At 41.6% G+C, this 288358-nt stretch overlaps 12 protein-coding genes across 19 annotated transcripts in view; 2 read left to right on the forward strand and 10 right to left on the reverse strand.

Annotated features, from left to right (window-relative positions):
- Positions 1 to 32720: 32720 nt before the first annotated feature.
- Positions 32721 to 40956, reverse strand: stk33 (serine/threonine kinase 33). Of its 3 annotated transcripts, none has more exons than XM_078284648.1 (12): positions 40840 to 40956; positions 40161 to 40274; positions 39916 to 40020; positions 39584 to 39722; positions 36599 to 36684; positions 35785 to 35872; positions 35422 to 35497; positions 35199 to 35311; positions 34937 to 35022; positions 34604 to 34846; positions 34146 to 34235; positions 32721 to 33715 (listed from the first exon to the last, which is right to left on the reverse strand). In XM_078284648.1, the coding sequence occupies exons 1-12, from the start codon at positions 40954 to 40956 to the stop codon at positions 33446 to 33448; spliced, it is 1527 nt and encodes a 508-aa protein (XP_078140774.1). In that variant the 3' UTR covers positions 32721 to 33445. The 3 variants fall into 3 exon arrangements, with proteins under 3 accessions (XP_078140774.1, XP_071768313.1, XP_078140776.1); XM_071912212.2 differs by having other exon boundaries at positions 32721 to 33725; XM_078284650.1 differs by having other exon boundaries at positions 32721 to 33725; positions 34131 to 34235.
- An 11036-nt stretch (positions 40957 to 51992) lies between these two features.
- Positions 51993 to 56167, reverse strand: rerglb (RERG/RAS-like b). The gene is made up of 5 exons (XM_071912211.1): positions 56116 to 56167; positions 54843 to 54899; positions 54032 to 54105; positions 53360 to 53508; positions 51993 to 52278 (listed from the first exon to the last, which is right to left on the reverse strand). The coding sequence occupies exons 1-5, from the start codon at positions 56165 to 56167 to the stop codon at positions 51993 to 51995; spliced, it is 618 nt and encodes a 205-aa protein (XP_071768312.1).
- A 4463-nt stretch (positions 56168 to 60630) lies between these two features.
- trim66 (tripartite motif containing 66) lies at positions 60631 to 75906 on the reverse strand. The gene is made up of 17 exons (XM_078283994.1): positions 75898 to 75906; positions 74953 to 75166; positions 72958 to 73087; positions 72506 to 72622; positions 72105 to 72219; positions 71687 to 71833; positions 70876 to 70993; positions 69542 to 70416; positions 67534 to 67740; positions 66523 to 66667; positions 66340 to 66424; positions 66061 to 66247; positions 64194 to 65134; positions 63692 to 63815; positions 63473 to 63547; positions 62655 to 62807; positions 60631 to 62499 (listed from the first exon to the last, which is right to left on the reverse strand). Exons 1-17 carry the CDS (start codon positions 75904 to 75906, stop codon positions 62263 to 62265), a joined length of 3879 nt encoding a protein of 1292 aa, XP_078140120.1. The 3' UTR covers positions 60631 to 62262.
- A 3929-nt stretch (positions 75907 to 79835) lies between these two features.
- On the reverse strand, positions 79836 to 130355 carry dennd2b (DENN domain containing 2B). Of its 3 annotated transcripts, XM_071912174.2 has the most exons (20): positions 130304 to 130355; positions 115731 to 115829; positions 108466 to 109749; positions 106655 to 106800; positions 101662 to 101786; positions 101040 to 101255; positions 100507 to 100603; positions 100289 to 100333; positions 99591 to 99775; positions 98889 to 98998; positions 98236 to 98305; positions 96003 to 96080; positions 94216 to 94356; positions 93831 to 93979; positions 85269 to 85446; positions 83724 to 83765; positions 83468 to 83579; positions 81668 to 81907; positions 81291 to 81377; positions 79837 to 81191 (listed from the first exon to the last, which is right to left on the reverse strand). In XM_071912174.2, the coding sequence occupies exons 2-20, from the start codon at positions 115802 to 115804 to the stop codon at positions 81157 to 81159; spliced, it is 3414 nt and encodes a 1137-aa protein (XP_071768275.2). In that variant the 5' UTR covers positions 115805 to 115829; positions 130304 to 130355; the 3' UTR covers positions 79837 to 81156. The 3 variants fall into 3 exon arrangements, with proteins under 3 accessions (XP_078139429.1, XP_071768275.2, XP_071768278.1); XM_078283303.1 differs by lacking the exon at positions 96003 to 96080 and having other exon boundaries at positions 79836 to 81191; XM_071912177.2 differs by lacking the exons at positions 108466 to 109749; positions 115731 to 115829; positions 130304 to 130355 and having other exon boundaries at positions 80352 to 81191; positions 101662 to 101781; positions 106655 to 106770.
- A 1658-nt stretch (positions 130356 to 132013) lies between these two features.
- On the reverse strand, positions 132014 to 136964 carry tmem9b (TMEM9 domain family, member B). The gene is made up of 5 exons (XM_071912203.2): positions 136772 to 136964; positions 136391 to 136482; positions 135654 to 135762; positions 135365 to 135499; positions 132014 to 133480 (listed from the first exon to the last, which is right to left on the reverse strand). The coding sequence occupies exons 1-5, from the start codon at positions 136841 to 136843 to the stop codon at positions 133325 to 133327; spliced, it is 564 nt and encodes a 187-aa protein (XP_071768304.1). The 5' UTR covers positions 136844 to 136964; the 3' UTR covers positions 132014 to 133324.
- Positions 136965 to 137797: 833 nt separating this feature from the next.
- On the reverse strand, positions 137798 to 158130 carry scube2 (signal peptide, CUB domain, EGF-like 2). Of its 2 annotated transcripts, none has more exons than XM_078284147.1 (19): positions 158008 to 158130; positions 157420 to 157536; positions 156847 to 156972; positions 156215 to 156349; positions 155017 to 155142; positions 154782 to 154898; positions 153975 to 154064; positions 152990 to 153106; positions 152740 to 152862; positions 152309 to 152425; positions 152014 to 152136; positions 149518 to 149721; positions 143241 to 143411; positions 141613 to 141780; positions 141100 to 141261; positions 140310 to 140507; positions 140039 to 140191; positions 139844 to 139923; positions 137798 to 139188 (listed from the first exon to the last, which is right to left on the reverse strand). In XM_078284147.1, the coding sequence occupies exons 1-19, from the start codon at positions 158093 to 158095 to the stop codon at positions 139042 to 139044; spliced, it is 2562 nt and encodes an 853-aa protein (XP_078140273.1). In that variant the 5' UTR covers positions 158096 to 158130; the 3' UTR covers positions 137798 to 139041. The 2 variants fall into 2 exon arrangements, with proteins under 2 accessions (XP_078140273.1, XP_078140267.1); XM_078284141.1 differs by having other exon boundaries at positions 149518 to 149724.
- A 2711-nt stretch (positions 158131 to 160841) lies between these two features.
- On the reverse strand, positions 160842 to 164578 carry sinhcafl (SIN3-HDAC complex associated factor, like). The gene is made up of 6 exons (XM_071912207.2): positions 164529 to 164578; positions 163248 to 163406; positions 163000 to 163099; positions 162783 to 162897; positions 162044 to 162194; positions 160842 to 161926 (listed from the first exon to the last, which is right to left on the reverse strand). The coding sequence occupies exons 2-6, from the start codon at positions 163373 to 163375 to the stop codon at positions 161743 to 161745; spliced, it is 678 nt and encodes a 225-aa protein (XP_071768308.1). The 5' UTR covers positions 163376 to 163406; positions 164529 to 164578; the 3' UTR covers positions 160842 to 161742.
- Positions 164579 to 165002: 424 nt separating this feature from the next.
- Positions 165003 to 201805, reverse strand: dennd5a (DENN/MADD domain containing 5A). Of its 2 annotated transcripts, XM_071912179.2 has the most exons (24): positions 201629 to 201805; positions 188583 to 188654; positions 187588 to 187697; positions 186780 to 187476; positions 181244 to 181431; positions 180232 to 180543; positions 178755 to 178970; positions 177955 to 178189; positions 177333 to 177422; positions 175648 to 175798; positions 175448 to 175541; positions 174218 to 174349; positions 173795 to 173947; positions 173585 to 173672; positions 173328 to 173412; positions 171285 to 171413; positions 170582 to 170703; positions 170071 to 170216; positions 169834 to 169952; positions 169522 to 169703; positions 168983 to 169065; positions 167620 to 167743; positions 167343 to 167511; positions 165003 to 166561 (listed from the first exon to the last, which is right to left on the reverse strand). In XM_071912179.2, the coding sequence occupies exons 1-24, from the start codon at positions 201726 to 201728 to the stop codon at positions 166378 to 166380; spliced, it is 3981 nt and encodes a 1326-aa protein (XP_071768280.1). In that variant the 5' UTR covers positions 201729 to 201805; the 3' UTR covers positions 165003 to 166377. The 2 variants fall into 2 exon arrangements, with proteins under 2 accessions (XP_071768280.1, XP_071768284.1); XM_071912183.2 differs by lacking the exon at positions 177333 to 177422.
- A 5079-nt stretch (positions 201806 to 206884) lies between these two features.
- Positions 206885 to 213339, reverse strand: tmem41b (transmembrane protein 41B). The gene is made up of 7 exons (XM_071912204.1): positions 213138 to 213339; positions 211380 to 211497; positions 210426 to 210554; positions 208379 to 208472; positions 207828 to 207932; positions 207508 to 207646; positions 206885 to 207366 (listed from the first exon to the last, which is right to left on the reverse strand). Exons 1-7 carry the CDS (start codon positions 213232 to 213234, stop codon positions 207197 to 207199), a joined length of 852 nt encoding a protein of 283 aa, XP_071768305.1. The 5' UTR covers positions 213235 to 213339; the 3' UTR covers positions 206885 to 207196.
- A 2347-nt stretch (positions 213340 to 215686) lies between these two features.
- Positions 215687 to 238839, forward strand: ipo7 (importin 7). The gene is made up of 25 exons (XM_071912197.2): positions 215687 to 215858; positions 220266 to 220347; positions 226560 to 226713; positions 226858 to 227016; positions 227159 to 227315; positions 228326 to 228415; positions 228549 to 228643; positions 228742 to 228826; positions 228956 to 229090; positions 229567 to 229666; positions 229815 to 229891; positions 230767 to 230883; positions 232395 to 232484; positions 232618 to 232783; positions 233157 to 233317; positions 233526 to 233654; positions 234444 to 234510; positions 234651 to 234776; positions 234941 to 235038; positions 235152 to 235247; positions 235567 to 235787; positions 236019 to 236227; positions 236348 to 236554; positions 236763 to 236879; positions 236991 to 238839. Exons 1-25 carry the CDS (start codon positions 215775 to 215777, stop codon positions 237086 to 237088), a joined length of 3120 nt encoding a protein of 1039 aa, XP_071768298.1. The 5' UTR covers positions 215687 to 215774; the 3' UTR covers positions 237089 to 238839.
- Positions 238840 to 240614: 1775 nt separating this feature from the next.
- On the forward strand, positions 240615 to 253065 carry LOC139921828 (switch-associated protein 70). The gene is made up of 12 exons (XM_071912198.2): positions 240615 to 240745; positions 242330 to 242470; positions 243763 to 243936; positions 244146 to 244373; positions 245258 to 245404; positions 245720 to 245828; positions 245999 to 246180; positions 248790 to 248897; positions 249628 to 249794; positions 250339 to 250537; positions 251976 to 252072; positions 252481 to 253065. The coding sequence occupies exons 1-12, from the start codon at positions 240650 to 240652 to the stop codon at positions 252597 to 252599; spliced, it is 1767 nt and encodes a 588-aa protein (XP_071768299.1). The 5' UTR covers positions 240615 to 240649; the 3' UTR covers positions 252600 to 253065.
- Positions 253066 to 258463: 5398 nt separating this feature from the next.
- Positions 258464 to 288358, reverse strand: part of sbf2 (SET binding factor 2) — a 105488-nt gene continuing 75593 nt past the window's right edge. Inside the window, exons 18-42 of one of the 2 annotated variants that reach the window (XM_071912213.2) lie at positions 284920 to 285090; positions 284136 to 284410; positions 282737 to 282909; positions 282261 to 282334; positions 279741 to 279936; positions 279387 to 279514; positions 278087 to 278262; positions 277700 to 277833; positions 277348 to 277549; positions 276616 to 276812; positions 275332 to 275472; positions 272516 to 272599; positions 271058 to 271132; positions 269621 to 269799; positions 268122 to 268298; positions 267546 to 267647; positions 265808 to 265993; positions 264590 to 264716; positions 263604 to 263731; positions 262598 to 262822; positions 262383 to 262490; positions 261310 to 261500; positions 260098 to 260185; positions 259878 to 260009; positions 258464 to 259459 (exon numbers count right to left, since the gene is read on the reverse strand). In XM_071912213.2, coding sequence (XP_071768314.2) covers positions 259361 to 259459; positions 259878 to 260009; positions 260098 to 260185; positions 261310 to 261500; positions 262383 to 262490; positions 262598 to 262822; positions 263604 to 263731; positions 264590 to 264716; positions 265808 to 265993; positions 267546 to 267647; positions 268122 to 268298; positions 269621 to 269799; positions 271058 to 271132; positions 272516 to 272599; positions 275332 to 275472; positions 276616 to 276812; positions 277348 to 277549; positions 277700 to 277833; positions 278087 to 278262; positions 279387 to 279514; positions 279741 to 279936; positions 282261 to 282334; positions 282737 to 282909; positions 284136 to 284410; positions 284920 to 285090 — 3768 coding nt within the window. In that variant the 3' untranslated portion in view covers positions 258464 to 259360. The remainder of the gene's footprint in view (positions 259460 to 259877; positions 260010 to 260097; positions 260186 to 261309; positions 261501 to 262382; positions 262491 to 262597; positions 262823 to 263603; positions 263732 to 264589; positions 264717 to 265807; positions 265994 to 267545; positions 267648 to 268121; positions 268299 to 269620; positions 269800 to 271057; positions 271133 to 272515; positions 272600 to 275331; positions 275473 to 276615; positions 276813 to 277347; positions 277550 to 277699; positions 277834 to 278086; positions 278263 to 279386; positions 279515 to 279740; positions 279937 to 282260; positions 282335 to 282736; positions 282910 to 284135; positions 284411 to 284919; positions 285091 to 288358) is intronic. The other variant, XM_078282748.1, reaches the window with a different exon arrangement.

Genomic DNA, 288358 nt, shown 5'->3' on the forward strand with positions numbered 1-288358 from the left:
CTGAGCTGGCCACTGTAGGTCATTTCCACAAAACAATTTGATATAGATTTCTTACTGGAAGGAGATTGTCTGTTTTCTTCCTCTCAAAGGTGTAGTTCCTTTCTTGGTATGTATCCCTCATCTTCCTTCAATTGGAAGCTTTATCCTACACATACTGTATACTCGAACACATAGATTTGTAAGAGCAAAATAGTGAATCTGCAGCGCCAGCGAGCGAGGCTGCGGAGGACTGCATGAAAAGAACTCATTAAAACTCTGACTCACACACTGAGACTCTCCAGCTTGCACAGGGTTGAGATAATTTGTAAGTAAATCCAAGGCTGTTGTCCAACAACGTATTTCTAATTGCCCTTACAAACACACACACACATGCAGACTTTTGCGCACACACATACGCACGCACGCACACACATACACACACACTCACACCATGGCACCTAGATCTCCCCCTCATACAGTGAGAGTCAAAACTGAAAAATAGATGAGATCTTTGTCACTCAAATGGCTGTAGGTTTCTTAAGTGCTGTCAGAGTAGAGATGAGGCCAACATGCATTATGGAAGACAGTGCCTTGCTAAGCGCCTCTGCTCTCCGCCTGGTCCGCGGCACAAAACTGTCTAATGGAGTTGAACACATGGTAATTCCTGTAGTAACGCAGGATTCTATAATAATATCTAAAGTTGGGAGCTAATTAATCTCAGAGGTATATCACAGGCTTAAGGCCTTTCTGCACTGTCTGGGCCTGCTAATTCCTTCCATCTGGGGTGCTGAGGAACGTTTATGGGAGTTTACCAGATTAGCCCCAGACACAGGATCTTTAAAGGAAACTGCTTGTTCTCTTCAGATTGGAGATCTGCCCCCATTGCATTGCAGTGTGGGGGATAGACTAATAAAGCCCTATTGTCTGCTTATGTGACAGGTTTGACTGCAGCGCTATAAATGGAACCCTTTCCACAAAAGAGAAACCTTTTTTACTGACGTGTAAAGCAGGACATGCGTGATATCATTTTAATCCATGTACATGCCTTTCCAATTTCACTCGGCTCTCTATATTGTGATTCAGCTTATTGGACTTTCTTCCAGAACATGCATTTACAGAAGAAGCTTACGTTCCATGAACTGTAGATACGCATCTGTGTAGATTATCCAAAAGCTGCAGTATCCCACATCTCGAAATTAGACTTTTCTAACAATATTATAGTTGATTAGATGGCAGAGATCGCTGGCTTCTCGTTACCACTAACATACAGAGTGCTCATCGTGGCTAAATTGGAATAATGTGGCACATGGGCATTAATATTTGTCTTTTTTCACCAAACATGTTTAATAGTTATATTATGTCTTGCCGGTTTTGGTGGGATCTAGACCTGTCCTGACAAGACCAAGGTCATCTGTTAGGAGTGTCTGCATAGGAAATGAGCGCAGCCTCCCAGCAGACTCAGCAGGAAGGCTAGAGAGATGAGTTAATAGTCACCGCTCTGGTGCATCAGTCTGGTTTAAAGTCCGACCGCAGCCCCACTTCAAATCCTGCCTCTGTCCAGAGGAGGCGCAGAGAAAGAGAGACAAGACCAGTAGGACAGAAAGAAAGAGAGACAGATATTGATAGTGAAAGAGAGTAATAACAAAAGAGACAAAGGAAGATGTTGATGTGGCACCGTTATCCATCCCTTTCCCCTAATCATTCTCAAAATCATGTCCCCTCTGTAGAGCACAAGTTTCACTCTTCATCCACATACCACAAATTCAAATTACCTGCAGTTGCTGCTGGACTGGATCCAGAGTAGACTACGTTAGTTAAGTGAATTTCTCCATGTGCCATCTTGGGTGGGCACAAGAAGCCGTCTCGCCTACAGTTTGTGTCAGTCACAGCTGGCAATGACGAATTGTTAAGGTGGTTTTGACACGGAATGTTGGACGTAGTCACCCTCTACCTTTTCTCCACCCATTAGGCTCTGAGAGGGGTACTTGACAGGGAGTGCCATCAGCTAGCATCAGCTCAGGCAGTGCAGTTCTCTCCTCCCCCGCAGATGCACCTTGGGCCAGCAGCGGTCTCCTCCTCTTCTTTGTTCTGTGCATCTGTTCAGCGTCAGATGACAGCACTGATTAGCCTCACTCAGGGTCTTAATAAGACAACCAGAGTACAGCAAGGCAACACAAAAGCACACACACACACACACACACAGATTATACTTATGAGGACATGCTATAAACTTCTATTAAATTCTATTGACGTCCTAACCCCTAACCTTAACCCCACTTCTCATCGCTACATCACTAGCCTTAAATTGCACCCTAACCCCCTAACCTTAACCTAACTATGATTCAATCCTTAACCCTAATGAGGTCTGGAAAATGTTCCTCGCTATTGACGATTTGTGCAGAGGAGCAGAGCGGCGCGCTGCAGCTCTGCTCCACACTGCACGGGCTGAGAGCCACGCTTTTATTCTGATTTTCTTCATCACATCTGCAACTTTCCCCTTAATGTCAAGCTCTGCGTTATATGCCCAAGTGTACTTGAGAATAGATTCACTGCTTAAATTCAGAGTGCTTTGAATGTTTTCCTCCCTTTGTTTGCTACTGTTTACTGAGTGTTGATTTGAATTGTAGGCAGTTTGAAGGTATACACTTTCGCTTCATAAAAACACAGAAGGAATAGTTTGGCAGTATCTTTTTTAACAATAAGGCCTCCAACTAGAGACATTGTTCCTGAGCTGTGTGGCACTGTAAATAACAAAATTGGAACAGTAGTCTTTTCCCATCGAATTTTAGGGTAAACCATGCACAACAATACTCCACATATTCAGACACTATTTAACAGGAGCTGCTGGGTTCCAAATCACGCCTTTCAAAATATTCACATTCTGCTTCATTTGTAGAGATTGCTTGCAGAAAAGAGACAGTCAAAAAAATAATAAATTTTGCAATTCAATGCGTATTTAATTACCAATTGGCCATTTTGACACGTTTCTCTTCGCTTGTGACAGGCTCGTCTCTCTTTAGGTGCTTTATTAAATCTAATGGAACTTCACTGTTTTCCACAAGTTTTGCTGCACGCACACACATTGTAGGATAGGAGAGATAAACATTTTGTTGTTTTTTGTTGTTTTCTTCGAGTCGGATGTGTGTGTAGGGACGAGTGGGTGTGCAGCCTCAGCTCTCTGTGGGGCTGTGTACCTGCAGGGTGAACTTCTCCCACTCGTCTTCACCGTCTCCCCCACTGCCTCCTGGCGGATGCTCCTCACTCTGATATGTGTGTCCCAGCCCACCTGTTCAGGCCTCATTACTGTCAGGCCTGTGTTAATAAATATCCAGGTGTAGAGCGCTCCTCGGTGCCTGTACTTCATCACCAAGGAGCTCAGTCTGCCGGGCCCCCCCTCTCCTGCAGCAGGGCTGACAGGAACCATGATTACACTGTAAGCACTGTAGTTATTCACCTTCTGCCCAAACTCCGACACCGCACTCCATCTTGCACACTGGCACAGAGACACGCACACATACACTGTTCGCACACATGTACACACGACCATACATAAACACACACTCACATACACACACACACACTGACAAACAAAAACGTACAGATATTTGCTCTTTCATGCCCATTATTTTTTTTTCCCCACTTCCTTTACAAGCACTGCAGCCGTGAGTTAGCAGGCTACACGGACGTTACTGTGCCATTTGCTCTATGCTCAAAACCATTACTGTAAAAACATCCCTACAGCACTCTCCGGCTGATGGCTCCCTCACTGAAAAGTACACTCCCATGGTTTGATGGAAAAATAGCTCACACTTTCAAATCATTATTTTACTGTAGGTCCAACACCGAGCTTAAAAAGCTTAATCAATTATGCACAGCATCGAAAAATCATTGCTTTTGGAGCACAACCAAACACTTTTCTCCAACACATGGCAGTGTGTTTCATGGTCGTGTTTTTGCTGTAACGCTGTGTGATGTGTGTGTGAAGAACCGCAACCCCAGACCACACCGAAAAGGGAAAAAATGATGCAGCCTTCCATTTTTCTTCTCTGAGCTGATATTCATTGTGTCTTGAAGTCTTGACTCTGTTGAATGTTTCATAAATCAACTCTTTTCCATTTGATTCGATTTTTTTTTTTCCTCTGCTGATTCTGTGTCTGCAACCTTTTGCTTTTGTGTTCAAAATGATTTGCATTAACCCGTAGGCCATCTTGTTGTAGCTATCAAGACAGCTTTTTTCAGGAAGTAATGGTTCATCCAGCATCTCTTTCCACCACAGAGCAAGCAATATTTATATTCTTACTGAACACATGCTTAACTCGAAGCATAATTGCCTGCTGTCATTTGCTGTGTGTTGTAAGTAATTTGTTATAGTTTTAGTGACTAACTTTGCATCAAAACCTCCATATAAAAAATCTTTTATTTGTGTTTTGCTGATATTATAATTGTATGTGCAATGCATATTATGTCACAGTAAGTCATTATCTGGACTTAGGCACATTATGTATTCACAGCATTGTATTGGTCTCCTGACATTGGTTGCATGTCACCTCAAGCACACGTTTCCTGTCTACTGTACAATATTGAAAATAAAATAGAAATGCCATCAAAACGCTGACTTCTTAAAATGTGAATGAGCAGAGGTGTATTTCCATCAGCTGCTTAATCATGTCAACATTATCATTCACCTGTTTTTGCATTGTTTTTCAATAATGTAAATTAGATCTTTTGTTTGCTTGTTTTTTCGTGTAGGTGCTTTAAACGTGACCCGTGAAGGATTGTCTCTGAATGTACTGAGCACCTTTAGGACTTTTTTAGATTTTACTTGTGTAAGTAAGTGTTGTGGAAGTGTAAATCCTGGCTGACATAATTAACTGAAGCTATAACACCATCTAACTGTGTCTATTGCAGGTCAATAATAAGATAAATTACTAAATTTTAAATAATAAAATGACATAATAAAATAAGTTCTCTCTCGTTCTCATCTGACATCTGAGATCAATACAGTAATGCAGCATTTTTCATAACGTTCAGTACAGGATACATGGGCAAAACATATTGTATTCATTTGTTAAAGATCAACAAAAAGTCTGCTATACTTAATGTTTTTTGCACTTAATTATGGTCTGGAAAAAAAAAAAACGATCTGGGCAAGCCTTTGTGTAATGGCGTTCCTGTTTCCTAACGTGCAGAGCGTTGCCTCACTGCATGTATGAGGTCAGTGTGAACGGGGTGAGCGGGTCAGCCGGCCTGTGTGCGGGCTCTCATCCCAGCAGCTCCCAGCAGCCGGGGCGGCGACGGCGGCGGCCGGGGGAATGACAGGGAGGACACAACCACTTGACTCTGGAGAAGCAATCAGACTCTAAGGGGTTTAATGCACTGCCTTGGGTCTGAGCCACAGCAATTGGGTTTGATAGCCGTGTCATTATGAGAGGAGGGCGTCTGGAGGTCTTCAGCGGCCAGGGATTAGAGGAGGAGAGGGGGACGAAGAGAAGGAATAGAGAAGTGGAGGAGAGCGAGCGAGGGGGATCGCTGTGTCTCACCGCATTGGACCCAGGCCTTTCTCACCTCCTCGACTCCCTCTCATCATCACACTCCCACTCCCCTCGCTGATTTCCCCCTCACATAAGTGACACAGGACTGGAGAGCAAGCCTTGACAAGACAATACTCTAGGCCACTCCTGCATTGTGTCCCTTAGTGTTTTTTGAGCTTGTTTTACACCAGACATTTTAATTTGCTGCCATGCTAGACAATTATTGTTTATCTCCTCGACAATAGCTAATTAAGAGGATATCAGTGACAATGTCTTCAGCATTTTCTTTCTCTTCCGGTTTCTGTACCTCCTCCTCCCTTTACCCTCTGTAATCAGTGTGAGATTCAGTGTGAGAGAGGCAATCTCAGCACAAATCAGACAAATTACAAGACTATGACACTTACAGAACACTCTGCATACGAATATGACACTTACAGAATAATTTTGCTTAATGATTTTTTTTTTTTTTCTTTTTGCCAGACTCATTCAGCGCCTTAACTAAGGGATGTAACTTATTCTACTCTGCTTACTCAAGTCCTAGAATGGAACATTTAGTTCATACTGTTGAGCGAGATCTCGGAGTGAGTGTATCGGAGTCTGTGTGCTTGTGTGTGTGTGTATGAGAGAGAGAGAGAAAGAGAGCGAGAGAGAGAGAAAGAGAGCGAGAGAGAGAGCGAAGTCAACCTGTGATGGTTGTGATGGCAGATGCTAGGGTAAGAGTTGTCATCAGCGTTCCTCGAGCCTTATGGAAGAGAGCCAGGTACATGGCTTTGATTGGGCCTGCTGTGGCTGTGCCGTTTGCCACAGCACAGCTTTGATTAGTGCCTCCATGAAAATGTATGCCCTATGCTCAAAGAAAACTGGGGGAGTAACTACCTGTCAGGAAATTCACAAACAAGGCTACTTAGTGCACAGGGAACTGTATATTTTAAAGTCTAATATTCCCCGCCATTTCGTTTCATTTCATTGTGGGGGCTTGCCAAATCCCTGCTGGTACCCCACCCCACCCCACCTCACCCTCACGATGGGTCCCCAGATAGGGAGGAGGTACACAGCTAGCCCCCCCCCCCCCCAAAAGAGAGACGCAGGAGAAGGCGCTCTCTCAACCACACAACAAAGGCTCTCCGCCAGATGCTGTGAATACCAAAAATCCCCGCAACACAAACATAAAATATATAAATTAATCAGAGTGCAGGTAAATAAATAAATAATGTATATGAGGAGCTAATTAAATGTGTTTATTCCTGTTATCATATGCTGCCCTCATTTCCACCACTTGAAGTCATGAATCATTAAGTGGCTGCTAAATTGGTCTCTGGGGCCGTCCTAGTGGCAGGGGGCGGTCAAATCCTGTCTGGCAGAAGGCAGGTGTGCAGCGGACGGACGGATGGCCTGTGCTCCTGTACTCCTCGGACAGCGGCGCCTGACAGAGGGGAAGCAGGCGTCATGCTGGGAGGTGAGTGGCCGGAGGAGAGCCGGTAGCAGAGCGGCTGACAGGACCGCCCGTCACTGGGCCGGCTCCGCTTTGATTAATGAGGGCATTTGAAAGACAATTAGTGGGAGCAGATTTGCCTTCAACTACCTTATCAATCAGAACCCTTTTAATTCAAAGTGTAGCACCCTCTGCACCAAAATGAGTGTCTAAGCATTGTGTATCCAGCAAGGGGCAGACTGCCAGTCAAAAGAAGGTGGGAGAGGAGGGGCCGTGTACAGAAACAAAACTTCACCCCTCTGAGGACTTGTTATCGCAGTTAGTGAGGCCTAGGCAGTGGTTGCTGTGTTGAACTTGTGGTTGCCAACTCTTCACATTATGTAAAGTGAGATACTCATACCATAACAAAATGACAGTCACTATTCCTTTAAATGGTTGAATACATACAGTACTTATGCTCTTATTTGTTGTATCGCTATCATATATCTAAGAAATTAGTATGTGCAATATACATTTTTCTGCACTGCAAAAAACAAGATCAGCACATGTGCATGCATGTATTTATGTGCACGCATGTATAAAAATTAGAAGCACATGCTATGTAGCTGACAAGAGTTGCCAAGCTTTTTAACTCTCTAAGTTGCATGCCAATTGCTTTACAAAAGGGAAGAAAGACTATTCAATTGATCTGCTATCACTCAGGATGCGGTCAGATAATTTCTTTGGTAATGAGCAGTACAGATGGAGGTCAGGCCCAAAACACAGTCTCAGCTATTTAACTCTGCTTAAAGGCCTCAACCAAGATGCCGACCAAGTTTCCATGCATCTTTCTCACATTTCCCACTGCCATCCATTATCAATATAATTTTCAATACGGAGGCTCTTTGAAACAACTTAGGCCACAAGAATTGATTCTATACATGATGCAAATCCAATCATGTTAATGTATCCTAATTTATTCCTATACTATAAATTAGAGTAGACTTTCCTTTGATGTTTCACACGATCTGTCACCTAATTAATAAGTACTGAAATAAAATCTCACAAAACCAGCTTAAAGTCTCCCAGTATTAACTATGAAAGCCTTCAAGGCACATCTCACTAGTTTCTTTTAACAACTGACAGCTGGAAAGGTCGATTTTCAAGAGAGTTCATGACAGCACAGAAGTGTGTTCTACAAATATACATATCAAGAGTTTACCTCGGTGCTGCAGCATTTCATCTCGCTCTATACAGCCGCCCTCTTGCACAATTACACTTGTCAATCATTTGAACTCAAATTATTTGAACGACTGGAGAAATGATGTAGATCTGCCAGTGTGCTTAAGAGGGTGAAAGATGTGTTTTCATAAAGCTGGAAACAAGCAAGTAAGGAAGTGTCTCTATTGATTCCACTGCCTGTAAATAAAACAAGGGCAATGGGCAAAAAGAAACAAACAACACTGGGTAGAGAGAACCTGGGGAGGAAAATCAATAGGTTCCCTCACTGGCGGGTCTTCTTCGGTCAGACTATTCTCTCTGGGTTAGGCTGTCTGCAGGCAGGGAAGGAGTGGAGGACATGATCAACCTCCACTTGATTTCCAAATATGTTTTATAATGGGGCCCAAGTGTGAATGCAGCTCATATGCATTTAACCCACACAGTTAAAAGAGAGAAGGAAGGGCCGGCAGTTTAGCGGATCATCTTACAGATGTCAGATAGCTTCCAGCCAAGAACTTACAGTATGTTTTTCTCCAGTATGACGGAAAGGCCAGCTGCAGTACTTTGAAGCAGGGGCTTAAAACTTTGTAGTGCAGTTTTGTTTATTAAGAGATTCAAGTGATTCCATTTGGAGAGTGACTGATTGTCTGTGAAGGGTGGTGATTGGATTACACATATATTAAATACCTGTTATTACTGTACTCGTACTAGTATGGAGTATCTGTAAATCACGCTTATGGCAGAATACTCCCATTTATAAGATAACATGCTTGAGGAGAAAATAACAATTTTGAGTCGTATGTAAGGATGAGTGGACTTGCTGTGCAATTCCCCCCCCCCCCCCCTCTCTCCATTGTCAACTGCCCAAAAAAATAATCTTAAAAAAAACACACAAAAAAAACAATGAATACATCACATCATAAATCCCTGTACAATCCAGCACCATTTGTCAGTACAACAGAGAGAGTCCTTATTATATGTATGGGAAAAACACATCATAATCAGCCTGTGGACATCATCATCATCATCATCATCATCATCATCATCATATGTGGAGAAATGACATCATCTTGAGGGGCAAACATATTTAACTGTCCCATTTCGGATGTGTCATATGATGTATTTGGCTGTGGTGCGGTTGAGGCCCAGCCTGATGTGGACGCTCTGCCTGCCTCTCCTCCTTGTTCCAGCTTAGCGGGCAATAAGGAATGCTGCCTGCTGCCCTCCATTTCCCATTAGCTGTTTTATTTCACGGGAAATTTGCTTCCTGCTTGCTGTAATTGGTATGTAGGCACCTCCTGATGTGGGCATTACGATTTTTAATACAATCTTTTACGCAGGTGAGAATGTGCATATATTACCCTTTCAGCAGCACATTATTTGATTGTCATTCTCAATTATTTACCAATACACTGTGTGAAACAAAGTTAAACATTGTGGCTAATGTTATTAGCTGGCTACTTGTGGGCATGGCTTTGTTTCCACACCCTAACTGCACAGCGGTGATAATAACGTCATCTGAAGACTCACAACTTTGGCATCACTTTTTCCAGCAACAGCTTCTCCAAAACACAGACCGACTCCATAACAGCAGGATGGTTTGCTTGTTACACTAATTCGATGATTTCTTTAATTTACTGAATGTCAGTGCTGTTAAAATATAACCATGAGCAGACCTGTAATGAAAACCAGCACATTGTGTTAGCCCAGAAAAATGTCTTCTGGAGAGTGACTTTGATCCCTGTCCCTGAAGATCCCATCCTCCATGTGTCAACACTGGCCCGAATTCACAGCACAATTTGGAGATTTGTTTTTATTACTTCCAGTAACAGACAGGGCCACATTCAGCGTACAGTTTAATAAAGGGTATTTGTTCATGTTTGGGAGATAAAGAAAGAGATAATCTCACCCCCAAGTAATTAAGTCTGCTGTGCCCTTTTAATTCATAATATTTCTTGGGTTTGGTTACTGCAAATTGGTAGTCAACTGTGTGTTTAGAATTCCAGACGCACGCGGTACTGAATGGTGAAATTGCAATAAGTCTTTCTCCAGCAGAGGCCAAAAACTGGGTGCCATAATGATATTCATTTTCAAACAGGAGAACATTCTAATGGGCAATTAAGATGATCAAGCCTGCCAAGCTACACGTGAAGAACGGAGTCCTGGTGCCAGTGATTACGTGTCCTCCGCCCCTGCCTCCTTCCTCCGCTGGCCCAGGCTTTGTCTTATGTGTGTGCATAAGTAGCAGGGAGGGGAAGAGGGAAAAGGCTCCAAAAGCACAATATAATTGAACTTTCCACATTATTTCTCACTAATATGTGCTGCCACTTGGTCTCATTAGTGGAATGATGTGCTCTCCCGTTCTGGAATGAACTCTTTGCCCGAGTAATTAAGGCTCCTAAAGTTTCTAGTCCTTTGTTTAAAGAATTCGTCCTTGTGCTCTCCATGCCCCATCAGCTGCCTAATTAGCAGGGCCTTTGTGTGATTAAAAATTCTCACAGAGATTCCATTGGATATTTTCCTCTGTTAATGAGTGTTTGTGGACAGCTGGGAACGGGCGCAGGCTCCCTCCTCATAGGACCTCCTGTGCATTGGGCAGACCTCTGTCAGGGCCCAAGAGTGAGAGCTGTCATTTCCGTAATGGGGATGGAAATTGGTCAAAACCTACCCGGGTCCCCGCAGGAATGGAAATGCCTTGAAATATAAATGAGGATGAATATTCATATTTTTTTTCTACTTCAATAAAAAAAAGTGCTGAGTATTAATATACATGTCTGTCAGTTTAAGCAGCACTAGGAACTTGGTGTGCTATGTCTGCCCATCAGTGCAGCCCCTTGGCTTCATTTGCTATTATCCTCAGGTTCTTTTTCTCCCTAAAGTTGGGGTCACGCTCTCCACTGAGAATTGCACATTGGAGGCTTTCCTTTTGTAACAATTCTCCCACTTAGTGAGTGTGTGTAAGAGAGAGAGAGAGAGAGAAAGAGAGAGAGAGAGGGCCCTGAAAGAGCCAGAAAGGCACTTAATGAAGCCCACTCGGAAGTAAGGGAAGCAGGGGTCAAACCCAAATGAAACGAACAAGGCAGGCAATGTGTGCAGTTGGAGGATAGCAGAAATCCAGAGGGAGAAAAAGAGGGACGATGGGAGAAAAGGCCTGGAGAAGAAATAGTCCACATTGGTTTAGCTGCCTGGGACAGATGCCCTTCAGCCTCGCAGCGGTTTCCCCACCTCCCCTCTGTCTTCATTTGTCTCCTTTTGCAAAGTGATGAGAAAGAAGAAATGTTAATGTACTTGTTCGTACAATACCCTATATCTATATTTCAACAATGAGCTGAATTTGTTTTACATAAGGGTTCATATGGAAGATCAATTCAGTGTCCTGTGCTATGTCTGAAACAAACACTGTCCCATTATGAGGAAAGAGGAAAGAGGATGGCCTTCACAGCCGGATGTGTGAGTCGTGCTTTGGTAAGGCCAGAGGCAGAGAGAAAATCAAAGCAATGATAAGGACTTGGTCTGCACAAGGAGAAACTGTTGAACCAAGCGATTCTGGGGAAGTTTAATTACAAAGTGGAGCGATGGATAGATTTCTTAAAACATCATTATAAACAGAGACAGGCAATAATGAGCTGCGTGGCTGATTATATTTCTATTTAAAGACCTGGATCTCCAGAGAAAACAGCAAATGATAGGACATCTTACAGAACAATTTACACCTGAAAGGGCATGTTTAGCCTTGGAAATAAAACTCCATTCAAATTCTGCAGGAACAAAAGGAAATGAAAATGATTTCTTGCCCCTTTTCAGTATGATTTTCATAAGCAGTCCGGATGTACTGAAGATAAGTGCCCGCGGTGAAGGTTAAAGAGATTAGATTGATTATCAAATAATAAATCAGCGAGTGATGATTTCATTTGCTGGGCTCATGGGATGTATTTGTTGATGTAGACTGTGTTTTTGACTCTGATATTCTGTCTCCTTGCTGTCTTCTGATATGCAGTTTGCCTGTTTTTTGATCTACCAATCTTTTGATGTACTAATTCTCATTCTCTCAGTGTTTTTTCAGTCTGTGTACCTGTAGACTTCCCCACAGGAATCATTCCAGAGCTAAAAGTTCCACCCTATTTGGATGGAGTTAAATTTCCCTGCATGGGCTTTGGGTAATTTGTTTGTTTGTTTTTAATTAAAATCTAATGTAGCTTTCTCAGGGCCTGGCAAGCTCTGCCCAGTGACTGGGGGATATTTAATAAGCTGCAGTGCTAAAAGTTGTTTCATTAGGTGTGAAAAGGGCTGATAACTCAATAGCCAACAGCCAAACATCCTCTCTGTGTCGGTTTCCTGCCTCTTTAATCTGTTTTTCATTCTGTCTGGCATGCTGTTGCAGTACAGGGGGCTTCACAAAACGGAAAAGACATTCATCACCATCGGGCCTCCAACAAACCAGGGTGACAGAGCGAGCCAGCCAGTTCAGCTGAGGAAGGAGACGCCTCAGACTGCAGAGCACTGCAGCTACAACACCTTGTGTGTATGGGTGTGTGTCTGTTTGCTCATCTCTACATTTAATATACTGTAGACTACTTGTATGAGTATAGTCATATGTCTAGATCATGAGTCAGTAGCATCCCAGCAGCTCACTGGCCTGCAGAAAACCACAAGAAGCCTGCATCAATGACACTCATTTTCCATAGCTTTCAGCAGCAAGTCCCACCCATTTACTTTTTTTTTATTTTTTTTTAATTGTAACCTCTTAATCTAACGTCATAATCATAGTAACGCCATAAAGCTAAGTTCTAGTCCGACAGGACATAGGTGCCAAGAGGCACGTTAGCCAGATAGATAAGGTTTTTTGCGCTGTTGATTCATATTGGACTTCAGTAATGATGAAGTTTAAGATTTTGTTTTCAGAAGTTATGAATATACAGGGCATAGAATAAAAAACAATACCAATTTTGGATTAGGTACTAAAAGGTTTATAGTCATATTTTGAATAATACTAGTCTCCTACGATTACTTAACAACTGTATGCTAAAGCGTTAGCATGTGCCCCAGACACAGAGATGATTTTGGTACCAATCGTCTTGTCACATATTGGGTAAGGTGACCAACAGGCCAAACTTCTAAAAAACATCAGTGTAGTCAAACTTCAATCTTTAATCTGGAAGATGTAGGCCTACAGAACATGATTAACTAATGAAATCTCAAACTCCTGAGATACTGAGGAGCAAATTTTCTATGATCTATCTCTCTGCTTCTACTGAGCATGAAGACACAGTACAGGGCTTTGCAATGATGTTTTCACAACTTTCACAATTTTCCTCCTGGAAGTCAACAGAAAAAAGGAACAAAATCATATCTAAAATAAATTATCTCTATGCTGATGTGCATTGATAGCGCAATAACAGGTTTAACAAAATTTACTTAATCCTTTCATACTTCATATAGTCAACCACGGAAGCCACACTAGGAGTTTCTGGATCTAGATGGATCATATGTGAAGCAGTATGACCCAAATTACCAATTACCAAACAAGGGAGGACTTTAGTATGGGTTGCAATCAACAGTGTAAACATTTGCACCATTTTTTAAAGGACAAAGGTTATCTTGAAAATAGACTGTTTTCCCTTTTACAGTTGCGTCAGTCAAAAAGAAAAATTTTTTGTAGCTCATTATTTACAGTGATTATTTTCTATGATCTTTTTTTACTGAACTTTACAAAGGGTTTCAATAACTGCTGAGTGCACTGCTTGAACTGGATTGTTATTGTGAACTTGTGATGCCTTTAGATGTAGTGTAGACAGTTATAATATCACTGGTGGTCTGCTGGGTTGCTTGACCATGCTGAGGCAGTAGTGTACTGGGCGTATCATTAAAGTAAAAATCCACCACAGAGGTACAACCCCGTCTCTTTTTTCCACCTGCAAAATCTGACAGGCCAAGTATATCGCAGGCTCTTTTTTTCATCCTGAATAGATATCACAGTTCCTAATTTGCTGCCAGAGATCTGTGGCAGAGTTGAGTGTTCCCCCTCCCTCCCTCACTCCTTCAGGGAGGACTTCTGAAGCTCTTACAGTAATAAGGCGACAAGTATGCCTTCACGTGTTGAACTACATCAAGCCCACTAATCCTTGTAGATTGAAGCCGCCCACTGATTTAGATTGTCATTATGTGTTTCATAAACGTTCCACTCTGAGGTTTTATATTCAAAAAATCTGGAGAGGTGGGGGTGGAATGGAAGGTAGAAATGGTCCTTTCATTACCGTTCCTCCCTCTTTATGCAGAGTTTAACAGGGCAAGGTAGATGTGCTCGCTCAACGACTCTGTTCCACCTGAGATGAAAGGCTATTTACATCCGCCGATGATGATGATGATGGCTGTGGGAGCCAGCATCGTTTCCAGGCGACCAGGGTTCCCCGCTCACTGTCATTTGACAGGCTTTAAGGAGCACACTGTTAGAGCACGGCGCACATTGTGACCATCACACCTAATTGACCAAAGGGGCTAAGCTTTAAGTGAAACAGAAGTATAACAACCGAAGAAATGAAGCTCTTCCTCCCAGGATGTGACAGCACGGACAAAGCACAGGTCACCACTTTATAAGTCTGAAGCTATATTATTGTCCAATTTGAGATAGACTGAGCTTGAACTTTAAATGTGTAAACTAAATGAGACTGGCCCAATCGTGATGAATGTAAAGCCCGAAGGCATGGCTTCTTCTTGTCCTGCTCATTCTCTTATTTCACTTATTTCACTCTTTGTTGATAAGTTGATTGCTGATAAGTGTTATTAATTTCAATGAGTAAGCCAATTAAAAATTGAGTTTTATCTAATTTGATAGTTAGACATAATTTGCAAGAGTTTAAACTGAAAATTCTCAGTTAATAGTGTGGTATATTTAATTTTCCACTTTTTTCTGGAATATTGGATTAGCAGGATTTAAACTTTGTCTTCCAATTGCACAATGCTGTTGGGCTATTTAATTAGCCATTTTTGCTGCTCAGAGAGGTGCATAAAGTAATATCCCATATCCCAGAAAATAAATGAATAATTAAAATAAATGTACGATTAAAGGCAATTAAAGCAGTGATTGCTTAAGCAGCTACATTAGTAGCACTTGTTCTGAAAAGTGCCTGTAAGAAAACCTAGTGTAAATGCACACACACTATTTTGTCACTTGGGCACTGGTCTTGCAGGTAGTAACCAGCTTTGTAGCAAACTTGACATAAGAACATGGAACCAGTGAAACAGGTTCCTCTATTTTTCATGAATAAGGTCACTTATCAGTGAATGTAATGTCACCAAGTTCTCTTCATCAATTCAATAACAGTGTGAAAGTGAAAAAAATAGTTGGGTCATTTCTTTGTAATACACCCCTGGGCTTTTTATTATGACTTCATTTCCCGTTGTAATATTGGAACGTCTCTATAATTGTAAAAGTGTAATAGACTCTAATAGAATTTCATTTTGAACCCTGAATGGTCTATGCCATCTCTGCTCAATTTGAGTAGAATAATGATTTTTAATGTCCACACATGGCTTCCTGTGACCTTATTCAATCTCTGGGCTGATCAGGAAATATATTGATTCAATTACAGCGCTGATGACAAGCGAACAGAGGAGAGGAGGGAAAAAAGGTCAGCATATATTTGAAAATGTAAATCTTAACAATGTCTTTTGGGTTTGCTGAAAAAAGCCATTATCAAATGTCATTTGGCTCCAGTGGCATCTAGCCCTCTGCCTTTTTCTCCCAGACCAAAGGGAATAGTAAGAATATTTAGGATAGTGGGGTTTTCCATTGTCAGGGAACGCAGTATGTTCAGAGCATGGCCGTCTATTTTGCTGTTTGCGCTGATTTTATGGGCTATAATGGCAAACATTATTTCTTTAGCATAACATATTCACAATTGGCCTTTTGGAGAGTTATTAATGACCTTGAGGTAAAGACTTTCAAATGCTTTTGCATGTACAACGCTTTTGCTGCATAAGCTGGTCTCAGTAAATTAGCCTGACAATTTCTGTACTCAAACATTGAACAAAGCTCTAAAATGTATTCCTTCTCAAATTACATGCACACCACACTGGGTTCTACTAATTATTTGTTTGGTCATTAAAAACCCATTAAAATTAAATTGTTCATTTGCATACCACTGTGTGTTGCATCATAAATTATTAATTGAAAATAAATAAATGAATGCAATTAGAAAAATAAGTAATGTAACATATGCACCTAAGGAGATCTTGTGCTTGTCTTTCTTCTGACATTGAGGTTGGAGGAGAAGTTTTGCTGTGGAGGAATACTGTACCGCCGCTCCCCTCGGAGAGTGATGTCCAATTGCCTAAATAAAGAACTTGCAGCAGAAAGGGAGCCTTGTTAAAAGGGCATGGCTGTACAATATGTGAATTCCAAAGACCAGATTTGAGGTGGTGCTGATGAGAGCAGATCAGAGCTGCACAGCCGCAATGAGCATACTGGTAAATTCTCTCTGCAGACAAAAGTGGAAAACATTTTCCTCTCCTCTGCTTTTCATTTTCGCTGATTAACTCCCCCTCCCCTGCTGTCACTGTTTGGCTTTGGTAAATTATGAATAAATTGACTTTTTCTCTTGCTGACAAATATTTAAGCAATCCAGCCAAAAAAGGGCAATTTTCCTTAACCCACCTCGTTACCTCACATCTGTATGTGTTTTGTGGCTGGATCATCTTGTCTCAGGGCCGGAATAATATTTCATCTCATTGCAAACAATTACTCAACACCCCCACTCCCACGCTTTACTTTGTGTAGGGTTTCTTGCGGCTGGTGCTGCTGCTGTTGCTGATCTTGTTGCTCTTGTTGCTCTTGTTGTTTTGGTTACTTTATATTCCCACTGTTTTCCAGTTCCAGGGATTGGTAAATGTGCACCCCTTTTCAAATCACTTCATTAATTAAATGGGATTGGGAAAGGTTCTGAGCTAATGGATTAGACTGGGGCTGGCTGGTTCAGGCCTTTTACCGGAGGTCACATTTCATTTGCTGCCTATGTCAAGCGACCAGCAGCGGGGCCTCTGAGGCAATCTAATCAATGTCTGCGTGCCGTAGCCCTTGAATGAATCCATTAAAGTTATGTGGATGCATCCTGCCCAGTGAAAAAAAAAGTCTCCTGATACCTCTGATAGAAATTAGCCATGAATTAGGAGAGAGGCTGGGCTCATTCTGGATGCCAGCCAAAGCAGAATTAATAGGCCATCAGAGCCTCTTGTGTGTTAAATCCCATTTGTTCGCCCATGGTTTATGAAAGCTCCTCCTCTGTTGCTCCATGCCTGGCGTGAGACCCCCGCACACCCACCACAAAACTTCACTCATTAAATAAAGTTCTGGGAGGAGACAAGGCAGGGAGGGCTGGAGACTGGGGACAGCCTGGTAATTTAGGCTGGTGTTGTTGAGGAGGATGATTCTGAGGGCGGCCTGAGCTGGGTTGTGATTGCAATTGGGGTTTGGATGGGCTTAGTCTGTGGCCAGGAATGGAGCTAAGAGGACTTTAGCAGGACACTGGGGGATGCTAGTCATGTGGGCCTCTTCAGCACCAACTTCATCTCAGCAATGTCCACTAATCCCACAAATTGATCTTCAGTGTTTCTGTGTTTAAAGTGGAGGAGAGGCTCTGACCAAATCTCTTTGGAAAAGAATGTCTAAAATGCCCAAACCTATCAGAGGAGAAGGTTTTACTACTACAATTTTTCAAGCATTTTGTGGCGCACGATCATTATTTTCTGTATGCTTGAAAACACGCAGCATCATATGAGATAATTATTGGACATATACTTTACTTAAAGAGTAATAGCTCTTGGCATGCCTGACTCAGAAACTAAGTCAGAGCTTAGGTTTTGTTGTTGTGGAGCTCTGCATATTTTACTGGACTGTTGCTCAGAACAAACTAAGTCCCTCAGTGGGGTTTTCTTCATCACTGTATCTCTGATTTCCCTCCCTAATGTTTTCCATTTTTTCACCAATTAATCAGACTTCATTTGAAAATGGGACTTTTTCAATATAACACTTTATATTCAGTGGTGTAGACACAATCTAATGTTGGCAAAAAAGACGATATAGGAGCTTTATAATCAGTAATTCTAGACCTGTAATGATGTGCTAGATTTATTTTGGAGCAATTTGGGGAATTTTCAGTCTGATATAAATCATTTCCAGCAGACTAGTATGTGATGTATGTAATGCATGTAATGTATGTAATGTAAAGCCACAGAAGGCGGAGATAGTCAAATCTGCTGGTGAAAAGAAGCTCATCACGGTCATGGTAACATTTCATTTGACTGCAACTCATGCAATGAAAACCCTACACTTTAAAAATGAATCTTTAACATCTTTGAAAAGTTACGACCGATCTTTGGTGCCTAAATGTAACTCTGGCTCCGCAGAGAGAAACAAGCCAGCAAAGATCAGCTTTTCTCTGGAGATCCGGCTGCCTCATTTGAGCCAGTGTATGCAACCAAGGCACTGACTCACCTTGACAAAAGCAATGATAACCTCTAAATGAACTGTTCCCACCCAAATCAAGCAGCCAACCAAACTAACACAGAGATGGGCCGCTCAGAGGGACGGCCCCAAACTGCGGAGGAACAGACAAGTATGCGTGCTGAACCCACTGGAGGGCCATTACAGCTCAACCATCCGTTTCGCCGGGCAGATAAACAACAATTCCCAGAGTCCACCAGTCCTCCATGGTCCTAATTTACATTAAGTTTGGGGCTTCACCGCATGTGAGTGCTAGAGGTCAGTGCGAGTGTGTATTCACGAACACGCACCCTCACGCAACGCAAGGAGAATGATAAGCAGAATAACATTCCCTAAAATTCCACTCTGTAGGGCGTTCAAAAACAAACTCTCAAAACGCTCGAACGCACAAACGCACCGTTGGACGTACACATACTGTATGCATGCTTCCCGACACGTACACAAAATTGCATGCTCACACACACACACACACACAAACACGGTTATTCTTATGCGGTTATAGACACACTATATGTAAATGAGATCTAAAATGGCTCTCATGCTTGCCCTCTTCCTCCAGTGCCAGAGTCACGCATCATTGTCAGCAGCCAGCAAAACAAGATGAAATAAAATTCTAAGCCGTCCTGGCAGTCAAGGACACCATTCCCTCACCGTAATAGCCTGTATCGCCTAGCCACTCCATGTGTAGCTTTTCTTCATTGCTCTGGGCTTTTATTCCTGGCAATAAGCTCTTTATCACTCCTCAACACAATTCATTTAAAACCACCGTCAAGAAGCAATCAAACCTTAAGTAAGAGGATTCAAAGTCAGTGTGTTATTGTTAAGCAAAGTAGCATTACTTCATTTCCATAATGCACCCAGACGAAGATGCCAAATAGGTAATAATAAAGAACAGTACACAAGAAAATAAACAGTTAATATTTTCTCGTTTTTAAGTCCCCAATCTATATGCAACACTTTATTCACCCATGTTGTTTCCTCTTTCCTTCTTCCCTGCATTTGCCTCTTTCTCTCTCTCTCCAGAATGACATTATGTTTGGGTTAGTTGTCTTTCTGCCTTGGACACCTATGATTTAGCAATTCTTGACATATCCATTACACCTCACAGATTGGCTATTCTCCTTTCTCTGTGTCTTGGCAACCTATAGAAATGACATGTACCTTTCCATTTTTTCTCTGATGTCCTCGATTCACAGGTGGTGCATTTAGAAAGAAGTGGATTCTAATTTCAGGAGTCTTCCCCCTACTATTAACTATAGCTACAGGAGAGACATCAATCTTGACAAGGTCTTTTTGAACCATGTCTAAAAATGCAATCCCATTGTGTATTTTTCACCTGCTCTCTATGGCCTGACAGAAGATGGGCATTTCTTCTGCTGTTTTCACGATTTACTCTCTGCATTATTATTGTCACAGTCTATAACAGAGTTGGGGAAGTGGTTCAAATGTCATCATTATTCATCTTTAATGTGTTGATTGCTGAGGTAGAAGAGCGTGTTGAGTTATTCTAAGGCAGAGATACAAGTTACAACCGATATTATTTTCATCATCATCAAGTTCATCGCCATTACTATCTTGATACTTGTTTCCCAGCGTTGTTTGCTTTACTGTTTACCCAGTTCCCATTCCAGACGCACTTCTCTCCCCTTACATTGATGTTTACATGCGGATTGGCCTTCATCCCCATGTATTTGCTATTCTATTAAGTCTTGAATTTTACATTCCTGACCGTAGACATTAATTGATCCAGTGAAGGAGGAAGTTCATCAGGCAGCCCCTCCATCAACCTATGCATGGATTCTGTATGACCACATGGCCAAAAGGTCACATATGGGCCCATAGCAGAGAGTCTGGCATGCATATTAACTGCATTATAATGTCCAATACCAAGAATTTGGCCAAATATCTCTAGAGGTGGTGGGCCTAAGCTAGATTCAACACTAGATTCTGCCTGTTTACACAATATAAAATGTCTCTCTTCAGGCAGCTTTCTATGTCAGAAGCCATCTATTTAAACAGGCTAATAGTAAATTATATATCGTATTAGATGGCATAAGGACTCACTTTATAAGCACAGCTTACTGTAACTCAGAGAGGTATTTTGATTCAAATCATTTTCAAACAGCCCAGTAGCTGGGTTTACTGGTGGTGTTTGTTGAACATGGTTATAAATATGATGGTTTAATTCCATGTCCACTCTCCCCTCCCCCTGGTGCTTTCTATTTAATACACCAACTTCATCACCAGGGAGATTAAGGCTAATGCCTAAAGGAGCACAGCCCAAAATTGAAAAGAATTAACTGCAATTAGCATGCTAACAAATGGCTAATAACATGGCAATTGTTCTATTTTTATTATATTACCTGTAATCTTACTCTTGAGAGACTCATTCTCCATTATAATGAACCGGGCTGGAGAGTTATTTTAATATCAATAATTTCAATTTGTTAAAATCCATGGGTAAAATAAATGCAGGATTAAGATTTGCGCCGTTCTATCACTGCTATATTCTCACCAGGGTCTTTACTTTTTTTTTATCCCAGACCCTTTTGCAAATGTAGGACAGCCATGCTAAAGAGAGGTTAAAGCCAAGAGGAATAAAGCACAGCATCATTACACCAACACCATGACCACAGCAGGCAGGACGGCACATAAAAGACCTTGCTAACTGCTCCTTCGGCCCGTAAACCCAACTAATTAACAGTAGCTTCACCATGCTATTTCTATGGCCAAGTTGCCAGCTCAGTGTGTTTCCTTGAGGCCACAGGATATAAGCCCTAGAACAATTTGCAAACCATTGTCACACAAAGAAACACGGGCAGTGAGATGGGCAATAGTGAGCTGGGATTTATTGGCTCTGATAGTTATTGGGTGCAGCGTTTTTTTTTTTCTCTCTTCTCACCTTCTGCCTGCCGGTGCTGCTGCCATCATCACCATCACTGCTGTCTTTCTACACCAACAGTAATGAAAATAATAATAATGATAATAATAGCATCACTTCAATCTCACTTTCAGTGATTACATTGTTCCACCCGTTTCCGTTTCTGCTTAAATTATATTTAACTTCATCTACTGTGGTCCGCAAACAGGATTACTGGTACTTATCTGAAATGAAAGTGCATTTTTAACGCAGTTTAATAACGAGAGTGGAAAATCCAGTCCATAGCAATAAAGCTGAAACTAATTCATTTGAATGGCTGTCGGCACAGAGTGTTTCTATTCTTCCTCGCATGCCCATTCCCACTGTTAAAAACTGTAAAAGAAAGGAGGCAGGAGGCCATTTGTGTAATCTGCCGCAGCCTGACACCAGTGTAGCGTGGTTAGAAGATCACAGAAACAGTGAAGAATCTCCATCCACACTCAGCCTTTAAGAGCCTCTTCAAAGAGGCACTAAAAGGCCAACTTAAAAGCAACCGAGATCATCAAACTCTGCAACTTTTCTTAAGTGTCTTGAGTAGAGTGGAGGGTGAAGGGGTGGACTGGTAGGAATAGAGGAGAGAGAGAAACTGCTGTATGCCCTCATGCATCTAAAGTGGTCAGCAGTTTGAACCTGTCCGTGCCTCCTGTTCCATTATGGAATAGTAACACAGGGGCCTGTTTGTTCACCAAACACAATTAACAAGGTTTCTGCTGCACATCAATACTGCTATTTGCATAGGGTATTGATCTGGAGTCCTTATAATCACAAAATGTTAATTGCACCAATTAATTCTCAATCTGTTTGTGCCCTTGTCTGGCCGCCTTGAGCCCTGAAGGTCAGTGTGAAAATGAACTGCTCTTTGATTCTCCTCCAGGAAAAGATTTTTTCCCAAGACAACACAGTTTGCTACTCAGAAATCAAAAGGCCCTACCATCCTTTATCATTATTATCATTCCCCGTGAGTAGCAGCTAATGGGTTTGAAATCTTGTGATCTGATTTGTCCTTTTAAACAAGGTTTTTCTTGTCTCGTTCATTAACCAGGGCTGTCTCCTCCTCTCTGCAGAGCCGTGGCTATTTACACCCTCAAAGACACAGTATCCGCCTTATATTGACTAATAAGTCATTTTCTGAGACAATGTGTTGCCCGTTTGATTCATACCCTGTACGCCATGTATGTGAGTCTCCTGTCCCTGGTCTTGCTGCTACACCATGTTATTACATGCTGTAACATGACCTCCTGCTCTATTGTCTGTTTGAGATGATCAGAATAATAAGTCAGAGCTGTCTACTCCACCATACCTCTGTCTGTGATAAGTAGGTAGGCCGCCTTCTTCCTTTGTGCGCCCCTCTCTTTCTTTTTAGTCCAAACATAACCCTATAACATTTCATAGTGATATTGCAGTACTCATTTGATCATTTTGGTGGAGGGTTTGTGGGGTTGGTGGGATCGTCTGCACCCTCATACTCTATTAAAATCTAGAATTTAATGAAGCCTATAACCTATGTCACAATATTATCAAATATTTGTATAGCTTTAATCAAAATAGTTAATTGGAGGAACGTTTACAGTAGCTTAAAAGAAACCCTTATTGCACATATTGCTTTTTTGAAAGTATTGAGTCCAAATTCTGGTTTTGCGGCTGAGTGTATTTACCAGTGTTGATTCGACCCTCCATTGATTGCTTTTCCTTCTATCTTGATGTGGTCAACAACACGAACACAATTAGAGGTTATTCTTTCCCCAATATCTGTACATGTCAGTGCAGAAGCAGCCCACTCCCAGTCCCCGTCATCCATGCCTGAACACAGCCAAATGACAAATGAGCCGCCCTGTGTGAAAGATGAATTTCAATCCACTACACCTGTGCCACCCCACCAAATGAAAGGACTGATTGCCTCCAATTGCATATTTAAAATGCTTAATTCCTCCATTAAAAAACCTATTTACATGAATTAGGGACAATTAGCATTTTCAGACCCACTTCAACTTTGTTCGCCCCCATCCATTAACATTTGAAAGTGTCGGCTGCCAGACACAAGAAAGCCCCACCATCTGATTTGTGCTGACCCCCTATGATGGCTGCATGGATGGACTTTTTTATCTGTGCCACCTCACTGGAGGAAGGGGCTGGCCCTGGGTCTAAGTCACCTTATTATGTGTAATCAACAAAAGCCATTGAATGAAAGACAACAGAGTGAAGGGCAAGGAGATGTCCAATGGACAAAGCCAAGGTTCAGCTCCTCATTTGCACCCACCTTTGACCGAGGGATCCCATGTGAATTCCATGTGGTAAAGCTCTTGGGTCGTCCTTCCAGTCTGTATATTGCAACACTGAACAATCGAGGGAAATGGAAAAATCAGTGGCCTCTAAACTGGTAGTTAGGTGGAAATAATGGAGAAGAGAATAGATAAAATGGAGAAGATGAGTATCAGGATATGCACCTGTCAGGTCTCTGAAGTTATTTGATTAACCTTCTGGCTCTGCCCAATCCACACAAGGGAAAATAGGCATCAATGAAGACTGTTTGTGCACAGCCTTGAGTATTTTCATTGGTCACCAATTACAGCGTCTGACTCAAGTCGCTTACACATCCTTAGGATGAGGCTTTTGATGGAGAATGGTTTCTAATGATGATGACAGAGGCTGTCTCACTCTCAGGGGAATTTATTAGCGAAAGAGGGCTCACATCATGTGAGTCATGTGTAATGCTTTTTATTGCTCCAGTCACAGGCAAGAGAGGGAGCTTGTTTTGATGATTATATTCACCCTTGGAAATATATTAATATCTCTTTGAATCACACAGACCTGTTGTGGAGTGTGTGTGTGTGTGTGTGAGAGAGAGAGTGTGTGGGTGTGTGTAGGTGTGTACATGCATTGTATACTTATGTGTGTGTTTATCACTGAGAAAACTAATCTTTTGTAGGAGGTATGTTTGACTTTTAGGATGAAACTGGTCTTGAATCATTTTCAAGAACATTTACCGATACACAGGATCTGATGTAACTATCCCTTGTCCTGTTTGCAGGAAGCGCCTACTGTACTTAGAAACCTACATTAGCTGGGTAGAGCAAAGGGGGGTGGCTGACAGCAGGTTTGCCATTTACAAGGTCATCACAGATATTTTGTTGAATTAGGCTCACAAGCAACACAGTCTCAAAATTTTGTGAAATGAGCACAAACTCTGAGATGCACATTACGTGACAATACCACAAATTGAATTTTTACCTGTTCGTCATGTGAAAAGGTCAGCTAGCGGTTCAGTTTAGGCAAGTAAAACAACTTCAGTTAAGGTTAGGGTAAGGATTTGGTCATGGTTTAATAAGAAAACTTTTGCTAAAAGTTAAAACTGTTGACAGAACTATACCTCCCAAATATATGCACTTAGGGCCTAAGTGCCCAAGTCTTAGGCTGGTGCTGAGTTATCTCTGATAGGACTTTCCCTATGCCAGCTCACATTTCCCAATAGCCTCCCTTAGCTCCCCTAGCTTGTGCCTACTCAATAATAATTCTTTCCTGACTTATTCATCATGACGTACAAAGCCAACTTGCTAAATAGGTTTATCTTTCTTAATAGGCAAAGATTTAACTTCTGTTTGTTTACTCTCAATTGCTGTAACCAGGGATTTCAGCACTTGTTTATACCTCCAAGCGTATCGTCCTCGGGAAAAAGCAACTTTGCATCCTTACAGGAAAGGTTCCTGTTCATGTGGCATCTTCATCAAGTTACTGATTGGGGCTTTAGAAGATGGTAGATCATGGGTTACACCAATATTAAAGCTAATCCTAAATGCCTCCATATTCCAGAGTTCTATCCAATTTATCCAACTTATCCTCTCTACGATTTCATCCTCTCTACACTTTCCCAGTCCAACCATTGTTCCTTTTTTGCATGAGAAACCGCTTTGGCATTTCTTGCTGCTTGCCACTGCCCTGCTTGGTGATATATTTGCTCCACCACCAATTTATTCTTTTCTAAGGGTGTTGCTTTGTTCCATGCATGTTTACTTGTGCCAAGACCAAGGCCTTCTCAACCCTGTCGCACTCGCTCTACAACATCCCTATCTCTAAGTGCCAATTGTGCTTGCTGAACTGCCTCTGTAGGGGTCCATTTCTGTCCAGTTGCTATATATATTTTATAGACTACATGCTTTTGCCCATGACTATACTTACATTCAGCTCAAGGATTCAATGGAAAAGACAATAATTTGACACACATGAAAGCAATTCTGTACAAAAACATATTCTGTAATTATATGGGATATTCTGGCTGGTGCCATTAGACCACCGCCATCAGATGAAGCAGAGAGCTCAGTGTTGCTCCTCTGAAGCCCCCAGCAATCCATCCAATATTTCAGGGTACACCAAAGGACAATCAAATGCCATTGTCTCACTGGATTTCATAGCTATATTGTGCTCACCTCCTGACAATCTTCTTCCAATATGTTTCAGTACAAAATGGGGAACATCCATAGTTTCCAATATTACCATGGCAAAGTATTTTTTTCTGTCAGATATAGAGGTTTCATGGGGGTTTACAATGGTTAAGGGGGGGCTTTTGCATCTTGCATGACTGTTGTGTAACTATAGGAATCTAAACTCTCTAAATAAGCTGCCTGAATCGGTGCATGCGGCTACGTGTTGTGCCATATTGCACTGGAAATGACTTAAAAGATGCAAAACTAAATGCAAATGCATGCATACACACACACGCATACTAACACAACAAACACAATGCAGCCTGTTTGAGTGCGCTTATTGTCTGTATTGCAAGGACAATTTCTATTATCATAATTGTGCTATTGATTATACATAACTCACTTTGTCTGATTATGATTACAATTTAATATATGACTTTCCCCATGCAATGAATTCATTCTCCTGGTGTCAGTCTTGTTGACTTGTATGATCTATGATTCATCAATACCATTGATTCTCCCAAAGTTCATCCATCCATATGTGACTGGCACATCAGTGTTTTACATAAAAAGATTGAGGAGAGGCAATCTGCATGTCAGCAAAATGTCACCATAATTGAGCTTGGCTGATGTTATTGTCCCTTAACGAAGTTCTGACTGTTTTATAAACAGGGCTGGGACAAGAGGCATCAGTCACAAGGGAGACTGTTAACATTACCAAGGACAAGAGCATCGCACACTGAACAGCCGCAGCAGATGTGCCGCACTCGCTCTCATATGGAATGTGAATGCACTTTGATAGCATGCATTGTTGCTCACAGTGGGAGTCGGTGTGCACTGACTGGCCAACCTTGCTTGGTTGTATCTTTTTTCCAATTGTATCTATATATCTATCTATCTATCTATCTATCTATCTATCTATCTGTCCATGTGTTTGCTTGAAGAATGACTCAGAAACACCGCAACGATGGCAGGAGATGTGTTTACAGTTTACAAAACAAAAGGAGAACATGAAGTACTACAATACCACACAAGAATGACAGCACATTGAGGCTAATTGGAAAGGCCTGTCACTGATTATGGACACACTGACGCACTGTGTGTGTGTGTGCATGTGTGTGTGTATACACATGCGCCGTGTGTGCGTTTATGTGTTGCCTTGTGTGGGTGCATGGCTATTCAGTCCACACACCTGTGTATCTCTGGCAATTGCTCTGCTGGTGGACACTGCTGTTGTGACAGTGGGCTGCCCTCGGAGGTCTCTGGATATCCAGTGTAAATCCAGCCCAGTGGAGCTGTGAAAAAAGCTAATAATATGTTATTGCAGTCCAGGTCCCCCTGTCGCCTCTCCATCAGAGCACCAGTGTCACCTTACACATGGACCACAGTGTGATAATGGACAATAATGCGGAGTAGCTGAGAGTGAGAAGTCCAATCTGCCTCCTGAGTGGTGAGAGGGCCGGGGAAGAGCACAGCCCATATGCTGCGTGAGAGCTCCCGGCTCCAAGGCCGTGCATCATCCCACCATGAACCACTGGGCTTTACTTCCTATAGGGTGTGGGCGCAAACCTCTGATTGATTATTACGTTACTCCATGAATCGTGCGACTTCAGTCTTGACAAGAGCGGATCTGTCTGGGCTTCTGCTTGCATTCAGCTCCACTGAGGAGTGGGGATGTTAATTTGTAGACAATATGCACATGCTACACTACAGCATTGTTTTTTGTTTCAAGTATTACAGACCTATCCAAGTCTACGAACTGGCTACGTATAAGACCATTGCCTAATTGTTTCATCATGATGTATTTATTCATATTTAATGTGGATGCATTTTCTCCTCCAAAAATATAGTCATTAGTGGGAGCTTTGCAAAGAAATAAATGTGTAGATTTGTTGTGAGGGTGTTTAAACCTCTCAAAGAGAATCTAAAATCATGCTATCTGTCGTGACTTCAGGCGTGTTTACAATTAGTGAAGCACTCCTGTACACACTCTGATGCGCTACTGTTTTGCTGCCTTTGTGTAGAACAAAGTTTTATAAAACAACCCCCATAACATAAATAATAACTCCATTTTCAAACCTAAACATATTAAATATGCCTCCTTTGATCAACCAAATGTTTTTGGTTTCGTTTCGGCGCGGTTTCCAGTGGTAATTTTCCCTCTAGAGAACTTCGCAAACATCACAAAAATATAAACGAAGCAGCAGCAAAACAATACGTTTGGAAACAAAGTGGCACCACAGTCCGCCAGGCTGAAGCCTCTAGTGGCAGCTGAATGCAACATCCTCTGAGTTGAGGCAGAGGCCAAAGTATCTACTACACTCCTACACCTACACATATGGTGTCTATTAACTAACCATTAATTAAGGGTTTAGAGGATGAGTGTTGAGTTTAATAGCTGAGTTCATTATGTGAGATACATGACAGTATCTCTGGATGAGAAAACCTTGATGCAACAGATTATTTCGCTTACAGGCTGATAAACCTGACTTCTTTTAATTACTAAAACTTTAACATAAGCTTCCTGATTAACATAAGCAAATAGTTTCCAGCTGTTGACGCGTAAGCATTGCAATACTTTCTAAATTCATCAGGTTATAGCAAATATTAGATGGTAAATTGCTTTTCTGCTTTCTGATTGTAATTATTGTAGTGCTGCGGGGGCACAGGGGGCATTTTATTTTCTGTCTGATGATTGAATTTCTTCCCCTCTTCTGTGCCAAGTTGTATTTTGGTGCGTGACCACAGGCTTTGTGGTTCTCCAAGCCTCGCGGGACCAATTCCCATTATTTACTTGACTGTGACCCCGTATCATGACCTCCTCAAGTCTCCCATTCTCCAGAAGCCTACTTTTAAATCGCCCATCTAATGGCAACCTGCGTTTTTTACTGAACTGTAATGAATGCTCCAATTACGCTGAAGGTGATGGAGGCGATTTTCCTATGATAGAAGGGGTGATTGGATCTCCCACACTCCATTTCACTATCTCTCCACTCTTCAGGCATTCCCACAGACCTATGGTCAGCACCAGCCATTGGAAGGAAACTAAACCTCCACTTGTGGTAATGCACCCTCTCAGTGCGCTGCCAAGCCATGCACCACTGAGGTGACTACAGAATTAAGTGCTTGAAATAAATGAATTCATACTGGCAGAAATGTGTCAAATGACCTTTCCGCTGCTCATTACACATGGTGCACATTACGCCAGAGAAATGCTCCTGTTGTCTGCGCTCCTTTGTTTCCCCCTCCTCCCTGCCTTGTCAAAGGGGAATGGTAATTAATTGAAATCATTTCCATGTGTAAGGTTGTGTAGATCCCTCCTCAAGGTGTGTCAATGGGTCGATAGGTATTTGGAGTGTATAGTGGAGTCAGGTGATAAGAACTCCAGTCATACTGCGCTAAATGACTGCCAAAGCTCCATAAAACCAATTCAAGGGCAGAGGAGTTTGAGGGCAGGGAGTAACAGAGAGGGGGAAAGCCATTGTCCCTAGCGGATGATATTCTGACAGCAGTGACGATGGTCACTATCCACAGAAATTGAAATGTTTTGGATCATTCAAGGCTGGGCACATTTTTCATTTTCTAGCTTTTTTCCTATGATTAAAAGGTTGTTTGTGAGAATTGAACACAGTCTCCTTGGAGGTGGTATCCTCCTGGTTGACTGAATGCGGGGCATTTCACCCCGCTCTGTGCAGGAGTGAGGAGAGCTTATCCCAATGCAGAGGCTGCCTGTCTGCCTGCCAAGGAGAGATGCGACTTTAAGAGGCCCATACGTGGTGTTGATTAGTTTTACTGAGTGGGTATGCAGAGACCAATAAATTAAATATGAATAAATTAAAAATGTACTCTAGCAGAAAATTGCTTGGAAAACAACCACCTCCCCATTAAAATATGTATAGTAATGCCTTTTATGTGAAGTAACTTGGGATTAGATATCACTGTAAATTAACACGCCATCCAACCGTAGTCAAGAACTTTTCACTTTTAACAAGGACTTATAAAAAAGGTATTTACTCTAGTGTGTTCAGTAATTAATTTGATATTCAAATGAGCTAACAGTATGTATTATAATTGCAAATATCCCAAATAAGTGTAGTTTTAAAAAGGGGTAGTGTCAACAAAGATTGATGAGGCTTGCTTTGAAATTGCCATCTGTTTCAAATGTTTACTTGAGGCGGGGTTTTCCCCCCTTTCTTCTTCTGTGGAAATAAAGGCATTGTGGTTTCCTCCCCCGTTTTTTTTCCCATACACACACCGGTTTTTGGTTGCATTGTGGTGCGGAAAGCAAGCATACATGAACACGCACACACACACACACGCGCGTCCACACACAAGGTAACGCAAACATTGAAGGGGATCAGGAACATCAGCATGTGTGATGAGCTCCCACAGATAACGTCTCCTCAACGTTTCCATGACATTGTAGCTGTGTTACCTCATTACCACAATGTCACAGCAGCAGTGTGAGGATGTTGTGTTTGGGGAGTGGATGGAGAGGGTGGGGGGGGGGGGGGGCTCAGCTGCAGGTATCGGGCCTCTGCAGATGAGCTGATTAATTAAAGGGAGCTCTATTAAGGTTATTGAGATGCATCCCCCCCCCTCCCCTCCCCCCCTCCCAGCAGCCCCCTCCACACTCCTCTGTGGATAAAGGTGGATCGAGCAGAGGGGGGGCCGAGGGAGGGGATGCATCCTTACCTCTTTTGACATTAGCCTGCTTGCACCCACTTCACACACCCCATGATTCTCGCCACAAGTGCCATCTCTGCACCCCACCTTGCAGGAGTGACGCTCTCCCCGGGCTCCAAAAAGGGGCTGCGGAGAGTTTTAATCCCTGCAGCCCGTCAACCCACCCATCCTTACTTCCATCTGTCAGGGGGGGTGGGGGGTAGAGGGGGTGGGCGCATCCCTGGTTCCATCCCGACGAATTTTCTAATTTCCTTTGCCTCCATGCTTTGTCCCAAACTCACGCCCCTAACCTACCCACCATACAGCCGAGCTTGTTCTGTCCTCCCTCCCTTCTTGCCTCCTCTCTCTGTAGTTTGGGCCAAAGTGACGGGAGTAAAACTGGAGGCTGTTGTTGGCTTTAGCAGCGACAATACTTTATCAGCCTCACAACCTATTGTCACTACGTATGAAGACATCAGATCATCCATTTTTCCTTCATGTTTTTCAGCCTCTTTAAATTTCTTCCACCCTGAGGCATGTACAAGCGCTCCTATAATTTGCTGTAGGTCACATTCCACTAGCACAATTCAATTTGGGGATTTTTTTTTCTTTTCCTATAATTAATTAAAAGTCTGGCACAAGAAAATGAGGACCATATGTTGAAATCCCATCTCCTCTTCTGACAACACATTAGCCATACAGGAGGTTGTCAAAACAGACTTTATGCAAATCCAGTGCACTGGTCTAAAGGGAGAAGAGGTTTTACAAACTGAACGAATCATTGTTGTCTATTTTTTGTTTGTTTTTTTTCCTCATTTTTCTAGTTTTCTACCCAACAAATCACATTTGTATTCTTTGAATAAGACAGCAGCTGAAATGTTGCATTTCTTAACCAGTTATTTTCTTTGAATGAATCATCAAGACCTAGCCATGCAGTGTATTAATCAGTGACACATTACATGCACATCACAATTTTAATGGGCAATGACTCAATCAATCACATCCACTTCCAAACACCTTCATACACAGAACTAGATAGTAGGCTTTGGGGACAGCGTTCTCCTGTCAAATCAACTCCTGGAAATGAACTCGGCAACCCACTACAGCTCCATCTGCTGTTTATACTAGTCTGAGTAAATAAAAGTCATGGCATATGCTATCATCTTTTAGTCAAACTTTTGTACACCTTGAATCAAAGATATATTGCAGTTCCCTTCCATTCATTTGAAACTATTTTTGATTAAATTTGTGTATTCTCATCAACTGTTTGTTTCATACAAATTGAATCTAACCAAAGGCAGTGAAAAGGTGTTTTGTGTACCTACTCGCCGCGTTGCGTGGCATCACACATGAAGACAGCAAGTCTACCTGGACAAAGTATTTGATAAAGGAGGACATTTACACACTTATAAGGCCATGACCTATTCCCCCAAAGGGAGAAATGCTATTCGTCCTTAGCTTCAAAGAGCAACCTCCAGACACATACGCATATTTACACACACACGCACACAAACACACACAGCCTGTGCATGAACACTAGGCCCCATTGTTGGCACACATTCACTTCGAGATGCAAATGGGTGGATTTGAAATTCAGCCTCTGTGTGTTATGCTTGACTACTTTAATGTTGTATCTATGCTGGGGATTATTCTCTCTACAGCAGAAAAACCTGTGCTTGAATGGCAGTGCCCTCAAAGTAGCTCCTACTGCTTTCAATGGCCTCCCAAACGAGATTAGACCCGTGGCTGCCCTCAGTCCCAATCCTCTGCATTCAGATGGAGCGTAACCAGCCTGTGTGACAGTTTTTCTGTTTTGACACCGAGTGGGTGCAGTCAGTGCATATAGAGCGTTTTGGAATTGAGAGGTCAGAAAAGAAAAAAAGAATAAGCTATTATACAGTAAATCCCTATTGCTCAGTGTGGTGTTGTGAAATGATATATACAGTAAATTCTCATGTGTTTTGAGCGTTCTCAGCATGTCAGCACATAACATCAAAAACATACGTATTTGGTCTGTTTATTGAACATAAAATTAGTAAAATTTTTTGTACATCAATTCTTTGTTTATGATATTTGGCACATAGTTTTAAATGTCTTAGTTTTAAAACAGCAAAACAGAACATATAGCTACAGACATCTATCTAAATACTACTGATTTAAAAACATCTTCAAGTTGCAATCAGCTATTTTTTGACAAAGGCAAATTCTGTTGTAAAATCTCTCTTTAGAAATGTCTATTAAGATGCTGAAAATATTCTCGTACAGTACATTGACCATATTATTACATCCCTGTATACCACTAGTAAATAATTAATTCTGTCCAATGTAATAAATTAACATTCCCTTTTAGTTTTAATTATATTTTCAAATGACTCTATCAGTTTATTTGTCATATGGAAAAGGCATACATTCATACTGTATATAAATAGAGCAGTGAGATTAACAATGACAGGATATCTTGCTAGGTAGAGGTACGTTAAGCACCGAACAACAGTTTTAATAAGAAATGAGATGTGGAATTCTCAAATCTCCTGGGTCAGTTCTTTACTCGACTGACTCTAGCATGCTGCTTCATAATAAACACATTCAAGCAGATGCCACCAGCAATATCTGACAAACTCATCTCACAATTTCTATCTCTCTCTTTGCTGGTCATTATACATATATATATATATATATATATATATATATATATAAAAGGTGTGAGTCTGTATCTGGGCTGGTTTCAGAGGAGCTGTGGAACAGTTGGCTGTGCAGCAGTAATCGTGTGTCCAGCAGCCTTGCCCCAGCCGGGGGAATACCTCAGACTGGGGCCCTTTGCTTTGGCACACGGCACCGCTGAGGCTGGGCTCTCTGCTGCAGGGGCCTAGCTCTTCTTCGTCCTGGGGCAGGCAGCTGGTTTCTGGGAGCAGCTCCGGCTCGTACCGGAAGGGGAGGGTCGCTGGGCTTCTGCCTTCCTTGGGCCAGTGGCTGGTTTGAGCGCAAACGTAAGTGAGGAGGCGCAGGGAGCGGTGTCCCTCTTGTCCTGCGGCCTGCGCTGCTTTGCACTTGGCTGCCCGGAGGCCTTAACACCTGCATGGGACTGCAGGGATAAGATCTCACATTCATCTTACATAAGAGCATTAACTAACACATTCCTATCAAAACAACAGTTGCACGGCTATAAAATCATCACCATCTTCTTTTAATAGGTAAATCTGGCACCATCTAGTGGTGACTGAATATCAAAGGCAATAAGCATGGCAAAATGAAAGCACAAAGGCAGTTTAAATTGAAAAGAAAAAGATGGTGTTTAAAATAAGTCTGACATATATACAGATATATAGATATTTCTTTTATGGATATTTATGTCCCAACCTGTGAAATAAAACACGACAGGATACGGCCAGCGCAATATATTGCTGGTACTAAAATGAAAACGTATGAATCAAACAGAAAATTGAGGTTTGGGTCGTCAAAAGGCCGAGTTGTGAGAGGTTTAACGTACTTTTAAACGACTGACCTGTGAGGCGGGGGGTTGAGGGAGTAACTGGCTTTCACAGCCGATGCTGCTGCTCTCGTCCTGCTGGAGGCAGCCACTGGCTTCTTCTGTCTTTATTCCAACATTACAGAGATAACCCAAAGGGAAACATGAGACCTATACCTGGCTTCAGTGACCCTAAATAATGGAGAAGGGCTGAACCTTAGGGTGATAACTTACTTTAAGTGCTAAGTTATCTAACACTCAGTGAGATAGTTTTAGTCAAAGACAAGATCATTATCACAAGCTAATTGACGTGTAAGCAGATGTAAAGGACAGATCGTGTACCACCAGGCTGCAACTTAAATCGTTAGTTTGGTAGAGACTTTAGAGCTTTGAGTTCCTTTGGGAGCGAAACACACTCTTGAGCCCCAAAAGGAAAAGCACCTCGGCAGGTCAACAGCAGTGTGAGGTGGCTGGGCTAAACAGACACACTGTACCTGTCGGGTCGGGGTCGAGGCGGTGCTGCCGCTGCCGTCTGCTCCCGCGTCGCTGTGTGCTGAAGCCGGCCTGCGCTCCAGTACCAGGACGTCCCGGGGAGAAGTGAGGGAGAACTCCTCCAGAGTCTGTGTGACCGCCTCGCTCTCTTCCTGCTCCTGGCCATTGGTCCCGTCTGGGTCGTCCCGGAAATGACGCATCATCTCCAGCACATTGGTCAGTTTGGCGGGGGTATTAGTGTCGCCCTGAGGGACAAAGCACCAACCTCATATGAGCGCCTGCTGTGGCTCATTTGGTAAAGGTGATGAATGCAGCTGGAAGAAGCAGTGCCTTACTGTAATCCAGGGGTTATCTAGTAGCTCCTTAGCTGTGATGCGGTGGGCGGGGTCGACCTTCAGAAGGCAAATCAATATGTTTTTTGCTGTTGAGACAGACTCAAGCCAATCAGTGAGTTTGTTAGTAACAATCTGAATTACCATCTACGTTCTATCCTGTACTGCACATGCCAATGGAAACACTCCATGTTGCTAACTTTCTATTTCTTCTTTGATGCAGGTTTACTTTTTTTAAAGAATGAGAACAGAGTTGAAATGTCACCTGCATCACTGATTGTGTCCCAGATGGACCCAGTAAATTTGAGTTCTCCCTTCTTAATCTTCTTAAATAGTTTTTCCTTTGATTTGGACATGAATGGAGGCTCCCCACACAGCCTACAGGGACACACAGCCCAGATATCTTTAGCCATTCAGTGTATGTATGTATGTATGTACGTGTGTGTGTGTGTGTGTGTGTGTGTGTGTGTGTGTGTGCGTGTACTTACAACATATACATGATGATTCCTATACTCCACACATCACACTGCTGACTGTAATCATGATCGCTTATCATTTCAGGAGCTGAAACACACACGCACACACACACACACACACACACACACCATACCCATGTAGGGTTTTGCTGAAATCTGCAGACTATTCGAAGCTATTGGAATTGATTCACAAAGCAAGGAATAGTCATGAGCAGGACATATTTTAATACCCTATGCAAGGTAAAGATATAAAATATATACATTTCACTTTTCCACCTAGGTGGCCAAGAGCTGAATAGGCAAGGAAAACCCTGCCATGAGACTTCTTTAAACATAGAGCTCTAGTGTCTTGTATAGGAGGTACAGGTGTCATACCCATATAGGAAGGAGTCCCACAGGTGGCCTTCATCATGCGCTCACTCCCTACACCACCTTTCTTCACTGACAATCCAAAGTCTGTCACCTGGGTGGAGAATAGCGCTCAGAAAAAAAGGCGATACACATAAACATGATTTAGATGTACCGACAGAACAGTGTTAAATCCTTTGCCTTTTTGTCAGAAAATAAAAAAACAATGCTTATTTGTAGAGCGTGAGAACAAACACTGGCCTTCGACCATTTAGATGAATAACAAAATATGAGCTGTTAAGGCTGTATGGGTCCCGCAGAATTGCAAAGGGATACCACATTAATAATAAAAAAAAACATGAAAAACTGAAAATATCCAGATGAGATGACCAGCTCCTGTGAGATAAAAGTCATTTATACTGTGCCAGGACAACACTTTCTTTCAACATAGTACGTGTGTGTGTGTGTGTGTGTGTGTGTGTGTGAGACAGAGAGGGAAAAAAGAGAGAGAGAGAGAGAGATTTATGCTGTGGCCCAGCATTGTTTTAGCTTGCACACTAGGTATCTGCTTTGGCTGGCTCGTTGTCAATGCACGCAACATGCTGTGCTCAGGTGGTAATTTGTTTTAAGATACGGTTGATTCTCTCTTTGTAAAGGAGCACCATAAAGGAAGACCAGAGGGGGGTCTGTCATAATGAGGTAGTATTTAAAGCCTTTTTACGGAATATAGGGGAGATGGTGGAGGAGGAAAAAGTGCCCATCGGAGGCTTGTGCTCGAGTCCTGCAGAGAATGGATGAGAAGCAGCAATGGAACGTTTCCCAGTTTGTGTCACCATCTCACCTTGATATTGATCATATCATTATCGTCCCCATGGAGAGAACTCTTCATGAGAATGTTCTCCAATTTCAAGTCCCGGTGCACTATGTCTGAAAGACGAGGGGGAAAAAAACTTTTACAGACACATAATGGGTTTACATGCAGTTTTACCATGAAAAAATAAATTGTCATATCACCAAGAGCAACACCAGTGAACTGACTTAACATCATGCCAATGTAATCGCTGGTTAATACAAAATGACAGTAACACCAGGGGCAGTTTGACCTCAGGCATGGTTTTACTCAGAATTACTGCCACAGAGCCTCATTTCAGTTTTCCTTCATTTCAAGGTTCATATCAAGCATTTTAACTATCTAATCACTCATTTTCCACAAAATTTTATTCCCCTTGCCATAATATAGGCATTATCAATGACGTAGTATGAAATTGCATTTCAACAAAAATTTACGATAAGCCATCAAATTGATGAAATGTGAAAATAGCTGGCAGACTCACTATGTGCTATCCATACCTTTTGACCTTAGAGGCACTTCACAATGCCATTGCATTTCTTTAATTCTGAATTTTAGGAAGTGGTAACACCAGTAATGGAACATAGAGGCAAAACTATACCCCAATAATCCTCATCGCTTTTTTTGCTTATAAAACTCTTTTGCACTACATATAGTACTTTTACAGGATGCAAAGGTGAGGCCCATCCTGTAAATTCCACTGAATTTTATAAAAACAATGAAACGTGACCAAAAATAGAGAACATGAAATAAAATAGAAGAAAAGGGCATCTCTTTTAAGTGATTTTTGTCAAAGGGGTAAAGAATGGTGACCAATTTTGTTTCCTCTGCTGTTGCTGATGTTAATGTGGATGGATGTCAAGGAAGATCAAGATCCTTTTGAAATAAAACTGATTTCCATGTGCACTGTATGTACACTAACCCTTTGGTCTGTGATAACTAAGACATGACAAGAGTGAGTGAGTAACTAAGGTATCAAGGGAACAATTGGCACAGAAACATCCTGTAAATTCATTCACAGAAATTTGTCATGCTCTCCAAAGGTGCCATCTGCCCGCCAAATGTCCCAACAAGTGACTCATTTGGAGACCCAGCTTCAAAAAAATATTTTCCAGGAACATCCTTCTTGTCAAGTTCACATAATCACTACACACACAAACACAACACTCTGTTTACCTCGCTTACACTAGACCCTGGCTGAAGGGCCTGGTTAACAAAACTCGGTGAAGTGAGGGAAGGCAGGGGGAAAAATACAATTTGCCCGGGGCAGTCCTCTTCAGTGCGCTGTTTGAAGCAACCGATTACACAATGCAATGCTGTTGCTGCTGTGTGCAAGTGGAGTTGGACCAACTGGTATGAGCAAAACAAAGACCAGAAAATGTTTTTTTCCTTACTTTATCAGCTACTTCCAACATATTTTTCTATTTTTATTACTTCCTGCTGTTTTCGCTACTTGCTGGTGGCTGAGATTTGTAGATAAACTATTTTCAAATAACGCTCAGTACTTTTGCATTTCTTCTAAAAGTTACTGAAATACCCGTGGAGGAAAATCACATTACAATTTTCAATTATAGAATGTTATTTTTGTGCGCAATTACATTTCAGTAGCCATGCTTAGATTTTTGATGGAATATCAGATCTACAGTTTAATAAATGTTCTATTATGAGTTGAGACTCAATGTTTGCTTTATTGACAATAGACAACTCATTATGGTGAGACTTTTGCATTTGGTTTTTAATCAAAAGTCTTTTAAAATTATTTTCAACTCACTGTCCACTCCGTTTGTGGTTTAAAAAATTCAACCACATAATTGAAATATAATCCATGTACAGAAAATGACTGCATGCCATGGAACAAGTTTGTCTTATGGCTTGAATGTTTCTCCAGCAGCTCAATCAAGGCATAGAAAGAATTTTTGGCAGGAGGAACTCAATCTCCATTGTTTAAGCAAACTAATTCAATGTCTCCGTCAGACTGAAAAGTCATTGACAAAAAATTCACAGACAAAAGTGCAACTCTATATGATGACTCCATATCTGTATTATGAGTCAATATTAAGTTACATTTTTAAACCCCTCTAACAAAAGTTATTAGAAATGACAGTTTAAAAGCTGAATTTTATAAAATGTCCTGTTGCAGGAACATTTCCCGGACTCCCCTTGAATTAATGTGTATCCCTGGCTGGTTACTTTTTTCATTTTCATTTCTGGCCTACACCTACATGAAATGGCGAGCCTTGTTTCCATGGGGCTACTGTATTACCATCTTATGAAGTTATTGTAAGCAAAACGGATTGTTGATAATATGACAAAACTCCCATCAAGTCCAGCTGAGGGATGAACTTTCATGACCATGACTGCTCATATAGCTTTAAGGGTCCTAGCTACCTAATTTAAAGCAAGCACATTCTCATTGGTATCATTAGTCACTATAGAGGTATGGCAAACCAGCACAGAGGGACTTTCCATGTGAAAACACACCTATTAATCAGTATTCCTCCCCAGCTCGTTGTAAATGAGTCATTAGCCACATGTAATGGTGTCTCATTGCCAAGCAATGTCCTAAATTACCTCTAACTACAGATTTCACCATTAGAAGGGGAAACAGCATCTCCAAATAAACCCCTCAGATTCAATTAAAATGTGTACAACTTTTTTCCCTGGCAGTTGTTCATTATGACCTCATTATTAAAATAAGCCGGGCTTCTGTAATGACTGAGAGCCATAATGGCACCGAATCTCACTGATTATCACATGTCAATGAGGGCAACACAATTTGAGTACAATGACGGCACTATGATATTGCCAATTAACTAAATCCCATTTCACTCATAACACACTGTCTGAACTGTAATGTAGGTGTTGTTTGAATAATTCCATAAATGTATATGATGGTGTTCTTTCTATGATACCCAACAGTGAGACATAAAGTCACCTTTAACACTGTGAGAATGTCAACCTTTGGGATGTCATTACCCTTCTTGTGCAGGTAGACGATGGCTTCAGCTAAGCTGCTGATGATATGCCTCGTCTCCTCCTCTGTGAGGCGCTTCTTCTTCTGCAGCAGCTCATTCAGTTCACCTCCATCGCACAGCTCAGTAACCAAATACATCCTCTAGAGCAGAGCACAGAGACAATGCATCTCACTATAGGGCCGATCCGTATGTGATCGTCAATGTTGTTTATACACAGCCACATACACACGTAATACTACTGGATTGAGATATTTTCCACATGCATTACACTAAACCTGCTCTCTAAATTGGCTTTCTTTGGATTTGGGTACTTAAAAAGACAGCAAGACTCACTTTTGGTGCTTCAAAGACTTCCTTAAGATGTATTATGTGAGCATGATTCACTTGTTTGAGAATGCTTACTTCCCGTTCCAGCAGTTCGACTTTTGAACTCCCTGCCTGCAGTGGTAGGAAGGCAACAGTTAAAGGAGTTTCAGCTTAGGCATGGGAATGCTGTTTATTTCTCTCCAGACTTTAACCTCGCTTCTTTTCATGACATCAGATAATAGGCTTCCCAGAGGAATCTCAAATGCACTCACCTTTTCTTTGTTAACCTTCTTAATAGCCCATTTTTCCTGCGTTTCAATATGGGTGGCTTCACAGACGACCCCAAAGCTACCTTGACCCAATTTCCTTCCAATTGTGTATATTTGCTGTGGGGATAACAAAGGAAACCATTAATAGATTTGTAATCTACATCTGTTCTGTGAACTCTGTCAAACAGTCAGAGTACAGGATTTTCCTTGAGCTTGTAGGGATATTTGAGTTTAGGAGTTTAGGATCATTTCACTGCTTTGGATTACAAACACATTACGCATTAACTCAAGACCTGAATTCTGAAGTAGATCCTAATTTTCAAGCGCTCTGAAAAAAGGGGAAGTTTTCCAGTCTCTGGAGCTGCAGAATATAGTATTTCTAATCAAGTTACAAATGATTAAGTTGCTGCCGCAGTTCATTCAATCTCAGGTCTAATTAACTTGATCATTATCTGTGCGCATGCAAGGCTGAGCACTGACTGCTTTGGATTTGGCAAAGAGAGCAGTCAAATTCCCTAGAGAAGGGGGCGTATTCAGGAGCAAAGTGGAGTCTGATCCTCCTCTAGTGCAGATGGAGTACACTATGGAGGTCACCAGTGAGTGAGTGTGGCTTCTTCAGTATTGCCCCTAGGGCAGCGGAGGAGATTGTGGGGTAAACTGATGTATAAGAAATCCTCTATACCTTGAGGTCAGCATCGTCCTTCAGGCGGGTGTGAGGCACCATCCTCTTCGGACTGTTCCTTCGGGCACGCTGACAGGCCATTTTCATGCCTGTTCCACTAACATCTGCTTGTGTCATCTACAGATGGAAAGAGGGGGGACTGTTCAACTAGAAGGTTTATACACAAGGGGGAACTGCTTGTTATTATGTTAATGCCTCAAGCCTACAGTCTGACCATTCCATTACAATAAACCATTGTTCAGGTCATTATTGCTTTGTTATTCTTTGGCACACCACAGGATCATTTTCCAGAAATAATGTTGTAGTTACAGTAAGTTTTTTCATGACCCAGTTTACAGTCAGTCCTTACTATAGATTAGATTTTCAGTGTATCACTCTTTGTCAAGTGCCAATCGAAGTTGTGTTCTTTTCACCTGAATGGACGAAGGGCACTTTAACTCAGGTGACCTAAGGCCAGTCAGACGGAAGCCACCTCAGTAGGTGGCCTTACACTGTTCCCATTGCAACAGGTCTGCTCACCCAAACTGGTCACACTGAATGCACTGAATAACTAAGAATTCCAGCAGCAAAGGACAGTAAAGAGATCATGGCACTGGCAGCAGATTTTTGAGTGTAATACATAATCAGCTTTACATCATTAATAAACATGTCTCCACTCTGTAAAGTAAGTTGGTATCACATATTTCCAACAATACATAACCAAGCCATAGACTACGCACCTAACCGGTAAGTTTTTCAAACACACGTTGGCGACTTCATCTATACTGAACAAAAATATAAACGCAACACTTTTGGTTTTGCTCCCATTTTTCATGAGTTGAAATAAAAGATCTAAGACTTTTTCTATGCACACAAAAGGCTTATTTCTCTCAAATTTTGTTCACAAATTTGTTTAAATCCGTGTTAGTGAGCACTTCTCCTTTGCCAAGATAATCCATCCACCTGACAGGTGTGGCATATCAAGATGCTGATTAAACAGCATGATTATTGCACAGGTGTGCCTTGGGTTGGTCACAATAAAAGGCCACTCTAAAATATGCAAAAAGACATTTATTAGGCACTGAACTATGGATCTCACATGACTAGGGCTACAGATATGCATTTTTTGAAAACCAGTCAGTATCTGGTGTGACCACCATTTGCCTCATGCAGTGCGACACATCTCCTTCGCATAGAGTTGATCAGGTTGTTGATTGTGGCCTGTGGAGTGTCGGTCCACTCCTCTTCAATGGCTGTGCGAAGTTGCTGGATATTGGCAGGAATTGGAACACGCTGTCGTACACGCCGATCCAGAGCGTCCCAAACATGCTCAATGGGTGACATGTCTGGTGAGTATTCAGGCTGTGCAAGAACTGGGATGTTTTCAGCTTCCAGGAATTGTGTACAGATCCTTGCAACACGGGGCCGTGCATTATCATGCTGCAACATGAGCTCTGGTGGACATTCCTGCAGTCAGCATGCCAACTGCACGCTCCCTCAAAACTTGCGACATCTGTGGCATTGTGTTGTGTGATAAAACTGCACATTTTAGAGTGGCCTTTTATTGTGACCAGCCCAAGGCACACCTGTGCAATAATCATGCTGTTTAATCAGCATCTTGATATGCCACACCTGTCAGGTGGATGGATTATCTTGGCAAAGGAGAAGTGCTCACTAACACGGATTTAAACAAATTTGTGAACAAAATTTGAGAGAAATAAGCTTTTTGTGTGCATAGAAAAAGTCTTAGATCTTTTATTTCAACTCATGAAAAATGGGAGCAAAAACAAAAGTGTTGCGTTTATATTTTTGTTCAGTATATTTGTGTGTTCAGCAATAACCTAGCCAACTGAAAATCTCCCTCTGCCAGATTAGCCAATCTATTGATAGGATGAAGTCTTTCCAGAAAAATCGATTTTCCAAATGAACACTGATGTGCATGTTTTGTTTTCAATTTGTTTTCAATAAATGTTCTCTAGTACAAGTTAGCACTGTTAGTCACAAAGACATGAACAGAATATTTCATTAACATTTACTTTAAATGGTATGCTATATATTGAAAAGATACTGTTTGAGCGAGCTGAGTAAAATCAAGAAATCATAAAGTACAGAGTCAGTCTTTAGCTCCCTAGTCTACCTTGTCATCTTGCCATTGGTTTATGACCAAACTGCTGTCTCTGTCTGAGCCCATATTAACTTTAAGCACAATTTACCCAGCTTGAAAAACACTCTCTAAAGCCAAATTAAATGTAAAGCAATTATCAAGTGATGACTGGGAGCGGTGAAGTGGATCCACCACACGGACAGCAATTAATTATTAACAAGGAAGCGGTGTCTTTAACCTCTTCACTCTGGTGCATTATCTTAGCCCTGACAGGGCTCTCATAACAGGCCTGTCTCTCCCATTATCTCCTGTCTATTTTCTAATCAAAACGATTGTGACAGCCTCTGGAAATCCCAATCACCTCAATCACAGCTCATTTGTGGGAGACAGAGGCATGTGATGAGTGTATCACTGGGGACTCACAACACGGAGGATGGGAGTTCATGCGCACCTCAGGTGCCTCCAAGATGGCCGCGTCTTATCTTTAGCCTCGACGCAGAGGAAATGGGATATCAGGGTCAGGTCCGGGAGAGAAGTCTGACATTAAAATGGGTCACAACAGAGACACAGGTCTTGAATTGCTTCAAGCCAGGAGTTCTCTCCCTACAATGTAGACCTGTGATTCCAAAACTACAGGTCGGAACCCAAAATGGGTCACATACCTTTATCTGAGGGGTCCTATAAGTTCTCCTCGATAACTTCTACTCAACCTAAAATTATAAAACACCCCAGTTATACCCAACCACAAACCCATACCAGAGTTAACCCAGAAATCATCAGACCTGGGCCCAAATGAACTCGAGAAACATTGCACTTGAACCTGGATAGATTCACAGCTATACACAGTAGCTCTGCCTTTAAAACCAAGTAAAATCCAAGTAGAGTGCAGCTGCAAGCCAGCAGTGGAACTAGACTGCAGTGTAAAAGCTGTGCTCAAATCAGATTTTTTTGGCCAAGAAATGTTACAGATAGTTTGACTCATACATTAACAAGTGAAAACAAGACCCAAGGTAACCTGCCTTGATTTTAGTCTCAGAGGAGGTGAAGCTTGAAGCGCATGGCATACACATTACATGCCCCAATCCAAAAAAAATAAAGCATTAACAAACACTGTGTCTCTCTCTCTTTAAACACACACACACAAACCAAGTGCCATATCGCAGAGTGCATACAGAGGTCAACACAGAGGTAAACCCAGACAGTTAGATGGCGCTAGTGTCAAAAGAGACAGCCAGAATGTAGACACGAGATAGAGAGAGACAAAGAGAAGAAGAGAGAGAGATCAACTTCTTTCATTCATTTTCATGTTGAACTTACACTACTCAGCTATAGGTACACAGACCCATTGTCAACTCTGCTCCACTTTTCTGTTTGAAAAGCAAGTGTAAATGTAAGTAGCCCAGCCAGCAAGACTGATATGTTAATCAGAGTACTATTTATAGTTGACTGAGGAAATCATCCATTAATGCATCATGTATAGAATGTCATGCAAAATGTACCATTTGCTCTCTTTTTTGCAATAAGTTTCAACTGGAAAAGCTACATGTTTTGAGATTTCTGTTTAGCTAAGGGTACTATTACAAAATATCCCTGTATTGAAAAAAGCTCATGATGTAGGCTATATTTCACATAAGGAACTGATCAACCAAGGCAGATCAATCAACAACATGCCTACAACAGAAACAACAGCGCTTACAATAAAATGTAAATTAATCACCCATATAAAATGTTGTTCCTTCTTACCAGCAGGTAAGCTAACCAACATAGTCAGGGCTCTGCAGTTGTCACCCTGAGAAGTTTTATTTGGTAGCCGCTGATCTCTCCTACTAGCTGCTAGCCAACAGTCACGTCTCTCTTAATAAGAGGGGAAACAATACCCACCCCCCCTCCAATCTGACACAGTAATTGCAACTGACAGCACAACATATGACAGGCATAATAGCCAAGCGACCAACAACAAAGGCAACAGCCATCTACTGACTAGTAGAGGAAACTCCCACAGATATAAGTGAATGAAACTGAATGAGCATCAAAAATGAATGGAAGTCAATGAACAGTGAAGCCCAAAAAGTTCCTTCTTACGGACACACCGACATGCTCGCCACTCTAAACCTAGTGGTGAAGTTAAAAATACACTCTGCAACTTTCATAATCCATCATCATCACTTCAAGGAAAACTTGTTGGATAAGCCACATGACAACATGTCAGATCCTGTCCTTGGTAACACCTGACTTATCAATGTGCTAACAACAGCTATGGAAGTCACCTTGTACTTGAACTGTTGCATCTGTGGAAGAGGCTCCATTATACAGCCTGGCTAGTTGTTTGGCAAATCTACCACTATAGGAGAAATGCCTTACAAACCAACTTATAGCAACCCCAAAGTGTTTCATGAAGGCCACAAGTTTATTTGTTTTGTTTGTACCTGCATAGAAAGCTACATCAGCAGCAGCACTGATTAGGCTTTGACATTGTTTATTCCCTCTTTTAGATCAAATCAGTGCTACAGACTTACCAAATTATTTGTGGGCATCACATTACTTTTTTATTGTCCACGTTTAATAATAGTGAATGGATTCAGGACTAACCCGTAGCATGAATGACTATTACCTGGGTCTAATAATGAATGCGTAACAGTCGACAGCACAAATGAACAATGCCAACACATCATGGGCTTTGTTCACACACAGAGGCACTGAAAGATGAACGAACATCAGTACACACACCACCCCCCCTCTCCATAGGCTGTAGGCCACCTTCTGCCTCATATCAAATTTCAGTAGGAAGTAATCAGACCCAGTGGAATGTCACCAATCAAGTCCTAACGTTTCTCAATTCTCCATCATACTGTCAGAGACCAATTTGTGTTTATTTACCCTACTGATGGAAAAAAACATTGTGTCCCACGACTGAAGAGAGTGGGGGATACCGTGTTTGAGCTACAAACACAAATTTGATGTCACATTGGAATGAGGACTGTCTGGACATACAAAGGCTGGTTCTGGTCCTGTATAACTTTTCCTCCCCTAAACCTGCTTCTCTTTCATTCTTCACTCTCAAAGTAATGTATTTACTCTTGCTCCCTCTCATTATTTATGTCAACATCTGAGCAATGTAGTCCTAGAGTCATGTTTTCATTTGCTAAAAAAAAATTGGCTGTTGATATGTAGTAGACTACTCAATTTTTAGCCTAGATTACTAAAACTTACTATACTATTACTATAACTTTAATGCTGAATTTACCTTCCTAGCTGGACTAAGCCTATACTGTCTGTAAAAAGATTGCATGTTAGTTACAGTATGTCCACCACAATCAAAAACAATGTTCCAAGTTTTCCTACAACATAAGAGACTTGCCTCTTGGCTCTCTTTTTCCACCTGGAAAGCAGTGTCAGAACTATATTCTCATTCACCACGCCATACCCATAATTACTGACTCAGTAATTTCCCTGATGTTCACCCATATTGATGAACCATCAAGATATTAAACATTTGAATTATTCTGCAAGGCCTACATAGGTTTGCGTACTTAGTGGCACAAATGGTAGGCTAAATTAGGCTTATGCAGATCTCTAATGACCGTGCTTCTCTGTAATAAGCAGCTACTAAAATAAAATGAAACAAAACCAAAGAGTCTTAGCAACTGCAATTAAAATGTAGACTGCAATCCGTCTTGCTTGAGCCCAAATATTTCATTTTCCTCATATGAAACTTAATCATTTATTGACAGCTTGGCTTTGATGACAAATGATAAACTTCACAGTCCTAATGAAGCATGGAATTACATTACCTGATGAGGCAAGAAATTGCATGTTTAGAATGCAAATATTGAGCCAGTCTACTTCACTAAGTTATGGAGTGAATCCTAATATTATGCAAAGAAATTATCAAAGTTAGTGGTCTACATGTAATGTCAAGAACGCACGAACATTAAGCCACTAAAACACACAATAGACTTGCTTAAAAAGTACTGAAGATATACTTTACCTGACAGCTGATGGACAACCTGACTCCTACCAAACAGTGCTTTTTAGGTCCTACTCCTCTCAGCTAACAAGTAATAGTGTGGCTATAAACAAACCATTTAGGAGACCCTTCAAGAATTCCCTTTGTTTTCACTGGTCATGTTTGATAAGTGTCTATGGGCAGGAAAACATGCTTTGCTTAAAGGAAGCAAAAGATCAAATTGTGCCATTTGCTCAGAGCACTCCACATGTTGCTAGGAGATAAGGGCCAACAAATTCAAATTTTCTCATTGGTTTAATCCTGGTTAAAGCTAATCTCTGCCCTTGCTGGGCTCAGCCTTGGGAACCTAGGGCAGACATCTAGAAAAATGTAGGCCATTGCAGAAACAAGAACAAATTAAATATAATTTTAGTAGCAACTCAGAAAGAAGTCAGCACATTCATATCACAAACCATGGATGTCCACACCTAAGCTTGAACTCATTCAGACTCCCAGGTTTATAACCCTTTTTACGAAAAAATCCCTCAATTAAAATGATGATGTACCCTACCTAACATTTATATCAAAAGATAAAAAATTAGAACAAAATGTTAAATTATATAACTGACTCAAACATTGACAAGTCAGTCTAAAATTAACGTTAGCTGTTATTCAATCGTAGGGATTATCTGGGCTATAGTAACCAAGAAAGGAAAGAACAGTTGGCAAGAAAATTCAGCATGCGAGGTGCTTCAAACACATAGCCATATTAACATTCCCATTAACCTTGGACAAGCATTGCTACGCTAACATTAGCTTAATTATTATGCATGCAACCTGTAAAGGTATTATCCGTAATGTTCCAGACACTTTTGCAGTCGATTAAAGCAAAAGTCGGATAACTTATCATCCCGAGCCTTTATGTTCAAGCAAAAGTCAAACGTGCAACAAGCAACAACTTAACAGCAACCGACTGTAAGTTAATGTAGTAACTAGTTAACATAAACGATAGAGCCAATAACTACTTAGCTGGTCAGAAATATCTTCAAAACGGAACGGGTAACTAAATAACACTACTCTGTTAGTGATAACTGAATACTAACTAACGTTAGATATTAAGCAGGTCTGGTAAATAAAAAAATATATAAAGTCACAGTCCCTTTAGCGCATGTTGTCATGGCAACAATATACGAAGTTGTACAAACGTTTGCTTCTTCTGGCGAGATACAAGTAAAAATACATTAATGGATATACATGCGGATTTACCGTGTGTACAAGGTCACAACTGATCTTCTTTAATTCAACAAATGGTACATACCGTTTAGAATAGATCATATTTAAATAGCCGCTGTTTAAAGCAAACTTTTTAAGGCGAGTGAATGACTACGGAAACTGAAAAGGGACAAAAGTATGATGCGGTTTAAACATCCCCAGTCCCTATCGCATCCATTGTATGGTTTGCAGCGCCCCTGGTGGGCAGTAAGTGGAAACCTGGTAGTTATAACTGGAAGTAGACTTACCTGAAAGACTACAAGGTCCGTAGGGTAAGCGTGTCCACTTTTGGATTCATTCTTAATGTCGACCATCCGTCGCTATACTCAAAATGTACTCATAGCCTATAGAATGTGAGGGAGCAGTTCGTTCCCAGTGGCACCTTGGTAGGCTACTTGGTGTGGTCGTTAGTCTCCATCTAGCGGAGAAAATGGTCACTGGAGTGTTTTTTTTTTTTTGCCTGATTTGTTGTTAGAATGTAGTCATTTATTCATTAATTTACAATTAATTTTCGGACAATTAACACTAAGGTTCAGTTTGGAAATATGATTCTTAGCCATAGTCTGGAAATATGAGTCTCAGCCTTGTAAAATCAATATTTTGCAATATTTTGCAGTTCATCACTGTGAGTACAGTTTACCACTTCTTTGTTCCATTTGGACAGGACAGCAGTGGCTAATGCGATGCTTTTGAACATTAGCCACTTTTCCACAGCAGCTTTAAAGGCCATGCCAGGTCTAGGGCTGATTTAAGATGAAACACTATTTCTTTGCAACTTAGTGTAGTCCAGCAGACATCTCTGCAGGCACTAAGATTCAAAATAGCCTGATTAATATTGTTATGTGGGGAATGGAATGACGTTAAAAGGAAGAATGAGGATTTCTAGAAGCCTATCCCATTAATCACTAATGAAGCCTCCACTTGGGACCATTCAAAAGTTTTCATGCCAGCATTTATTCATTTATTTCCTGAGAAATGGGCTCCATCCTCCTCTAAGCATTTATTGGCACTGCAAGCACAAGTCAACGGCTTATGAAACAAAGTTCTTTCAAACAGTTCTACTACTTATTCATGCAACTATGGGAGCATATGCAACAGCTTGCATGTGACCTTCCCTTTAATTTGAATGAACCATAACCCTGGAATGAATATATCTTTAACTACACCTCAACAGATCAAATATTTCAAGTGGGCCTATTTGAATAACATCTGCTGTTCAGTACTGAATACAGATTCCTCAATTTCTCTACATTTTCAAAAAATGCACTACACATGTAATGTACAGTGTGTATATTGTAGCCTATGTCTAATGAAGTATTTGAAAAATCGTGTATATACACATACATATGTATTTGCACTCTTTTAATGTTTCTCTCCACTGAAATATTTCTATATAGCACATTTTGATATATTTATTTGAACTCCAGTCTAGTTACAAAATAAATTTGGCTTGATCCACTTATAGAATAGGATTGCTTCAAATCAATTTGTAAATACATATTTTGGTCTAAGTGTGCCTGTTAGGTCATGGAGTGTATTGACTGTTGCTTTTCCTCCTGTCTATCAACCTAATACTGGATGTTTTTAGTGTATGTTTTGTTACATTTACATTACATTACAGTTTACATTGCGTTTACCAATACACAGGATTTTGGGGCACTTTTGTAGAAAATCAGCTTGAATATTCGAGGAAAGCAGTTGGATGAGAGTGATATGTCACATCCAGAAGACTCAACAGTAAGTTCTGGCGTCGCAGAACCACCTTCCTCCACACCCACTGTCAACAGTGTATTGAAAACTGAGGCAAATTAAGAAGCATTCCAAACTAGTTGGACATTTCTGAACAAACAGATTGAACTCTTATAAATAAATCATTTTGTAATTAGTAGCTGAATTACAGTATGCAAAATGTTTCCTCCTTCCAAAGATAATGATCACTAGCTGATTGCATGAAATCCAGTACTGTGTTCAGAAATTAGGAACACCTGAAAGTCCCCTACAGTGCTCATCAGTCGTCAGTTTGCATGAGCTACTGTCGCTAAACTATTTGTGAATGATGAGCACTTAAAGGAAATGTTCTTTTCCGAAGTAGATTGTGAGTCTCAGATAAACACTGTTAACATTTCTAAGTATTGAACACAACTCTTTAATGCAACGATACAGCTTTATCAGATAGTAATGAGCATTACAAAAGCATGGTGAACATAGCAAAGACAATTTTGCTCGCTGTTACAAGCACAAAATGAAAAGCAGTTCATTAAAAATGCATAGCAGAAATTCAATGGATTTATTTGAATTTGTGCACCACAGTGTTGTTGGAATGTTGTCAGTTATTGCAAATCATATCAGCATTGTCTGCATTATTCTTGTATTCCCAATCTTGCCTTTTTTTTTAAAGGAGCTGTAGAAAATGTTTCATGATCCTGGGGCCAAACCAAACCACTCCTAATGCAAAAAAAATACTGGAAAATCAATATTGACCTTGTTGAGATACAGTTTCTTTTTTACAAATTCTATGGATGGATTCCATGGATTTTGATGTCAAAAAATGTATCTACACTGCAAAAAATATTAAGGCAGTTCAACTTAAAAACATAAGTTTCCTTGCTGCCTTAAAATTGTGAGTTGACTGAAGTAGTACCGAATAGTTAGGTCAAAGATCATTAAGTTAGTTCTAATGTAGAAAAGCTAACTGAGTGAACTTAAGACAATAAGTTCAATCAACAAATGTCTAGTCATGCTGATTCGTGTTTCCAAGTTGAATGCATTAATTGATGAACTGAAATCCAGTGTTATTTATTTTTTCACAAGGTTTGCTAGGTTTAAGTTTGAGTTCCTCTTATATCACATGATTAATACACAGCTCAGCATATAGTATGCAGCTGCAATACACTTACTTATAGTGGATTGTACTTGCCATGTGCATCAGAGAGAAACTTACTTAATTGTGAATTCCCAGATACATAGATAAGATAGATAGTAGATTTTATCATGTTTTTGTTTTTTTTGTTTGTTTTTTTATCAGAAATTGACCTATGATTTACCAAACATACATACATAACAAGTCTCTATCCTGTAACTTCATTCAAACCAAAAGAAGGAAGAGTTTCTGGAGAGTTAAACCGAATGCAGTGCATACTGGGAAGTCTGCTAATAAACTAACAGTGTTGAGTTTAGTGAATGCTTTATAAGGTGTTCTTTCAACTCATAATTTTAAGTCACAAGATGTGAACTCATGATTTTAAGTCATGAAGCTCATAACTAGCACTTTTAAGTTGAAATTGACAAACACATCTATATACATTGTGTTAATGGATAAAGATGAGTTGATTTCACTAACTTGCACTATGAGTTTTTACAGTGTACAAGTCAAATGACAGCTGTGAAGTCTTTGGACTTTGACCCGACCTACAGTATGGGAAAGGGATAAATTGACTGTTGAGTGTTGAAGGAATGGTTTCATAGTGAGAGACGGACTTGTCTTCATACAAGTGAAACTGAAAAAGTTAATATCTTGAAAGCTGGATTGATAATAGAGGCAAAAATATTTTTTCTGTCTGTTCTTTTTAGAGTCTCAACCTCATTCATTATGTCATTATTTGGATTCATTTCCACAAGAAGAACATTCAGAACATTTAGGGGGAAGGGGACCATTGGTTGAGTATTGACACATATCATAATGGCAGTAAAAAACAATTCAATTTAAATGAATTTATGCTCAGTACTTTGAAAAGCTCAGAAGTACATGTCCAAAAATGTGTTTACCAATACAAAAATGTCTGGAGCAGTCTGACTAAAATGATCTTCCAACACATCCTTAACTGAAAACTGAAGTAACCACCAATTTCCTCCTCAGACAGACTTCCGCCTCTTGCCGAAGACATTATTGATGAGCTTGGCCATGGACTTGGAGCCGCTGTATCGTCTGCGGTCTGCGCGGTACTTCAGGTTCTCCATCACATGCCGAATGAGCTTCGTGAAGAGGTTGGATATCTCCAGGTAGTCCTCTGCTGCAGACACCTCCTGGAAGTGGCAGCGGTTCTCCTGGGCCAAGGATCGCCCCTCCTCCTCACATACCTGCCGAGCGTGGCACAGGTCCTGCTTGTTCCCCACCACGAAGATCGGAATGTCCGCCAGTCTGTCAGATCAAGTGCAGCAGGGTCACACAGACAGCAGCCTCTCCCAACGGACCGGGTGCCGAAGGTGCCACTGGACTCACAACATTACGCATTCCCCAGTTCAAAGTGACCAAATATCAACATCAGATCTTACCAGTTCAGAAACTGTTTGAAACACTGTGGCACAATCCAGAACACTTGCATAGCGTCAATCCAGGAAGCTGCCATATTTATGCACATGAACTGTTCACTTGATTTGATTTTAAATCAGCACAGTATGATTCACTTGTTTATTATTGTATACATTCTATATGTGTGCTTCTCTAATCAAGACTATTTAGACTGGCGAAATGTGTAAGCTATACTGTGAAATGTTTATTGTTGGTCAGCACAAGGGGGAAGAACTCAAGTAAGTCATGAAATGGTTTCAGGGGAGAAAGGAGAGTTGATGTAGTGCAGAGAAGCCCCATACTCTAACAGCGGCCCTCTGGTACACCATGTGAGGTGGTGTCTGCTTCATATCTCTTTCACAGTGTGTTGGGGGGGGGTTGGGGGGGGGCATGATACAGGAAACTTCAAAAGGACCATGTGTGGTACAGTTTTCACTTCTCCTCCACACAGCCACAAAAAGCTCTCATTGTAAAATCTCCACTAAAATTCCCCAGCTCTCTCAATGTTTTATCCCATTTCAATTAACATCAATGATAAAATTGGATATAAACCGTTCTGGGATTAATTTAGTTGAGCATATGAATTAATTTACCCACATAATTAACTTGGACAAGCGCTGTGGTTCAAATCCTCGAAGATACGTTCATCAAGAAGCCAAAAATCACAATTTCCATTACAGACAGATAGCCGACCAACTGGCTCTTGGGTCCGTGGGAGTTGGCTCCATTTTTCTACACTGTGATGTTCTGCTGTCATGCTACTCTTGCCCATCGTAATAGGGCATGCTGAAATCTATTGCTTAAACTGCAGCATGCCACACTGATCCTCACCCTGATAGGCCTAAACATCCATCTCAGGAATGGGACTCATTAGTTCATCAAAGTAAATCCCTCAGCTCGGCCTCATTCCCAGCGGGCTACAGTCACTCACCCCTTGCAGCTCTCCTCACGGGCCTCTTTGATCTGCTGGAGGATGCTTTTGGCATTGAGGAAAGACATTCGGTCACTGATGTCGTACACCACCACAAATCCATCTGCCCAGTCGACGGGTTCCTCCAGGATACATCTGCTGCTTCCACTCTGACACAGTCAAACACGAAACATCCTCAAACATCTGACTCGACTATAGAAACTAATGGAAAGTTGTTAACATAGGATACATCAGCTGTGCCCCATTGCAGAACACTGTGAAAAGTGACGAGAAACATTATAAGGCCACTACGGCCCATGTTGGGCCATTTGCCAGGTAAACATATAGAAACCCAACTTCTAATTTTGGTTAAAAAAAAAGGAGATAAGAGAGTGACATTACAGTATGCAACAAGGTCATGGATAATGAAAATCCTGTTATCTGAGCCTTCAGGGTTTTGCAGTCAATAAAAGTAAAAACTTTGCTGGTAAAGAGCCATATGCACTCACTGTAAACACTGAACATGTCGTAACCTGAACAGTTTATCGACCTTCAAAGACCGAGTGTGTTCTGACCTACATTACAAATACCTTAAGACCAAAATATGCAGTTGGTATGCTATACCTTGTGGTACAGCAGGCAATGAATGCAAGCCATTAACCAAATGGAAATGAACATATTACCCAGATCTACCTGTGAACATGGATCAAAGACCTCTAAGTTTAACTGTCTTCCATCGATGGACAGCCTTTTATGGTATAAGGAATCTGCAACAAAGTAAGTTCAAAAAGATGTGTATTATAAAAAAGTAACAGATGTTATGAATCAAATCACATCCCATGAACACTAATAGAAGTGGAGAGTTTGGTACAGTAAATGACAACGCTCATACTTTTCTCATTGAGAGGTAATGAACCCAGTGTGGTGCCAGTTCAGTTGAACTATGGAACAATGATTACCATAAGCCTCAAAAAATCTAGTGCATGATTGCTCAGATGGGGCAAACGAGCTAATTCATTTAAGGGAATTAGGCAGGAGAGGAAAGGTCTGAAACTGTATACCCACTCTGTAAACTGTAACATTACAAGCAGCCGTCATCCAGCCTGCAAGATAAACAATGGCTGAAGCAAAATATGATTTCATATACCAATTTGTGAGATGTGCGTGTTAGGTTTTGCTCTCATTCTTTTTAAGCCATATGTTAAAAAGTGAAAAACCATTTGAATTTTCCAGGAGGTCATATGGAGTCGCTAAATCCCTCCAGAGTACTGTACTTTATGCCGTGATGAGCAGATCCCAGTGATGGATCTTACTGCATACAGCATGCACTTCAGTGGATGTCAAACTCTCATGTGTCTGTATAAATGAAATCTTAGGCTCCATGACTTGATATAATTGGTGTGTGGCCAGCAGAAACAGTGTGGAAACAGCGACCGGCTCATGCCCTGAGAGCAATATACGGTATATCTTACTATAAAAACATGTAAGGAGTCTATTTACTTACTGGCATTGGAAGCATACTCTCCAATAAAACGTTTTGTCAGGAATCTCACCAGAACAGCTAGGGAGAAAGAAAAAGAGAGAGAAAGAGTCAAGATTGGAGGAACATGCAGGAAATGTTCATAAAATCGTTGTATAATACAACACTGGAGCTCAGAAAATTTGCATCGCCCGGAGACTTGGTGAAATATATTGTTGTATATGTGTCCTTATCATGAACTCGGGATAGTCTGCCATAGTTTTGCAATGAAACTGTGTTGCATGATGATCTTAAAAAGTCAGGGCTTGAGTTTCAACACACACATAAAAAAAAAACTGCTTTCTGGACACCGGTTGCTTTTTCTGCCCCCACTAGTGACCTCCAGCAGTTAAAATACATAGCCGTGTTCCTGTCCATTTCCCACTTGCACTTGGCAGACTAAGCAGTTGTGCTGAGTCATGTAATCTTCTGTATAGCTACTGCCTTTTTTCCTCTGCTCTTCCCTTATGTGTGGAAAAGCATTATCCGCTCAAATGCCATCTAATTTCCCCCCCTGGCCAAAAGGTAGATTGGTTGAAAAGCCTCCAGTTAGCTTCAGGGGAAAACATTGGTTTCAAAAATTCCTTGTTTCATAGGAAACACAATACCTCATCTCACAAGTGTGGAGACTGGGAACTACATTATTCCATCAACATTATGCTCTGCAGTTAGGATCGCTTTCTCGGTTTAAGTTAAACTCAAAGGTTACATTAAATGTGTTTGTGTTGTAATGTGCAGTATATCAGACATATGGATATTATGCAGACCTTGACTCTATCCTTGGACTCAATCTTACACAGGAGTTATTTATTACACTGGACGTAATGCTCAACACCACTTTAGACACTTGAGACACTTTTGATAGTTTTATATTTTATCTCAATAGTTTTATATTTATTTAAATTTATATTACTTCCCTGTAAATTTGTATTACCTTATTACCTTTCCTGTACTTTGTTCTGCCAATGCACAGTACATTGTCCTGCCAATTGCTGCTGTGACACCCAAATTTCACCTAGGGGATCAATAAAGTGCAATCTTATCTTTATCTTATACAGTGGCAGAATATACTAGAGAGACAGAAGAGACAATGTGTCTTTTCTTACTTTCATATTCTCTGTATATATGAATATATTAGTTATTAGTTATTAGTTATTATAGAATTTACAGACAACATTGAAAGATCAGGGAAACAACATATATCATCTGAATCTTTATGCTAAAAACACAGTCAGCTGTCAGCGTCTGTTTTACTCACCTGATTTTCCAGCTCCTTCGCTGCCCAGCAGAGCCAACTTGATGTCATTCATGACGGAGGGTTGGAAGGGAACTGTTAAAAGCACTTCTTACTACTACTCCCAGCTATCTAGCCTCTCTCTCTCTCTCTGTCTCTCTCTCTCTCTCTCTCTCTCTCTCTCTCTCACCCTATACCACTTTATGAACCGCACAGTCAAGTGTTTGTAAGAGCTGCTTCACCACTACATACCCCCCTGTGAAAAATGAAAACATACACAACGTCTCTGCTCCCTCTCAGCCAATAAGAAGATTTCCAAGTCAGGTTGCAAAAATGTCAACCAACACAAGACAGACTTGTGTTTTTGGATTTATGACAGCCAACAGTCTTAAAAGATTGTTTTATTTTTTTAAATCTCTAAACAAAATCATCATTTTGCTAAGGGGGAGCGTTAAAGTTTTCTTTCACTAATGGTTTTTCTTTATTATGAAAGAGAGAAAACATATTTACCCATGATGTACAGTAGATTACCAAATGCAATTATGTTGGCTAGGAAGAAAATGCTGTAGATACACAATGTGCCACAAGGCAACACATTTAAAACAACTCTTGGGTAGAAAAGTTTTATTTTTCAGCACACACACTTCCATAGACGTTCAAGAGCAGCCAACCTCCAACATTAGAGGATCTGCTGTCTCCATCGGCAAAATGATCACTTGGTTCTAGGATACACATTTAAATAATTTACTTGGGGCAGATTTTCCTTATTCTCATGAGTCATATTTTAATAATACCACATTAAATCAAATCCTGATTCGACTCTGGGTTACAGAGAATGGGTTTTCCTTGTTTGTAAATGTGATATAATATGATTTTAGGACAAGGCTTTCAAGTCAAAATTTAGAAAGTGGAGCTAGTTATGGGTCTCCAGAGCAGCCAGTTTTAATAGTTGATCATACATGACTCTCTACAAAGGTATGAGCACTAAATGTGAGGGTTCTCCAAAAGTGAAATATCACTTTAAGCTGCTGGGACTTTGCAGTAATGTAGAGCTGGATAGGAGTTTAGAGCGCCTGGAGGTGGATAATACCACAGATATGTTTCAACTGTCATGGCTAGGGTAAAATCTCAAGTACACAGTATTAAATGCCAACATATGTTGAAAGTGGAAGGCATGGTTTGACTGCAGGGTTAAGTACGTTTGAAGGTGAGGCACAGAATTCAACTTTCCCTCTTTCCCCCCGCAGTGCAAAAAGAATCCAAACCTCAGTTTCACGGACTGCTTCACTGGTCAGCTTTCATTTTTCTCTCTCCACACATTCAGTTTCTCTCGTCCTTTTCTGTCTACCCTTTCCATTGTTCAGCAAAGGTCACAGAAGTGTCTCATTATTATCCTGTTATGTTTCATTCCAGGTCTGTTGACTGAAAGGTCACAAACCTTATTCAAGAATATAGTGAGATGCCCCCTGACCAAAGTAATGTACAAGTAACACCATTGACTGATTACTCCATGTATTCTACTGGGTAAAAAAAACAAAAAAAACAACCAATGGATGTCGCACAAGAATTTAAAAAAGAACACACGTGCAATAAACTGTGTAATGATCAATACATGTAAGTCTTTCACCGTAGTCCTTAAAATAAAGAACATTTATTCATAATTTCAACATATCACAATGTCGGTTATGAACTAATGAACTTGGACGGCATCTGCATTGAGGAGGTCCTGTAATTTCACTTAAACAATATAATTTCAATAGACCACATAAAGGACTTACCACTAACTGACAAGGCATTCTTCTTGAAAGTTATAGTTTTCCAGAAATCAATTTCCCTATTAAGATACAACCCTACTTTTATTGTATGACTAAATCAAAAACAGGAATTTTGAGTCGTTTAGAACGCTTATGAACTCTTCCCCTTAAAGTTGAGCCATAATCAAAATATTTTTTTTTATATGTGTTGAAACTGAACATATTGCTCTTCTAGTCCTCAAAAATCCAGCCTCCACATTTCCCTGTGTGTGATGTGAGACAGGAGCCGGCAGCCTCTCCTGGGTGAGGAGAGGTTGGGATGCCTCAGGGCCAGGCAGCGTTATGACATCATGTCTGTCTTGAGGAGAGCAGAGTCTCCTGGGAGCTTCATCTCTCTCTCTCTCCAATCCCTAGACAATCTGCCTCATCATCACACACATAAGCCTTCTGAGGGAATTCTCCGAGACCAAAGTGTGATCTGATTTATTTTAGTTCTGTTTAAACTCTGACTGACCTAAATTTCCCTTTAGGCGGATTCAAACATAAGAAAAACAACTTAATCTGCATGTCAGCGTGTTATGTTGTGCACATGCCCTTTACCTGCTGTTACCTGCACTTATAGCATGGTTATACTTCAGGGAAAACTGCTGTAGCTCAATCCTACAACACATCCGTTACAGTAAAGCCTATCCTCCACAGGTTGCAGTCAATATTTAGTCTGTTAATATGTGATATTCACATAATGTAAACAACTGTACATCAATCACTTCCAGGTTCTTTTTGAGCGCCAGCTTGAAACCGGCATAAGTCTACAGTAGAGCAAAATTACTAAATAATGTTGTGTTTGGGGGTGTAAACAGAGGTTGTGGAGGGAAAACTCATTGGGATCAGTTTCCATCAGGAAAGTCAAAACAAGCAAACTACTAAGAGGCCTGCATGAAAAGAGCGAGAAAAAGACGCAGATCAACCAGTTTCTGCTGCTGGTCTGATAAGCTTGCCAATGTCCGATGGCACATCCAACTACTCCCATAGATGAAATAGACCTGGTGGTAGCCTATAATACTTCCATAAGTCCCACAGCTATGACATCAGGCTGTACAGAAAGTACAGAATTATGTCAAAATGCCAAGGGAGGTGTTATGCATATGGAAGGTGCTACATGTGTTTTTTAACATGATTTTCATGATAAATCATGATAAATGCTAACAATATCTATTTGGTTTGTGAAGTCAAATAGGCGTTATAAAAACTGAACTAAACTATTCCTCTAATAGTATATAAGTAAGTTTTAAAAGTGAGACTAAAAATGCCATCTCCTGTGTCTTATTAAAGTGATGTCACAGACTTGAAATGTGAGCTGATTCAACTCGCTATTGTTTCCAGAAATACATCACAGCGGTTTCACAAGCGGCGAGTGCCAGTGCTGAACGCTCAGTCTGTGCTTTGTTCTAACTAAATTTAGCTTGCAGTTTTTATTAGCATTATCTGTGTTTACGCTAGGTAAACAACTCAAGTCACTGTCCCACATAAATTGTATGAACTGATCATGCAGCTGTAACACATTGTCATACAGCTCTCCAGAACTTTTCATTGATTAAGTGTATTTTTCAGATTATGATGCTGCTGACATAAAGTTGGCATGTTCTCTTTTTCTACTATGGTTGGATCGCCCCAGTCATGCTGCTTTATGGCTTATATCTGTTTAAGTCTTCAGAAGCCTCTTAAAATGAATGTTATTCATTTGCCTCGATTGCGTCTCCATGCAAAGAAACTAGACTGCTATAAATAAAAGTTTTCCACAGGATCATCACAATGCTTTGACATGAAAGACACCAGAAAGATCAGGCACTTTAAGTATAATGCCCAATAAACTTATAAACTTATTTTAGCAGGAAAAACTGCAGTAATATTGATATTGTTGTTTGTGTTATTTTTGTGTGTGTGTGTGTGTGTGTGTGCTCACAAACACAACCTCTGTTTCTTCACTCCTCGTGTTACAGCATCCAACACAAACATGCTGGATCTGTTATTCCTGAGCCTCAGATAGGGATTTCAGCGTGGAATATTTTGAACATCAGCCTGAGAGTTTAATCAGAACAGGGATAATAGAGTTAGAAAAGTGGCTGGAGCTCGCAAGATATTTTCAAAGGGAACCAAAATTTATGCATTATTCACTGCCCCCAACAGCTTGTCAACTCATTCATTAAAACTGAATTAGTTGTAATGGAAAATTACATCCAAAGCGAAACAACCAAAGACAACTTTTGTTCAAATGCATTAAGATATTATCATGCTTGCCAGTGTAGCTAGGGAAGAAGCTTCCATAACAAGAAAGAAAGAAAGAAAGAAAGAAAAAAAGAAACAAACAAACAAACAAACAAACAAACAAACAGTGTTCCATAATAAGAGATCCTGCAGTTACATGCTTAGGCCTCGTTGCAACTTTTTTTTTACAGTCTTTGGTTGCAGTTTTGCATGCAGTCCCACCCACATGGCAGAAAGCAGGAGGCTGCTGGCAATTGACTGAGACAAATCACAATCCCCTTCTGTCAAAACCGCACATCCAACTCTAGAGACGGCAGAAATACTTTGTAAACGATGATCATATAGATGAGCCTTTACAGCACACAGTGGTACTGTAACTGACAAGTCTGTGGTGACATAAAACATACTTTATCATTTCCATATGGAACGGTCTCCGTCTCCAGTAAAATGAGATGGAAGGAAGGAATAAAGGGACCTGGAAAATAATATTTTCTCTTAAATGGATTTTTATTGATATCAGTATATAAGAGAGATTTATGGCTGACTGTTACAGTAAAAAAGGAAAAAAAACAAGGAACCAGACTGTTCTTTTGAGTTACAGTAACTATACATAAATCAGAAATATTATTCTTCCCTCATACAATAGGAAATAACATTACATCTATTTATTTATTTACTGCAAACGGAATAACATTTATTTACTACTCTTGACATTGATCAAAGAGTGCAAAGACAACAATTTGTGCAGTAATTACTCTAAAAGTTTAGCAAAATCTATCGTAGGTTGCAGAAAGCAATTCAAAGTATATTTAAAAACTGGAAGGCTACAGCTGCAGGGAATATAAAATGATTGATATTTTTCTGTACTATGTAGCTCTACAAATAGCAAAGACCTGTTTTAATTATCAATAATATCAATATCTTACACTCATATTAAGCCTGAGATATTTAGATAATAGGGAAACATTTTGCCTAAACACTGGTGAAATAAAAATGATACATACCAGTATATGCAAACCTAGCTCATGATTAAGTGTAAAATTAAAATTACCATTGACTAAAATACAGTGAGTAATATTGTTTTTGTTTGATCAAAGACATCTAGATCTATTGATATGAAACAAACAACAAATTCAAGATGTCCTGTTCAGCTCTGGACACAGTACTGTGGCTACAGCGCCCTCTGTCTCTCATACTCATATCAAACTGGATTCACTGTAGCTTTTCTAAAAATGTACTGAGAAACAGACCAATATAATTATATCAAATAATTCAACCTATGACAATTGCCTGCAATCGTTTTGTTACTAAAATGAAAAAGACAAATATAATAAAATAAAGTTCTATATAGTTTCACATATAGAAATATGCCAAACATTTACCAAGATGGCAAATATTTACCAATATCAAATTTTCAAAGTGCTGTATATAATCAGGGCTTTAACGGTTTATGTTAACCTAAAAATAAAGTCCAGAAATCCACTTAATAAAGGCGCATAGCAAGTTTTCTAAACAAACATCCAACTACAGAACTTTATGTATAGCATATCATTTCAAATATATGATTTTAGGAGATCTGTAGGCAAACTACAGCAAGTAATTTCATGTGCATCTGGTGCAAATCATCAACTGCCAAAATATGAAAGGCTGGTAAGACTGTACAAATTACAGCATCACCTCACTTGTATGGTAATAGGCATGTCTTGGAGCTGAACATGCAACCCAAGAAACTCTAAATTCTTGTTTATTCTTGTCTTTTTTCCAAATTGATGTGGTTACAAAAGTATGTAACCTAAAGTTGTGTTGTTATCTGTTTTCCCTCTGTCTGCTCCTCTCTAATCTGTTGGAGCTCCTTTTCCAAATCTGCAGGGAGTTGCTCCTTTGTCAGTTATCAGATGCTCTTACATAGAAAAGTGTGGCACAGTTCATTAGGCATTTTCGAAATAAGGGGGCACTGTTTCATTATGTTCAGCTGCCATTGGATGGCAGCACCGCAATATTATTGCAAACCACAGTACTACGCTACTTTCTGATTGCAGTTTGGACATATCGTTATAGCCCTACAGGCTGGGCAACAAAAGAGTGGAATCAAACACAAATACAGCTTATTCATATCTTCATATCTTCATGGTTCTGCTCCATTCACCCCAAGTTAGAAGTGATGTCTCCTGGAGTTGAGAGAGTGTCTCCTCTTCCTCTTTCTGTGGCACTGCTCCCTCCTCTCTGGCCAGGGGAAGCCGCCCTCAGTGGCCCTGTAGGCTTCATCATACTCATCGCTGTCAGAGTCGGCCTCAGCCACAGGGAAAACTCTGTCAGGAAACACTTCTTTCAGCTTGGAGCTGAAGAAAGCCTCCAGGCTGCGACCTGCCTGGGCCACCTCCGAGTCAGGCTGCGGTCAGAGAGAGAGGCATCACACACAGATCAGTGCTATTGAACAGATTAACGCAATTAGTAAAATTATATACATAATTAGAATTAGAATTAACTATAATTATAAGACAAATTATAGAAAATACACACACGGGATATCAATTTCTCACTTACGTAGTTGAACTTTGCACAATTCCCGAACATAAGATAGACATCAGCCACGAACTCGTCAGGTGAGTAATAATGATGCGTGTTCCTCTTGTTGAGTTTGGCCCGGATCACAGACAGGTCCATGGGCCTCTTGATGATCTGGTAGTAATGTCGAGCCTGCATGCAAAAGCAGTATCAGTTTAAAATATATGACCGTCAACTTTATTCCCATCCCCAGTGGCTTGCAATGATTTTCTATTTACCCCACCAACTTCAGTTTCTTCCAACTCATTCCAGTTTACTTAGCTCATAGCTCCCACTGCCTCCAAAATGCATCTAACATATGTTCCAGAGATTGAGTTATCTAACATTTGACAACCACCTATGCGTAGTCTACTTGCTTGGACATCAGACATAGAAATCAAACCTGCCTCTGCAACACTCAAAATATATTGATTAGGCCATTTTGGCGATTTCTGCCTTGGTGATGGGTGCTAGCAGAAGCTCATTCCAAATCCGCCAATCCCAGTTCCTCGCCATGCTAAAAGCTTCCTTGTAAGCAATGTAGATGGCTGAAAACTGAAGCGTCTTGACAGTATCTTAGATGCACTTCAGCTGCAATTTTGGACTTTTGCACTAGAGTCAATGGGAGCTGCGAGGTAAGCATAACTCAATATCAAATCACTGGGAAATAAAACCATAAACGTTTATAAAAGCAGCAAGACAAAGATGGGGGACTCTTCATGATGCCGGTGTGTTCCTTTAAATATAGTGAAAAATAGATGAGACAGTAGAGTGGAGCTGGCTTTTAACTGGACAGTAAGAAAAGGCTGTTCACTCACCAGCGGACTGACAGGCTCGTGGAAGGGAGCACTTAGGATGTTGCTGAAGATCAGAAGAGTCAGCCGCTCACATTTCTATAAAGAGTGGACCAAGCGTGGAAGAAAATGTCAGTGATTATAAATGCAAAAAGAAATAAAGAATGCATTTACTGAAAATGTTGAACACCTCCAGCATTATTGCAGTGTCAATAGCCTTGATGGGTTTGTGAAAGGACTCACTCTCTGGTCACATGCAGACAGTCCATGTGCTGATGTGCGCTCCCCAGACGTTCTCTCGTTCTCACAGTCGTACTCGACCTCTGGCTGCACGACGTCCCTACACAGGCTGCACACCCAGTCACCGCTAAGCAGGGTAAGAAACAGCATGTCACCAACAACAGGTCCACATAAACTGTTTCATAATAGGTGAGAGGATAACACTTAAAGAGTAACTAAACTCCAAACCCAAATCTGTGTAAAGCCTGACATCTAATGGTAAAAAGCATGCTACTGAAACTGCCATCTGCTATTGACTGATCTTTGGTGCCAGGCACACTTGTTGTATTCTATAGAAGCTGACCATCATCTGGCACCAAAGATCAGCCAATAGAAGATGGCAATTTCAGTAGCATTCTTTTTACCATTAGATGTCAGGCTTTACAGGCTTTGGGTTTGGGGTTTAGTTACTCTTAAATCTATCAATGAAGTCTTTCAGGTGAGCGTTACAGTATGAGAGGCTTACGTAGGGAAGCTTAGTAGAGATGGGATATGGCAGGACAGGTGGAAGACTTTGGGACAGCGGTCACAGCACAGCAGGTCCCCTCCGATCAGACACACAGCGCAGAAGTCCTCACTCTCCATCTCTGCATTTTCCTGCTCAGGCTGAACCTCCTCCGCCCCCTCGCACCCCCGCTGAGGGATGGGGTTAGCAATCAGAAGGGGCCTCTGACCAGGACCGACAAGGGACTCCTCTTCCTGGTCCGAACGAAGCGGCTGCGGGTCATCGGCTGTTAGATCGGGCTCCGATTCTAAATCTGGCTCGGACTCCACAGAGCCCTGAGAATCTGGGGGCTGATCGGACAAAATGTCAGAATCGGTCTCCGCCGGAAAACGAGGATCATAGTCGGCCTGGAGGTCTGACTCTGCTTCAGCGTCGTCTGATTCCACATAAGCTTCCAGCTCTTCTTCACCGTTCTCTGATCCCACTCCCACATCGTCCGACTCCGGGTCTGCTTCATATTCGATACTAGGCTCCGACTCCCCCGCGACGTCAAGCTCCCCACAGGTCTCCAACTCTCCGGCAGCCACCGATCGCTCCTTAGCCAGAGACTCGAGTTCAGCTTCAGATGAAGACTCGGGGTGTGGGTCGGATTCTGGTGACGCATCCGAGTCAAGGTGCAGGTCAGAGTCTGGATCAGCCTCAGAAACAATTTCTATCTCCGAGGCTGACCTGGGATCAGAGTCAGAGTCCAGGTCAAGTGCAGAGTAACTCTGAAGAGCATATTTAGGGTCGGTAGGCGGCACTGACAGAGTGAACTCTTTATGAGATTGGAGTCTCCCTCGGTTGTGGAACTCACTGATGGCTGGAGGTGTGGCAGACTGACTGGGCCTTTGTCGCTCTGTGTATGGTGGTGTTACGAACGAGAGGGTCGTCCTCATGGTCTCAGAGCCTCCAGCTATCCCCTACATATACAATACAGATCAGAATAGATCAGAACAGAACAGAACAGAACAGAACAGAACAGAACAGAACAGAACAGAAACATACAGCATATGCCGTACTAGAAAGTAGACAGTAGTAGTAGATCATTCCAGCAGTTACAGCCAGCTTACCCATCTGTTTTTTAATCATAGTTTTCCACTAAATGAAATATACAAAAAATTTCAACAGCATATTAATTAGCCTCTCTAGTGATGTCTAAAATCTATTAAATAATATAATAATATAATATATTAAGATCTATTAATAAATTGTTCAAATGAAAAAAATACACTAGTTAGCTATCATCCCAACAGTATATCAAATTAGTGACAAAGATAATTTTTTGGTATCAAACCCTGGGGGTGAATATTTTAATGAAAACACTGAATTAGAATGTGTAACCTACTTTGCGAGACTCAACATTGGCATAAGTTACAAAGTTATACATCATACTTGACAGTGATTTTATATGATGTCATTTCAAAAGTTACTTCCAAAAAAGAATCAGTTTACAGCTTATCTGCTGCAAATTTACTACAAATTGGTAAAGTACTTTCTCTGTTCCTTTTTAGATTATTTTGCCTCCAAAATGTACAAAACATTAAGTTACACAAATAATTTATTCTTATAGACAGACTGTAATTTTAATGATTATATCGTCTACAAAAATGATTAAGCATTATTTCAACTTGTGTAAATCGATGTGACTATATCATAATCAAAATGACTTTCTACCATTAAAACAAAATTGTCAGTAATCCAAGGATTACTTAACCACCTATATTTTCAAAATTAATGTTGACTGCTATGATATTTTCACTGATTTCAACTGATTACTAATATTACTACAAACATGTTTTTTAGGATCACACTGCTTGTACTGTATAAAAAGAGAGGTGAGACCTACTTCAGGCATCTCATCGCCCCAGGCTCTCTGCTGGGGGAAAGCTTTGCTCCTCTCCATCCCGCTGGCGGGTAGAGGGTCACTCTGCCGCCGGCCGTGTGGAGGGAGTCGGGACACGAGGACTTTGAGCCGCTCCAAGCACACCACAGGAACCTTGGGACTTCCTGGATCCTTCTCAGCCTCCCTTTTGCTTTAGAGGGAAGGAGGGAACGGATGATGAATGTTGCGTTTCATTTTCACAACTTCTGCATAGGAAGATGTTTGAGTTGAGAGTAAATATACCTGCTATTCTGGCCCTTTCTTGATATTCTGCATTGCTCTTTGGCCTCATAATCAATCTCTTCGCTCACATAACTGAAAGCATGATCTGATGAAGAGGAGGATTATGAAGATATATTCACAAACCATTGCATTTCATTTATTTGAGGATATAAGAAGCAATAGCATAGTTAGTTTGTCCGGCACCTGGCTCTGTCTTGTAGGACAATAAGGGTGACAGGTGCAGGATGGATGGGCCTCTGGAAGGGGGCGTGGCTGACGAGGTTTCCTTGGCAACACACTGGATCACCCCATCTGAAGCCCTCCTTTGCCTCGGATCCACACTAGCATACTGAGAATAAAGCAAATAAAATGGAAAAACACACTGTTTTAAGTAAAAGAGAGCATGTATTTTAAATAAAGTATATGAAAAATATGTTTTCTTTATTAGAAAAATACACAAAATATAATACTTCTCCTAATGCTCTTAAAGGAAAAGCTAGTATGAATCAGTCATAATACAGTGACAGCAGCTGGGTGGAGTTTTTTATGTATAAAGCCAAAAAGACACCTGCCATTCAAATCCACTCAGTATTTGGTAATCAGTTTTACTCTCTGAAAAGCTTCTGCCATATGAGCTTGGGCACATACTGAACCAGACTCACTCTGCTGTAGTTATCGCTGCTGTCGGGTGAAAACCTCATGACACCAAAGAGACAACTTTTCAGGAACTAAAAACAGCCTTGTTTCTAGCTTGACCACCATGCTTTTTTGAGTTCATCCAATGGGTTTTAAAAGGGTCTCATCAGCCCGAGGGTCGCAGAGTTTGTCTCAACCCATAGAGAAGCATGTAATCCTTCAACCAAAATGTGCATTTCTATCAAATCTAAAATTTTTGAATCTGTGATCAAAAAGAATTTTAAAACTGGTATGCTGATCCAAAACTATTTTAGAGTAATAATATAATTTTGTAACATTTTTCCATGGAATTGTGTGTAACAGGAGACAATAGCTTTGTGTGGAACTGGCCCCACTGGAAAGCTCTCCAATTTATTGTACTAATTTAAAGGAAGACATGTAGACAATATCATGCCAGTATACACGTGTTTAGAAAGAACACAGGTTTAATCATCAAACGGTGGTGACCACCTCAATTTTATTTGGCAGCAGAGCATCAGTTGCTCCCTGTGAGTGATTCTACCCTGATGTCGGGGTTACCTGATCCGCAGCTCCTGCTCCTAGGCTGTGGGCGCACCCTGTGGGCCTTTCAGTATAGGGGCTGCTGGATGGAGCTGCCAGTTCTGCTGGGATGCTCTGGGAGCGTCTCTTCCTCCTCGCACACACTGAGCTAGAGCTGAGCCTGCTGCTCTGTATATCAGATCCACTCTCGTGGGCTGTCACAGACGTCTCCAGGGAAGTGGATCTCTGTCAGAAACACAAACATACAAAACCGAGAAGGGTTTCAACAGCGCCAAGCCATATCACATGCACAGATGCACCTATTCATGCCTTAACAACAGAGAGAAAGGAGCAGGATGTGTGCGATGGAAACAACCTTGAGTGTCTCACACACACGCACACACACACACACACACACACACACACACACACACACACACCCAGGCAACCACTAAATGAGAAAAACATCACTCAAAGCCTATTCTGGGACTAATTCAAAACAACTCAATCCCTCCAAACCTGGAGGTTGGCCCACACAACTGCATAGATTACTGTTATTCTACAGATAATGAAAGGATTGGTTACAACACCAATTATCATATGTAAATTCACCATCAGGGGTGCAGTGGGATCCTTTGATTAAGCAGGATCGGCAAATCACTTATTACCTCCCCTCTCTCTCCCTTCCTCTCTCATATTATAATTTAACTAATGTGAGTTTTCCAAAAAGCTCCCCAAAATCCTCAACTGTGTCCCCAGCTAATATATGCAGCAGGGCTGACAAATCAGTTGACTTCAGGTTCTTTAACATCTCCTCCTCTCTCCACTCTTCTTTTTCTAGTGCACCGTCATATATATTTAGGCCAGCTGACACCGAGCATGTGCTCATAATTATCATGCGATTAAAACACTTACCTGATCCATGCCCCTAAGGAGAGGTATGCAGGATTCTGACTGTGGAGGAAAATAGACTATAATCCCTCTCTCTCTGTGGAAGGATGGGGGGTGTAGGGATTTATCTAAGAGTGGTACCCAGAGCTGAAATCAAACTGCCAGCTTCCACTATTCCCTTAGTGACTCATTAATGACAGGTTAAGTACATATGTGACTGCACCCAAGTGGTTTTTGTCATTTTCAGATGCCGTGACGTGAAAAGGTAAAAATGATATGTCTTTGTGTTTGTAATCATGCATCTGGAGGGTTTTTGGATAGGTGATTATGTGGCTGCTCAAACCCCTGACATCAAGTGTGCTAATGATAAACAGCGCTGTCCTGGATTTTAGGATGCATTATTATGTGCAGTTCAGTTTTAATTGTCAGAGCAGCTCTTTGTTTTCCCGTCACCCTTTCTTCATAAAGGAAGAAACAGGTTTCTGTTGCACCATCTGTTTTCAGGCTAGCTGTCAACTGTGGTAACTGATCATTCTGGCATAAAAACAAACAGTCGGCATTCCTTTAGTATCTGCCGTGTATAGATTAATAATTAAACGGTAAAAACGTCTTTCTGCGTTGGATTCAACACTCAATTACCTGCCTATCATTATGTGTTTTGCAAATATACAATTATGCAGCATAAGCAGAACATTTTCCTACTGACTTTGATTTAAGTTATTTGGCATTTGTTACTACTTGCTGCATTTTTTGAAGGCTTTGTTACCTACTGGATTACCTGAGGTTTGTGTGTGTGTTTGAGTGAGTGTATGAATGTGTGTGTGGTTGCTCTATAGGAGGTTGCCCTGAAACTGGTCTCATACTATGGTTTTCGAGAGATGTGTAAGCAGCACTGAGTGGTATAACATGTCTTGAGTTGTGAATAGTTGTGTTGAGGTCTTTTGAGCCCATAGCAAGTGAGCAGGACCAAGTGTGGAATGGAAATTTGAAGTATGGCTCAATTTGATCTCAAAGTAGTTGCTGGTACAAACCAAAATGGGAGGCAAAATGTTCAAATGATACCTCCATTCCTTAACTACACGACTTTATAAAGTTAATGTGGAGCAGAAAAAGGTTGCAGTTGTTGTTGCAGACACTGATGAACCGGTTGTCTCACCCTGACATCCCTGTAGTCTCTGAGTGCCAGAGGAGGTCTGGTCCCCTGCTGCTCTTTCCTCAGCTCTGCTGCCGGGGAAACCAGGAGCAGCTGCTGCTGCTGCTGCTGCTGCTGGACAGGACTCTGCTCCCTCCTCTCCTGCTGCAGCTCAACACTCAGCAGCTCTCTGCCTTCAACCGTCGCTGCTTGTCCGTAGGTCTGCTCCCCTCTCCGCCTCTCCTCCCAGTTCTCCTCAGTTATTACGTCTCTGTCCACAGCCCTCTGCCCAAGATGCTGCTGCAGAGCTGTGCTGGCCGACAGCTTTCCCTGACACTGGCCCTGGACTTGGCCCTGGCCTGGCCTGCTGTGGTCTGCACTTGGCTGGGTCTGGCTTTCAGGAAGGTGTTCCCTCTGGTGTTGGTGATGGAGATAAGATTTCGGCTGGGACTGGGGCTGGGGTGAGGCTGGTTGTAGCTGGGATGTGGATCCGTGACTGCAGCCGAGCTGGACGGGCCCCACGGTTGGGGCAGGTGATGAAGGGGGAGGACACTGCAGGGAAGGCTGCATGGCTGGGGGGCTCTCTGGGTCCCAGCACCTCTGCAGCTGCTGGTTCTGGTGCAGAGAGGCAGAGAGAAGGGTAGGCTGAATACAGCCGGAGCTGTAAAGAGCGGCTTCCAGTTGGTTTTTGTCCAGACCGGGCAGATCTGGCTGAGAGGGAATGCCATGCAGGCAACACATCTGGGGCTCGCAGCAGGCCTGGTAGCCACAGCCCTGCTCTCGTCCTCGGTGGCACACAGAGGGCAGGGCCATGCAGGTGATGGGCTGCGGCCGCAGGATACTGGGGCAGGCCAAACCCTGAGGATAGGGGCAGTTTCCTCCCTCGACAGTCAGCTGGCCTGCAGAAACAAAGAAGCACATGTTGGCCATATGTCCATTTTGGTAAAACAAATGATTACCATAAGTTCATTATTATATCTCTAAAATATAGGGGGATCCAGTCTGTATCAAGCGTTATCATTTTGTCAACCAAGAACAAGTCATAACTCTTAAAAGGTAAAACAATTTGTTTTAATTCTGTATAAGACAATCCTTTTGAGAGAGTAGAATGTCATATTTTGGAACAAATCTTCCAGGTATTGGAAACAAGTTCTCTGTAACATTAAAAATCATGTTTAAAAACATTTAAAAAAATATCAGTAAATTCATTAAACCCAGTTATACAAAACATCTGATTCTGATTCTAATTAATTAACATTATCTATTGCAGGCTAATTTCCAAACATTTTAATTAAATTGAATTAATGTATTCAACATACAACATTATAGCCAACTTGCTTTGATAACGCTAAATTTACCTAAAGAGGAAATCTGTTTAGTCCAGTAGCTAGCATCCCAGTTGAATTTGATCTTGACAGGAACCCAAGAGTCTGAGTGGAGCGATGACTCAAGCAGTTGCTGCATCTGCAGTGAAATCTGACAGAAGAATATATTAGTTAGCTCAATTCCTATTAGGATCATATGAAACTGAAAAGTGCATCATTGCAGTTTTGCTAAGTACAGTTTGGAGGTTAAGTGAATAAATGACATTATTATTTGGCTGTTATATGTGATGTACATGTGAACTATATATGAAAGAACAGAGGCTGCCTTAATTATCTTCATCTTCATCATCTCCTGTCCTGGCAAAAGCATTCTTGGTACAGAAGTGGATAATATACTGTATATATATATATTGTTTGGTAGCACAGGTTTTGCTAAAATGAAATCTAAACTTGAGTCATGACACTTGACCTTTGTAAAACACAAAAAAGTTACTGCTGTTTACCTGTGTAGGGCGGTATAACATTAGAGCAAAGCTGAAAAGACTTTCCCAATCAAAAACCCAAATGAGGCCTGATTGTTAACCACTGTTCAAACAGCTGGCCTTAATTATCCCTTTAATTAGGTTGAGGTGACTAGGGAGGGGGTTTACTTTGTCACACCTGAAGATTACATGTTTGATTACCTTGCACAGAAAAAACAAATGAGAATGGCACCAAACATTTTTTTTCTCTCACACTCCCTGAACTGAAATTAAAATCAAACATGGGATGAATACTTTTTCACAGCGCTGTGTGTAGTGTTACAGTGTCAGTGGCCTCCTGCGGACCCTTCCTCTCAGCCTACCAGCGCCCTGCTGAAGAGCACCGGGCTCCTGCCATGGTGGGTCGTTGCCCAGGTGATGAACTTCTGCACATGGTCCAGCTGGCCGCACGTCTCTATCGCCCCCTGCAGCTGGTCTTCCAGACGCTGCTGGAAGTCCTCCGAGATCTTCTGCAAAGAAACACACACAGACACGCACACGGTTACGGGTAATTACTGGCACAGAAAGTCACGGATGGATTCAGGGGGCTAATCAATCGCTCGTTTTTCTTTTGCCAGATGTAGTTCCTGAGATGCCGGCTTAAGCAGCTTTGACATATTATTATTGGCTCTCTTTCGCTTGCTTTCAGGGCTGATTACATCACGTCGGGTACTGATTCTCTGCATGTAGATTCGCGGTCAGCTGAACGATAAGAGGGAGAGAAAGAGAAAAAGTAATTACCTCCAGTTGCTCTATTAATAGGTTGGCTCGTTTGTTAAGCTCGTTCATCATAATCATCTTTGCCATTTTAATCTGGTTCTCAGCCTTCCTGTGCATGATCTTGACTCCATGAAGCCTAAGAGGAGAGGAGAGAGAAAATGACAATCTGATTGCTGGCAGAAAAAATTCCAATACAGGTTTTTGGATGTACAGATGTTTTATTTTATTTGGATCCTTCAACATGGCGGGTAAGATATTTTGTAATGATAGAACAGTGGGAGAAGAAATGCGCTAGCATCAAGATGAATTTATGTACTAGCTTGCATTATTCCACATTGTCAAATTCTTGTCCATTTGTGCCAGACGTTGCTTAGGATTTGGGTACAGCTGATGATTGTGTGTGTCCTGGACTCTAAACTGACCTGTCCTCTATCTGTTTGGCAGTGTTTTCCACTGCAGACCTCCTCTCTTCCACCTGCACCATCAGGCTCTCAAACAACCACTGCTGGTCCTGCAGGGCCTTCCCAATCTGCACCAACCTGAACAGAAGAGAAGCACAAGATCACAGCATGAGCTAGTTAGAAAAGTTCACTAATTTATTCTTTGGGCATAAAGAACACCATAATTAAATTTGTTTCCCCGGGGACAAGACATTATGCAGGTGACCTTAGAGGCAACTACTGTACTGTAACATCATAGAAAACAACAGCGCATGAATACTTAATAAGTATTAGGCAGGCCAAGGATAGTGTATGCAGATACAGATGATAAAAGTGACAAGGCATTTAGAGAGTGCTGTTGTTCGGAGGAAGTTTTTAACCTGCGCTTAGCCCCGTCTCTGCAGTGTCCTTGTGCTGCGTGTCTGAGGACTGACCTGTGGTTTTTGTGGGAGGACAGGTGACAGCTGCTACAGCACAGAAGGTCACATGACTCACAGAACAGCTCCAAGGGCTCCTGTCTGTGAGAGTGGCACATGAGCAGCGAACAAGGATATGACCCTGGGCCTAAAAGACAGAAGGAGGGGGGGGGGGGGGGGGGGGGGGGGGGATGGGGCATGGAGCTTTACCACAGAAAGACACTCAACAAGAAATTCACACCCACAGCTGAAGGTGTGACATCGGTGTGGCAAGCAAAAGCAGAAAAAGAGATTTGGAGACAACAAAAGCTTGCTACTGATGCAGTGCGGTCTGCCAAACCAAAACTTATTTAAAGTCATCGAATGATCAGGCAAGCAGCCGTTTGGGGGACTCAATTAAATGTGTTTTGGTAAATTGAGATATTTTGTTTGGATATCAAATTTTGTTTTGATTCTGTTTATATGAAAGCATGCTGTGTCTGATGCTGCCCTCAATGTCCTGTTGATGACTCATTCACATTTATCACTGTTCCAATCTATTCACAAAACTTGACACCTTTTAAAATCTTCCAATCTTCAGCGTGGCACAGAGAGAAGTAGAGCAGAAATTATCTTTGATCAGCAGCAGAGAAATGCAAATGCTAGGCTGCATTACCTAGTGAGCTTTACTTGCTTCTAAGTAATCTATGTCTTTAAAAATGAAAGATATTTGCCTTTAGAATTAGAATTTATTTTCTATGCAAATGATTTGTATGAACAGCATGAAACGTGGTTCTTCTGCAACATGAGTATAGTGTATCTCACAAAGCTAATCAGCAGCTGGGGCCTATCACTGTGTTGTTTTGTTTTGACTCTGTGAGACAGACTGGACCTAATTTTGAGAGCAATAAAAGAATTGAATTTGAATTTTAATGTGCTTTGTCTGTCCAGGTTGGTTTGACTCTGGCAGCTGGAATGTGCATCCAGATTTCCAGAATAACCATAAAGAGTCAGTGGTAACTGTGATGACTGGATATCAGTTGACTATATTAAAGTTGGCCTAGCTCTGTATTGTATATTGTATATCTGTTTGATGCAAAAAAAACATAAAATAACAGGAAAAGGGCAGGTAGCAGGTTGCAGTTGCAATGAAACAAGGTAAAAGACTACTGGGCCACAAAGATGTAACTAAACAACAGGCTATTCCCCTTTCACACAGCGCTGTGCAATCTCTCACTCACACAACAACAGCCACATACACAAATAAACAATCTCAAAAATAACTTTCACACATTTCAAAATAGGTCATTGTAAAAATGGTTGCAGAATTGGCCTACAGAACATTATTTTATCTAACCGTTGCTGGATGAGGCTAGCTAGTGAACGCAGCCCTGCTGCTCTCTGCTGGCCAGCTCACCCCAGCCAACCCCAACCCGCCTGCATGTGGCTGCTCATTACAGATCTCTGTGGTAAGGAGCTGAGCATCAGCCCTGATGCATCAGCCCGAGCTGAGTGACCACATCCTGCCTGTCAGTTCAGTCACTCCGCCAATTTCACACGGCTGTTTCACTAGTACACAAATACCAAACACTATCACTCACATATCACGATAAAGGTGTTTTAGGTTCAACTGGTTACAATTTGGTAATTTGTACGACTGCAGGCCTGCAAAAACAGCAGATAGCTGGCAGAAGCATCTTTAAATAGTAACATACTGTCACTTAGAAAAACTGGAATCATCAGAGCACTTAAGAATCTGGGCCACATGTTAAAGGGAAGAGTAATAAAACACAGGCGATCTCCAGGAACCATTAACAACCATCGTCACCATCATGCATAATTCATTGCAATGGTTCCTACCGAGACATGATTAACAAACAAACAGAGCAGGAGAAGGAAAACAAAGAAACTCAAATAGCCTTGCAGATAACACTGGGAGAGACAAACTCGTGAGGCCCCACCCATGTTTGACATGGCGGCCTAGAAAGTGGAGGAAAGAGAAAAGTGAGGCTGGAAACTGGCAGCAACACTTGCCTTGTCCAGTCGGAGGCAGGGAGCCGGGTGCTCTCTGGTGCAGGTCGGGACACTGGGCGGTGGCGGGCCTCGGTTGTTGGTGCAAGTCTGTGTACTGGGAGGCGGGGGTGGCTCTCTGATGCTGATGCATGTCTGTGCACTGGTAGCACAACCACTTGTTGCAGAACGTACACAGGCTCTGTGCGAGCCGAGGCTCTGAACAGTCTGAGCAGCTCTGGAGGGGGACATACAAAGAAAACCCCTGGTGTCTGACTGACATGTACTGTAAATACACACACACACACACATACTCACTCACACACACACAGGGCCATGTGATAAAAAGATGGGGTGGCATATGTCAGAAATATTTATGTTACCTCTTAACTTTGGGCTAAATCACACTCCTCAGACTTGTTTTTTGTTCTCATGCTCACAAATCCTGTGTAGCTCCAAGAGACTGTCAGAAACATCTGATCAAGTTCCTCAAGGGGAAAAACTAAAACTATAATAAAACACCCTTTGTGCACTTGTACTAGCAAAACCACCAACCACCACTATCTATAAACATTAAGATGAAATGAAACATTAAAAAGCAAAGACATAAAAACTGTCAAAATAAGGAATTGTGAAAGATATGTTTCTCTTTAACAATAAAGGTTTGTCCGTTCTGTCATCAAAATAAGACGGATAAAACAATTTATAGATTTGCAAATAGTGTCCAAATCTGCTTTCGTTTCAAATGCCACATCAAAGAGCTCAGAGACTGTCAACAGCCCCCAGCAAGGAAATCTAGCAGGATGATGCACATACAATACAGCTGCTTCCACTTAATTATCACAGTTTAACTGCTGCACAAAACATTAGAAAAATAAACAGTCTTCTGATGAAATAAGTGCCAGCCTACCTCTAGCTGTGTCAGAAAATAAAAAATGACAGGAAACAATGCTGCAAGAAATGTCTTACCTTCTCCATTTCAGAGCCTGGGAGAGTGGAGCTGGAGAGTGGAGAGTGGAGTTGCTCTCTCAGCGGGAGGGAGAGCAGAGCAGAGCACACAGCCTGACGCCAGCAGCAGCACCCGCTACGCAGAAACACTGAGGCTCCTACCTGCAGCAGGAAGCAGCGCGCACCGAGAGGTGGCCCCAGAGGAGACGGCTTACATGACAGCCTCGCTGTGCTCTCTCCTCCCCCAGTTCATCCATGTGTAGGACTCCTCACTGCAGGAGAGAGGAGTGTCACGTTCAAATTCATCCTCTGCTCCCCGGTACAGCCACTAAAAAAGAGAAAATCTAATCCTTTTTCTTAAATAAGCCTGTGCATAATAATTGGGAATTAGGGAGATAAGATAATTATTTTTTTTCTAGGGCAAAATATCCCCGGAAGCCCTTTCCAAAATGGAGAAAGGAAGGCCAAGTGACCTACAATGTTCAAGGAGGGAGGAATTGTACTGTAAGCACTGCTGGAGTGGCTGGAGCAGGCGGGGTGAGGCAGGACTGGGCTATGTTAGGGCTGGGTTGTGCCGGGCTATACTGGGATGGGGTGGGCTGGGCTGGGCTATGATGGGCTGGCTGTGCCCTTCTTCCACATCCCTTTGTCAGCACAAGGAGGGGACAGGTCCCAGTGGAGCTACACGCTAACGTAGCACACCAAAACCGGGTCAGGCTCTGATAAGCTCCAGATGGGACTAGGATACACTCTTGCCATTCCCTCTAACACTGTGAAATCAATTAAGATTTTAACACAGCATGTCAGAGGGACCGAACAGCACACACTGAAGCGGGGAAAAAACTGAAAAGGAGCTAACTTTGGACCTGGAAAAGATATTTGGATACAGAGAGGATAATATTACAACACTCTGAAACTATATCAGCAAGAAATGGGTTACAATTGTGGGGCGATATGGGACTTGTAAAAGGAACTGTGGAGAAGAGCGCTGCTGCCCTTCAACCAGCAAGCAAAAGAAACCTAATACACAGAGCTGCTATCAAGTAGAGCCCAAATCAAAACCACAGTGACATCTGGAGCTGTGAGCAAGTCTGCCTAACAACAACCCCTGCAGCCTGACCTACAAATCTGACAACTTTCTCATCCTTGGGTGCTTCACTAGGGAGCTCAGAGCGATCCCATTCCCCATTGTGTGCTCAAAGACCCAGTTTAAAACACAATTAGTCAATCGTGGTGCACCCCGCTTTCTTGTTCACTCAGCTCTGTAGCATTTTAAAACTGTGCTTTTTGCTTTCACTGCACACTCCACCCATTTATCTTTCAAACTGACCCCCCCCCCCCCCCCCCCCCCAGCTTCCCTGCCCTGCTAAGTGAGGCTGGCTCCAGATACGCAGCCTGAGAGCACGCCATCTCAAGAGATGTCACAATAATAGAAACCTGCAGAGTGATCTCTCCCTTGAAAGCACACCTATGTAACATCCATTAACACTGGGGTGATGGGATCGCAGCAAAGGCAGGATTATCTTCAGCCACAGTGTCAGATTCACTGTTGTGTTATTATACATTCACCATTTCCTACAGGCATCTGTTCTCTCTACGTACGACTCACTCTCTGTTCTGCCCAGAAATTCTTCCACAGGAGAGAAGCATCTTCACTGGCCTTCTGTGCTATCAGTCTGGGACACAAATAAATCCTTACTGAATGATAATAGTACGTCAAAAATAACGAAAGCTATACATAATTTAAATCATTTGAGCACTCACACTGAAGGAGTTCTCCTGGCTCTTTGCAGGAAGTCAGATGTTGCATCTTACATAAGCAAGTATGAGACTTTTTTTTGGCACACTTGCTCATTAACCCCTGTCTCCTCCTCATGCAGTGATTGAACTGCTACAGCTGATGGGACCTCACTGTGCCTCCTGTCCTGGGCTACAGGAGATCTGCTCCATGCCTGTTGCTACATCATTACAGAAGTGATATATTGTTTTGTTTCTATAACATCTCACTATTGTGCATGCTGATATGGTGATCTGCCAAAGCTCCCCACATATAACCAGCATTACTTTTATGTACAATGATTAAAGTGCAATTGTGATAAACTGTGTTTTGCAAGATTCTTCAACACAAGCTGTATGAGCTATATGCCTACCAACTGCCAAGCCCAGTCTGAAAATCTGAGCCTATTTTTTTTTACCTGTTGTCAGTAAATGTCAAACTAATTAATTGGAATTGAATATAATGAATTAATAGATCTAACATGTTGGTATTTTTGAGATTTGACAGTTGATATTGGTCATATACTGTGATCAAAAACTGTTATAATAAGTGCAAAATTTGCCAGTATTTAATGAAAAAGAATTTCGAATATTTTTTTTGTCACCGTCATTGTCAAATTTGTAGCCAACCGGTTGAGGCAACACTTAGCAAACTTTAATAAGGGCTAAGTCAACTTTGCGCCCCTAAAATGATTTTAAATACCGCATTTTACAGCCTACTCCTTTTTATATGATTTTGAAATTATAGCCTGCTAAAGGGAGCTTTATCCTTAAATCTATAGCCATAAAAATAACCTGCTCAGCCAAACCTTCCGATTATTTGTGTTCCTACCCTAACTATAGGAGTACCATCATACATTTTAGAAGGATATGACAGTAAAACCATTTAACATGAATGTTATAGTGATATCATAGGGGACAAAAAGGCACCATGAAGTATGATAAGGTCATTATAAAGTCAGTTTTAAGGACACTCTATAAATCACACTGCAGAAGCCGCTAAATTATAGGGATATTATAGTGATTTTTCGTTAGGGTACGTTAGTTTCCACGGCTACCTGTTCCATCTGTTCATGAATCTGTCTGACAGCACTTTATTAACGCGTCCGCTGTAACAATAAGGATGTCACTCATACTGCACTGTATGCCCCCGCGGTAAGAACAATCACTAAGAGGTTTTGCTCTGCATCAGAAGCCATAACCTATAGCGTATCATTGAGCGTGAAAGGCCACTCTTGTTTTTTTTTAGGATGTGCGCATGAGATTACGCCCATAAAATACATGGCATCACGCTGCAGTCCATAACAAAACTAGAGGATAAACCACGGACACGAATTAAGCGTACAGACAGGTTCGCTTCAGAGTAATATTCAGAGCATCAAGAAACTGTCTACATGTACAAATTAATTCTCGCACTGGGGAGCTCAGCCTATGCAAAACATCCCAGTAGGTAGACATTAATATGCGCGTGTTTGAGGATGTGAGTGTGCAGTATTTCAGCCCAGTGAAGAGAAGACTGTCTAGCTGAGCGGCTCAACTTCTGCCCGCCTGTCAATCATGTTAAGTGCGGTACAGTGTGTGCGTGCGTGTCCAAAGCGCGAGCTCTTTACCTTGACCTGTGCATCACTGTCGGCTCCCCCCCATCGGATGTCGCATTTGGCCCGGCCAAATTTTGGAGATGCCAAGTCTCGCAGTTAATCGTGAGATTTTATTCGTTCTCATGCAATACTTCTGACGTTCTCAGAGCCGTGGCGTGCCAATTTGTTTAGAGGACGCTGTTTCATTTAAATGCCAAGTTCACGAGGAGTGTGGGCTTTTACAGTAGAGGCTGGGCAGATCACTGCTGCCTGTAAGCACGCCAATCAAATCTGACATGCCATCTTTACGACTGAAGCATTACGAAAGGCAGATGCCGTTATCCTATAATAAATAGAAAGGGTAGCCTACTATACAAACATCACAGGAAAACTTTAACATTATAGTAACACCATAGAAGATAAATATAACGATAAAGTCTCTATAAACTCACTATTACCACAGACAGACAAAACGTCCCTATAGGAATGTTATAGGGATATATTACAGTGATTTTATTTGGGGTATGCTATGCAGCTTATTTTTTCCTAAACACAGCCTATAGTTGCTTATGTAAGTGCTATAAAGGAGTCAAGCACAAGAAATAAAAGTAGCATGACGACTGGAGTCAACAGTAAGCCTCCCAGTTAGGAGCTAATAACAGCACGGCAGTGACAGCCACCAGAGTGATGTGCAAGGACATAATTAGGTTACCAGCAGCATGTGGTAGCTGGTGCTAGACTAACTGTGCCTTTTGGGATCCCACCAGCTCCTCATAATGCATAGCTTTGGGGGAAGCTGTCATAGAGATGTCACATGTGAAAAGGGCTGATTTTATATCATTTGGCAAAGCATGCATCAAACGTGAATGAAATATTTCACAGCGTCCAAAAGAGATAAGTCAGATTCTTTGTATGCTTTGGGTTTAGGAATGTGTTTTTTTTGGAGGGGAGAGAACAAAACACCATGTCAAGGTCAAATTAATAAAGGCTGTAGCATACATATGTATTTTTGTTATTGGAAATGTGTGTTAGGGGTTGGTATGACAGCAAGAGTCATTATTTACACACTAATACAGTTCTGTTTCTTTTCAGAGTCTCTCAGTGCAAGGGAAATAATTACCCTTACACTTTATTTTGGCTCAGCATGATCAAGCCTCTCTTCACCCACTTTGACAGGATTACCATTAAGTGCTGGGTCAAGGGAAGCAGAAGAAGCTGATGGCCAAACAGAAGTTGATAGCCAAGAGCAAATCCCTTAATAGGAGGCACAGTCAGGAAGTCGGACAAGTTGAAGTCATGGATAGACTTTTAAACATCATACATATTTAACATTCCTGAATTGTGTATCATTAGTAAACTCAATACTGTACATTTAGGCATTGGAAGCATCTTTAATTGCTGTTATTTTTTTGTTTTTTTTTTACAAAAGATTTGCAAAAGACTGTACGTTTTAACATTTACAATCATTTTCTTCATTCTCTTGACGCATGTACAATTCCTGCCAGTCAGACGAATAGGTTTTACACTCCTTAAAACAGAGGACAACACTGATGTGAACTAATGCAAAAATCAAACATATGAATTGTACATCTATGTCCATGTCAAGTCACATTCACTCACTCATTCTGAATTCAAGCATACCTGGACATCAGTGGTTACTCTATGGCTCACTCACTCTGTACCGTCCTACTATCGTTAGCCTCATATGGTACTATACACTTAACAATACATCTACAATGGAGAGTATCACAGCCAGCTTACACTGAAATATGTACATGTTTAAACAAAAAAAAAAAAAAAAAGACAGACAAAAGAGTGAGAATCATCATGATGCAGAGACTTGGGACATCAGGTCTTCGGTTTGCAGTACGTTGTCAAACAAGACGTGACATGCTGGTTTAGGTTTAAGTACAGTAGCAAATTTCCCTCAGCTCTTTTTGTGGAGAAACTTCATTTTACTTCCTGAAAAGAGAATCCAAAAATCCATTAAGTCAAAATATTAATGTAGGGAGGTTTAAATCAGGATATTATACAGGGGGGCAAACAAGAAGAAGAACTCACCAAGGCCTTTAAGGAACTTGTTGACTCCGCTCTGCTCCGTGTCTGGCAGCTCCTCCAGATACTGATCCACCCTCTGCTCAAAGAGTCCTGCCAAAAGCACAGCACAAGTGATTAAAGAAATACATCATGGTATTCCAAAAAGTTACAGTTACTCTAGTCTGTCAAGGAGCAGCACAGTGATGTGGTGGGAAAACACGCTGCACGCCACCATATAACTTTCATCCACTAGAGGTCAGTACTAGTGAAGCTTCTGCTGCACAGTGAGAACTAAAGGCATGGGGTGGAACGGCACTGAGAAAATCTACTGTCTTTTCATGCAAATCAACTTGAGTTTTTTAAGCAACAAATAGGACAAACAGAAACAACTGACGGTCTACCTTTAGCCCGGCTCTTCCTCAGCTCCCGGTCTTGAATGAAGCCCGCGAACATCTGAGACTCCATGAAGACGCCCAGGAAGCGGCGGATGCTCTTAGAGGCCACAGACTTGCGGAAGGCCTCCCGCTGGAAAATACGTTCCCCGCGCTCGTTCTGAGTGAGGAACAGCGAGTAATGGCCGATGGTCTCCAGGAAGAAGCGGATGAAGGCTTCTGACACCAGGCTGTTCAGTGAGTTGTACTCTGAGGACGCAGAGGAGAAGGGATTATTCACAATTTTATTCAAAGGATTACTTACATTTTTACTGACATTCTAACAACAAAGTGGACATCTCACACTGAATAACATCAACAAAGAACAATTTGTTTTTCCCAAATAATAGTCAGATGGTTCTTGAAAGCAGTCTGAAAGCAGTCAAAGAAACAGGTTAAACTAGAATGCATGGTTTGGCTCTCTGCTCACTGCCACACAAACAATAAAATTTACCACTGCTAATGTTAACTGTGTGGTGACTTAGGGATGCGTCTCATAATTCTTGGTCAACTCAGCTTGACTCAACTTACATCAACAACAAAATTAAGAAAAAAATTAAATATAGTGGTCGCTTCTTTACGACTCCCATTCCTTTTACATTAGTTGATGTTTGTATGGCGATTAGCCTAGCACCATGTCGTCTGAATCAATCAGAGAGCTTACTGAGGCAAGAGCACAGACTTTCACATTCAACGCAGATGTGGAGAAAAGTCTCACACCTGGGAATGTTACCGACCCTGTAGTCCCTGATAAAGAAACTATGGAAGTGTGAGCTGAAGCTGAAGAGCCTCTGTGAAAAATACATTTGTCTAGAACGACATGCCAAGACACTCGGTGAATATTAGAGAAACAGTAGAATTCAACACAGAATTGGCAGCAGCTGGGCCGTGCCAAGGATCATTAAAGGACAATTCCAGCGTGATTGGAGTTTTTGCTCATTTCCCGCATTCCCTTGTTGTTTTACATCACTTTGTAGATCATTTTCTAGTGCTTTGATCAGGTTATGAGATATTTGCTATTTTTCCTTTGTCTTAGTTGCTTCTCAGAGTAAATATTTTTGAAACAAACGCGGTCTAAATGTTATTATAATTGTGTAAAATGAAGCTTTAATTTCCCTTTCATTTTACAGACTAGAGCTGGCGGAAGCATCTTGCTTTGGTTTGCACGTTGGCTGGAATGGGTTGGCGGGCCTTCACGTAACCACAGAGAACGACAGCTATTGGTTGAAAGATTTATTTTGGAGACCCAGAAGGAGAATCTCGGCTCTTGTTGCTTACAAGCAGAAAGTGGAAGTAAGACGCCCCCTCCTGTCCCGTCTTTCGCGGTTTTCCGGACTATGCACATTAATATGAAACTATAAATGGAACTTTTTTCAAAATGTAACTTTATAGAGCTTATTAGGGTTCTGATGCAACTTTGCAAAAGGTGATTGTCGGCTTCTCATTCACAGTGATTGATTACCTTTACCGACTGAATTAGAAGTTTCAGGAGTTGTTTTCTATGCTGTTTGGAATTGAGTGGGAGTGAATCAGCCCGAGATGTATGCCACAACTGATTTTTAAAATATCTTTAATCGTCAAGCATGCATGTAAAAATGGTCAGAATTAACATTAGAGGGATGAAAAATGTAAATAATGAGCAAAAAACTAAAATCATGCTGCCACTACTCTTGGAACAAGGAACCATCTGAATATCACATGAAACTGTTGTTCTAATTAACAGGGATAACATCTGGTTTGGTAGGGAGGGATGATCTGTCCCTTATTCACCTTCGTCTGACTCGCTGTCAGAGTCCTGATTGATGATGTCATTCCTCTGCTCCAGCGCTTGCTCAAGAGCTGACTGAAGTTTCCGCGGCAGCAACGAGGCCTCATCGTCCATCTATAAACAATCAAAAACATTGCCTTCAGTAGTGATAAACAACGTTTGGAGAATGAATTCAAAAGATCAAACTTGCAACAGAGAACTACATGCTTCACAACAGATTTGTGCTCTTTTTCTTGTTTCATAAGATAACAGACAAACCTGGCGGATGAAGCGATCGGTTCCCAGGTCAACCATTAAAGCCTGAGAAAAGGGAGAGAAGAGTAATTCAGATCTAATGCAAACCACCAGCTCTTCTTAAATATCTTTTATATGTAGAACTATACATTCCACCTGCAATGGAAATGTGCAATTACTCTCTGCAAAACACTGTCAAATGAAGAACCATCTCCTCCAGAAAAATACAGCACAAGAAACTCAGATCTTTAAAAAAAAACAATATTATAAAAGATTGTTTAGGAATGTTAAGTGAGTCAATCAACAACATGAAGAGGGATGTAAACAGAAAACAGATGTTGTTGACAGCCCATTAACAGAGCAATGTTAACCATGACAGACAGAGTGAGATGGTCTTTTCACACATATCACTTCTGGGTCTGAGTGGTAGATGTAGCCAATGCTAAGATAAGATAAAAGGAGATAAAACTTTAATGATTCCCGTGGGCAAATCAGGTGCTGCTCACTTAATAACTGCATGAATATCCAAGGCTTCAATAGGCTGCCGGCTTCTCCGGCCAAAACTGTTCAGCCTGAGCCAAAATCCTGTGTGTGAGGGCAGAGCCAAAGAGCTGTGGCTGGTGCTGCCATGGCACTGGCTCTGCCCCAGCTGCCCAGGCCAGAGGCACTTGAGGCTGCTTTCTGTGCATCTGTGTGTGTGTGTATGTGTGTCTGAGTACATATGTACAGTATATATAGAGGGGTTTCTCCAGGGTCAGCAGCACTACACAGACTTGCACTGCTGGACTGAACTACAGAAGTTCAACTGAAGTTCACAACATTGAAAAAGTCATGGCATGGCTTTTTTTTAACTTTTTTAATATAGAGGGTTGATGAACACGAAAACAGTGGATAAATGTCACGCTACACTGCTTAGTTTAAGTCTTATAGCCACCCAGTCAAACAACAAAAAATCATTTTTCTCATTGTTATTGTGAAATCAATGACTGGCAAAGAATCATGTCTGATGTCTACAGCTAAAATCTAAGATTCAACTGAACAACATTTTAAAAATTGTGAGGTTGGGTCTAACCAATTTGAGTTCCTGATGGTTAAACAGTCAAAATAACAGCTTGTGACAGTCTAAACATGCGCCCTCGGTTTCAATCCCTTCCTACAGCTGATAGTCACATGGTTGGCTCCCTAAAGAGGACTAGAAGCAGAGGAAGTCAGATAGATTCAGCAATAGCTGTCCCGCTTGTAAGGGAATTCCTCTGGATCTGTCTTACTGTAGTTTATCAGCAAAGAGATCAACATTTGCTATGCTATAGTCAGAAATAGAAAGAGAAAGATGAGAATAAGCAGAGCAGTTAAAATGAGTGACAGAGGTAGTTTTGTATTTCACTACTGAGTAACAATGAAAACATTGAACACTCAGGGACATTCAGACTGAGAGTGTAGGAGTCATAAATCTGAACTGTAAGATTAGAGGGCCAGAAAAGGATTTCACTCAGCCAATTAAAACATGGTGTGAGGTAGATGTAGAGAAAATACCCAAAGACAGCAATAAGCCAGAGAAAGCGTACTCACCTCTTCTACAGGCAACTCTTTGAGCTTGGGCATTGAGCTGGACAGCAGCCCCACCAGGAAGGGTGTGGGACAGCAGACAATGTCCACCATGGACCCCGGCAGCACAGGGATGAAGGTGTGCTGCCAGGAGAAGGGGTAGAGCAGCGCCACCACCGCATGGATGCAGCTGGACAGGGTGCTGGTGATGGGGGACAGAAGGACAAACACCATCAATCACCTTCACGCTCACACAGCCCGGCCCTGCAGAGGCCACACCAGATAAAACTGAACAGAATCACGGAAAAACAGTGCAGATGTTTCACTAGATAATGAAAAAATATGTTTTTCCAGACTGGAAGAGGAGTGGTGGGGTTGTGTGGTGAAACAACATCCTCCTAAAACTACAGCCTACAGCAACCATGAACTGATGTAAACTAAAAACATTGCTACTTCAAATGCTCAAATTATCATCATTAAATCATTAACTGGGCTACATGTGATCAATAGGAGCACAGACAGAGTGTGCTGCCATTGCTGGGCACCTTCAGTTTCCCCAGGCGAAATAACATGATCCTCTTTGGCCTTGAAACAATTACTTTTGTATATACATGAGGTGAAACAGCACAGCTATGTACCCGGGCTTTGACACTTTGTTCTTCCTGCAGCTCATCTGAGGGACAGCCGGATCTAACCGCAACAGACTGTTCTTTCACTTTGACAAATACAATAAAGAACAGGAAGGGAACAGAAATCACTCGCGACACTCCGCTCCCCGCCTTAAAGGTTTCTGTTAAGGAGCAGGCGGACAAGTTCACCCGTGGCAGCGATTCAAATCCTTAATCTCTTGCACTTCCACCTCTCCCACTTAGTGCAACACTCTTCACTACAAACCATACAGCTGAAGGTTGACTCTAAAGAATGTGTGCAATAAGGCGACTGCAGCTGGAGCCGCTGCTGTGACAACACAACGTAACCCTATGCTGTCTACTCTAGTGGCGTGACTCTGACATGTTGCTATAGTGAAGCTCGAACCTTGTTGATGCAACACAAAAAAGTACCAATTCCGTTTAACATCAACAGCTGTGGTACAACATCAAGATCACAAATAGCAGCCCGTCTTTCTCACGGTCCCTCGCTTGTTGACAGTGGCTGACCCTCCTCCCCTCTGTCCTCTACATACTGTTCAGTCCATGTACACACAGAGAGAGCGAAAATAAACTATGGGCCCAATCAGACACACACACAGATAGTGGTGCACTAAATCAGTATGGATCAAGACCAAGGCTAGGGATCAAACGCGGTATGCAAACGCACCCCACTCAAGATTATATACACTTTTAATAAGGAATGTTTTGCTGGTTGCTCTCATCAACAGCAGACAGCACGTCCAAGTAAACAGACGTTACTCCCTTGTACATGACCTTGCTCACCCCGAGTTACAGCTTCAGCCCTGAGACACTTCATTAAGTAGAGCACTGAGCAGAGTACAGAGAGTAGAGTGAGAGATCTAGGAGCCATTATCAATAACGTGTTGAGATAAATGGCAAACCCTCTCTAATTTTTTCCACCCCATCATCTAGGCTACATGCCATAAGCATTTGCATGTAACTTCCCGTAAGTCAAATTGCAAAGATTAACTGTGTTTTCTTGACAGGGTAAAAAAGAGTTTCACTAGTGAAAACCCACAGGCTATAATAATCTCAGCCTTCACTCTTTTCAGGTCTATTCCTATTCACTCATAACATGAAGCTCTTGCAAATCTGCTTCGGCCTGACTGCTTTCCATTTGCCTGAGGAGAGCTTGATAATTCCTAACAGATCCTGTCTCCTGGGTTTGACGTGTTCCAACAGGGAGTGATGGGGCACAGATCCTGCGCCACAGGCTGCACACAGCACTGCACACCACTGACACCAAGAGGATCAATTACACTCATTCCCCAACCACACACTCCTGGGAAAAGATGAACTTGCAATGAAAACACCATGCACTACCAGGAGTTGCCACTCAACCCTGGAAAACCCTGGAAAAAGAGAGGAAAAGACCTTCAGATGTGGACCTAAACTTCAGACCGTCAGACCACGGGTTATAATAAAAGTCACACCATGAAGACTGCCTTCTTGCCTCCGTGTCGGCTAACCGGTGGGGATCCTTAATAAATAATAAACAATAAGCCATCCCATATGAAAGATCTTAACTTAGACCAAGTCTGCAAGCATAAAGGTTGAGGTAATTGGAGTCACGATCTTCCGGGGGATATTAAGAATATTTTGTGGTTAGAGTGCTTTTTACTGCCTTTATTTAGATGTGGCTGAAAGGTAGATTTCGATTGGTCCTCACTGACCACATTAACATTTGTGATTGGATGGGAAATAGAACCTTTAGTTCCAAGATGCAATCCAGTGTCTGAGATAGAACTTTCTATCTTTGTAAGTATTTAACCCCAAAAGTTTATTTTAAAAACTAACACCACACAATCATAAAGTAACATTCAAAAATTAAGAATATCTGAACTCAATTTTGATTAAAAAACAAACCCCCCAAAAAGTCAGATAGAACTTTATAATTCCAAGATCTCTAAATGTTAAAAAAAAGGAGGAGGTCTGCAGAGTTGAGGTTGTTGAGGTTGGGGAGCTAATCCTCACATATTAGCTCTCCTAGGTTGGCCTGGCCTGGTTTAGTGTGTGTGAGGCTGAACTGGCAGATTCTCCAGGAAACATGGGATCCAGAGGCTTTAGTCTGTGAAGCCCAGAGGAGGAGGGAAAATCTCAGTGTCCAAGAGGGAGGGAGGGAGACAACAGCCTGTATCACCACATGCTTCACAGCTCTACTAAAGTACTGCACTGTGTCTACCAGTCCTGTCATGGCCCAGTCTGATTCAATAGGCAGAGGACAGACAAGACGAGGCTGGGAGCTGTCAGAGCAAACTGAACCACAGCTGTCAGATACCAGCGCTGCCGCAAAGCTTCACAAAACCATGGTTCAACGTTAAAGCTCTTCCCAAGCTCAAAATAGCACCTAGCAATCATATAAAGAGACAGCAGGGTACATATAGACCTACAGGATTTCTATGATAAGCTACACACTGTGTATTTTTATCCGCCAGCAGAGTGTTCTGTGCTCCCTTAGTCCCTAAATGGTTTTCCCTCACTTCCTGTCTATACGGATCTCCAGTCACCAGCTTGGCCTCGGCTCTCTGACTCCACAGAGAGCTGCAGCAGAAGCTGTTTAACAGTGAGAAATGGCTTCCCTATGGGAAACCCTATACATGCTCTTATTAAAACCACAATGTCTGAATTAAATCAAGCCTTTCTAGAGTGTAGATGGAGTGTGTGCACGTGTATGTGAGTGTGTGTGTGTGTGTGTGTGTGTGTGTGTGCGCGTGCGCATATCTGTATGTGTGTGCAAGTGTTTGTGCATGCAAGTATGTGTATGCGTGTGCGCACATGTACATGCATGTGTGTGCGTGTGCACGTGAGTATAAACATTCTCAATGACAGTAATGTCAAAATCAGCTGGTCAGGCTCTGGTAATGGCCAAGTTCTTCTCTCCTTTTAAAAACAGAAATGTTTCACATGTTTACAGTGTGTAGGTTTCACTCTACCTCTGAATATCATATATCACATAGGAAACCAGCTAAGTTGTTATAGGATGTTTTGGCGTTGTGCCAGCACTGCACAGTGTGCTGCAGAATGTGTTCAAAAATAATGAGGAGCTAAATCAATTGAACACCTTACTTCTTGATTGGGCCACACAAACAGCAGTAGCTAATTCTACCTGTCTGAGGGTTACAATCATCATAGATCATACTACTGCAGCTGCAGAAAGGGGCTGCTGCTCTACCTGCCTCCACCCAGCATTCAAAATGGGGGTGTTTGTTAAGAAGCAAAAGAGGGTGCCACACATTACAGTACACAGAATGCTTCATATTGTACTTATTATCACTCAGTTTAATAACCAGTTTTGAATTTGCTGCTGGCACAGATTGGGACCAAAGTGAATGAGTGAACTGCGTGAGGGGAAACCAGATAGTGCCTATACGCAGAAACCCAAGCAGCCTTCTGTGCCACAGAAAAGTGAGCTTGATTAATTCACCATGGCCATGAGAAAGGCTTTCACAGGCCATTGTTTAGTTTCCCTCCACAGTCCCTCCCTTTTCTCTGTCCTTCTCGCTCTCCCTCTCAAACATACATTTCTCTTGGTTTTCATCATACTCCTTACTCTTCTTCTTTCGTCCCTACGTCAAATCAAATACATTGGGAACATTCACTCAACACGGCATCTGTATAATCACGTATTATTTCATATTTTCACACTGAAAAAAAATGTGGAAAAATCAGGTGGGATTCAACATTGACATTGACATTGGAGCCACATCAGGGAAAGTAATTTAGATCCAAGAGTATGCAAAAACACTATTAGGAGTATTTTGCTGCCAGGTTATGAGATGCACATGGACATGCTCATACAATTTGGTAACCCTTCATCAACCCTAGCCTGAAGACTGACAGTTTGTTTACATAAGACTACAGTGCTGAAAAAAATAGTTCAGAGGCTGCAGGTAAATTGAGTTAAGCAATTGCACAATGACAGTGATTGATGATGAATTCATCTAATTAGGCATCAAAGTTGTTGTTACAGACACTGGAGGGTGAATCATTGCTTAAATACAGAAACTGTCTATGCAGCATTTGATGTAGAAGATAAGTAACAACCTCGCTGATAAACCATTTTGCAAAGGTTTCAGTATAATATCACGGGAGTTAAGATGAAAAACAACTTCAAATCCCACTAACATGCCAAAGAAAGGTTAACACAGAGTTTACACTGTGCACTACAATAGAAGAACCCACAGAGACCCGTTCCCTAACATGGCTTGTATTGGATATACATTTCACGACAGACGCATACATCATGTTCTGCTGGCAAGGTATTTTGGGAATAGATTATGTACTGGGGCTCCAGAGGGACCAGCCCTTTTATCAAAGAAGTAATTAATGCTTCAGAGAGGCCCTGTCACTGTTTTCAATAGAAACCAAAACACAGGAGCTCTGCATGCATGCATGCATGCTTATGTGTGTGTGTGCACATACACATCCATTGTGGTTCTGGGTGGGGGAGCTTTAGAGAGTGAGTTCATTTAAACACACACAGACAAACACACGGTTTAAGCAGATCATACTGAACAAGGATAATAACAATGAGAACATTGCTTTGTAAGTCTGAAGCACAAGGTCGTTCTACACAAAATCTAAGAACTGAATAATGATTGGTGCCTCAATCCAAAAAGTATCCTAATTATGTTGATACAAAAGAGGTTTTATGATGGAAGGATAGGTTTTTAAAGAAATAATAGAATTAGGGCTCTTAATGAAGTTATGACATTGAGAAGGGCAGGTTGGAGAGAGTTCTGTATTGACACACACAAATCTCAATTCTCACTGTGATTCTCATCAAAAACAATGAGTATCTCTCCTCAGCACCTCTTTGAAACTGGAGACTGATCAGCAATCTCTGGGTTACCATGCCAACGAGGCCCAGAAGTTATCGCCTCCGGTGAGGAGCAGCTTAAACGGATTCTCTCGAGGGACAGAGAGAGTGCAGTTACACGTAGGGAGTGAACGTGGCGCCATAAGTCAAATGGTGACAGTCGAGCCACAGATCACAGAGGGCAGAGTCGCGCACACAGGAAGTGCATTCCTTCCCCTCGCAGTCACTGCCCCCACTGATGTTTGTTTAAACTGTGCTCTGATACATGGAGAGATTACTTCTCTGCTGAAACATCCTCCCTCTCCACCCTCGCCTCCGATGATCTGAACGTACCTCTCTCTGTTGGGTTTTCTGTAGCAAGAGGACAGATTGGGACATCGAGTCCTTGGGGACCTTTTCCATCTTATCAGCCCCACCCTATTGTTCTTGACGGTGACTCTCAGCAGAATGACCCACTTTAGTTCTCCTATCAGGACTGGCCTGACTGACTGACTGACTGACTAACTGGCAGACTGGCCTGATGCCTGACTGGCTGACTGGCTGACTGGCTGGCTGACTGGCTGACTGGCCTGATGCCTGACTGGTTGACTGGCTGACTGGCTGACTGACTGGCTGACTGGCCTGATGCCTGACTGGCTGACTGGCTGACTGGCTGACTGGCTGACTGACTGGCTGACTGACTGGCTGACTGGCCTGATGCCTGACTGGCTGGCTGGCTGACTGACTGACTGACTGACTGACTGGCTGACTGGCCTGATGCCTGACTGACTGACTGACTGACTGACTGGCTGACTGACTGACTGACTGACTGACTGACTGACTGGCTGACTGACTGGCCTGATGCCTGACTGGCTGACTGACTGACTGACTGGCTGACTGGCTGACTGGCCTGATGCCTGACTGGCTGGCTGGCTGACTGACTGACTGACTGGCTGACTGGCTGACTGGCCTGATGCCTGACTGACTGGCTGGCTGGCTGGCTGACTGACTGACTGGCTGACTGGCTGACTGGCCTGATGCCTGACTGACTGGCTGGCTGGCTGACTGACTGACTGGCTGGCTGACTGACTGGCTGACTGGCCTGATGCCTGACTGGCTGACTGACTGACTGACTGACTGGCTGACTGACTGACTGGCTGACTGGCTGGCCTGCTGCCTGACACTGGCTGATACCTGAGACAGCAGCTCCATGCAGTGCGGGTGTGATCCCAGTTAACATAACCGCTCCACACATGCTAAATCTGTTAAGCCCCAATTGACAAAACCACAGTATAAGGCTACCATTAGCTGTGCATAGATGTGGATGGGTCATGTGTACAGTATATGTGTGTGTGTGTGTGTGTGTGTGTGTGTGTGTGTGTGTGTGTGTGTATATGTGTGTGTCTTTTGACTAGCAAGAAGTCACAAATTAAATCTGCCATCTTCAATTAGGATGAGCCAAAATGGCCAGGCTGGGTGGCAGAAGCACTGTGTTCACTGAAATCGTAAATATTGCATCAAGCTAGTAGTCTGTGAAAAGTTTATGGAAGAGGTTTTTCTCAGTTTCAAATAACCGGGAGGCTTGGAAAGTTACAACAGCATGCCAGGACAGGTGAAACAGAAATCGAAAAATACTGTGGCCACTGGAGCAGAACCACCAGACAATAATATGACTAATATGAGATCTGCAGCCATTTGCTCAGAATCCTGGAGCCTAGCAAAGTTTTAGTTCTTTGATTAAAAAAAACATTTAAAGGGAACAAAAAAAGCTATGGCCATTCATGTACACATTTAGGGAAAATTTATGAGGGTGTCATTTAAGACAGATGTTATTGCAGCAGGGTTACATTAAGTGAATTCTCTGCAGAAAAGGTAGAGTGCAGACTTACACAGTAACTGAAGAGGGATATTATTGCCAACATGCACATGGATTCTCATTATTAGCCAGAAACTAATCTAGACATACAAAATGCAAACATTATGTCGATACTGAACACCTGCTGAAACGCAACTCTAATATCCTGTATCTGGCTCCCTATCATATAGATAAGGTGAGTCATTTCCAGTCATGAGTAATGTGCTGGAAGTAATTCATTACATATTCATTGCTCTTTTCAAAAGTAATACCTTTACTTTGCATATCACTCCTTAAGAGCAGTAATTTCTATATTACTCATTACACTTGCATTACACTCCAAACAGAGGTGACTGGATTTAAAAAAAAACAGGAGAATGACGAGTGGTTTTTCTCCCTACTCTGATTAATTAAAAAAGTTTCTGCAAGATCTCCCGAAATTTTCCTAGTGAGTAGTCAGTTGACCACAGACTGCCAAAGAGCCCCAACTCATTAGTGAACAGGCGTTTTTGTAGTTGAGAAGGTCTTGTATCATAGCAAAATTGTCAAATCACAGGCTGTTTCACATTGATTTTTTCAAACATTGGCTTTGGGGGAACCACAGGTGTAAATAAACAGCGCAACTACCCGCTAAATAATGATGGACACAGAGTTATCTGCACACACAATAATTTGTTTCAGCTATTGTGTGTAGTAGGCAAAGTCAAAAACTGACTAGGTCTCTAATTTCTCCTAACAGCTAGGCAATTGTACATTATTACAAAACAAAAAGATATAAAATTATCTATTCCATGCTCTTATACTTTGTCCAATCAAACAAAATAGGCCAAACAAAATAGAAGGCACTAAGCCAAATGTCTCGCATTGCAGCACGACCAACATAATATGGCTACCCAGGTTGCTACAGGGATTTATGACATCATACTATAAAGCAAGGAATCTCTGTCTGTATGTGTGTCCTTCGCATATCTCGAGAACCGTTCGTCCGATCTACTTCACACTTGGCGGGTGTATTGCTGGGGACCCAAGGACGTGCAGTGTCGGATTTGGTGCAATTTGGACACGCGACACGTTCAATATTAATAAACTTTGAATAAACAAGCGAACAGCGCTCTGTGCAGCAGCGGGGCGAACGGGCACTGCACTAGTTTGTTACAAAGAAAAGTAGTTAGCAAACACTGCTCATTTCCTTCTCCCTCTTGGTATTCCAGCACAGAGCGAATGACTAATGATCCCGTGGAATGGGAGTGTAAGAGCCTCACCTGAGTTTATCAGCCACAAAGATGACCCTGCGCTCCAGCAGCAGGGAGGCAAACACACGTATCACTTGCCGCACACTCAGGCAGCTGAACAGACTGTCAAAGTCCACATGCTCCAATCTGGAGTCAGTGGGCCGCCTCAGCTCGATGACCTGGACAAACGACAACAACAACGGGAATTTAAGCCAGCACAGTTTATAGATCCAGTTAGCTAAGCGAGAATTTTACAGGCACACAATTCACTGTGAAACTATTCAATTAGGAATCTTCACACTACATGGAAATGTTAATATAAGTCCCCCCAAATGAGAGCTACTAAAACCATCTAATGGGCATAATGAAACGGAAAAGACATAGAATGTTGTTCTGTTCCGTCAGCAGTTCTGACCTCATTTCCTGCTCCAGGCAGGAAGGTCTTCACTTTGATCGTCTTCCCTGGTGCAGGGAAGGGCGACTCCATGAGACTCCTCATGAAGGGGTAGACCAGCGCTGCCGAGATGCCTCTCCGCCTCTCCACCTCATCCAGGATCTGGGAACATGGGAGGAGAGGGAACAAAGAGTTAAGACTTAGACTCAAAACGCACAGAGAGCCTGAGTGAAACATACACCAGTTTCCTCAACAGAACCTAAACTGAGCGTGACTCTCACTGGAAATCGAATAATATGAATTGTGTCTAGGGGTTTATGTATGTCAAGTGAATTGTCCTGCAAGTGGAAAATGCACGGTCATTAAGGTTCCTGACCATGACTAAGCAGCTGAAATCTGTATGTCAATAGTGAATGGAAATGTAGTGTGTTGTTATGCGTTGAGCACTGCCAATTGTCTGGAACTCTTTTTTCATTTTGAAAAATAGCAAATGAATTTCTTTCCATGTCTGTCTGTGTGGAAAATTCCACCCAGTATGCCTGTCTGCCTGTTTTGGTCCAAGCTGCCTCCTGTCTGGAAAGTTGATTGGAGAATCGCTCATTTTCAAGGTCATATGATATCACCTCTCTCTTTCTCTCCGTCTGTCTCTGTTTGTCTCCGTCTGTCTCTCTCTCTCTCTCTCTCTCTCTCACTCCCTCACACACACACACACACACATACAAAACACACACAGCACACACACACTTCCCTCTGAAATCAAACACTCCCATTTACTGTGAAAGTACTTCTAACTCCTTAAAGAACATTTTTCTTTCAGGTACGTTGCTCTACAATCATCAAAATGGAGCCATTTGAAGGATACACCCATGTATCTGAACAAAGACTATTCAGCCCCCCTTAAGGTCCACAATTAGAGCTGCAACGATTAATCGATTAATCGATTAGTTGTCAACTATTAAATTAATCGCCAACTATTTTGATAATCGATTAATTGGTTTCTTTTAAGAAAAATAAGTCTAAATTCTCTGATTCCAGCTTCTTAAATGTGTTCACAAATGAAATATCAAATGTAAAAGCACCTATAGCTATATAATTACTACATCCACATGGTGCAGCTACTCTACTGTAATTCTCTACTATAAAATACTGTATTAGATGTTTAGTGTTTTTGTCAAGTCAGGTTTATTTGTACAGCCCTTAATCACAGTTACAGTCTCAAAGGGCTTCACAATGCACACATTATCAAAACAAATATCAAATAATAGAACTTAGACCCTCAATGTTTAGTTAGGCAGGACAGGTGAAAACTTTCTTTAGCTATGTCTAACATAAACATATTTCAACATCTGAAATGTATGTTTTATTGCACACTGTCCTTGAAATAAACCATTTAATTTTGTTTTCATTTCATACAGCAGTCTCTTTGTTTCAACAGTCTGCACTTATTCACTTTGAATAATCCTTTTGTAGTCAAAATAGATTAATAAGTAATTAGATAAGGCTGGAGGAAGTCAAACAGAATGACTGTTCTGCTTTATGTTAGCACCATTGAGACAAAAGCGAAGGAAACAATTACTCTGGGAAATCAGACAGCAAAAAAAAAAAAAAAAGATTGAAATAAGGTTTACTGGTGAACAGGCATTCAGCAGAATGTCTGCTGAAAGTCATTGGCTTCAGCTGCGAGACACATTAACCACAGCTATACTAAAGTGTTTGTGTAGGTGTGTGTGTGCGTGTGCGTGCATGTGTGTGTGTGTGTGTGTGTGTGTGTGTGTGCGCGCATGGCAAAGGGACAAGGCTGAGCTCACCGTGGAGAACAAGTCGAAACAGCCTAACCGGCTGATGACACAGTACACCTCTGGAAGGCGAGGTCCTTTCCCACTCGGCTGGAGGAGGAAGCAGTAGAGACTCATTAGAGGCCTATGATGACAGACTCATCAGGTCTGACGATGAGACAGTGGCTGTGTATCAAGACAACAATCCAGTACATAGGTTCTGTGCCAACTGGCCACAAACACTGACTGTGTTCCTGTGAGCATGCTCAAATAATATAATAAATTCTTATATTTGACCCAAGCTGTGGAATTTGATTTATTTGCAAACAAAAAAAACATGTAGGGTCAAACCATGATAACATACAGATAAATCAGATAAATAGTGAAGCTGGGGGTCTTTAAATCATCTCCTCTCCTCTGTCTCCCTCAGTCATCTGAAGTGAAAGCCTTTCATGTGGATACCAGCTTCCTAAACACAGGTGCACTATCTGCTCTGCTGATCCTATCTGCCTTCCTCAGTACTCTCATAGACCATTGTATCCTTCGAGCCACCCTGAGTGCACACACACACACACACACACACACAAATGAACACAAGCACTCCAGAACCGCCAATCCACTTGTCCATATTAGGTATGCAATTTTCTCCTCTAGTTTCTCCTCTGCTTTTCCAAATGGATGATTAAATCAACTATGTGGAGCTTGATTCAAGGCCTCAGGAATGCTTGGTTTTTGCCAGCCGCTGGACAGACAGCAGGGAAGAAAGAAACTAAGTTACTGGAGGAGAGACGCTCACCTCTTACTCTACCTTCATCAAAAAACAGGCTAATCAAGAGCTGCTTCTATCAAGATGTACTCAAGAAAAAACGAGAGCAGAGCACAAGTTTGAAACATTTTTGCCTGGTCAAGAAAGTCAAAGATTCCTGACTATTACACAGCACACGCAAATGCAGTGGTAAAGACACACACACACTAAACCTCTGAGAACATACACACTGTAGTAGTGTAAACATACTTAGGCATACCAAACGGCAAACAAAATCACCACCACATACACAGAATCCCACACAGCCATGCTTTGCGCCCGCAAGCTAAATGTGAGGCTCAACAAAAAAAACTTCAAAGTGTTCTCAGGCCTCATTATGGAGGAAATGCTCCACAATGACAAAGTAAAGATTTTTCATGGTTTCGCTCCGTCTCTCCTCTCCTGAGAAACTCTCATTAAACTGAATGAGTCAATTTTAACTGGGTTTCATCTCATTGGTAGTTAGCCGCAAAAAAACTCCACTTCATTTCAGTTCACATTGTTTTTTTCTTTGATATACCCTTTCTAATTTATGACCTGGTGTTCATCGAATATACTATGTTTCGATCGGTTTCTGTCGACTTTATGTGATATATTTGTGATTGGCAGTAATTGAAATCCCTTTTTTGGATAAAGATGGGGTTTGGATGTTTGTTATTCCTGATGCTATTTATTCATCTGTTCCTAGTCATATGTATTTCCTAGCCAAGTTACCTAATTATTCTGCACCTGACTGCAGAATACTGAAACACTGATGAAAACAGGGTTCCCACACCTTTTCACTGATGCAATTCCAAAACTTTTCCATGACTTCTCCATGACCCCTTGTCAAATTTCCATGACCACATTTTAATGAGACAGAATTAAAAAGCAACTGCACTAACGTTAAGTATTAGTTTGTTTTTCACTTTAAAATCAACAATGATAATATTATTTAACTGTCAACAAAAAACAATCAGCAACCAACAATATTTTCCTCTAACAGGCAGGTCTACAGCCAGCCACAGCTTGTTGTGACATTTGACACTATTCAAGAAAAAAAATCATTATGACTTTTCCAAAACTTTTCTCCTTTGTATCATTTTTCATAACTTCTCCAGGCCTGGAAAATGCTATTTTAAAATTCCATTACTTTTCCAGCTTTTCCAGGAGTGTGGGAACCATGAATTAAATATTTGTCAATTGGGTGTCAGTCATCTTTAGCGTGCAAGGCCTTTCCTTTTTTCAGGATTTTCATGCTACATACGATGTTACGCACCTAATTCAATTTTGAGCGCAGTGTTTTTGCTTTTTGAGTTATACCCTTTCTCCCCTGCTGCCACTGTGGTTAGTGATGCAACACGTCAACGGCCCCAAAGGAAAACTGTATCGCTTGTTCAAATAAAAAGCTCTGTCACAACAAACAGGGCTCAGCAGGGTGTGAACAGGGAGCAGTGAACGGTGAGCTGAACGGCGGCTTACCAGCAGGCGCCTGCAGTACCCAAACCTCCTGCTGCCATCCTCTCCAGTCAACATGAAGGAGAAGGTCTCACTGCAGCAAAGAACAAACATATACGCGTGAGGATCAACACACCGACGCACACATGTAGACAAGTACACTCGAATGTATTCACTGATGTTTGCACATACACGCACACCGACACAGAGAAAGAGAAAACAAGAGACAGAGAGTGAGATACAAAGAAAAAAGAGACAAAGAGAGAGTGAGAGAGAGAGACAGCGCAGCATGGAGCCCCCATTACTGTCAAACCAGCATATACTGTAGGTTATAATAAAGCCTGCCAAACAGTGATCAAAGGCAGGTTTGTGTTGGATCTGATTCAGTCACATGTTTTTGTGATGGTGCAGTAGCTGTAGGACACACATAAAGATTTATCCCACATGCCAGCATTATGGTTTCCAAGATAATAGCATGAACACTGTGAAATTTCACAATATTGTATCAACACTAAATATTTCCTTTATCCATAACAGTAAATTGATATTCCTTATAAGCCCTTATGTACACATTTAGCAGTGCTGGATATTATGTGCTGGTTATAACGATAAAATAAACAGAGCAGTTAGTAATAATGAATTTGACACATTGGCTGCGGAAGATTTTTCAGCCATACCTGGCGTACTCAGACACAGGGCTCCAGTCCTTTGCATCTGGGTAACAGAACTGAGGAATGGCTTTGAGCCTCTGCTCTGCCTCCCTCATCTGCTTGGTGGGCCGCTCTAGCTGTGAGAGGAAAGGAGAGGAGAGGAGAGGAGAGGAGAGGAGAGGAGGGGAGAGTAGAGGAGAGGGCAGTATTTTAATCAGCTCATTCTCATTCAAATGACTCTGTCCTCCTTTTAAAGATCCCTATGGACCTCGCCAACATGACCAATGAATGACCAGACCAAAATTTCTCCCATACAAGGTTACACCCCAACCCCCCCTCCAATCCTCATCAACTCCCATTCAACCACCCTCCAACCCGACATCATTGAGTCAGGCTTTCCCCAGAGACATACCTCTCCCCAGGCACACCACTGCTGAACAAAATCTTAAATAACTTTAAAATATATCTTTGAATAACTAAACACTTGCCTGCCACAGAAACAGATCCCTAGTTATACTTACTGTCAACAGGCTCCCAAGACTCTCTGGGCTCTATATTATAAATCTTAATAGGAGGAGGTTTGGGTGATTGGATTTTTAATGCATCTTGGAAGCATTTACACCTGGATTTTATGCATTTTATCTGAAAACTGAGGATGCTTGTTAATGCCAGGTGTAAGGATGATCAGAGAGGACCAACAGGATCCAGTTAAGGTAGTTTTGCCTTTACCTTGGGGAATTGATAGGTGACTTCCGGGGAGTAGGAGTTTTTGCTGGGTTTCTTTTTCAGGGAGATCACCACAAAATACTCAAAGAGCTCTCTCTCCTGCCACTCAATGAGCTGCAGCTCCAGTGTTCGGTAGCTAGGGGCCCGTCGAAGGATGGACTGCAGTTTCAACAACCTCTGGGTGTGGGCTGAGAAGAGGAAGCAAGCATTGATACATACAATACACTGTCTAATCAAAATTCACACTAACACACAACTTTACAGTCCAGTATGCACATCTAAGACTCACAGGGTATCAATCTTCGACAAGACAGTCAGGGAATGGAAACTTGTTATATGTCTTGTTGATACACAGTTAATACACACTTTATAATTACTGACACAGTGATAACAGAGAAAAAGCATCAGCTTTTAGTAGTAAATCTCATCAGCGTACATTCCTCTCATGAGATCTAGACAAGTGATAGATGTTTGTATAGTCTACTGGTAATCCATCCATATGGCAGTCCTTTTGGTTACAATTCTGCGGTCTGGTTGGTCACAACAGGTCACTTGTCAAAACTAAAATGGACACGAGGAGTTGCATGAATACTGAGAAAAATAGCCCACCGACTATACAAGAGCTAACAGAGAGAGCTGTAGCACAAGTCTAGCACCTCATCCCAGGAAATGGAGCTGAAATGCATGCTGCGGTCTCTCACCTTTGAACCTGTCATCGGAGTCGCTCTCACTCTCGCTGTTGTCATCTGGAGGTAGACGTGAGACAGGAGAAAAGGTTTTCTATTGGGTCAAAGGGCAATTCTGCAAACGTGTTTATGTCAGGAGGGGGACGTAGCTGGAGCTCTATGTGGGTGGCTGAGACACAAATATTTACTCACTAATCCAGCCAGTGGATGAGGGGAAGAAAGAGAGTCCTTACCTCTCAGGGATGCAGTCTCAATATTGGACATGGACAGCTTCTTCAGCCTCTTCTTCCCACGTTTAGTGCAGTAAATGGAGTTGATTCTCTGGACCAGCTGTAAACAGAAAGAGAAAATTCTGTGCTTGGGCGACCTCAAGGAGGGTACTATTTGATCTTAAGGAATGAAAAGGTCAGTAAGAGTTTTAGAAGGTGTATCTTTCCAAAAGTAACAGTGCAAAATGCATCTGCTGTAAGGGTTGCAAAACGTGTAAAACTGAAGGGCTCCCTTCCAGAGAAGTGCTTGAGGACAAGTACCGTGAGAGCTGAGGCTTAAGCAGCAATTACATGCGCTGGTGCACTCTGTTCCAAAAACTTCTCTCCCAAAGTAAGGACTTATGAGCCATGCAGGGCTGCTCACTTTCTCACACTCTGACTGGGTCCCCGCAGAAACATGAGCTTGTTTGGGAAGTGTGAAGGACAAAGAACACAGACACAGTTCTACAAGGACTTAGTGTACCTAGGTGTTTTGTGTAGGACCTCGCAGTGTGTACCTTGGGGATCCTCCAGTGCCTATGTGAGGCCAGGGTGTCACTGGTGCTACAAAGGGTGTCATCCAGCAGGCCACACGGTGGGGGAGATCCACCCAGCTGAGGCAGAAGCAGCATGTCATCGTGGCTGTGGCGTTTGGACAGCTGTAATGCCCGGTGGCTCTTCCTGTCACTGGGACCTGTGAGGCGCAAGGACTGGCTACTGGGTTTGGAAGGCAACTAGTCAGAGGGAAGAGAAGATGGAAAGTTTTGAGGATAGAGCATCCTGGTTTTTCATGTTTTTTTTAAATATTCTTCCCAATCCTTTATCAAAGATATTTTTCTACTGCACACACAAAAGGTTCTATTTTAAACAAAGCAGAGCTGATTCCTCTTTCTTTAGCAAGACAAAGTACCTCTGCACTGAAGTGAGAGAGCCAAATTTGCAGACTGACCCTTCTGTGGAACGTCACCAGGTCTAAACATATCAAACAGTTTCCTGTAGTGCCACAAATGAGAAATCTCGCTGTGAGACAAGATTCTTTAGAGGGTCTTGTCCAGGATGCAGAGCTGAAACCCATGTAGGGGGTTAACATTACCATAGGAAAACATATCAGTGCTGTTTTTTCAATCCCAGCAGGTTTACCTGAGGTGGAGAGTTCAGTTTCCTGTCCATGGTGCTCCAGGATCTGCTGCTCTCTGGTAACAGACAAGACTTCCGAACCAAACTCCTCCGCTTCAGGTCAACATCCTCATATGGGTTCTCCTTCTCTGTGGGGATGCATACAAGCATTCAATTTAGCTCTAGCATAACACCAGCTGTAAGGCTACCAAATATCCATGGATACTGGCTGTCTTTGACAGAAGACAGAGGAGGCTGGGGGGTCAAAGAGGGCAAATAGGGGGCAGTAAAGGGTGTCAGGGGCATGAGAGGGCCTTCCTACGGTTAGTCTGAGAAGAGATGAGTCATGCAAGGTAGGTCAAAGGTCACTCGCAGCTGGCTGAAGTGAACTGCCTCCTTTCAAAACAGTTACTGTTGGCCCTGGGCCCCGTAGGCCCCACTGGGCCCAGCTGAGACTCCTGGACCCTGCATTGCTGGTGAGTCACTGTCCAAGCATGCGAGCTGTCTGCTCAGAGGAGACAGAGTGGACGGATGAAGAGGCTCATCCTCTTAGATAGTTCTCAACTTGAGAATCATGAGATCATTTTGGCAGTGAGTTTAAGATCATGTTTTGAATATAGAAATATATGATGATGATTATAATCTTTGTGATAAATATTTTCTTTCTTGTGAAATAATGAATATTTGCAGTCTCTGAGCTCTCTCCAACAATTAGTAAAATAGCCTGAAAGTAAAAATATAAATCATTTTTGATGTCCTGATGTTACCCATGTTGTGGGGTTGTGAATAAGCCATGAGCCAGAAAGGTTGAGAACCACTGTTCACAGCTATCACACTCAGGTCTCATTCTCACCTCATTTCAAGGAAATGAACACAAGAAATGCAACAGTGAAGTCTCAACACGTTACACTAAGTGTGGACTTTCCTATTGCGTACTCTTTCGACTTCAATCAATAACTAACAGCAGAGAAGAAAAGAACAGGAACGTTACAGACCACTGCACAGCTCTCACTGATGTCACTTGGCAGAGGGCCAACTTCAATAAAAAGAAAACTTGTGTAACACCACAGTCCATGTCCATTCAGACATGTGCTCTGAGAATAGCTTTTTGGCAGGGTCTGAAAAAGGTTGTGAGAAAGTGAAGGAACCACACTGAAGAATAAAAGCAGAGCCAGATGGCGTCGAAATGCATGAGGGGAACTTTTAAAAGAAAGAAAAGCAGTATTATCTGTCAGCAGAAAGCAAAGAGACCAAAATCTATTTGGTAGTTTCGTTCTATCCTCCTGAACATTTTAGGGGAAAACCCAATGAACTCAGGGTCTCCAACAATGAGGATCTGTGTTAAAAAATACTTACCTAACATTAACCTACAGCTAGTGCTTTGTTCAATGAGATATGTTAGGGTAATTTTTCAATCTGTTTGAGGCAAACACACACACACACACACACACACACACACGCACACAGGGATCTTGGAGCATTCTGTTGTGTCATACAGTAAATGAGATTACTGTGTGATTTTCTGTGCATCATTAAAGCTGAGCAGCAGAATAAGAGGGCTTAGTCTGACCCCTCGTTGTGCCACAACTCCATTAAACTGAAGCAGTGCTGTAATGAAAGCCTGCTGGGAAAATGATACGTCTCTATGGCTGCTGATGTACTGGAGGGTACTAATCAACTCCTCTGATTACAAACATCCAAGTCTCTCTCACACACTCCCACTCCCACACACACGCACACACACACACTATATAATATAAAGGGAGTGGACACACCTCGACTGCACACTGTGATTGTAGTTTTCTGTTTACACAATAGACTCTCTGGGCAGGGCGAGACACAGAACAAACTATACCAACAATGTCAGTATCAGCTTACCGTATAAAATGAACAGAACGGCCCTCTCCTTGGACAAGCTACAGTGACACTGCCCACCCATTCATGTGGTAAACATGAATGTGCATTGGATGAAAAATAGGGCTACAGTTTTGTGTAAACATTTGGCGGCACCGCAAACCATAGAGTGTATCCACCCGAGGACAGTCTGCTGATGCCCACATTGGGGAAATTATGCGAGGGAATGCACAATATTTTTGGAGTCCAAATTCCTGAGCAAGAATAACAAAAACATAGGTCCAACCGTGTCTGTAACAGTGTAAGTTTATAAATTGACTAAACTTTGCATCAATTATTACATTTAGTAGTACTCCTGCCAGATTTATTCACGCGTGTAACAACAGACAACATATGACCAAGCCAGTTCAGTAAAGCTGACATAATGCTGTGAGCCTGAGCAAGGCCTGGGTTTAATGATACAGACAGCTGAATCACAGCTCTGCTGGTGCACAGGGCATGATTCATCAGCCTGGAAACCTATCACTCAGTGGCACTCCATCAATCAAGTACACTAGTCATAGGCACTTATACAGTCCCTTGCTATCACAATCTATCACACAATTGCAGTCGTACTGTAGCACAAGTCACAGACGACTTGTATTCTCAAGGTAAACTTCTGACAACAATCAATCACAGGAACCAAAAGCCAAGACGGTGTAAGTGAATGTCCTGTTCCCCATGCTCAATTTTCTCAGCACTATCCTAGGCAGCCAAGATGGAGTTCAGCAAATGTATGGGGACTTCTGCTCCAGTGTATGGGCTGCATGTTGAAATAGGGGCACAGAGGGACTGAAAGATGGCTCATTTCCCACTGCTGTGGCTGCTTCTCAAATGGAACATCTGACCTGTAAACCACTGCTATAGTGCTGGTGGAAACCGCCATTCTGTGCCTCCAATAGAGCCAGCTATTTCAAACTGGAGTCACTGGAGACTCATGTAACTTGCACACAAAGACAATGTCTTTCTCTGGAACTAATCAACATTCGCAGAAGTGTCTGATTGAATTGTGAATTCCACACTCACAGTGCTGGGTGAACAATGGAGGCTTTGTTGGGATTCACATGAAAATCACCCATGTCTTTATGCTCACTGAAGCTTCTGCACATCCTCAGTTTGAATAAAAATGCCACCGAACAAGACACTGATAATTTCAACCATGTTGGTCGGAGAAATAAACATTCGGTCTAGGCTCACAGCATATTCCCTTGTAGAGATGCCATGGAGTAATGTAATACTTAAAGGAGAAGAGGCACTTATTTGCTCATCATTGTGCATCTATCATGAAAAATATTTCAATACGTGAATGCTGATTTTTTACTGTCTCACGTCCATGCCTCATCATCAGACACAGAATATATGATGTTCAGGCCAGACTACACTCATTCTGACACACATTTCCACCACGTGAGGAATGCACTAGGAGAGCTGGCAATTGCACTGGGCAGCGGGCCTCAGGTCATTTGCTAGTGGAAAGGAATTTGGCTCTTAAATATGTCTAGCACTTCATAGACTTTGTCTATGAAGGGTAACGCTTTGTCTCCTTGCATTCAGAGAACTATGAGTTGATCCTGTTTACACTGAGACACACAAAACATCCCTTAAACAATTACAATATCAGAAGATAATGTTGGACAATCAAAATTTAGGGAATATACAGTGAGCTCCTTTACCCCTAATCTGGTCTCAAACAAATTCTCCCCATTGCTAGAAACAACTGATGAATCTGACAATAAGTAGTATTAGACAGACTGACAACTGTAATAAACTGTGCCAGCACCAGGCATACAGATATAGAAAACTAAAACTGTGGAATTTGATACATTTTTAAAAATGGACCTGAGAACTATAAAATAGTTGTATTGGAACACTTGATGTACACTTGATGAAACCATTCGTCTAAACCATCGAATATCACAAAGGGCAATGTTGTTTCAGTATGTAAATATGCTCAGAAAAGGAGCAGTGGGATGTGGATTTTGGAGGCTTATCCTCTGTGTTGGTAGATGGCACTGGACAGCAATGTGGGAAAATCAGCCTGCTTAAAGGCTGATGGGCTCCAGCAGATGTAGGAGGGGAGTCATCAAAATATTACATCAAACCATGCTGCGCAGGTGCTATCCCTATCAGTAAAACATCTGATTACTCTCCTCTGTTACACTGACCATAACCTTGATATAGGCTATTTACTGTAACCAAAAACTGTCTGAAAGCTGACGAACACATTCCTTTCATAAAACACACCCCTTCTGGGTCGAAAAAGGTTGGGGTGCAGTTTTTACATGTGACTTTGGCCTACAGATTACTTCCAAAAGTTCTAGACTTGGAGTCCTGCACAACTGTGACTGGATCATGACTTTAATGCAATTTTATATCTGTCATATCATATCTGTACCAATATTTGTCACCTGGAAGTGGGGACAACATCTCCTAACCACCCCGATTGTTGTTCTTCTGATACAGAGGAATAGCCTATACCCTTAAACTAAATCTGGATGTCAAAACTTGAACTTCATAGTCAATGTATCATTAGATATCCAAAAACAGTACAGAGTACAGAGCCAAAACAACAAAACTAGTGTCACTGCCAAAAATACCTTTGGAGCTTACCGTGATTCCTCACAAAGCTGCAGAGCCACTGTTTTCTACTTGTTTTACATAAGACTAGTTTTAACAATTCATCTGGGCTTCAGCAAAATAACTATCAGCTTGATATTTTTCTAAAATCCAATAATCACAAACCAATCACAATATAATCTGGAAAATAGCAAAAAAAAAAAAAAAACTTGGTTTCAAAGAAAGGCCTAGAGTTTGTAAGGCAGAGTGGGTTAATCATATTTTTTTATTTTCCTGAAAAAACATTCAGCAAGTAAGATCCATGTAAATACAACATTCATTGCTGAAAGGTCAAAGTTGGTTTCACTCAAATACACTGGATAGTTCCTACTGAAAAAGGATGTGATAGAAATTGAAACCCTATCTACCACAGGAAGATCTGATATCAATATTTGTTGAATCAAATTCTATCTGTGAGAAACCCTGGTCAAAAACAGGCCAGTAAGTGATCAAGGTCAACTGGAGGCCATCTCTACTGTATTCAACACCAGTGAGCCATTGTGCTTACCTACTATGTCCTCATAGGTATTCTCCTCTAAAGTGCTTTTGGAATTGGGCCGACTCCGGGTCTCTCTGGTTACAGTGCCGTTCTCTGTAGGTGAGGACGGATACAAGGAGGGCAGGCTTGCAGCATCCTCTGACTCACACGATTCCCTAGAAAGAAATGAAGAAAGTCAAAACAGACCGAGATGGGGAAAGATGTTACGCACACAAAATTACAGAGAGGAAGAGTCACTAAGCGGTAAGTGGGGGTAGACAGATAAGAGTAGAGAGAGGTCTGGCTCACTCGTAACATTCTCCACTGGCCAACTACAACCAGAGAAGGGCTAAACAGGTGGATAAAAAACACTTCCAGGAGTCCAAAACATGTCTCGTCCCTCGTCGCAGCCCCAAGTCAGAAGCCGCCAAATATAAAATACAGAAAAAGGAGAGAAAAAAACATTGAACACAAGCTGCAGGGAAACGCCAACCTCAAAATGCTGAGAGCAACATGTGCTCCAATCACAAGACATTCCTGATGAGTCACGAGTAAACATGCAAATATTTTACCAATTCTGTGTGCTGTTTGCACACTATTTGGCACGCATAATGAGTGTGTGTGCCTGTCTTTGCAGAGGAAGTTAGCTACATTAGTGCAGGGATCTATGGTCATGTCGCTCCTTCGACGGCTCGGCTTCTAAGCATGGTCTGAAATTGCTTGAGCCACAGGAATGTTAAACACAGAGTCCAAGTCATGAATGTTTAAGGATTTCATCCCCATTGCACATCAGGGAGATCTGGTAAGGCCCCGCCCTCACGCAATGGACTGAAGACATCTTATTCTGAGCACTATAAATAAAGAATGAGGACTACATACTACAGAAGCATAAGATTTAGACTAATATCTACATAACTACAGAGCAGCATAATAATTCAGAGTGCAGGATTTCACTACTTTACCTAGGATGCATATTGCTGCCAGACTAAAGAAAGTCAGAGAATATCTTCACTAACAGGCAAAGTTTTAGTAAACTAGTTTTGTTTTGATGTAGGAATATGGTGTTGCCTTAATTCTAGAGTCTGTGGTATTAAAAATAAATCAGTAATGGAGCTTATAAATGAGCTATTCAATGTGAACTGCCTTTCTGTTACCCTATTTGGGTATTTTCCTTATGAAAAACCTATGATGATATCATTCATGACAAATCACATTAGGCAAGCTAGGATGACAAAAAGGCTACAGGCGGTATCAAAACAACATGATACTCTTTACATGAAGCCAGAAACACTATTATTCATTAGTGGAAAAGACTGAGGCTTTGGGGAAATTCAACAACAGATTCACTATTTATCCCTGCTTATTATCAAATCCTAAACAGAGGAACCAAATAAGACTGCTCCATCGCTACAACCAGACAAAGTAGCCAATAACTTATTACACTACACAAAGCAAACAGCTAGCCTGTGATCCATATCCCCAACAACATTCTCAAGACATGTTAGAAACATTTCAAAATCCAAGAAAAATAAATGATCTGCCATACATGTGGAACTCCCCAAAGGGGTCTAAACAAATTCATAGCACCCGTGTTTTTACTGCAGACGGTAGGTTTCACATTGCACTATGCAGCATCATAAATCAGCATCTCCAGTTCAGCATGCTGTTTGCTCTGACGAAGACTCAAGGGGGAAAGGACATAAATGGTTTTACTGTCTGAGAATGCAGGAACAAAACTGATACACAACAGTTCACCATGCTTGCACTGACTGAGACACACAATGCAATCAAAGGTGTTCGCATCTCAGCAAATGAAAAGAAACAGAAAATTCTTGTCTCACCTATCCTGGAGTCTCGCGGGGGCACTCCCCTCAGTCTTCGCCGTACGTGTCATGCTAGGGGCCGGGGTAGAGGGCAGCGGCGGGGGGGATTCAGAGGCTCTGCTTGGAGGTAGTCCATTGGTTGGCAACACATCCTTCTGGTTTTGGTTGGCGTCGTACTCAAAAGTGCGTTTGGGTTTAGGCAAGGGGTTGACTGGTGTGCCCCCAGCGGTCTGTGGGCCGGCCGGCTCTGGGCTCTCAGACCTAGTTGAGCTCACGCTAAACCTCTGTCTGAGTTTAGAGAGCTTATCAGACACCAAAAGGACGTCCGGTTCGGTGGCCACTGAGCAAATACTGCTGCGCTTACTGGTGCATGCACTGTCCAAGTCCTCTGTCCCACCTATCACGAAAGACTTTTGTCTTGTCTTGTCTGGAGCATAACAGTTATTCAGATAACGTGGAGGGGTTGGACTGGGGCTCTCCTTCAGGGCCTGCTCTATCTTTTGTATCCTATTGAGGACTGCCGATTTCTCCTTCCGCGCAGAGAGGGACCGTAGGAATGTTCCTGAGGGCTCCGTCTTGCCTAACCGTTTCTGAAAGCGGCCTAGGCCGTCTTTGTCAAAAGCTGCTTCCTCTTCCTCCGTCTCTGTGTAGGAGCACTCTGAGAATGCTGTGCTCATCCTGCGGACCCCCTTAAAGTCAAAAGTCTTGTCACTGCAGGGAGAAGAGAGCATGCTGGGGCAGCCCTCACTACCCCCTACACGCTCCCCTCCTGGCCGTTTTTCTAGACACAAGCTCATCCTAGGCAGAGCCACCCTCCTGCACTCCCATTCTGAGATCTTTTTGCGGATAGTGGTGGGGGGGACACCCGTTACTGGACGGGTGAGGGAGAGGGTGCGCTTGTGACCTTGGCTAGAGGAAGGTCCCAGCGAGAGTGTGCTCCAGCTCAAGGGCCTACCATTAAGTCCATCTCCCCGAGAAAGATCCCCTTGTTTCTGAGTCTCCCTCTGCTCCTGGATGCCCTGGCTTTCCTGGCACGCCTGGGTCGGAGCTGGGGGCTTGTAGATGGAGAGCTTGTTGTCCAGGCAACTGATGCTCTTAGACTTGGTGAGTCGGCTGTGGGTGTCAATGTCCCCGCTGCACAGGCTAGCGGTCTTGCTGCTCCACCCAGCACGCCCCAGGAACCTGCCGTCGGTCCTGACGTACCTGCTCTCCTTCCCAGAACACTCACCGTCGCTGAGAAGAGGCTGCTGGCACCGCCCCTGACTGGCAGAAAGAATAGGAGGCGGGGATGTAGACTGGCACCTGAAACAAGATAGAGAGAGGTGTGAATGGGGGTGTGGCCCTCACATCTCAGAAACGTTTGGCAACAATAACATTTGTAATTTGTTTCTTGAAAAAAAAATAGAAAAAAGCACATATCAGCCCAATAATTATTAATAATATTCCACTCAACCCTAGTGCTTATACACTACCAGTCAAAGTTTGGACACACCACATTTTTCCTATTTTTACTATTTTCCACATTTTAGAATAACAGTAAAGTCAAAACTATGAAATAACCCAAATGGAATTATGCAGTTACCAAAAAAGTGTTAAACTAATCAAAACTATTTTAGATTATTTAAAGTAGCCACCCTTTGCCTTGATGGAAAGGCAAAGGCTTTGGAAAGAAATTCATACATACATTTGTCTAAGAAACAAATTTCAAGCATTTAAACATAAGCCTTTATATCAAAATGGCTTTAAGACAATGAAAACCATAGTACATTCAATCAGGTGTGTCCAAACTTTTGACTGGTACTAGTGTACAATAACAGGTGTGGAATAGAAAGAAGAAATAACTAGGTGTGGAATGGAAGGAACCTTAAGACCTTAAAGAAAAAACCTTAAAGAATCACATTAAAATTTTGAATTCATTTCCAAGATAAAAGGCAAAATGAAAACTTGAACCACATATTTAAAACAACCAAAGGAAAGTATTCTGTCTTTGGCAGCATGAGATCAAAATTAAGGCCAAAGCAAATACAGACCACATTAAAATGCCCACGAGGAGTTTTCCACATAATTAAAATGACTTAGGGAGGATCAATGTGGACCTCACACATAAAGCACTGGGAACCCACGACACTGAGCAAGATATACAGCCTTACCTGTAACAGTCTCACTGCTCCTGTCTGGTCCTCAAAACCTTCTCTCTGTGTGATCCCTAGGGCTAACTGACACACAGACTGGATGCTAGTCCCACGGTCACTGCTGACTACACTATTGTTCACCACACACACATTCTCACGCTGCTCACTGTGAACCTCATGTAAGGTTTCCACAGAGAGACAGACTTTCCCTATGGATCACTGACACCTTACTAGTCACTGTCTTTCAGGAACTCTGTCACGACTTGGAAGCTCGCTGACTCTTGCGAAAGTGAAGCGTTGGTAGATCTGATGTCATAGCCGTGGTTAGAATAACAAGCGTCGGGGCTGGGAGGAGGAAGCTGAGGGCTGTGGACTATGATCCAGCGATGCAGGTTGGGACAGATCTCGCTTCACACCTCCCTGCCCTTCCCTGGTTTCTTTCCTCATGCTCCAGGGTGGGTGAGACTGTTACCACACCTGGGAACCTGCAAGCTCTACGCAGGTGATAAAGTCTACATGATGGACGTGTGTCATCTAATTTCCCTAGGACAAATCCAGTATTTCTAGGTAACAACTCATGCAGACTCCGGCTCTGCCTGAAGAGTCTTACTGCATTCTCTAGCACCTGCTGATTTGTAGTGTTTTCAAGTACAATGAACACATTTTCAAGCACATGATACTCTGATTACTGTGATTAATCAGATTAAGATTATAGTTTGATTGAAGCATTAACATGTTTTTAAGCAACATGATCTCCAACAGCTTGGTACACATTAACTGGATAGGTTTGTTTATATGAAGAAGGATCTCTATATATTCAATATAAAATCTCAGATTGTCAAAATACCCATTTAAAACAATGTTCAATTCGTTCACTTTTGGTTAACATCAACGTTTCACTATTGCTTTTGCCATCACTCGTTCTCATATAAAAACACCACTCTATCCAAGGAAATTGAATCTAAATGAGTGACATTTTTTACATGCCAGCATATTTTAAGATACAAAAGGAAACCCAACTAAGGTGTTTAAAGGTCCCATATTCTACACTTTCCAGTGTTTTAATTTATGTCTTGAGGTCCATTAAAAGCTGTATGTGTGGTGTCATGTACCAAAAACCATTTTTACACGTTCATTTTCCAGCATCACTCTGATCCTTGCCAAGAACAGGCTGTTTCTGTTGCTGTGCCTTTAAGGCTCATTAATATTAACAATCCCTCTGTTCTGATTGGCTAACCGCTTCAAGAGCGAAATGTGAGACACCACAGCGCCGGCAGGCCAGGCAGCGACAGGTAGGGAAAACTCTCCGGTAATAAACAATGACAACCGCTCAACCGCTTTGAAAAAAACACCTTGTTAGTCTATTATTTCTCACAAAAATGATAATGAGCGAACCTTTGTGACGCCACAAAGTTACAGAAGTCCAAACTGCTCGTTTAGAGGCTCGGTTTCCTAATATGGATTGTGTGGATTTAGTTGGCTACCGTGAGTTTTGATACTTTCACGATGTTTAGATAGCACATCCAACTCCTTTATAATCAAAGAGGCAAGGGAAATCCTGTTTTCCACGATATGGGACCTTTAAGTACCCAAACAAATCAAAAGATTGTGCACAACTCTAGGCATTTTAATTGGGTTGTGCGTCCTCTGATTATAACCTTACTCAGAATATTACTGTGCATATAAACAGACTGAAAATGGTTGAGGGCAAACTAATTACTATTTCCAAAAGCACACTGTGTAAAGATGCCCTTATAATAGTCAGCTATCTAAATTCAGGTGTGTCCAACAAATTAAAGAGATAAGCACATTCCACTCATAAGTGAAAACTCCATCATCTTGCATACTTGAACAACCTATAATAAGTCAAACACACTTTCTGGTTTTATGATGAAAAGATATCTTGAGTACTCTCCAGTATTAATCAGCTTTCCAACTCGTTGAATTGACTGGTTGCGATGCAGTGGTCCAGTAGGGAGCAATTCTAATCTGTCTGGCAAATTAAAATCATATTGGTTCTCTGGCAAAATAAATCCTATCTAAAACTCTGCCAAGTAGCATGGCTAATGCAGAAGGCCAGAGAGGCGGCGGTGTCTTTGAAGCCAACTATCGATGGGAATGTTGCAGAGGCAGCCAGACCAAACACAAACAGTAATGCAAATCTAATGCCAATAAAAGCGCAAATTAGTGAGTTATTCACGTCAGTTTTAATTTTCAATTTTGGCTGTAATGTATGGGTTTGATCCTCGTTGGGGTTTTACATTTTATTTTCTTATTTCAAAATCAGGAAATGGAACAAAATTCGCTGGTGTGCCTCCATCCTGGACCATGCTGACTACAGGCTCTCGACTCGCATATCCAAAATGCCCCCAATGTGGCAGGACCAGGCTCCTGTAGAGTGGCTGCGAAATATGGAAGTAGAGATAAAAATTGGCCTCAGCCTGTGCTTTATAATGAACAAGAAAGACTACATCTATTTGTTAAGTATATCAGTGACCTATCCAGTGAGTGGAGTTTCGGAGTCACCAGTTTAGAGTGAAATGTGGCCCACCATGTGCACTGCATGGTGTAATTCAGTGTGAAATGCCCATTCCAGCCGGTTTGGAAATTCACTTAAAATTAAGACATTATTTAATTTAGACGATTGCTTGTGTTTGCTTTGTTCCTTTTGTTTTACAGTACTTTGTTTTACAGAACTTGGTAGCTTTGTTTGTGTTTGTAGATCAAAATTTGATAAACTCACTGTACTCAAAGATGATATATTTACATAGTAAGAGATCCAGTATCAACTATCAGTGTTAAGCCATAGAATAAGACATGCTTAAAAATATCATAGCCTACTTTGGCTGGGATGACTCCCTATGTTGTAAAATCATAAATGTTTGACTGAAGTATGAAGACCTTTTAAGTTCATATTGAATCAAAAAGAAAACAAGTGCAGAATTCTTGTCTATTTAGGGCTTGGTGGGACTGGGGTCTTTAAGGGTTCTGGTGGTCTGGATCAAGCTTGTAAAAATAAGCCCAGCTCTGGCGATAGACGGCCTCAGCTGGGCCGACCACACATACAGTACTGTACACAGAGCTGGATGCCAGTGACAACCTGGCCTCTGGCTTTCACTCAGGCTTTCAGGGCATGCCTACCACAAACCACTTCCTGTTTGCTGACCAGGATGGAGGGAGCAGAAGAGCAGCACTTGTACTAGCCTATTACATTTCACCATCGATTTGTAAACTCTGCAATATTACACCTATCACCTACTGGCCCTTTCTTTCTGTCACTTGTTTTTACAAACCTAGCACACATTTTGTTCCAGAGGGAGTTTTGGAGGTTTATCCCCTAGATATCCACTTTTTGGCTCTTTTTGTAACTCTATATACTGTAGACTTGGCATTTCTTTTGCTAATTTGTATTAATGTTAAGGTAAATGTGGGAAACTGGGAGGCGGTAAATGTACACATTTCCCAAGGTAAACATGGTAAAAGGTGTACACTTCCTGGTTAATGTGAATACGTTTTGTTGCGGAACCATGTGGCCAAATTACCTCTTCAGATTGGCTTCTGTAGTATACCGAGGTCTGTGATTCATTCAAAAACTGGAAAAGGCAGGGGGCGTTCTGGTGACTCAGAAGGCTGAAGCGTGTACCATGTAAACGCAACGTCATGGGTTCAAATCTGGCCCAGGGCCTTTGTTGCATGTGATCCCCCTCTCTCTCTCTCTCTCTCTCTCCCAGCCTTTCTCATCTCTCTCTACTTTGAACTATATAATAAAAAGGCAAGAAATGGCAAAAATGGTCTAAAAAAAAAAAAAAAGAAAGAAAATTGGCAAAGGCACCCTGCCTTAACCCCAGGGGCTCAACCGGTAAAGTGCGTACCATTAAGGCTAAATCCTAATCACAGCGTCACAGGTTTGAATCCGGCCCGAGTTGCTGCATGTCATGCCCTCTCTCTGCCCTGTCTTTCCTGTCTCTCTCTACTGTGACTGTACAATAAAGCAGAAATGCTGAAAAAATCTTTAAAAAGAAATTGATGCCTGATTGATTGTATATTTTTGTCCAATAGTGGATGCACTCGCCTACACAACTAATTTCTATTTGTGTAAAAAGATGTGGATGCACAAAACAACCTTGGCTTTTAATTAAAACCATAACATAACTCCATGAGGCCAATAAACTGTTAAATCTCTACTACAGTAACAATACTTTTTGGTCGATATTAATCTTATTAAATTCATCAGAAGACCTGTAGAAGAACTGTAGCATTGGGACAATGCGTTATCATCATGATACAGATATTTTCCACTAAGATAAACCAGGAAATGTGCACATTTACAACATTTACAAAGGGAAATGTGTACAATTACCAACTCTGTATGCCTCATTGCCTTGTTTGTCAGTACAGAAAAGCAGCAGCTGAACTCCTGGGCAACATTTACAGTCACATAGTGGCATTGCTATATTTAACGCATATTGCTGCAACGCCATTGATACTAATGCTAACAATCAACTAGCTCAAAATCAGCCATCAGACTCTCACATGGTGATGTGACTGCTAGCAACGTGAACACAAAGTACCTTTCAATGCTGTGGAGTACAAAGACTTGTAACTATGTGAGATGAGGCTAAACCTTCTCATACAAGTTTCCCTGTTCCAACTAAGGTTTTCTACTTGAAGAAAACTTTTGGACATGGTAAAAATGGACAGGGTGATAGGCTGTAAGAATGAATAGTCTACATATCACATATCATTACCAAAGTTTGTTTTTCTCCCCCAGCAGGAGGACGTCAGCACTCAACATGCTAACACAAACAAGCTTCAGCTCACTACTCACAGCTTATAGTTGAACGGGGCCCTACTCCAGAACACAGGATCCTCCTTACAAAAGCATGGAAAGTCCAATCAAGTTTGAAAATCAGTGGTCGTACTTTCCCATGAGTGGAAAAAAAGAATAAAACTACTGTGAACTGATTATTCATGGAGAGAAACTGCTGAAATTAACAGACATTGTCAATGACTCCACTCATTAATGCCATTCTGCTTTAAATAGAACAAAAAATCCAATCTGAGGAAAAATTGGAACCTTTAATGCCATGTGACATGAATCATGGCGCAAACTAACCAGCCCTCCCCGTCCCAGATGCTGATGTCACTGACCTGTCAGGGACGTCCCGGGGAGCTTTACCCCCTCCTGCACGAGGCGCAGCCTTCGAACTCTTGTTGGCAGTCATGTTTGCCAGCGAACCGCCCACTCACCTGATGGACAAACATAATGATATGAAACACCAGGAATAGCTGCAGCATTTCAGAAGCTATGAGACAAACAAAAAACATGAACTGACACTGCAAAACTAAAACTGAGGATTATTTAGGCTTATGAATGACTCTTTTACTATTAACAATGTACTAATAGAAAAATGAGCCTTTGGGAATGGAGTGTGACCCAAAATATACCTGTCCTGAATTAGGAAATCAGACTATGAATTTAGACTATAACTATACTATAGACTATGGAAGAATCGGGTCAATTTGTTGGACAATACTGTGATGAATATGGGCCTTAATGGGCCCTAACATGTAATCATAAAATTGTACAAAATAAAAAAAATAAAAACATTAAATTTGTCCAAAGGGCCTTGAGATGATCACCTCTGATGAATTTTATCATTAAAATTGTATATTATTTATTAAACAGTGAGCATTTGCACACCTGAGTACAAGGTGACAGGTCCGAAGGAGAAGAACATAGGTGAACAAATTAAGAAAGAAAAAGCTCCTGCACACTGTCTACTGAACTTTGCTATTAGAGAATCTTTGTTAGGAAAGTTTTGGTAGGCAAGCAGGCATCAGAGCGTTTTCCTACCGAGATCCCTACCTCTGGAACCAATTTCCTCTTGCGATTAAGAAAGCCAATTCTTTGGAAATATTCAAATCCAAGCTCAAAACCCATCTATTTTCACTGTTACATGACAAGCCCTAGCCCTGTCTAGTTCGGGACCAACACAGTCTCTTCTCTTACCCTAGTTTAGACAACATTAATATAGCAACCAGACTTTCAGGAACCCAGTCTAGGGTTCTGCCTCTTGGTCTGACTGCATCATTTTACTTTGTTGCATACTGTTTTGCCTCATTTTGGTTTGTGATTGATTTTTGATTAGTTAGGTCTAGGTAGGCTCGTTCTCTGTAAAGTCCTTTCAGAGACATGCTTTGTTATGAAGAGCTGTATAAATAAACTTGACTTGACTTGCTGTTACCGACACAGAGGCCCTGAGTTCTTTGGAATTTGGAAGAGGTTATAGCTGCGTCAGATTTCATACAAAAAAGGTGTGGTTGGACGTCCCTCCAAGTCCATCCAAGTCCAATAAGCACAATTGAACCTTACTTATTAGCTCGTAGAACAGTTGCAGACATTGCACAGTTATTTGGATTCAGTGAGCAGTGTATGTGTTGGACAGCCAGAGAGCAAAGGAAAAAGTCCAGTGTTTTCATTACAAACGTTATTTTTTTCTAATCTGTACAGAAGAGTTGCAGTTTTAGTGCTTCAGACTCTCAGGATTCTAAACACACAGTCATGGTCTCTATCTAATACAGAGGCAAATGAGCCATTACCCCATTTTAATCAATGTTAGATTCAATCATGGAATATACTGTCATTCAATTTCGGTTGATGCAACATCCTACATTCAAAGTCCTGCAAAGCTGAAGCAGCAGGAAAACTGTTAACACATTTTCCTCACCATAACCACTTCCTGGATGCTTAATCTCACATTAGACCAGCAATTTACTAAACTCTCCCTTCAAACCGGAGGCCATTAGCCCTGAAAATTATTTTTTTCAAACGCAGCATTGACCCTTCAAAGAACGCCTTCTATTTCCATTCTTCAGCTCAAAAAGATTGTTCTGGTGTATAAGGAGGTCAAATGGAGATCCCGGAGATCAGAGGTGGAGGATGGGAGGGTGCTTGGCAGGGTGACTTGTTTACAGGAAGTTGTTGTATGAAGAAGGCAGTCAACCAGCAGTGGAGCTGAGTCCTATATAGACAGATGAGGAGAGAGGCAGCATTCCTGCTGTCAGCTATTTCCTGTAGCAGCGGACTGGGCTGAGAGGAGCGGCCATGCATCATTATTTTGATCAAACACAAAGAATGGTGCGGTCCCGTCCTCCTGACAGCTCTCAAACACTGTCCTTATTCTGTGCTTTGGGGTTCTGGAGGAAAAGGTCATCTAAACATGGCACTGCAAGTGCAATGATTTACAGTACATCAGGACAAAGCAGGACATGAAAGCTAGGGCCCTATAATTTCTGTGATTGCAGTAAACACAGACCGAATTGCAGAATTTATGTTTGACAATGGAATTCTAACAATAAATGCGGAATCCCACAGAAATTGCTTTAAAAGCTTGATTTTCCACCACTTTGCGAACAGAAACTTGTCTGGATACTCCAAGCCTACATATTGACACTTGAGAGTGCATTGATGTGCATATACGTGTGACCACCGGAAAACAAAACAAAGACTACAGCATCTAAAAAGTTGAGAAACATGGAAATTGCTCTAAAATTTATAGTAGAACAATTCTCAAATGATTTCTACAAACAACTGTTATGCAGATTTTGTCACTGATTTTGCACACAGTCAACTGGAAAGGCAAACTTGCAACAATCAAGAAAGTCAAAGGTAATTTTCATTGACTTGTTATAAGATGGATACAAAGACTTTCTTCTTTGACTGAAAACATGTTGGACCATTAAATAATTTAACTTTGTGACACCCTAAAGCAAATATGGATCGGGAAGTGCAATTTTTTTGTATATTTTTATGTATATTGTGTATATTTTTTGTTCAGATTTTTATGAATGTTTATTGTGTAGATTTTTGAGTATGTAAATTGTAACTTTTTTTTCTGCCTATTTATTCTGTGAAAGCATTTGTAAGGAAATGAGCTATACAAATAAACTTGAACTGAAGTGAAGCGAACTGAACTGAGCACCTTAAAGCAAATATACAAGGATTAGGGAGAAAACTGCAGTCAGCTCTAGGAGTCAAGGAAATGAAAGACCAAATTTTTAAATATGGTTGTTCTACGCACCTTAGTTAGCCTATATCATGCTGAGAACAATGCTAATTTCCTTTAATTAGTATGGTGCCCTCATTTTAAGCATTTTTGGCTGAGAAAGCTCTACAACAATCAGAGAAATGGGTCACAAAGGTCCAAGATGGAGTTGGCAGAGTAAACACCAAGGCGTTAGCCAACTGACTTCCTGAGGTGTGATACCATCTCCTTATGCAAAAAAATCACAGGCTGTAAACAACCATTTCCAAGCAAGCTCCAGAGTATCTTTGAAGTGCATTCAACCAGACCAAGACAAATTTTCTCTTGAGATGTCAGAGCCAGAGGCAAGCTAACCGTCAACCGTTACTCACTAAGAGATAGCCACCACACTGTGTATACATGAGTTGTCAACAAGTCAACAACTTACTGCTGATGAGGAGCATTAGCATTCTTGATGACAGACTTGGCACTGATGGTAAAACAGATAACTTTTACAGGTGAAGGCAGGTCTAAGACAAAAGGGCACAAAATTATGTGGGCATGTTTTGCCTGGGGGTTTCAAATGATTTATGGTTACCACAGGCTTTTTCAACATGGACATTTCTATCGTTTTCATATATAGCCTAAACTTTATCTTTTGGTTAAGGCTGCTGTTGCTGTTGTTAAGTTTTTTGAAGCAATAATTATTACTCAAAGAAAATACTATCAGCAGTAAGCCAGTAAATAAAATATTAATTATATCAAGCACTACACCCTTGAAGAACTGAAGAGCCTGAAGAACCCTGAAGAGCAATATAATACTATTTGTTGTTACCATAGATTCGATTTTTTCATTTTGAGATCCAGAGGATGACATATTTTCCAAAATTACTTCAGTTTTGTCTTCTATATGAAATTCCAGAAAGCTTTTTACCAAAGTCGTATTTGCTGAGTCTGGCAAATGATTTCCATAAGATGTCAAGTTGTTTAGTTGCAATGGAGCACACCTGCCAGATATTTCTGTGGAATTTCATGTACTGACTTAACACGGAGAGCTGATTCAAAAGTGCCTGGCTGTTTATTTAGCAAGAATGACTTCCAGAGTGAGGTTATGAAAGACAGGAGCTAACAACTCTACTCTGCAGGCTTCTCACCTCTACATTTTAGTCCAGAGTTTACATGACCGACAACATGATTTACATCCACAACACATACAGCAAGGTGTTTCCAGGCAACATCGTGGTTACCACTGATCCTGCAATGCTTAACTTTTACGTATCTGTGTTTTTAAAAATGGAACCATTGTTGATAAAGGATGCACAGTTATGATGTTGGAAATCCACTGAATTGAAACTGGACCCCTTACAAATCATGTTTGCTTGTGTTTCTTCATCTGTTTAACTTTTAATTCATAATCTTTCAATTTATAACATACTTTCCATTCTCTTTTCTATAAAATGTAGCTTAAACCTGTTACTGTGCATGTTTGTTTTATCTCTGTTGATGAAGAACATGGAAACACAACACAGGCATATATCCAATTTCTGTAATTGGTTGGTATTGACATCTCACTCCAGTTTCACTGAAACAACACTAAATACTTAAATCTAAGTTCAGAGTTTTGAACAACTTAGCACAAGAAGTAAACTAAACTCTGAAAGTACCAAACCAAGAACAAAACATGTTCATGACAGTCATTTAAATGCTCTAGCTTAGCTATTTCAGATGGTATTTTCCTGGCTTCATCATGTTCATGTCCAGAAGTACAAATTGATTACGAGAGAGGCATATCAATGACGCACATTTTTCTCGGCAACAAGAGCATATTCATGAAGTGGGACTAAAAGAACGTCTCCATGAGACTCTTTGGGCTGAATAAAAGAGGCCTTTGTGTTCAACACGTCCTTGAGAGGGAGATGTGGTTAAAAAGTAAGCCTTTTATCAGGAGAGTGAACCTCACTACGGTTAGGCAAAGCTTGTGTGTATGTGTGCGTGTGTGGTGTGTGCGTACGTGTGTGTCAATCCATAAGGTAAAATATCTTGAATCTGCAAGTCCTTGGCCCTGTCAGATTTGACAGATCATCTGATACACATTTCTCCGCATCAGAGGAATGCACTAATATTTGCCCTATCCATCAGACCCTGGCTGCATTCAACACATTAAAGAATGTTTTCAAAGGGTGAAAGCACAGGAGAAGGGCGGAAACACCTGGACCTAATGCCAAGAGCTTCTTTCTCATTCAACAAAGACTACACACAAATACAAAGTTCAGCACCTGGCACTTACTGTTCATTCTATGAGAGTACAGCACTATTTCACTTTATTTAAAGATCCAGTGCAATGATTTCAACTCAGTCAGGAAATGTTTGATGTTGATTTCTAACATAATGTGCATATATTTTTCAGTTTTTGGTGGCTAGACGGTACAAATATCCAGTGTTGGAACGTTGGCACTCAGCAACAATGGAGGCACAGAGATTTTGCCTAGTTTGCTAAGTAGCTGGCTGGCTATTGTCTGACAGACTATGGGGCAACTCATTATCTATGCATAGTGTCGACCAATCACAGCATTCATTAGAACCTTGGTGTAGGTGACATCATTTACACCAGGAAGTAGATTGGAATTCTAAATCTGTTTGATTCCGTTGACAACTGGGGTTGTTGCATTATAACATAAAATTGAAAAATGCAATTCTTTAATGATGTTGGTTGATTTCAATATGGTCCCTAATGGACAAGCTTCCATTAACCTCATTTGGAGTGGATTCTAATTTCCATAACACTGTGTTCAAAACAAGCAGCAAACAGACACAATGGCTCCCACAAATAGAGGCTAATATTGTAACTCTGTTCTCCAGTCTACTGCACCTCAACTTTTCTGGCAGACAGGTCCTCTGTTTCTGCTGATCTGCAACCTGACTTCAAGGTTTTAAAACCACCACGGAGCTTACTCGCAGCCAAGAAGCAATGGGGAAGGGAAGAGTGAAAATCTCTGCAAATTCTCAAGTCTTTCCAAACGTCACAACTCACTGGCAGACATGACTGACTATGAGCCCACACAGTGATCCAGGCCATTGTTTCAGACTCTCCAGAAAGACCATTTTTGTCCACTACGGACAAAAAGGGTTTTGAGCTGGCTGAATCGGACATGTTGTTAACAGAGCCAGTGAGTGTGGGAGTTGAGTTACTGCATAAATATCCTGGTAGAGGGGGGTCCAACTCCAGACACTCAGCCCAGCGTAATACAGTCCACATAAAAGCATTTACATTAACAGACATATGGACTGTGCTTGTGACATGTACAGACATACAGCCTTTTATCACAGACCAAACAAGAACAAATATAATCAAATTCTCTGACCTTGAAAGCATGATATCACAGAACTTTAATCTGGATGTAAGGTATTTTGTAACCCAGCCTACCAAGGCACAAAAGCTACATATGCTTTAAGAGCGGCCACCTTTCGTCTCCTTTGACTATTTCAGTGCCAGCAGTGAGCTTCCAAGAAAATGACCCGGTGTATATCTTTTATCTGAGGGTATGTCTGTCTTTGGAGGGCAGTTAAGGCCCTGACAGCCATCCCTTACAAAACCCAGTGTCTTACATACAGTAACACCCCAAGGTTGTACTGGCGGTTGCACATGACCATGCCTTTGTAATACCCACATATTCTGCCACCGTAGTCTTTGCTCAAATGGCCAGGTGGAACCAATTCTTGGAGCCCGTTTTTTTTTATCTCCCCCACTTTTTTAGCCATTCCAGCTTTTCTTCAAGGCAATCACGGCATATTTTCTCTTTGTGGAAAAGAAGAAAAACCTTCCTGTGTAACCTAGATATGAGCATGCACAGCTGCGGAGGCCGGCATGTGGAAAACAGGCTTATGTCCATCTGAGCAACAGCAGGGGGGCTAGGATCTGTGTCACTGAGCTGACTTCTGACACACAGGCTTTGACTTTACAAGGAGATAAAGCAGACAAGATGTACTGTTGTTTGCCACTGTCTTAAAGCCAGGGTTAAACTAACCCCAACACCAAAAACAATGTTTACTACTACAGTGCCTGTGTTGTTGCTTATTTTCTTTACTGTGAACATATTTTTCAATGTATATCAGTTTCAAATCAAACGGCCCCTGAGAACATTAAAGCTTTACAGGTATAAGCTGACAGTGGAGTTTATTTGGGTCTCTGGCTCTACAGAATGTTTGTCCTCTCTTTCAAGTCAATGTTTTCCATTGCTCACATAGGAATGACAAATATTAAATTAATTAATCAGTGAATACTTAAGATAATTGGGAATTATTTCATGAGGGCAACCATCAAGTATGTTGAAAACAACTGAAAACACTGAAAACAAGGACAAACTAAGAATGAGCATCACTCCTTTTAATTACATGATCTGGGAAATGTGTATTTAAGTCAAGGTGTGTCGATTTGTGGGGCCGTGAAATGTACTGCCAGATAAAGTACCTGGCGCTTATTGCAGGTCATAGGTTGTTTACTTTACAAAGAGGCTTTACACAGCAAGTGAGCCTGAAAGAACGGCACACACCATCCATTTTGAAAATCCACAGGTTTCAACTGGTGTTTAAGAGCTGAAAGGTTCACAAACTCTAATGTTTGCAATCCTAGACGTCAAAGCTGACAGTAGACTGTTAACGTCTGAGCAGGGTTAGATTCACCAGCATCTTGAAGAAAGGAATGCAGAACATCCAATGGCATGTTGATGTTGATGTCATGGTGATGTCATGTCATGATGTCACTGTCGTGTAGGGCCCTGGAGTAACAACTTAGCACATGTATCCTACTGGTTCCAAAAATCATCAACTAACGACTAACTATCAAATTCCACTAAAACACAGGAGCAGAGGTCTGTACCATATTCATTCAAAGCGTCTGTAACATCTTCATCTATATGTGTTAGTATAGCTTCGATATTTTTTCACTCTCTGCATAAATGTAAACAAAAGCTGAGCTGAAACAAACTACAATACAGTCAGAAACTACTGCCAGACACCTGTATGGTAGGTTACAATTATCTGCTTTTTAGTGGATTGACAACCAATACCAACTTAATTTCTCATTATTTCAATGCACTATATGATGTATGCGTGCATCAGCCATCAAGAACTGAATCGTGGAAATTTCTGAGCTTGGATGATTCCATCGGAGGCGACACAACGCACAAGCAGATTTGATTGGTTTCAAAAGAAGCAGTCCCTTGATGGCTGATGGCTGTAGTAGAGGTTGGGGGTAAAGTTGAGAGAGGTGGGCTTGTGACATGAATAACACTGGTTCAAATCCATGGACCAACTGGAGAAACCTGACAAAAGGAAGTAAGAGAAATACTCTCCCCACCCTTTACTATTTCTGCTGAGGTTCCTTTGAGCAAGACACTAAACTAAACTGTTCCAGTAGAGCTGCTCCATGGCAGTAGCAGACTTGAATTCAGCAGCTCTCAGGCCTGAGTGTTACTGTATGAGTGTGAAGTAGGCTAAAGCTTGGGTAAAAGCATGGGTGTGTTCTCACTCAACCTTTCCTGGATAAATCAACATTAAAAATGTAGATTCTACTATCTACCGTCCAGCTGTAGGTCTAAAATGTAAATTGCTGAGGTGAAATGGAGTATAAAAAGGAGTGGGAACAAAATGTGCATTTTGAAGCACTCTATGATGATGTGATGGACCATTACCACCAAAATACAAACTAATTCTGAAACTGCCAGAATAGCAGATAATATTTTCTGTACATAATTCCATGTAAAGACCTACAGCACGTACAACTAGTCAAATAAGTTTTTTGAAAGACCTAACAATAGGAAAACAAAATGCCACATTCATCTTAGCCAAGCTCTCCTCCATTATCACTGCAATGACATCAGTATTGTTCAAATTATCATATGGCTTCCCCATGAGTTAAGATCATTGAGGGAACAAGGGACCAACTATTTCAAACAAAATATCACCATCAGAGTAGGTAAAGACATGTTCCCACACAGATTTAGAGGGATGGTTGGGCCAAAATGGATTTCATGCAGGGTAGAAGAGCTTGCCAATGCATGACTCAACAGTTGGATTTTTTTTCCTGAAAATGATGGCTGTACAGACTCACATATCACTACGAACAGGGAATTAATCACATTTTCTATCAAATGACAGCTTTAAAAGCATCTGGTGACAGCACTGAATAGGGAACTGAGAGGGGCCTCCACAGCTTTGTGCTGACAGTCCCGTCCAGTGAGAGGGAAAGGTCATTGTTAGATTTGCACAATAGAAAGTCTATTTGAAAAACACAAAAAAAAAAAAAAAAGAAGAAAAAGAGTGAAAGCACTCTCCCAGTCGCACAGTCTGCATTAGCCTACACACTGTATAGGGTAGCCTAATAAGACTCAATATTGTAGTTTTGTTAGGAAAACTGCTACACAAATACAGTTATCATTGTTATCATTATAAAAAGTGAAGCGGAAGAACTGTATGTCCCAAAGCAGCAAAAAAGAAACTTTCTTCCCTCAGTGCCCCAGAAGAGAAAAACATGACAGTCCAGTCCAGAGTGCTGCTCTGGTAGCCTGGACTGTTTCTGCTTATCTGCTAGTTTGACTTTTTCATGTTAAGCTAACTGTTAGCCTAATTACACTAAACAGAGCACTTTCACCGGCGTCTACTGCCTATCCGTTGTGACTTTTTTCCTCATTCAAATGGGCAGCTGAAGAAAAAAAAAACTCATAGCCTGCTCCATTTCATCGTTTAACGTGTTGATGACCAAATATGGTCACATGGAGACGAGGTCTGCACTTAAACGCACCTTGCACATTTTCTGTAACATTTCATAGGCTCTGGGGTTGTTTCTATGCTTGTTTTCGACCGTTTAAAACCGGTTTCCTACACATGTTTCATTAACGTCCCTGCTGAAGTCGCCTTCAATACTAGTTTCAAAAAGCAGTCGGCTTTAACGTTACCTCAGAGTTTCGCCTCACATCCATGGCCATTTTCATAATCAGATTAATCCCCTGCGACGGACAATCCCGTTGATCTATGCGTTGAGAAACTTTGGCCAGTTTTGCCGGATACCTGCCTTTCTCAATAAACTGCGAGTCATGTCTTTCCAACCAAAACCAAAAAAAAAACCCTGCCTCCCTCCCTGCTTGCTGGAGAGTCGTAGGCAGGACTTGTTTCCATGGAAACGGGTTGTTTGCCCCCCACTTTTCTTGGGATTTGGCCTCGTGCCCTTCTCAACCAGGCATTCAGGCTCCCTTGTTTATTGTCATGCTGGGCTAATGTCTCTGGGACAAAGTTATGCATATTCACGAGTTGGATACTGCTTATGGGATGAGACCATGTTACCAGGATAACAATACCTAGTCATGCTGCATCTACAAATAGCAATAGTCATAAAATCCCAACCGAGGGTGAGATAGACTGATATGAATGCAAGATTTCCTGGTAGGCTACAGCAAAAGGGATTTCCAGAGACAGGACCATCCCACAGGGCAACAGAATAAACTTCACACATACTTCAGAGTATGTTGAGAGATATGTTTCAAAATGTAGCACAAATAAGAAATAAATAAGTAACCAAAAATATATTTTGTATATACTTGCAGATATTGTCAACAGCACATAGGAATAAAATGTACATCCAGTGACCAAATATATTTTTGAATGAAAGTTCTCTACACATTTTTGTCCAATTATTGTATATTTTGAAGCATATCTTTCAACATATTCTGAAATATATGTGAAATTTTGCCATATGTGTATTTGCTTTTGGACTTAACCACAGGCATGAACTTGAGGTAACCGCAAAAACATAAATATTCTACCAATATGTAATAGCTATCCCCCTAAGTTTAAGTTAGCTCCAAGCAAATTAAATCTTTTGACTCTCACTGCGGTTCTGGAGCATTCGCTGGATCATAAAATGCATCTTTGTAGTTCTGAAATGTTAGCTAAACCACACATATCAATTTGTGCACTATGCATGTTAATTTGAAGACATTTGCACAATATCTAAAAACAGCATGCTATACTAGACAAAAAAAAAAAAGAGAAAGCCACACATATTCCAAACATCTATAGTATGCTTCTCAGTGGTCAGTGCCCATTACAAAAGTATTGCTTTTCTGTTTAAGAAAGACATATAATAAATCCTGTACGGGCATTTCAATATGAAATATAAACTAAACAAATTTTAAACCAATGTTTGTTTTGTAGCAAATCTTTTTCGATTGCTCCTGGATATAAAGTCTGATCAAAAACCAAACACACACACACACACACACACACACACACACAAACACATGCACACACACCCCTCCATAACACGCACCACAGACCAACATGCAATGTATCTGCCCTACAATCTATCACAATGACACTGGACTGGCACAGGGATCTAACTGTATCAAGGACACATAAATAACCCTACTTTGAATTAATAGTTCAGATATTTTTAAAGCCTTCTCTGCATCTGATTTATCATGAACTAAGAGCCTTTTCACTCCATCCAAAAAGTAGCTTGGCGTTTTGATTGTTGGGAAATTGGAAGCACAAATTGTTGGCATTTGTTAGCAAAACCTTGTCCCAGAAAAAATTGTACCAAACAGTTTTGCAACAGTTTTAGAACATAATTTATTATATACAGCAACTTAAATATGACCAACCTATTGGGTTGCACTAGAATTTCTAAAAAAAAATGGTAATAACTCAATGGACTGAAAGGGCTCCCATTCACAATATATCAAACAGATATAAAAACCTGAACTATGATATTGTAGATGTAATCCCTTTACCATTCAGGTTTATCTGTCACCCTCCTGCATTATGCAACTACACATAACATCTTTACACCTGATTTTAAAGTTCTACTCCCCATCCATAAATCTTGTACTTCACTCACACTGCGCTCTGTTCCACTCAGTCTCTCGGGGCGTCTTATCATCCCACAGACTTGGGAACAGGGGAAGTCACAAAACTCAGACATCCGTCATCACCATTCCTAACATCAAGTCAGCAGGAAGCCTACAGCTTTGCCACTGTGTCGCTTTTCTCTGAGCTCTGCAACTCTAAACCTTTCAAAGTCTCATAAAGAATCTCCTTCCTGAAGAGACTTGTGAATCCTCGCTGTCTGAACACAACAGAGACAAAGACAAACATCCGTTGTATTTTGTGGGATGCTTTACCAAACCCTTAACCTAACTTATGCTCAAGGAATTCGTTCTTCTACTGACGGCGATGCCATCTGGATTTCTCATAGGAAGCTGCGTCTTTTCTTACATAAAGTCGGAACATCAAACAAAGCCCAGACCAAAATAAGCATTGGTGCTGTATATGCTCACATTCAAACATTAAATTAAATCCTTATAGCTGCAACCAGAGTTTCCCTTGTGCCGGACTCCCAGAGGTTGATGTACTTTCTTTCAAGACTTAGATTCAGGATTATGACCACAGAGCATTTATCAAAACGCAGGATATGATGTTACGATCCCTTGTGCCATAATCCAAGGTGAGTATTCATATAGAGGCCCGATTCAAGAGTTTAACAGAATGATATACTGCCATACAAATGAGTACAACAGAAAACATCAGGCTACACCGTCATAAATCTACAGAGAGTTTTGTTGCTGTAAATCTTTTTTTTTCACAATCATCCCCCAAGGTCTTCTCCTACTCGCTATTACACATCTGCTAAAGTCAATCAGTCACGAAGGTGAGAACATTTACTGAGAACTCACAGGCCCAATTAAAATCATTATGTTTGTTAAGGAGACATTGATCCATGTTGAGTGAATCCAAAGTCCTAAGACATTCAATTCAAGAAGATCCTTCCACAGTGCTGTAGTGCTTTTGCCACAGGGTTACATTGCAAAAATTCCTATCAGATCTTTTCTTCCAGCATCTGAACATTTTAAATAGCCAAAGTCCAGTGGTTTGAGGGAGCTATGGAAATAAGCAAGGACGAGCAGTAGTGAACCGTCATTGCACAGTCATCTGCTCTATTTTATTGTAAAGGTGTGTACAGTAAACACCATATAGAGTGTCAGAAACAGTCCTGAGGCAGACTTTAAACTCCAGCATTAAGTTGTCTCAGGTTGACGGGTCTCATCAACACTCCTGCCCAGAGCCTGAAATACAGTCTGTCAGGACTGAGAGAGAAGACACAACTTGCCCAGCAAGAACACCTTCTTGCTGGGCATCTTCTCTTCTTTAAAGGCTCGCTTATGATAACTGAGAAAAATAAGGTGCACGTTTCCTCTGCAGAGTATCTAAAAATTACAAAAAATGCTACTACCTTTTAAATTTTATAGGAATATTCGGTCTTACTGTACAGCATGCTAAATACTGTTCAGATGAGAAGCTGCTATTTTGTTGTCATTGGGAGAGCAAAAAAAGGCATGAAAGCTATTCTCTGTGACTGATAGTTTATCATTTTAATGACTTCTAGAGCCTCAGGCACAATTAAAAACCTATTTTGGCTGCGTTTTTCATATGGACTCCATTTGCAGGCTATGAGCCATGGAGAGAACTGCTATCAGCTCCAGGCCTCCTCAAGTCGTGCTGCTGCTGCTGCTGCTGCTGCTGCCCCATGGCCTCTATAAACATCATATCTCTGATCTAATTATACCATTCACTACTGTCTCCCATTCACAGAGAGAAAAGTCGATCCTGACCCTTGACCTGTTGTGTTACGCTGCTGCACACCTCCATGGAGAATGAGTTGGAGAAAATAAAGTGACTGAGACAGGAGTGAGGATGATGAGATATTCAATATACTGGCTGCATGTTGAAGAATGTATTGGGTTGTAAAAGTTGAGACATTAGGAGAAAGTGTGTGTGTGTGTGTGTGTGTGTGTGTGTCCTTATCAATATTGGTAACCCCCACCATTACGTTACAGTATGTAGCATCATTACTAAGGACAATCATCAAATCATTGATCTACACCAAACCACTTTGGGTTGAACTCAATAAGAAATGAGTAGGAATAGTAGTAGTAGTTACCAAAATCTCAGCAATCAGAATTGATTACTTAATAATTGAGCCATCCACTCAGCAAAAATACTGTATCTAACACAGACAGGGATGCACAAAAACACTGAACATTTTAGCAGTGAGGAAAGTTTAGTACAAGGACAGATCTGCTGCATTCCACTATCTGGTATTTCAGGGTATTTTTAACTTTTCATCACAGAGCAGCCATGACAGAAATTTGACCATTGTCACAGAAACCTTGAAGACTGATGTACTGTAACTGGATACTAACTTGTTGGGACACGAAGAAAAAAACAAAAACAAACAAACAATCCAAAGGCGAGTCCAAGCTCACTGTCTGAATTGTACTGAGACACAGACTGCTGCCACTTTGCATTAATTATCTGGAAACAAATCAAATCCAAAGGCTGAAGCGCCCCCTGTAGGCTGAGCCTTCTCATTACAGCACTACAGCTGACAAGAACAATCCTCTTTTCCCCAAACATCAGTCCTTACAAACAGTGAAAAAGACAATTGGCCAACATCGATTAAACTCAGCATCTATAAATAACTTCCAACCTAGTCGTCTTAACAATAGAAAAGTGTTATAGAACATGTAAGGAGATTTTCACTTCTTATGAATATTTTAGATGCCACAAATGAGTTACTTAATATTTAGAATTGCGTTAGATTTTTCTATTTACAAGATTTAATTCGTTGAATCAGAAACGTACCTGCTTGTCTGTGTTGTTGCAGAGTTTCGTCAATAATCCATTCTTGAACAGCGGCTCTGTTGCTTTCTGCCTCAGCAGCCTGAAAACTGATTTTTTCTGCGCAAAAGTAGTCTCCTCTGTATAACGGCATGCAATGGAAAAAAAGAAAAAAGAAAAGTGGACTGCGCAGGAAATGATGACGGCAGCTGTATGTAAATCATTTAAAAAGTGGAAAAAACATAATTGTTAGGCTACTTCATGATTATCAAATATGTGCAGGCAGCCCGGTCTGCAAATTACTCACATTTTGAGCCATCACATTTCACTGTTTGAGTTTTACTGGCTGTCTTCTAGTACTTTCCAGATGTTTTGAAGTTAGAAAAAAGGGAAAGGGAGAAATCTTATTGAATGTGGGATAAATTAGAAGAACAAGCAGCATGCCAGTGACCAGTTGGAGTTTTGTGTATGCACCAAATCACTGTAATATCTCTCTAATGTTCCTATAGGGACTTGTGTGTCTGTTAGCATTATCTTTAAGTTCCAGTCTGTGTAACTTTGATAGTGTCCAATAATACTGGTTTTAAATAATAAATTGAAAAAGTAAGCTTGCAGAAGTAAGCTTGACTTATCCAGGGATTTAGTATATTGCAGAACACACATTTCCATATACAAATAATCTTCCTTTATTGATTGTAATTGCTTGTCAGCTGTTAAAGACTGTTGAATGGAGTGTTTTCGAGATTTTATTTAGGAAATATTTTGGATTTGTCAAAGGGAGAGGAATGGGGATTTTCTCAGTTTTAACAATAATCCAATAAAGGAGATTTTTATGCACTTGAAGAGAACTGCACTTTTTTAACCTGAATATGCAAGTTTATTTTCAGTTGCACCACATCTTGGGCTGGTTGTAGCACTGTTCCTCTCCCCTCCTGATTTTCTCAGGAACATGGGCCCTAGCTGTCACTTTCCCTCCCCAGAGGCCCTTGCAATTGGTCTCCATTGGGATTTTGAGATATTTTCTCCATCAAGCACCAACAGCATGTGCTTCACTACTGGATAGCATTTGAAACCAGTTCCTGGGGTTCCAGAGCAAGAAAAATGAATCAACACTCTTCTGTTACTACAAAACTTAAACTCAACTCAAAGTGCACCCTGTGTATTTTTTTTTTACACAGTAGAGCTGAGGATGGGTAATCATTTATTTTTCCTTTGACAGCTCAGGAACTCCACTACCGTCCCTAAGTGAACCACGTTCCCAAATTCTGCTCGTTTTCTGAATTAGAGTCCATCCTTGTCCCCATAATCCCACTGATATGTACTGATGTGGTATCAGCTTGGTTGGCAAGAAAGGCAGAATTAGAAAGATTTTGAAAGGAAAATATTGTCCAAAATCTAAAAATAACCCAAATCCGTAGTCTGTGAAACATATACCAACTGATGAGAAAATGTCTATTAAAAATTATCTATTTCATCAAAATGTATCATGTTGCCTCAAAGGGTGGTCATAGTTCTTTAGCTTGTTTTTGGCAAGAGTTGTTCATACTCACATGCACGAGAAGATATTATGGATACATGGATTGAGTAGTACTGCTGTTTAATGCAAAGATAATACCGCTAATTTAAATACTGGTAACCACTCTGTGTTCTCCAAGTTGCCAGAAAAGTTGCTGGTTAGGCCCACCCCTGCTAATGTCAGGCATAAGGAAATGTCAAGACAGATGGAAGAATCACAAATATTACATAAATTTATTTCAAATTTAAAGGTATCACATATACAAGAGTTAAGAACACTTTCATAGGTTTCCCAACAGTGGTTCTCCGACCCCCCCTCCCCTGTACACAGCCCAACTACTCAAAAGAATAACAAATTTTTTACACCTCAGAGTACGACGATCCTGTCATACCGACGCTGTCTATCAGATAAGACAACTAATATTACTTAGAACCTTTATAATGGAGCAGAGGTTAGACCAAGCACATAGAAGTGAGGGAAAAAACAAAACATAAAAAGAATAGACATTAAATTTGTCTAGGCAGTTGAACAGGGCACCTGACACCAACAGACAGGATAAATAGCACTGCTAATTTCACTATGACAACACAAATGTATAACTGCATTAATTTCTTCAACGAGGCTCAGTGAAATTAGTTCCAAATATCAAACTGATTTGAATGCATGAAACAAGGATTTTCACACCAGTAACATGTTATTATGATAGGGGTGAACAGTTGTAAATAAATTTATAAAAGATTTATTATAAAACATGCATTTTCAAATGAAGCTGATACAAACATTTACACTTTACACTCTTTCCTATGCCTTGCGGTAACAGCAGTAGTTCCAAGTTATATTTGTAATTGGGTGGAAAATTGCCACCAGCCACGTGCTAATAAACCAGTACTGCAGTCAGTATACAAGTCCGCTCTCCCAGCCACTTCGACAGGCACCAACCATCATTTGAATGTGCCTTTCTGCTCTAAAAGCCTATTTGGCTGGTAGAATTGTGAGACTGGTAAACTTTGGACTCCACCAGCCACTGTGGCCAGAGGACGAAAGAGTTACTTTTCTGTCATGGGTTGCAGACATTAAGAAAAAAAAAAAACATTCACTTGCAAGATTAATTTTGGTCTGACATTTAGTCTCTACCGTGAATTTTGCATTGCAACTCTCTGGCGACTTGGCACTTTCACAAATCGGGACAGCAGGTAGAGATTAAATTTTGCTTTTGGAAATGATATGAAAGACTGTTCATTTTAGGATTGCAAAAATGACTTCACTGTAATCTCTTGTGCTGCTTGGAGAGTAAAAAGCACAGTTCCCAGCTTTGATCGTACCTGTCTGCCAGGGGATTTCTGCACTACAAAACCTCAAGATCGCTTTACCGTGTTCACCTTGGAAACATATACTGAATCATATTTCGTGAGATACAAATCACAAATGAGAATGTATGTAGAAAGCGAAGGAGAGAGGAGAAGGTATAAATCGAGGGCTCCGTCACAGTGTTTACGCTCCACCAAGAACCCTGTGTTCGTTACGGGAGTTTAACTGAGAACAACGTGGCGGTCGAACACAGACTTCCTCTGTTCCTGGACCTGCCTCCTCCAGCGCTGCTGGGCATGCTCTACTTTGTTTAACACGTTGGGTCGGGAGTGGGAACGGGACAGAACATTGTGAGCATTGGCAAAAGGCTGCTGGTCCTGAAAGCAAAGAGGGGGAAAAAATAAGAAGGTCAGAAGTCATGAAGGGTTGAATAGGTCAGACATCGGGATATCACAAGAAGCACATTACTAGGACGATAACAGGCCAATAACAAGGGGAATGGCACTGTCATATCTAGCATTTCTGACTAAAGTGTGTTGGGGAAGGCAGACCAACATTTCCCCCTCACTCTCTGCATGTTGTTCTTTTGTCAATTATCAGAAATTGACTAAACAGTCCAAGCCCGGTATTTCCTCTGTGAGTTATGCAGCAGTGGTGCTTAAGGGTATCTTAGTTTTGGTTACACATCCGTCTCTGTTTTGGTCCTAGTTATGGTTCAGGTGCAAGATGCTGTGCTACAGATAATTTTCTTTGGACACTTCACCATGATAAAAACATTAATTCTCAACATTAGCGCAACACTTCTTCTGGTTTAGAGGGAAATTAGTTAATTGTACTGTTATCTTTATTTCATGTTTTCTCTGGCAGTGGTGGTGATTTTCCTGCTTTGCTGCTGTACCAATGCTTGAAAGCACAAAGAGGAAACACTGAAGTCCTTACAAATCTTCCATCACTTGGCAAACAAGCTAATCCAGCAACCTCTGTAAAGCCTAGAAGTAACAGCTGCATTATTAGGACATTCTCATGGGGACCATGTAGAAAAACTGCTGCCTCTCTCCAAACACTCCCTCTTTCTGCCAGTGAAAACACAGAGACCACAGTGAGGCAGCTGCAGTACCACCTCTGACCACAGGCGGGGGCTATCACCGTTTTGCTTTACTTTGACTAATATCTAAACACTTCATCATTCTTTTGGAAACCAATTTATTTTACTGCTCTTCATATGCACTTTTCCAATTTCTTTTAATGGTATTTCTTCTTTTTTAAACAGTTTACAATGTAAAGTGACAGGGCATAATGTGGAAGAAGGGATGACATGCAACTAAACCATGATATTGAGAGTATATGACATGCACCTTAACCCAATGAGCCACCAGGACACACACTTTTAACTAATTTCCATCCGTTAATATAGACTTGCAGTGTTGTGAACAGAACATGGGGAAGTTGCCTGCTTCATGTTTATGAGCTTCCACACTGCAATCTTTCAGCCTGTGATTGCGGTGGCTAATGGATTCTCCAGTGAGCCCCAGTTCCCAGACATAAAACACTTTGATCGATATGATTTAGACTAAGTTTAAAAAAAAGAAAAAGCAATACATCACTCCCTGCGTTTGGAGTACAGTCTTACTCCGCAATGTTGATAACAGCCACTCATTCAGATGGGACGAGCTGCTCTAACACCTCATCAAAGCCTCACCTCATCAAATTTGTCATCAAATTTGACATTTCCATGTTTATGTCACAAAACATCAGAAGTGCTCCGTGTTGTTTTTCATATGTACTTTGGAAGTTAGAGAGGCGTTTTTCACCTCAGTACAAGTCTGCCTACTTGATAGCCTCTCACTAGGCGAAAGCTTCCCCACCCAAAATGGTTTGAAAATCACCACAGACACTCAATACCTTGTTAATTTTTACCAAGATAGTGTGAATCCATTGTGACATGTTTTATGGAAAGGTAGTTAATTGAACTTCACATATATATAAAAATTACCACCGGACTGAGATATAATATTTTCTACTTGGTGTGAAAGTAAAGGTGTTCGCAACATAGTGAGTCTACATTATTGGTCCCAGTTACATTTTAGGAAGCTCTGTCTCCCATGCTTCTTTGAGGCTTTTGTTTTGGCGGAGGAAGGGCGGAACAGAACAATAAGTCTAGGTCTACAATAAAACAGGTCGACACTGTCTGACCACGCTCTTTGACCCATGTAAGCTACCACAATATTATCACAAAATACATCAAGAAGAGTAACACATACCCCAACATCATCATCGTTTTGGATAAGCTGGGAGTGTCCAAACAGACGCCTCTTCAGGATGGGCTCCAGGAGAGTCAGGTAGACCATGTAGAGAAGCAGCAGGCCCAAGATGGACAGGTACATTATGATGGTCCCCTAAACATTACAGACGATAACAGATCAGTTGGGATCCCTGTGACATGCGAATGATCCAAATACATTAAACATCTTGTAAATTAAGTAATGTAGCTGGCCTTAACGCACAATCCCCCACCCTGTGACACACACACACTTCAGGTACTCGACTTACTTTGATGGTCCCTGAGCTTCTCTCTTCATATTTACACTCACAACGTAAACAATACGCCTCCACATCTTTCCCGTCAACCGGCATGGGTTCAACGACATGAAGACAATTGCTGGAAGACAGGAGAAACGGTGCAGAATGTAAGAAACTGGCATGGTTAGCTGATGTCTAGGGTGGAAGTAACTGAGTAGCTTTTGTGTACTTTGTACTAAGTAATTTGACTTGTACTTGAATACATTTTTGCTGAAGTATTAGCTATATTCTGAATCATATCCATTACAGAGTACAAATTTTGTAGGCTCTACATAAGGAACAGAAACCGGACAATCATGTATTGGCCAATTGTGGAGCCATTTGCAATGAACCAAAGAAGAGAAGGGTAACTTGGCTTTACTTATAATTTCCAAATTAAAAGAATCAAGTTTGAACTCTGTCCTCTCATCCTTCTGGAGTTGCATGGGAAAGATCACATGTAACAATGTTCTCTTTTATAAAAAAAAAAAAAAAAAAAAGGGTAACTCAGTAACTTTTACTCTGAGTACATTTTAAATGAGCCACTTTTTTACCTTGATACATTTTTACACCAGTACTTTTACTTCTATTCAAGTAAAACATCAGCAAAGCAACAGCACTTCTACTTGAGTAGGACAATCTAGTAGGTTACTCTTTCCACCATTGAATAATGCTAGTCATCCAAGAAGAGGAAGTCCAACGTGAGTGATGGGAGTGACACAACATACCAGTCTTTCAGAGAAACATTTTGTTTGTAGATTTGCCCCTCGATGTCTCTGTACGGCGGGCAGATGCATTTACAGCGAATGTCTTCAGAGTTCTACAGGGGATCGATCACAACACACAAACTGTCAAACACCCTGCTATGGCGACACCGATAATCGATAAAAACAAACACAAAATACGTGGTTCTAGGTTAGCGTTAGCAACACCGGCAGCATTTCTCACTGTGATGTGAAGAACTAAAAGGAAATGTATCTGACTGTGGCATTTTAGCTTGTCAAGATTAACAAACTAAATAATTTCATGCTCAAGAGAGGAGGAATTTCAATTTAGCCATCACCATTAACCTGCCTCGCTAATGCTAACCTAGCTAGCGACATACTTACCTTCGCGCCCGCTTGTGTTAACAGTAGAAAACACACCAGGGACAAAACCTCGAGAGGGAATACAGGATTCATTTTTACAGTGTGCCACGGACTGGGAGTGTCCAGATAACAAGCTTCCACGGCAGCCAAAAATAACGTCAAAAACAGTAGTAGCTGCCGTTAGCCAGCAGGCTAATTTGGATAAACAGCTCTAGGTTCCGACCAGCTGACTCGTATCTTCCGGAGCTGCGGGTCGGTAGTCTCCGCCCACCGGAGGATCATGGCGTGATGGCTGCGGCAAATAACATGACGCTCTGCTGAATCAAAGCTGTAAATGTTTTGGTTAAATTTGATAGTAGCGGGACAGGAAACAAAAAACAAAACAAAACAAAAAAAATCCATTCTCTCTGGATAATCCAAATAAATACTTGAGTCATGTAAACGGGATTATTATGGGGAGATGGCAGTTTATGTAATCATGTAAACGGCGTAATCAGATTATTGCCTTAATGGTTACTATATAAATGTAGCCGTTTGGAAATTGTGCAATTTGACGCAATGACATATGTTGTGGCTGTTTTTTTGCGTGATATTACTATTTTAGTCAATATGCACTTTGGTCCTAGCCTGGTGTCCAGCCCCTATGAATCGCAGTCTTCAGCACTCGCGATTCATTAGGAATGTTCATTAATTGACATTCATCCTAATGAATCGCCATGCAAATTCGAAGAGGACACCAGGCTACTTTGGTCCCGCAGTTGAGTAATTTATAAGACACAGGTAGAGAGATATTTGTTTGTGGATAGTAAAGCACATTTGAGTCCAGTCTCTCTCCATAAGTAATTTGCTCTGGCTATTTGCTCCTGCAATGCAATTTTAGTGAATTAGGGCCTCAGTGTGAAAATGTAATAGACTGGGACAACTGGCCTAACAGACCAGTCACTTTTCCACTCTTATTTTCTGTGTGTGAATGAAATGCAACTGAAACACTTCATTTAGAAAGTTAGTCTACATTAAAACAAACCACACAAATAAGTTTACTATCTTTATTTACAGCAATGTTAGATGTACAAAACAATAAAAAATATACATACATTTATTATCTAAGACAGGCGAATAGAGTAATTCTATTTTACAAAACTTTCATTTGATATCGGATCATTTATTCCTTTTGTGTCCTCCTATCACTCCGTATCTCAAATCACATCACTCCAAATGTTCGTTTCTCTGAGTGTCTGAAGAGTGAAGAGTTGTCTTTGGTTGCTGGTTCATAATGAAAAGTCTTGATGCGCAGGCATTTTGATAGAGCAATGGTGTTTCATGAAAGCCTAAAAGCCACTACCCACTGTTTTTTGGAAGGTAAAATGTTTTTCAGGATAGTGGCACTCATTCAGTTACCTTGAAACATCCAATACACGGGCTGTCAGGAGATGTGTCAATGCTACACGTGTCAGGAATTTAGTTGCTACAATACATTAACATTTCACCTAAAACTTTTTACATCATATACAAAACATTCATAAGAATAATTGCTTCTGTGGTGTCACTACGTACTTTGTAGTGCTATAACGTTCCCAAGAAAAGGTCACATTTGTGCTATATTTGTTTCTTATATTGAGCAGTATTTCTGTCAACAATTCAACTCTACTTGTGAAACAGTAGCCTATGTTATAACTAGATACACACTCTATATAATGCTGACATTCAGTATATATCTCAGTTAGCTACCATACTTGTGTCTTAACACCATGCTATTAGCAACATTCTCATAATGTTGTGATTTGAGTATGTGTTCAGCAATATTCAAATAGATGCATATTATTAATGTGAAAATAAAAAAACTTTCCAAATCTCTCTCAGCTTTACCCAAACACTATAAAGGAACATCATAAAAGAGCAGACTAGCACTTTGGATTGGAATCCTGAGATGGAGACTTGAAAAACAAAAGCAGGTCATTGCAATTCTTGCATTGCTCAATAAAACACATTTCCAAACAAATGGACGAAACAGGAAGAAACCAAGATGGCCGTCTGAAGAAGCCCATGTGTGACAGAACCGATCATTCTTTCCCTCTCAAAGGTCCAGTTAAAAGTCCACCTGCTTGACTGGTCTGCTTTCTCTTTAGGATCAGTTCTGTGTATCGTCCACTCTCGTATCTGTCCGTGTGAAAACAGGATAACTACAGAATGCTCTTCAACTGGTCAGTGGATAAAATAGACACTGTGGCCAGTATCTAATCTGAGCTCTTCATGAAATATCCACAAGGCAGCTGGGTGTCAGTCGCCCCATCCTAAGGGCGCAGGAATCTCAGGACTTTGGAGCGCAGGAACCGGATGAAGGATTTAGGGAACATTTCTCTTGACTCTTGTGCTGTGTAGTTGAAGAAGTTCTGTGGGTGGGCCAGCACATCAAACAACGCCTTCATGAGTTTCTTGTCCTGATGGGAAAACACATTGTATGAGTGTAAAGTAAAGGCATTTAATATATGACAAGTAAAACCAATGTGACCAGTAATCTGTATTTCTACATGTCTCCAAAAGAGGGCACTATATGCATATAGTATCCATATACAGGATGATGTTAAGAGCAAAGCTGGGTAGAATTTCAGTTTGCTGGACAAATTGGTAGAAATTCTGGCACATCTATCATTACTGAGTGTGGTTTTGTGTTGGGCTAAATGATACATTTTGTTTTGTACTATTTGAATACATGCTGATCAAATGTTTTGCTCCATTTCAATAACTTTGTACTATTTAAAGCTGGTTGAAAACAGGCATGCCTAACAGGCATACATAACAGGCATGCCTTAAACAACAGGCTGCACTGGGATAAAATATAGATGCACACAAACAAGTACAGGCGCAGGGCCAAATTTTATAGGAAACATTTTGTACCGGTATAATATGTCTGGGAGACTTTTAATTTCTTTACATTTCAGTGACTTTAATCGTTACTAGTGGGTAAATATTGGCCGACTCTGGGCCAAAGTCTAAGTAACATTGTTTCATTGCTAGAATACAATATGCAAAAACCATGACAGTTCTTCGAAAAACAACAGACATTTGTGTAGTACGGTATAAACGCTATTATACCTTGAGAATTTCCTGGTGATTCTCTGAAGCGTATAATCTTCCATCTCTGACTATATCTTCTATTAATTCTTGGTAGTCCTCTGAAACAAACAAAGAACATCAACAGCTCCTTAGGGTGACCAATCCATTTGAATGTGTGCAACGCATGAAGGAAGAAACATTATACACCACACAAATCCCCACGTTTCCTCTCACCATCATAGGTAACATATGGGACCTGGAAGCCTTTCCCACTGTTCCCCTCGTTGGACCTGAACTGTATCCAAAGCCTCTTGGAGCGGGAGGTGAAAGCAATGGGACGCTCGTATGTCTGACAAGTCTCGTAAGTTGTCACAGAGTTGGAGAGAGCTGCGAAATCAGGACATGGGCACAAAGGATCAGCCTACATTATTTGCTTAACGCTAGTAGTCTGTAACTCCAGTATCACACGTACAAACACACACACACACACACAGCTAGGACTCACAGCTTTTCCTCATGACCAGGTAGTCTCCACACTCGTCCTCGATAGGGAGGTAGATCTCTGGGACGACGATGAGGATCCTGCGTTTGGGCGGAGGGTTGATGGTCCAGGTGCACTCGATGTTAGCTGGGTAATTCCCTGGGTAGTTGGGGGACTCGATGTAGCCGGTAAAATCTCCCAGCTCCCCTCCACACTGTCGGTCTGTGAAGTGGCAGAACAGCGTCAAATAGTTTATACCTTCTTGGTGCAGCGATGCTAATTATCTAGGACAGAATCCTGCTGTGTGTCCTGCTGCTGTGTTTCATTTGCTGCATGTAATCATATATGCTTGAATACCAAGGGTGGAAGTAACTAATTACATTTACTCACATTACGGTAATTGAGTAGCTTTTTTGTGTACTTTTTTGAGTATTTGTTACGGTCAGTAATTTTACTTTCACTTAAGTACTACATTTTAAATCACATCCAGCACTTTATTTTGTAACTTAAAAAATTTCCAATTAAAAGAATCTAGTTTGAACTCTGTCCTCTCATCCTTTTGGAATTGAATGGAAAATATCACATCTAACTGTTCTCTTTACTATAAAGGAACTCTGAGTAAAAGTAAAAGCTACTGAGTTACTTTTTACTTTTACTTAAGTACATTTTTACACCGCTACCTTTACTTCTACTTAAGTAAAATATCAACAAAGGAACAGTACTTCTACTGGAGTAGGACATTCTAGTTCCCTTTCCACCACTGTTGAATACCAACATGCACTCAGAAACATCACTGTGTACAAAACATACATACTTTTGCACTGCATGATGTTGGTGGAGCCGTCAAAGTCGGTGGTGGTGTTTCCAGGGCAGGAGATGCAGTAGTTCTGGCCAAACTCCACCTGATAAGTGCCCATGGGACAGCGGATGCAGCGGTGCGTACTGGTGTTGTAGTAATGACCAGGAGAGCACTGGACTGTAGGAGCCAGAGGGAGGGATTGAGAGGAGTTAGTACAGAATGAGAGCTGAAATGTACAAACACTGAAACAGCTGCAGAGGGCAGCAGAGTTCAACACCCAACAGAATTTCAAAGCAACCTGTACAACTACATGATGCTGTTGGCAGGGGAAAACCTCATATCTCAAAAATGTTTTTAACTTAATGACCATTTTTCATTTTATTCAATGGCTTTTGAAAGGTTTTGATGAACCCAAGGGTTACATAACCTTCTCAATCCATGTAATCCTTCCATTTAAGTTAAAACATGGACAAAAAAATGAGGTTTTCACCCAACAACAGCAATGAAAAAGCTGGATGACTACCTCACCTTTGGTCTCACACTCCTGAAAGGAAACGGCACCGCTGTGCTTGGTGACCAGGTTCCCTCCGCAAGGGAAGCAGGAGGTGCGTCCCACTTCTGACTGGTACGTCCCCAGTGGACAGGGCAGGCAGGGGATGAAGCCGTCATGAGAGGACTGACCTGGGGAACACTGACCTGGGCACACACAAGCATTTGGTCTAGTCAGAGCTTCAACTGTTAGAGACACCATGCAATGGAAATCAAGGACAATTCATGACAAGTGGCTAAAAGAAAAAGGAAAACTGAATTATTATGAAGTTTTTGGCCTGTTTTATCTCCCTGGAGTATTTTATGGAGATGAACCGCTTAACTTGAATTCATTTTTCATTTCATGAGGTCTTTGCCATTTCACATGTGGTGACATACCAGTTCTCAGCCAATAAGAGAAAATACACTCCCTTACCATTAAGATAAGAGCATATAGCAAACCCACATGTTAATGGAGTGATGTAATGTCTTTTATCTCTGACTGAACCACCTCTCACATATCTCCTGAGTGACTTATACAAACTGGTTGCCACTGGGAGTCTGCTGATAGCTCTTCTTGTTTAGTCTGTCACTGAGAGAAGCAGGAGATGGGATCTGGGACGCACAGCCGCAAAGTGACTGCGATAACGGCAATGGAGGAGACCAAAACATGGTGGCTCGTTTTCCTTTCATTCAGGACCGGGAGGGGGCCGAGGACGCCTTTTGAATTCAAATACATCTTGAACATCTAAGCCCAGGCTTCTTTGACTTGACACAAAGCAGAACATCTGCCGGTGAGATCTTTATCGCGGCACCATCGCTAATCCTGTGCGGTTCAAATTCATAACAGGATGAGATTCTAAAAGGCTCGTTTAAAGATTACTTTTATAAAATATCAAACCATCAAGGAGAACCTTTCTTCGATCTCTCATGGATCTCTATTTGTATATCCTTGTTCTGTGATCATGGACGGACCTGTTGACTTTCCACTGGTGAATAGAGGTGACTCACACCCACTGGATGGACACAGATATGCCATCATAACTACTTATGTTCTTTTTCTAAGATTTGAACTGTAGGTGTGCCCATTTGTTCCCATTTGATGGTGGTTGATATGTGGGAGTGGCTGGGAGACAGCAAACCTTAAATAATGACCTCCTGTGAGATGTGAGAATAGGATATTGACAAATTTCACAATGTGGGACCTTGGTGTAATCTATCTTACAGCCATGTCTTTATCTGTGTTACATACAGTATACAAGGCAGGGCTCTCGAAGAACATTCAAACTGTTCGATGGCCTGAATTATGTTCGAGTGTTGATCATACTGGCAGAGGCTAACTGCTTTATTTTTAAAAAATCAAAATGCTTATGATGATATTTGGTTGGACTTATTATTTGTTACAATCCATTATTTGCGTGTTTCTGAATACGGTATTTGGATTTGGACAAACCCCTACAGCATTGCGGTTTCTACCTGTGCATCTGCATCTGTGTTTCTGTAAACTCAGCTTTCACTGGGTCTGTTAAGGCCTCGTCACGTCATCCCCTTCTCTCCGGCGTCTTTCCTGTCACTTATCTACATCTACAATTTCTAATGACACTTGCTGTAGTTTATCAAAGTCTTACCTCCACACTCTGAGATGTTCCGAGCCCCAACCACCTTGGAGCTCCCTCTCCCTTCAGGCCCGGGACAGACCTCACAGGACATCTGCCCCTCCTCATCCTGATACGTTCCCGCTGGACACAGAACGCACCTCCCCTGGTCCCCGTCGTAGTACGTCCCGACGCTGCAGCTCACTAACAGAGGGAGGCAGAACGATACCAAACTACATTAAGAATTGCCAAAATGATTCATATGAAGTAAGACTCTCACACACAGGTGCTTCCCTGGCTACACACACAGCAAAACTGGGCTAAGGACCATGCCTCTGTTTACCCAAAGTCAAGTTCTTTATCTTTCTGAAGGCTGAGGGTTTTGTTTTAGGATTTCAGTGGTCAGAGAAAATTAATGTACTCTAAATACTTAAATGTATCTATTCTCTCCACAAGAATATTGTGATATGTGCATCAAACTAAACCTCATCTAAGCAGGCAAGCCATCAAAAATTACATAGAGGTAAAATTACAATAGAGGTAAGAAACCTAAACCTAATGTTGTGTCTGCACTTGTCATTTACATTCATTTTGCAGACAAATCAATTTAAAGTAGTAGCAACCGACTACAAAAACCGGGACAGGTGAGATAGACAATGTGAAACGCAGACATGAATGAACAACTTCAGCAGTGTGCCCTCTGGCTACACATAATGAAACAGCCCTAACCACACTACAGATCTACACTATGAATATGGCAGTTCAGTTGCATGACAAGAGCAATAAAGCTGAACATTCATCCAGCCCAAATCTTCAATCACAAAAGTAACCCAGACTTCACCAGCTGCCTCTCAAGTGTGTTCAAACAGAGCCGTGTAGGATGGGCTCAAAAGAGACAATTACTCAACTGATAATGTAAAGGGAGAAAAGATGATGGGCATAAGGCTGCATGATTAATGAAATTAAAATTATAAATGTGATTTGACTTTGTTTAAATGCCTAAACACCACAGGGCTGTGATTTTCCCTTTTAGACTTATTAGATGTTATGTTATTAGTCTGTATTTGAGTTTTGTAAACAGGCTATAGCCTTAACAATTTTCGTTATTATGATACTAGAACATATTTTTATGGTTTATCATAGTTGATCACTGAATGTGTGCTTTTGGCCCAAGCATCTTATGAATGTTTATCACTAGTTATCCATCAGATGTAGTCAGACAACCTTTAAATGTCAATGAGAGATAACTAGTCATAAACGTCCACATAAAAGAACACATGATGCTTACTGATGCATTATATAAGCACTCATAAAGTATTATAAATACAATACACATACATATAATTAATTATTATAGTCGTCCTGTGAATGTTGATGACTACCACAACCTCTGATAGATAGCTAGTCATAAACATTCACAAGACTCATATTTATAATGTTTCAGGAATGCTTATATAATGCAACAGTAATTGTTATGTCTTCTTAAACGTATCGTCATAAGAATTTATGAATGCATTATATTTATAATTCCTCATGAGAGATATGGTAGTCATAGAAATTGTTACTTCCAATTGCAACATTTATCCCATTAATCAGGGTTTGCATTTTATCCAGTGTTAGGTTGTTGGCCTAACTGCAATGCAACTGATGCAGGCAGCATCGTTAAGATGCCAGGAAAAGATCCAAAAAATATCTCCCCCATAAACCAGGCAGGACAACTATTTGGTGCTCCTGAAATGGCTTTCTCAAAGGCTTCCATCTATTTATTGCTACTACTACTACATTTGTTAAGATTGATATTTAATATAATTAGTGTAATAACTTTACATGGTTAAAGGTACTTAGAGTGGGGGTACAAACATGTTAAAAATCCAAACTTGGAAAATGGTTACATGCAAAACTAATTTCACAGGGCCGTCATTAATAGGCCCAGAGCCTACACCCCCCATTAAATTCCTATGTGTATGTTTCTTAATTATATCCTTCTCTATCCCTGGATTCTTATCACTAAACAACGTAGGGCTCGTTACTAAAAAAAGTAAGTTACTCATTTCAAAGTTACTCATTTCAAAAGTAATCTTATTACATTACTTGTCATTCTTTTGCACAGTAAAATCAAATAAGTGGGAATACTTCCACCCAGAGAAAGTAAACTTTTCTCCCATTTCTCATCCAAGCTAGCATAGTGAGAGAAGACAACACCGAACTATGAAGAAAACAAAATGGGGGATAGGAGTGTGATGTAGTTTTGGGATGATTCAACTTCAATCTGATATTTATAGGGGTGATAACAAAAGTAAGAACTTTTTTTTTTTTATTGGTAACGGTAATATTATTATTAAAATTTAAATAGTATTTTGTTACACTGTTGGTTACTGAGCTGGTTACAGTAAAGTAATAACTTTACTGTAACAGCACTACTGTAACATTACTAAGCAATGTGCTGCCGCTGCACACTGTCACTACATTAGAGCGGTTAAACTATCTTTTGGCTAGTGGGCTGATGATCTGAGTGGGTTGATCATGGCATGGACCAGACTGGGGCCCCGAATCACAACCTGCTTCAGGCCCCCAAAAGGCTGCATGGCCCTGTCCACACAAACACACACTTAAAGAGGAAGGTGCGCACGCTCTCTTTCACGTTAGCATGCACGCAAAGACAGGAACACACATACACAGACAGACACACACACATGCACACGCACAGAGGCCCAGTGTTAAGCTGTTAAAACGCCTTTCAAAGTCAACCTGATGCAGCTATGCAAAAAATTCAGACAAATAAAGAGCGCCGAGCTTCTCCACAGCTGCCTTTGTGCCCCACATCAGACAAGTCCTAATACTTCATGAAGCATGGCTGTGCATCAGGGAAGAGCTCTTAATACTATCATAAGCACCCTCACCTCTAGAAAAAGCAGACAGAGGCAAATCAAAGGGAGCATTTGCCTCTTATCTCACAAGACTGCATAGGCTTGATTAAAGGGATGAGCACCATTTTGCTTTGGTTCCTACCATCCAGAGTGATGCCTGTAATTAATTTGGGAATTATTGTGTCTGTCTGATGCCGTTAAGAACTTCAGGACTTGAAAACTGTAGTCTCACAACAGAATAAATCAATTAGACCCTCAGGCTTTTAGTCCAAAATGTGCCTCAGTAGTAGCCTTTAAGATCTGCCTCTCAGTAGAGAACCACTATTTCTAAAAGCTTGACACACAAAAGCTTTAGCGTAGATCCATTATACGTGGCTCAGCAAATTGTTAGATTTTCCTTCAAAGAAAGAAAATGTAATTCTCTCAAGAGCAGTTCATTTTTTGCAGCCTATTGTTTATTCTGAAAGACCATGAGGAGCCATCATTGCATTGTCCTCTAACAGCTTTTATTTGACAGAGGGAAGGAGTGAGAGAAGAGAGAGAGTGAGAGTGAGAGAAAAAAAACCTTGAAGCCTTTCAAATGCAAAGAACCGGTTCTATAGAGTCCTCGAATTGATGGCCCCAAAGAGGTTTAAAAGACCTTTCACCTCTATTCAAGTCCCCAGTCTCTGCCTACTTGATGACATAGGAAAACACTACGGTATCACAGTGGTAAGGAGCTGAACCCAATAAAAGGGGTCAGGTTTCTGAATCCCCCCATTCTGCTCGGCCCAATCGCTTCTTGCGCCCATCAAGCAGAGGCCCAAACAGCTGATGCTAATTGATTCCCATGGTGTGGCTGAAGTCAATTCTCTTTAGCAGTTTAGTGGCTGGGGGTCATGCAAAGTGGCCCTGGCTGGGGGGCTGGGGGGACGCAGCACTCAAACTGCCAGCTTGAATCAACAGCACTTCCTAAACATCTCCAATGTTAAAACAAACACGCAAACAAGTCGACTACAACAATCAAGTAGATGGGAACAAGCGGACGAGCTCAATTCACAGCATCTCTGGATCGTCGCAATTGCTACGCTTTACCGCAGTTGTTTTACTTTTCACGCGATAAAACAAAACATTCACATTCTGATGCAGAAACATGCTGAAGTATTCGTGTTTTATTACAGAAATAAGAATCAAGTGAAAAGAAAAATGCCTTACCTAATGAAATAATAAACTAAATGAGCCATACCAAGTATTTAAACAGAGATTATGTCCTGGAACAGTATACAAGCTGATGCAGCCTCTAGCAGTAACACATCAGAGACAGAGAGAGAGAAAATGCTTTATAGAAGAATACACAGAAGAATAAGGGCGAGCACAGCTTTTCTCCCGCTGCGACAGAGGCGATGTTGTTGTGGCGGGATAGCTTTAGTCTGCTCTCCTTCTGAGGCAGTGAGAACAAGCCCCAATGAGGTTTTCAATGGAGTGGGCAAACTGAAAGGACTAAACTGCACTCAGAGCTAAGCCAGAGCGGGAGGTGGGGGAGGAGGGAAAAATATAGCTCCTTTAAAGAGCTGGAGGTTAAGAATGCCTTTCAGCCCCCCTCCCAAATTACATGTCTGCACCCCTGCCATGGCCAATAGACTGCTTAATGTTGACCTGAAAGTGCAGTGGGGGGAATACCGAGTTAAGGAATCAAGATACTTAAGACCTGTGTTATTGAAACATAAAAATAACTAACAGGAGCAGTTTAAGTTTATGCCGTGTCAGCTCAGCACAAGAAATTACTTTCATGTAATTTAGAGGCCAAAGAGAGGACCAAAAAAAACATATAGCTGTAGGGAGATAAAGTAAATGGTTGGTGCATTTGGTGACAATTTCTTTCAATGTCCCAATAAATACACTATTTGAAACTATTTTCACATTTGAAAACTACAGAGTAGCTTTAGCTTTGGACTGTTTTTGTTCAAAGTTCAAAGACCTAGAATGGATAAACCCTTTCCACCCCTCATCAGCCTTATTCACATTAGCAGGCACATCTACTTTGATTTGTTCTCTGTATGATGGTAGTTCAGAATGAGGAAAACCAATATGCCTAATAAAATACGCTGGTTTAAAGGTTTACGGATGATCTAGGGTTTAGGTCTACATCAGATTAAACATCTTCAATGCTGGTGGTATCGATGTGTTTATCGAACGGAACACAGACCATTTGATTGCTTAAACATCTCAACAGAGAAAGGCAATATTTTCGTCTCCATTCGCACCGTCTCACTGATATTAAGACAACGTGTAGCAGGCAGTGAACTCACTGTGAGGCCCGAAACTAGGGGCGCACGCTCATCTCAGCCAGAGAAAACACATGCCAGCCTTCAGCTTACTAGCGCTCACAGCGTGCCATTATACCTAATGAACATTTTCTCCATTATGGGTTGTATATAAAACCCGACCGAGAGGCAACAGCTACCACGAGACCTGCCATCGCCCCTCATGTTACCCTCTTATCCTAGGGAGATGCTGGAAGATCTCATGGCTTGGAGGGCCAACAACAGTCTCTCTGTTCTTCCCTGCGAGCTCATTACAGCATGTCTGCAAACCAAATATGGCACTCATCTGGCCAACACCTGCTCCAAATCCAATCATTAAACCAACTTGTCTAAATATATCTCACTGGCATGGACTATTTCAATTACTTAAAGACATGACTATGAGACTACCCTGTGTGTAGGAACGAGTCAGAGCCGCTGCTGCCTTATGTTCGGTGGAACAGAAGCGCTTGGAACTGCGCTCTCGCAATAAGTAGCGCTGCCTGAGAAATGAAAAGCATTGATATTTACAATGTAAGTGCTGCCTGGCTGAATGGTGAATGTCCTGACCTTTACCTAGGTTTGTACTAGGGTTTGGGTCTATTCATGAATTAACTCATCAATTCCAATTCAACTGAGGAATTGGAATTGGAATTTGAGAAAACCTACAGGAAACAGAATTGGAAATTAATTGAATTCTGTGAAATTCCATGTTTTTTGGTTTTTTCTTACCACATATCTGAAATTACACATCTCAATTACACATAAACTGTTGAAGGTACCTTTCAGGTGGTATTTGATGCATAACATGTAATCATAATACATGCATTATGATTGCATGTATTTGATTTGTGTAACTGTCTTTTATTTGATTCATAATGTTTGATTTATAATGTTTAGCAAGTCAAGACAATCTCTCTTAGAAGTGGAATTTTGTGGAATTTAATGGAATTCAATTCTGTTTCTTGTCATTCCAATTCAATTCCAATTCCAGAAATTGGAATTGAATTGTTTCCTTGGAGCTGGGTGCAATTCCAATTCCAATTCCAACTCCAGGAATTGAATTGGAATTTACCATGCACTCTCAATTCAACTCATGAGTGGCCCCAACCCTGGTTTGTACGCAGAATAACAGGAAAATCCAAAGAACTGCCTACTCACCACACTTCCTGCCCACCAGCACCTGTCCCGCCACACAGTGCCCCGGCAGGTCGACCGGCTGGCCCAGAGCCCTGGCCAGCTCGTAGTCGGAGCCGGCGAAGTGGAGGTGGAACTGTTCTCGGTTGATGGACTTCCGCAGCGTCCTGATGGTCTTCCTGAGCCTCTTCTCCGAGCGCCGACGCACACAGCTCAGGTCACAGCTCTCTGCTGAGAGAAGCACTCCATACCGCAACTGTCTCCAGAGCACAGTGTCACATCGCACATCGGACATTCACACCTAGATGCACACATGCTTACCTACCCACTCACATAAACAAACACTACATCAAGGCGGGGAAAGAATAATCTTTTCACCATTCAAAGGGAGAAAAAAAAAAAACACCTCGACCCTGCGTCCCGACCCAGAGCCCACCACCACAGCCGAGTCAAAACAGGAGATACTTTAACAGTTTGGTTTGTTTAGTGACGAACAGACAGCAGGGAAAGAGAGAGGAGAATGTGAAGCATAGGGTGACACCCAAGGGGGCTGAGGTCACAGGCAGGCAGGCAGGCAGGCAGGCAGCGCAGAGAGACCAACCTGTTACCTCCTCTAGGTTCACATCCAGCTCAAACTCAGCTGTGATAGAGGAGCCGTCCTCCTCGCCGGCTTTCCTGCCGTGGCGGCTGCGCGCTCGCCGGCCAGATGAGGTGCAGCGCAGGCTCACGTAGCTGAACTGGACGTTTTCAGTGAACGGGAACCTGCTATCTGTGGACATGGGAGACAGCCACCCCGCCACCCAACAGACACACACACACACACACACACACAATCGTTAAAAGAAAATCACAGCCGCTAATACAGAAAACAAACAAGTTATGGCACAACAGTTGCACGGTAACAAATCAGACATCGTAAGCAAAGAAAATCTGTGTAAAGAAATCTGTGTATGCAGTTAATTATATAATATTTTCCCCCTGTTCTTATCAGTATGTATGTAGACTGGCAAGCTCAAAAGAGGATGATGAGATGGCACTGTGAAAATTTCCTTTATTTGAAGCAATTATGTGCCCTTTCAATGACTGTGAGGGATGTAAAGGACCATGCCGGAACCCTTTGGGGAAACAAAATAATCCCACAATCGGAAATCCACTTGATTGATGGCTAGGTCAGACCCAACTGAAAGGCGTGCTATGGCTAATTACATCTTCCCCTGTCACCGTCAGACAATGTGCAGTGCTGAGACATTCAAAACATTCAAAACCGCTCCACTTTCCCTACAAATTTCTTTCACATTTGGCTCTATGTTTGGTTTAACGTCAAAGCAGCGTTCAGGTCTGGTTCATCTTCTCAAGACTGTTGCATGAGATGTTGGCACTTCCCTGTAAACCCAAATTGTTTTACAACCAGTAAGAGGAAAGAGTTTGTAATTTCACTCCATGTCTATCTGTAATTTCAGGGGTTTTTAAGCTTGTGATATAGGAACCTCTGTACCTGAGTGTGCAGCGTTCAGGCTCTCCTTTAGTCTCTCCTGACTTCGTTTTAAGTTGCACTTTGCGGTACCAGACTTGAAAGTGGCTGTGGTCTTAATCCGTGGAACACTTGGCATTTCTGGACCTACAGGACGGAGGAACAAAAAAAAGTGTTGTAATCCCTTGAAAAATCTTGACATTTTTGATCTACTTTTATATCAAATAGAAACAATGAATGCCTGTGTTGTTATCAAGTCGTTACTGTTTTGTGTGTCAGAGCGTTGAGACAGAGATGTAAATCTGTGATGTTGTGTACTTGCCCAAGCAATACAAGCCACTGTTGTTCTTTTGTGCTTCAGCCAAGCAGGGCAGAGGCATTCCACAGGTCACAGTGTAGGAATCCTCCGTCCCTGAAAACACACACGGGGCCGTGACACAGAGACCAGCGGAGACAAAAGTTAGGGCCACAAAAGCCAAGTCAGGGAGAGCAAACAGGCAGCATGTAGCAACATGAAGCCTCGCTCTGCAGGCTGATGTTACCGACTATTCAAACAACTAGCCGACTAACTGACTAACCAACTCACCGCTGCTGATATGAACTTGGGACTGGCATGTCAGGAAGCAGCGGTCCCCTCCCTCCTGCTTACTACAGTTCAAGGTGGGTTTAGAGGGGGGGTTTGCAGGTGGTAAACCCTCAGCCTCTAGATAGAAACCACAACAAACTCCAAGGTAAAGAAGAACACTTGTGATTGCAACAGGGAGGAAAAGGCACACAAAGACGAGGCACAGAAAGAACAAGAAACAAAGTCCAACATCCTAACAGCACCGGCAGCACTGTAGCGTTTTGAATCTTTTTCTCAAGCACAAGAAAACCGAGCGACAGAGAATTAAAGAGAAAAAGAAAACAGAACTAAAAGTATCTCCTGTTTTTGTCCCCCGAGTTTCAGTCCAAAGTGTGGGATGGCGTGTATTATCTCCTCACACACTTTCCAAAGAGATGAAGAGCATGACAGAGCACTCAGCAGAAGTGCAGAGGCGCTGGCTTACCAATGCAATCCTTTTTGTTCCAGTGTAGCTTATAGCCCGGATGGCAATGGCATTCAAATCCACCCATGGTGTTCTCACAACCCTGCTCACAACCTCCATTGTTCACGCTGCATTCATTTATGTCTGAGAGGAAAGGGAAAAACCATCATTATGTTCTATTTCTCCAGCGTACCAATAAACTATTCACTTTTATAAATTGTGACTTTATGTGTAACAACACATCTGTAAATTGCACACTTGTGTGTGATGCCAAAGCTGCCTTGTGCAGCTCCCCCCTCCCCACTTATAGTCTCACCTCCGCAATGGGCCAGTCCGTACAGGGTGTAGCCTTTGTTGCACACACACTCAAAGCCACCGGGGGAGTTCACACACGTGTGATCACATGTCCTCTCGAAAAAACACTCATCTATATCTGTAATCAAAAAGCAGAGAGATGATGAGATGGTAGCAGGGCAGTCAGTTGCAACCATTAGGAGGGATTTCCCACCCAAAAACACATTTGTGTCTGATACTGAATCTTCCCACTAAATGAAATTGGACATGTGCAGTGTGTTACATTAGCTGGGGAGGTAATGTACCATTGGTTTCTGATAGTAGTTGTAGTAAGAGAAAAAGCAGCATTTCATTATAAAGCATCTTAATTACTATTGTAGTTGTATTAAGGGAGACATCTCTGCTAACTCTCCAGATTGTGAGGAAAGCAGACAAGTCAGGAGCCATTTGTACCTTGGCAGGATCGTTCATCGGTCAGCAGCTTGAAGCCTTTCCTGCAGTTGCACTCGAAGCTGCCGATGGTGTTCCTGCAGAAGTGATCGCAACCGCCGTTGTGAAGCTCACACTCGTCAATATCTGTGGGAAATAGGTGATATCCTGACAACCCTTTAGTGAGACTTACTACACAAATGCACTAAGCTGAATGGGAGTGCCAAGAGACTGCGCCTCTCTGTGGAGGTTGTCAGTGGACTGGCAGTCTGACCTTTGCATGTTTTTGCGTCCGGCTGCAGCGTGAAGCCGACGGGGCAGCTGCAGCGTACACCTGTGGATGTGTCCTTACAGGTGCAGTCACACCCCCCATTGTTCACCGCACAGGTCTCTGAAATTACACGACACAACGTGAATGCACTCCAGTTATTGACCTACCTCCATGCAGAATGTGCTCCCCATCTGTCATATAAATCCTTAGCAAAATATAACCTCGATTTTCTGAATGCAAAACTCTCAAAATGATGAACATGATGAACAAACGATGTGACAGCGCAAATATGTATTCCACAGATTGTGCATTATTTGCTAAACTTCACAGACGGTTTTGAACATTTGAATGAGTGAAGCACATACAATATACTGTATGTTTGTAATAATCTTTTGTCCAGAATTTCAAAACACCTGATGGATACAGGTGAATGAGGCTCTAAAGTATGGCTGCTATGGTGTAAATTTGTGATGGATAATACATTTGTGATGATACATTTGTGATGGATAATGTCTCTGTAAGCAGACTACACCCATACATTGGTGAAGTGCATGTTAACAGCACAGGAGAAGTCATGCACTTAGTAAAGCATTACAGATCAAATGTTTTAGGTGTGCAGACTGACCCAGCATCGCACAACTGATAGGGCTAAATATACCAGAAAGGGTTCACACTCTACCCTTCCCAAATGGAAGGAAAACGTGAAATGTACCACACTGTCACAAATGCATATTTTTCCGGTGGGGGGGAAATCGGGGGTGAGAAAGTGAGAGTCCATAGCCATTTCACAGTTTGCTCTAAAGACTGAGGAATGCATTGGTTTACTAGGCATTACCACTCCTCTCCCCTTCTGAACGCTCTTGACTGGATCCTGGCAGCTCTACACACCGTCAAGTCATTGTAAACATTCATTTCTGCTGGTGAGCTTACTGATTCGGTTTGAGATGGTGCGATGTATAAACATTATGATTAGGAATGGAATTATTACCCATGAGCAGCCTTCTTTTGACCCGTTTGTCAACCTCGGTGAAGGATGTGGAATTGTGGTCCGAGGACTCGGTGGTGGCTTCATCTCGTTCTGCGACAGACACAAAGTGAGATGAGTCATAAACAGGCTAACAATACGTAAACAAATTCACCAAAGACAATAACTGACACATGGATTGTGACTTTTCTGTTCACTTAAATTGAACTTTAAGATTCCCTTACATTTTTACATACTAGCTTGTTTATCTACAATAGACTGGTATTATTTTAGGCGAGCCCCTCTGGATGTTTGTGTGTCACCTTTCTGTAACCAGAAGCACATTTTCACTTGAGATATACAGTGTGCAGTGTCTTGGTGTGTGTGTGTGGCAGATAACACAGCAGATCAGTAAAATGAATCTGGAGACAACCTGCAGTGATACGCCTGGACCTCACACACACTGCCGCTGGAGAGAAAGATACTACCCAATATCTGATGGCCGATCCTTATCATTCATAACCATTGTGTGGAAAAAAAGGAGAACTGGCACAGACAAGTTGTTTAGAGAGATATTTCACGTTGGTACCATATTTTCATTGAACCCATACTGGAATTTGAGTGCCAGGAACTACAAAAGTGAAATATCACTTTAAGACAGGATTGCTACTTCATCCAGAGGTTTAAAATGTGTTCAAAAGGAGGGTTTTACGAAATAGAAGAGGGCAGAAGTTGCAGATATTGTGAAGGATGTAGGGATGTGTACCGCATAGCTGTGGCATCGTATTTTAGATAAGATTTGAGCCTACAAGCAGTTGGGTCAGGGCTTACCTACACACGACCTCCTGTCAGGGTGCAGGGTGTACCTGACGTGACACTTGCATATGGGGCCCTGCTCCGTGTCCTCACAGGTGTGCTGGCAGCCCCCGTTGCCATGGTTACAAGTCACTGCAGGCCAACAACAAATAATAATAACAGGTCAGATAAACAGCGCGACAGTTGAAGCCGACTGCGTGTGTCTAAACAGCCGTAGTGTAAAGTAAGCTTCATGCGGATGCACACGTACGGATGCAGCCCCTCTGGTTCCGGGCCAGCTCGAACCCCGGGCGGCACTCACAGGCCACGCCCCCCTTGGGTGTCTCTTTGCAGATGTGAGCGCAGCCATGCTCCTTATTCATACAGCTGAGGCCCTCTGGGATAGAGAGAGGTACACAATGAAACTCTCCTACAGTGACTGGCTGGCTTCACACAAAGGCAAATCCGAAAAAAGAAAAAAAACAACACAAAGGCACTCATACTGAGAGATTAGCTTGACAGCCTCAAAGACAGTGATTGTTCTCATGCCTAATATATTCAAAATACATGGGCTACTAGTTCCATTATTATTATTATCATTATTGTTATTATTATATTTAACATTTCTGGTGTAAAAAAGACATTCCACTAGCAGAGCAGGAATTGTTTACAAGTTCATCTTCCGAAAAACTAAAATTTCTCAAACTGTCCTACTACCTACACTCTCAATGATACTTCTAACTGCAAAATGAGACATGTGTTGTAACATTTGAATGGAGGGGTCACAGCTGAGTGGATGTGTCCGTAGGATTTAACAGGCTTGCCAGGGAAAAGCCAATGGGGTGGAAAGCACTTGCATCAATTCAATTCAATTTAGTGAAGAAGACAAAACAAAAGCACTTTCTGGCCTGGCAGCTACAAATGCGTAAGGACTTTAGTCTCATCTATGACACAGGCCACAAAGACCCGAGTGTTGCAGTTATTAACTTATTTTGTTCCCTCGGACACAGAGCTCCTTTTCCCACAGCATGCACCCTTTAGGGCCGGCCTGCTGCAGATAAAGCCTCAGAGACGGGAGCCAACTTAAAAGCTGTCGTCCCTCATTATGCTGTCAATCTTTGACTTGCGTGTGAGTATTTGAGAATTTGCTACATAATTCTCTGTGTCCCTTTCACAGCTTAATACGTTTGAGGACACACTTACACACACACACACACACAATGAACTGAAAAACTCTCATGAACGGGCAAGGTGCTGCTGAAACTTTCACTTCATCTTTACCTTTTTTAAAATAGCCTTTTAAATGCCGTGTCCTCCAACTTTGGGAGTTGCCACAGTTTTTCTTCACTAACTCTACAACACCCGTCCCTGCAGTCAGATTCTATTGTGTTCTACTTTGTGCATGTCTGCAGTCTCAGTACAAGCTAAAAGGTACAGGTGTAGGACGCTGGACGCCCGTGCTCACTCACCCACAGAGCGGTGGATGCACGTGTGCTGGTTGTCACTGAGGAAGAAGCCTTCCTTGCAGCGGCACTCATAGCTGCCCATGGTGTTGACACAAGTGTGCTGGCAGCCTCCATTGTTGAACTTGCATTCATCTACATCTACAGGGAGGTGGATTCATGGCATTCATTAATGGCATTTAAGATAAAATCTGGAAGTTACTTGGTATCTTCAGATAAATTCTTTAAAAAAATAAGCTTTTAAGAAATGTCTTGATGACTTAATGACTCATCATAATAATAATAAGGGTATCCAGTGTTTGTAAACATTACCAATGTAAACAAACCTCTTTCAAACCAAATTTCAGAGAGAAAAAAAACACTTCTCCAGTCCATTAAATCACTATGTAAACAAAGCAAGTAGTGGTTTGAAAGTGTTTTAAAGAGGGTCACCATACTGCAAATTGTAGGTCGGCCTTTAATGCAACTGAATTTGTTGCTATTAGGCTACACTGTACAAGTTTACTGAAGTATACAAGATAAGAGCAGTAATATCATCTGAGTTAGCCTGAGAAACTTGCTACAACATAACTGTAAACTCATCAGAGCTGTCTGTCTCCATAAAACGTATTGACTTTGTAGTTAAAAACGTATCTTACCAAGGCAATTATGTCCGTCGTGTGCCAAATTGAATCCATCGTGACAAGTGCAGCGATAATTTCCTGGTATGTTGTTACACTCGTGTACACAGCCACCATTGTACTCCAGGTCGCATTCATCAATGTCTAAGAAATGGAACACAAGTGAACACATATGAATGTTCACCGTTTCATCTCGAACCACCCCTAACTATGAGAAATAACTATAGTGCAATAAAAATAAATATAGTATATCTTTTAAAGAACTATAGTAATGGTTTTAGAAGGATACAAACATCACAGCAAAACTGTAAGTCCATATAGGAACATCAATATATAATTAAGTATAATTAAGTGATTCCATGGAAAGTAAAAAAATATCACCAATAAACACTGAGTAGGCTACCACAGATTTATAAGCCTATCTGGAAATATTATAGTGAGTTTTCGTTAAGGACAGGTTATACACGGTCCTATTAAAAACGCCATTCATTCAATTATGTGCATAGTAAAAAAAAAGTCTGTCACTTTAAGATGGTTGGTCAACAGATTAAATGATGAAACACAGGCATCAACAGAAAGGGGATACATTACCTTCACAGTGTTTGCCATCTCCTTTAAAGCCTGCTCTGCACGTGCACTTATATGAGCCTTGGGCATTCTGACAAATAGCATCAATGTGACAGCCATCACTCTCCTCTGCGCATGGATCTGTTGAAATACATATGGGACTTAGGTAGTAATGATTTCCAGAATACCTGAGCATCATGCTATAATTCACTTATCAGTCAAATTCTCAAATAGCACTTGCTACTATGACATTTACCATATAGGCTACTCATTTTAAGGACAAACTAGAGCAAACAGTAAAAGGTCAGCTACCCTGATGATCACAGTAGCCTGTTTTGTTACAGAAGGCAATCTGAAAAGTTCACAGAAAACTAATACCAAAGCAAATACATTCCCTATAATTTGCAAACCGAAGAAAATTTGTTTTACAAAATTATGCGTAGGGGGAAATTAAACTCCCACGACAATAACATTCCTCTCCAAATAAAAAAACAAACATTTAGGGTATTTATAAAACTTAAGACAGCACTGGGGGAACAACAAGAGCGCACTCCTGAAAGCGTGCGTAAAGAACAGTCTCCACGGCAGGAAAAAACACACACATAGTCCTACCTCGATTCTCTGGAAGCGCTGCGCTTTGGCGACTATTTAACAAGAGCAAAAACAAACAGAAGTCCCTTGCAACCCAAATAGCTCCCATGGTGATATGATCCAAGTTTAGAGGTCTTCTCAAAAGGACGCGTACGCACTGAAGTCGTGACCGAGTGTCCGCCTCATTTTCATTCTAGCCTGTCAATCTGCTTCACAAGGGGGTTTTGGAAAGAGAAAGGAGTGTGCGCGTTTCTGTGTGTGTGTGTGTGTGTGTGTGTGTGTGTGTGTGTGTGTGTGCGTGTGTGTGTGTGAGAGAGAGAGAGAGAGAGAGAGAGAAAGAGAGAGAGAGAGAGAGAGAGAGTAGGCGCGCGTGCGTGCGCGTACACGTGGGAGCGAGAGAAAGAGAGAGTGAAGCGCTTTTGAAGCTGCGTCAAGCCAGCCAGAGATAACCAGTGTCAAACAGGAAGCGCGGCGCCTCTGGCCTTCTTTGTACTTTGTATCGGGCCTCTAAAAACGTCGCAACCACGCTCTTCAACAAGGGTTTTATTTTGAAAGTTCTCCGGAAATTTTATTTTATATTCTGGTGGGCTTGACTTGATTTAGCTATTCTAAAATCACAAACTACAGCCTCTCGTGGCTTAGGATATTAGGTGCTTTTATCATTAACACATCAGTGTAATAAAAAGATACATTCAGGAAATATTTAGGCTATTTTTTCAGTCAATGGTAGGTAAATCATTATTTGTCCGTCCACCGAAGTTTTCGAAGAATAGGTAAACAACGTGGTTGCTAGGCGACACAAGTACCGCGGCTAGCGCACTGATATTTAGATCAACTGTTATGCTAGTCGGTCACACAGGTGTGCTTTTATCGGGCGTACAGCCGCTTCAGACGTGACTCAGACGATCAGAGGAAGAGAACCGTAACTATTTTATAATGATTATTTTATGATACATACAATAGGAGATGAGGGACATCGGGTGCCAACGGCAAAATGATTTCTACACCCAGATAATGAGCACCTACTGACGGCGCGTTACTCTCTTATTAGAAAAGTTGGCCTCAGTTCTGTCGTTAGTTCAGTCTCTGTTTCCCAGTACTCCCCATTTTCCGTTTAGGCCTATAAAACCCGAGTACTTTGAATGCCGAAAAACCTCCCTAAATAGTGGTGGTCATAAATAATTGTAGGCTACTTTCACACTCCAGTGCTCCAGACTAGACTCCAACAGTGCTCGGTGTTATCCTGTACTTTTATAAAACGAGTCCCGCACCGGAGAGCAAGTGGATTGGATGCGATGTTTTGACAATAATCCAATAAACTAAATGCAGCAGTGATAGGCGAGACTCCTATTAACAAAAGCTCTTATCATACGAGTTTGGGGCAACTTGTTTAATTCTGACAAGATCAATCAAACAAAATAATCGACAAAAATTAACCAAACCTAGACTTGTGTTCTTCTCCTTCATTGTGTTCAATGTGCCTGATTCAAAACATTTCTTCATGTAGCTCTTGCGCACCATCTACCGGTGAAAATAAAGAGCACAAGCACACGACTGATCTTTTGTGTTTTTTTTAATTACAGTACAGAACTATTGGTTGTGGTACAGTATACAAAAAAGCATGAAAAAAAAAAATCTACATCGAATGTTCAAAGGAAGTGCACAAAATAAAAACCAACTGAAAGGCTCTACCAGTTATTTTTAAGTTTCAGTTTTACAAAAAAAGGTTTTGTAATAAATAAATATAAATTACATGAGATTGAGATTCATAATGAAAAAGGACAGGCAATTCTTAAGGCACACTTCATATCCCAAAATGTACCTCGCAAAACATTAATATGGCAACTCCTTAAGGACAAAAACAAGCTTAATTTCCATCTCAAGAGGAAGCAGCGATTCTCCTTTTAACAATAGGAATCATAAAAAATGTTCAGCATTCAACTACCCTGCCGCAGAAAGTTTATATATCAAGCAACGTTATAGTTTGCCCCTCAAACCATCAAGTTTGAGACAGGTTACAACAATGTAAAAAAGTAACCGTTGTCACCACAGCTTCAATTTGAGAAAGACAGCATGCACCATGGCTAAAACTGTGCAATCTGAGCATTATTTCCATATGATATACAATAGCCTATTAGAAATATCTTTTGACAATGATGAATTGTGATTAGGAAAATGTTGATTATTGCTGAATAATGTAATTTGGTTGAGTCAGGATCGACCACCTGAGGCTATGATGACACGAAATTAAAGACAGCCCCAGAGCATTTAGGTCACTTCTCACATTCAAAAAGTCTGCATAGTCTGAGCTTTGAGAACTGCTTCTGAAGATAAACACAGCAACAATCACAACCACACGATCAGTAACAGAATATTGGAGGCAAGAATGTAGAGGAAACGCAGAACATTGGTCATGTGTTACTTATACTCATTTTTAACCATTAGAAGCCCTCGTCTATGCTTTCTATCAGCACGGACATGGATAAGAAGAAATATTACAAATATGGATACTGAGACTATCACAAAGCCTCAGCCTTTCCCTGCAGTTTACACTTGTGTCCCCCCACAGACTTATGAGCATAGATTGGGGCTTTGCATGCTTTTAGAAATTACGAGATGGTTTTTGAGAGTGTGAAAATGTGATAAACCTTGCAGAATACGGATATTAACTGGCTAAGCATGAAATCAAAATGTCCTTTTCGCACCTTTCAGAACTACAATAACTAAACATGTAAAGCTTTCTGTACACAAGTAGTGGTTTGCTATTCCTGTAATTTAAAAAGGTTCTGATGGACCAAGAGCAAAAACACTGATGTGTATTTACAAAACCCGCCTTTAAAAAAACAAAAAAAAACAAAACCATCTGCTTTACAACATGCATTTTCATTTCATGGAAGGCTATACAAAAGACAAAATAAATAATCACTTTTGTTATTTCAAAAGGCAGAGGGAAGTACTGCATGCATGGTCTAACCACATCTATCAGTGTCGAGGTGCGCAAACTGCTGACGGACAAATTAAAAACGGAGTGTTTAGAACTGACAGCACTTGTCTGTGTTAAATTGTGAGAATGTGGGAGAGACTATGCATGCAAATCTATACACACACACAAACACACACACATTTAAAAGCTCATAAGATTCATAGAGGACAGATGTACTAACGATCCCTGTTGTCACCAATAGCCCTTTATGTACTAAAATCCTACAGATTCACGTGCTTGCACACAAGGAGCACACAGGTATGACAAAACATTGCAGCAACATGTTGGAGAGCCACTCCAACACAAACAAGCTGGTATTAGGAATAGCTGGTGTCTTTCATTAAGCACACAAACATTTTGACAAATTAAGAAAAAAATATAAGTCTTGATATGTATGGAAAAGTAACAAAATATTTACAAAACGCTGATCAGTTAATACAAAAACATTTCAAAGTAGAAAACAATTCATAATCAGAAATGGATTAGCCTCTCAAGGCCACATAGAAATCTGCCTCAGCATCCTATAAATAATACACTAATGCCCTTAGAAAGAATTTTTTTTTCCTTTTTGTTTTCTTAAAAAAAAAAAAAAAAAAAAAACAATTCTATACAAAATAAAAAAATACCCATATAAAAAGGAATAGTAAGCGAGAGAAAAATAACCATCTAATTACACTGATCTAACAGAGGGAATGATACGGGAAGTCTGCCACTGGAGACAAATCCAGGAGGATGCCATGGATAACCCTAGGGGAGTTAAAAAAACAAAACAATCACCAGGTTTCTTTCAGGTCTTCTGGGAGCGGCGGAGGAAGCGTGTCTGGAAGGTGTGTGGCCACTTGTGTGGACACCAGTGTCTTCTGTTTCTTGGAGCTGCAGCAGGGCTTGAACAGTCGAGGGTCAATGATCACCTCCCCGAACCGTCCCTTATAGACAATCCCACAGCACACCTTTTGCCTGCAGGAAAAAAGAAGTTAGTTATTTGTCAGAGGCAGAAAAAGACAGAAACAGGTTAATGAATCGGTTCCCTTGTGTCCCCAAATACAAAGCTGCTCATTGAGAGCAGCGGCTTGCCTTTTCCAGTAGGAGCGGTCGAGGAAAGAGAAGACAGACGGAGTCGAGCGTCTTTGTTTGGACTCGATGTCGGAGCCGTCGTCTGACTGGTTGCTGTAACTGGGAGACTGGGATGGAGACATACTGGAGGTAGTGCTGTGGGCATCTGAGTCTGCTTAGAAAACAAAAGAAAAGAGTTTAATGCTGTGATCAACCTGATTTGGTAAATTAGTAACTATGGTTCAGTAAACTTTAAGAGTAACGCTTACTTTCTGATTATATTAGGTATATCAGTAACGAATGCAATGAGATCTGGCATTATCAGTAAGATTTTGTTAGACATTATTTTTTTAAATATGTCTAAGTAGTGGTGGCATACAACAAAGGTCCCGGGCTGGATTTGAACCCAGGACATTGCGGTTATACTGTATGCACCATAGCCAAGTGAGCCACCAGGACGCCCCAAAACAGTAATTTTCAACTGAGCTCTTTCAGTGTGGGCTAAAAAGGAAACATCACCAAAACCTTGGGCCAACACGGACCCAAATTACAGGTATTTGCATGACCATGATAACAGGTAATCTTAATTTATTCAGGGGAGGTTTCTACATTACTTCTAGATTAAAATAAAAATATTCTTTTCATATCTGACCAGTTCAAAATCCATTTGTAATACAAGACAAACATCTCAACACACTAAACCTATCAATGCAAAATTGTATGCGCATATTTTTGACATCAAAACAGATAAGAAACCTACTTTGTCTCTTGAACTTATGAAGCTTCTTCAGCTTGCTTTTCTTCTTCCCATCACTGTTCTTGGTCTTCTTAGGTTTTGTCAACTTGAAGCCCGGCCCGGCTCTGGCATCGACAACCTGTGTCATGTCACACAAATCAGTCAGTTCAAAGGGGTTACATGCAAATTACATGTCAATTAGACAAAGAAGATTATCACCATTCAAGCAGACAGGACTTACATGGTTCCAGTTCTTTTTGGAGCCATTTGGTAGCTTTTTCCATCTTTTCACCAACAGCACACAGGCATTGCAAATGTCTCCAACACGATCCTCTGACAGCCTTTACAAATAAAATTGAAAACACACACAATGTAATGTGAAATAGATAAGCTTCCCACCACTGCAGACTGAATCTCTCTCCAAACACAGACATAGATACCAATACCGCACACATGCACAATATGTAATCACTGAGTCCGACTCCTCACCCAAAACACAGCCTGAAAGTTTCTTCATATCGACTGCTGTCTGTGAAGCGTGAACTGGAGGACTTGGTCTTACAGATGCAACAGCCGTCGTTACTTCGGTAGATCTTTGACTTATGAAAGCCAAACATATTCTGTATGTAGTTCGCTGTTGTTAAAAAACCTGAAAAGAGTAAAACACAGATCGTTAATTGTCCCAGTCACCCGCAGTGCCGATGGCTGCAGAATGTGCAGATGTGCTCTGGTCATGCTTTCTACTACTGAAAAGGGGGCGGTCCCTACACACACGACCAAGCAAACCATTTGTTTTCCCCCTACATTTTAAACAAATCCCATGCCAAAAAATGTTACAAACCACTGCGTTTAACTAATAGTTTATGAAAGACTGGAAAAAGCACAACTAACTTGGGTTAATGCAAAATACTTAGGTTATATTCGGCACGCGAATTTTGTAATATAAGTAGCGGGAACACCAACACACCCATAGACATACGACATAACATTACACGGACGCTAGAACCTCAATGTTCGGCGAAAAACAGAAATTGCAATTAATCAAGTAGTTCAAAATTTACTGTTAACGTTAATATGAATCAGGGACAGCTACACATTATGCGGCGCCGCCGAGGAAGGCTCGCGAACTTGGTTTACAAATTGAACGGTTGACGTTAATATAACGTTAAGTGAAACCGCAAGTCCACAACGCATTTTATACACTAAAGTTACTTTTCCGAAGATCGGTCTTGTTGTGACAGTGTTTACGAATCAACGATACAGCTGAAGCTACAAAGTTAAACGTAGGTTAGTCAAGTTGTGTTTTTGTTTTCAGCGAACAGTCGAAACAAAAAGCGGGTAGCGCCTTCTGAAGTCAAGAAACAAAAAGCTACCGGGCTATTCGTTAAATTATGTCCAACACACGTGGATGCATTTCACACATTAATTTATTTGATTGAATTCAATTTGTTTTTAACATCGTGTTTAAATAAGAAAAGTTACAATGTAACAATCCTGCCCTTTAAATTCAAACTTTTGCCCGCTAGAGCGCCAAATACGGCTTATTGTTGTTAGCTAGCATGCTAGTTAGCCAACTTAGCTACCACGCCACGCTCTCGTTCACTTCCACGTTATCCCATTGTCGAGTGCAATATCTTGCAGAACTAGCTCGCTACAACGAACACGTCAGATTACAATTACACCACAGAATGACCACAGTTATTTAGTATAAAACAAGTCAATGCAGTTTTGCAAATGTAAATTCTGTAGAAAGGAAATAAAGGTGGACTTACTGAACAAAAACTTTGAATCTTCGCCGTATTCTTTTCACGCACTGCGCATGCCTTACTACTGCATACAGCTGACCATTAGAATATGATTAGCATAAAAAGACGGAATGAAAGAGTCGAGCGTAAAAACACCATATAAGGACTGCAGCCGCTCAGTTTGAACCGCTATTCAACCAATCGCTGCTGTCCATTCGTACTCTTTATGAATACTGCATGATGGGAGGTGTAGTGAATGAGTAGGAGATCTCTATGCCGACACTACTGTAACCGCCCCCTTTTAAACTCAACATCCCATAAAGCATCGGGTCAAAGGCTTTCAGAAAAAACAGCTATTTGACATGGCGCGAATGAGTTTGTTTACATTCTCCAGAGGCGGCTGTGTGTAGTATACTCACTCAGCAGAGAATATAAACTGTTTATTCTACCGCGTACTTCTTAATGAACAACTGGTAAAAAAAAAAATACAACAATGAAATCCAGTTTTATGCATTACTGATGCTTTATTCTTTATATATTTTTTTACACTGTACACTGTTGCTCACTTAGTAAACACTACATTACACAGCTATGTCAATAAATGTACAACAGTATTGGAAAACAAAAATATATATCTCCCAAGATGCTCATGTGGGTCGTACATTGACAAGTACAACACAATCAATCCAGACATGGTTGGCACAGGAAAGACATCATCCTTCACATCTTAATATCAAATCTCTTGTCCTGCACAGTAGGTTTAATGCAAATGGAGGAGGGCCCAGTAATACCTCAAGACACCCCAGTATATAGTTTATAGGGGTTAACTTTTCTCACGTGGATATTGCATAGCAGAAACCATGATGAAAATTCGGTAGGGGAAGAGCACTTCTCTTAGCTCTTCACACGGCCGCATCGGGCGCTCCGAAGATCATCCCAGATCACGAGTCTACAAAGATCATACTAACAAGTTTATGTTAAGAGAGCAGAGCCGATGTAGTGTAAGGAGTCAGCATGGGATGATGGGAAGGGGAAGGACCAGTTGGAGGTATTTACATGAAGGCTGTCGTTACAATCCACTTTGCACAGAAAGATGGGTTGAGCTCTACGGAGGAGTCGAGTCCAGAAACATGAAGCAGTGACTTGGGGGTATTTTTCCTCGTCCAGCTGAATACACTGTCCATCGCTGGCGTTAACAGCCACACAGTCTTATTGTCATGCAAGAGGGATCCTTATCTCTGCTCAAGTTATTCCATGTAAAAGATTTGCATACTAGTACACTTCTCAGGGAATGGCCCAAATGTAACACACTGTTTCATTTATGTAGGTGAATCGTCTTCCACACTACAAAAACGTCTGCCCCCTGTCATACACATACTTATAAAGCATACTTCTACATCATTTGCTTCAAGCTCTGCATTATGACATTGGAATCTGAGTTGACAACAGAGCAAGCAACTTGACGGACTTAACAAAATAATACTGTTTTTCTCTGAAAATATATTAACAGTTTTTGTTCCTTGTTTTCCCTTAAATATAGCCATTGTCAGCAGTTCACGATAACAATGAAAATATTTAGCTTTCAATAAAACAGTATAGCACAAGTGGGTTATCGTCAATAATGTGAAAATCATGGATCATAATAGAAAACATATTTTTAACATCTAATGGCAACATCATTGAGGATAAAAATAACAACATATCTTGAAAGGCTCATTGCACTTAATATATGGCAAATGTAACAGTAGCTTTAATATAAGCCAGAAAATGTCCTTTGTTCAAGTCTCTTCCTGCATAAAAAAGGTTCAGTTGTTCTCTTTATGGTCCCCAGCGATCTTCCTGGTCGGGTTCAACTGGTGGGAAGTTGTGCGGGTTTAGATACCGACACCTTTGACAAGCGAAGCTTCTAGGGTAATGTTGAACTCCTGCAGAGTCTGTAGGACTCTGATCAGAGAATTTACCAACGAGTGGTCCTTAATCAGTGCAGCGTCCTCGTACATCTGAGCAGTGATTGGACAGTCTGCGAGCAGAGCGATCCAGTGGTGCAGCAAATGGTCCCTAAGAGAAGTGGACACAGCTTTAGTCGACTGGTTCGATGTGGAGACAGCACAATGGAATTGAGCACAACAGTTAAAATTACATGTATTATTCAGAGGACTAAGAATGCAGAAGCTGCTGTCAGTTGTTATTGAATGCTGCATTTTGCCAATAAAAAACACAATTTGAAAAAAGCTTGGCAGTAAAAAATGACAGTAAAAAAGCTTATTTCAAAGACAAAGCACATTATATTGTAGTTGCAAATCCCTTCTGTTCTAAAAAGGCTTTTGAGAGCAAAGGGTATTGAGGTGTAACGAGTACTTAACAGAAAAAGATGAAAACACAATCATACACAAACACAGATGACTGCATCACCATGTGCATCACACACACACACACTCACAGACAAACACACTCAAACTATAACGGGGGAGGGGGAGAACTACAGGAAAGCAATAACAGTAATGTGACACTTTATGGATCCTCAGAGGAGAGATTCTTTTCGCTTGCCCACTTCCAGGTCAGAGTGCAGGATCAGATACAGAACATCGACCCTGGAGCTGTTAGGGAGTCAGTGTCTTGCTCAAGGACACTTCAGCAGGGTGGACGCTTGAACCTGAATCTGCTTGAAAGATGGGCTCCCTACCCACCATCCTAGCCTGCTGCCTAAAAACTTTCCCGTAATTTTTTTGAATGACGTTGTGAAACACTGAACTTCCTAGTCAACCACAGCAACTGTTTGGGATGTTCAGTGTGTTTGGGACAGATGCTCTGTCTTATGAGGTTCCTGAGTGCTGCCTACCTTGCACCCAGACAGACAAGCATCTGGAACTTCCCGTCCTTCCCGATGTTTCTGGATGTACTGTTGATGGCACGCATGAAGCGGCAGAAGTGGCGCACTCTGGTTTGCCAGTTCTCATCTAGAGTCACCTGCCGCTGCTCTGCACTCTCAAAGTACACTTGTGACTTTTCTGTTAGAACACAGATCAACCGGGAGACAAATCAATTCATTAACAATTCATTAGTAAGTAATATGAAGGTCTGTTTAAGGGCTGATGGTAATATTTCTAAGTCTTTACCTAAGAAGTCCCAGATGAAGACATTCTTAAAGAGTCGGGGTGACTTGAAACCGTGCTGGAAAACTTGCTCCAGCGCCCAGACCAGGCCGTACTCCCCACACAGCAGAAGGGTCAGACTCCCTCTCTATGGAGAAAAAACAAGGGAAAAATGATGAGGTTAGGTTATGTAATTTACATATGCAAATAAGGTTGTTGTTTTCTCACTAATGAGAATAAAATGGAACACTGCGCTGGCCATGTTTTGGGAATTCATACTCTTGAGGATATTCAGCACGTTTGAAAACAGTTTCTCAGAGCCAATCAACCCACTCAATTACTAAAATAACGTCCTGAAGTCTTGCAGGAAAGTGAATGTAAGGTGTTCTGGCACCCTGTGCAGCATTGTGACTGCGCAGGGTGCAGCTGTCTCGCCTGTCACTTTTCATGTAGTCACGGCCACAAAGCTTGTCAAGAGAAAACTGCAACTTGGGAATAATAAATCACTGTCACAAGAGGCAACTGCATTTAAATTGGCAGTGAATGCTGGACGAACTAAAGTGAATGCAGGATCAATTTATGAGGTTATGGAATGGAGTTTGTGGCTTGATCAACATGTGAGAAAGCATGTGCGAGGGAGAGGAATGAAGACAGGCCATTGTCTGTGTCTATCTGCAAATACATGACAAAAAAACAAAAAAAACCCCACAAATTGCAATTTTTGAGTAAAGAATTTTGTAAAAATGAAGCATTTTTGGCCTCACCAGCCCCCCTTATCCTGCATGTGGGTAAGGTAGAGAGAGCTGGAGAAAGGATGAAGGGGATTTCCCTGTTAAAATGCTTTGTACTCCAACTACATGATAATTGACTCTAAAGTTGAAAGTTAGAGTTACAATACATATAGATAATCTCAAATATGCATCTCCTTTCAATGGGAAATATCACTCCACACGCCTTAATAAGTAATGATTATAATTCGATCAGATTTTTTCCATGCACATTTATTGTAACCTTGAATTTAATTTAAATTCCAGCCATCTAAGGACAGAGTAAGTGAAGAATTCTTTCAGAGGATATCCTGATTATGAAAATCCTACATCTCAGGGTGTAAGACTTTAAATCAGCGCTTTATACCAGTACAGGAAGAAAGTGAAGATGTCTATATAGCCGAGAAGCTTAAAAAGCCACTAGTCACATATGTTGCTGATATTTATTTCCAAAAAATGGCCATTGTTCTCCTTTAATACATTTTAATAATCTGAGTCATAGCACACAACCAGCACTGTCTGAGGGACACAGAGACCACCAGAGGAGAAAGCAGCGTTTCCTCATTTGTGATGAATAATAGAAGTACATGTTGGGGCCTGTCTAGACTGCCGTCTCTCACCTCCTTCTCCGGCTTGTGGAAGTGCTTCACTATTCCATTGATGGCCTCTCCCACTCCCTCCTGGATCTGACCTGTGTTTAACTCTGGATGATGAGGGAAAAAACAGAGACTCAGTAAGCCAATACAAGCAGTCACAGGGAAGCAAAATTTCCAGTGAAGTCTTATTTAAACAGTATGTCGTTGTTCTCATGAAAGTGCCTTTGTATTCATTGATTTTATTTGCACCAATGAAGGTTATTAGGAACACTTTAGACATCAGACAGATCTGCAATGTGGAGATCTTATTGTTGTTCCCCGCTTGTTAGATAACCCTTATGTGGTTGTTTCCAATAAAGCTCTTATTGAAGAGTAAAAAGGAGATTTCAGAGATGTTCAGACAGCAGTAAGCATTCTGTGATACCTAAAGGGGTTATCGCCTTTTCTGAGACAGAAGATATCCCACTCAGTGACAAATGTTTCCAGTGAGCTAGACTGTAACAGAACGTCTACACACCTGCTTTAGATAAATTGTGGTTGTGTAGTTGAAGAGAACCACTTACTTGGTTTGCTGTTTGGCGAGATGGTAACAAACCTCCTCATCATCCCCGGGGACTGCTGCATCGGGGGCGTGCGGCACATCCTGTCATCATTCTCTGTGCTGGGGGTCATCAGCTCTCCGACCAGGATCCTCTCCAGACTGCCATCATCCACCCCCTTCCCCAGCCACCGGCCGCATGGGAACCTGCCACACACACACACACACGCACACGCACATGCACGCACGTCAGGAATAAGGTGTGATTTTTCTGTCTTTGGAGTACCTGCTAGTCCAAAAAACTATTAGGTAAATTTCTCTCAAAATGCGCACTTACTTGTAAGTGTGCCCTGTGATCTCGTTGCGGACCATAACACACTCCACAAGCCACTTTGCGTAGAGTCCCGTGTTATCATGACCCATCTGAACTGTGGTCAGCTTGCCCAGGTTCTGGCACTGAGAGAGAGCGAGAGGAGGGAATTTTAACGCGTTGAATAATCACCCCAAGCCAAAAATAAAAATTCAAAAAAATAAGAAATCAGTTGGTGTCTTTAAATCTGAGGATAACACCAACCTCAAACGTGATCTCCAGGGTGTTCCTGGGGACCTGCAGCACCCCGGTCTCAGCCAGCTCCCCAGAAACACACACCCATGGGTTGGCTGTGAACATGGAGCCACCCAGCTTCTTACTGGAAACGACCAGCACATGGTAGGGGATCACTGGGAGACAGAGAGGAGAGAAACAGATACGGTTTTAGAAGTACAGCCAAATAAAAATGTAAAAATAGTAGTTTACAGTAGTGATGATGGTCAGTAGCGTTGCCAATACAGTTTTTATCACTATGGTACATATGTTTCAGTTTCTGGTATTTTATTTGTGGTATTTTATTTGCTTCTATCTTATGTTTTACCTTGTGTTTTATGTGTTTTATGTCTTGTGGTTCATTTGAACCCTTCCTTTGTCCCTCTCTGTCTGTTTTAAGTGAGCTTGCCGAAACAAATCCTTTAAAGTACTCAAGTACTGATGGCAATAATGTATTGAACATGAACATGAGCGGACTGTATGGCATCAAAGTAGCACTCACTGATGGTGGTGAAGACATTGGTGAAGCAGAAGTAGTCCACAGCGTTAAAGGAGAGCAGGTGGTAGAGGAACTGCTCCTTCTCATCATCACAGCGCAGGAAAGCATAGCGTTTGTACAGTTTTCTAAGAAGAAAAAGTTTCACCATAATTAAAAATAAAATAAACATTATTGTATAGACTTACAAGATTACATACTTCCTATTATTTTGAAAAGTTAAAGGTGCCCAGTGGATAAATATTCTTCAACAGCTACACGACAGGTGATGCAGTAATTACTAGGTAAAGAGATAATAATGAATGCATACTGTTGGCTAAACAACAAAAGAATTGACAAAGTAAGGTCACAGAAGCAGATAGAAATCACCCTGAGTGTGACCCAGTTCACCAAAGCGATATCAATAATGAATAATCCTGTGAATAATTCATGCTGCGGTGGACTATAGTATGACACTTTGCAATTTCAAAAGAGGTAATGTATTATAAATGGGCAGAACGCACATTATCACGTTCATTTCATATGAGACATTCCTCCACAAGGACACGAGTCCCTGCATAAAAAGAAGGTCAAGATAAAAAAAAAAAAGACTCCATGATTTCCTCTTCAAAATGTGCAAGTTAAGACTCATCGTCTCCCTGTTATAACTGTCCATGAGACAGAGGCTCTTAGGCTGTTACAGGGTGTTACAGGGTGTTGTTGTGCTCACTTTGTAAGCTCGTGGTCCGAGAGCAGCTGCTTCAGGTGTCTGGACAGCAGCTTTTTCTCCATGGAGAGGCGAACCCAAGCCCTGGCCTTGCCCACGTCTGTCTTGATCTCACTTATGTTCTGGATGTGCCTACAAATAAAACGACAGAGCAGAGGGGTCAGACGAGGTGAAGCGCTCATGCATAAGAACAAACAGTGCACAAAAGCAAAGACACGCACACCATCTTCTTCATTATCATTATGGGAAAACAACGTTAACTGCAGCTAGGAGTCACTACCACGGCCAAAGAGCTGGATCTCAGTCTGCTTATGTAGCAGTATTTCCACCACGGCCGGGGATTCCACAGCAGACCGACACTCAGACTCCCCAGTGTGCGAGCCAGTCCCATGTCATCGCTCCGAGCCACTATCATGCCTCCCATGTCCAGACACATTCCCTTCCACTCCACCTGTGCCATAAGCATTGTCTGCTCCCTAAGAGCTCCTCCTAATGTCTCTCCACCCTCTACTCCCCTCCATGTTCACTCACACAAATTAACCCAGTTTCCTCCACTCATCTCCATAGCAACAGAGGAAAACATCTACTGGACAGAATATTATTGCAACCTCTTTAAGATTACCTTGAATATTTACACAATCATTAAAGGCTTGACAATGTGCAGGACATTTTCTTTTTCAAATTTCAACATCAAAACTTACAATATAAATAACTACTGTCTGGTAAGATGATGCATCAATTATTAAAACCCTACGATGGTAAGGGAGGTGGCTGCTTCTGTGAGAGAGTTTGTTTATGTGCAGGGAGTCAGACACAGACATGAGTGGGGAGGAGGGGCTCGCTGTCAGCGGCGGGTACAGCTGTGTGTCGGTGCCCTGAGCTAACCCTGCCTCGCGTCTTAGCCGGACCGGCGGGGGGTCTGGTAATTAGGCTGGAAGTAACGTGCTGTTGTTACCCGTCTTCACTCTGCGCCTCCTACATGCCGCACAAGGAATGACATTTCACATGATGACTCCTGATCTCTGGCTGGGCATGGCAGACATGATAACAGTGATCGCATGATAACAGTCTCATGCCGCCATCACACAAACACACACACACACACATGCATGCATGCACACACAAACATACAAACACACACAAACACACATACACCATGTAGGTTTCTGTCTGCTGAAGGAGCTCTCACAGGCCATTCAGTATTTTATCAATATAGATAGTACAATAATAAACAACATTGAACTAGTAATAAGCCTGGCAGTAAGCTGATTTTCAATGCAGACACCAGATTGTGCTGGACAAAAATATTAATCAAATCTGAGAAAAACATTTTCAGCCAAAACTGACATTTCAGCAGAATTCTGACACAAATCATAAATTAATGCTTGTGTTGTGCAACTAACACGCTGTGAAGGCAGTACACTTTTAGTAGAGATTTGTTTATGCACTGAAGGCTATGATGAAGCCATCATTAATCTAGGGCAGGGGTTTTCCAACATTTTAATGTCACAGACCCCTAAAGAGACACACATTAGGCCATTTTGTCTGAGGGAATCAAATGGGAAAGATTTTGTTGCTGTTGATTCAGTATTAAATTGTCTACTCTGTATGTGGGGAGGTAATAGTGGTGAGAGTGAAACCTAGGATTAAAATAGTCATTCTTATACATTCTCTAATTGGGATTATTTTAATTATATTGAAATTAAATTATTACTGGTTTTGCTGGGGGGGGACCCCCTGAAATCCCCTCAGGCACCCTTGGGGGTCACCTAGGGAGAACCACTGATGTAGAATACATAGTAAATTCAAAGTAGGTATTATTCAACAGTCTACCAGAAGGGGGCAGCCTTACTCAAACTTACTTTCCTCTGATGGTGAACTCCAGCTTGAAAGTATGTATTAATATAGTACTATTAATACAAATATGTATATATACAGTGCAGAGAAAAATGTAGAGACATTGTCCTTTATTCTTTTTTCCTTTATTAGGCTCCCCATTAGCCGACGCCTCAATGACTGCTAGTCTTCCTGCGGTCAAAGACTCACCTCATGTCCTGGATCAGAGAGACTTTGAGGGGGGGCATGGCAGATCCACCATCAGATTTGCGTCTCTCAGTGTCGTGGATGAAACCTGAGGTAGGGAAAAAACAAGGTTAGACTATGAGATATTCACATCGTCACCACACCACTCTCCAGGTCTGATTATAACCTTTACCTAACAGCAAAGGTGATTCATTTGTTACATATCACATTTCCATTCATTTTGTTTATTTGGTGATGGAGCAGCTGATTTCAGCATTCACCTGGAGGTCCTAAACCGCCTGGAGTCGCATCCTTCTTCTCTTTGCTTTCCTGGTAGTGGAGCAGGTGGGACCACAAGGCAGATTTGCCCTGAAGAAGCAAACATACACCATTAGTGCCATCAATTGCTGCGAAGGGACAGTGTTGATGAGAGTATGTCAAGAAGCCGTGTGTCTCTGTGGTGTGTGTGTGTGTGTGTTTTTTTTCCAGACCTGTTTAACCTGCAGCCCATGGCTCCAGATCCTCTCCAGCAGGTCACAGAGGCTGGCGATGAGCGTGTTCTCCTCCACGCCAGTGATGCTGACCTCGCCGTGACCGAGCTCCACTGCCTCCCGACCCATCTTCTCCACCAGCATACGCTTGGTCTGCAGGCAAACACACAAATACACACACATAAATACACACACCATCGTTACTTCTGGTGATCTAGGAATTTAAAGGACAATACCAGTGTTTTTGTGGCAATCATCTAGGTTCATTCATCTAAGTCACTCTGAATAAAAGTGTCGACTAAAAAACTGTTAATGAAAGTGTAGAAAACATGATGAGTATTACTCTGTTAAAATAATGTGGCAGTGTAGAGATCATTGCAAACAGAGCAAAACTGAACATCTACAGCACAGATATGCACAAACCTTGTTCCTGCACTCCTTGAGCAATCCTTCAACAAATTTCCAGTTAGTCTGAGCGATGACGGAAGGTGAGAGGTTGGACAGTTTGGGCTGTCTGATGGTTGTGCCCAGGTTCCTGGCCTCCTGGATGTATTTCTGGTACCAGACAGAGAGAAACAGTCAGGAAACCACAAACCAAAAAAGGGAGCTCAGAAACAGCTGTGGCAGAAAAAGTTCAGCACATAGGTGGGCTCACATCACTCATGAAGGTGACTACAACATTCACTACAAACACTGGATAAATGGTTGGCTAACTACAGGTGTTGGTCTCAGTCAGGAATAGAAATAGAAGGGATATTAGTGTAAGTATAATTCTGAGTGTTCAATTACAGTGAAGTGCAATGGAGGCTGTCTGATGATGGTATCTGATGATGGGTTGCTATACATTTATTTTCTGTCCTAAATATAGATTCTATGGGGCTTGCTAGTGTTCAATATATAGATTCAAATGTTCAATGTATATATGTTGAGTGATATTTCTACCGTCTATTGTCTGTCATATGTCTTGTCAATGTGTCTCTGATCCAAGACAAATTACTGTACAATTACAGCAGTCAATATCCAGACTTCAGCCTTAAGATATTGAACTGATACCCCAAATATGATATGTCCTAGAAGGTAACATGGGCTATCAGGTCGAGCACTGCTGGTGGTGGAGGAAGAGGAGGGACGTGAAGACCACATGGGGGGATAGGTCATGTGGTCACAGTGTGAAGGCGAAGGCCTCACTGACTACCAACACATACCACATCCACAGTCACCGACTTTAGACAGGGCTTGAAGGACTGGGAGAGCCAGTAGTAGTCAAGAAACAGCAGGAGCTGCAGCTCCGGAAACAAGCACTCCACATGCTGAGAGTGTGTGTGTATGCGTGTGAGACAGGCCGAGAAAGAGGGTGTGTGTGTGAGAGAGAGAGAAACAAAGAGCGAGGACAAGATAACAACAGAATCAAAATAAGGCGAAGAGAGAATGAGTCATACAAACAGAAAATGAACAAAGACAACAATGCTCTGTCATTCCAGAATGACAAACGAGGCACATGGTTATGAAACAAGAAAAGCGTGGTAAGCTTGAGTGAAGCAGAACATAAAGCCTAAACAAAAAAATCTTCATGTATAACATCTACAATTAGATGAAAATCTATACGACTATAACGAAAATCCACATAGGAAAACCACAATGGAGACCTCTCACCTCTCTCTGGTCATTGTCTAAGTAAAGGTGCTCAGCGTGTTGCTTCTGTCTGTCCTTCCTCCTCCACTGGGCCGGAGCGCTCCTCTTTGCCCATCTATAACACAAAACAACACGGCTTTAGCATACCGTCAACAAAATTTGAAAACATAATTAGGAATCACAGTGCAACGTTTGAAGTGAAAGCAATGTGAAAGAGTCACTTGTTGCTGGTGGGCCCAGTGGAGAGCACATCGGACTGCAGTCGGGGGAAGAAGCCTTGTTCGTAGCGGCCCTGACCGATCTTCATGTCCAGCAGGTGGGGGTGCAGGGCCGTGTGGTCGATCTTTGACACTCTCATCTCAATGGCCTTCTCTGTAGAGGAGAGGTGGGGGGGTGAGGAGGAGGGGGGGTGAGGAGGAGGGAGGGGGGGTGAGGAGGAGGGGGGGTGAGGAGGAGGGGGGGTGAGGAGGAGGGAGGGTGGGTGGGATTGGTTAGATCACAGGATGCAGTGCTTTGTGTTCTCTGTGTTCCCTTGTCTGAGAAGAATAATTTGCCCACCTACACATTTTATTTTGGGCAAAGTCATAATTATTTAAAACAAAGTGTTGATTTAAATTTATGTAATCATCTGCTCATGAATTTTGAACCATGCCCTCGTATGACTACCATTCATAATAGTGAGAGATGGATTTTTGCTATATCCTGCATTCTGATTTCACCAAGTTCATAGACTGCTCTCATGTCAAAGAATCATTTGACTATCACAGAAAAAGAAATGATCCTTTAATGAGACCTGCTTTTAATATACATGAAATTAAAAATAATAATAATAATAATTAATATGTAGGGCTATTCTGACCAGAAACCTACAGTAGTCAAAAATTGCCCTGGGTAATTTACCAATATTTTTTTCCCAATCATTCAAGCAAGCTCCTTACAATTCCTGTAGGTAGCTAAACAATTGTGTTGAGAAAACTATGACAAGAGACCTCTTAGTTTCTCATTTAGTCAGTCATTGATGACAGAAGAAAGAGAACAAGTTAGACATGAAGATAACACTTCAGCTCAGCCCAAACCACCAAGAACTTCTTCCAAAGAACCAGCTCACATTCGCCCATGAACGACAGCTTTAGACAGTGTTTTTCAGAGTTGGATCCAAGCCCATAACATGAGTTGCAACATAAGTTCCCAATTATTCTGGAGAAATGGAATCAAATTTGAATAAACACAACAACAATAAGCACAGTGTTACAAAGGAGAAAATTGAAACATGAAAAGAAAATGTAAGCTTAATCGATTAAACTGATCCTTGCTAGCTAGCTGGCAAATATGTTGGATGAAAAAACAAAACTGACCATGTGAGAAATATATAAGAACTATTTATGATGAAAAATGATATAAAAGATGAGGAAAATTCTGCAAAAATGAAGAACCCTAAAATTGATTTCCCTCAGCGATGCAGATAAGACTGGGAAAAACAAGTCCACACTGTCTGAAGCTGTGATTCACAGGAACAAGGACTTAATGCCCAAAATCTCATCTCTGATTAGAACTTATTCTAGCCCATTCACCTGCATGCTGAGTTATCACACCACCACAAGGACCAGTGATAGCATATAACATTGTTAATAGGATTCCGCTCACCAAGCCTAGTATGAACTGACATGCTTGCAATGCATTGTGGATCACACAGAGGAATCTCAATAAAACAAATACTATAAACTATCAAGTCTTCTGTATAAATCACTATTTCATTGTGTTCTGTGTTGGAGCTGATAGCTACTGTGTGGACAAGATGAAAGGAAATGAATCAATCCTCCATGAGTGTATCTGACATAATGCATTGCAAGCACATTCAGAGACCTGCCACCAAGGAATGTTTGAAGTAATGAGAACAAATGATTACTAAGGTGGGCCTTGTAGTTCTCTAGCCCAATGGCATGAGGTCCAGGGGCGACAAAATCTGCTTTTTCATATCGCTTTTTAATCAGGTTGTCTGCAAACAAGACAGCAGTTATCAGTCAGTTAAGTAGTCAGAACAGATCTCGAAGGCGGTCAACATTTGACACCATCTAACTCATTTATGCTCACTATTGTGGAAAAACAGTTTCAGGGTTCCCACACTCACTTGGGCATCAAATTCAAGGGTTTATTAAAGACTTTCAAGGTCCTGTTTGGTGAAATTCAAATTGCCACGTTTTGGGGTAAGACATGGCATTGATCAAAATTAGACATAGAGGCCTCATTTTTTTACTTGTGTCAAGTCAAGAAACACTGGTCTAATCATTCATTTTTAAACTGAACACTGGCTATATATCAACTAATCAAATCAAATATCAAATATCTATCACAGAGTTTTCCTCAGGATGTGAAGTATTCATGCTAGGATGGATAAGTATTTTATTTTAATAAAAAAGAAATCAAGTACTTTCAAGACAATCCATTCATTTTCAAAAACGTTTTAATCCTTATTTTATTTTTCACAAATCCAGATTTTCAAGGCCCATGGGTGTTTCCTTTTTCCTTACCCGACTCTTCAATGTTGGTGCATTTCTGGTACATGGAGGTGCGCAGAGTGGGCGTGCGGACGTTCAGCATGCGGATCTTATCCACGCGGGAATCAAACACCCTCAGCGTGTGCTCCTTGTCCTCGTCGTCATGGCAGAGGATCTTACTATCGATGAAGGAGGCAAACATCTGAGTCTCCAGGAAACGGGACAGGAAGGGCAGGTAGGGCTCCGGCTGGTCAGAGAGGAAGGAGGCCTGCAGGGCAAATAAAAAAATATAATAATAATAATTGAAAGGGTTGGAATGCATCAATCCCATTAGTGTGTGACAATTACTCAGTTATACTTTACAATTTAATAGGGATGGACGATATGCTTTTCGATACACAATATGGGGTTCACGATTTGCTACAACCACAATACGATGTAATAAATAAAAGTTCAATCAGAACAAAGTGACTGTGCAGAATCATGTTTATTTCTGAGGCACAAATCATTCTAGCAATGTCACTGGCTTGCTAGAATGTAAGGAACAATTTAAAAATGTCATTACAAAGTGCAAATAATATAATTTCGATGGAGAGCTTGTGAAAATGTGATGGGCAAGCTGTCTCATCTGTGATTACTACAGCAGAATAAAATGTGGGTAACACCGCCATTCATTTTTCTGCCCCACGATACGTATTGTCACATTTTTGTATTTCAATATATTGAATTTCAATACATCCTCCCATCCCTACAATTTCATGTTATATTTCAAGTATGGCCTTTCGCTATACTGTGCTACACCTGAACCATCCACACCAAGCGGCAGATCTCACCTTGTCAAAGTTCTGCATCTGGTCTCGATTGCTGAACCAGGACTCCTTGTCCTGGCTGGGCTGGATGACAAACACCTCGTAGTCGGCAAACATCTGTGTGAATCGGTTGGCGAAGACCTCGCGCACCTGGATGTTGACCTGGTGCATCTTAAGTTCTTCCTCATCACACTGAGCCCGTATATCTTTATTACTGCTGGCATCCTCTCTCACCTCCAGCTGATTTGCACACACGCACACACACACACACACACACACACACAACACAAAGGAAAAATAACAAAATGAAGAAAAGATAGGCAGAGATAGGGAACAAGGTTATGAGAATACAGGCTTGATGAAGAATGAGCAGTCCAGTGTGTTTTCTGACTGTTATCACAGGCTGCTGATGGAGCAGCGGGGTTATGGGAAAGGAAGTGAAGGACATTTGTTTTGATTTATGGACCAAAGCGAACTGAAACACACATTCCTTATTTAGCATGTCATTGTGTCAGCTTTGCATATGCCCGCATGAGTGGGTCAAAATAACACTGACTACCGCTGTGTGCCTGCATAAATGAGGAAACAGAAAATGGTAAACAAAGTCACAATCCAATGACATGATCATATGACCCACTAACCTCATAACATATCCCATAATTCACTGCCTCGCTCCCTTAATTCCAACTCAGCAGTGACTTTAGATAAGAGTAAGCATCTGTGAGGCCTGACCTCCTAGCTGGAAAGCTATACGCAGACTATCAGGCAATCCCTTCAGGGAAAGCTAATGCCAGCCACCAGTCCATAAGCTGATTAGGCTGCACATACAGAGACAGCCTCTAGTTAGCAGCTAATTCATCCATCCATCAGCCTTTAAAGTGACTGTTCCATCACACGACTGTCTATTACCAACAGCTCTCTCTGAAATGCTCAAGCCAAATGGAAATTAGGCTGTACAGCAGCCAATTACAGCTGTTGATGGCAATGTGGCAGCCAACTGTATCATCAGGCTGGTGCTCACAACACTCCAGCTGTGGGGAAGACATTTACGAGGAATCTCTCCAACAGTGAGCAACATTTCTACTCTAACCTATGCAAAACATTCTATCTAAAACTACTTAATGTTGTCTAAACAAAACCACAAAATAATTACATATGGAAAGAGCAGAGATTGTATTTGACTTGCGGATATTTGAATTTGTTAAACTCATATAGAACTGTTGAATTTAAAAAATGGATTTGTTGAATAAAATAATTTGAAAATTGCTTTTGTAAAGCTAATTTGCCATTGAATGCAGGGGCTTCAAATTGAATGTGATTATATTATTGAATTTTACTTTTTTGCACTTCATGTATCATATATAAAGCTCTTGATTATTTTCATTTGCCAATGTTCTATGATTGTGAATCAAAGAACCTGAAATCACAATATATGATTTCACATGATTAGTTGTGCAGCCCTAATTCTATGTCAGATTTCCTCACTGGGAAATGCTCTCACCTTCTCCAGACTGACCCCTGTCCTCTTGACCAGCGCCTGCAGTCTGGCGATGGTTTCATTCTCCCTCAGCAGGTAGGAGTTGAGGGGCGAGGCCAGGTTGCCGTTGCGCTTGTCGGACACCATGTCGACGGAGCGGAAGCCCCTGTATTTGGCCTGGCTCTCGCTGGCGTGAAGGTTTCCCTCAGGAGACACGCCGAAGGACATGAGCACCTCCGAGATCTCCTGAATGAACTCCAGCTTGTTGGGAAACTGGGGCAGGTCCTCCGGTAGCTCGATGAAGTGGTTGTCAATGTCCACAAAACACAAGTTAGCCTGAAATAAGACAGAGCCGTGGTCACAACATGATAATACTGATGGTAATGCCTGAAAAAGATACAAGCCCTGCTAATATCACTACTAGTCCTGAACTGAAACGGGCACACTATGCTGGGACTAGCAGCAATGGACCCTGAAATACTCCAGAAATACTCCAGAAATACTCCTGAAATACTCCCTACGCACTCAGCATTTGTAACATAAAAAGACCTAAGTTCAAAGGATCTGGAATAATTTCATACTTCAAAGCAGCAAAAAAACATGCAGAGACAAAAAGAATGAGAAGAAGAAAAAAATCCTGTCCTCCATGGCTTGCATCAGCTATACAATAAAGGGCCTACCTATGCAGAACGGCTTTAGTAAAACGGCTTGTTCTGATCATAAATAAAAACACGGTCAAAAGGATGGTTGTATGCCTTCAAAAGGGACAAGATGGAATTCATCCACTGAAATATTGAGCATCTTTTTCAGTCTGTTTCAACATACAGCCTCTTTTGGAGTCTACCTCCTCTTTTGGTTGAATTGCCAAAATGCCCAGCAAAACAAGTAATCACAAGTCTGTAGAGGCATTCATGCAGCCGTGAAATGAGGTAATCTGCATAGTTTTTCAGGGCTAGAATAGGCAAATGAAAGAAATGACGACAGCTCAAACACAATATAGGACGAAACTGTGTTGAGTGTGTGTGTGCGTGCGTACCTCCTGTGGCAGCTCTAGCTTGGTGCGGTCATCCTGTCCGTTGGAGTGCAGGCCCATAAGGTACGGCACGGGGGCGTCCAGGAAGTGGAGGAGGGAGGCGGGCAGAATGGGCACGTAGACATGCTGCCACTGGAACGGGAACATTAAGGCTGTGATGCTCTCGGCCACTGTCATCAGCCTCTGGTAATCTGTTTCACACACAAAGTAAAGGCAGAAGAATAAGAGATGATCGCCAAATGAATACACAGACTGACCAAACAGTGCAGGGTTCAGATGGTTCATTTTCTGAGCTTGTTTTTAGGCTCAGTTATTCCTTAAAGAGCTAAGTAAATCATAATTACAGCTAACATGATTCTAAGTGATCACTTTCATCCCAATGTTTTGTTGTTTTTCTGATTGGAGCAGTGTCTTTCAGGATGACAGGGACTTATTGACAAGGTACAAATGCACAGCATAATCATGACATTGTCCGCATGCAAATGCCTGCTCAAAGACAAAATGAATGATAAATTAAACATTTATGCGATATTCTGGAACACAGTATGGGATGGGTATTTTCCACTGACTTCATTAAGAGAGAGAGCACAGATAATCCCTCACAGACATTCTTTAGTAGTAGTGATTTAGTAGTGGCCTTTCCTTCTAGGAACTTAGTGGACTAACATGCCAAAAAAAGAAAACACCCCACACTGTTACAGTGCCATGTGAAGGCTTTAATCTGGTTGTTTACATTATTCTCTCAGTAACCTGTAGATGTAGGAGTGGATTTGGATCAATGACCAATCTCGTTAGCTGTGATGACGCGCAGTAAGCTCGACCTCTGGCCGACGTTCTTCCGTCATGACTTCATTCAGTGCCACTCATTCATGCGCAGGGTTTCACACTTTAGTCAAGTGTTTGGCATACATGTAAACCAGCGTCCGGTCCTCTTCATCTGCATTCCTGTGCTATCTATCGAGACCTATATTCAGCAGCTGCTCCGTCGCTGCCGTTATGGTGCCAAAATAACCACTCTTCCTTCATTTGGCCTTGTGCTGGTCAACCAGAAGAGACTCTCTCCCTGGCCTGGGCCTCCCCCTCATTCTCCCTCTCACCAGGCTACCTTTCCCAGGATGGGGACAAGAATACTAACATCGCCTGTCTCCTCTTATACTAGGCCACAAGAAGCCATTTCATCACATGAAACAGAGACAAACACGAACACACACTGCCACATTCACACATGGGTGCATGCCCACGAAAACTCCTATGAATCACCATAATCCTTGCCAACAACAGTTGCAAAAAAATGAGAAAGGAGCCGCCCTGTCCTCATCAAAAATAATATTTCATGCCAGGTGACATTAAATGTAGATAGCAGAGCAATTTGGGTTGAATAAAAGAATTGCACCAGATGAAAGTACTGCAGCCTCTTCTTGTCCAGTGATTTATGCATGCAGGATTAATTGAAATCAATTAAAAGTGGGTGTGAAGTTGACAAACGTGCACTTTGATAAACTTTCTGTTGTGTGGAGAGAAGATTGGTAGCATTTTGGACTTGAAGGGATTTTTGTTCCATCCACTAAACAAGCAGTGTGCAAAAGCGTGCAGTATTGCAAGCTAAAAATATACTGGACATACAGAAGTGAAACTGCTACAGATCTTCTTGCCGCTCTCTAAGTTGATTGCTAAGTTGATCAAATGGCTTGTGACAAAGAAATCTGTATTCCTTTGAACAGCTCCAGTTGGTACCTTGGCAGTAATGGAAATTATTTACTGATTTTGATCAGTTAATGTTTTCATTTGTTCTTAAGCAAATGGGAAAGCCAGAGAAGGACATATATTTTGTACATTTTCCATATACGCAGTCCTCGTTTACTAGATTTTGTTCCAGCATAATTGTGACCCTGACTGCTGTCCCGCCTTTTGTCAGTGCAAGTGTCCCGTTCTTGCAATTAGTATGATGAGCTGCATAATTTTGTGAACTGACCTGACAGGCTAAGAGCAAAACTAAAACGAGAGACTCACAGACTAAAATGAAAATGAGAGAATCTCTGGAGGAGAGGTTGTAAAAAAAAGTTGATGGGGAAAGAAGAATGACAGCAGGGTAGGGACTCAAGCGTGTACAAATTTGATGAAGAGTGGAGTCGTGGTGGGCAAGCACTAATCTTATAAATCTAATAGAGAAAGAAAAGTGGGCAGGGTGTGTGTGTGTTAATGCCATGCACTAAAATCCATTGAAAAAGAAAATGTGAGAGAAGTGAGAGTAATTTATTCATTTGAAAAAGTAAGGAGTATGAGTATAGAGTGGAAAGTTAAGCTTGTTGAGGTATCTTATAACCTCAGCCTAACACAATGCGTTTACACAGTTTAAGATCTGTGTTTTTGAATGTGATTTCATTCGGCTCAGTCAGCTAGGCCTGTAGCGGGTACCATATAACTGCAGTGTCATGGGTTCAAATACGGCCTGTCACATGTCACCCCCCTTTCTCCCAGTCTTGCTCTACTGTGTCTATCAAATAAAGACAGAAAATTCCCATAAAAATAATCTTAAAAATGATTTACTTTTATCCATTACAGCTTGTCACAAAGATTCTCTGAACCTTTAAAGCTCTGTCCAATGGATCACATCCACAGACAGCTTAGCTTTAAACAGTGTCTATGTGCCCCTGATGTTTGCATTTATCCACCATGCTAAAGCAGACCAGAACTAGCTCTGACAGTTAGCACAGTTTGGTCACAGACTCTTTAATTAACACATATCAGATTTGGAACAGCAGGAGAACTAATGATCCTTATTGACAATTGAGTCCTCAACTCTACTTTACAAGATAAGGTCATCACAACCTCCAGTATGTTAGAACTTTGTTGACAGGATGATTGGGCTAAATGGCAAACAGTGATGCTTGGATACATGACAAGGTTCCCTTGCTCCCTTTGGGAAGGTAGGGAAAGCAGCAGATACTTATTTCAACAGCATTTCATGTTAACGGCTTTGTGGGAAAAACGTTGGCCAGAGTTATTATAGTGCTATTTTTAGCGCACCACACACAGTCATCTCCTTATTTGCAGAGCATCCCTTTCCCCAGTGTGAGAGTGTGTGTGTTTGTGTGTGTGTAGCATTTCCTAACAATCCCTCATCTCTTCTCAGTGGAAAATCGGTAGGGCTTAACTCTACACAACACTCTTCACACATTCAGCAGTGATGAGCCTTGTGGGGGGAAAAAAGGCATGATGTCACTTCCAACCAATAATAATCATCCTGCATCACTGCCATCCTTCTTGTCTAAGGGTTGCCTAGCAACACCACGGCTTTGCCCCTTAAGAGCTTCTCCCCCCGGCCTCTGGCGTTTTGTAAACAATTTACCTTCCCTTGCCCTGTAATGGATCCAATCGCCACGCCAGCTCCAGCATCCTTAAATAATTTCCTTGCTGCTCTGCACGCTCACATTCTCTCCAAATGCACTCTTCCGGTGTTCAATACAGATTTCAGCATGACATACTGCAGAATGATATGAATGCCAACTTTTCTAAAAAACCATACTGCTCAGCAAAGTATGGTTTGTATTAATCTGATCTGTATTGAGCTATTACTATTCATGGATGAATATTAATGGGGATCCTGCTTTGTGAATTGTATTACTGCCAAAGGATGTGGATAATGGTTCGGTTGCTGTGGGTTTTTATCAAAAGCTCCTGTGGAATTAAGTATTTTACTGCCAGACTCCCGGTGTGGGTTTTGATTTTAGAATGAAGCACAGGGAAAACAAAGAGGGACTGATCACAGCAAACAAAAATGGCCCTTCACAGCACACTGCTGTAAGCCAGCCTGTTCACCCCAGCAGTTCAAATGGGCACACAAGAAGCACACACATAAGACCCTCTCTCTCACACAGGCATACCCGCATTTACATGTGGGTCCTGGCAGTGGGAGCTGCCTGTGACGGGGGAGCGGACGAACATTTACACAAGCTAGAACTCGCAGCCCATTTCTTTAATGGAAGCACTCAACAGGTTACATAATCTGCTGGATAATAGTTGCACTAAGCATACCAAACACGTGTCGGTGGCCACAGCCTCGGGCCTTGTTCTCTGTCCCTACACAACAGCTGTCCTTAAGATTCACAACTTCTTTAGTTGGCCGCAAAGCCATATTACAGAACAAAACTCTAGCGATGACATTAGGAGTAATATTTCCTCTCCAGTGTATTCATCTGTCATGTCTAGCATCCTGGTGAAGGACACCTTGCCAAGAGGTAATATTAGTCAGATTTATCTTGAAAAGCACAAAGAGCTCAGCAGCCCAACAGCTGTTTGCCATTGAACACAACATTGAATCATATTATGTATTATGGCCAGAGATAAACACCCTTTTCTTGAGCTACAGTGAATAAAGTAAAGAGCTCCAACAATTCAAGTATCACCCAGAAAATCAAAAGGCTTTATAAACATCTTCTCACCATAAATTTACTGGAGACACTATAATTACTAAAGAATTCAAGCTGCTTACTTTTCCTCGAGGATGAACAAGGCTACACTTCTGAAAACCTCTCGGCAACATTGACCATCAGTGGTTTTTCCCATCATGTTGATGCAACAACCATTAATCTTAGGTTCTCTAATACAATGATGGGCTACGGTTACACTTGTCATTTCTACATGAGTTTTGACATCATTGCTAATGTGGTGGACAAGAACCGCTCAAACAGGTCATCACAGCTAACGAGATTGGTCATTGATCCAAATCCACTCTTACATCTACAGGTTACTGAGAGAATAATGTAAACAACCAGATTAAAGCCTTCACATGGCACTCTAATAGACACAGAGCTTTATTCGAGCATAAGCAAGGGAGAAGCAACTCTCTCATCAGAGGAGTAAGTCTCTAATCAGAAAGGAGTGTGCAGAACTTTATACTCTACATATGGTGTGACTATGGGGTAATCATCTTCCTTAAGATAAGCACATAACAATCTGAAGGTTAGACACCTGACAGACTGAGAAAACAATAGCGTTTTTCATAAGTATCTTTTAGCAGCAAAAGTATCTTATGATCAGCGCTGACCTCAAGGCTCAGCTCTGAGTTAGCCACACAATTGTAGCATAATTCTAGTAGCAGTTTTCCACTGAGTTATGCTGAATCTTATACAGGGCATTTTCTATTGTTTGATATATGCTTTAGAGTTCTGCTTCCACACTAAAGATCTGATTTTATGAGATCACTTCGCTGTATGTCCACACCTGAAATTCCCTGAAAGTGGCTGTTATGCATAATGCATTAGGTTATCCCGCTCTCCCACTCCAACTCTTCATAATATATGTGTGTGCGTTGCGGATGGATTGTGTTCACACTACATAGAATTATGATCCAAATGCAAGCCTGACCACTTCTCTACTTGGTTTTGAAAACCTAATAATGTGAGCAAAATGTGACTTTTATGTGTTGGGACCTGTCACGTAATGCATTCCTGGCTTGACTGGATGATAAAAGTTGCATTAAAAACAACAAGTGTAACCGTACCCGTGGCACTTCAGCCATGGAGGGCTAGCTACTTACGCTGTGAGTAGAGCAGGATCTGGATCTCCAGCAGGGCACAGGTGAACAGCTGAAGAACGTTCTCCACCCCCAGCAGATCAAACATCTCACTGATGGCAAAGTCAAAGAGCGGCAGCTCAGCTGTACTCGGCCTCTGGCACACCACCGGCCCGTAGACGCCTGAGAACTTGAGGGAACGGCCCGAGGGTGGCAGGGGAACCTCGTAGAGGATGTTGTAGATGTAGCTCTCCAGGGGGAGGGGCGGCGGCTGGGGGGAGGTGACGGCCTGGTGAAGTTGCTGCAGCACCTTCCTGCACGCCTGGGCAAAGGCCATGGGTGCAATCAGGCAGATACACTTCGACACGTACAGCGTGTCACGACTGATGTCATACGAGTTGAAGCGCTGCAGGCGGGAGATAGCGGGAGCGGCATGGAGCGTGGGATGGGGCTGGGGGTGCTGGCGGGGCAAGGAGTGTCGCTGGTCCTCGGGCCCTTGCGGCGAGGTGGGGGTGTGCAAGATGTCATACTGCTCTGCATTGTGCATGTGGTAGAGGGTCTGCATAGCACTGCAGATCTGCTTGCTGGTCACCTCCTCGAAGAAGGTGAGGGCGAAGCCGTAGGTCCGGGAGCCGTCCTCTCTGGTGATGATGAAGGAGTGGAACTGAGGCTCCCGAGAATCAACCTGCGTCCGGAAGGACAGACCCTTTGGCATACACAGCTGAGGGAGAACGGAGGGAAAGAAAGAGAGACAAAGGAGAGGGGTATGAGACTTCAGCAGAACCTTGTTTATCCTTGAAAATGATAACTGATAACCATGTAGAGATCTTACCATGCCAACTGCATCCTGGTCAAATGGGCTCCACTCGACATTCTCTGGATAGTGCGCTAGAACTTTGGATTTAAAGGTTCTCCGCAGTGGACTCTGCTCAAAATTCTCACCTGAAAGAGAAACAGATAGAGCGAGACAAAAAGGAGGAAAAGGGTCAGCACAGGAAACCAAATACAAACAGAGGAGCACAGGGACACTGAAGTCTTATCAGAAGCAGGCTTGAGGTGCCAGGCACACCTCCAGAGGAAAGAGCAAGTCAGCATTTTCATCTTGAGAGGAAGACTGTATTGCATCATATAAAGCTGTCATCTGCATCCTGTTCTAGACAATTATGAATCACAACCACAATAAAATAGTCAAACAGATGGCAGCTAATATTCCAAAGTTTTAAGTGGATGGTTATATCAAAGCAAAAAGAGCAACCTAATGTTAAACAAGCCTAAGAAAAGATCAGCTTTAAGGATCTTAACGTGAATGCTTCCTGCGACAGCTTTAATGGCAATACAAAGCAACTCACAAAATAATCAATCGAAAAAAAGCACAAATTGAGTTGATTGGAACCCAGCGTGAAGCAGAAGTGATGCACACACCAAGGCAGTACTGAAAAGTCATTCAGAGTGAAGGGGGAGAGTAAACATTGACCAAGCAACACCAGTGCAGGCAGCACTGGGTGTGTGTGAGTGTGTGTGTGTATGAGAAACAGAAGCAGTGATTGTCAAACATTGGCTTATTGTTCAGTTGCTGCTGAGGGATGTGAGGGAGAGGGAGGAAAGGGGGCAAGAGAAAACAGGAGGAGAGAAATCAGGAGGGCGCAAAAACAGAAAGGGCAGTCCCCACACCTGTGCAGAATAGAACTGTGAAAACTCAGAATTTGAAACAACAAAAGAGGGCTGCTGTGAAAGAACGGTGTGTTGGGTTAAAGGTTAAAGGATAAAAGCTGAGCTCAGGTTAAGGGGGGGGACGAGTGTGTAGGGGGGGGTGGGGGGGGGGGTTACCTTCATTTGCACTCGCCAACTTTCCTCTGGCCCCATCTCTGAATTTAGTAGCCTCTATATACTGGCATAAAGCTACACAACAAATGAAACAAAAGTATTAATAAAAGCTTGGTTCTGGGTGGGTAGCGCATCACTTCTCAATATGTGCGATGCATACACAGCCTGACATTCTGCTCCCAAAGATCTGTTCTGGGAGAAAGTTGCATACAGACAGAGAAGATATAACTGTGTCTCTGTCAGGTGGGTATGCTAATTCAAGCCAGCTGGTGGGGTTATGATAGAAGAATACTGTGTTGCTGTGTAATTCCCCCTCTCTTCTGGAGATCAAGTTAATCCATATTTCTCTGGTATGGATTCTCACCACATACACACCAGAAAAGAACCAGTATTGTCAAAAATGCATAAAATCAGTTGGATGACCAGAAGAAGTTCAGTGTTGGTGATGGAAGATGGCTTCATTTAGGCTATGAGCATAAAGCTTTAGCAATCCCTTTCTTGCAATATTTCTTTCTCATCAGAAAATCTTCCCTAGAGGTAAGTATAGCACAAGTAATTTACAAAGGGATAATGTGACAGTTCAACAGACATTTAACATTGTTCCTTTTTAATCTTACGCTAAGAAAGCGGATCGAACATTAATTCAAGATGTGGCAAATTGGTGAAATATGTGTGTCCTTTCAGTAGACAGTCATGGGTTTGGCTGGAGAGAATGGCTGCTTTTATACTAAAGACAGACTGGCCCTGGGGTTGACTGAGTTAGATTATCTAACATTTTACATAAAAAACCTTTCTGCTAGACTGTGCCTTTTGCTTTCCTCCCCATCCATGCCATTATCTTATGCACCAGTGAAACAGACACACATTCATGCAGCATGATAAAGCCAAATGTGAACTGTGTGACATACTGCATAACATCTACTCTTTTCTACCAGATCTGAAACTGTCTGATCTGAAACTAGGCCTTTCTCTAATGGACTTTTGAGGGACCATGTTGTTTGGGCTGTGGATTATCTTTCTATTTAAACTGCACTTACAGTAATATGACTCAGTGATGACACACAGAGAGAGAAGTCAGGATGACTCTTGCAAGTCTCTTCCCTGATGACTGAATTAATTATCTGTGTTGTGCTTGTTTGAACGTCATTTATTCTTAATCTTGGAAAGCATTTACAGTGGAGTCTAGTCAAGCTTTTGAGGGTGATGAGTGAAAGTTCTCTAGTCAGTCAGGTCAGAGTTGACATTATTTGACCACAAATATGACAATGATACAAAATCCCCTTCATTTCACAGGCTTATCCTTCTCCAACCCAACAGTCAGTCAGTAGGTGTTGAGTTTAACAACATGCAAGTCTGCTTGTGTACATTAGTCTCAGAGGACAGTGAAGCAAACCACAACAGGGGCATAAAATCTTTAAGGATTAAATGCCTTAATCTGCTCGTTACTTTCATATCCAAACTGCCCACAGGGCAGAAACTAGGCCAGGACAATGGGCAAGAGAGAGAGAGTCATGATTAGTCAGCAGTATGGTGACATTTACACAAACCAAACCCACAATATACTGTAAGTGACAATACTACATGACAGGAAAAGGTTTGGATTCATGAAAATGTACTCTTCTCTGTATTTGTACAGCCCTAATCCAACATACATGCCCAGACCGCTCCATAAGGGGAAACCCCCATAAGAAGACAAATCCGAACTTGGGGGGTCCTATGTCTGGCTTCTCGAAGAAAATGTCTACATTTCTGAGTGAAAGTAGCATCTCTGTAATCTCTGTAAGTCTTTCAAATGTCCTGGTTTTGTGAATGCAGCATTACATTTTTGAAACACCAGAAGAGCCTTCTGACTGCTCCCACACCGTGGCACACAAACACACTTCTTTTGTGATTTAGTGAGTTATCACTGATGAAGAATGCAGACAGTGTTTTTTTTTTGCGTCGCTTGAGTGTTTTTGTGTGGCTAGCATGGCAACTCAATCAGTACTATTTTCATAAAATTCCTACTTAGAGCTAGCCTCCTAAATGGGAAATACAGTCACTGATTGCGTACCTGCCTTTATATTGGTGTCAGGGAAAGCAACTACTTGGACGTTTTCTCCAGACCTACAAAGAGGCAACATTTTTTAATTAAATAGGCATGGTTAGCAAGCAAAAACAAGGAATTTGCGAATGTTAACATTGGCGCTTTATAGGTCTGGGACCAACAGGCAAAGACATTATTAGGCTCCTTGATATTTTTGATATTAGTTTTAGTGGCATATTTACCATTTTATATTTCTCCATGTGTTATTTTTGAGTGGATGTGTGGCCTGTGTGCACTGAAATGTGTTTACTTCTATGCTGGTCTGCACAAAGCAAATTTACTTTTACTTTTGTTGACAATGAAAAACTTACATTCTATTCTATTAATATTTACTTCTGAGGAAAATCAAATTTCAGGTATGTGTGAAGCAGTGGCCTCCGCTGATGAGTAGATTTGTCTCCTTTTTGCTGTATTTGCTGTGACCACAGCATGGTAAGTGATAAGCGGCATGATGAAACAGTAAGAGGGTATTTATCTGTAGTGGTGGTGAGTTGGGTAGATGACAACGGGGTTATGATTGTACAGTAAATCAGTAAAGGAGAGGAAATACTGTATGTGTTATGCATGTACAGCATTATGCAAAAAGGGAAAAATTATTTAATCTGGAATTGATAGCAATGACATGCCAAATGTCTTAGGTGCTGATAAGTACAATTCAGGCTACAGACAAAATAAAACTTACGACAAACAAGTATTTTATATAATTATAAACATCAACCATAGAACCAGATTAGCCCTGCCAACACTATAGGCTCACCTTGTCTTGTTGTCCTTAGGAAGCACTGTGAAGCATTACGACTGTGGTAGGCTGAATTTGAGTTCAGACAGTACAGAATATCAACCAGAGAGGGTTGAAATGGGACATAACTTGTATGAATAGACCAATATTCTTGTGTCTGTAGCCTCAGTTATTTCCCTTTTAAAGTCATCAGAATTGAATATTTCATGGCTACAGTTATGGTGATGTACAATTTGCATAAATTACACCCACAGCCTGCACACAGCAGGCCTCTGTGCTGCCACAGGAAAGCATTTTGAAAATAATGAGCTAATTATGACAGAAAATTTACGTATAAAAGATGCTCTTCAGACATGTAAAATAAAGGAAGTTCTTTACCAAATTAAGAAAATATCACCATGTTTCTAAAGCCTAAATCAGTATGACTTCACTATATTATGTGTGAAAATGTAGCCTAAAGTTCTCTCTATGGGGTCAATTTGATGGGGATCAGGAAAAGCAATCACACTCACTTAACAAGTCAGCTCAACAATACTGTCCACGATTATTTCTCTGCCCGAACACAGACCACTATGTGTACGGCAGCGTATTGATGTCACAGTGGCAGAAAAATATAGGCTCAGTATCTCGTTATAACGAGAAAAGTTTCTCGTTATAACGAGATCTTTTTCTCGTTATAACAAGATATTTTTAAGTTATAATGACATCTTTTCTCGTTATTACGACATACCAACTTATTTCATTATAACAAGAAACGTTTCTCGTTATAATGACATACCAACATATCTCGTTATAACGAGAAACTTTTGTCGTTATAACGAGATATCAACTTTTGTCGTTATAACGAGATATTGATTGTGTCTGAGTCAGGATGAGTTGAGTTGACTGTATTAGCCAGCTGGCTGCAGTGCTGAGCATTGTGAAATGTTTGTGCAGTTTATTGTTGATGCAGTGTGGAGCTTGTACCATCCAGCATCCCATTATATGTTGTAGACTTAACACCATACTGATTTCTTGTATGACTGTGAGTGTAAGAGATTACTGTGTGTGTGTGTGTGTGTGTGTGTGTGTGTGCGTGCGTGTACGTGTGCGTGCTCGCTCATATGTGTTTATGGTATGGATCCATGTAACAAGAAGCCCCTCTGTCTGATTGTTGCTGAGTTGTTGAGTTAAATCATGTAAACGAGCCATTCTCAATTTTTCCGATGTCCATAGGCTGTTTTCTCATTAGGCTATAGATCTTTTTCTCATTATAATATTTGAAAGTTTCTTGGTATCTCGTTAGAACGAGAAACGTTTCTCGTTCTAACGAGATATGTTGGTATCTCATTATAACGAGAAACATTTCTCGTTATAATGAGATAAGTTGGTATGTCGTAATAATGAGAAAAGATGTCATTATAACGTGAAAATATCTTGTTATAACAAGATACTGAGACTATTTTTCTTCCCCACTGTGGCATCAATACGCTGCCGTACTATGTGTACACACAGATGTCTGACTTCTTCTTTTCCATGGCTGACTGGACAAAACGTCATTACATGAGGAGAAATGGGTTAGTCAGATAAAGGAGCATTAACAGTGTATACTGGCAGCTTTTCTTCTTCATACACCATTGACTGTAATAGGCCTATTTCATGGCTTGGTCTATTACAGTTAGCCAGGTTATGCACTAGAACAGGGAGAGGCAACCAAGTATAGAGTATGGAGGTTTTCATTCCAACTAAACACTACAGCAGATGATTTCACATCTTGTAAGCACATTTTCAACCAGAGAGAAGGAACTATCAATGAAATCACCTGGTGTAGTGTTTGGTTGGAATGAAAACCTGAAAACTCTCAGTCTTTTAATCATGGCACATGGTTGCCCATCCCTGCACTAGAGATGAAACATTTTCTTGATTTGTCTGTTGATTGTGATGCCATGAGAGCGTGGACGGGTGGCAACGGGAGCAGTGCGTCACCGAGCTCCAGCTCCTCTCTGTCTCCCTCATCCTGTGTGCCAGGGACCACCTACAGCTCTGCCCCCTCCTGTGCTCAGCCCATACTCCATCACACCCACCATGGCCCACTAGGCTCAGAAATAATGGGATGGCTTAACAGGGGAGAGGAAAGAGGGATGTACCTCTCCCATCAGAACGCTCAACTCGTCTGAAGCATCGATTGCCCACAGCAAAAAGTGTTAAGGACATTGCTAACATATCAAAATAGCTCAGCAGCAAAAACATGAACACTTATTCACCCAGAGATGCCGGCGCTGACAAAACACGAAAGCTCACTCTTAGCTTAAACTCACAGCCTTCAGAGCTTATACTCCCAATAGAGACAATGTGTGTTTTTCTCTATCGGATAAACCTTCACATTGAATTTTTCTTCACTTGTCTCAGTGTGGGGAAAACGTTTCTACAATGGCACTTAAGTTAACTGAAAAATGGCATACTATACTAACTATATTACTACGAATATTGCTAGCATTCCTCATTCAAATCAGTGGATAATGCACACAACTTAGCTTGTTAGCTTGCTGCTGCCAGAAGTACAATCAAGCATACTTCTGTGATCCTGTGCTGCAAGTTCCAGCCTATATCATGTCAATATCTTTAGCAAAATCATGAAGTAGTGGACAAAAAGGCATGGAATCTCACACCGGTCTGATGTTGCAGGAGGGCCTGATGACCTCAGTTCACAAAACATCTGTTACCAGCCACAGGATTGGACTGCAGAAAAGAGAAACCTATAGCACGGAGCAGATATTGTCTTGCAGACAGGAATGTGCAGGTTTAATTGCTCTGCCTCGATGGGAAAGTATGCAAGCTTCACCATTCACGAGGGGCTGAGCAAATCTATCTCTGTTGATTGACAGCCACTAGTAAAGTCTCTTATGCAAACAGAGAAGACCAGAACTGAGCAATTACTCTCCTCACCTCTGACCCAAGTCCAGCAGAGGGAGAGAACTGTGTCCCCGCAGGAGATGTAACTTTATCATCACAGGTAGGGAAATGAAAATCAGAAGGTGGGAGATCCCTCCTACCTACTGACAAAATTCCACTCTGCACACAGTACATATCAAATATTAATCAGCTGCTACCATTTAACACTGAGCATGGTACAAGTAAGCAGCAAAACCATGAGGGGTTTCAGAGAAACAAAATACAAATACACTGCAGGAAGCATTAAGTGTTAGCGAGTATGATATGAGGTATGATATTACAATATAAGCCAACAATGCATTTTATAGATTAGAGAGTGAAAACTGCCTTTCAGCTTACCATACTGAGTGGTTAGCTAGTTGAATGAAGATTGCTGGGTAAAGGTTTAGCCTACTTAGTTATATATATAATCAAATTCTATGAGCCACAGAAGAGGACAGAGAGAAAATGAACCCAATTGCGTTTACATTGCCCTCTTTCTCAAAAGAAGATTTCAATCATTTCCTGTTCCACTACAGCTCTGATTAGTATCTAGTCTAGTTTCCTCACATATTCATCTCCTTCTTTAGAACTCAACCTATTATGAATGTGTTTTGTGATGTGATGCCTAGTTCAAAATCACGACAAAAAAAAGACCATTAATGATCATGATCAAGCTGATCATTGGCTGATTCTGATTGTGGTCTGTTATCAAACACCAGGTAATGAGTTTTAGCCCATTATTTATTTACAATACAGTGATGTTTGAAAATTACAAGGTACTTTTCCATCCAGTTTTCAATAAATGCTATAAATCAATAAACCATTTCTCTGAGCAAGTCCCACAAATGAAAAGGGAGCGCTTCATGTTCACAGTACATAAATGAAATGAAACCAAAGTAAATTGGCTCTGTCGGATGTCTGAGGTCAGCTTGTTTTAGGGGGCTTGAGTTCATGTGGAGTGTTCACAGTTATGCAATAACGGTGACTAATTGGTCTCAGTTCACTTAAATGTGTGGAAACTCCACATGGTTATATTTTTCATTTTGAAATTTGCTGGGGTTTATTTCTCCATGAGACCTTACAGACAATAAGAGACATGGATCAGTTGTGACACAACGTCTGTAAGGGAACCAAATCATTCCCTAAAATCTAAATAACAGAAGGGACTCTGCTAAAGGTTTTTGTGACTAAAGGGGTAACTTTTCTGTCTGCACAATTCGCTCAAGAAGAGCTCCTCTGTTGCGTCGCAGCATTACTTCACTTTCCCTGTCAAACACAGTGAGGCACAAATCATGTGACCCAACATGAACTCACTTCCACTGTGACTGTGAAGTGGAAATGGATCTGCCCCATTTGCTTTTCAATAGAAGCGGTGGGATGCTCTCTCCCTCCTGGCAGACTGCCTTCCTCAGCACAGCACAGCAGAGATGGACAGGCAGACTGAAAGGTAATAAGGGACTCTGACTGCATCGTCAGTTTCATAAAAATACTAGTTGCTTTTTTGCCGTGCAGCAGCCTGAACCCTCTTTAAAAGACTGCCGTCCTGATTCCAGTCAGCAGAAGGATGTGAGCCCCAGGGAGCTGAGAGTAGAAAGCTCTATTACTCAGAGACAAACTCCTGTTAGGAGGTCTGGGATGGAACGCTAGCCTCGCCTCGTTTTTCTATGAGAACTTTTTAATATCAGTTAGCCCAGCCAATGTAGTCAATGTGAAGTTTATGTTTGGGTATTGAGAAAAGAATTAAAGTTGAGCTATTGGATACTGGGTATGGAAGTTTTGATGAAGAGGCGCCATCTGACCCACTGTAGCAGAAATTTTTGGCAATGTGAATGACAACCTAGAACAACTACAGCAAGCTGTCACTTCCTCCCCCGATAGAGCCAGTGTTATCTGTCAAACAAAGTATTATCTGTCAAACAATTCTGAGTTTTGTTTTTGTTTTTTTCAAATAATGAAACTGGAGCATTCCTTTCAAAGATAAATTGTGTTTAAAACCTTGAATCCTCAAGGCCTCAGTGATTGACAGCTGCTCATTTCACAAATGATACCACACTGATACAAAACTTTATCTTGACTCAGATTAATGTCAAGTAGCCTATTGTATAAATCATAATCAATTGTATAAATCAATTGTATAAATCATATTAATCCTTTATGAAAGCCATTATAAAAAGGTAAAAATCTGAGTCAGCTACTGGTGAATTATATTTTAATTTCTAATTTGGCCTGTGTAGGTGAACATGATTAGGCCTAGTAATACAGCCACAGCCGGTATATTCACAACCTGTCTCTTTGGAACATGGATGTATTAATGGCAAAACTACCTCTATTCCAAAAAACAACGCACAACATTAACATATGATGCAAGACACTGACATAGTGCAAGCTATAAGAAGCCTACATTTGTCTGAGGCTCAGCTTTCAAATCACAAGATCAGGAAGTCCTGCGGCACCTGTATTGCTCAATGGTTCACTCACGCAAATCAACTTCCTTAAATTCAGCAATGATTTTAAATTCACAGCATGGGAGAAATGGCACTTTCATGTCTTCTAAAAGTTATTTGCCTGGCCCAAACTTTAGGCTATACTATTAAAGTAAAAATATTGTTAAAATATGACTGCCTTATTCAAATCCACAGCATCACCAACTTGCTCTTTATTTGGTCTTAATTGGTCATATTACACAACGTCTTTGACTGGCCACCACCTTTCAAAAGATCCTAACTCTGCTACAATAAATAGAGGAAATTATGTTAGTGAATTGGCCGCTACCTCTAATTTGTATGGCTTAGTGTACAAGCCATGACTATGTGTGCAAAAGAAAACATCACATCAGGGCCAGGATTTTCTTGACTGACTTAAGATAACTTTGAGTATCATGATCAAGATACACTGCACCTTCAAAGGACTGTGAAATTTCCAAAGCATCTTCAAAGCGCATCCAATTTTTCACTATGTTTTAAAGGTTTAAAACACTGACAGGAGGTCCTTAACAGGCCCATAAATTATCCACCATGAGTGAAAATATGAGTCCAAGCTCACAATATGCGTTTATAGCCAGCTTTCACAGTGAACCATTCATCCTCATTTGTTTGCTGAGAAGGATTAGGGGAGAGAGGGTGCCTGGGAAATTCAAAAGGATGTTTAGCATTTGAATAAGTGTAGCCTGTGTGCGTGTGTACTTATGTCCCTCAGCTCCCTGCTTTCCAGTGTCGCCTGTGAGGCTGCCAGTGACAGCAGCATGGCAAGGGAGGGAGGTCATACATATGCTAATCAGGTCTTTACCCTGCTTCCAAATACTGTGCTTAAAGAAGGTTTTGGTCATTCAGTTTCTGATGATTGTGTCTGACTACATGAATCAGCATTGTACCATATTAAAAAAACATCAATCTAAAACAATTATGGCACTGGAGAAAAACTGGAGAGAGAATAGCAATGATGTTCAAAGTGAGCAAGGCTCCGCTGTTGTTTCTGTTCTACGTGATGAAGACCTACAGTAGCTTCTGCATCCTGTTCACTAATTCATGATGTTTTTGTTTACGATACCAACTTGATTATTCTCTTTATTTACAGCTGAAGCAAACATTGGTTTAGGAAAACCTCAAAATGGTTCCAACTAAATAAACTATTCCTGTATATAAAGAAATAGCCTGAAAAAAGCAGGAAATTAGTTTCATCAACCAGCTTGCTGAATAATATTGAAACTTTGAGCTAGAAAAATCCATTTCACCTTGTAAAGTTTCTTGGTATCATCAGTAAAATCAACATCATCATTGGGCGTGTCTTTCTTTTACCATAGTTATAGTCTGATTTACCCAAATTGCAATTACTACAATATTGCCTGGGCATCCACATTTGTATAAGTAGGCCTATACCATAAGTATACCTTATACCACTATGTCTAGCTCACATGATCGTATGTAACCTATAAAAACAAAATTTCCAAACAATTTCCGTTCCTCAACTCAAACTGAAACATCAGTCAATACCGGCAAGCCCCTAACCTCCTTCTACAGTAAACAGCAAAAGATTGTAGTAAATAGCACAGGATAAGTCACGCATGACCACAGAACCTATGCAGGGTTTCCACCAGTTAGATTTTCAGCCAAGACACAAACGTCAACTAAGGAGGTCTATGACATGGCCAGTGGCAGATTTATTGCACCTAGATAACAGAAAGGCAAAATATTCCAGTTGGCACTCCATTAATGCTATGTTAAAATTTTAAAGCCAATTTGAGAACATTACAGTATAGCTAATTAGAGCTCTCCGTCTGACAATGACACAATGCCACATTAGTAATGCAAGTTGCTTTTTAGTTATTTTAACAATCAATATCTTAGACAGATGCGGAGGCAAATTAGTCCAGATGGCCCAGTTGGCTTGTAATACACTTAATAAACTGTAAACCCTACAAAACCCTGCAAAGCTCAAGGCTCAATGAGAGTATCCCCAAGCCAGCTGCATGCATTCACACCACCGAGCTATATCGTCACGACCGTAGAGCACACACTACAGTTTCAAGTATGCTGAGCACATGACGGAAGTAGTCTTCTCAGTTTGGTCAGCTAGAGCAGCCTGCGCTCTATTGTCTGAGTGTGTGTGAACACCTAAATACCTAAAAGGAAGTTTAAGAGGAGATAACTCATCTAACCATTCTCTCAGCTACAACAGCAGCTTCACAGGGCCTCGCTGCCTCGTAAGTCACATTAAACCACTGGGGGAGGAGACAGAAAAGCCCGAGACCGGGGCAACGGGAGCTTAGACACAGTTATTCGCAACAGGCTTAAGGCTAGGTCACATTAGACGATTTGTACATTGATTGTAAGCCCGACTGAACCAATCCGACCGTCTGGGGGAGTCTGGATTGGGACGTGCCTGCATCAATCCAAGTATGCAGAAACAAATTAAGTGAAAGAAGTCTCATACAAAATTCTCAATCATCAATGTTATCCTTGTCATCATGTCGCTTCAAAAAATATTTGTAATGTAAATTTGTATCTGTAAACTGTATCTTCTGTACCATGAAGCAAAAACTGATAGAACTCCTATTTTGTAACTGTATTACAGTGAACTGCTCTGGAGGGGAAAACATTTTTGAATGACAAAATCGACTATTGTGTGATCCCTCATCCTCATGTGTGTGACGACCCATCTTTGCCCCCATCGCCTTGTGTGCACAGCTTCCCGATGGGACGGCAAGCATTTACTCAAGACCAATCATTTAGTGTGAATTGCCCTCCCTGGGCAAGATTTGAACAGTCTTGTAGACTGACAGCAGCTTTACAGGACGAGTCCCATGAAGACCAGGCAGGATTCTGCTGAAGGAATTTTCTATACACTCATACATGGCCCGAAACATTTTAGGAGATTTAGGTTTCAACCACTCAAACAAGTAACTAGTGGGTGATGTACAAGTGGACAACAGCAGTACTAGTTGGAAGGGCTTGGACTTGCTGGAACAAAGCACTAAATTTCCATGGTTCATCAAAAAAAAATTGGAATAAACAATGTTATGAACATTATGTTTGCTTTTGTAGTCTTCTTATTTACACTGATTACCTCTCTTTGGAGTAGTGAGAGTTGTAGTGTAAACTATAAACCATCATTTATTAGGCACGGGATATTGTTTATCCGATGTCTTGGATGACGAACGAGATAACATTTGAATGTGAATGCAGTAGCAAGTACGGCACTTGACTTACAAAAACAAATATGTTGGCTGACCTGTTTGGTCTCTTCAGGAGGATTTGTTGAGGGAAAGACCAGACCTTCAGGTGCAGTCCCAACAACACAATCAAATCTATGTTCTTAAAAACCTAAAAGCTATTATTCATGACTCACACCCGTCCCTGCTGTTATCTTAGGTCTTTCACCCCTGAAGGTCACAGAGACTCAAGAGTATTAATAATTACATCACCTTTACCAAGTGGAATGACCCTTGGGAAAACCTATAATGATCAGACAACCACAGTAACTCCAGTATCCCCCTTTTTCTTGCACTGACCATTCAGACCTAAATTCAACACCTAATTTAATCTGTCACTTGCAGGAAGAGAGAACAAAATCAAATACATCTTATTTGAAAACAATCTGCAAGCATTAGGTCCATTACTACATTTTAGTCTTTTAAATGTGGAAATACACTATTAAATATATGTGCTGAATGGGTGTTATGCTGCAGTGTCTAAACACACAAAATGTAGGTCCTAATAATAGACTTATGGTTTGACTGTCATTTGATTGGCGTAATTAATATACATGCAAATAAGGAGGATTTGTGTGAAAAGAAAAAAATACAGATGGATGGTGAATCTTTTGTGAGTGGAAAGAATATTTTTCACAAAATATTTTTTTTGTTACGAACTCTATCATCATGTTTCTGGGTGTCATAATAAGGAAAAAAATAACCAGGCTGGGCAAGCTTAGGGCATCAATTTTTTACATGAAGTAAGACAAATCATGAATTGCCAAACTTACAATGAGTTGCCATATCTTCAACAAGGGCAAATTTGTGTCCCGATGTAAATGTAGTTGAGAACAAATGGATGTCAGATCTAAGATTAAGCGCCTGAAATGGCCGTTGTATTTACATCAGATTAATTACAAGTTAATTGCTTCATCACAACATTTCTATATATCTAAATCACAATGTCTATTCAAAATCAAAAATATTATGTACAACAAAAATATATTTCTACCAAGAAGGAATATGGAATGACAGAAAAACACAAGTGCTGCTACTTTCATCCCTGCTCTCCCCGAAAAAAATACCGACTGACAGCTTGGAGCCGTTATGACAACGAACATTACACTTCTTCTGTTGTACAATTAACGTTTTATTAACCATTATCCATGGAAGATATGGGGTGTCAGTATTATGGCCCTAGTTGTACCATCAACCTACACCAAGGCCTGAATTAACACTAAGAAAAGTGTTGCACATGTAGAATATTTTATACTGTGCCACACCAAAATGACTAATTTTGGTATCAAGAGTGCAAAATGTGGAGCGAATTTATGGACTGTTTAATTTAAAATCCATGTCAGTGGGTTTTAAGAAACATAACAAGCCAGTAATCTCCTCGACTCTCGACGAGCAGTAGAAACAAATCGGCTGGAAAAAGATGGACTAACGTTGGGCCTGTGTGCGCTGTGTATGGGATTTAGTACTTCACATGTATATGAACAAATGCAAGACACACACATTTAATGTAAACACTGAACAATAACGTTGACCCCTAGTTAATACCCCTTCCTTACATGCTATAGCATCAGCTCGACATTAACCGATACTGCTAATGTGCTTACCGGACAGTTCGTCGGGTTCCAGCCCGCTTTCGGTGTCGAGTCCGCAGATCACGAAATAATCTGCGAACCGGCAGGAACCGGAGCTGAAGCCGGTGGTCATTTTGAGACTGGTCCGGTGGCACCCTTATCCCTGCGCTCCCGACGGGGAGCATATTAGAGGATCTCGAAGAAGTGATTTCGCTCAGCCATCACGGATGCTACGATACTGCGAAGCTTGAAAATCCTATCCTCCGATACTAAGCAAGCCAGAATGAAAAAATATATACATCCGGTCAGAATTTTCAAAATAAAAGCCTTATCTACGAACGTTGCAACGTGTTCGGTTTTTCGGGTATGTTGCAACGTTTTTTTGACATTTATTTTTCACTTCTTGTTTATTCTAATTATTCCACTGTGTAAAATCATGTGATTTTGATGTTGTGTAAACCCTGATAATACGCCACATACTTGTTTTTTTCCCCCTTGACGTGACCAATTTTCTGCTTTATTTAGAAGGAGGATCGCTTAACTTCCGGGTTTACTCTAGCTATCTCTGTTTGACTTGACGCATCTATGAAAATCAGAGTATTGCAGTCGAAATGCATTGTGGTCCTTCAGCAGCACTACAGCTGTTTTCATCTGCCTTAAATCTCCACACAGCTCTGGACAACACTGAGCATGTGCAAGCGCCTTACAGAGATTACGTTATGCCTTTAACTCTTCAGCACCCAACATACAGTTCATGTTTACTGTGAATTATTGTGAATATTAGTGGGATAGCTGCCTATTACCTGCCTATTCTATTCTATTCTATTCTATTCTATGCAGCCCTTTGTATTACCCCATTATTATTATTATAGAAAATGTGAGTGTCATTCAGGTTGGCAGAGGTTGATATCCCTCATATCCCTCAACATAAATGTACAGTATAATTTGGGGTATGAGTGCAGTACAAAAATTTGAACTTCAATTTTTTATTTTATTTTTTCCAAAAGCTTTCTTCTACTTTTTGAGCAGATCATGCAATACTATTTTGTCAACATTCTTAGCAATAGTATTTATAGCACTGACTAGAACGTACAACATGTGAAATGTACACAGAGAATTTACACCTTTGCTTTCTGACGGGTTCTCGTCTCTATGTTCATATATATTAGAATCACAACTATTATGAAAGTTTGCTGAGCACAGAAATTTAATAATTGTATTTCACTCACACACTAATGTTCACATGGGCTCTAGATCAACAAATAATGCTGGGCAGATGATTGTGAATCAACTAATGTTTGTGAGCTCCTCATAAAAATGAACCCTAACTATTTTAAACTTACCTCCAAGGTCTGAATTTTCCAGTACAAGCAGTTTTATTTACACAAAATATGTTTGTTGGTGTCTAAGGGCAACATCACTTGGTTATATGGTCAGTATGTCGAAAAACATCAATATGGGCTAATCATTTAACTGGGTTTATAGTGGGATAATCACATTTAATTGCTGAAATGATTGCTTTAGATTAGTAATCTTTTAAAACAGGGGCAGGTAGCAGCTAAAACAAAACATCTGATAACCCTATAGACTATCTTGTAACCATACACTAAGAAATTGTCACAAACATCTTAGTGTGGTCAGTTAATTCCATGTTCAGATTTTAGTTTGAGGATATATTTCAAGTTTATTTGGAATTTTATTTATTTATTATTTTATTTGTAAATGCATTGTGTAAGGCATCGATATTACAATGTACAGTATGTTAAATGTATCTGTGTCATGGTTGTGTTATGTTATCTAGCAGTCGTTTTACAGCATCACCACCAGGCGGCACTGCACCCTCGCTTTTAGTTTGTGAACCTGGACAAGTATTCATAAACTTCAAAGTTCCTGGTCAAATAAACATAATGATAAGATATCTAACTCACCTCGGAAACTGTCTGGGTTATGGTGAAGAATGTTCTTTTTACATGTTTCCATCCACAGCTATAGTAATAGTAACCTAATGTAATATTTATAATGATAGTAATTTACTACATGTTCTCTGGTTCCCTGAAGTCCCAAACGACCACCAGTCTCTTGTTTTTGTCTTAATCAGGTAATCAGAAAACTGAACCTGATCTGATTGCCTACATGTTTTTACAGTATGTCACGACTGTCCTCTTGTCATGGAATCAGTCTCCTCTGAGGGCCACATCCCAAAATTCAGAAATCACATCCGCTTTCCTCCATGATCTCATCCTACCCTGCATGACTAGGAAACCAGTGTTTGTGCTACCATGTTGCCTGTTGTCCTGACTGTAAGGGAGACAAGAGAAAACTGCTTAAAACCACTGCTGAATACAACTTGGTGTTTTCCCAACTCATCTTTTCCTTCACTGCCTCCTCCATTCCTCCATGACTTGGAAACTAATGTTTATGAGTCAGGAATGTGGAGGGGATATCAATACTGTGAAAGTCACAGGAAATTGTGATTCACTGCACTTTAAATAAGCACAGAGATGCATGAACTGATAATTAAAAATATGATGGAAGATGAAACGTTGGTTTTCCCCACTTCATCCATGAGCTCAAAAAGTTATTAGTGGGTCCCAAGTTTGAAAGAATCAGATAAGTATTTTGTATTTGTCAGACTTATAAAATGAACATTTTGGAGAATATAGAACTAAGTCTGTTATGTTATAATGTTTTAATGGAGTTTCCATCTAGAGGGAGGCTATAATACTGTCATGACAAAAGGCTATGAAAGGCTAGTCAACCATATTATGTTAAGATAATTTTAATGATTCAATAAATATAAAAAATAAACATAAATTTGATTAGATAGGACAGAAAATTACAATAGACAGTATTTGTAAACACGTCATACTGCAATACATCACTATTTTGTACAACTTAATACTGTGTTTTGAAACATCAAGAGACAGTGACATGAGAATTATCCCACAGCAGTTAGCAACATCTTTGATGAGGGTGATGGGACAAAAAAAACAAACACTGTGGCAATAACGTGTCAATCTAATTTGAGCAAAACTATGTTGAGTTTAAAATTTGAATACAACTTTTGCTTTAGAATAATTTAGGAAACTGGAAAACCAATAAAAATCTACCCTGTTTCATGTCTTGGCAGATTTAGAGTATTGTAGACTTTCTTGGAAGAAGTTGAACCTATTAATAACTAATTTAGCTCCTATTTAAATATTGACTAAAGACTAAAACTAATGCTTGTAGGATCGGTCTATACCATTTACCTCCTAAATAGCAACTGAAAATGCTTTTTTCCCAAGACAATGATGTACTGTAGGTGTAAAAATGGAGCTTTGTAACAACCTAGTCACAACTAGAAAAACAACCCAACACCCATGGGCTTTAGCTGATAGAGTGCTAATTACTTTGCTACTATAAAATGTATGAGAGTTGAAAACCCTCAGTACTGCTCATTTCAAATTTTACATAAATTGATGTTTATGTAATCATATCAAATCAAGTTCTAGAGGTCAATACAAATTTTACAGTAGTACACAGTGAATCTGTTCAGCATTAAGACATTAAATTGACCTAACAAATAAGAGTAAGAACAGAAAATCAGAAAATGCACCTAACAGACTGCATCAAAATATGTGCAAATGTAAGTGATTAGAGAAAGCTGTGAAGAAACAACAAGCAATACGATTTGTTACCTATGTATACATTCACTGCATCAACCTCTCTGGTTCCTTCCAGAAAGTTTTTTAAGCAGCAGCAATAAGATACCTTGGTACACAAGAGAAAAAAAAAAACTTCGTACATAAAAAAAAAAAAATAATAATCCAGTAAGCTTTTATAACACTCAACACAAAATTAATAAAAAACAAAGCAATTCCAACAATCCAAACCAATAAGATAAAAGTCAGGCATCATAATATATGTCTCCTGGTTAGATTCATACAATAGTTCTCTTCATAAATTACTTAGAAGAATGAAAGTAGTAAAAGCAAGGTAAGGCTTGTATACCTCACAGTTAGTTGGCAGTCTTATCAAGGGCACTGGTACGTCATCCATGGCATGGACAACACCTACACTTCTTTACTGGCATAGCATACAGTAGCATGGGGCAACGATGGATGCACATCATTTGAGCACATATCCAGAGGTGCAGTCACATCACCAAATGTAGCACTTGACAGCCAAGGTTACCAGAAGGTTAGCCTTGGATCTGTCAAATTCACCAAACAGGATGGTTCTGTACCCAACCACATGAATCACTTGTTTTGACATCATCTATATTCACTCGTTAACGAGGGATACCATTTTGAATTCAGCAATTCTTGAGTCTAGCCCATCGCGGTTCGATCATCAGAGAGATAAATTATATTTAAATCCTCAGACTAGCTCTTTCTTTACCAGTTACAGTGACAAAGAATTGCTTTACTCATGTGATTAAATGCAAACATAGGCTGATGTTGTCCTGCCCATAAGTTGGCAAATCCAATCAGAGTGTTTGATATCTACACAATCTAACTGCCTCTTCAGAGAAAACCCCTGCCCAGTCCCATGAAACACTAAATTCAAAGGGTAATGTAGTTGACAAGTAAATACAAGTGAAAACAAAAAGGACTGTTGCATGGTGGTAGATCCAGGCACCTGTCCAGGAGTGCTCAAGTAAAATATGTGAGGAAAAACATGCTGGGCTGTCGAAAGAAACTCGTCCATTTTTATGTCAAAAAAAGTTGCACTCATTTAGCTCATGTTACTTTTTTTTTCTCTCCACTATAACTGCATTTTTTATCCACTGCATAACTTTACCAAGGCAAGAACCAAGTATCAAAATGTACTTTTTCCACTTTCAACAGATAGTATGACAGTTATTGCTTTTGTGGTACATTTCATTCAGGTTCGATTTAAATATAAGCATGTTAAAATAAATATCAAAAAGAAAGAGTAACTTAAAGGTGCTAAATATAGGATTTACTCATTGATATGTTACTGCCATAGCAATTGCAAACATATTCCAACAACAAAATACAACCATTTATGTTATATCAGATCCAACAAGGTACTGATGACAACTGATGAGGGTTCAAATCAGGTTTTCGCTGTAGCGGACTATGAAGTGATGTTTCTAAGCTAGTTGACAGAAATACACAGTTCCCAATGGAAAGGCCATATGAAGCCACTGGCACTTGAATTTCAGAAAAGCAAATTCAAGTATAAGAAAAATGTGTTACTTAAAAATCCTACAAGTAGCACCTTTACTTGTGTGACAAGAATCATACTATACAATGATAAGCAGTGCCTGATTTAAAAAAAAAATGCAATTTCTCCTATTTACAGGATGTGCCACAATTAACAATAAACTGTATAAAAACCAAAAACGAGTGCAAGCAGCGGCCAGTTTATACTTGGTTACATAAAGTCATGAGGAAACCACCACTGCATGCATTTTGTGGTCAAGGAGCGCTCGCTGTGCCGGTGGCCAAGGATTTCACCCCCAGCAGCACGAGCAGCTGTGTATGAGACTGAGGCAGAGCAACTTGAGTGACAGCTGCATGTGCTGTTCCTGAGCCAAGGGAAGGGGACGTGGGATCAGCCAGCAGATGAGGTGCTGAGGTGTTTCATGTTCTACTCTAGTTTCTGCTGCAGCTTTTTCTGGAAGCAGACAGGCAGGATCGAGAGCACAGCGAGTACCCCGAGCACGGCCAGGGAGTTCCAGGACACCGCCTCGCCAGCTGTGGTCAGTTTGTATAGTGTTGTACCGGCGTTGATCGCCACAAAGGACGGCGGGGCCACTCCTGTAAACCAGCCAAGCAGAACACAGGTGAATCAATAACATAAATGAATAACACAAAAAAAGAGAAGAAAATATTAAAAAAAAAAATAAAAAAAAATAAAAAAAAGCATCAGAGAGAACTAGTAGCAGATCTGGGCCTTACCAAAAAAGGTACCAAGGAAGAAGACCCCCAAAGGCACATTGATGACAGGTGAGGTGATGTTGATGAACCAGTTGGGAAGAAAAGGGGTTATCCTCAGGAAGATGATGTAATTGATTAAATGATCTCTATGTTTTTCAACCTGCCGGCAAAAATAATGAGCAGTAAGTAGTCTATATGAATAGTACGGGGAGCAAAAATCATGAAAATCAAACATCTCCAACATTAGAGGGGAGAGGACTTTATGGCTAAAGGTTCTAAGACTACAGAAAATAGTTCTTACCAGAATACCTTCAATTTATATTTTCTATTAAGGTTTTTACCTGCTGAGACCATTTCTGGGCTCTCTCTGTGAGGTATCTGTAGACCACAGGCCTCCCCACCAGGTAAGACAGCATATAGCAGAAGGAGGCACCCAGACCAGAGCACTAACAACAGATACAACACATCATGACTGACTGAAGCATAAAGGTCAGGAAAATGCAACCACAGTCTAAAGTGGAGAAACCTAATGACTGCTCCATTTCAAATAGGAGGAATAGTTTTAGAAAATGTGTATTGATGAACAGTGGCCATATAGTATATATCTGTTTTTTAAACATCTCCTATTTTGGGCATATTTTGGCTTTGACCCAAACAATGAGGGAGTTCACGGTAGATTTTCATTTAAAAAAACAGATGAATAATTTTGTCTTTTCATAATAATGAAATGGAGCAGTTTTGGGTATCACATAAAAGCAATAAGAACCATTACTGGTCTCAACTGTACACTGTATAATAAAATACAGAACACACCTCAACATTAGACAGAACTGCTTATAAATGTGAGCATAATAATGACATTTTATAGAGTTTTCCTGCTGTCCTTACTCACCAAGCAGACTAAGAAAAGTGCCAGAGGGAAAGGGTAGAGATATCCAGACAGGATGCTGAGGAAGATAGATCCAGGGATTGCAAATGTCTGAAGGCTGACATAGAAGTGTCAAGGTAAACAGCTTTGCTGAAACATACCAAATTATCACACAGGCATACACATATTCTTAAGAAAAGCATCAAATGTGTATTCCACCGTTTGTTCAGGGGTTAAACTTCTAGTCTGTGATCCTGATCTTATTGTAGAACCTTTGCTTCTTTACTGTCCAAATAAAGCGAGGAAGAGAAAGCAAAGGGAAGAAAATCTATTCAGTATAACCTTTCCCTGACATGTTTAGCATTTATCCAAGTAGTTCTACGACCGCTTTGATATCCTGTTGTCAACCATGAGGCAAAGGTCAGCTAAACTCCTAATTGGTTAGCTCTTGGCTGGAACTTGATCAGCTAGTTTAGGCATTGGCTGTGTACACATACCAGCCAGTGCTTACATAAACCTTCTTTACATAAGGCAGGGGAAGGCTAGGATAAAACTGAATCAGTACAGTTACTAGTGTATATTTTGTGTGACAGAATGACATACAGTTCACCAATCAAATAGGTAACATGTTTAACTACACCCACAATTTCTCCATTCATTAGGTTTATTTATGAAAGTGATCCCCTTGACTACAACACAGCAATCACTGGAGTTTCTGGTGTTCAACTTGTGAGCTTTTACTACTGCATACTTACAATTTTCTTCTACTATTTTGGTTACCTTACTGGGCACCAGAGGTAAATGGACTGAAAATGAAATAGGGAGTGGGAAAGCATTAAAAAAGAGCTGAGGGAAGAGGAATGAAGATGATTCAGAGAAAAAAGGGAAACAGGGCATTTCACAGGATTACCACCATTGTGTTCATTGTCATTTTTGGACATCATTTTATGCCGCAAAGAATTTGAAGGGCATTTATCTGGTATTTTTGCCTGAATTACTACTCGTATTATTAGTCATTACTTGTAATTCATTGAGGTTTGTGAGCCTCAGCGACCCTGGGAGCCATGTTGTCAGGAGCCTTGTGCTCCTTGTCGGGACACCCAAGGCGAACTGGTCTCAGTCTCAGTCGACATATAGCGATTCAAGAAGGACCTATGAGTGGTGCAACAAGATCTAAGAGAACCTCGCCCTCATGGCCGAGCACAAGGCTGCTATCTTGTAGGCTCACCTGAGGTGGTGTGAGAGGTTAGAGGTACCAATCAGACATAGTTGGGCTCATCTCCATGCAGTTCTGGCTTTGGAACAAAACTCCTTGATAGGAAGTAGTCTCTCTCCTACTCAAGAGTTAGAGGCACCAGGGAGAGAGGCAGTGTGTGGTGATACTTACGAGTCGCCGGCTGGCTGCACAGTTGGAGTTTCTCCCAGTGGATCAGAGGGTCGCCTCAATGCGACTGTGTAGTGTGGAGAGAAAACGCTGACAGTTGTGTGTGTGTGTGTGTGTGTATGCGCCTAACAGCAGTTCGGAGTACCCAGCCTGCTTGGAGATGGTGAGTGGGGTGCTGGAGAAGGTTGCAAGAAGCTATGGCCAGAAGGTGGTCAGTGGCTGCAATCCAAGAACCTGCTGGTGGACACCAGCAGTGAGGGAGGCTGTTGAAGAAGTAGGCCTTCTGGGCCTGCTTGCATGATGGACTCCTTACTCCAGCAGGTCAGAGAGGCTGCAGCTGAAGAGACAAAAGCCCGGTTGTGGGAGGAATTTGACTTTCAGGTGGCCTCAAAGAGGTTCTGGAAAACCACTCAGCGACTCAGGAGGGGAAGGCAGGACATCGCCCAGGCTGTTCTCAGCAGGGGTGGGGAAACGTTCACCTGGCCTCATAACTAATTCATTGTATATTGGGCTACAAACCATCACTGCAAGCCAAAGTGTCTTTGGTGACCTGAATTTCAGTCAGGCAGTGGCACAAAAATTCCCAATACGAAAAAAACCCTGTCAAAGAAAAAATAAAGATATAAAACTGTGGGCGAAGTTGAGACTTACTCCTCTAAATGGTGCATACATTTGCTCAAAGGATACAAAACATATGTTGTGAAGTAGGCCATCAACACTTGGGTGTAGTAGGTGTCCTTGTATTTGGACAGCACAGTGCCCAAAGCTTTGGCATCATCCATGTCTTTAGGGATCTTGATTTTCTCCATTTCGTCACTGAAAAAATAAGAAATCATAATCTTTGGTAATCCATATTGGATGCAAACATTTTCAGTTTGTTTTCATCACCATAAATAGTGGAAAGGCAGCCAATAATGTGCAAATGTTATCTAGTTGATGGTTACCTTGGCCAAAAACATCTAAATGAGATAATCATGGTTTTGCTGTTAGTTCTAAAACATAGTAAAATCATTTAACTTGTTTTGCATTGCAAAAACATTGTATTATTTTATTAAACAATTTGTTAATTTAAACGGTACCCCATACTGAATGCTGTTTATCATGGTTGGTCTATCAATAACAGCTTTTCTGGCCTTGCTACTGCTGAGTGTGACCAAGAAATGTGTTCTTCTAATGGGAGAGGGGATAAAATGAAACAGCAGCATTGTGTTCATGTTGGTAATCATGACGGTCAAAATAACTGCAGTGTCATTACTGCATTTGTAAACCAGTGGCAATTCACCACCAATAAACTCATACGCAATAAGTGCATGTCCCAATCTCATTGCACATGCTGTACCACAATTCTATTTAGTTGTGACACTTTATTGGCAAGTGCAGCTGTTGAAACACCTACTGAAGCTGCTTCAGTTGGAGGATACAAAGATGTTTGCTTTCTAAAATGTAAATGTCATGATTGTTTGGATTACTCTAGGCACCTGTAAACCAAAAAACATGCTTTTAAGGTGTGGGTCGACTGGAGCATTAAAGGGACAAAAGCATAATCTGTATGTTTTGATTGAAGATTGTTTTCCAGCTTTTGCTAGAGCAGGGTGTTACTGTAACAAAAGCCTAACCCTATGAATCCAGAAATCAACTTACTCGTTAAGCTCTGGGAAGTTCCTGTAGACCAAGTACATGACTGAGGCAGAGCAGGTAAAGATAGACAGCAGGATGAGGAGAGACATGCGTGCTGAGCCCCCTCCAGTATGTTGTGCCTCTGTGGGGAAAAGATAATGAGTAATTTGTCTATCTACCTTACAGAGAGTTTAACTAAGGAACAGAAATAACTGTAGCGGCTGCTAGCCAGAAAGAGTCTTGTGTAATTTCCTTCTGAGTTTTGCATCACTTGTTCAAGCCCCTACAGGGAATTGAGTCTCCCCCCTGAGACAGACTCATGCTGTAGCTGAGCCAGTCCATTCAATCACATAAACACTATTTGGAGAGGGATGATTTGTTAAAACATCTTATTACAAGTTGTCTGTTAAAGGGTTAGATGTCATGTGAAAGGGAAAATGCACTTTTTGGGGGGCAGTTCAGTTTTGATTTGTGAATGTGAACAAGAAGTAGAATCAAACCAGCTAATACACTCTAATGATGTGATTAAGAAACAAACCTTGGAGCTTCTCCATGGATATTGAATTACAGATGACAAATTCAGACTACTATGATTGATTTACAGATCAACAAAGGAATCAGGGCTGTAGTTCCCCAGGACTGTAGTTGCTATGTGTTTTCTTAGACTGATTTTACATTTATGCGTTAGGCTGGTTAAACAATTTCAAATAGTAAGAGGACTATTAAGAACCAAAATATAATAAATATACATCCCGGTGCTGATGAAACCAGGAAATATTTATTTCAAAGATTCCCACGAAAACCAGGACATCTAACGCTTGAACTCGAATCAGTCCAGCCAAACCAGGACAAAGCTGGTCTCCCCATCCTTACACAGAATACATGTTTTTATTATCTTAGCCAGGTCAGTCAGTATTTGTGAGGTTAAATAAATGTCTTAGAAAGTTGGAAACCAGACAAAGCCATCAGCAGAACTTGTCTATTTCTGTTCTGCTCAGCAGGATGTAGCTTACATAAGAGCAATGTTATTGTGACAATTCATATTTACATCCAAATAATAAGACTCTAGACTTCCAAGTCCACTCAACAGTTCTGCAACTGCTATGTAAACCATCATGAATTCAGTAACACGCTGTAAGTTAATTGCCAGCTTAATAGAATGAGCTGAATACTAACAATACTGGTGTTGACTTTGCGAACATATTAAAGCCTTGTTTAATTACAGAAACACAAAGGAGCATCGCTTCATGGTATAGTACAGTTCAGAAACAACATATTTGCCTGATATAGCTGTAAATCACCCTGCTCTGTTAAGGACAGAGACAGCGTCGGTCGGTCATTTTGTTAATGGAGCAACTCATCAGTGTTTGTGATAAATCATTCACAGATTTGAGCCTTTGCTCTCTTGTTTTAACACTCAGAGATATTTATTCATATTCACAAACCGATATTAGAATACTCCTGGTGTCATCTGAATAACTTAATTTTGCTTGAGGGTGCATTTTCACTAACACGGCTGCTGGACAATAGAAGTAATCTAATGTTAATCTGCCAGTAACCCCTGTGTCTATCATTAGCCATCTAGGCTAGCTAGCAGAGTCGTCAGCTAACGTTAATTTTAGGTAGCTGGCGTTAACGTTCTATAAAATCTCCTTGGTTACAAAGCTAGCTTCTGTTACACACTGACCTCAAAGCAGAAATGACGTTAACGTGTTGTTATTAGTTATCTGAGCTGCCTCGAGTGTCCCCTTTGCTCCCCATTCAGGTTAGCCACAGCCTTACCTTTGAGGACTTGCGGGTCGTCAAGACTTGCCTTCGGCTCTTCCTGTGCTGAGGACAGACCGTCGGCCTCTCTTCTTTCTCTCCGTTTCTTGGCCATTTTTTGTGCTAACGTTAGTCTTTTAGTTGGAGTACCGATGTTTAATAGTCTCCGTTCGGGTGGCACCGGCTGTAATGTTCTGGTTGACAGTGACAGCAGAGAGACTGACACGTTACACAGGCTGACCTTTTACCTTCATGTCCAGCAGCACCGTTTTCACAACAGCGCCCCCAGCAGCAAAATGCACAGAACTCGATGAACCATGAGTCTTTGTCATAAGGCTTGAGATTAGTTTTACTTGTGCAGAGGCTGTGAAAGGTTTGATTACATTGTTAATGTTTCGAAACACTGCAGTAAAGTAGACCTATGGCCTATTTTTAATTCTTCCCCAGTTATACATCAAACTCTTTGAAAACAGGCTATGTGAATATAGGCTATAGGCCTACAAAATTGAGATGGTTAAATATCTGGATTGTATTTTTACGTGAATAGACAATATGAAGAAACCATTGCTTATATCATCAATCCTTGCAGATCACTAAATACAAGCCCAATATGTCTCCCATAACCAGTCATGGCATCAAACAAGTTTTTTCTACTTTCACTATATCAGGCTACAGCCATGGTCCAGAAATTATTGTTATTCGGCTTATTTTTATTGCAATTGATGCTAATTCTGGGGATACTTTAGTGGGTTGGTTATAAAATATATTATAAAAATATTATAAAATATAGTTTCAAAGTGTATTGTTTTATTATAGATCAGTGCATCACGATTTTTTTGTTTGTTTATGTAGATATGTTTATTTTTAAACTTGAATAATTTGTCCATATTTTGCTAATTGTGATCATATGATGAAGACCTCCACACAGAACCAAAGTGAGAGTCTTCTTTCAATTAATCGTGCGTGTGTTGCCAACTTCAACCCATAAAAATATCAATAACATTTGCAGAGGTGATTTTATATGAAAAAACGACGCCAATGAAATACGACGTAGGCCTACTGCAGCAGTTATTTGCATACGCTGCAGCATCATGCAAAACATTAACTCTCCTGACAGACACACAACTCACAGGCCACATGTGCGCCTTGGTGGGAACAGCTACAGTATGAGCTTGGACCATGCATTGCATTTTGACAGTGGCTGTGCATGATTTCCACATCCTAAATAGATTTATACAATCCAAATATTTCTTTCACTCTTTGGAAATCTTATCACAGCAAGGTTAATTTGGCAAATTTACGCAGGCTATATGCAGCTTTCTGAAAACAGAAAAGTAACAATAGCATTCCCAACCCCCAACAGGGTCAACAGGGTCACACATCCACAGCATGGAGGTCCTTCATTTGACAGAGTAAAAGGGAGACTGACTTTGGGCTTATATTAAGTTATCTAAATGTTAACATCCAAACCAACTTTATACTACAGTTATACTATGCACCCTACTATGCACACAAATACAGAAAATGTACCTTTATCTTCAGCATACACAGGCTGTTACTTTTTTCCATTTTCACAGTTCATCCACTATTAGTGAATGTTAGCCAGGGTGCAGGAATGTCTTACATTTAAAAGCTTTAACTGAGTGGTAGTCCCCTTTGTCCTTTCGCATGTGGATGAAGATTAGAGTAGAACCTGCTAACAAGGGACAATAATAATGTTATCACAGCAGGACTCTTATCATCTCTTTTTATTAGGCTATTCAATCATTCTGGACAACAGGTTAGAGAACATTTTCCCCAGTCAGCTCCAGGGATTTGAGCCGCTAGCGTCCATTTTATTTGAAGCAAATCTAAGTTTTATTTGAGTAAACCCTTTGGTAAACCCTCTTGGCCTCTTCCAGCCTCCAGTCTCTCATTCAACAGCTAGCCTACTGTCGAAGTGCCCTTGAGCAAGGCATTATTACAGTAGAGACAGACTGCTGCAGTGGGCAGCTGCAGGTGGGAACGTGTGTGTATGTGGCTGGAAAAGAGCATCAGTGGGATAATTAAAGGTAAAACTTGGTTACTTTGAAATCTAAATAAAATCTTCACAAGCTAGACAAGTTTGATTTTTTTTCATGCAAGCATGAACTCCTGTACAAATGCTTTTGTTGAGGTAATTTAAAGTTCAGCTGTCATAATAATACTCTTCAGTGGTTTTACCATTGAGGAGTACAGATTGGGTGGGGAAATGATCATGTCGCCCTCCGGTGGTCGTAATAAAATCTCAGTTGAGTTCGCTACAGTGAGTTTGACATTTAAATATCCTCAGGGATCTATTTTCTCTATTTAAAAGCTTTAGCCAACTACGTTAATAATTGGAGGGCTGCTTAAGACGAAATTTGTCTTTCGGAAGATTTTTTTCTTCCTGTAATGAAGGCAACCAGCAGGGGGTGACTTTCCCCTCCCCATCTGGTTGGAAAACTACAAGTCCTATAGTGCTGCAGTCGCAAACGGATGTTCGTGTTGCACAAATTTGGCGCTGATCTATCCGGGTACTTCATTCACTTCTTCCTTTCGCGCCGGTAACTGGAGAGCCGTGCGTCCATGTGCGCAGTGACTGGGAATTGATAGACCACTGAAATATTAAATCCGAGCCATAACAGAGTTTTCGCAATGGATCCCGAGTCTTTGGTCGAGGCCCTGCGGGGCACCATGGACCCCAACTTGCGTGAGGCTGCGGAGAGACAGCTGAACGAGGTAAAGTTGGACTTGTGGTCATGATGGTAGTTGTGGCGCGGTCTCGAATCGGGCCTCGTTTGCTCACAACATCAAGATGGTGTGATCACGCAGACTGGATCTGCGATCGTTAACTTTGACAGATCAAGTGTTAAATTCTCTCTACTCGACTCGTACTCTCTACCTTACACCGAGACGGACACCATAGCTGTACATACATTAACGCGAATCCAATAGCAACTATTTATTTTGATGACAAACTCGTTTGCCAGTAACCAACGCCAACGTTAGCTTTATGTTGTGCCAGCTGCCTCGCTAATGCTAACGCTAACCAGCTAACGCTACTTGCGCTGCTAAACAGCTAATTGTTAGCGCGTTACAAACAGTTGCAGTGCTGGTTCCCTTTGCTAAAACATGGCTCATTTGAGAACTGACATAATATCAGATTGTTATCATTAGCGCCTTACGTAGTGAGTGAAGCTGGGAGATACTGTTGAATGTGGGGTATGTGCTAGTTAGCAAAGTAATTTAGCTAGCGAGGATAACAGTAGGGTACATGATGGCTAGCTAAGTGGCTAACGTTAGCTACTTGTTGGAAAAGCTGCCATAGCCCTGCTACATAGCTGCTGCTCACGTGTCACTGTGACAAGCCCAGCAGTGATGACATTCATTTTTCACGACTGAATAAGGCTGTGTTGGCTAACCTTGGGTGTTGTGTGCTAGCACAACAGTTAATTTCTCATCGGTGTACATGGCGACATATCTCAGGAAATTGTTAAATTTTACGTTGCATTAGCTGAGCTAGCCAGGTAGTTGATGTGGGCTATCTAAGTTAGCATCAATGTCATGATAGTGCCAGCAGTCGGACTCTATTCTGCCTTTCATGCTAGGTTATGCTGTCTCTATTACATTAAATCATCCAGTTAGCTACCTAATTTGCTTAATTTTTGAGTGGTAGCTAGCTAACCACTTTAATAGGGTGTTTACGAATTTTGAGGTTCGCTTGCCAGCTGATACAGACGCAGAACTCAAGTACTGTTGAGAATGAATTGTATAGACTAAAACTTAATGTTGTGGAGTCAGCTTCAGTCTCTGCCACCATCATATCTATGCACTCATGTTTCACTTCAGTGTTACAGGTAATGAGAAAAAAGTGAGATAAAAAAATATTGTATTCTAGTTACCAAGTAGATATGTGTGAGTCTTTGATGGCAATCTGTCATTGAAATGTATTTAGTGGAAACTAACAGTTTGAATGTCCCTCAGGTAGTAAAGATGTCATCAGGTAGTATGTTAGTCAGTCTCTTACGTAAAACATTTTTTCCTTTCATCAGACAAATTTAAATAATTTCCTCAAAGCTGTGAAGCTCATTAGATCTGGCTTCAGGACCTGTAATGGTTGTAGAGATCAAATGTGGCAGGGCAGAGGCCAATATGAAATTGAAGCCCAAAGTGTCTTTGTGTGAGATAAATGGTAATGAACAATCAAATCGTATTACAAGCCATTTTATAATCCAAAGGGAATATGAAGCACCTATCTGTTTTGAGGTGTTTTATTATTTTCTTTACATGGTGGGACACTTGTATGGCAGACAGTTGGGAATGTGTTAACACATGGCTGGTTTGAGTTATTTAAGTTGGGTACAACCTATGTTGGAGTGCATAGTTTGAATCTCAATGTGTTACAAAGGTGCTGGGGTGGTTTTATTCCAATATCACAAATGTCCCGTAACAGATTTGAGAGAGCTTGTCTAATGGCATGTCAGAATAATGGAGCCATAGGCATAAAACTTGAAATCTGCAACATACCTGTTGGTTTGTTGGACCTGACAGAGGAGGAGAAACAGGAGTGGACCAAACTGGTGCCAGCCCATTCAGTCAACATTAGTTTTCAATAACCTTCTATAAACTTGGGTAAAATCGATGCTGACTGGCACAGCTGAAACCCCCCCAAAAAAAGCCAATCAAACTTGAGGGCTAACATCCAGAATTCTTAGTTTTACAGGTAGTAGTAGTTGTGTGGCATATCTTGTCACCTGTGAAATATGCTTTGAAAGGTTCCTTGCTCTGCTTAAAGTCTTATTAAAGTGTTTTGTTTTTTTAATGGAAAAATGGCCAGATGAAAACTAAATTAATAAGGCTTGGTATAAATCTGTAAATGCATCACATATGACCTCAAAAATCAATGTTTTAATATTGGAGCAGAATGGTGGCTGGAAGCACACGTTAAGAATATATAGATATGTAGCTGCTGTGATTGAACCCTGCATACTGGTCTGATGTTTCCAGTGTCTCCATATTGAGTCTAATGCTCCCACACCCAACTGTCTGTTTTGTGTTTGTTTAATTTCAGAAGGTGTGGTGACTCTGTGCTAGTCCTGTGTGGAAATGTTGGGAACACTCAGACAGTAATGAAGATACTACCTCTTTTCCGCAATTTTGAATAAAACACTTTATCACACAAATTCAGGTTTATTCTCACAAGAAAGGGGTTTGCTCCCATATGGATATTTTGAACCGATTTTGTGGCTGATCTCTTGTAATCAGAACTGATGGCGATCTATGCAGGACTGTGGATTAAAAGTTTCTATACTGTGGTGTTAGAAGAACGCGACTGAAGTGTAGGTGTGAAAAACTGAATGGTTTTTAGTAGGCGAGGGTAATTTAGCTGTTGAAAACTGAGTGCAAGCAATTTGTGAAAGAAAATAATGAATAAACTTGGAGTCAATTCTCTTGGCGGTAGAGCACCGCACCTGCTAACTAGCTTTCAGCGTAGTCAGCCCTCATTCTGAAGCACACAGTAACCACTACCCAGAATGCCACGGGTTGTAAACTTGACCTTAGTTACTTAGCAACCACTTCAACACATTCTAGACTTCTGTCATGTGTAGAGAAATTTGACTCATGTTTTTTTTTTTGGAGCCACAAGCTCTTAAGAGCTGCCAATTTTGCGGCCACCAATCTAATGGTGCAAAATGAAAATGAAATTGGCCAATCTGGATCACGACCAATTAAAGGGTGACGGTACCCCCAGTTTCACTCCCTCTCTGCCTACCCCATTAGTTTGAAAAATGCATTGAAATAGCCGTGGAGAGCAGTGGGGGAGCGACTATCGAATCAGTCTGATTATGTAGAGTCTAAAGTAAGACACTACGAAACATCCAATGACCTTCACCTATTTTTGATTTTTTTGGTTTTAACCTGGAAAAAAGGGAATTGTCTATTAGCGCCTACAATATCGTCGGTTCAAGATGTGGAGGTAGTGCCTAGTATTGTTGTCTTCTATCTCAAACAACACCTAGATATCAGTTAATATATCAAAACATGTGTTAGTGTTTCTGACCCCTTTAATGGGACCATTGCTAATGAGTCATTCGGTTTGATAAGCATAATCAGCATTTTTCCTAGGGTTGGGTATCATTAGGATTTTATCGATACTCCTATTGATACTCCATGTAATGGAATGTAGCTCTAAGGTAGTAATCCTGTGTAATGCTTCCACTGTTCGTTCCATTGTTAGTTAGTGCTGCCTTTTGATGCATTTGTGAGTGTAAATAAGTATTTCTTATCGGTTTGAGGGCCATGGCCATCTCCCTACAATGGAAAAATATTAACCAGAATTGGGTTTCATACACGGCTTGTTTTCTCTGGTTGTCAGGTCAGTACAGGACAGAAGATGTTTTATTCCAAACTGAGAGAGCCACTATTTTTGAAAATGTGACTCCAGCTCTTACAAAATGATCGCTGCCATCAGTGTTATCATCATTATTACTACTGTTTGTTCATTAGCTAACTTAAGATATTTGCTTACACAAAAGTAACGTGATGGTGTAATCAGTTGTATTTTTAAGCAATGGCTGCAGCTTCGAGTGTTTATGGATAGAAATGAATAGTTATTAAAAACTGCCACTGAGCAAGAAAGCTCCTTGCTATATCATTTGTTTCCTTCAGTTCCCACTATTGGACTCATTTATGTTGATAAGCCATGTTATCCTGACTGGACGAGTACAAGTTGATATTTTGAGGACTTGCATCAGCAGCAGAATCTTCAATCAAAACCACTGCACTGTTCCAAATTAACACCATTGCTGGTATTGCCCCCTTGCATGCAACATCTTTTCACATAAATTGCATCTAGCTGCGTTTCTGTCCGCTTTAATACAGCTGGCCCACACTTGTGAACGTTTTAACGTCTTCGCCACAACGTCGATCACTGTCCACGCCAGGAGCCTGCTCAATAGCGTCATCACACTATAATGCTACAAAGGAAATGCCTGAGAAGTTATCTGTGAATTAATTAAAATGATTAATGTTGTGATGTTAATTTATTTGAATAGGCCAGTTATTTGTTTATGCTAATTTGCCCAGCGCTTTGAGAGGCACACGTGACTGCTTAACATTCATCTGTTTTTCAACTCTAATTTACAGGGTCACACCCAGGTAAACTTTGTGTCCACCCTACTGCGAATCACCATGTCCGACCAGCTGGATTTGCCTGTCAGGCAAGCAGGTGAGTCCCGATACACTTGATGACACGTAGAAATAGTTTTTCAATTGGTACAAGATGATAGGTTGGATCTGTGCTGAATGAACATTAAACGAACCCTGCAAATGCTGTCAAATGTCAATGTACACGACTGTGCTATTTAATTGGATTTCATAATAAGAATTTGTGAGTTTAATTGTTTCTACAGGTGCATGATGAATGCAATAATGTACTAATTCAGCCACTGGTAACCTAGTCTGCCCACAGCTCGCATTATTTTTAGATGTCTCATGACACCCAGACTATCAGACCCTGCCATTTCTTTGCAAAGAGACTGTGATATCTGTATTCACCTATGCCTTTAAAAAAAATGTCTACCAGACTGAACAACTGTTCTCTTTAGAGATGTGCATTCCACAGATGTTTGAGACGCTGCATGTGAGAGTCAGGTCATCCGTTGTCACTGTGCCAGATTGGTTATGTGCAATTTTCCATCCATTACGTCTTGAGGACACATAAGTGTTGAATTCGGTCAAGTGAGCATTTCTGTAAACGGTGACCCAACACATTTTTCATGTGCAGTGCTATGACGGGGATATCTGGGTTATCATTAACAATCATATTTGAATGATAGAATAGCTTATTGTTATGCTAGTAGTGGTTCCAGTGTTGCTGTTCTGGGCTCAAGAGACTCATGTCGGCAGCCTTTCCCATTAAGATATCAAAATCTACGTTGTTTTAACTAATATTCTTATGACACTTACAAGGCAAGTAGCTCATGTTGCTACTGTTTAGCCTTGTGTGCCTTTTGCAAAATGGTCAGACTGGCTTTGGTTCAAGGCTTGTGTCCCTAGGACAACTGAAACACCCCACTGCCTCCTGCCACCCCCTGGCTTCCCCCTTCATCCTGCATCTGGCTCAAATTTTGTCAGATTGCATTAGATTAGTGATTGGCTAGATATTCTCCATGATAAACGGGTCACTTATGTAATGGTTTTGAGAACTGGAAGATGAATAACTGATGATGCATCTTTTACCTGCACTTCTGTTTTTGTGAGGCTAAAGTGCCTTGCTGAAGTGCAGTGGACATGTTAGGATGGTTAAATATATCTTAGTCAAACCTTGCTCTATGAGAAAGGTGGTCACTCATGAAAAATCAATGTTTGAAATAAAACTTGACTATAGGTGTTGCTAGCAGTGCACCGATAGTGTCTGTAGTATCAGAATCGGTGCTGATCCAGCTCCCGATCCAGCTACTCGTACTCGGATCAGCAAATGAAGCTGTCCCGATACTTTAATGAGCTGTGCTTTGTCGCAGTAAATTACTTTTCCAGCGGGAGTAAAAATGTCTGCAGTGTGGCGATTCTTTGATCTCAGTGAAGCAAAGTGCCAGCTGTGTCAAACTAAAGTGTCTGGCAGTGTTGAGAGTGGAGGAGAGGTGAAGCGGCTGCCTCAAGCCAGCCAGAGACGGTCAGAATAATACCAGAAGTGAGGCGATTCTGCCTTCCAAATAAAAGTGGGGAATTTGTCACATAAAGGGTGACGGTAACCCCAGTTTCAGCCCCTCTTCCGCCTACCCCACTAGTTTGAAAAATGCTATGAAATGGGTGTGGAGAGCAGCGGTGGAGGGGGGCAGGGGGAGGAGCTATCAAATCAGTCCGATTACTTGGAGTCTAACTAGAGAAAGACGCTACAAAAAAACCTCCTTCACCTACTTTGGATTTTTTACCCCGGAAATAAGGGAATTATTGATTTAGCACCTAAACCATCGGCAGTTCAACACATGCACTTTTATGTGGAGGTAATGCCTAGTATTGTCTTCTATCTCAGACAACACCTAGATATCTCAAACACATACACGCTTTAATGTTTCTGACCCCTTTTAAATATATTCACTTGGTACTTTGTACACAGGGTTATCTACCACTCTGTGGTAGATTCAGCCACTCATTTTTTTTTTTTTAAACAGTCACTTTTTTATTTTAGATCGATGTTAAAGGCTAAATATGATACACGGTTTGGCTAGAAAACCAGCTGGTCACGCATCTTGCCTTGCTCATCATGTCGCCACTTCTCACTGAAATATCACTTCTTTTTTTTTTCTTTGGCTCCGATGTTTCTTCCTTCGCTTGCTGCAGCGCACCACCTCTAATCTGTGTCTACTGGCCTCTGACCTCCCACAAAATGTTACCACATTCTGCTTCCAGCTTGACAGTCTTGTATAGCTTCAGGGTAGACGAGCTGAACTGATGTAGTGGGCAGTAAGGCTGCCCTATGTAATGTTTTCCTTTTGTGAAGAGATTTCGTATCAAAATGATTTGTTTTGAATCTACGTTGCTAAAAAGTATGGTGCCTGGGAGTGGTCATGGGAAGAAACAAGAGAAACTTGCACACGTGACGCCAATTACCATTGTCACATAAGTAGAGTTATAATGAACTCTGTAATAGAATTTGTACATTATTGTGAGTAAGAATGAGATACAGTATGCATTAGAGGAAATCTATACTTAATAAAGGCCCAAGTGCACTGGACACGACTCGCACGTGGTTTGACACTTCTATGCTCTGCAGACAGGAGATGTGAAGCGTCGACACCAAGGCACTGGCATTTGCACTTTGCCACTGTGACATAAATCCTATATAATATATAATCTCTATAAAACATTCAAACTAGCCAACTTGATGAGATGCCAAAGGGTACTAATTAATTAAATCCAAAAATGCTCTGTAACACATGACCGCAAATTAGAAATTTATCGAAAAATATGCATCACAGTCATGCTTATTTAGATAATTATTAAGTTGAAAATATAGCCTCTGGGGGGAAAAAACCCATTATTTTACCTTTTTTGCTTTTACACTGTGGCTGTTGAAAACACCTGAACCAGCTGTGCTGGTCCTCTTTTGATGCTCCCAAAATCAAACCAACTTCAGAGCATTACACTTGATGCTCCACAGGACGCCTTGAGTGCGTGTTTGGCAACTGAAAACAGTTGGTGCGTTTTGAAAATTCCAATCGCTCTGATTTAACAATTTAAATGTGAAAATGGGATACAGCGACATGGGTCAAAAACTACATTAGTCATGAGGCAAATTATTGAGTATGCCAAAAGGTATGTTGTAATGGGAGGGAACCCGAAAATGGCATTGTACATAAGGTGGAAGACATTTTGTTTTTTTTATTCTGGCTGGTTTCATACTAGTAGGCAAACCAAACTGTCATTTGTGAAAAAGAACATTCTGCTCATTTTCTATTTTAATATTGTCATGTTCTCTTATTTGATTAGGGATTGTTGCATAATTTTCAGTGCATATTTTGATCAAATGTAGCACTTCTTGTAATTTTTTTATAATGGCCAATACTAGGCGGCATGAATGTTAATTGAGTGGTACTCTTATCGGTAGATCTACTTAAGTACTCAGTACTTGTATTGGTTCTGTAAAATTGGTACTGGTGCACCCCTGGGTGTTGCCAAGCTATGTACTTCTGATTACCCAGCATATTGGATAGGTACAACCGTTCTCTGCTTACAGGGTTGTAGGCTTTTTGTATACAGGAAAAAGGATAAAATTGATTCTATACTTGGACCCATTAGTGATATAATTGTCTTGGCCTACAATACACTATTTTAAATGAACATTAAGCTGTTTAATAATCATCCATGGATGCCCCCCCCTCTCCTGAGTTCCAGCATGATCCCTACATTTGGTCCTGAGCTGCAGTAGCGGGAGCAGTGGCAGTGTGGCCAGCTGAATAGCTGGCATACCTTGGGGTAACGGAGGCTTAGAGACTAACTTGTCATCTCTCCCACAAGTACACAGGATGTTCTTGCTGTGTTGCTACTGGATGGTCCCATGTGGTTCAGTAATGAAGCTCGTAAACTGAAAGTTGACGCACTCAAAGGGATTGTGTGAGGCCACAGTCTGACAGTAGATAATGGTTAAACTAAAGGAATAGCAAAGTGTAATGCCCTTAGTTTTTCAGGAGCACTACTGCTCCCACACTTTAAAATTAATATCTTATTATTCTATTCCTTTAAAATGCTTTCATGCCTTTCGAATTGGTCATATTTTGGTTTAATTCGTCAACCATGCAGCCATTTCATTCAACTGGAAATTTTGCAGGAAGTAATTCCTTTTCCTGTCTTTTGAATCTGATATGTCTGACAGATTTTAGTTAATGGGCTTGGCAATGCGGGGCAGTAGTATAGTTTGGTGGTCATCGGGGCAGGGCAGGGTGGGGGGTTTATGCTCTGTCAGCATTGATAGGCTGGATTATGACTGCCTCGCTAGCGGCATAGACACATGTGTCAGCAGTCTGACGTCTGCCTCTGAGCCCTCGCACTCCTCCCTCGTTCCCTCAGATGCCTCTCCCTGCGAGCCACAGACCTCAGAGAGGGGCCCCCCATTGTGGATATGAACCCAGTTGACACCCTTGTGCTACATTCAGACCTACTGAACTACAGGCAGAAGGACCCATTTCTATTGCTTAGATTTAAGATGGTTGTCGTTTCACACTCCTTTACTTCCAAATCAAAAACTTTTGGGCCTCCAGTTTCAACTTGACAAAACTAGGTTCATGCTCCATACGGAAATAAACGCAACACGGACAAATGATGTAATTGCAGTCAAAACAACTGGGTGCATTGGCCACATTTGGGAGTTGAGCACAAAGTTGAACACCAGACACAATTTGACGTGGATGGTGGATGGTGCCACAGTGACGTGAATGCGCCTCTGTATAGCATTGGCTGAATTAAGAGGAACCGGAACCACTGGCAGATTCTGGTGTTTGTTTGGTGTTTTTCTTTTTTTCTTGCTGGTATGTGGAGAGCTGAATTTCCCTACAGTGCCAGTAAAGTAACAGAGTTTCCCAGTGCATGATTGTCATGAGAAGTGCGCAAAGCATGAATGCCAAGGTATGCGGACGACATGGCTGCCTTCACATGGAGTTTACGTGCATCTAGCCACACAGAAAGCGCGAACCAGGAACCTGCTCAACTGCAATATGTGCTGATAATTTGAAAAAGCAGGTCACGCAACATGCACTTTATTCCCATAATGACCAGCTGCGGTAGTTGCCATTATCAGCAAACTGAATTTGTGTCTGTCAGACACTTAGCAGAAACTCCCTGAACACATCCAAGGTGCTCACATACTGATTATGATTAGAATATCAACTACTACCGCTGTCTACCAGTACTTTCTCCATTTCAGTTTCATTTGTTTGTTGTCAGCATCAGTGAAGAAAGATCCTGCACACTGCTGACTCTGACTGGACCAAAATGAAAGTGAATAAATATAAGTGCTGTATTGCAAGGGCAGTGTGCCGGATCTTTTTTCATATCGATGCTGTCACTTAATTCTGACGCAACTGCACTAAGGTTTGTTTTCCGTCATTCTGTTTATTGTCGTAAACTGTCAACTGACTATTTGCTGTGAAATCCTGCCTCTTCTTGCTTGTGATTAGTCGGCTCACAAAAAAGCAGTCTACATCATTTGCGCTCCTCTACAAATTTATACTTTTTCTCAGCTTTAGAAAGCACCGACTTGTCATCGTTTGTGGAAAAGAACATTCTGCTCTTTTTCTATTTTATCATTTTCTTTTTGCCTAAAAAGACGCGGCTGCTTTCCATCTGCCTTATGACCGCACCCCATTTACTTTAGAGTTTAAAAATGTGCTGGCAGTTTGAATAAAGCAGAATAGTTGGAACGCACCCTTTAGGAGCACTAAAGAACGGGGAGATGTCCTGGAACTGGGGCCCTTAAAGTGGCCACTCATCCTCCCACCATGGCAGCTGCGGCCCCTGCCTCTCTCCGGCTCTTGGTATTTCCTTTCAGCATATCCAAGTGAAGGCCCACCAACTGCTGCAGGGTTCTCCTGCAGTTAGGGCTGATGGTTTCATTCATAAACCTTCTGACTGAACGCTCTTAACTACAACTACTGTGGAGTTTCAAACTCGGGCAGCTCTACAAGTTAAATGGCTCCTGATGCTTTGTCATCTGACCGGTCTAAAGTCCTCTAACCTAAGGAGATTGAATGGGGGGGGGAAAGGCTGGAACAAACTTGAGAACCTTTTGTCCCATTTCAGTTTCAAAGACTTGGTGTGACTGTTCTTTCAAGAGGCATGACTGCTAGGCCTATAGCAATCATTAAAATTGATTTTTCTGTCAGGCATATGTGTCTTTCAGTGGCGTCTTCTTATTGGCTGTCTCCTGTTTTTTCCTCTGTCTAGGTGTGATTTACCTTAAGAACATGATAACCCAGCACTGGAGTGAGGGAGACGGTTCAGGCACGGAGACGCCCGTCAATAACATCCCCGACGAGGACAGGCAGTTCATCCGAGACAATATAGTGGAGGCCATCATCCACTCTCCCGAGCGCATCAGGTAACCACACGCCCCACTAGCTGAGGGGAGGAGAGGCCAGGAGATTAGTCTTCCTCTCCTCCTCCGTCACTCTTTGCTTCACTTAACCTCTCAATCTCTTTCCCCCATCCACTGAAATCTAAAACTGCCCTTTGAACTCCTCAGGGTCCAGCTGACAACATGCATCCACCACATGATCAAGCATGACTATCCTGGCAAGTGGACGACCATTGTGGACAAGATTGGCTTCTATCTGCAGTCAGACAACAGTGCAGGATGGCTGGGCATCTTGCTCTGCCTCTACCAGCTGGTCAAGAACTATGAGTAAGTCAGAGTCCTTGATTTTGAAGCAGAAGGTTTGGTTTTCAGAGTTGCACAAAGAGTGTTAAACTCCTTAAGTGTGTGATACTAGGACTAAACATTGTGTAACTGCGTCTGTGGCTGATGTAATCTGCGTGTGAAACAGGTATAAGAAACCAGATGAGCGCCAACCCCTCGTGGCTGCCATGCACATCTTCATGCCCATGCTGAAAGACCGCTTCATCCAGCTGCTCCCTGATCCCTCCAGTGACTCTGTCCTGGTACAGAAACAGATCTTCAAAATCCTCTACGCCCTGTTCCAGGTAATGACAAGGCACCTCTCACCTTTCTTTGTCTGGGGCTGCTGGAGAGAGGGAACAGGAGTCGTGTGTAGGGATGCACCGATGCCACTTTTTCAATGCCGATTACGAGTATGAAAGTTGAAGTATTGGCCGATACTGAGTTCCGATCCATTACTTTTACTGAACAGTGCAGGCTTACTTCCTTAGTTTGGGGTCAATGGACAAAATTATTGAAATAAAATCCTTGTTTTTCCCACTGTTTGAGAAATACAGGCTTCTATGTGCCACAAATGCATAAAATCAAGACAGTTTGCTTTTATTTCTTACATGTTACTCATGGCTTTCGGTATCAGATTTTAGTCTTGGGTAAAATCTCCGATACCGATATTCCATTTTAGCCTGGTATCAGCACCGATACTGATAACAGTATCGGTGCATCCCTAGTCGTGTGTGTGTGTACTTCTCTTTTTTCTGTCTTTAGGTTTGCTTAGACATTTTTGGGGTCTTTCTTTTGGTTTGGCTTTTATGTTGGACCATCTTTTGGACAGTATTGCAAACCTCCAGTAAGGAAGTTGGAAGAAATCAAAAAACAAAAAAAGAAAACCAAAGTAAGTATGGATTGGGGCACAAATCTGGATTGCAGCACAACAGGGCTAGACCAATACATGATTTATGTGTCCTATACTGATAATAGGAAAATAATGTTTACAATTTATTTATTTTTGAGGTATCATAAGTTATAATCCTTTTTTTATTTATTTATTTTTTTTTACGGCTAATGCCTGACCATTATTCCAAAACATACATATTTGGCATTTTGTTTTTTAGATTTTTCTTTATTCTCAAAGGTCTGTACAGTACATATGCATTTTAAATGCATTTTAAAAATAACCCTGATTCTGAAATCCAATTTTTTGTGCTTGTATCTAAAACTATTTTTTGCCAGTGACATCAACACGTCTACATATCGTCTGGTTAGATTAGAGTGACATTTGGTGTTCGATAACACAGTCTCTTGTTTGTCTCCACAGTACAACCTCCCCCTGGAGCTCATCAACAGACAGAACCTGACAGAGTGGATGGAGATCCTGAAGACTGTAGTGGATAGAGATGTGCCTCCGGTGAGGACACAAAATGCATACACATACTAATATTGTAAATTATCGTTTCCAAAATTGTTCAGATTTCTAGATCTGCACAGTTGAGTTTTCCACAAGCTGATTGCTCCTCTCCTCTTGTCATTGGTCGCTACAGGAGACCATGCAGGTGGATGAAGACGAGCGGCCTGAGCTGCCCTGGTGGAAGTGTAAGAAGTGGGCCCTTCACATCTTGGCCCGGCTGTTTGAGAGGTAAAGATCCAATCAGTGCTCTCCTCACCTTTTTCAAATCGGTCAACCATGCTCTACAAGAACATTTACTATATGAAACACCAACTCTTACTTATCAGGTACGGCAGCCCTGGCAACACAACCAAAGAGTATGCAGAGTTTGCCGAACTTTTCCTCAAGGGATATGCAGTCGCTGCACAACAGGTAAGAACTACAGAAGGCTTGATGTAAAGCAGCAGCTCTCCAGTCAGACTGACCAGATTGCTTAAGCTGTGTCATCTTTGGCGTGAGCCTCACAGATTAAAGGACTTTCTTTGTGCATCTGTCTACTAGGTGCTGCTGAAAGTCTTATATCAGTACAAGGAAAAGCAATACGTGGCCCCCAGAGTACTCCAGCAGACGCTCAACTATATCAACCAGGGCATTGCACATGCTATCACCTGGAAAAACCTCAAACCACACATCCAGGTATGAATGCAAAATTTTTGTGTATCCACTACACCATGCATAATATAGGACAGGACTAACATGTTAAGAGTTAGTTGTACAGTAATAGCATTATATGATATATTCCTTATATGCCATTGTTTTGATGGATGGACTGATCATTAGTTACTGATAGCAGCATTAGGCTGATACCAAGCTAAAGCATTGTTATCGATATTGGTGAAGTCAACAGGTACACGGAAACTGAGTACTGAAGCCGTGCTACTTAGTGAAAAGCAATTGTTAAATTATACTAACAAACCAAGGGGATGATGCCTTTTTTGATTTTAAACCATATGAAAGTTTTTTTTAAACTAACTATTCAGATTACTTATTTTATTAGTCAAAGTGGCCAGTACCTAGTTTTAGAAAGTACTCAAAATTCACTATTCAAGTCATGTCTTCCATTGACTTGGCATTGAGTCGCAGTGCACTGATTCTGACTTTGTTTATTTCAGGGCATCATTCAGGATGTGGTTTTCCCCCTCATGTGTTATACGGACAGCGATGAGGAACTATGGCAGGAGGATCCATATGAGTACATCCGCATGAAGTTTGGTAAGCAGAGAGTCACTGGCTGTGATCCAAAAGGAATGCCATTTGGACAGCAAATGATGATTAACCGCGATAAAACTATGACTGAGCATTGATTTTTGAAGCTTGTGTTCAAATGGGTTCCTGTCTGATCGCTCCTCTCCCATTTTAGATGTGTTTGAGGACTTCATCTCCCCCACCACAGCAGCCCAGACGCTCCTCTTCACCTCCTGCAACAAGAGGAAAGAGGTGGGTTTAAAACCCTTTGCTGTTAACGCCTTGGAAGCTTTTTGATTTGACATTAATGGAAGTTTGATAGTTCGAAAAAGGCCTTCATTGCCCACTGTGATTTAACAGTCTGTGGGCCTGACTTCGACTACACTGCCTTCCTGCCAATGTGAGAGAGTGCTGCAAAAAGAGATTAAATAGTGATATTTCTTTCATTGCTTCATGCATTAGTGATGTCACTTAAAAAGAATGTTCATAGTCTCACGGGTGGAATGATTATTTTGGTGAGAAGTGTTTGCCGTTGCTGTAAATGTTATGCTTCGCTATGTCTTGCAGTTTAGGCAGCGGTTCTCAGTCCATGCCTACTGCCATAGAGCCATTGGAAACAAATGTTAGGTGCCTGGGTGCAGGGGTGAAGCGGTGCATGATTGGAGTGTGTGAACTTACACTGACTTAAAAAACTCCACCTGTTAGCACCAAAGGGCTGTGTTATCTCAGTGTTGCTGTAACTAAGAACAAAATATTTAATTTGTGCGTTGACCTGGTCACTACAGTTAGAACATCACTGAGCTACTTCCTTGTGTCTGTGGAAATACAGCGCCCCAGCCTTAGTTGGTTGGTGCTTGTTTGATTTCTACCATACTGTGTAGTGTAGTGCATTTCCCTTATGCAGGGCTCTTGGGGCTCTGCGCAGCGTAAACAGTGCACACCGTAATTCCCCTAAGCAGTGCGCATTGCAGAAAGCGTTAAACACAAACGCACAAATGAAGGAACACACTCGTCCCAAGCACCTAGTAATACTGTCTCTGCTCCAGCCCCCATGCTTGATGCAAATGAGGCCAAAAACTTGCCTTTACATGCAGTATAATCCAATATGTTTTTCATGTTGTGTTTAGGTACTGCAAAAGACTATGGGCTTCTGCTACCAGATCCTTACTGATCCCGCCTCCGACCCCAGGAAAAAGGACGGTGCCCTCCACATGATAGGCTCTTTGGCTGAAATACTGCTCAAGGTGAGGCACTCTCAACCAATACGGCTGCTTGCACTACTTCTTTGACAATCCCTCTCTTCTACACACTTCAGATTTTTCACTTTTTGCCAGGAAAACCAATTTTAACATTTACTTTTACATTGGAAAATGGTGCATGATTTGATTTTCATGTGAAATAAGAAGGCTCAATAAAGGTCATCCTCCCAAATGGGCAGGAAAGGAAAGAAACGCACAAACACAATTGCTGTTCTAAATATTCTAGTCCTGTAATTATCAGTGGCTACGTTTACATGCATGAACAATTCTGTTGTTAACCTTGTTACTCAAGTACTGAATAACCCAGATAAACTTGATAATGGAAAACCTGCTTAAGATGCCCGGCTTACTCAAATATTAAAGAGGTCACTGTGGCATGTAAACCTCTTCCTCCTTTCAGTTTTGACCTTCCGTGCAAAGTTGCACTGGCATAGGGTTATGGGTGCATTTTGATGTCAACAAAACACAGCAGTGAGCCGGGAACTGGAATATTCTGTTAATTGGTTTATTCATTGCAGCAGGGATACACATTTGCCATGTAAACAGTTTAACCTGAATTAAACCTTACTGGAGTTTGAACTATAACTGGGTTACTCTGTGCATCTACATGTAGCCAGTGAGTGACATAGTCATAGTTTAGGATCCGTTTTCCCATTCCTAAATCTTGAGGGATAAAACTGACTAATAGAAAAGTAGCGCTGGGAAAAAATGGCTGTTGCGATGATTACGCAGCACAGCCTAAGAACAATAGACAGACAACCATGAAGATGACTGAATTATGTGGTCTGTGTAAGAAGTAAAGCTTAAATGAATACAAATTGTGTTCATAAGATGATTATACTAGTTTCTCTGATGCTACTTTCTGTGATTCTACCCAAGCTGTCTGTCCTACATCATCATGATTGTCTCATTTGTTCAGCAAGGTCATGCTAGCTGTCTAACTTCTCTACTTCTAACTTCCTCTGTGCTTCTGTGGTTAGCTGTTGAAGATAAACATGAAAATGTTTTCATAGGCTTTTAGTAATGGGGAAAACTACTGTGCTGTTCAGGTACTGCTAGTCTGGCTATCTTTGAGTTGAAATAAAACGCCCACTCATTTCTTTTTATCTAATTAATATTTTATAGTGGTTAACCAAATATTCAGCCTGGACATAAATGCAGTAAAGTACTGATAGTGTAGTACTGGCATTCATATTTTTTTTATTTTTTATTTTTTTTACAACCTTCAAGGCATTCTTGGCAAAACCTCATTTACCTTTTTTTTTTTTTTTTTTGCCAAGTATGCCTTGAAGAAGGTCGTATGAGACCGAAAGCTTGCCAATTAATGAAATTCTGCATGAATCCAAGTGTGCGAATGTTCAATCTCTTTATCCATTACATGTAAAAAAATAAAAATAAATAAATAATAAAAACTGGCCTGTTAAGCCTGTAAGTGCTGTGTCATGTGGTAACAGATGCCTTGTGTAGCTGACTGTTTTCTTCCTTCCTCTACACAGAAAAAGATTTATAAGGACCAGATGGAGTTCATGCTGCAGAATCACGTCTTCCCCCTGTTCCGCAGTGAACTGGGCTACATGAGAGCCAGAGTAAGTGATAATGTCCTAACAGTCGGACTTATATTATTATTTTTAACTTATGTCACTGTAATGGCACTTAACCTTTATTTAGGCACTTTAATTTGTCCTGCCGCAGTTTCTCAACCCCTCTCTTTTCACATAGGCCTGCTGGGTACTGCACTACTTCTGCGAGGTGAAATTCAAGAGTGACCAGAACCTGCAGACGGCCCTTGAGCTGACCCGCCTCTGTCTCATCAATGACAACGAGATGCCCGTTAAGGTGGAGGCTGCCATCGCCCTGCAGGTCCTCATCAGCAACCAGGAGAAAGGTTAGCAAGTTAAGCCATTCAACAGATTAAAATTTGCATTAGCTTCTTCTATGCATTTGATTATTTTGTTTTTGTTTGAAACTGAAGTGACTGGATCAAAGTGTTTATCAAGAAGAATATAAATTAGCATTGAAATTGATAGCTGTGAATATTTATTTCACCCATAAGAAAGCAAGCAAAACTGGAGTTCACCCACAACAGAGGGAAACTGGCCCAATCCCTTACTAGAAAGCCATGTGAATAATATAGAACAAAATTGCAATGAGGGAAATGACCTAAGCGATTTTCCTTTTAAAACACTGAAGGTTGTCTTATTTGTAAATCAGTAGGTTCCACTGTCTTGCTAACATCACATCTGCATTGTATTCCTTAGCCAAAGAGTACATCACCCCCTTCATCCGGCCAGTGATGCAGGCACTCCTGCACATTGTCAGGGAGACTGAGAATGATGACCTCACCAATGTCATACAGAAGATGATCTGTGAATACAGCGAGGAGGTCACTCCAATTGCAGTGGAGATGACACAGCACTTGGTAAGTGCTCTCAGTATAGTGCCTGACTGATTGAAAGGGCGGCTATGATCAATTTGAGTTGGTTTGATCGGTTGCTGTCACATAGTTAAACAATGTGGAGATGGGAAATGAGTCACACCTCCTGCCTGAAGATGATGTGTATAGATACTCAGAATCCATGTACAAACAAACACTTAACAGTTGGCCCTCTGTGTATTCCCCATGGTAGGCTATGACGTTCAACCAGGTGATCCAGACAGGGCCTGATGAGGAGGGAGGAGATGACAAGGCTGTAACGGCTATGGGCATCCTCAACACCATTGACACGTTGCTGAGCGTGGTGGAGGACCATAAAGAGGTTAGCAGCGCAGCCATTCAGCCTGCTGCCCACACACACACTCTCCAGCTCCTGGCTGATCACTCATCTCGGTGCCACTTCCTCTGCAGAAGCAGCTCTGGCCTGCCATAGTGTTCCTGCCAACACACTTCAGCCACCCACCAACTCCTGGGAACACGCTCTGTTCTCACCATGTTCAAAATGCCTCAGAGGCTGAGGCAGACGCTAGAAATAGTGCTGTGGCACTCTGCCAGCATGTCTGCCGAAACATAGGACTGCTGATGCCTGAAGCCATGCAGCCAGCAAATTTGACCAAGCATTGCTTCACAGGGGCAACCCTTGATTGCACAACACTTACATTCAGTAGTTTTAGTTTGAGCTGTGGCTGATGTACTTCTCTTTTTTTGCTGAAATGAATTGAAATTGTTTATTTGCCAAGTGCAATGGGTATGCAAAGAATTTGACCTGGTTAATTGCTGCAGATGCATTACCAGACAGGTGTACAATACATGATTGACACAAGGCACATTACAAAACGTAAGACAACCACCACCTCTCAAATGAGGAGGTGCTTGTCTTCATTCCTTAGGGTTTGTTTGAACTGGAATTTGCTCATATTCAATAGCCTTGACAACACACCATGAGACGAAACTGCACAGTCACACCAACAGTCAGTATGTTGGTGTGTGTGAGACCCATGTTCCAGTATTGCAGTCTTGATCATGAGAGCTTCATGAGAGCTTTACGTTCTCACTCATAGTAATTATATTGATTTAACCCTGCTTGCCTGTAACTCTTGTACTGTTTCAGATCACCCAGCAGCTGGAGGGCATCTGTCTGCAGGTGATCGGCACCGTCCTGCAGCAACATGTTCTAGGTAAGCCAGTCTGGTTCTTCCTGTCCTACCGCGTTCCACCTGGGTGTTGCTCTAGTTCCACTTGACTGTGTGGAGGAGGACTGTTGATAATAAAAGATTATATTTACCTCCAGTGACACTCCTCTTTCCTGATCCTTCAGAGTTTTATGAGGAGATCCTGTCCCTGGCCCACAGCCTGACCTGCCAGCAGGTGTCCCCACAGATGTGGCAGCTCCTTCCACTGGTGTTCGAAGTCTTCCAGCAGGATGGATTTGACTACTTTACAGGTACATACTTGGCTAAGGACAACTACCCACGTCGTAATGCATTAGTAATTCTACAAATCTCGTATTAGAATGCCAAGTAGGTTTCTTAATGATTGTCACTATATAGCCTCCACGGTTTTGCTGGAAAGCCGGCTGCATAAATGATAAATGGGTTTCTGTTTCAGATATGATGCCTCTCCTTCACAACTACGTCACAGTTGATACAGACACCCTCCTATCTGACACCAAATACCTTGAGATTATCTATAGCATGTGCAAGAAGGTAAAGCAGTGCAGTTTAATGACATGAAATGAGACTCTGTATACATGTTGTTAAATTATTTGTAATGGTCAGTTTACACTAGGAGGTTTACCTTAGCCTTTCACTTCACACAGGTCCTGACAGGGGATCCAGGTGAGGACCCAGAGTGTCATGCAGCTAAGCTACTGGAGGTGATCATTCTGCAATGCAAAGGCCGTGGCATTGATCAGGTCAGTATCTGCCAAAGACGGCTCTTTCAGTGTTGTTGATAATCACATGTACTTGTGGAACTGGTGTAAGCACAGAGATATAACTACAGAAACTTAGTGTTTCCTTAGATATTTTGTTTGTGTAAATGTGGGTGTAATTTTGGTTCAAAGACCCAAGTTCGCTCCTGGAACCATTCCAGGATGAGTTCCAGGAGGTTTTGCAGTTCAAGAATGGTGCTTATTTGGATATTTGTGATAATGATATAGACTATTTTGCTGTATTTTTTAATGAATAAATATATATATATATTTTTTTTAAATGAACCTGCTTTCATTGCAGGTTGTTCCCTTGTTTGTGGCTGCTGCGCTGGAGCGTTTGACACGGGAGGTGAAGACCAGTGAGCTGAGGACTATGTGCCTGCAGGTGGCCATCGCTGCACTTTACTACAGCCCCCCTCTGCTCCTCAACACCTTGGAGAATCTGCGCTTTCCCAACAACACCGAGCCAATCACTAACCACTTCATATCCCAGTGGCTCAAAGATGTTGATTGCTTCCTCGGGTAAGACCAGTTTCAAGGGTGTTTCAAAATCACAAGTCACTAGTATAATTAGTCTTGATTATTTTAATTATACATAAAACACCTTTTTAAAAGCTGAAAATAAATGTATTTGGTTTTTATTTAATGGGACATATCAGTCCTATTATGTACTTTCAGGATGATTTCAGATGTGTGGTATGTTGTACTTTCTGCTAACAAAGCCCCTCCTCCTTGTTTTGTTTTTTTAAACAGCCTCCATGACAGGAAGATGTGCATTCTTGGACTTTGTGCTCTGATTGACCTCGAGCAAAGGCCCCAGGCCGTCAACCAGGTGGCCGGCCAGCTTCTCCCTGCAGCCATCCTGCTCTTCAACGGCCTCAAGAGGGCCTACGCCTGTCGAGCAGAGCATGAGAATGAGGAAGAGGATGATGATGAAAATGGAGAGGAAGAGGATGACAATGGTAGGACATGAGCGTTTTGATTTAATCAATGTGAGATTGGTCAAATCTTAATTTGCAAGGAGAGTTATAGGGTGTATCGAGTGATGTTAAAATGAGGTCTACCCATAATTCTGTCCTCAGCCGAGCTGGGCAGCGACGAGGACGACATCGACGAGGAGGGCCAGGAGTACTTGGAGATGCTGGCGAAGCAGGCAGGAGAGGACGGAGATGATGAAGACTGGGAGGAGGACGACGCTGAGGAGACGGCACTAGAGGGCTACACTACAGCTGTAGATGACGAAGACAACTTAGTGGACGAGTATCAGATCTTCAAAGCCATACTACAGAGTAAGGCGAAAGTCCTTCTAAATCAAAAGCTTGCCCCAGTAAATGAATGTGTAAAATCCACCAAAAAGCTTTGAATTCTTCATAATACACTTTGAGATCAGAACTGAATGATTTGTTTGTCAGTCAAATTATGTAAAATAAATATGACCATGCTGCACAGTCACTGTAACTGTAAGTAGAGAACTGATATCGCTTTGCTCTGATCCAGATATCCAGAGCCGTGACCCAGCATGGTACCAGGCACTCACACAAGCCCTTGACGAGGAGCAGGGCAAACATCTTCATGACATTGGCACACTTGCAGACCAGAGACGGGCAGCACATGGTAAGCCCCAGTCGTGTAGTGAGCAGTGCTGAATCTTGAGGGAATAAATGTTTCACCAGTGTTTGTGGTTCTGTCTTATTTTAAGTACCATTGCTTGTTGTCTGATTGCAGAATCCAAGATGATCGAGAAGCATGGTGGATACAAGTTCACAGTGCCAGTGGTGCCAACTAATTTCAACTTTGGAGGCAGTGCTCCAGGAATGAATTGAGTCATCTGTTCTACTTTTTATTACTCTGTGACTGATTGTAGTGAAGTGAAAAAAAAGCTTGTGTTGTTCCCTTAAGTAGTGGTTCCAGAACTGGTTCTTCTCAGTCATTCTTCAATCTGTCAAATTGGAAATAGCACCAGAAGATGTGGGAAAGCAACCAAATGCAACCAATGGCTGGGGAAAACAAACCAAGAACTTGAGCACGATGCAAGAGAAGAAGCTCTGAACAACGTTGTCTTCTGGAGTCCAATGTGGAGGGGATACCATGATGGCAACTCTTTTTTTCCCACTTTAACAAAATTGGGGGCTTAACAATTTGAAATTGATAATGGGACTAAACATTTCATTATCACCGTTTAGGCCAAATGGCCGTAATAAGATTATACCTCTGGCAGTAGTGATATCTACGTTATTTTCTGCATAAACAAATTCTCATGTTTGTTATGTACATACACGCCAAGGTTATTGATTTTTCAAGTAGCCTTGAAAAACAACCAGAGGCATTTGTAAGGTGTCAACAGCTGTATTCATATGTAGCATATTGGATACTTCATAGCACTATGTGATGCCTGATCTCTGTAAATTAATGACTAGCACTTTCATATTGTTCAGGTCTCCTAGCCTTCTGTATCAGACTGCAAATTTTTTAAATCGATGAAGACTATTTAAACGAAAACAGCTGTAACTTTGTTACTTTGCAAGCGACTTCTCCTGTAATGGCTGGTTGTCACATGTATTTGGTTACGGTGTGGATCAATAGGCAACATAACTCTGCCGACTTGGAAACATTCTTGACTTCTGAAAAAAGAGAATGCTCTTGGTGTTCAGTTTGGGTACAGGACATGTGTTTGTGAGCACTGAAAGTACAATTGGATACTTCATTGAAGCATGTACAATTGGACTTATCGTGAAGGTCTCAAGCTTTTGGTTGGTGTATGGATGAACCATCTATATATACAACAACATATTAAAAAAAGCTAAGGGAATTCATGCCCTTGAGTGTTTCCTTGTACAGGCACGTTGCTTGTCTTGGTTTATGAATTTTATCATTGTTCCGTTAATGGCTGTACGGCTCACTTTGTCTGAGGACTGTCCACCGGAGTACGGTGCTCTCCTATGATTGCAAAATCACAGTCATGGTGTTCACTGTAATGTATATGTGTAAACATCAATTTAAAGTGTTCAATTGTCACCACAAAACCATTTTGTTAGGCAAACAGTTGATGTAAGTAATCAAATGGTACGTGTTGGCAATTAAACGTCAGCCCCAGCCATATTTTTACATTTTAGTGAAAGTGTTAGGCCTAGTCTTCAGGGTATATTTAAAAAAAGCCCTCCCAATTTGGCACCAAACATTTTTCATCTATCAGAATTACACCCTAATGACCAGTTGCTTGTCCAGCTGACTGCAAGAGGACATACTGCTGGACTGTAACCCAGCAGCCTCCTAAAGCCACAGGATCGGGTATTAGCCATCTTCACATGCAAGCATTGCTCTACATGTTACTGAAACTATGTAAAGACTGATACAATTGTAGTCTTCTGCAGAATATGACTCTTTCGGGACAGCCACATGATGTCCAGATATGCCAGGAGATTTCATAAGATGGCAGGTGTTAAAAATGGGAGTATGGTTCGATTGTCAAATGTGTGAAAAAGGCTTGGTAGATGGATCTATACAAGAGGGACTTGAGCTGCCTAATGTCCCGGCATAATCACTATGATATATTAAACATAACCAGATATGCTAATGAGGTCAATACGTTAATTAATGGGTTAATTGGCAAATATTTCTATGTCAACATACATGTCTTCACATAACACATGGGTGGTATATACATATGAACTCAGTATCTTAGAACATTAAGGAATTACAGTAAAAGGCAAATCAGTTTTTCCTCATTAATATGCAAATGTATGCAGTAGGGTGCTCCAAAATCACAACAGCTCATCATAGAAGAGAGAACGTGTAAACTTACGCCATCTGCTGGCTGCGTTCAAAGAAAACAGAATCACCCCATTTCCCTAAAGGGGGTATTTTTAATAGATTATAATTTACTAACAGCTTGAATTTTCATGTATGAGACATTTTTGCGACACCTTTGCAAAGACATAATACTGTTCAGATCAGATACATAAGCAAAAGAACAACAGCTTTGGTACGGCGCTGACAGATTGAAATGGACTGTGTCCGTGACGTCATCGGCGCGACAGGCTTTGTAGTCCGTTTGGAAAACTGGACTACAAAAAAATAAAATTCACAGGAGGTAGAGGTTTTAATCGCTCTTTATGTTGTGTAATTTGAAATGTGCAATGCGCAGTGTCCACTCAGTTCATTTTGATGGCCAGTTTTGAACGCAAACAGTAGGGGGTGACATGATAATATAATACTATAATACTTCAGTGTCGGTGACACGAGTTTCCATCTCCATAGGGGGAACCTGTGGTGTAAGTATGAAGTTTCTATCATGTATTGTTCTTGAGTGAACGTGTTCAGACGAATGTGTTTACACCACACAGACGCCCACACCACCATGATGAGCGTACCATGGCGGGGAGATATTAAAAAACAAAAATCTAAGCTGATTGGTAGACATGTAAGAAAAGCAGATGCGTTTGTTTGACAGTCAGAAGTTATTTTGAATTATTTTGTTTTGGATTTTTATTTATTTATTTATTTGTTATTGCATTAAGGTAGGTGTAGTCTACACATTTGGAACTACTCTCTAACCAATATGATATGACTTTACTCTGCAAGGTGTGACTCAAAGATTATCCATTATTTATATTGTCATGGAGATAGTCTCAGAAAACTTCTCTGAGACTGTAGGGATGAAGTACATTCATTCAGCCTCACTGTTTCACACTGACATCAGACTTAGAAAGTAGTTGCTTTGTGTGGGATTATATTGTGGAGCCTCTGAAATTGTTTAACCTGAATTACAACAATTCTGAATGGATAATACTACCCAATTTGTGTATATCTCAGACAAAGATATTCCTATAAAATCGCACATTGATTTATTATTATCATCATTATTATTATAGAGAATGCCATATTCCTAATGGAAAATCACTTTTTTTTATAGTGACCATTGTACTTTATGATGTTTTTTAATCTCCTATGGTATCACTATATTCCTATAATATCCCTTTTGGGTATTATATATAATTTATAGTTTTGCTATATATATTTTCTGAAAAGTAACGCCAATCCGATACACCAGAATTCAAGATCATCTTTGAATTAGGTTACAAACACACACACACACACACACATACACACACACACACACACACACACACACACAGAGAGAGAGAGAGAGAGAGAGAGAGAAACACTCGAGGCACTAATTTACATGGGTTTCTTGAACATGAACCGTAATGTGGCGCTATCATGCACTTTTCTGTGCTGCGCCACCAAGGTCACGTGTGTGTGTGTGTGTGTGTGTGTGTGTGTGTGCGCGCGCGCGCGTGTGCGTGTGTGCGTCAGATTGGGACAGTTGAACAGTTGAGTAGAGTCCAGACAGTAAGCAGACCCCCCTGGTGCTGTGGGAGAAAATGTGGCTGCGGGACGAGGTGTTGAAATCAATATGGCACGCGTTCACGGCGCTGGACGTGGATCAAAGTGGAAAAGTTTCCAAATCTCAGTTAAAGGTACGATTCGGTGTTTCTTTCGATGAGAGTTTATGTACTTTGCTTACAGGCTTATAGATGCATCGAATAACGGTTCAGACACTCAAACTGTAACTTTAGTGCACTTGAAGAGCGTTTTGTTATGTTTCTATTTGTTTTGTTTGTTGCTGATGCGACAATTGAATCCCCCTGCGGGATAAATGAAGCATCTAGCTCATCTGAGCGGGTCCGTCAGAAGAGTTGTTTTTCTGAGAGTGGTAGCACGTCCAAACTACACTCTGATATGATAAAGAGCTATTAAGCTGCATTTTAGAGATACTGTATATTGCGACCAATATGTGTGTTGCACTTGTCAAGTGGGTCAGATTCTTTCAGATTTATCCACCATTTATCCACTGAATATTATTGGACATGGTTAAATGTGCATTGTACTTTTCTTGTGTATAGCAAATACCAATGCCAGTGAATCTAAGGTAGAAAGAAACTATACTTTCTGGTGCAGTAGGCTATGTTTATGCCATAATAGCTCTCCATGAAGTCTGAGATCGACCTGCTGCATATAGTTTGCTCCTGGAGAAAGGGGCACAGGGAGGATGTGTGTGTAGCAGTGTGGTGTTTTGCTGTATGATAGTGTGGGCCTGGGTCGGAGTTGTTTTCCTGCTGGGACTGATGTCTATGTGCCCAGCCTGACAAAGACACAGTCTGACTCCTGCAGGGCCTTTCCTCACACACACACACACACACACACACACACACACACACGCAGTTGCCCTCACAACACGGCACAGTAGCCAGGAAACTGTAGCTCACCACTGCTCAGTGTTGTGCTGCCTCAGCATTGTCAGCTCCAATTTGTAGCACTTTATTTTTGTTTTCAACACAGTCTTTACCAATGTGAACTCAATCTCAGTGAGGACCTTTAGACTCTAGATGTCCCTGTCATTCATTGGTTCGTCGTCTTTACCTGCTTATTCCTCTTCAGGGTCACGGGGGGGCTGGAGCCTATCCCAGCATGCATTGGGTGGAAGGCAGGGAAACACCCGGGACAGGTTGCCAGTCCATCATAGGGCTAACACAGATAGACACACACTCACATTCATACATTCATGGTCAATTTTAGAGTCTCCAATCCACCTGACTTGCATGTCTTTGGACTGTGGGAGGAAACATGCAAACCCTAGAAAGCAGAAATCTGGGAATCGAACCCGGGTCCTTCTTGCTGTGAGGCGACAGTGCTCACCTAGGTTTTCAAATGCAAAAGATTTTATTACCTGTTATATGTGAGCGTAATTCACCCATTATTAGGCCTATACAGCTGAACTAGTAACAGTATGAAACAGTTTCAGGACAATGAGCGAAAATGAACAGAAGTAACGCTTGGCCAGTAATGCTTGAAAAGAACACTGCCATGTTTTTGCATGCATGGTAGCGTGATCTTGAACCTCACCTTTAACTTATGCTTATGAGTTCATGCTGAATGGCGCAGTGTACTGAATGTACTGAATGTACTGAATGTTGGGTTTGATGTAGATTGATATCTCTCAGTACCCACTTGGTGCCATGCCCCTTTTTTATGTGATAGCATCTCATCATTACTTCACTCAGGTACTTTCTCACAACCTGTGTACGGTGATGAAGATCCCTCATGACCCCGTGGCCTTGGAACAGCACTTCAAGGATGACGATGAAGGGCCGGTGTCCAACCAGGGCTACATGCCGTACCTCAACAGGTTCATTCTCGACAAGGTGGGCACCGGGAAACAGATTTCGTGTCACTAATATTAAACTCCTCAAATTCTATTAAACTCCTCGTCATTTTTGCCATAATGTCTCAATGTAAAGCTGAATGTTTTAATCCAGAAAATGGGGTCATTTTTGTGTTTTCGTGGGACACAGTAGGGCTGGGCGATAATTCAATATCATCGTTTATCGTCTTTCAGTGGAATCATAAGATATCATGATTATGATATCGTGACACAATTCTGCTGTCTAAATTGATGATAACAAGCAAAGTTTATTTAAAGACTCTAAACAAATGAGGTATGAAACATTTAAAAAAATATAATTTGAAAATTTCAATATTGTTTGACATCACACCTAACATTATCATTCGGTTCAATGGGATGAACATTCATTTGATTATTTAACATGTGATCTTGCATACATGAGCCCTATTGTAGTATATATCGATATCTAAAAACAAATCCTTATGATTATCGTGATATTGTTTTCGCCCAGCCGTAGGACAGAGCTACCACTGTCGGTGTATGGTGGTGGGAATGGGAATTGGGGAATCTTGTGTTTCTATTCTCGTCTAGATGCTGTAGTTTTAACAAGCTTACATAGAAAAGTATGTTCTTCAAAATGACAAGTGTGCAAGACAAAATCGCCTCCATCACTCACAAATTCAGCCCAACCTAACTGCTGTTTCCTCAGTCAAAGAATGTGTGACACGGAATATGATGACTAATCATGATCAGTGGTCTGTGCGCTAGAGGAAATGCTTTTGCTTACTGCTTTCTTGTAACCAAAGAAACAGAATTTTATTTCTATGGTTATTGAGAGCATAACATGTGCTTATTCAAATTTGTAGCTATCAATGGAAGCGTCTTTGCATTCATGTGTGATGAAACAGGTGCAATATCTGAATCAACTCCTTCACTTAAAGGCATTCCTGTCTCTAATAGGATATTTGACCTGCACCCTAGTTGGCGTGTTGTAACACTCACATCTGTTGAAGTGTACCATGAGGCTTGCCATCAGCTTTGTTGGCAATGAAACTAACACTGATGTCAATTAGTAAACTGCTTGAGTTTCACTATTTGTACTTGGAGGCTATTTCCTTGCCTTTCTCTCTTCGACTCTGACTTGAATTGAAATGAGGCATTTAAGAACATTAAGTTTGTACTTCACATCCTGTGGACAAAAGTGTGTGAAAGGAGACAAACGCCAGTCTCCTATTTAGCATTTGTAAACACACTGACCTTACGGGCGCTGAGGGATCTGACTTTGGCTGAATTCTGTGTTTTTAATCACAGATACGGGATGATTTCGACGTACTGGAGTTCAACAAGATATGCTGGACGCTATGTTACAGGAAAAATATCAGCACCGCTCATCTTCTCATCTCAACCGACGATGCCTTCAAAGTCTGGAGCATTTTCAACTTTCTGTCAGAGGACAGGTACCCGCTCATCATCATTACTGAAGAGGTGAGAAAGATCCTCACAGCCCTATGACTTAAAACTCACTCTACATGGAAGTGGACATTCATATCTGTCCCATTCTCTGTTTGAGACAAGAATCTAATATAGAAAAGGGGAATGATTAAGACACACCTTGACCAAACAGACCTTTCTAGCTATTTTCTAGATTTTCTACGCTGGTTTGAGCTGTTATGGTGTCTGTCCTCCTCCCTTAGATTGAATACTTCTTGCGAAAGCTGATGGAGACCATGGGGAGCGGTTGGAACGAGGAGAAGTTTGCGGATTACAAGCTCCAGCTGAACATGAAGAAGAACTGCCTGACTGCCTGGGAGCTGATTGAGCTGGTGGGCATGGGTCACTTCAGCAAGGGCATGAACCGGCAGACCCTGTCCATGGGCATCACGGAGGTCTTCCAGGAGCTCATACTGGATGTGCTCAAGCAGGTGAGACGGCGCTCACTGATTGGCTTATCTGCTGTCTGTACACACATCAACTGGCATCGATTGAACTGACATTATGTCCCGCCACCTTGGTGCATGGTGTGGACTTTCACACATCTTTATGAACAAAATAACTCAAGAACATGATAGAAACTTCATACTTACACCACAGGTTCCCCCTATTGGCTTCTCAAGTGTTTTCATTTCTTTTCGCCTATGGTGACAATGAATGGGATTTTTGGATCCCATTTGCCAATCATTCTGTTCTTAAAATGGGTGAATAATGTAAGTAATGACATACGACAAAGTTATTACATGTTGTAATGCGTTACTGGATTTTCTAAACATATTTTGCTAACCACCATGGGGCAGATGTTGCATTACTTCACAAAGCAAATGAAATATGGCTAGCAATTTTTTTTTTTCATTGCAGCTTCAAAACCCATCAGAATCTACCTGAACAAATAAAGAAACACATAGTCAAGTCAGGTCATACTTTATTTGTATAGCACATTTCATTCACAGGATGGAAACCCTTATTTGGGCTGAAAAATTATGGCACGCTTGAGAAGACAATAGAAGAGATGATCTGATTCGATTTTGGAGCACCTTGCTGCTACATTTGCATATTAACGAGGAAAACCTGATTTTCTTGAAACTACCGTAACTCCTTAATGTTTTAAGATGTGTAGTTCATATTAATACCACCCATGTATTATGTGAAGACAAGTATGTTGACATAGAGATATTTGCTAATTAATGCATTAATCAGCTTAATTAATGACCTCATTATCATAACTGGCTATGTTTAATATATCATGGTGATTATGGCGGGACATTAGGCAGCTCAAGTGCCTCTTGTTTTACTTTCACTCTGTATCCTGAAGGGCTACATGATGAAAAAGGGCCACAAAAGGAAAAACTGGACAGAGCGCTGGTTTGTGCTCCGACCAAACTCGATGTCTTACTATGTGTGTGAGGACCTCACAGACAAGAAGGGAGAAATTGTTCTGGACCGCAACTGCTGTGTGGAGGTAAAACTCTATCAGTATAGTTTGGGTGATGTAATGTAATGTCAGAATCTATTGTTGTCTAAATGTTGAAATAAGGAAGATGCAATGTATTTTTAAAAAAGTATAGTTGCATAATTTTTGTCATTATTGACCAATCATTTGTCACAAGCTCCCTCATGTTTCCAAATGATGAAAGCTGAAATTTCCTGAATGATTTCATTTAGCTCAGAAACTATCAGTACAACCTAAACTGCAGCGACTGTTGGAATTTTTTATAAACCCACATATTTTTACAATATGGTTGAGAGTACCACTACATGTTAATCTCTCCTGCAGTCTCTCCCAGATAAGGAAGGGAAGAAATGCCTGTTCATCATCAAGTGCCCTGACAAAAGCTATGAGATCAGTGCCTCGGATAAAAAGAAGAAACAGGAATGGATCCAAGGTAGTGACCAGTCTTTTTAACCACCGCTCTGTAACTAACTCACGGGTTTGTCACAGTTTTTACCGACTCACCAGTGAATCTCCTGTATAATCAGGATGTTGTGTAGATCAATCAGCCAAAGTTACTGTATACCAGAGCAGTGACTTCGCTCTGCCTCCATCCCCTGGCAGCTATCCAGACGTGCATCCAGCTGCTGAGGCTGGGGCTGCCATCTCCTCACCGCGAGGCCCGGCTGAGGCGCAGGGAGCTGCGGCAGAGGCAGCAGGTGGAGCAGGAGGAGCTGGAGGAGAGGATGAAGCAGCTGCAGACGGCCAACGAGAGCAAACAGAGACAGCTGGAGGCCATGAAGAAGGTACTCTTCTCCGCTAAACTCCGCTACACCTAGAAACTGACATTTAGAAGGAGGCTTTCAGACAGTTTTTGCTCCAGTATCCATTTGCAAAACTGAAATGTTGTATATACTGTAGGAATCCATTCACAACTCACGCTGCCTTCAGTGAACATTTCTGTCTCAAACATGTGGTATTGAGCAATGATGATTCTATTATAGGGGGCCGTTTTCTCCTATTAGTCCCTGCCTGATTTTCTACCACTTTTTCTCTGTTCACCTAGATTAGTTCCATGATATCACTGTTTACTAAAAACAACAAGCCCAGAGTTAACATTTTGACTCGCGCAAATGATGCAGTGCTCCCTTTGGGCCAATCAGTGACATTAAATAAAACTCTCATTTTGTGGGAGACACCTTTTTTTCTGTAAACATTTCTTGTAAATATACTATATAATGAAGCTCATATAGGTCTTTATGAGAAATGTGATGATGGTGAATAGCATTGTCATTGTGCGTAAGAATTCAAGATGGTACCTCAAAAAAGGCAGGAAATATGTTAAATGTGCTATATTGTAAGCACAAATATTGTGATATACTGTACGTATATGTTAGGCCAGTCAATGTAATTTTAAATGCAGGATCTCAGTGACGAGTCATTTCATTAAAGTTGGCCTAATAGTTTAAATATGATGACATATGACTAACAACCACATCACAGACGACCCCCATCATATACAAAGCTACATGTACAGCAGCATTGAATCTTACAGGAATGGAATGATAGCAGATTTCTTTTCATTTTGCTATAGACATTTTATAGGATTTAAATATAATACAAATACGGATTGTATTGTATGAATAATGATGGATTGTCTGAAGTGAGGACTTAGCCTGGACCCTATAATAGATGTGGCTCATGTTGTGTCTCTGAACACACATGCTAGATAAGGCATGTATGTGTGACCATTCAACACAACAGGCTTAGTGTATGCTGCAGTGCCTCTACTGACTATTTTCAAGTTTACTAGACACAATGAAAGGTCAGAGCTTACCCACACTGCCTCTTTTCCTGCCTATGGAAAAATCCCCTCCATCTCTTTCCTGCCCTCCTAGTTCTTTCTTCTTCTTCTAATAGAAGTTGCGTTTGAATATTAAATATTTTATAGATGTGGGTTTAAAGATTTTACTCTGTGTGTATGTGGACAGTGACACATTGTTTGATATTTTAGCTCCAGACTCGTTTGACTGTTAATGTCAAATACACAATAACTACGAAGTTATAGTGCAGACTGACACCTTTCATTTGCAGATATTTGCAGCCATAATGGATGAACTGCTGATTAACTAAATATGTTTCTGTTCATGGTCCCCCCATTTCAGGGTTCTTACATGTTTTGGACAGATTAGGATTATATTTGAAAATAAATCTTACTGTGCAGTGACTTCTAGAGGTCTGCAGTCCATAACCGTCACCAGAGCGTTGATATGTTAATGTCAGATTTCAATGTATTTCTATGACAGCCAGCTCTAAATGTCTTTGAGGCAGTATGCAGTACTTGGTCTTCTAAATGAATATGACTGATCAAGGGTCTGAGTTATCAATCAGCCTTGAATCATCATCCTTACAAATAGACATGAATAACCTAAATGGCTGTTTCTCCCTACTATTCTCCCTATTTTATTGTTATTTTAGATCACAAGTAATAACAACAGATATCCAAACCATCAGACAATGTGCTGCTGTCCAAAGTGTTATGGAGCTCATCTGCATTGCTTACTGCTTACATTGCTGTAATAGTATTACAATGTTTATATAGTGTTACTCCATTACCAGTCAGAAACATCACATTTTTTGGGGGGTTATGGGTTTTTGTTGTCTTTTATTTTCAGTTTATCTGGTCTGACCCTTGTGTAACTAGTGCTAAACTGGTACAAAATGACATTCTGTACTGAGTGCCTAATTGATAATAAAATAATGCTTTTATTAGTAAGTTTAAACGTTTCATTTTGGTGTAATTAACTGTGGGAAAAGTAGCATGATACAGCAGTACATAAGAAAAGGGAAGCAAAAGCTGCCATGCAAACGATGTGTTGTAGGGAACACCTGCGTCAAATAGAAGGCAAAGGGTTTGAACACGAGTGCTGCAGAGCTGCTGTGGTGATTTACATTAGCGTCTTGAAGAACTCTCACTTCTGCTTTTACCCTGCCAGATGGATTTCTTCATATTTTTATATACTAGGCAAGTCCTGTCTACGTGGAGAATGAAGTTTTCTTATTGTGGAATCTAATCTACCATTGTGAATATTTGCATCTGTTGCCTGATGCGTGTTTGTGTTGTTGAACTAGAGCATTTAAAAGCAAAAAATGTGTTCTTAATTGTTATTTATTTTAAAAATTTCTCAATCTATTGACCTGGAAGTACATGCTGTAGTAAATTGCTGTTCTATACTCCTGATAAACCTAACTGAAGGACATGTTTTAACACAAATTCTTCCTTAAAAAAGCCAGAGAAAAAGTTTCTTTATACAGTCTCGTCAGTCTTTAAGGGATTTCCCCTTGTAGCCTAAGGTAGCCTCCGGTCAACAAAGAAGTAACAGCTCTTGGCTCTTTCCTTCTTTGTGCCTCACAGGAAGTGGAAGAGACAGCGGCCAAAGCCGCAATGGAGGAGCGTAGGAGGAAGCAGACTCAGACAGACCTGCAAGATCGCTACAGATTGGACCTAGAGAGAGAGAAAATGGTAACCGCGCTGCCCGAGTCTGCCTTTCACATTCTGCATCGACAGCTCCTCTTCTGATCCTGCTGATGTGGGATAATAAATGATACATTACACATGTGGGGGACACACACTCGTGTTAGATGTTCAGAAACAAAACAAATAGCCCGGTAAACGCAGGATAACTTTCTGCATACATCTTCTGATTAAGTTTCTATCATCCATCTCACCCCTTGAATACATAATGTGTGGCACCACCCTTCCAGGAAACATACACTCGAAATAATTTTAATGTCACGGCTCATGGAGTCCCATGATGATGAGTCATCTTTTTGTCTGAGATGCACTAACAGTCGTAATATTCACTGTCTCACTATAATTGCAGTGAAAGCAAGTCTTTCCACTTCAGATTCATCTCAGATAAGATAAAGATAAGATCAACTTAATTCACCGCTGAGGGGAAATTGCGTCATTGCGGCTACAAAGAATAGGATGTAGATAAAGCCGAAGTAAATGCCACATATTAAACATTAAAGACACAGTGTCCTCATCATGCTAAACAGAGCTTCTATTGGCTAGAAAGAATTCCTGCTGTGTTGACTATTGACAGATTTACAGATATTTCTTGTATACAGATTTACAAACTTACAGTTCAGTTCAAGCGCCTATATGCAGGGTATAAAAATGTGCATCATTGGCTGTCCACATTATCATTGTCAAGTGTGTGTGTGTGTGTGTGTGTCCACTCCCTCAGGTGCGTCAGCAGATGGAGGAGCAGGTGGCCCAAAAGTCCAGTGAACTGGAGCAGTACCTGCAGCGCGTCCGGGAGCTGGAGGACATGTACCACCGTCTGGAGGAGGCCTTAGACGATGAGAGGCAGGCCAAGCAGGACGAGGAGGCCATGCGCAAGCTGCAGGCCAGGTCAGACATACACACACACACACACACACAGATAGAGTACACAGTATGTGGATGAATATGCCCAGATAAGCCTATGCATGGGCGTCACGGCAGCTCAGTGGTTAGGATTGTCGCCCTACAGCTCTATTTACAGCTTATGGTTTAGTCCAGCACCCCAGGGCCCTGACTCCATATGAACAGGAATAAGCGGGTAAAGAAAATGAATGAATGAAGGAAATTTTAAGCGTTCCCATCATGCAGTATGTTCTTATATGTGAGTCATTTAGGCATATGCACATCTTCATAGGTGCTGGGTTGAAAAGAAGTCTGCATAAATGAAGTGTAGAACGCGCTCACTACGCTCTATTAATGAACGCTTTATTAATGAAAAGACAACATTTCAGAGACCCCATGAAGACCCTTAATGGTTTGAAATGTTGTCCTTTAATTAATAAAAGTGATTTTGGAGCATAGCGTGTGGGTGCTACTCTTCATTTTTGTTCTCAACTGCACCATAGGTTTTTATGTACATATGTGTGTCTGTGTCTGTGTCCGCCCCTTACAGGCTGCTGGAGGAGGAGGCAGCGAAGCGGGCCGAGCTGGAGCACATCCACCTGCAGCAGCAGAGGGCGATCTCTCAGACTCAGGCCGAGAAGAAGGAGCTGGAGGCCGAGCAGCTGGCCAAGGAGAAAGCCCTGCAGGCGGCCATGCTTCAGCTGGAGGGCCTGGAGAGGGAGAGGCAGGGGGCGCTGGAGCAGTACGAGGTCAGGGAACACAAACATGTCGAGGGAACAAAATAGCCAAGATCATATCCAGTGGTCACACTTTATTTGGATGGTCCGATGCTGGTACTCAACTTACTATCAAGTGACTATAATGTGTCACTCAACAGTCGACTGAGTTTCATGTGATACTTACACTAGTGTGGAAAGCTGTCTATAGATATTCAATGTCTAGGTACCATAGCTTACGTGCACCTCTTCAAAAATGTAACTGTGTGTAGGGCGACGCAAGAACTGTGATTGACCCACTTCGTATTTTCTCCTACCTGTATCCGATTGATGTCCGCTGATAATGAAGACAGCGGAGAACATCGAAGAGAGACGAGCTGAGGAGGGCTGCAAATATATTCACTTGTAGGACACGTCATCTCCAAACTATAAAGACTACCAGATGTCACTGAATTCGTGCACAATCACCCACGCAGAACCATAAATTCTCGCACCGCCGTAGACACCTAGGCCGTTTCTACGGCAGCAATTCGACGCAGAAGTATAATTTACCCTTTAGGGTTGGGGTTAATGTTAGAAGTGGGATCAGGTTAGGGTAGGGTCAAGATTAGGCTAAGGTCAATGTTAGGGTTACATAGTCTGTGCAGATGCACCAAATAGGCAAGTGACACTTTATTGAACATCTAGTTTTTGTCACCTGATAGTTTTAACATTGGACTATCCAAATAAAGTGTTATCTATCTAAAAGTTGTTTACTGGATTTTACCAATCTGAAACCCTGACATGAGAGGTTAATGTTGTCTGGCAATCTACCCCTTAAATGGAGCCTCTCTCTCAGTGTCTGAAGAGTAATAACAGCCATTATACATGGAAGCCACTTCTGCTTCATGTAGTCTTTACTTCATATAGTGACATTATTATTTGCAGCTGCGTCTAATTGTGGCTTCCTGTTTTCATTTAGCTGAAGACGATGTTCACTCATCATATATTAGTTAACAACTACTCTGACCTATGTAAAACTACATATGCATTATGTTTGACATTTTCTGTATTTTGCTGATGCTTTCATCCAGAGGACTTTCAATTAGTGCAACAGTAGAATTAGCTGAAAATCATGTCCCACCGGTATTACAGTCAGCCAGTAATGAGGAGTACAAGAGTCAAAACAATAATGCAGTCAGAATAAAATATTAATGTATTCTCAGTAATGGAGAAGTGCTAAGTAAGCCAAGTAGAGACAGTAAGCAGAACCCGTCTCGACTGTCTCAACTGGTTTGACGCCATCATCACCACCGACAGCTCATACTGTCCTTATGTGAATGACTCAAAGCCCTTACACTCATTTATCTGTCTGTCTGCACTCCGCTGACATCTGTTGGGTGTTTATACAGTATGACACTAACTAACTCTCTCTCTCTCTCTCTCTCTCTCTCTCTCTCTCTCTCTCTCTCTCTCTCTCTGTCTCTTATAGGTGGTGACAAAGAAACTTGAGCGGGCATCTAACAAGACTAAGACTTGGAAAGACAAGGTGGCCAAACACGAGGGACTGGTGCGTCTCATCCAGCCAGGTAAGGATTGTCGATGAGTGTGTGTGTGTATGTGTGTGTGTGTGTCCAGAAAGATTTAAACAATAAGCTACGATAGGCTGCGCTTTACAGTGATTTCGGAACTGCTAAGCATGACGTGAGGGGTGTATTGCTTTTATACAACGGCGGTAACGCACCATTGTATTGGCCAACCCTGTACTTCATACTGCCTCAGAGTAATTTAGAGCTAAAGCACATGCAAAGTCTGCACTTCAAGCCCAGAATCATTGTCGTTTCACATCTGCAGTCCTAAGAATATGGAGCCAAAACATCAAATAATGTGCTGCTTTCCAAATACTTAGGGAGCCTCTTATAAATGATGTATGTGTGTGTGTGTGTAAGTAAGGTAAAAGGTTTCCCTCCCTTCTCTCGTCACTGGGTCTGCTGTAGGCCATAAGGGACCTCAGAGGATCACTAACTGGGGTCCGGCCTCATTCACTGACGCCGAGCTGGAATTGAGGAAGAAGTCCTGGCAGGAGAGGAAGAACCAGGGGGCTCAGGCTCAGTAAACACCGAGCATGTTGGACGGACCACATACTGATGTTGTAGCGTCACAAGGCTCTTACCGTAATGATGACGAGCCACAAATTAACTCTTGAGTCCATGCTTTCACATTCTGAGACTGAAGCGGTGAGATAAAAGGTCTTCTGAGCCACATGATAGATGTGTGTGTATATACCCAGTGGGAAATTAGCAAGAGAATTATGTTTGATGCTGTGTGTTGTTGTATTAACAGATTTTATAACTGAATTTTTTTTAACTGCATTTTATCAATTTCCTCTATAACTAACGTTCATATTCATATTCAAGTTTTTTTTAATTTTGTTAATTCGAATTTTTTTATAGGCAGATTTAAAATTGTAATGTTCATGCCGTCCATTCTAATTGTATGTGCTGAGTATATTCAGTGTGTTGCTTTGAGGTAGTTTTGTGTTTTGACATTCTACTTGTATTGAATAAACTGAGTAAACCTGCTGTAGCGTTTATTGTTTTCAACTGCTTTTGTCTGATGAAACCACTGGGATGTATCCTAAGGAATATATGGAACATTTGACTCATTGAACATGAAATGATAACAGTAAAAACATGTTCTTATTGACTACAGTTTCCTGGTGGAATCTTGTACTTAGTGTGATTTTTAAAGTCTGTCCTTATGTCTGTTGTGCTTCTCAAATCAGCATGTTGTGAAAACAGCTGAAGAACATTTGAGCTGCACAGTGTCCATTAACCTTTTAGGAGGATCTCCCCTACTCTTTGAAGTTTACATTCATTCATTCCTTTTTACTATTTCAAAGGAAACTGGTGTGTTATTAGTAATCTTAACATTAATCCATTGCTTAATGATTAGCGGAGAGGGACAATGTGAGTGTATGTTATATCAAGGGTGTATGTATATTGGATATGGCACATTCTGGCACTTACACATCATTAATGCATCGTTAAACTTATCACACAGTTGAAACAGAAACATTGTTGATATGATCATACAGTATGGCAAGCCCTTATGCTACTGCACCATAGTTTATTCAAGGTAGAGGTAACAGAATTAGGTCCGTTATCAAGAGGTAGGTGTGGTGATAGAAAGGCATGTGAGAGGGCAGCATTACACTTTGAGCTCTTATTTTGTCAGATGGGAGGCACTTAATTGTTAGGTATAGGTGACTGAATTGAGCCTGTGAATAATACTGATAAATAATACTGAAACACAAAATTGAGAACAGTTTTTATGAAAGGGTTTCCACTTCAGAATTCACTAAATGTGACAGCTTGAGGAGAACCAAACCAGAACCTCCAAATAACGTCCCTCTAATCCCTCTCTAAAGATGGCAGTGAGCTTCAGTAAACAAGAACGTTTTCTTTCTTTTATTCATGTGGGATCGGGGGACCTTTTATAAATTCTTGTATGACTCATCTCCCTCCTGAACCATGACTGAAACATGTAGAAGAGCCCTACTAACAGTGACCAGCAGGTGTCATCATAGGCATATAGGATCATGGCTCTGTAATAAACTGACAGCAGCAGGAGTGGGAGCCACTGTGCTGGTGCTACAGGCCCATGTGGCAGCCTGCAGCCATAAAACCCCACGACACTGACAAATAGTCTTTATTGGTTAAAGCGCAAAGGCAGTTTTGCATCTGTTAGAGAACATTTTCACTCTTATTTTACACTCCCTTGCTTGCTCGGTGTGCCTCTCGGTGTGTCTTGGGGCTCTGTGCGTCTCGGCCATGTGAGGAGCCACCGGGTTGAGCTGGTGACTCCAGCAGAGAAGAATGCATGGCTGCAGAGAGCTAGTTAGGGCGTCCCTGGGCCCCGGGTGTCCTCTCTGTAGCCTTTAAGAGGGGACGCTCAGCGCAGGCCAGGCGCCGCCGCCGCCACCGCCGCTGCTGCTAAGATGTTCTTGTGAGAGCCACGTCCAGATGTGTGCCTGGTTCTTGTTGTAGTTTTCACTCTTTAGTTAAGTTGGTTGATAGATGAATTGAGACTTTAAAAAGCACTGCAGCTGCTCGCCCATTTGTATGATTGATCGATATGAGGGGAAATATGACTTCAGTTATAAACCGAGGATATCTTGAATGAAGTGAAAGTGTATGATTTCAAGGAAGCACAGTTGATGCAGTGCACATGGCATGCAGGAGCGGAGGCTTTGTTTTGCCATGTCTCTGTGTGTCAAAACACATCAGGATGTGCAACAAAGGACCACTGTTCTCCCACACACACCTCAGCTTTCCCCACCCTCATGTTTTAGTGGGCAAAAAACAAAACACCACCAACAGAAGAATATTATAACTATCTGAATCTATCAGCTGTGGGTACTTTGTCTTGTCTTTGCCAGCCAGCATGCACAATGAGTGTCTTGACTCTCTGTGGTAAATAGCCTTACGCCACCTTAATTTCTGCCTTATTAGGAAAGAGGAAGGACCGGAGATGGATGGGAAGAGACAGTTCATCTCAAGTTCAGAGTGTCAGAGCAGGAGATAAGAAGCTGCATTCATACACTAACCTAACAATCAGCACCACACAGATCCCTGCATACAGGTGGCTTACAGATAACATCAGACAGAGAGACACACTGGCCAATTCACTGAGCTAATACTTTAACCAGGAATGCAGCTCGCCACCAAAAAGATAATGTAATTCACACAGCAGCTCCTTTTATGGACTTGTTTGTTTGTGTGATTGGCAAATTTTCAAGTAGTGTACCCCTTGACCTCGTCTTACACAATGGAGTTTGAATCTGATATGTTACTATGTTGCTATTAAATAAACTAAACAGCCAAAAAATTGAATAAAACAAACAGCTGATGACTGATAGAATCCAGCAGCAGGATTGGACACATGAAAGCTTTTCTCCTTTAAAAAAAAAAGGATAAACAGAGTTTTACATTTTTAACCTAGTGTAAAATAAATAGATTTACTGTTCACATTTCTCCTATAAGAGGTATTTATATCCAAGGATCTGTGAAAAATGTGGGCGCTTTTTCTTAAAGACTATTCTCAGCACTCACTGTTGGGGAATGGGAGGGTTTTATCTCCGTGGCTTAATTGCACAAGCCTTGGCATTCCAAAAATAAGGATATCTCTCGCTGTCTCACCCTGGCCCCATGTGGCCAAAAGGACCTTAATGCCCATGACCAATTCATCTGAGTCCTGTCCAAAAAAATCCTCATGTAAATAGATTCGAAACGGGAACATTCTTTGGGATGGTCTGGTGGTGGATAAATGTCTGGCAGATGCCTGCTTTCTGGGTGAGATGTCTTCCCACAGTGACTTCACAGCCTTCGGTATTTCACATGGCTGGCTGGATCTTGGGCTCAGTTGGAGAGAGAGGTTGTGGGTCACTGACACTGGAGATGGAATAACATCAGGGCTCGAATCGTCACAGGCAAAATACACCAAGTGGACCAAGGAAAAAGCTAATACTGAAACCTTTCGCAGACACACACACACCCCTCACCACCTCCACCACTGTCCCCTACAGCTATAAATCAAATGTGGAATCGTGCTCTTCTATTCATGGATGAGCGGGCGGTGTCCGGATAAGATCATCTGCAGCCCAGTTGACTCACGCAGTTGATAATTTCCCAACTAGACCCCCATGTTCTGGCGCTGACTTCATCCTAATTTCTGGGGTGGAACGAGCCGGTGTGATCAGTGAGAGTCAGTGACATCAGTGTTTGGAGTATTGGTTTTTGGAGCAGGTGCCCAGCGAGGGGCCACAGGCCTCTGAGGCAGAAGGGCTGCAGCGGCGGTGAATCAGCTCTGCATGCCTGTGTCACTCTGACATTACCCACATTGCTAATGCACCCAGGAAATGAGAAATGATGCATCGCCCACATTGCAACTGAACCGCTACAGGAATACTAGGAATTGGAATACCAATAAAAAAAATCTGTTATGTGAGTCATCTGTGGCAGAATAGGAGTATTTTTGGGCCTGTAGACAAAATCAATTTCGATTTCAAACTGTTCTCCTTACTACAACTGTGACTGTACATATACAAGATCCAAATCCAATAGATACATGCAATCTTTAATTTACAGAGTGATTTTGATTTCTGTTTTTATGAGAGGGCAATACTCTTCCAGCACAACCAAGAATAATCACACTGAACTTGTGAGAAACATTCAGCCTAGTCACACAAAATCACATTTACTGTATTTTGAAACACTGCTGTGCTTAAGGAAAATAGATTCAATCATCAATAATTTGTCTCAACTTTTGGAGCTGAAGTCACTTGTAGATGTAGTAATGTAATCCAAGCTGTAATGTTCAGGATCTTAAGGCTCCTTATACTTAAACTGTATACAACTCATTTGCATGTATATGATAGCTGCAGTCATAATTCAGTCAGCGGAGAGCAGTTATGTGGAATCCACAGGAGAAAAATGACTTTCGAGTAAATATAAACCCCGTCACTTCTTCTCCAGGAGGAAATGAGTCCAGCCATGCCATTCCGAAGAATCCGGTCGGAAATAACTTCTGCTGCATCCCTCTGTTCGCGGGCAGGGGTCCTAATCCCCGTACCCAAAGGAAGAGGCTAAATATGGAGTTGACTGCCAGAGAGTCTGCCCAGATGTTGGCCTGCTGCAGCTCTGCACCTGCTCCCAGTACAGGCCAGCTGGGAGATCGTGCTGAGGAACATGTCCAACCCCCCTGCCCCCCAAAAACCAAAAAATCTTTGGTCTACTTCTGGCCTTCAACTTCCCATCAGAGACAAACCTCCCCAGGACTGCAGGAGTCCCTCTCAGTCCCGCCAACTAGGCGCCACAGAGCCTGTGTTGGGTTTCTTGCCGAGTCCCTTATTCATTGTTGGCAAGTGAGAAATCCATCCTCATCGTCTCCAAGCCTGGAGTTGGCTCCGAGCAAACGCCAAGTGTTGCAGTGGTGTCTACTTACCTTTCATTGAGAGAAAAGTCTTTTAATAAAGGCGAGGTGTTCATAAGAAGCCAGAAAACGTGGCTCTTACTAATGGCTTGGGTTTTCTTCCTGTATCCTATGACCCATTGTATAAAAACGAGCCATTAGGTATTTCATGGTGAGCTTGCGACATCCCAGGAAACATCACAATACAGGCTGTGTTGTTGGGATATCTGCTAGTAATGATCACCGGTGCCAAAGCATGTTCTCATCCCATAACTTTATTATGTGACATTTAGTAAGGGTATGTTTCAAATAGAGATGGTGCACTTATTTATAACTTGATGCAAGTCGTTCCTATCAGGCAGACAGCGATTTACTGATATTGCATTCAGTATGCCTATGCACAATGACTGCTGTGTAGACCAGTGGGCCTCCAGACCCAGAGTTTTCATTCTAGATGTCTAATACAGACTGATTTAGACCTGGGATGAGCAGTACTCTGGGTCCTGGATTGATTGAAACCCACTGGTGTAGATGTTAGTTATGAGAGCAACAAATAAGAAAAAACCTGTGATATTCACTTGGTCAACAAGTACAAAATGAACAGGGGTAGTTTCAAGTACGTTTGATTTATTTCCAAAAAAAAATTAGTGTCACCACAAAACATGGTTCAAAGATACAGTAACATGTAATTTTTTCAAAAAAAGCCTCAGAAAACAAACCACGCTGTCCTACTGATAAATTCAATTTCTTTTTTTAAAAGCCCTTAAAAGACACAGAGCCTGTTTGGATAATTTGAAAAACAACTTGACTCCATTTCACTTTCAAGACAATGGTTGATCATAAACAGGGAACAGGCTACTCAGGTATTTGCACAAATAACGACACATGAAAAAAAGACGACTTGTTGGTCACATTAGAATTAAGGTTAGAAAAGCATACATATGTTCAGTACATATATAAAACGAAATGTCACATGAGTATTTACAGAGAACATTAAGCCACCAACAAAAAGAGTTACACTTTTAATAAAAAAATAATTTACATTACAAGAGACAAACATGTTATCCAGAAGTCAAAAAACATTCACAATGTTTAAACAAAATAGAGAAAACATCACTTATTTAAATAGAAAAATGTCAGGTAACTCTTTTGAACTTTACTGTGCAAATTCTTACCATTTTATCTGTCTTGAGGAAACGTCATATGTACATTATAAAGTAATGCCTTTTGCCTTGCTGTCTGCATCTGTTAGAAAATCTATATTTGATAAGGAGTGCATATTTTAGAGCTAAGTGCAAACAAATTGCCTCGTCATGTTGTGCATTAAAATCTCTGAGTTTTTGGCGGTTCATACTTTTCCTTAAGCAGCAATAACCTTTCCTCATAGTAAAATATCTGATATAAATTCTCTTGTAGGCTATTTTCTATATTTCTTAATTCTAAAATTGAACCCACAGTTTTGAATGGCCAGTGATATTGCTTTGATCTATTTACAGCTTAAGTAGGATAACCTTGTCTTGGTAGTGCAATCCCCTCAAACCTCAGCTTATCGTAACCTCGATCTCGGGTTCATCCCTGACAGCAGAGACTAACGTGGCACGTTCATCAACTCCAACTAAAGCCGACAGACAGAACGATGACAGCCTGACAAGCTGCTGAATAACAGGCAGAGAGGTGGATGAAAGAATGGATGGACAATATACTGTACATCCTCCACTACCAGGCACTTAGTTCACTGTGGTCCTCATGTTAACGTCATGTGAAAGCTGAGCTGAGAAGGCGGCAGCCCCGTCTCTGCTCCCGGCCGCCTGACAGCGCCTCTAGTGTCGATGATCTGATGTTTCCATGCTCTGACCTCGGGGTTCGGGGTTCGGGGTTCGGGGTTCGGGGTTCGAGGGTCGCGGCTCATGCATCAGAGATGCAGCTCTGGATCTTGTCCATCCACAGCTGGGCGTTGGGCGCGTCAGAAGCACAGAAGTTGTAGACTCGCTTGCTGGTCTTCAGCTGGAGGGACATGAGTCAACAATGGTCAAATGTGGACTAGAAAAGCAGAAGGACGGGTTTGACTAGGGAAGAAAAAACAACAGACCACTTCCCTGTACTCACCACTGACTTAGGTTAAATTTGGGAACCCTTCCTTGCATTGGTGCATTTGTCTCTTCTACTCTGACAAGGGGATTTACCTAAACTAGGGTCCCATGTCATCTTTGTGTGTATTCTTCCTGAGTCACTCTTTATTATTATGTAACCTAGCCTCTTGCATATACGTTTGTTTTATAGCTGAAAGGTTCTTTTTTTATTTTTGTTCTTTATAATATGATATCGTGCATAACTTGTGCTGTCATTTTCATAAACAAATTTTTTTAAACATATTTGGAAAACAAACAAAAAAAAACTGGTGGTAAAAGACGCAGTTACTCACATCGAAAAAGGCCTTTTCGCTGATGTGTTTCGGAGCTCCTATGGTGGGAGCGGCTATCATCACCGACTCCACCTCCGCCAGGTCGATGTGGCCTCTGCAGTTCGTGTCCTCGCCGGTGTCGTAATACCTCAGCTGAGAAGACGCACACGTTACTGCACAGCCTGACACTTTCACACTTTCATTTTGTCGTTTCAACTGGAATGCACTGTGGTCGACTCACCTGGTGTTTTGTAATGTCCAACACAAACCAGCGAGGTTTCCAGCCTTTCAGCAGCGCTCCACGCTTATACAGGATCCCCTCATAAGACCTGGGAAACCACATACTGTAAGTTACAGGAGTATTTACACCACAATGCATTTTGGTTGCTTTGCCTCTGTACCTTCAACTCTTTGGATTGCAAATGATACGGTGACAATGATCAATTTAAGTCAACTTAAACCGTATTCATTAATTTATTAATTCATTTTCTCTACTCGCTTATTCCCATTCAGGGTCGCAGGGGGCTAGAGCCTATCCCAGCATGCATTGCGCGGAAGGTAAGAAGACACTTTGACGGGTTGCCAGTCCATCACAGAACTTGAACAGCATGTTTGTCCGTATCACAAGAACAACTAATGATCTCCAGCACTCTTTGTACATGTTGTTCCCATTTAAAAATGCCACAAGTGTTTTGACAGATGGAGGTAATTTTAAATTAAGTAGTTGTATTAATTTGCAACCCTTAAGGACCAGTAAATTCTACATTTTGTCTTTCCAGGGTTTCTTCGAGTCAACTATATAATCATCTTATGTCTCAACTTATTTCTCTAAGCTGTGGAACACATTCGGCTCAAAATTACTCTGCAAAAGCGTTTAAGCTATAAAAACCAGCCTCGACCCATCAACCACCTGCCAAAAAGTTTCAGCACAGACACGAATCTGATGGTGTGAGGCTGCTGTGTTATTATGTAATCTACAGCTACATTCTCCAATGGATATATTGAAATACAGAGAAATTAATTGGTGTATACTATGGCTTGCAAACTTCATCATTGAATGCTATAAATTTCTGATAACATAAAAATCTGTTCTTCCACTTCATCTGATATAATCTTTGTCAAAATATTATTTAGCCTGTGAAAGGTGGGGACCATGTACAAGTAAACAAATAAATCAAAAAATATGTAGATGTTATCACTGTTCATCTAGTACAGATAAAAATATCCTCACATTAAAGCCGGGACACTGTGCTTCAACTTCACAGTAATTGTAAGATTCCACACCCAAAGTTAACAGGGTACAGACAATCCTTACAAACATGACACACAGCATACCATTGGGCTGTGTAATTTCCCAAAACTGAACCGGCCCTCGGCAAATGTTATGAGTGAATCAAATCTCGACCTCCCGGCAGTGATTTGTTCAGGGGGTTCAGGGGTTTCGGGGGCCCACCTGTTCTCCTCGTTCTTGGGGGTGAACTGGTTGTAGAGGGTCGCGGCGCGGCGGTTGATCCCATTGGCTGCGGTGGGGCTTCGGTCCTCCCCCAGCCCGCTGTCTGGCAGGTGCAGCATGGAGCGCCGCTGGAAGGCCTGCAGGCTGGACGTGGGGATGAGGCCCGAGAGGGACGCCGACTGCTTACGAAGCTGCAACACACACACACACACACACACAAGGTAAATCAAACTATGAGTGGTAAAAAAGGACACTGAAAAACAGACTTTCAAATATTATCATACACGAGAGCTAGGGATGGGACGATATGCTTATCTCACGATCCGATTCGATACGCGATATGGGCTTCATGATTTGATACAACCACGATATGATGGAATAAATAAAGGTTACACAAAATAATTAATAATAAAAAAATAAATAAAAGTCAGCAAATTGTGGAATGTTACGTTTCACTTTTGTTTTGTTACACCGGGAGAAAAAAACCAACAGACCACTTCCCCGTTCTCACCACTGACTGAGGTTAGGATTGTAATTCTCACCTCATCAAGTAATCGTAAACTTGACATTCTGTGCAAGAAAATGTATTCTCTTACAATGGATTACAGATAGGAAACCCTGTATAGCTGACTGGCACAGAGTTATACTTGAATATGTGTCCCTAGATTATTTAACATTATCATGTGATGATTATCTGTTGTAATCAAAAGGTGATTGAGAGTCAAATCATTCTAGCCATGGCACTGGCTTGCTGGAATATAAATAACAATTTAAAACGTTGTTACAAAACACAAATTATATAATTTTGAGGAAGATGTTGTTAAACTGTGATGGGCAAGGCGTCTCATTTGTGATTACTACAGCAGAATAAAATGTAGCTAATATTGCGATTCATTTTTCCGCCCCACGATATGTATTGTCACATTTTTGTATCGTGATATATTGAGTTTTTATATATCGTCCCATCCCTAACGAGAGCTAATGTGTGTGACTTTGTACAATTCCACATTTCCAGCAGTATTATTCAACATAATGTGTCATCGTTATTATTATCATTCTATGGAGTCACTCACATTTCCTTCCTGCTTGAGGTCTTCCTGAATGCTGACTCGGACTCTCTCCAGAGTGGTCTGCCACTTCTCTGGAGCCTGGCTGAGCTCGCCCTCCAGCTTCTCAATGTCCTGCAGCGACAACAACGGCCACGAATAATAAGGAAAATGGTGAGATATTGCATAATAGCAAAACACGAGAAACTCCAAGATAGTGTCTTTTGGTAACAAACTCTTACAGCCAGCAGTTTGGTGATGGCGTCAGGCTGGGCGCGGCTCACGCTGCTGTAGCAGGGCCACACGATCCTCCTCTTGCTGGTGGAGATGGTGTCCGCCTCCTCCACGCTCTCCATCCTCACAGCCATCATCCTCCAGTCGTAACACGGCCCGGTGGACAGAGTCTCGTCCGTGAAGAAGTCCCACTTGGTCAGGTTTGGGACGCTGATGGAGGGCTTCAGTATCAGCTGCGAGGCACAAACATTTAAATCAGAATCAGATGTCGTCATAGAGTGTCCATTATGTAAAACGACTTGGAAAAAAGTTAAATATAATACTGTGTGATTTGACAGACGTAAACAAGTCTGCAATTTCTTGTGGCCAAATGTGTGGTATAATAGTCTGCATGTATTTCCAATGAGATTCATCAGCCCTTTGAATCTCGCAGACTCCATCTTGTTAGCCAGTGGGAAAGAATGTGGCCCACTGGACCGACCACTTCACCGAACACTTAATCACAGCGCAGCCGGGATGCACGACCATGCAGGCCATTACTCCTGCTCCCCTGACTGATTTACACACTCCTGGAATATGAGAGGGAATATGAGAGATCACCAACACCGCAGTCCTGCTCATCCTTCATGTGAAGGCTTATATAAGCAACAGGGCACTGCTTTGTGAGGAAACTGGAAGGAGACAAGAGGGATTCCTCTATGAAGAGAAAAACCCCATAACGCCACTATTGTGATAAGAAATGACTCCAGAGACCAGGCTTGATCTGCTGGTTTTGATATTCTTTCTACTTAACCAACCATCCAAAACCCCAAAGCACACTGGAAGGTCATCAGAAGATATTCATTTGTGCAATATCCAATATGTATGAAAGCACAAGGGGAATAGGCGAAAGGCCATAGGCAATGACTGATTTGTTTGCACCACTACTCAACGTGGGAGCTGGATGAATCAGATGTGACTGTCAAATGCAAATCCCTTCCACCACATGGAAGAAAGGCACACGAGAACACTCACCTCGTTCTCTGTGGGGTTGTACAGGTAGTTGAAGAAGATGGGACTCCTCCTGTGCATCCGGTTGATGCACTCCCAGATACAGATGCCTCTCCGGGCATGCTTGTCTCCCTTGTCCTCAAACAACGTTCCTGTGAGAGCGAGAGAGGAGACGCTGCTTAGTTGCTCAAGTTTACTCAAAAAAAGTCAAAAACTTTTTGTTTGTGTGGATAATGGGAGAAGGGTGGGGTTTGTCACTGAAGTTATCAAGTGGGCACTTCTCAGATGTGTTGTTGTATTAGGCCAATAACGTTTCCAGAAGACTCAATAATAAATTCTGGCATCCCAGAACCACGTTCCAATATACACTCAGCACCCATAACGATGTTGACACTGCACTGGCACAGCAACCACATTTAAGCTTATAACAGCTCACAACATCTCACCACATCTGAACAAGCTAGTTCCTTTCCAACTACTGTTGTAACTTTCTCTCTGCTGCTTTGGAAACTGCACGTCACTTGTCAGTTGGGTAACCAATTAGGTGGCGGGCATTCCTAAACTATGAACACATATCTAATTTGCAGTCAGTATCTTGTTCTACCAAATATGTTTTTGGGATTTTTTGATACAGAGATTTAGCTACTGCAGTTGTAAATTTCACTGTGGATTTTGAAGGTGGTGACATGCTGCTACTGGCAGGCCAACTGTAAGCATGTACTGATGTGAGAATGAGGGGATCATTTCATGGTTACAGTGTACGTGAAAAGTGTAAGTTGAAAACCCATTGAGAAAAGTTGTCACATGTCAATGAATGGTTGGCACAGAATATTCAAACCTTGCTAATGCATTAGTTTAGAAAGGTGAACGGTTGTTTTAAATGTGTCTGGTTATATGAAAATACAGACATCCTCCAGCCAGTCACAATGAAGTAGACACACAGTATAATATGTGATAACATCTAAATGTCCCCTCTTAGTCCCCTAGCCTAAATTGCACAGCACACTGACCATGTTCCAAGCGCTCATAGTCTGAGTCCAACAAGAAAGTCTTGAAGCGGTTGGAGATGTGATGATAAGCCAGGAACTTCACATAATGCTGATTAAACTCAAACTCCAGAGGATGCTGCTCCAGAATCTGCAAAGAGACAGAGAGAGAGAGAGAGAGAGAGAGAGAGAGAGAGACAGAAAGATAGAGAGAGGGTCAGTCTTTGTGACAACTGGATCCTGTCCTTGTGTTTTGGCTACACATCTCTCCAGTGCATACATGACCAATTATCAACAGACATAGGACCCCTCCTGTCCTAGGGGGGGGGCAAAGGTCATCATCACTGTCAGACACAATCTAGGCAGAGCCAACGGGAGTATTGTCCCCATCCAGTGGTGTGAGTTGGCCAAGTAGAGAGAAGACCTCGGTGCTCTGCTGAATATTTGAGGCCACCTGGGTCTATTGGCAAAAACAACAGCTGTTTTGGAGATGAGGCACTTCTATTTTCAGCGCTTGTCCGAATCCCCCCTCTCCCCCCCCACCCCCATTTATTGCTCTCCAGGACCTAGGACCCCCGCCAAGCTGCCTTAGCAGCCAAGCCAACAGTTTCAAAAGACAAATGCAGAAACTATGTGTTGATGTAAGTGTATGGGAGTGGGCCTGCACGACCCCAGGAGACACAAAAAAACACGACATTCTCTAAAGTTAGCATTTCGGAGCGGAAACGGTGCTCTGGACTTCAGCTGCTCCATTCTCAACCCTCCATCTCCACCCCCCATCCTAAAGCACACCCAAGCCTTCTGAGACACTTTCAATCCCCAAAACTGCAATTTTCCACTCGTAGCTCTAAACACGCATAGAAATGTGAAGGGATGCTGAAACACGCTAGCACGGAAAGCCCAGCGCTGATCACTGGGTTCACGGACCATCTGGGCAACAGCCTCCCTGCACAAACTCCCTGGTGCACCGCACTGTCTAAATTACTTATCGAATGCGGGGGAACGCAAAGTGCAAAACTAAACCAAATGTAAAGATAATGACAGCTGAATTTCTCACCCCCCGTCCTTTCTCCCCTCTTCTCTTTGGAGGAATGAGATGAGCTCATGAAGACGGCATGAATGACGTTAAGGCATGGAGGGAATGGAGGGGGAAGCGGCGTAGATGAGGCAGAGATGCTGGAGTGTAGGGCGGTACCTGTCGGACTGGGTGGAGGGGGGGGTAGGGGGGGGGGTGAGGCTCACCTGGTGCACACAGTCCAGGAACTGCAGGAAGATGGGTGTGAAGCCGCTGCCCTGGCTGCTGGGACTCAGGTTGCTTCGCTGGCTGAACTTGTGGCCGAAGGACAGCCACTCCTTCTCCAGCAGCACCTGAAAACCCTCCAAAGTCCTGTAGAAGGGATCACTCAGCAGCTGCACCAAAGACACCACCTGCAGGGGGAAAGACAGAGGCGAGAGGCGAGTTAAAGATCCATACATACATTTTCTGATGATGTTAGCACAAAGTTGATATGAATCCCCCTTGTTAGCTATAGACTTCATGGGAAAATAAATAAATGATCAACACTCTCTTTTTAGATTTGACCAAAGTGCAGCAATACCAATTTCACTGAATGAATCTGACAATAATACTCACTATTTCCAATATATAGGGTTAAAGGAACACTGAGATTTTGGCAAATAAGCCGTTTGATCGCCTTACCACTGAAGGAGGAGGAGACTGCCAACAGTTTCATGCATGCTTACGCTTCAGTAAACAGTGTATTTTTAGTGGATGGCATCACCTAGCTTTGCATCACCTCAAAAACTGAACACAACGGTGAAAAAACTCCCAATCCTCTCGTCACACAATGTTAAATTGATCGTACGGCTTACGCCAAAATGTGCATTTATATAACATCTTAGCAAAATCTTCAGCCACACTTGAGCTCACAACACACCAGTTGAGAACCACTTGTCTACACATGCAATATGTTTGGCCTGCCTCCCTGCCCGTGTCTCCTCCAACACAACTAATGAGCCCTGACGCGTGTGGAATGAGCGGGAAAAACAGTTCATGGCTTCCCCAGGGGGTTTACTAGAACATCCAGCCCTGAGTGGTAGAGAAAGCCCCCTGTGCCCGAGACCAGGCCTAAGCCCCCCAGATTACTACTAGACTACAACGGACTGAAGAGGGGATTTAAGAGAGGAGAAGCAAGGCATGAGAAAAGAGAGCGGAGAGAAACAGAGGGAGAGGGTTAGAATGAGGATGAGGAGTAGAAAAACAGAAAGAAAAGGGTGGAGAAGGAACGGAGGAGAGTTTTGCATCCTGTCTGCTGGGTGTCTACGGGCCGCGGACAGGGGCAGGAGAGCCAAAGCATATGGAGTCCATTTGCCTGCGGAGGCCTGATCAGGCGCTGGCGTGCTGAGGGTAGTGGCCCACGGAGCGAGATGCTCTGGGCCCAACACGTGCCTGGCATAGGGGATCCAGAGCTTGTGCTTTTTAAACAGCAGCCCAGGGCTTTGCAAAGCTAGTAAACACATTTGAAGGACACACGCTTGCAACACAAACATGTGCACTTAACAGGTCGGTATGGAAAATATGAGCTCAGAAAGCAAAAATGCGACAAGATGCTGTTGCAAAGTGAATGGATACGGACAAGTGATGAGGATAAAAACTGGCTTTTGTTTACATGTCTTAAAATCAGAACCATGCACTTTCATGATTGAAATCAGCACAAATCAGTGACATAGCGTTTCGAGGCTTAAGAACATTTCATTATTCAGCTTTGTATAATCAGGTCAAAGAGACAGAATTCATTAGAAATGAGAACTTGGAAAGGTAGGTGTGGCAGATTCTGAGTCACACACCAATGCACCAAAAATAAACCTCTCTCTCTCGCTCTCTCTCTCTAGCTACATTGTGCTCAGTCACTTCTTCCTAGGTCTTCTGCTTGTCTTAGCTGTGCGTTTATTCACACAGGTATTTGTGCGTTTTCCTCACTTGTGTAGTAATGTCCCAGCCATCCTCCAGGCTGAGGAGAACAGATGAGCCACTGTCCAGAAGCTCCACCAGAATCAGTGCCAGCTGCAGGATCTTGTGAAGCTGTGGGAGATAAACATAAGCGCACGTTAACACACACACACACACACACAATTAATCCATTCTGTGCATTCATTACCATTTTTGGTCTACCGGTAAATTACTCCAGTGTGCTGACTGAGTACAACTTGGTGCCTAAGCAGCGTTTCCCACAGATAATATTGTTCTACAGTCTACAACATGGTAAATGTAAGGACAGAGGCAGCAGGGGGTCAGTAAGATAACTAGCTTGATAAGAGCTCCACTGCTCTCCAATCTTTGTGTATATATCCATTTCCCTTGGGAAAAAGCTTCAGAGTGGATTTACCATGATGTGAAAGTCACACAGAGGATGAGCAGCAAGAGCGAACTGCCAGGTCATTCTCACACAGCTCTCACACGCCGGCTCTGTGGGCTGTTGTGTTGCTGCCGTGACACCACAGCAGTGCAAGAATTGTTTTGGCTGTGTGTGTGTGTGTATGTGTGCGTGTGTCTCACCTGCAGGATCCATTCAGAATCCTCCAAGGCCTTGAGGAAGGAGTCCTCAGTGTCTGAGGAGGTGGCACTGGGAGCGCAGGCCCTCAGCAGCTTTTTAAAAGCAGCTTTCACCTGCCGGGTGTCTGCAAAGTCCACAGGCACCAGTTCACAGTTCAGAGAAGAGTCCACCTTCAAGCCCTTCAAGTCAAAAGAGAGAGAACTGTCAGTGGAGCGATAGAAAACTGACTGAATTTCAAGCCCAAAGCTGTGTATTTGATGTGCAAGAGAGCGGGCTACTATCTTTCATTCATCAATTGCAGACAAATTACAGCAACACCCCTTGCTATACAATTTACAAGAGTCTGGGATTATTTTAGGGGTGTGTGACACTTCCTTTACAAGAAAGTTCATTATATATTGTTTTGGTTGTGGGGTGGAAAATGCCATCTCTGAAGCTGATCTACAGTCTTTCATTAATTAGTTGAGATTTGGTACCAGAGATGACCATGGCATATGGTTTACAGTGTTTTTATGCTCAAGCCATTCAGTGAACACTTGTGGGAGAATTGTTATTCTGCAAGAGAACGTTCCCTTCAGGATAGAGACGCATCGCCATCAGATTCAGAATGACTTTATTTCCAAAGTACAATTAATGTCCAGAAATGTGTTTGTCAGCATTTGCTTTGTGCATTGGGAAAATGAGTGGACAACTGCTTCCCTCAATTGACTCAGGTGTTTCCTGTATTTTGGTAGGATCATTGCATGTGATTAAATGATCGCTCAGAGAGTAAGAGAAAGGCATGATAAGAAAACTTTTTAAATGTGGACTTTAGCCAAAAAGTGAAGGCTTCTGGTGTGGCTGTGGATGACAGGATAACCTGTAACTTGTATTTTATTTTATTTAATCTTATGTGCTATTATTACAATATGTACAGTTATTACATTTTGAGTTACTGTATACCCATTCACTCCCTTATTTGTATGCTCTTTTAGAGATGAAAAGGAATTGAAACACAGTAGTGAGTGGAGCTCCTGAAAACAGCTCAAATCTATTATTATCAGATGTGGAAGTGTGCACATGAATCAGAATTATGAGTGGGAGAAATTAAAGGTCTTTTATCAGTTCAGAATTTGCCGTCTGCTGGATTAAGCAATACTGACTGAGATGACCTGATTCTATTCTTCTTTGTGTTTTTTTTTTGTCTTTCCTTTAGTCTGGCTGTATTCTAAAAAAAATAAATAAGTTAAACTATTCTTCAGAAGAAGAATAGAAGAAGAGTTAAAAGTCTCTTGTTTTTGGCTGCACCTTGTATTCAACTTTTAGATGTACATTTACTTTCTTAACTTACATCTTATACATTAATGTTACGCATGCTTTACACCTTGTAAGCAAGGCCCACTTACCAATGTTTCGCTGTACATAAAAATGTGCACTTGTTGGTTAAATATAGATGAACTATAATTATTAATAATACAGAGTCCTCATAGCCACCAAATTGCCGCTTTCCTCTCTTTCTCACCCGTAGATGGGACTTCTCTCCGAAGATGTAGAGGGCAGCTTGCTGTTTGAGGAGCTGCGCCTGCAGACTGTTGCTGCCTGCAGGGGGCGCCAGATCCTTCCCTGCTAGCCTGGCGCCCACGTCCGCTGTCGACGGGTGCTGGCCGAGTCTGCTGCTGGAGCGCAGGCTGGCCCACATGCCTGCAAACACATAGAGGCAAACACAAGTCACACACAAGCAGGAGCCGGCCTGTTAGAAAGCCATACAGGATATATCGATGTACACTTGATGTCAAACAAACTAAGACTGAATGATGAACAACACATGACATGCTGACTATTTACATGCACAGCAGTACAAACAGGGATTACGTAAACACCTTAATTCTTTCAGTCCACCAAAAAAAGCACTTGCCTCAGTGGTGTGGGTGTTGAGATATTAGAAGCAGAAGTTGTTTGAATTTTTTAGCAAGTCAACAAGGCTAGAAACCATTTCTCTGAAACCCAGCGTGCAACACCTTCCAAACAGCATGATTCACTGTCAGGAAGGACATGGTTTTTCACAGTAATCGTTTTCAGCCCCTTTGAGTTGCACTTGCATCGCTGGCAATTTGCTAATGTCAGCTTCTGTACCAAAGCAGCGATGTGGCTGCCTTTAGGATTACCTGCACGGACTCGCACTTCATAAAAAAATCAAAAAAAAAATCAGATAGACATCCTAAAAACCTGAAATAATCCTTGAGAGTCGTAACTGGAGTGTTTGCACTGAGATTGGAATTGGTGTTTGGTTTCACAAGCTGCTTGTAACACTTTCCCCAGATGTTATCAATAAGATGGGTTGTTGTTTACACGTGTAGCCTACACCTGATGATGGGATGAATATGACTGCAGTTTAGACCTCATATGCCACAGATAAACAGACATGACCTTTTCCACCAATAAATTCAACCAATCAAAAAACGTCTCACACAATCTGAACGTTTCCGTGACTTTTACTGATATGAATCGAATCCTAATCCCTTTGAGGCACATATACGGATTACCCAAGATCTCGTTATACTGCAGGCCGTGGCCAGCGGGGCCTCATTTTGCGTGATTCATGCCTGGGGCTGACATGAAAAACAGCTTCCTGCCCTCCCCGGCCGGCTCGCTGACCACAATTAGCCCCGCTGAGCCAACACATTAACAATGGAGATGGCCACATTAGAGCAGCCACTTTGGTTTGGGAAAAAAACCACAGCTCCCAGAAGGGCACCCACAAAGTCAGTCATGATTAGCCCTGTGCCTCACAAGGTCGTTGTAAGGATGCGGGTCTGCAATGCGGTGTTAGTGCGTGTCTTGGTTAGAGACTAGCTGCGTAGGTTAGAGGAAGGAAAAATGATGAGGAAGATGTGTTAAAAAAGAGAGTTAAAGGGAGACTGGTAGGGGGAAATATCTGAAAGAGACAGTTTCACTATACCTTGATTCTGGATTCTCCCCTTACTGGCAGGTTTTTGGTTTGAGTGAGTGAATAGTTTATCCTTGTACCCAAGCACTGGGAGGTGTTGTGTACAGGAGGGAGGGGTAGGAGATGGGGAGGGGGGGGGGGGGGGGGGGGGGGCATAAAAAAAACAAAAAAAATATCACATCAACATCAAGATGGACATCACAAACTAATACACACCCAACCGTTTAAGACCACAGAAACACAGTCATGTATGGTCAAGTTGGAGAGTTACAACTACGGGGCAAAAGACTGAGCTGCTCTCCCCTCCTCCAAAAGCGACAGAATGAAAGATGTTAACTTTTCTATTTGAGAAGATCGAGAGAGTGATTGTCATAGCATGCATGAGTATGATTCCCCAAGATTATGACTGATGGTACAAAGACAAAGTATGATCCCTGGTTTCTGGAAGGAAGAGAATGATGACATGATGACATTCTGTAACCATGTTGCACTCCGGATCCCGTAACTATGATTAAAATGTTGCTTGGCTGTGTTGCAATTGTGCGGCTAAAAATGGGAGTGAATCCCTCATGTTTCAAGCAATCTGAATCCATGTGTCATCCTTTTGTGTGAGAACTATAACAAAAGAAAATGCTGAGTCCGTTGCACAAGAAATTTCACTCCTGACCTTCATCGAACACAGTGACTAGCACTCGGTATTTGCAGCAACACCATATTTCTTTGACCAAGACAAAACCCTCTGACATGTCATGACAGTTAGCACACTTTTCCTTTTACGATCCAAAGTTCACATTCCGGTCATGATGGTGTGTCAGGTTACAATTATTGATCTGTGAGATTACATTTGGATCCTGTGGTTTTGCCAGGGTCAGTTAAGGTCACAATAAAAAAAAAAAGACTGATGAAGACAATGAATTTATGTCAAGAGATGTTACTTGCAAAACAAATCAAAATCCCTATGCTTCACACTCATGTCTACTACCATAAGAAGCTCATAAAAACAAACCTCAAAGTAAGTGTAAACAAATTCTTCATATAACAACCTGCTCCATTCACCCTGGGCACTCAGGCTATGATTACCCTTGACATGATTTTTGATCTGATTAAATATATCTTATTCTATGAGAAAACGTCTGAAAATGTCTCTTCCCCTGTGACTGTATTTATTTAAATCTGTGTCTGCACTGATTTTTCTCACTCTTACACTTCATCTCTTTACATTTCTTGTATGTGCAGTGTGGCTGGATTCCAATCACAGTAACTGTTTATGAAGATCCGATAGCAATGTGAACAAAATCCAATTTTTGTGACTTGCTCCAGGTGTGACTGGATAATAACAGTTGCACTGAAAGTCTAACTATAGCCTCAGAGCGCGATTCCTCTCCCATGTTACTATTCCAGTGTTTGGCGGGTCAATGGGCAGGAGGGGGAGATGTGTGTGTTCAGAAGGAAATAGAAGTCAACACTCACCACCTCTAGTAAAGCTGTTTGAGAACGGGATGTCTAAATGGACAGGTGCCATCTTTGGTATCCTAGATGTCCTCCTTTCACTGCCTGAAGACAACACACACACACACACACACACACACAATACACAGGGCATTATTCCTCTATTGTGGGAATAGCATGAATCAACCTGGGAGACAGATTCAGGAAGATGGTTCAGCCTGAAGAAAGAATCAGAAACAAGGCAAGTGGAAAATGTTGCACATCTACAAGCAGAAGCAACATTGATTACAATGTTCAATTAAGGCTTTTGGCTCAGTCTGACACTATGGAAATTAAGTGAATCCCATTTCCCCATTAAGAAGCCCTTCATCTGATCCTTACAGTATTAGAGCTACTTAAAGAGCTGAGATCGATGGCATTAATGATGATTTGGAGGGCTTTTAACACAGTTCCCACAGGAACTGGAAAGGCATATGATAGTTAAATGGGGAACAGAAATGCTGATAATGCACTTGAGTGCAATGCACTCTGAGTGTGTGTTTGTGTGTGTGTGTGTGTATGTTAGCATCCTGGTCACAGCGTTAATACAGTATAATATAACAACAGTATACTGGCAGAATGAGGTGAAGTTTGAAGAGATGGATGGATTTGGAAGTGACCCCAGGTTGTCCTGTTCCTCTTACATAACCTTATATTGTACAGCATTTCCTTCCCAACACAACCAAATAACAGATATTTCTCACACAGTCACACACACAGTCACACACAGTCACATACACAGTCACACACACACACACACAGCAGAGGAAAACTCACAAGATAAGTAGCTGAAAAATAACCACTGACCAGGGCAAACACAAAAGGAAAAGAAAAATGATTGCCAGATGGCAGAGCAAAGCAGAGCAAAACAAAACAAAACTAATTTTGAAAGTGCAAGAGTCTGCAGTTTTCTTCTTTATCAGAAGAAATGCATTCTAGACATCCTCCTAATCAAAATCCCTTGCAAACAAACCAAGTGTTTTTGTATAGAGATAAAATAAAAAAGTTATATTTCAGACAGCTTAGCCTGTCTTCATCAAGGTATCTGACAGGTGTCAAATCAGTGATGACCCAAAATGAACAAACAACTGTAACCCTGCAAAGCCCCTACAGGAGGTGAACCATCACAAAAATAGCTTTCGGTCATAACCTACTGAGCGGACCAGGTGCCGGACTCACAAAACCTTATTAGGATTTTATTATAATTTTTCTTCTTTAGTCTTAAAAAAGTTAATATTCATCAAAACAGTTCTTGAGTATTTTCTTAAATTTCTTTGTATTTTTCATCCTACAAAAAAACCGTATAAAATAATATAATAATAATACATGGGATTCTTGAAAGCAAAGTTCTGAACATAACCTTCCACTGGTCTTAAATACATTTTAGACGATTAAATAGGTCTTTCAAAATATAGTTTTACTTACTGTATCTTACATTTTGAGCTTAACATACTATTTTTTTGTGTCTCATTTCTCATGAAAAGAAGCAGTTACACTTCATAGGCCTTCAGCCAAAAGGCATTAACAAATATCTGAGCCGTTTCCTATAATTTAAGTTACTTATGTAAATAAACCACAAATATAGCAGCCCTAAATAATTTTTTTCAAATTGATTTCTAGATGGAAGTACTATGGGTTGCAGCCAATACATTTCCGGTCCGTTCGTGCTTGCTTACATTGCAGTTGCTAGGCACTATTTGAGAAGACTGTAAGGAAGAACCCAAGAGAAGTTTGTAAAGATGAGATCTTAAGAAAATATTTGGGGAATTGCACTTAAGAGCCTTCTTCCTTATACAATTTGTTTCTTAGGTAACTTAGGTAAGATCTAAAGCACTTAAGAGCATTTTTGTAAATCTGGCCCAGGGGTCAACAGTAGGACATTCAACCTGAAAAACGGTTTACATATTTATATTGTTTTGAACACTTAAATCAACATTTGTGACGAGAAAAACAATTATCTCCTACAGCTTTAACCGAGAACTGAGAATCAAACCTATGATATCATCAAGAGACTCTCTGGGGAGCCACAACAACAACTCCAAAGACTGAGAGGCTGAGACTCTGGACTCACACAATGTTTTTTGAGCTTTTCCACTGAAACAAGCTTTTTTTTCCATAACACTGCAGTTCCCGCAAAGTCCGTCTCCTATTCCTTATGTTATGGACGAGCTCCAGAGAGTGTTGAATAATGACATCACAGACTAGAGTCTCTTGTTTCTAACTTCATTCACAGAAATCTAAGCCATCAACACTCACAATATAACACATAAATTCTGTTTTTGGGTTGATTTTCAGTTTGAACTTATATAACCTGCCTCTCATCTAAATAGTATCCAAATAATCCCTGAGGCAGATTGAAACACTCTAGCCACAAGTAGCAGAGAGAAGAACTAGGGCAATTTGCTTCGACAAAGTGAGCAGCAATGAATTGTGTTTTACATCTGATAGCAATATGTGGCTTGACTGTTCACTCTTTGGTTTGCATTTAGTCTTACTCACATTCAAGCTTTACCAAAAGGACATATAAGCAAATAAAGAACACCTTTATTAGAACAAAAAAAAGGCTCATTTAATGAAGATTTTTCAGCAAAAGGGAGGATGTTTCTTGTATTTTGAATTTACAGGTACCACTACACTGAGCACAGGCATTACATTTATACTTCCCATCATGGAAGCAGCATGCAGTAAGTGGTCTATCAGAATGAACAAAAAGGTCCTTGAGGTTCTTGCCTCATGGGAAAAAGCAATAGGGCATCTGAGAGACCAATAGCAATATTATTATCCGTGTTGGAGTGTACCTGGTGAGAGGCCTATGAGGGAGCGGTTGGACAGGGTGCTGTTGCCGTTCATTTTGAAGTAGATGGGGATGGAGTCCAGGATGGCCTGCAGGTACTTCTCTTGTTCTAGACTACTGGATGACTCTGAAGAAGAAGCAGGGGCTGAAGGGCAGAAGACAACACTCACATTACACAAACATTCAATAACAACCACCATTGTAAAATTGATTTAGATTACAGACTACAAGTCCACTGCTTTGTAGGCAAAATATCAACAGGTTTCTTTTGTTGGGTGTGCTTATGTATGTTCCTTGGTGCGTGTTGGTGAGGTGAGTCTACGCAGATTGGAATTTTAGGCCTGTTAAATACTCTACGCAAGGAACGCTAACGCAAGTCGCCTACGCAAGCTGTCTGCTTACGTAGTACACACAGCGACTTCCTAGAGCCCTGTCTGAGGTAATACACCGTTTATCCACAAGAGGGAGCAAAGCCACTAGTCTGGATGGGTGTTTAAAAATTACTACTGTAGAGGAATGTACACTTTTATACACTCTCCATCCCTGACAAAAGAAAAAACCGAAGAACATGGTACGTGCACCTTTGAAACTGGTCGAGAATATTATTTTCTTGGCATGCACTGGTGATGAGGTGTCATAAATATGCTTGTATGCCCACAGCAGTTCAGCCAGTGTCTCTTCTGACTGAGCCTGAAATTGCAATATGAAATTGCAATATGAAATAGCGTTCTACAAAAATATGGACACATTTTACTATGCAGAAAGGCGAGACATCCCCTTTGCTTGGGTCTTTGTGTTGCTGCCTGCGTTGCTTGCGTAGACTATGTAACGGGCCTTAGTTGTGAACATTTCAGAAATAATGTAAAATTAATGTTAGACTGAAGCCCAGTAAAAATGGCAAAGGATAAGAGGGGAGGAGCTAATATTATAAAAGCAATCTACCCATACTAAGTTATCTGGGTTAGCTAGTTAACCTAGCTAACCCAAGTTCAAACTAGCCATACTAGCCTACAGCTATCTAGTTAAACTAGTTAACTAGCCTGCTGACCTTCCAAGATCATGAATGCCAGTCCTGAATGAATGAAAAAAAAAATACATTGTATATTTTGGCCAAAGTTTCTTATTTGCCATTCAAGTTTGCCAGTTAGCTAACTTAAAATAAACTGTGATTCTTTGACTCAGTCCATTAAGGTTTAACTCAACCAACAAGATTATTTCTGCCTCCAGAACAGCTCCGCCTCCAAGAAATATTTGCATAGCTACAACTCCAGTCTGGTGTGTGTTTTACCTGTTGAGGAGGGGTTCTGCGACTTGAACAGCCCCACCACACTCTTGCCGTGGAAGCCTCCAGAGCGGAGCAGCACGGCTTTGGTGCGAGGATGTTTCCAGCACACCACAGGCAGGCGGTTGTGCCGGTAGCAGCGGGCCACCTTGTGTAGACTGCTGTCCTGTACAGCCTGGGGAACCACCAGCAGCCCTGGGTAGCTGAGAGAGAGAGAGAGAGAGAGAGAGAGAGAGAGAGAGAGAGAGAGAGAGAGAAGACAAATCTTAAACACTTAAATGAGTCCTGGCAAAAAAGGTCTACAATTAATCAGCCACTGCAAAGCAACTTGGCTCCTTTTGTTAATAGACTTATAGCAAGGAACAGAGATGATGCTACATAGATGGTTTCTCTTACTGACTTACAACGCTTTTAAGACATGAGTGGGATTATGACTGTGTGTGTGTGTGTGTGTGTGGTTGTTTTATTATAACAGACTGGATTTGAATCTGGGTCTAGTCAAACATCTACCAGCCAGGTAAAGGGGAACTCCCCACTGGCCTTTTGAGATATTTCGGCTTACAAAGCTTCCGGCAGGGCTACAGATGCTGTAAATTAATATGCCCGGCACAACTGTGTTGAGATCAGCATGATCAGCATGTTTCTGGACTAATGTTTCTTGAGGCAGGTTGAGCCGTGTTGCAGCAAAAGCAATCCAAGTAGCGGCACCTATCCATGAGTGTGCGTGTGAGGCGATACCTGCGACAGAGGGAGTAGAGTCTGTTGACGGCTGTGATTCTGAACTGCTCGCCTGTCTTGGAGCGGGATGAGCTGGCAGTGATGGTGCCCAGGCCCAGGCGCTGGTAGTCACGGAAACAGGCCCGCTCCACCAGCTGCTCCATGGTGGACTTCTCCGATGCTCGTAAAGTACTGCTGGGGGGCGGCTCACCATCGTCCGATACTAGAACACATAAATAAAAGGGAATATTATATAGACACACGCACGCACAATATACAATATATAATATATACAATAAACAATGAGGGTCTTGGAAAGAACCGCCGTCTCCCTCATCTGCCCCATGGTGTGTAAATGTGTTATTGCTCTCACTTGAAATGTCATCATCTTCGTGCCAAGTCATCCTGCTGCCTCTCTCGTTCTTCTTCAGTGTGGTCTGGCCACCGCGGCCCATGGTGATCTTTCCGGCCCTCTTGGCTCCCTTGACGATAGTCTTGGACAGTGTCCTGTGAGGAGGAGTACAGGGCAGACGGCAACTTGATTCATTATCTACAGCTTCTGTATCAGATGGGAGGATTTTCCAACATTTCCAAAGAAGAGACAAACTGCTGAGACATGTATTTTACAGGAATAAGTAAGATTTCAATGTCATTTACACCTGGAATCAGCAAACAACGAGGTCTACCAAAATCCTTTACAGTTACTGCATTAGGGTGATGGCAATTTGTTCAGTCCATCACTGTAAGTCGTGCCACAAACCTGAAGCCAGTATTCCTCTCTTTTTGCTTGGGAACAATAAGCTGCGGCGCTGTTTGTCCTGCGGCAAACGCAAATGTAGTGAAGATGGATTGTGGGTAGCGGATCCTCTGGAGGTGCTTCCTGAAGATCTCCACCATCTCTGAGCTCACCTCTTCGTCGAAAGCCACCTTTATCAACTGTAAGAGACATGAGTCAAACCACTAATTCTACACAACAACAACAACAACAACGATTCAGACACAACTTAGATAGGATCTGTTGCAAAACCCTTCTATTGCTCATCACTGTCATATTCCGGAATCTGATTCTGTAAATCTCAAGAAGGGCGTTCCAAATAACGGTAACGGATTAAGCAACTGAAAGAGGATGTACAGAATGGGTCAACAACTGTACGTTTCTCACAGCTCAGCTTCTCAACCTGAGTCGACTGGGTGGGACTCTTTCACTTCCTGACCATCTGAGCTCCGCTGCATTCTCCATCTCACCCCCCAAACCTCCGCTAGAGCCCGCATGAGAAACTCTCTGACCGTCCTTCTCTGCTGTGGATCCCCCGCAGCTTTAACGTAGGACTAGTAATGCAGCCCAGACACAGTTTCCACAACACACACCCACACACACACATTCCAGTGAGTGTGGGGAGACGCATCAAAACAAAACCGATGTACACACACACACGCAAACGCCGCCAGGCCAAGTGACCTACACCCCGAGAACATGGCCACTTTCATCGTCCCCGTTACTAAAAAGATTGGAATGAGCCATAAAAATTTTTATGGCACTATATGAATTGTGAAAGACTAAAAACACATGCCTGGCTGAAAATTCCTTTGCTCTTTTTACTCTAGGAATCAAACTCAAATTAAGATAACACAAGACTAGCATCGCTTCCAAAAGATGTATCACACTGCATGTTGGCTGGAGTCCAGCACACATATATCTTTAACTGTCACGACTTATACATTAGTTTAGGGAGTCTTTTTATTCTCTGGCAGGCCTGGCATTTTGGTCCGGAGTACGTAAGGACAAGCCTTAAATCAACATATTAAAAATTGATTTAATTTAGCATCTGGGAAACAGAATAGATGAAAAAAAATGGGACTGATGTCATCATTATCATCATCATCACTACATTTAAAATTCTCTCTCTACTTGTTTTTTTTCCCCTCCAAAACCTCACCCATCATCTGAAATATCAGTCAAATTCACTAAAATACACTGCTTTACATCTTCACCCCCCTGCTCAACATCTCTGGTGACTATAAGGGATGAACATGAGAGTGCACTGTGCTGCACTGTTTACCTGGAAGGATGCAGAGCGGAGCTGCAGGCCTTCCTGCAAGTGCTGCTGCAGCTGGTTCTGGATGCTGATCTTCTTCTCCTTGGTCAGAGTGGACACTGGGAATGCCCTGATCACCGCCTGCTCCCCCACTGGGACACACAGAGGAGCAAAGACCAGTCTTAGCCTACTGGTAACGCTTGCTACAGCATCTCACACATTGAAACACCTGCTGATAATATCTCCAATGGTATGAGGAGATCATAGCAATGATGAAGGTTTACCAGTGTAGGGTCCATGCTTTTAAAGTCACAATGAAACGGCATTTGGAGAGAATCTTGCTTCCTTAATTAAATATTGCTGTGGGATAGGAATTACCCAGTGGATCATGAGGGGTTCCTTTGAAGATGATGCGGTAGGTGGTGAGGAACAGGGCTCCCTCTGCTGGCAGGATGTGCGGGCCCCCCAACAGGCCCCCGGTGGCCTCCTCCCTGCCGTCGGGGTCTAGGACCACCCGCAACCCCTCCGACACAAACTCCTCCCCGGGAAGCAGCGCGGGACGCAGAATCTTAGGCTGGGGGGGGGGGGGGGAGAGAGAGGGGGGGGGGCACGTTAACAAGACAATCTACACACATCCATAGCTAAGAACACATCTGGGCTTACATTTGTTGTCATTGGCCAGTGAGGTAGTGAAAAATGAGGGAGCCCAGCAAAAACCCCACAGTGTCCGCCACACTTGCGTCAGTGTATTAGATTGAAAACAACAAAAAAAGCCAGGAATTCAATATATCAATCTCATGTCAAATTACAGCACCGCATGAGCTTGTTGGATACATTTAGAGCATCACATGCACATCATCATGTCATCAAAAAACACACATCACCAGTGCACATTGGCGTTTTGCAAGCATACTAAGCATCACATAGCATTTACAAAAAAAAGCACATTTCTGTGATGACTTGCCAAGAAAAGCAAGTGTATATTCTCTGCAGAGACCAACTGTGGTGTCTCACCCCACGAGGAAAGGTCGTGATTTGTTTTTCAGGTAGAAACAGCTCTTCTGCGCCTGTTTCTCCAATTTATTACGAACTGAGTAAACGTTGGTTTTCACTTTACTTTCTGTAGTATTTAAACATATGGACACTGCCTGACATCTGGTGTGCATATTTGTAGAATTAGGCCCATTAACCTGCTCAGTTTCTAAATTCCAAGAATCGTCAGTTTTTAAGTAGGGCAGCAGTTACCAAGTCTATGCCTGTGACTCACACTTCTAGGAAAGATAGGATAAACTGTATAGAATGACTGTAATATATGAAGGGTTTCGAAATGCTATGCTTTTACTACCTCAAATGTATCAGTCAATATGTCAAAAACAGAGATCACTTCAAAAACACAACCAGTTTCTACGTAAAGGTCTTAAGATGGCTCATAACTTTAATAGTAGCCCATAATGTGCTCTACATTCATGTCAGTAATCATTTTGAAGAGGTATCAAGTTTCGAATGACGAATATCCCATATATATTTCATCTCTTTTGGACCACAACTCTTGGGTTTTTGGGAAAACGGGTTTTGAGAACGGTGGCTGTTCAAACACCCTTCCTGAGAAGAGGAGCTCAACATAGTGCTTCTTAAGAAAGAGAAATAGGAACCATGTATTATGAAACATCTTCCTCATGCAGTTCTACGGTGCATTTAAGGACCATTTTGTTCAACAGAAGTGGATATTGACCATGTACTACAATGGAACACCACCTGACCAGCTTCTTCTCAAATACACTGCGCAGACCTCCGCCAAGGTTCGTGCTATTATTGCTTGTTCGTGAGTCGGATCCGGATCCGCTCCAAAATTGAATGGGTTCTTCCTTGGCCCATGCTACACCCTTCCATGAAGTTTCATGAAAATCGGGCCAGTAGTTTTTCCGTAATCCTGCTAACAGACAAAAAAACAAACAAACAGCACCGCAAACATAACCTCCTGCTTCAACTCTCCTCAGGCCTCCAAAGCCAGTAGAGGAACACTTGGTTGATCCAGCGTCACAAACAGAATGTGGAGGGACGTTAGATCGCTCATAGTGTTCCCTAGTCTGGGGGAGTTGAGGTCTGGCCAGGAGACAAACGGAGCTTCTTGAGTCTGTCGTGGACCAAGGTGAGAGTCCCTCCGCACCTCCGTACAGCCGCCAGCTGGGCCTCTTACAAGGAGTGCATCTTAACTGCACACATTACTGTTATTGTTATTATTATTATTACTACTACAACAACTTCTATGGTTATAAATCAAGAGTCAGTGTTGTTTACACACTTTTTTAGTATTTGGCATGCTACTTGCAGCCAGCAGTCCAGGATGGAAGCTTAGTCCAACACATAAAAGGCAGAGGATCTGTCCAGACTGCTCACCAGGATTTCCAGGTTGCTCCCAAGGCAGTACTGGCATGGTGTCTGTCTGTGTGTATGAGTGTGTGTGAGAGGATTTATCAAGAGCTGGCAGGCATGCAGTACAACAGCGTCCAAGAGACCAACTGGTAAAATATGAAAGTGTGATGATGATAATCTGGATAACATTGCTGGATGAGAGGCATTCTGAATATTAGCCAGACAACAAGACAAAACTGAGCAGGTGGACATTACTGAGAATTATGATGTTTTACACCTGCTATGGAGTAAATTCCTTCATTATGAGAATGGTTGAGCTGGATACGGTGCTTTAAATCAGCCGTTACAGCACAACGATTCAGATTCAAGTATCTTCACAGGTTGGTTTTATGCATCAATACCTACACTTCACATTTAGAATATTTCTTAGTGAGTTCAGATAGAAAAAGCCAGACATCTGCTGTGCAACTGTATTCCTATGGCTGTAGTTGTGCACCTGGCAGCCCAGTATAGGGCAGCACTCACCTTCTGAATGGGAGGCAACCTCCTGCTCTCTCTGTGGACCGCCTCCAGAGCCTCAATCTGCATGGCTACTATACCTGTGGGTCAGAAGTTGGGGTTAATTGCCACTGGGTCACATCCGTATGTACACATGTACACATGCACACTCATGCACACACACACACACACACACACACACACACGCACAGACACACAGGCAAATGCAAAAGTACACAGAAACACAATAAATGCTGAACTGGAACAGAGAAACACATGTATGTACACACGTACTTACAACCACAGCCTATGTTTGACAGATTTTAAGGCCAGATCCCATGTCAGGAGTTAATCAGCTCAGAGGCCTCTGCTTAGAATACACACATCCAAGAGTCACTGTATAAAGCTGAGGGAATTAGGACAGCGGCAGGGTGTGACGTCACCGCGGGGAGGGAACACCGGGTTCAGGGCTCGGTGAGCAGGGGGCCGCTGGGAGCCGTTACCTGGGATCATGCTGTGCAGGCTCTTGATGTGGTCCTGGGTCACTCCGCTCTCTGTGCACACCTTGTCGATGAAGCGAGCGATGAACCGGACCACGGAGTTGGCCACGTCGCTGTTCTCCGAGTCCTCAAACCCGCTTTCCGTGTCAAAGCTCTCTGCCACGCTGCCCGCAATACTGTGAAACATGCAGGATCAACACAGACAGGTAAAGAAGGAGATTGTGAGACTCAAGAGATCTCAGAGAGAGAGAGAGAGAGAGAGGTGTGTTGAAATGGATGTGAAGATGAGTTGTGATGGGTTTAAGGACAGTGGAAGTGAGAGTGGCTGAGAGTGGCTGAGAGTGAATGAGTGTGAATTCCAGCGGCCTGACACAAACTTAAGTGTTGATGCCCAGATCAGTTGCTCAGATGGCTTCAGCCATGCAGAATGTTTCACATGAGACAGTGATGCAACCATCCCAAAGGGTTTACAAACAATGAGTGATGAGATCCAAATGTCCTCTGCGAGAAGCAAAACAAGTCTGGGGCAAAACTAAGAAATGAGAAAAAATAATTGCCAGATAAACAAATTCTTGGCCACAGTCTTTCATCCGAAATGGAAACAAAACAAGGACTAAATTGTTAACATTATGTTCTTTTTCTTATATGGGAAAAAAGCTGGAAATTCGGATCATGAAGTTAAGCTGTGACAGTTATATAAAGCTAAAATGCTAAACATTTCCTGTTCACTGAGGACTAACAATTGCTACTGTGGAGCAATAAAGACAGATAATCCTGATATCAATCCTTGGCTTCACCTCTTCCATTTCTAAGAAAAGACCATACATGAGGGATCTTCCCAGATTTAGTTCGCTTTACAGTTACTGCAGAGCAAGGGAAATCACTTACACTTCTATTTTGTTTGGTTTGGTTGAGTGGAGAGTTGCCCTATTGAAGACACCCAGCGGGTTTTAGACAGAAGTAAATGAGCCTTCCTCCATTCTGTGAGATGGCAATGTAAGCCCACAGGATGGATGTGGGCCGGATACGGAAGAGGCAGTGTGTTCCATTTGGCTAAATAAGAAGGTATCATGTACACTGTGAGTTACACCACATCCACCCACATACTTATCATCACCTTATTAAGAGAAGCACATATACTCCCAAATCAAGAAACCTTACCTTGAGGCTTCCTTCAAATAACACTCTGATCGTTCTACCTTGGAAATATTGAACTGGCCAAAAATATTTTCTAGTCTCTACAAGCCTGTGTTTGATCTTAGTGGATAGTAAAGGCATATGAAAGATGGTTAAAACACTAACTAATTAGAGGTTTTCTCCAATTAAAGTTAGTGGACAGTTCTTGACAAAGCTAATGCACCGACTCCCCTCCTCTTGCTCTCTACAGCCGTATCATCCTGACCTGTTGGTGACGATGCTGTTGCTCCCGCTCTCCCAGTCAGCGACAGGAGTGTTGCGGAGCAGCTTGTTCTTGCTGGTGTCCAAGGGGACCAGCAGGTAGACCATGAGGCTGGCATAGTGGATGGCCTGGCTGAACACTGTGCTCTCCTCGTTCTTCACCAGCTCCTGCTGCTTCTCCTTGCTCAGGCTGGGCCATGCGCGCAGCTGCTCTGCTGCCAGGTCCATGGCGGTCTGCTCCTCTTCTCTGCCCGCCGCTGAGGGCAGGGGGCCCTGGTCCTGCAGGATCAGACCGAGAGGTTGGAGCAAAGTGGAAGGAAGTGGGCAGAAGATACAGCTGCTGGGCCGCTGCAGATTCAGATCAAGCTCTCAGTGCGGTAGAATAAGTCAGTGGTTCTCAACATTTTTGACTTGTGACCCCTTAAAACGCAACCCCTTAAATTCCCATCACAGGCTGTATATGCAGAGTGGTGAACAGTTCAACCAAAGAATGATTTTTCCTTTTCAGGTAAATTTGATGAATTATCAGAGGCCTAGAGGCTGAAAACCACTCTGTATTTCACAAGAAAAAAGCAAAAATTAATTTGTGATTACCCCTCGACCCTCAGGGTGAGAACCAGTGGAATAAGATACATAATACCTAGAATCATACATAGAATAAGAATAAGAGTACATAATCTGTGATACTGTGATACATAATCGGTGTTAACATTTGCTACTGCTGAACAGTGGATTTTGTATAATCAAAAAACCTACAATAATACAATAATGTAATTCTCTTCACTTACCTTTAGCCTGGCAGTGATGCCCAGCTTCTCCTCTGGGATGCTAAGATAGAGAGATCGGATCTGGTTCTGCACCTCGCTGTAGAACGTGGCCTCCCAGAACTGCTGGTTGGTCCAGATGGGATGGTCCTGTATGCAGGTGTAGGCAAACTGGTTCACCCCAGCAGCCAATTTCTGCAGAGACATAAGGTAGTTTGCACAATCAAGACAATGTGGATGAGCATTTTAAAACAGCTGACTACACTGGGCAGCCAGAATAGGATTGCAGCATTTCCTATTGTATTTGCATTTTTTGCAAGTTTTTTGGGGTCTCACAGCTAATGAAACAACCTGGGCTGCAGTGAGTGCTGCTTGAAAAGGGGTTTGCCAACATGCTGGGGAAAAACAGTAAAAAAAAAAAAAAAAAATACAAAGCTGCCAAGGGCTTCAAGTGAAATCAATCATTCCTGGCGGGTCATAAGTTTTTAACACATAACAGCCCCACACGGAGAACATCAGACCACCCTTCTTTCTTTCTCTGTGTGGAAACAGCCCTGTTGTTTTTTCATGGGTTTGGGTTGAAGAGTAAAGCACCTGCTGTTTGCAAAAATAGCTCCTGAAGGGAACGTGCAGTGCTCAGCTAAAGGCATTAAAGCAGCTCTCTACTGTAGAAGCTAAGACATAAACACCACGCAGCGATGTTGGTTGGGGAAACGGTATCACACCACCATGAACATGGCCTGAACCGGAAGCACACTGTGCCAACACAATTTAGAAATAACCAATTACCAGCACCATGAACCAACATTCACCACCAAGTTCACCCCCCTTCAACCCCCCCCCGCCCCAGCCACCCACCCACCCACAGCTGATTCTGAAGGCCATGTGTCTTTCTTTAGTAAAGCTCAAGCCTGTTATTAGATTAGCTTCTGATTTCTTTCCCCTGAGCCTGACACAATTCAGTGTTTTCCATTATCACTTTACAGTTTCCCTTTAAATGACAAGCAGTGGTTACTGTAACTATATAGGACAGAACTGAAGCAGCTCCATTCCCAGTCTGACGGGCCTGACCAGAAGCCGAGGGAGAGGAGCTGCCCAGACGGGAGGGCAGTGTTGGGCGAGAGTGTTGACATGCAGGTCCCATTTCAGGAGTTAATACCTCAGCCTTTCTTCATCGTGTTTTAACATAATTATCATATTTGGTATCCATTTTGTGCCGACAAATGTTTTTTTTCAGATTTATTGAAGAATCGATTTATATTTGTAGCTAGAAATAATGGCTGATGTCTGAGAGTTTTATCAGAAAACGTGCGTAAAACATCCTGACAAACTGACACGCACTATAATACCTTATTATACAATTATATATGTATGCAGATATACGCTGCAGAGTCCCCTTTTGCTTTTCTTCAGATACTGGATTACAGAACTTTTCAAAAAACATGACACCACTTAGTTAAGCAGATTTTCATGAGTTTTCAAAGTGTTAAAGGAAGAGTTTAAAGATATCCTTCTAGCTAACAACAGTGGCTAACAAAAAATGGATACCAAATATCTCAGTAATGGAAAAGCATTTTTAAGGTATGAATGACACAAAATACACAACAAAAAAAAGGTGGTAGTTTTCTCAAGCCACAACCCCAGATTTATTTTAAGTTCAGGCATATTCTCTTCATAAAGACTCTAAGCTTTCTAAATTCTATCACTCATAATAACTCAAAACACAGGTCTGTTACACTTGGATTTTGACAACCATTACCAACAAACTCATGTTGTCACATGCTGCCAGGCCTTGTATCAAAAGTTCTGTTAATCAATTTCAGAGTAGAAAAATGTCTTCAAGCCAGTCAACCATAACTGCTTGGCCCCTCGTCGGGGTTTAGCTCAGGTCAGTCCTATTACAGCCGCTCTAAACTATAAATCCACCTCATAGCCTTCCATCTAAACCACTTTCACTGAATACGTATTTCATGCATACTATTATCTTGTGTTCTGCTGGAGTGAAGCCTTACAGTATATCATTACGCAGCATTAGGCTGACACTAATGCGAGCTTGTTTAGATGGACCATGTTCCTCTCCAGAAACAGCAATGATTACATGAGCTTTGGTATCATCAGAGGAACCCAATGTACCGCACTGAACGCTCGCACTCACTCACTGACACTCGGTATGGGAATTTGGCCAGAGAAACCTTGGATGAAATGACAAGGATAAATCTCCTGTGGCCATGAATGCTTTGAAGAGAGGCTGTAGTGTGACTAAAGCTGGCAGTGGTCAAGCTAACAGACTTGCAGATTACCCCAGTGGATTACATAGTCTAGACTGAATGTACAGAGAGAGAGAGAGAGAGAGAGAGAGAGAGAGAGAGAGAGAGAGAGAGAGAGAGAGAGAGAGAGAGAGAGAGAGAGAGAGAGAGAGAGAGAGAGAGAGAGAGAGAGCGAGAGAGAGAGAGAGAGGTCACACTTAAAGGATGGAGATGAATGAAACGTGGCCATAAATAAATAGTGACAAATACGATAAGCAGGGGAGTAGTAGCCCTGCGGATGGCGGTGTAATACGTCTCTGCCATACAGTATGTTGTGTGTCTCACAGCAGATGGTGTGTGTGTGTGTGTGTGTGTGTGTGTGTGTGTGTGTGTGTGTGTGGGGGGGGGTGTTCAGGCGTGTTTTTCTCCATGCTAAATACTCAGCCTGGCTGTTGCTCTTGCCTGACTTGTCAGATGTGTGCAGGTCAACCTGACCGGGGTCAGCTCTCCCTAATATGATAATACAGGGAGCTTGTGCGCTGGCTTACAGAACCAGAGAGAGAACACATGGGAAGACAGATGGGTGAGGAGGAGGAGGAGAGCGGGTGGAGAGGGAAGCAGAGGATAAGGGGAAAGGAAGGGAGGAGGAAAGGCAAGAAGGAAGGGAAGATGGAGGGGGGGGGGGGGGATATGGGGAAGAAGGGAGTCTACCACTATCAGAGACGCATCTGGCTGTGTGACTTGCCCAGTGAAGAGGAGGAATGCAGGGTTGAGGGAGAAAGGGTGAAAAACAAGCGGAAAAACCACGAGGGGAGACAAAAAGAGTAAATGCCTTGTGCAGGTCAAAGGACTGAGGCTATCAGGATTTGGGATCTTGTTTTGAACTTTGGGACATGATCCCGAGGTTCAAAACATGATAAGTAGCGGCGGGACAGCGACACAGTGTCACGCGTGTCAACTGTGTCATCAGCTGAGACTGACAGATTTTGCACATCAGCACTAAAGGGAGTGTGTGTTCCCTCACAGCTCTGCTTCTCGACCTGCATCCAGACGCTGAAGACGTCGTATCTGATATGTCACCAGCCTTGGGGCGGCAACGTTATTTACAAGTGTTTTGGAAGAACTCATAGCATTCCTGAATCGCAGACACAAAAACAGTCATTAGTCCTCTGTGGGAATGCAGTCTTGACCCGTACACAATCAATCTCCTAATTTCA

The sequence above is a fragment of the Centroberyx gerrardi genome, chromosome 1, assembly GCF_048128805.1.
Source record: "Centroberyx gerrardi isolate f3 chromosome 1, fCenGer3.hap1.cur.20231027, whole genome shotgun sequence".
Classification (NCBI taxonomy): domain Eukaryota; kingdom Metazoa; phylum Chordata; class Actinopteri; order Beryciformes; family Berycidae; genus Centroberyx; species Centroberyx gerrardi.

What these genes read in the sequence shown, in the direction of transcription:
- stk33 (XM_078284648.1), bottom strand. Translation starts at nt 40,956, where the DNA reads ATGACACAAGCAGATGTTAGTGGAACAGGCATGAAAATGGCCTGTCAG. An exon ending in ATGATATGATCAATATCAAG is followed by an intron (nt 35,873 to 36,598) that starts GTGAGATGGTGA and finishes TTCTCCACCCAG; the next exon opens with GTGACAGACTTTGGATTGTC. An exon ending in TGGGACTCCTTCCTATATGG is followed by an intron (nt 35,498 to 35,784) that starts GTATGACACCTG and finishes TGTGTGTTTCAG; the next exon opens with CTCCTGAAATGATAAGCGAT.
- rerglb (XM_071912211.1), bottom strand. Translation starts at nt 56,167, where the DNA reads ATGAATGACATCAAGTTGGCTCTGCTGGGCAGCGAAGGAGCTGGAAAA. An exon ending in CGAAGGAGCTGGAAAATCAG is followed by an intron (nt 54,900 to 56,115) that starts GTGAGTAAAACA and finishes CTTTCTCCCTAG; the next exon opens with CTGTTCTGGTGAGATTCCTG. An exon ending in AGAGTATGCTTCCAATGCCA is followed by an intron (nt 54,106 to 54,842) that starts GTAAGTAAATAG and finishes ACTTTGTTGCAG; the next exon opens with ATTCCTTATACCATAAAAGG.
- trim66 (XM_078283994.1), bottom strand. An exon ending in TATTAATAGAGCAACTGGAG is followed by an intron (nt 71,834 to 72,104) that starts GTAATTACTTTT and finishes GTTTCTTTGCAG; the next exon opens with AAGATCTCGGAGGACTTCCA. An exon ending in TGCTCTTCAGCAGGGCGCTG is followed by an intron (nt 70,994 to 71,686) that starts GTAGGCTGAGAG and finishes TTCTTCTGTCAG; the next exon opens with ATTTCACTGCAGATGCAGCA.
- dennd2b (XM_071912174.2), bottom strand. Translation starts at nt 115,804, where the DNA reads ATGACTGCCAACAAGAGTTCGAAGGCTGCGCCTCGTGCAGGAGGGGGT. An exon ending in CCGATCGCTTCATCCGCCAG is followed by an intron (nt 83,580 to 83,723) that starts GTTTGTCTGTTA and finishes GATTGTTTATAG; the next exon opens with ATGGACGATGAGGCCTCGTT. An exon ending in TGACAGCGAGTCAGACGAAG is followed by an intron (nt 81,908 to 83,467) that starts GTGAATAAGGGA and finishes CTGCGTCCTCAG; the next exon opens with AGTACAACTCACTGAACAGC.
- tmem9b (XM_071912203.2), bottom strand. Translation starts at nt 136,843, where the DNA reads ATGAATCCTGTATTCCCTCTCGAGGTTTTGTCCCTGGTGTGTTTTCTA. An exon ending in TAACACAAGCGGGCGCGAAG is followed by an intron (nt 136,483 to 136,771) that starts GTAAGTATGTCG and finishes GATCCCCTGTAG; the next exon opens with AACTCTGAAGACATTCGCTG. An exon ending in AATGTTTCTCTGAAAGACTG is followed by an intron (nt 135,763 to 136,390) that starts GTATGTTGTGTC and finishes CCTGTCTTCCAG; the next exon opens with CAATTGTCTTCATGTCGTTG.
- scube2 (XM_078284141.1), bottom strand. Translation starts at nt 158,095, where the DNA reads ATGGGAGCTATTTGGGTTGCAAGGGACTTCTGTTTGTTTTTGCTCTTG. An exon ending in CAAAAGAAGGCTGCTCATGG is followed by an intron (nt 153,107 to 153,974) that starts GTAATAATTCCA and finishes GTGTAATTTCAG; the next exon opens with AGACCTGTGCGGTGAACAAT. An exon ending in TCAGGAGTGTGAGACCAAAG is followed by an intron (nt 141,262 to 141,612) that starts GTGAGGTAGTCA and finishes TGGCTCCTACAG; the next exon opens with TCCAGTGCTCTCCTGGTCAT.
- sinhcafl (XM_071912207.2), bottom strand. Translation starts at nt 163,375, where the DNA reads ATGTTTGGCTTTCATAAGTCAAAGATCTACCGAAGTAACGACGGCTGT. An exon ending in CCAAAAAGAACTGGAACCAT is followed by an intron (nt 162,898 to 162,999) that starts GTAAGTCCTGTC and finishes GACATGACACAG; the next exon opens with GTTGTCGATGCCAGAGCCGG. An exon ending in TCATAAGTTCAAGAGACAAA is followed by an intron (nt 162,195 to 162,782) that starts GTAGGTTTCTTA and finishes TTTTCTAAGCAG; the next exon opens with ACTCAGATGCCCACAGCACT.
- dennd5a (XM_071912179.2), bottom strand. Translation starts at nt 201,728, where the DNA reads ATGACCACCGGCTTCAGCTCCGGTTCCTGCCGGTTCGCAGATTATTTC. An exon ending in AGCTAGAGCTGCCACAGGAG is followed by an intron (nt 180,544 to 181,243) that starts GTACGCACGCAC and finishes GTCTTATTTCAG; the next exon opens with GCTAACTTGTGTTTTGTGGA. An exon ending in CTTGTCTGTCTGGGTGCAAG is followed by an intron (nt 166,562 to 167,342) that starts GTAGGCAGCACT and finishes CACTTCTCTTAG; the next exon opens with GGACCATTTGCTGCACCACT.
- tmem41b (XM_071912204.1), bottom strand. Translation starts at nt 213,234, where the DNA reads ATGGCCAAGAAACGGAGAGAAAGAAGAGAGGCCGACGGTCTGTCCTCA. An exon ending in AACTTCCCAGAGCTTAACGA is followed by an intron (nt 210,555 to 211,379) that starts GTAAGTTGATTT and finishes TTATTTTTTCAG; the next exon opens with TGACGAAATGGAGAAAATCA. An exon ending in CTTCCTTGGTACCTTTTTTG is followed by an intron (nt 207,367 to 207,507) that starts GTAAGGCCCAGA and finishes GCTGGTTTACAG; the next exon opens with GAGTGGCCCCGCCGTCCTTT.
- ipo7 (XM_071912197.2), top strand. Translation starts at nt 215,775, where the DNA reads ATGGATCCCGAGTCTTTGGTCGAGGCCCTGCGGGGCACCATGGACCCC. An exon ending in TGGCTGAAATACTGCTCAAG is followed by an intron (nt 230,884 to 232,394) that starts GTGAGGCACTCT and finishes TCCTCTACACAG; the next exon opens with AAAAAGATTTATAAGGACCA. An exon ending in AGAGGAAGAGGATGACAATG is followed by an intron (nt 236,228 to 236,347) that starts GTAGGACATGAG and finishes TTCTGTCCTCAG; the next exon opens with CCGAGCTGGGCAGCGACGAG.
- LOC139921828 (XM_071912198.2), top strand. Translation starts at nt 240,650, where the DNA reads ATGTGGCTGCGGGACGAGGTGTTGAAATCAATATGGCACGCGTTCACG. An exon ending in ACCGCAACTGCTGTGTGGAG is followed by an intron (nt 245,405 to 245,719) that starts GTAAAACTCTAT and finishes TCTCTCCTGCAG; the next exon opens with TCTCTCCCAGATAAGGAAGG. An exon ending in ATGCGCAAGCTGCAGGCCAG is followed by an intron (nt 249,795 to 250,338) that starts GTCAGACATACA and finishes CGCCCCTTACAG; the next exon opens with GCTGCTGGAGGAGGAGGCAG.